Consider the following 288,358-nt stretch of genomic DNA (forward strand, 5'->3'; position numbering starts at 1 on the left):
CTCTTCTGAGTGTGAAAGAATAGTACTAACTTCCCTATGTCCCTGATCTGTCAGATGTCATTCTCTGAAAGCCATGAAACTTCTGAACTTCATAGTTCATTATTAAACTATATTTGCCAAATATTAAAATAGGATTTGCCATATACAGGAAACAAAATAAATGAACATAGTAGCTTAGCCAAAAATCACAAATAAGAAAAAGATGTATTTAAATTTGATCATGATGGTTGATAATGACTACTGAAATCCATAAAATTCTGGTAATAATAGTTATTGTTAAGTTGTATTTGATTGCTGGGAAGCTGGGTAAAATATACTGTTCACCTTCAGTGAGGAAGTTGCTAAAATATCGCTTTATAAACATAAAAATGTTTGCTCTTATTGAAAGAAGCACTGTCAGTTAGAACCATATCTTTTTTCTTAGTTCAGAAATATGTAAGAAAGTCTTACTGGTCAGTTTTACCAGGAACTGACCTCTAAGAAATATGAAACTGAAGCAGTGGCTTCTGCACTCTTTCTAACTTACATAAATCTGACTGTTAAACACATAAGAAGACGCATTGATGCGTTAGCCAAATGAGAAGTAGAGACAACTCTGTTTAAAAACAGATACCTAGTGGCATTGAGAAGCCTGCTGATAGTGGCAGGAGAAGAAGGAAACAGTAGTAAAATAGAGAAGGTTTAAAGCAATTACCTTTAAGATTTTCCCTAGGCCACATAGATCTTTTAACAGGAAGGTTATGTGTTTTTGAGGCACACCAAGAAATTTTGGAATTATTACAGCTGTAAGTCATGGGGGATTTCCCACACGTTAGGCGTCATCAGCTCATCAAGGAGAAGGTCCACCTGGAGGAACACAAGTCATCAATTTCTGCCACTGGGAAGAATGCTTCTAAGGACTGCACATCCCAGACCACACCCAACATACTCCCTCACTACCTCATCTTAGGTTTTTAATAACTAAAGAGTAACTCTTCCCCTGAACAAAATCTAGAGGCTTGTAAAACCTCCATTTATGAATAATCGGTAGTACACATAGCAGCCTAGGCTGCCGACTGCTGTTGCACATGGTGTTGATACTGTAATTTCTAAAAATGTTATCTGTTGATTATTATTTTTATTTCTTTTCACAGGGTAAGTATCTCTACGGTCAGTAATAATCAACAGCAGTGAAAGGCACCTAAAAGTTGTGAGGAAAGAGGGCCATGATTAGAAATTTTTGCTGCATTGTATTACAGGGCTTTGGAGCCAGGGAAGGAGAACTTGCCTGCCTTCTGCCAGCAGTGAGGATTTAACTACACAGTAATGGACTGAAATTAGAAAGTATCTTGTGACCTAGTTCTAAGAAATTCTGAAATCAGATTTATTTACCTAGTCTTATTTGCCTAGGGCATTTTAATTTATCAGTGATTTGGGTTATTTTACAAATTCTAAACTTGACAGCTCAGCTTAAACCTAAGGAATCCAGAAGAACATACATCAAACGTAAGACATCAGCCACATATTTCTCTGTGTCTTCAGACTTTGACACACACCCACACAAATGGAGTTTCATACATTTTGGGACATGTTCCTACATGGGTCTCAAACAGGCTTGGTATCATCTAGGAAAGTGGGTCCCTGGAATGCACCATTTAGAGCAGTAAACATTCCTATTGGGGGCTGGTGGATTCTAGAAATATTTTGGATACTACCATTAACAATATCTTCTTAAAATTCTCAAATAGTTTATTAAGAGAGGAAAAAGAAGGAAAAATATTTTTTGGCTAAAAAAAGTCTTATATAAGCAAGGCTATGCTGATGCTATGTAAAAAATAACTTGTTTTTATGGCTAAAGGGCAGGAGTCAGGGAGTGGCTCACCACCCTAAGCACTTGATCCTTCTGAAGAGTGAACTAGTACTGGAGAAGAAACATTGTTTTGTGGATGCCAGAGAAAACTAAGATGTAGTAAACATGGGGAAAAATTGCTAATGAATTTCAAAGGTTCACACTTCTCACTTAGCCAGAAGGGGTTTTTGTTGTTGTTGTTTGGTTGGCTGGGTTTTTTGTTTTTCCTTTTTTAAGCCATGCTTTGAAAAGATACCAAGACCTCACTAAAGCCACAGCTCCATCTGGAGTCAAAACCAGTAATAATGTGAGATGGTGAAAGGGGGAGACATTGACTTAAGGCCCAAATATGGCTCTTCAGTAATAAACTTGGAAGCACCCGCTACGCAGACAGGATCTGGTGAGCAGAGATGGCAGCAGGGACTACAGGTGGTATATTTCTGGGCCCCAGAATTGTAGGAACCCTGAAATACTCAGTGTGGCTACTGCAGCCAAACACAGGCAGCATGGGAGGGGAAAGCAAGCACGAGATGGGGGTCTGGGTGTGTGGGATTCAGGCACAGCCTGGCTCTACCACCAACTCAGGTGACCCGAATAGGTCACTTTCCCCAGCTGGATGCCAGTGTCCTCATTTAGGAAACAAAAGGTTGTATCATCTACAAGATTCCTTGAAATTTAGAATTTTATGACTCAAAATTGCTAAGCTGTGGGACAGCTGCCTTCTAGTTCAGGACAGAAGAAATAAAATACAAGCCACATATGAAATTTCATGTTAAAATATGTAAAAAGGAACAGGTGAAATAAGGTTTTATACATTTTTTTAACCCAGTATGACCAAAACTGTCACTTCAACATGCCTTTGAAATCTCAAATAGCCACCTAATTTCAAGTGGCCAACAGCCATATGTAGGTAGTGGCTACCATCTACCATTTTGGAAAGCACAGCCATAGACAGTCATGTAAAGTTCGCAAGATAGGAGTCGGAGCTACATTTATATTTGATGCTCTGAGTTATGGTTCCAAAGCCTGGCTATTCACCAAGATTACTGGAGGAACTTAATAACTATTTCTGAGCCCATACAATTCTTTGGGCATGGGTCACATCTTAGAAAATATCATTAGATAAATCTGATGTGCAGCCAGTTTGTTCTAGTCTGCAGGGCAGTGTTTGAAAATCTCTTCAGTGACCTAACTGAGCCTTTATGCTGTTCAGAGGTAGGTGGAATAAGGGAAGTTGTTGAGAAGTTCAACAAGAGATAGAAAACATAAAAAAGAACCAATAAGAATTTCTGGATCTGAAAATACAATGACTGAACTGAAAAAGTGAATACATAGCTTTGACAGCACACTTGATTGAAAAGAAAAGAGAATCAATGAGCTAGAAGATAGACCAATTGAAATTATCCAATCAGAGGAGAAAAAGAAAAAGGAATAAAAAAGAATGAAGAAAGTCTATAGGACTTATAGGACACCATTCGAAGAAACAATGTTCATATCATTGGAGTCCTGGAGAAAGGGGTAGAAAGCTTAAAGAAATAATGACTGAGAACTTCATAAACCTGGGGAGAGATATGAACATCTAAGTTCATGAAGCTAATAGGTCACCCCCAAATTTCAACCCAAAATGATCTTCTCCAAGACACATTATAATATAACCACCTAAAATCAAAGGCAAAGAGAGATTTTAAAAGCCAGCTAGGGAAAAATAATTTCTCTTATATAAGGGAACCCCCATAAGGCTACCAAACTAATTGCAAAGTTAGCATAAGAAAGGAAAGAACAATGATCAAAGCAGAAATAAATAGAGAACAGAAAAACGATAGAAAAAAATTAATGAAACCAGCTTTATTTTAAAAGATAAAATTGAAAAGCTAGAATAACTAAGAACTATACTAAGAAGCTAGTCTAACAAGCTAGAATAACTGAAAAGAGAGAGAGAAAACTTAAAGAAATAAAATCAGAAACGAAATGGAACAACTGATAGCACAGAAATACAAAGCATCACTGAGACTACTGTGAACATATGAGACTATGAACAATTACATGCCAAAAAATTGGATAACCTAGAAGAAATGGATAAATTCCTAGAAATGTACAACCCACCAAGACTGAATCATGAAGATATAGAAAATCTGAACAAACTAATAAATTAATCAAAGTAAGGAGTTTGAATTAGTAATCAAAAACCTCCTAACAAAGAAAAGCCCAAGACCAGCTGGTTTCACTGGTGAATGAAACCAAACATTCAAAGAACTAATACCAGAAAAGTATTATCCTTCCTGAGGCGGAAAGAATGAGTCTCTTGAGCTGCTTCCCAGGCTGACAGAGTTCTAACTGAAGTTTTCTTGTAAGGCCTGTTGCACAGCAATTCCATGAGCTTCCTAGTTCCCATATTGTACAAACCTTTCATCCACTCTCTTTCAGAATAACTCACCCCTTTCGAGATAGCAATGAGTAGTGGCAACTCTGTTTCTTGCAACCAAAAGAGGCTGACTTGAAAACAAAGGCTGATCTGCAGAGCAGTTGTGAGGTCAACATGAGGTTATGTTGCCTAAGATCGAAGTAACACATAGCACAGAAAAGGCTTTCAATCAATCAAAATAAAAATTTATTTACTTGTTGGAAATAAACATGTTTTTCAATTTCCTTAATTTAAAAAATTATGATAATTAAATCTATACAGTCTGGGTCAACATTTACTAAATGAATCCCCAATCTCTGCCTCACATTTCAAGGACAAATATGAGGAAGATTCTGTTCCTGTGTAGACTGCACTAAATATTATCTTCATTCTCTTTAAGAGGAGGACTACATATCAGAAAATAATACTTCTACATGTTGCTGCAAGTATAGGTGTCTATTTAAAAGCTATCTGAAGTCTAGATTATAGAAAATGATGCTAATATCACTCTTTAAAAGCAGATAACCATTATGATTCAGTATATGAAGGCTGCTTACATATACTCTAAAACCTTTTCTAAGAATCTAAGAAAACATGACTATGTTTAGATTGACTCTAGGGTTTTTTAAACTTAAAATAATAATTATCAAATTATTTTGCATTGGCCATTAAAGTTCACAAAAATCAAACATCTTGATAGACAGGCTCTCATCAAAGGAGAAGTATTATAAAATAAGCCCCACATCTGCCTGAGCGCCTTTATGTCACAGGGCTAGTGTCCTGTGAAGATAGACGGTCGTATCTATGTTCAAGTAAGAGCTGTGCAATTTATTTACCTTATAACCTCAGGCAAATTGCTTAGCATCCCCAAATCTCAGTTTTCTGGGGATGTTAACACCCATCTTGCAAGGTCATAAGGATGAATCATAAAGAATGTACAGTGTTGTACACAATGCCAGACAGAATAAATCCTCAAAGGTAGCTATTGTTATTAATGAAACAGTCTATTTAAAGACCTTACTGATAAACATTTATAAGATTTTCTGGAAATTAAGAAGGCCCTCATGAAGAAAGATATTTATTCCCAATAACTATCCATGACATAAACAGATTTATTTGGAATACTACAAAGGAAAATATCCCCAAGTTTTCCATTAAATATTACCTAACACACACACACACGATTCTGCTCCTCCACCACCCTTAGGAATCTTTCCCTTTCTCCAGAGGAAAAGTAGCACATAAAGTTCCTTCTGCTAAACCACAAATTAAAGGTCATCAATAGTTCATCTGGAAAAATATCCATCAGTGTTTACACAAATACAGACCCACACACATATACACTTCCATGTACACATATACACACAAAAACATTTACTAATATGTATATTTGAATCATAAATTAGTAAGGACCTTGATTTTAGTACTTAGCTAACATAAATGAGTATGGTGGTAGGGAAACCCAAGCACTTATGATGACTGCAAGACTCATGCCTCTGTCATACTCTTAACCATCCTTGATGAACTTGTCTGACAAACACATTCCACATTCCCACAAATTATTCTGGAGAAGGAGAGAGAGACAGAGACAGAGAGTGAGGAGAAGAAGGAGGAGGAGGAGGAGGGAGGAGGGGGGAGAAGGAAAAAGAGGAAAGAGGCAAGAAGAAAGAGAAGAGGAAAGGAAGGAGGAAAGAAGGGAAGATTCCATGTGTGGGGCATGTGTGTGAGTTGGCTTGGCAAGCCCGGTCAGTTTTGGGAAGCCAACTTACTTGCCCACCCAAAGCTTGCCCAGACTTGCCCTAAGGTTATGTTGCAAAATGGGTCTTGATTTCTCTGCCAGGCATATTATTGGAATGAGTGGAGTCCCAGACCTGACTAATATTTTCTTCTTGGCTCTCCTATTTCTTTAGCACAAACATCTGGGCTGTGGTTGTTTGAAGTGTGCTCTTCAAAGAATCCCGAAGTTTCTGCCTTTTATTTCTCAATTTCTTACTACCAGTTCAAGAGCTGCTGACCTCTATCCTATGTAGGAGTATCCACGTAGATTTTTTTAAGTCCTTGTGCCTTTCAGAACCACCATTCCCAGCACAGCTACCTCCATGCAAAGTCTAGAAAGTAAGATCAATGACACATGCCAATTCAGTACCTATTGAGGGATTCTTCTAGGCAGGTAGTTCATCATTTGAGGCAGCCCTGTGTTTGGAGAACCTTTGTGATTAAGAGAAGAAATGGTTCTAACTGGTTATTTCAGTTGAACCAATCCTTAGACATAGTAACAAGACAAGCCAAGTTCTGAAAAAACTGATTGTGCCAAGGAAGCTACATGTAGGTAAGTAACAGCAGGTTCACACAAAGTAACATTCAGCAAGGCACCGCTATGTATCGATACTGATTCCAAGAATGTGTAAACACTTGAAATCATGAAATGTTATAGCTAGACATCTAGTTTTATCCTTTTATTTTACACATTTACATACAGAACTGAAGTCTGGAGATTTTAACTAACTTTCCCTGGATAATGGGCAGAGACTGGAAGGAGCTTTGGTTACGGTCCAACAGAAACTAACTGTAACCAAGGAGGTTACACCCAATTAGTAAAAGTTTAATGATGGGACTTAAAGTCCTCATAAACTAAAAAGCAACACTCTAGGGCAGGAGAACTGCAGCCACTAGAAAGGTATATGAGAAAATCTAAGAGACAGCTCTCCACGATCCTCCAGAGTCGAGATGAGCCTTCAAGACCTTTGTCTCATTCAGAGCTTACCAGGGAGCTTTCTGATTCCTAAATGCCCTGAGATTAGAACTGGAGTGCGCTGGATGACAGGGAGGACTATTCTAATCAGCAACGACTGTTCATTTGAATTAAACTGATAAACCTGAGTTTCTAAAATTATATACTTGAGGACACTGGATTCATGAAAAAAATTATACCAGATGGTCAGTAACCCTTATTATTTTTCTCTGTGGAACATCATTAAAAATTTCAGTATATATGCATATACTTTATAGTGAGGTGAAAATAATGGAGTTATTAATAAAAAACAAACACTACTATAACAAAATGTAGAGGCATGTAGTTGTGATATATTTAGTCAATAAGAATATAATATTATAATAAGCTATAAAAATGGTTCCTAGAAATTTAAATTTTTAATAAGGTTACCAACTTATTAACACGTTTCCTAAATAAAAAATAAAAGTTTTAAGATATGCTATGAATTATCAGATTTATTTTTATCTCCTACCATACTCAAAAGGGACTGTTTTCTTTCACAGTACTAGCAAGGGTCACTCTGTTGCTGCCAGGAGATCTGGGTATGGAACAGCCAAACTGAGATCAAGTAACTGTTCTGTTAAAATAAAGGTTCTGAGACTGTGGATTCATGGGACTTGGGATTCAACAAGAAGAAAATGTTCACATCTCTGTTATAGGGAAGTTATTCATGGTGTTAATTTACTACTTGGAAGAAAAAAGAAGGGTAGACAAAAAACTAAATTCATGCTCAATCACAATCAATGTTCTACTGACCAGTATGTAAAAACAAACTATAATATCAAGAATATTAGCCAATTTGAGTCACTTTTAACAACTAAATAAACATTCTTTTCTAAGATTGCAAGTTCGATGTAAAATAATACAATGCAGAACAGAGACTAGAATGTTTTATGACACAGAGAGGCTCTTTTTCTTCTTTTTGTTAATGGAAGATATGCCAGGAAAATCACTATACAATGAAATAATCTATCTTCATCATGTCTGAAGTCATGAAAAACAGCCAAACATTGCTCTAGCTTTTTTCTTTACTTGGAGGCTGATTATATAGTAGTGTGCATATTTAGTGAAAATACACGTGTGGAACATAACTCCTCCTTGAGAATACTATGACAACAGTGAGGACTCGCCTGATATTTACAGAACCATATACTATGCTGTTCAAGGATAGTCTTAAATATTATAATCACTAGTTGAATACATGCAATGCCTGACTGAGTTCTTTGCTCTCTCTCAAAGAAAAGACAATTGTGTCAGTGGATTTTTGTATTATTAATGGACTAATGATGGTCCTGTTTAATACTTTTCCTGAGAAAATGTCAGATAGAGGTAGAAGTTCAAGACCCTGCAAATTCTAAAAGTGATTTTCAGATTGGCTTATCCAGGGTTCTCTGAAGGAAGCCTTTGTGATATGAAGAGAGATGCAAGTTCCTTTCTCTGAAGGAGCTCTAACATAATTATGCTTCCTTAAAAGAAGTTTATTGCCACAGACGTTAGAGAGTTCAAGTCACTCTGTGAAGAAGTAGACTGATACTACATTGACCTTCTTCTGTTGTTCCGTATTTCTGTAACAGCATTAGCAATGACTGTGGGCAACAGGCAACTGAGGTTTCAGTTTTAACTTTCCTTCTCCCCCAACTTACTCATTTTTTAAATCCTGCCAACTCAACTGACAATTGTTTCCTTCCTATTCATTTCCACTGCTACTTCCCTAGTTAAGGATTTCATTACTTTCTCACCCAGATTGATCCTACAGCAATAACTGGCTTCCATGACCCTGTTGTCTTCTCGTTAATCCATCCAAAATACAGCAGTCAGATTAATATTCCTAAACCATAGCTCTGATCCTTTCACTCCACGTTACAATAACAACAAAATGATAGTTTCCCATGGGTCAAAAAATAAGTTTGTTTGCAGAACATTCCTTTCTAAATTGTATCTACCACTTCCCTTCACCAACCCCAAATTCCAGTTGTGAAAAAAGAAATTGTGGAGACTTTTTTCAATTCAACTGAAATAAGCCATGAAGCTTAAAAAATAAAAAATAAAGTTTATTTTTGAAAAAAAAAAAAAAACAATGAAAAAAGAGTATTATTTGTGGGTGGGTACATGTTCCCTAACAACTTGTAAATGTTCTAAGATTTAGCATTATGTAAGTTCTTGGAAGCCTTGAGTGGCCACATCAGCTACGGGAGATGAGAGTTCAGGACACATGGCCATGGGATATGGTGAACAGCTGGACAGGGTTTGGGTGGAGGATCCTACCCTGGACTTTTTCAGCCAGTTATAGACAAGAAGACAAACTAATTTATCTACTGAACAGGAGCAAATTACTAGTAAATGGATACAGATGAACAGAAATTCTAACACAGGGTGCCTGAGACAAATAAAGATTAGAGCAAACACTTCTGGAATACTGTTTTGCTATTTGGAACTTTAGAGAAGCTTACAGTTCCAGATGGACCTGAGCAAGGATGTCTGGGCAAGCCTTCAGAGATTCAGACACCCTTGACAGGGGGGAGATGGAGAATCTTGATTAACTGGCATGAAGCTGCTTTGTTTTATAAACATGCTGCTGCCTGTTCAGTACTTTGCTAGAAAATGGAAAAAGGTTTCTATCATTCTACAGCTTTGTGAATGGAATAAGCTACATGGATTTTGCAAATTAGGTAACAAAAACTCTGCCGACGCTGGTTGGGTGTGGGTCAAATTGTTTAGCTAAGCTTTCCACTCTCTCTGTACTTATGCCAAAGGTAACTTTTGGTTCAGTTTATGAACTATAATGAATTCTGAATTTATAGGATCCAAATTTAAAACGTTTCACTATGAAAGGATGCATACTAATTAAAAATAAATCAAGCCCCAAAAGTGAGGTTAATCAGGACATGAGACAGAGATGTGAAGAAAAACAAAGCTCTTCTTACAGGAAACAACTGATGAAGTTTACTCTCTGTGGTTATTGTGGTTTCTCTTACCTGACAGAATCAGTGTAACTGCAAAATTTCTGCTGCAGTTGCTGAAGATAATCTTCATAGATATACCAAATTGCCAACAGTGATATCGAATGCAGGAGTAAAAAGTCTATTTAAGTGAGAGCAGACTTAACATAGTTGCTGTACTCAGAGCCACTTCTGAAAAACTAACTCACAAAGGATGATTTAGCTTACAAACAGTCATTAAGAAGTATGTAACACCATTTTACTATGCTATATCTGAAATCTCAGACTTCATCAGAACACAATTTTTCTAAATCTTTAGCCTTTACTTGGCCTCAAAACTCTCTGTAATCATCAATAGTACCAATGATTTTCATTTTTTCCAGATTAATTCTGCAATTAGAGCATTTCTAATTTCACATGATGAATGATGATACTATTGCAAGATTTTGCTAAAGTAAATCCTGCACAAAGCAACTTTTCTTATATGTGTTTTCCTCATATCTGTGAGGTACTGTAGTAGGGCAACAGGGAGCAGGGGTTCTGGAGTCAGGTTTTTTACAGCTTCACCACTTACCAGCTGTGTGGCATTGAGCAAATATTTATTGTCTGTGCCTCAGTTTCCTTATTTGTAAAACAGAGGTAATGACAGTATTTACAGCTCATAGGGTTATGCATTAAAAGGATAAAATCTAAACATAAACATTATCAGTATATCATTAGCTATTCTCATTACAGTCATAAATATTGATATGTATCACATAGCCATCACTATTTTTTGCAACAAAGACTTTGAACTTAGCCTAAAATACATAGCCAGATATTCTGAGCACAATTAATTATACTAATAGAATTTGATGTTATTTTCTTCTTTAAAACATGCAAGCATATACAGCAGACCACATGTCACTCAGGTAGGTGGCATTACAGTATTAGCTTATAAATAATGTTTCTTTACTTTTAACAAAACTTTCAGAAATTATAATTTTTACATTCAGATAAGGAAGACTTTGGCTAAAATTAATTCTACCACATCAATTAACATCTTGTAGGATGCATATCATTCTCTTATTCAACTGTTTAGATTTCCAAGTTATCATGAACCTTTTCAACAGGAATGTATTTTCTGTTAATATACTGCAAGATACATATTTTTAATTTTTCTTCTACAAAACAAATATTTATTTATTATTAAGTGTAGCCAAGATAAAACTCTTCCTGGATTCCAAGGGAGTTGACATCTGAATATAAATGTATAGCAGGGACATTCATACACTGAACATAATTCTGAGAGAGATGTTTATGATTGATTAAATGCACACAGAAAAGGAGAAGAAAACAAAACTTTCAGCAAACAGAACCATACTCTTTGGGTATAGTTTCTGAAACCTGGATAGTGTGTGAATGAACAGAGCAACAGGAAGTGGAACTGTTTGTGAATCACTTCAAATAGAAAAATGAAGGAGAATCCTTTATCTCTCAGAACATGATTTGGGTTTAATTCTATTGGAGGGTAGCAGAGTGATTTCACGCTTTCTTCAAAAGAGTAAAAATGGGAATTTTCCCATTCTGAGTTGAGGTGTCGAGGATAAACGCTCATCCATTCATTCAACAGACATCTGTGTGATATGATGAGAATATATAGACACAAAGATAAAGAGCTTTCCCCCCAAAATATTCGAATCTAAAAGTGAGAGAAAAATGTGTGAACAGATTAGCACAATGCTGTTCACTAAATAAAATACAATACGTTAAAATTAAGCAGTTAGGATAAAGAACAACATAGCACAGAACGAAACTTTCACAGATCACAATTATTTTCTAAACTGCATTATCTTACCTCTGGGTAAGGAGCAAAATGCATGAAATACTGTAATTAGAATGATATTTTTGAATTTCTAAAAAAGATAAATTTATGTATTTATTTTGAAAAAAGAGGGGCTAGTACCTTAAAAGAGTACCTTTATAGATATGGTGAAAAGAATATGGGGTTGAGAGTTGGAAAGACCTGGTTTAGATGCTGGCTCTTCCACTTAGATTTACTGGTTTATTAAAGATCTTTGACTTTCCTGAGCCTCACTTGTCTTGTTTTTAATCTAGATATGGTACCTATTCTGAAGGGCAGTTGAGACACAACATAGGTCAGTGCTTGTCACTTGAATGCATGAACTGATACAAACACATGTTAATTCTATTCTCTGTGCATGGACAATTTACCAATTTTTCATTTTAACAGTGAATGAGAATTCCTGTTGCTCCACATCTTTACCCATACTTGGGATTGTCAGTATTTTCAATTTTGGCCATTCTGGAGGAAATCTAGTAGTATTTATCTATAGTTTTAATTTGCATTTAATTTAATTTAATATGCATTTCCCTCATTACTAAAGAAATGAAAGAACTTTTCTTATATTTGTTGGCAATTGGGGTATCCTATTTTTTGTGAAATGTCTATTCTGGTCTTTTGCCTATTTTTCACTGGGTTGTTTAATATTTTAATCTGCTGATGTTCTTTATATGTATGCTGGATATAAGACTCCCATATGTAATATATTCTTCTACTCTGCAGCCTAACTACAGATAATTAAAGGTGTTTTTTGATAGATGAAGGTTCTTAATTTTAGCATAGTCCAGTTATCAGTCACTTCCTTTTATTGGTACTTTTTGTGTCCTATCTAATACAGAGACAATTGATTCATTTCAAAGGTGCATCTCTTTCTGCATTCTGATTTGTTCCACTGATCTTTTTGTCTGTTCTTACCCCAGTACCACGCTGTCAGTTATTACAGACATACAGTAAGTGTTAATATCTACTAGAACAAATCCTTCTACCTTTTTCCTCCTGTTCAATGGTATCTTACCTGTGCCTGGTCCTCTGAATTTTCATACATATATTTTAGAATATTTTCAAGTTCCTTTCTCTCTCTCTCATATATATACACACACACATGCAAATGCATACACACACTTAAGCACACATATAAACCTACTGAGATTTTTACTGGAATTTCATTGACCCTAAAGCTCAGTTTCAGGAGAATTAGTATTTTAAAATGCTGAGTCTTCCAATATGTGAATGTGGTATAGGCTTGCATTAACTTGTTTGTTAATGTCTCTCAGGAATGTTTTATGTTTTTTCACAACTTTTTAACGTTTATTCCTAGGTTTCAACTATTTCTATAGTATTATAAATTTTTTCAGTTTTATTTACTACTGTTACTTGTCATAGAACTGCAATTTTTAAAATCTACAAGTAGATATTAGACTTAAATGAGCTTAACTAGGCTGATATAACCTTATTAAACTAACAATTCTAATATTGATCTGTAGAATCTTTGGGATTTCCTATATACACAATCATATCAAATAATAGCAGTTTTATTTGTATCTTTTCATTCTTTTTCTTTTTCCCCACACTGGCTAGGACCTCCAGTATAAGGCCGACTAGAAGTGGTGATAATTCTCATACTTGTCTTATTCCTGATCTCAGAAGGAAAGTTTTCAATATTTTATGGTGTCTGCTTTTGGTGTTTTATAGATATCCTTTATTAGATTAAAGAAATTCTCCTCTTGTCTTAGTTTGCCAAAAGATGTATTTAATCATAAACAAATGCTGACTTTGATCAACTGCTTTTCTAGTAAGATGATCATATAATTTTTTCCTTTTATTCTGTTAATGTGGTAAACTCTACTGATTAGTTTTCTAATGTTAAATTAACATTGCATAATTACAACAAACTCAACTTATTTGTGACATATTATTGTTTGTACATGCTGATTAGTTAGCTGACATTAAGAATTTCGGTGTATGTGTTCATAATTGAGGTTTCCCAGGAATTTTTTCCTCATAATTTCCTGTTCATTTTTTTATATCAAGGTTATGCTGGCCTCATAAATTAAGTTGGAGAGTGCTCCCCATTTCTGTCTCTTTTCTGAAGAGGCATAAAGATGTTTATTCCTTAAACACTTGCTAGAGTTAAATAGTGAAACTATCTGGACATATATTAGAAGGTCTTAAATTAGAGATTCAACTTTTTTTAGTTGTTATGAGATAGTCTTCATTTCTGTTTCTTCAAGTCTAAATTTCAGCAGGCTGTATTTTTTGTATTTTTTCATCCTACTAAGCTTATACAAAATGGTTAAGACAGGAAGCATACATTTATTAGAAATACAATTATTGCCAAAATCTATAGTGCATAAGAACGTATTTAAGAGTAGTTCTATTTCTTGGATATTAAAAGTTTGCCTTATTAAAATGAACTGCTTTTTGGCATAATTTTCAAAAACATAGTTGTGGTACTAAAAAGACTGAGAATGTGTCTCATTTGTTTTGAGTTAAAATGAAAAGATGGAGCACATCTAGTGTACTTGACACCTGGAAGGGATCATTTTTAATACCTCTCTCCCACTGGACAGAAATATTTTCAGTAATAATTATGAAATAAAACAAGTAACAATTATTATGTCCAGAGAAGAAATGCAGTGACAAATTTCATTTATTAAATTTTGCATAAATAATAATGCTAGTAAAAAAAACCAATAAAATGCAAAAAAAGGTAAAGTTTTAATACTTTTTAAGTATATTAATATGTTTTTTGGAAAAAGGAGAAAAATATTTACACCTACATAATGGTCCCCATGGGCCATTATGCAAATTTGGTTTTGGCCAATTGATCTTCACATATTCACAGACAATAGAACTAGTATGGCATCAGTTACAGTTGATTGAAGGATGCTTTTTGTTTATTTTGATTTCAAATGTTTCTTTCACATGAATAAGCAGATACACAAATATTTAGGAAAGCTTTAAAATAAAGGTAAGTTTATCAGAGATTCATAAAAATCCCATTTCACAATATATTCCAGAAACGGCAATGCTGTCCATGCTTTTTTTCTTTGGGATCAGCTCTAGCAGCTTTCAAATGTTTCTGCAGTTGAAAAATTTCCACTAAAATTCCTTCACCAGAAAATTCATCATAAATTTCTATTATATTCAGTAAAACTCTCCAAAGCTTGCAATGGTAATGAATTAACTGAACTTGCTTCAGGCTCAGTTAGAGTATCTCTAAGCCCTGAGGTACGATGTAATCCTGTGTTTAAAAATAGATTCAAAATAAACAATTACAGCACACTGATTATGAAAATGAAAAAACAGAATTTGGCTGCTTATTCTTGAAATAAACATGTGTATCCAGGTGCAGGGAAGTTAGGTTTACTTCTATGTAGAACACAATGTTTATTAAAGAATAAGTAACAAAAAGCTATAGTAATTTTCAGCTTACATATATATTATTAAATTTCAGTAATGGTAGCAGTTGTTTAGAACTCAGACCAATACAATTTTTTTTTTCAGAAAGCAGTAGTGTCATTGGCATTGCTCAGAATTGTCAGGGCACAGTGATAATAAAAGGCAGACTGGCTTTTTATTATTATTGTATTTTATTTCTTTAAAATTTTCTTCATACAAAGCAGTCCCTTTTTGCCTATGCTAGGGGTGGACTACTCCCACCATCCCATCCTTGGTACACCATGGGCTGGATGAGAAAAATAATGAGGGTTACTGAAAAGGGACATTCATTTTAGCCAGCAGGTCAAATATCTTCTAGAATTAAGAGATTCCAAGTAATTGTAAGAATAATAAAGTGACTTGTTGACTTATTTCTGGAAATAGTCATAAAAATATAAATTATATTTCCTTTTGCACCTTCATTAGGCTTGTTTAAATCATTACATTGTGCCTCAATTTCTTACGTGCTGTCACTGGCAGTGGAGGAATAGAACTTACTCTGAGGTAATGGGGTGGATAATCAACTTGGTGATATATACCAAGATTAAAAATTTTACTAAGGCAAAAAAACCTCTAAAGTACCATTTGAGGTATTTCCTGGCCTTATCTGTCACTTTTACTACCCTATTACAAACTGAAGGGAGTTAAAATTATTCTGCTCTATATAGGCATATCCCCTAGGATCTGGAAAATTTAATTACAGACTAGAGATATCTTAATGTGAATCTCAGTAGGCTGCAGCAAATGTTAAGTTGCTGGTTCACAGTTTAAAAAAGAAAAAATAACTTAAGATAAGGTAAAATTCCAACATCCTAAGAGTATAGTATTGCATAAACTGTAGTAAGCAAAATGGAAAACAGCATTAAATCATTTTGCAATCAGTTTAACCAAAATGACTACACCTTTTATGTTTTCTATGCTTTACCGACAAATTCGGTTGAAAGAACTACACTACATCTTTCTTAATAGTCACAAAATAAACAGAAGAAATGCCCATTTGGTGCTTCCTGTTTGGTTCTGCTGATGGACTAATGTTCCCTCCTGCTGTAGCAATTGAGGATGTTTGTATTCATGACCCCTCCACAGGGAAGCAGGAAAGAATCTGAACTCTGATGACTAGCTGTACTCCTGGCTTTGATCTGCTGCTCTGGCCTCTGTGGTGGAGAACAGACCTGAACTTGTACTAAAAGCAGTGAAAATGCCAATCAAGAGTCTGACTTTAGCAGTTGTGTCTCTAAGCTTATTTGTGTAAGAATGTAATTTCTTAGTAACACATAATAGCTTCTTAAAATTAGGCAGATCAATTACACAATATGGCATTTTCTAAAAAAATATGTAAAAGTGTTGATGAGGTAGGAAACATAAACCAATAATGGGCCCATTGATAACAAATAGAACTATTTACTGGGAGTATTTTGGAGTCCAGTATTATGAGAATGCTTTAAAGAGTTGAACCCTGTACACTCTGTAATCCCAATAATTTCTATCTCTTGGACAGCAGGTATAGTTCTTCCAGCAAGTCATTTGCCTGAGATCCTGACAATAAAGATCCATCCTCCTCCAACTCTACCTCTTCTGGAATCCCAGCAACATAAGAGATAATTCAGGGTCAGTTATGATCTCCCCAGGTCACATATGGAGGCTTAAAAATTTATTCTAGCCCTGTCCCTTAATCTAACCCTCCTCTTTCTTGCTTATTGGTTTCACTTTGTGATGGAAGAAAGGGAGAAACCCATGAAACATTTATTTTAATTTTCTACTAGTAAATAATCTTGTTAAAGTCTTTGACTCACCTCTTTTAGTACCGAAGGGCCAACAGATTACTCTTTGTGCTGTGCTGAGTAACTAAGTAATTGAGAAAAACAGCATCTGTTCTACAGAAGGATGGTACTAATATACCAGCTGAAGGTACCTTTCCCTGACTTCTCCCTGCTCTTTCCTCTTCTTACTATCTGCGCTGTAAACGCCTTTGGAATCGCCAATCCATATTCCCTGAAGTAAAAAGGCCTAGGTAGCAGGCTTGCATATTTGACGAGCATACAAATGACCCCCAACATTAGCCTCAAGGCTTCAGTTTACTGTGAAATGTCATGAAAAACTAACTGCCTGACTGTAATCATTTTGGAGTCCACTTAGGGTTATATTTCGATTTGGACTTTCCCTCTTTATAGACTGCTCCACTGGAATGGGTTTAGGAAAATGTATCTATTTTCTTGCCACTCTAGTAATTTACCTGCTTCATTTTGCTCTTACACACTATTTCCTCCGTTTAGATTTAGATATATTTTCCTTTTCTTTCCATGAAGTCTTCATCCTAATTCATGCGCTGGAGCTCAGTAGTAAGTTTTAGGGAGCACCCAATATCTTTACATTCGACAAATGAAGAAAGAATGTAACAGTTTCCCTGGCCAAGTAAGAGACAGACACAGAGCATGGCTGTGTGAGTCAGGATTTGGCCACCTCAGCATCAGCCAAAAGACACCAGGCTGCCAGAGCACTGGATGAAAGTAAACGGCAGTGAGCAGGACAGTGTTATGCTGGCATCATTTAAATATTATCAATAAGATCTACAGAGGTAAACTGGCAGGAAGATCACAGCAACTTCCAAAGGATTTCATCACTCTTGGCACAAGTGGCTCCTAAGATATTTTAAGCATAAAGGCTTTTCTTTCAAGGAAAGAGCTGAAGGGAACCCTTACCTCAGATTTTCCTTTCCTCTCTGTAGGCCCTTGCTCCTCAGGCTTCCGCCTTTGTCTCCTCTGAGCTCCTCCAGGATGAGGACTCTCCCGGTTCCTGCAGTGATGAGCCAGGAAAATATCTGAATGCATGCCGTAAGTCAGACAACAGATAATAAACGGGTTATGCATTTGAGAAGGCAGAACTGTAAAACAGAGAGTAGGGGTCTTCCCATGCAAGGCAGAGGAAAATGACATAAAATGCACCAGAGCATCACACTGTGACAAAACAGAAGTTGTATAAACATCTTAATTTGTAGGAGACCATCTACCTCCCCGAGTTGTAACACAGGGCATTAGGTTTTATGAAAAATAATGAAAGGGGAAAGAAATTTGAGCGTGGAGGCAAGATGGAAGGTACAAATTATTTTATACAATTTCTCTAATGAAAACAAGGGAGAGCATCCATTTGTTTACAATTAAACCTGCCTCTACGACCAAAGAGCTGATGGGACTTTGGAGGTGGCTTATTACAGCATCCTTACCCAGGAGTGCACATCACAACTTGTGATGGACACTTTCAAACACAAGCCTGGACCCACCTCAAACTTGCTAAAACAACGTCTAAGAGTGAGGCCTTGGGACTTTGCAAAATTCAAGTAACTAGTAGTCTCATTCTTCCGGGTTTTCCTTTTGCAGAAAATCCACTTATGTCCGGTGACTTTTGGGTTTGGGAGCTTTGGTGTCTAAAGGACTCCTCTGATGCCACCAAACATGATCCCGGGCTAGTAAACACATGCTCCTAGACTTTTAGGTGACTGACCACCACTAGGAGGGTTGTTCCCCATCCTGGGCAGACCAGTTGAACTCTGCTGCTTCCAAAACCACATAACACTGGAATAAGTAGTGTGTGTTCCTAGTGAGTCTTCAATTGTCATACAAAGGAGTCATGGACACTCATTATTAGTGCTTCATGGTGCAAATATAAAATGGGATAAATAGAGAGAAACTTTAAAGCAGACAAGTAGGAGAGTGTCCACAGTCACCTGAGTCTTCTAATTATCCACAATGTAGGCCAGGCAGACCAGAACAGTGTGCACCCTCAGAAGGATGACACTCCACTCCTATAATACTCCACCTGTTGATAGGGACGGGGTCGGGGAAGACACCAAACATCTATGCAATGGAAGGACGTAGTCAAATCGTTGGCCTGTTCTTTCTTTGAGGTTAACTCAGGCTGATAAAGCTACAAATGGTGAGGCAAGAGACACCTGGATTTGTCTACCATTGGTGTCCAACAAAGCCAGGCTCTCTCTGTGCTTTATATCTATTGCTGCACACAGTCCTCAGTTCTCAGAATAATCTCGTGAAGTTTCCAAAGCTATCTAACCTGAAACTGCCCCGTTCTTCCAAATCTGTCATAATTTCCCTGCCCTTTTGGGTAAAAGACCTGAGACTCACAGAGTCAATTCAAACAGCTATCGGGGGATGGAGCTGGGATTACAACTTGAGTTTGATTCCCAAACCATCAACTCCCAACAGGTTACTTGCTCCCAGCTACTAAAGCAGACTATGGAAAACAGACAAAATATTTCCCTGATCATGCCTAATTTTGCATGTACCTTATAGGCAGACCAAAAACTAAGGAAAATCTGCCCACCTACCATTGGCAAGATGATTAAATAAGATATAAATGAAGTCACATCAAAGTGGTGATGGAATTAGCAGGAAAGGCCAATAGTAGACATGGCTCTGGGACCTATGTTCCCTGTGAATAATAATAAGGAAAACTCCTTTGAGGGTTGGAGGTGAGGCGTAAGAAGGGGATTGCTGAGTTTGTATATAGGGGAATGTTTACGGGGAGTCAGAGACAGTTACCCAGAAGTCACGATTAAACTGAGACGTGAAGATGGAGTAGGATTTAGCTACTATATAGAAAGGTGGGGACTGACCACCAACTGCAAAGGCCTGTGAACAGGAGAGAGAAGGACATTTTCATGAATCTAAGAGTTTAACAACATGTCTGGAGTGAAGACAGTGAAGGGGAAAGAATCTAAAGTTGAGGCTGAGAAGGTGAGTAAGTGAATCAGGCAGAGCCTAATAGGTCATGTCAAGGTACTGCATATATTCGAAGGATTTTAATGAGGCATCGTAGGATTTTAAGTAAGACCAATATGTGATCAGATTCACATTTCACATTCCCCACCTTCCCTCTCCATTTTCTGTCATAGGCATTTACCCTAACATATTTATTGCATTTAATCCTGAATTGGCATCTGCTTTTTGGATAATTTATACTAAGGTCTTTCAACTGACCTTCTGTTTTCCAGCTTCAATCTGAAATCCTCTCAGAATCAATTTCAATGATTTATAAAATTAAGAGATGTATTGAGATAAACTTTAAGCATTGATTCTCAATTTTAGATGAAATTAAGTTCACTTGGGAATTTTAGGACACAGTGTAGTGACTCCAGACCCACAAAGGAGAATCAAGAGTGTTTAATGGGGGTTCGTGGGGAACAGTAGGCAACCATATTTTTTTAAAGCACCAGATATAATTCTGATGTGAAACCATCATTATGAGGCTTGGCTTTGGAAGCTATCAATTACTTAATTTTATGCAGTGTAACACAGTGCTTTAGTGTATGGGTTCTGGAAACAAACAGCCTGGGATTAGTTCCTAACTTAGCCCTCTTACTAGCTTCGTGAGCATCAGGAAATTATTTAATGTCTCTGTACCTCATTTATTCAACATCCAATGTGTATTTGTTGAGTGCCAGGATCTGTTCTAGAGATACACCAGTGAAGAAAACAAAGTGGAAATTCTATCCCTGTGATATTTATATTCCAAAGCAAGGATACTTTGGAGGGGGAGGGGAATTGAGAGAGTACGTGAAGATTAAACAGATTTTATACATATGGTGCTTGGAATAGTACTTGGCACAGAATGTTCAATAAATGCTAACTGCCTTATTTTACCAGTGAGAAAACTGATATCCAGAGAGGTGGAGGAATCTGCCCAAGTAACTAAGACTGGAGGCAAACCAGGCTGCTGGCTACCCCCACCTCACCTCCCTTGATTCACTCCTAGAAGAATTTCAGCCTGGGGCTGGATGACAGATGCTAAAACAATGGGGCCAGAGCCTGCCTCTAGACACAGATTCTCATACCTGAATAGAACTCTTGCTGGTGCCAAACATCAGAAGCAAATATTGCTAAATGCAACTTTTATTTGGCATCCCTGAGGACATGGATATGCTAAAGGGCTAAAGGAACTCCCCTTGCTTATTTATAGCTCCAGTCAATTCTTTAAGCATCTTTATATTATAACAGTCATATGCCATGCTAGCTACTGTTCTCTATTTACATCCCGAATAGGTAAAGAATGGCTAAGGAAAACCAAAAGGAAACTATAAAATGTACTTTTGATGCAATTTAATTTAAAATAATAATAATAATTAAAATCTCTCTCAAAATAGCACTATCTTGTAAATAAAGCAAATCTGATAATTTCCCCAAAAATATTTAGGCCAGAGCATTACTTTGAAGCGTTTTAAGAGCCAGATGAAGCTTAGAAAACTTATAGGAGAACAGAAGTCAGGAAAGCAATAATTGAAGATATTTCCTTGAGAAAATGTATTACTGGAATGAATAATTTATCTGAGCCAAACCCCTATGAGAGGTCCAAATAGTCCTTCTAACCCTTTATTTAGAAAGCCTAATATTTGTTTGGGTTACAAGATAATTATAAAGGTTAAAATCCTATGATATGACTAAGCTCAAACTTGTTCCCATGACCCTCAAGTATTAAGAAAAAAAAACTAAATTCAAATTGTTAATTAAATTTGAGGTTGAATAAAGGAAGGAGGAGCAATCAATTTAAACATGTTGCAATCTATACAAGAATCTATTTGGAAAACCTAATTTGTTCTGAGTCCTGTTTTATGATAACACAGCAAAATTTTCTTTTAATCTTATTGTGAAAGCACATAAATCTAAAAAGAAAAAGACAAAATAATAAATCATGCTTTAGTATAAGAGATTAAATTGTCAGGGAAAAATGGAGAAAAGGAAATCATCAAGACAGTGGTGGAGAGCCTTGAAACAAAGATAAGTAAAGTGAAACGATGTAAACAGTGAGAAAACTGCTCTGTGCCTAAGAGGATTTAAGTTTATGCATAATTAACTTCTCTGTGAATTTTCTTTCTGATTCAGGATATGAGTAAGCAAAATTATTGGGATATTGAGTCCTAAATCTGTTATTACAGTCAAGAGAGTAGGCCTAGTGACTAGATGACAGGCATGTTAGAATTCATAATATATAAGAAATCAATGACTAAATCGTTGGTTCAACTATAATTAATGCTTCAGCTAAGAGAAAAGGAAAAGAAAGTCTATTGAAGGTTGAGCTTTTAAACTGGAAAATGAAAACAGAAGTTCTCTGTCTGAATCTGCAGGTGATTCACTAAGTTTGTGGCTGGAATTACTCCAACACTGCTTGCAATTAATTTATAAAGGATTTATGCGCAAAGCATTTAAAGATGCTCACACATTTATGCGTGTTATGTAAGCAATCAGTATGACTAACCAACAAGAAAATAAAGCAGGACAAGGGAACAGTCAACGGCAAGGCTGCGGGTTCTCTTTCAGATATGTTGGTCAGGACAGCCTTTGAGGAGGTAGTATTGAGTAAGAAATGAATGATGTGAAGGACAAGACATTCAAAAGTCTGGGGAAGAGCATTCCAGCAGAAGGAGCAGCACCTGCAAAGGTCTGAGGCCGGAAAGGGCTTGGCACACTGGAGGAACAGCCAGAAGTCAGAATGACTGGGACATATTCAGCCAGATGGAAGGAAACCGGAACTAAGGCTGGAGACGCAGGCAGGGCAGGGCATAGAAGCCCTGTGGCCATAGAGGACATCTGGATTTGGCCTAAGTGTAATGGGAAGCCATGAAAAGGACAATTGTAAAAAAGAATTATATGTTCTGACTCATGTTTTGGAAAGTTGACTCTGGCTGTGTGGAAAAGAGACCATGATGGGGATGGAACCAGGATACAAGTCTGTCTGAAGTCCAGGCAAGAGTTGATGGTGGTGTATCTCTGTCTGTCTGTCTATCTATCTATCTATCTATCTATCTATCTATCTACATCTATAAGAAGAGTGGGTTCGATAAATATTGTGAGAAGCATGCTGATTTGAGGCCAAAAAAAGGTTGTTGGTAGACTGAATGCCACTAAAAAAAAAAAAAAGGGAAATGAGGGATGACTGCTAGATTTTTGTTGTGAACAACTGGGTGAATGGTGGATCCATGGACTGAGATCAGGAAAACTGGGGTTAGGAGCACAGCTGGAGGGTATTGGTGGGAATACCAGGAAGAATATAGTTAAGAGTTAGAAACCTATTCGGCATCTAGATGGAGATTTTGGGAAATGGCTGGATATAGGAAGAGGACCTCAACAGTGACTGAAAAAAAAAAAAGGATTCTTCAGCCTATAGATGATTCATCAGTGTATTTAAAGTCATTTGAGAGGATAAAGCAACGTGGGGAGGAGCATATACAGAGAAGAGCAGAGGGCCAAGCACAGGTCTAGAACCCTTCCACATTTGGAAACTAGGAAGAAAAGAAGGACTAAACAAAAAAGAAGAGAAACAGCTGCCTATAACATAAGGGCAACAACTGGAGAATGTAGTATCCCAAAGCTACCTACAAGCTGTAGGACCCAGATTTTGAGCCTTGGCTTCCTCATCTGTAAAACAGTACTTACATGTAAGTGTGAAGGAAAAGCCGGGCTGGGCTAACTGCTAAATCTAAGTTAATAAGTGTCGGTTTGCTGATTCCCTGCTCATGTTTTTTTTTTGCTAGCCAGCTGGATTTTCAGAGACACATATCTGGCCTTGAAATTTTGGTTTGCTGCCTCCCTGCCTCTACTTTTGTGATAATGATGCTGCTAAAGCTGTTCCATGCCTATTGGCCGAATACTCCAAGCCTGTAATTAACCCTATAAAACCTCACGCACACGTCTTGGAAGTGCTCAGAGCCTCAGAGCAGAAGCCTCTCTGAGCCCGCCGACGTAATAAATCTGAGTACTCCAACCCTCCAAGTGGTGCTTGTTTCTTGGCTGGCCTGTCGTTTCCATAACATAAGAATTTGTGGGGATTGAACGCAATTATATATGTAAAGCGCCTACCAGAAAACCTAGCCATAATAAATACTCAATAGACTCAAATAGTTGGTGAAATTAAAATGTTTATATACATGACTATTGGGCTATTTTCATATTTGAGTTCAGATAAACAAAGGGGGATGTGTTCATATATGAATGTTATCTGAAGCCATAGGTGGCAATAGTAAGATTCACACAAAATAACAGATAATCAATAGGTAATTGACCTTCATTTTAAAGTGTTTTGTATATGTGTACTCAAATGACATACATAATAACTAAACATGTAAAAAGTTATTTTCTAGACCATCTTAGAAGAAAACTTCCCAAAAAGGGGGGGTATGTGTGTGAAGTTGGGGAGGAGAGAATAAAATGAATATTTATTAAGTGCTTACTATGTGTCATATACTACAATAAATGATTCAAATTTACTTAGACCTAAAACTTCAGAAAACATTATTATATAATATTAATATGTTCAATCTACTAATGGGTGTTTTAAACAAAATTTAAAATTTTACTAAAAGCTATAATCAATCAGAGACTTTAATTACCTATCAGTTTCTTATTTTGTCCTCTTTAACTAAAAATTATTAATCATAAAAGCTACTATTTATTGACTACTATGCTCAAAGGCACTGGAGCTCATAATCTACATATTTTTTTTCACTTTCAAAATAACCCCACAGAAAGATAGGTATTATTATCATCATTTTATAGAAGATATCCTTGAGGCCCAATGGGTTTATGTAAATTGTTTTTAAAATATAGCTAATAGGCGCATGCAGGCACCCCTCCCCTGTGTGGCCCGCTGTTGCCTGTAGCAGCATAACTTTTTCCTTGTTCTTCGCCTCAGGGCCCACGGAGGCACCTTTTATCTGTGTGGCCTACTGTTGTCTATGGCAACGGGCCTGAATAAACTCCTTTCTATCCCCATAAAAAAAGATAAATAAAATATAGCTAATAAGTCACAAAACAAGAATGGGGACTCTGGTCTTTCTCATTAAAAAGCCCTCCTTCCATCCACCATACCAGGCTATCATCATCATATTTTGGCATGTAATCTTCATGTTCAACATTCCTAATGTTTTCATTTATACTTATAAATAAATATTTTCTGTTTAAATAGTTCATTTCAAAATATATTAGGGGAAGGAATGACACATTCAGTTTTGTTACCTTCCACATTTACAAGATTTACAAATCCCTTATAAGATTTCAGCTAAGCTTCAAAACAAAACAAAACAAAAAACAAAAGACCCCCAGAATTTCTGAGTCCAATGCTTACCAGGGAACAACTTAATTCTAATGCTTGATCAATGTACAGTATGGGGACAGGCAGTGTCAGCCAAATAAATAGTGTGTGGAAGCAGCTAGGTTGTCTGAAAGCCAACAAAGGAAATGAACTCTGTTATGGACTGAATGTTTGTGTCCCCCACCCCCCAAAATCTACATGTTGAGGCCCTTACTCCCAATGTGATGGTATTAGGAGCTAGAGCCTTTTAGAGATAATCAGATTTAGATGAGGTTGTAAGGGTGGTGTACTCATGGTGGGTTAGTGCCTTTATAAAAAAAAGTGGAGAGAGGGGAAATCTTGCCCTCTCCATGCACACACATCAAGGAAACACCACGTGAGCACATGCAAGAGAGTGGTTGTTTATAAGCCAAGAAGAAGGTCTTCACCAAGAACTGAATCTTCTGGCACCTTGATCCTGGACTTCTCAGCGTGAATAACTGTGATAAATAAATATCTGTTATTAAAAACCACTCAATCTGTGGTATTTTGTTACAGCAGTCCAAGCTGACTAAGACTTCATAACACAGCTGACATAGAGCTATAGTAATACGTGATTGAGGACATTCAAAATTAGTCCATCTGGCCCTCCAAAGAACATAAGAATGTATCGATGGATTTTATGATTACTATAGATCTCATTGAATATTCATGGCCCTGTACAGAATGAAATAAAAACAAAGAAATTAAGCAAATGTGATCCTGAGTTGATAGGAATTACTACTGAATAACTTAGAATTAAGGAATATATTCATTTTTCAGGCATTTCTAATACTTCCTCCTAATTATGCTTGAACTTGACTAAACAGTTCATGAATATACAACCCTTTTCCAACTTTCAACTGGAAATATGTATTTCCCCTTTGGAATGGTCTTGTGCATACTTCTTCCACTGTGCAGCATGAATTGCAGAATTTTGTTTTGTTTTGAGTAAATATCTGCTGAAATGTCTGTGAGTGAGGGATTTGGGAGGGGACTATATAGGAAAATGATTCTTAATAAAAATGAGCTTTGTAAAGGCAAAAAATACAGACTAAGATTCTTACCCTTGTTTAACTCCGCATTACCCAAAGAAAGGAATTACTCATAATTTATTAATAACATTACTTCATTTTTTAAGAAAACATTCTTCATTAGTGTAAGCATGCTTTACTATCTAGCTCATGTCCATACGAAGTATATGAAGGAAAGTTTATTTCTTTTCAGAATAACATTTTTCAATTAAATATTCTTTACTAAGAATTCTCTTGAGACCACCGAAATCCATCACTGATGAAACAGGACCAGGCAGGCAGGGCTACACGCAATGCCTCTGCTTCATTAGAAACTGTGGCTCTCTCTGTCAAGTGCTAAAATCAACTTGTCACAAATTCAAGTAAAGTGGCACTCAAACAGTGGAGTGAATGAATAACGGAAGTGGTCAGATTCAGATTCTGCTTCATTCATTCAGCAAGCCTGGACTCCAGTGTGTCAGGCATGCTGTTGGGGACAGAAAGATAAAGTACACAGTTCCTGCCTCCAGGATTCGCAACCTGGCGGGAGAGAAAGATTCACCAGCAACTCGATATAACACCGAGTTCTAACTGCTGGAGCCTACCTCTATGCCAAGTGCTGTGTATGCACTGAGGAGGTCTGTTAGTCAGCTTGGGCCACCATAACAGACTGCATGGCTTCACAAACAGAAATGTATTTTCTCACAGTTCTGGAGCCTGGGAAGGCCAAGATTAAGGTGCCAAAAGACGGGACTGCAGAGGGCCACCTTCTCACTGGGTCCTCACAGGGTGGAGAGAGAGAGACAGGCTCTCTGGTGTCCCTTCTTACTAGGGCACTAATCCCACATGAGGGTCCATCCTCATGACCTCATCTTACCCTGTTTACCTCCCAAGTCCCCATACTCAAATACTATCACTTTGGGGATTAGAGCTTCAACATATGCATTTTAGGGGACACAAACATTCAGTCCATAACAGGAGGGCTGTGTTAGGTCTACCTATGGTTGTAGAGGAGGGTAGTGCAGAAGAACCGACTCTTGAGCTTGGTCTCAGAGCAGGCATAGGAGGTCACCAGTGAAGAAACAGTGAAGTTACACCTTGCAGAAAGAACAGCAGGAGAAAAACACAGGAGGAGGAGTGAAAGGTAATCATTTCAGCATGGACAGGACAAGGAGTACCTATAGGGAAAGGAAACAGTGAGGGAGAAAACTAATTGGGGACCAGATTATAGAAAGTCTTGAGCTTAAAATTTCTTTATTTGGGCAGCAGGGAGCTGATGAAATTGTGTGTGTGTTGTTAATAAAGTTTGTTATTTGGATTAAAGTAATACAGTTTAATATTTAAAATAGAATTTTTAGAAGTTTTTATGATGAAATATCAAACTTACAGAAAGCAAGAATGGTACAAAAACTCTTGTATAGTCTTTACCCAGATTTACCAATTATTACCATTTTGCTACATTTGCTTTATTATTCTCTGTCTCTGTATAACATATATTATTTATATAGACATATAGAAATGACATATAAATATGCATGTGTATTATACATGCATATACATTTATATATACACACATACACACACACTTTTTTTCTTAGCTAATTGAGAATAGTTAATCCTTTTATCCCTTAATAGTTCAGTGTGTATTTTCCAAGTATAAAGGTGTTCTCTTTTATAATCAAGTTACAATTTTCAAATTCAGGAAATTTTAATCCATATGATATAATTCCAATTTTGTCAATTATCCTAACAATGACCTTTATCCTCTGACAATTTTTATCCTGTATAGAATTAAATCCAGGGCCATGTATTACATTTCACTTTCTTGTCCCTTTCACGTCCTTTAATCTGCAAAGCTCCTCAACCTTTCCTTATTTTTCATAACATCGACATTTTTTTAAAATATTGAGGGTTTTTAAAGCAAGTGGCATGTTAAAAAAAAACTTTATTATTGAAAAATGATTAAGGTCAGCGAGAAAGAGATGAATGGACAAGAGAGAGCATAAAATAAGGGGCAGTGAGGAGACTTGGGAGGCAGAAACAGCTTGAGGTGATGAAAGCACAGTGGGAGGGGAGAGCAGAGCACTCATGTGGGAGATTCAACAGCATTTAGTGCCGATCATACGTGAAAGGCAAAGAAATGAAAGTTGATTCTAGCTTGGGCCATTCAATGGATGGTGACAAGGATCATAAGATAGGTACAGATTTTGTCTTTTGTTTGACTCTAGGTTGAAGAAGGATGACCAGTTTTGTTTTGGGTGCTAAGTGGATCTATGTATTGTGCAGTTGAAAATAAGATGCAGAGTTCAGGTGAGATGTCTGGGATAGAGAAGGATTACCTAAAGAACAAACCTGAATAGCCCATCTTCTGCTTAGCTCTCTATCTCCCAACTGAGCCCTGTACACAGCAACTACTTAATAAGAGTTGTAGACTGACAACTATTTCACAGGAGCCTGAGGAAAAGGCAAGGGGTGGCCAAGTTTTCTTCCAGGCGGGTGCAGGCAGGGAGGATTCTGGGGATTTCCCTGCAGAATTGAGGAACCCCTGAGCCATCCAGCGCAGCTTCCTGGCTACTGCTGAGAACCAATCAAACAGGAATTAACAGGGTGCCAGAAGAACAATGCTTTGTACCAGGTTCACAATCCCCTATCCAGAATTTCCAAATCCAAGACATTGAAAGTATTTTTGTATCTGATTTGGCAGCAAAACCTGACTTGAAGTGACCCTGAGGCTCTTGATAGTGTGTATTTATCCCCCTCACTGTGAATATTCATATACTTCACTGCATGACTATTAATGTATTTGGTAACTAGTTGCCTCAGAACTCACTGGGGAGAAGCTCTCAATATATGGTGTATCCACCCTATCTCCCTCCTAAAATCCAAGATTCTGAATATCAAAGTCATGGGACTATGAAGGTTTCAGATGAGGAAAAGTGGAAGTGTATTTAAAAAGTAAGGGTAAATACTTTGCAACCTAGACTGGCATCTTTAAATGAACACTTGACCCATGAAAATGTGAGTGGAGCTCACAGAAAGCTCACCAGGCTTTGGAACCTTATATCTGGTACTACTGAGAAGGCCTTGGTTTCACCTGTTTTGACTTACTTCTCATTTCAGCATCTTTGGCTCTTTGCTTGATACTGACCCTCAGCAACCCTTACAAACCAGGCTCACCATTTGATCCAGAGCCCTGACTCTTCTTCAGGATATGGTTTTTGCTATTTGATCTCTGGTCCTCCTGCACTGTAACTGCCTCTATAAGGGGGGGGGGTGCTTACCAGCCCTCTCCCCATCAGCCCTCCTCCATCCTCACTGCTCTATGCCTTATAGGACCTATCACTTACACCCACCTCCTGCTGTCCTGTCCCACACCCTGGGGGGTTGGGAGAGAGTGTACAAAAAGTAATTGGACCATCTGGACATTTGTTGGCTCATCATTTATTCATTCATTCAAGAAATACATATATTGAATGTCTACGAAGTGCCAGATGCTGTGCTAGGTTCTTATAGTACAGCAATTAACAGACATATTTGATGTCATCATTGCATTTATAATCTACCAAGGGAAACAGCTATTAAATAAATAACTTACTACAATTGTAGTAAGTGTTACAAATGGGGACACAGAGTGCAGTGAGAGTGTATAAGGAGGGGGAGGGAGCCCAATTTGGACCTCCTGAACTGTAACTGCCTCTCAAGGAAGAGGCTCAAGGAAGTCTTCCGAGAGGAAGTGACCTGTGAGTTGAGAGGAGAAGGATGAGTAGGAGGTAGCCAGGTGAAAAGGATGAGGATGGCAGGGAGGATGAGGCAGAGAGAATTCCAGGTAAAGCAAACTGTATAAAAAGAACCTAAGGCAGGGAGGAACTCTGCCTAAACGTGGAAATCAAAGCCTTAACTGTGGCTAAGAAGGGAGAAAGAGGACTAGTAGTGAGGTCTTCATCCTAAAAGATAATCAGTCTTTGGAGGGGTTTTAAGTAAGGATGTGACCAGATCAGCTACTACTTATCAGGTCTGTCTGGTTGTAGGGTGGAGAAGAGATTGGAAAGCAAGAGTGAATGTATGAAGAACCAAATAATACAATTCTTCCCTCTTGGGACATAAAGACTTTTAATAGAAGAGGTAACACAGAAACACATCAAATGAGCATGACTCTGAGCAGGACTGGACCTCCCTGCTCCTGAAACCGTGAGTGACAAAGCCTAGCTCCACATGGGTTAGGTCAGGGATTCCAGGAAGGCCTGGCCATCTCCAGGGAGGAAAGAGGCAAGATTTCTTCTCCAGGTGGGTCCTCAGGACTGCCTTTGACCTCCAAGGGAGAAGTCTGCCCCAGAACAGTTTGCCTGCTCTCTCTCTCTCTCTATGCTGGCACATAACACCCATTCCAAAGCCTTTCAGCCTGACCACTTCCGTAATCAAGCTACTGCTCTACAGCCAAAGATTGCTCAGTCTCTTAGGATCTTGCTCCATATTTTGTGTTTGCATAGTATCTGAATAAAGATACTACAGATGATTTCACCTTCGAGTTTGTCGTCCACAAATGCTCATCATTTAAACTCTTAAGGAAAGAGGGCCATCAAGTTTGCATTAAGAATCATAAAAACAGATAAACAACAAGGCCCTATTGTATAGCACAGGGAACTGTTTTCAATATCCTCTAATAACCTATAATAAAAAAGAACATGAAAAAGATTATATACATATGTATAACTGAATCACTATGCTGTACCCCAGAATCTAACACAACATTGTAAATCAACTACACTTCAATTAAAAAAATAATAAAGAATCATAATCATATGTTATCATATATAAACTACTTCACTCAAATAGAGCAGAATTTACTCTGGCTTACTTCCATATTCCAAGACTTTAATCCTGCCTGCTGGCAATAGGAACACTGCTGGAATTCATTCTTGAACAGAACTTTTTCTGAACTAGAACTTCACTAAAAAGCAGTGAAGAAAAGTTGTTACCATTCATTTATTTTGGACTTAAATTCAAAGAGTGGGAGGAATGGGGGAAGGATAATCGTTCTTTGACACTAGCAAGTTAGTAGACGGCCAAAACCCCTTTATTAGACTTGATAGCCTGAGGCAGAATAGTCAGGAAAACAATTACGCAAAGTAGATAATCAGCAGGAGAGGAAAGATAAGATAATTATATGTAAAAAAGCATATTAAGCAACTGCAAATGTTGTATCTGTTTCCTCTGAATTCTAAAAATTCCCAGCTCTTTACTAGTGTGGAATTTTATCAAAAAAGAGTGATAAAATTATATATTCAGAAGTTAAAGGAACTTGTACATTTGAAGTTGCACTTTTTTGCTTTCATTTTTGCATTTGTATGAAAATGATATTCAAATATGGCAGGAAATAAGTACTGTACTATTAAGGAAGACTTAATATTCCCAAAATAGGAATAGCCATTTAAAATATACTACTTGAAATTTACTATTCAAATACGACTCGATTATTTCCTCTAATTGTGACTTGAGTTCCCAAAGGACTACAACAACCTATGGAAGTATAAATTTAGTACCTTAGTGCTGAATAAAGTATCTTTCTGGAAGGTGTGAAGGTGTATCTTTATTACTGTACACATCTTCGTAAGAAAAACTTACACTTTTTTTCTGGACCAAGATTTATGAATAACTGCCACACTTTTAAAAAATGGTTTGAACAAAAGCAAATCATTAGCAGACCAGCAGTTTATTAAAATTCCACAACTATATTTCCATCTAATGTTCTACATTATCCTTGCCCACAGACAAACACTGCCAAAATACTGGAAATCTCAGATGACAGCAAAATGTGCTAAGTAACTTTCTTTTGGACTACAGTAATTTTACTCTCTCAACTTCAGTTACAATATACTGTGGAATTCTTTACTTCAACATTAATAACTGTTAAAGATATCCACTGAAAGATTATCCTGGACCTCGTAGGTGAGGAAAAAAAGGTTATAAATGGTTTTGTTCAAATTTTGGAGATCCTATTCAGTACAAGTTGAGTGAAAGGAACCTCCCTCATCTCTCTGTCTCTGTCCCATCTGTCTCTATCCCTATCTCTGTCCCTACCCCATCCCCATCCTGTACTTACACCTAATCTATATCTATCTAGATGTATATATTTTTGAATTATGTCCTCTCCGCTTAAAATATTTTCTGACTCATTTAGGAAAAAGGAAGCAACCCACCCACATTCTAAAGTGCCTTAAACATATGCTGCTGTAGCTGCTGCATTAGCTAAAAGACTTAATAACACCAAAGAGAAGCCCCAGATAAAAACGGTAACATTCCCTTAAGATTAAATCAGTTTCGGATTATGTTTTTTTCTTCTTCCTAAAAATCCTCCATGATCTAAAGAGTTACACATTGAAAATCCACCCAGAACTGGAGTTAATATATATTTGTAACTATATTTAGAACTGTGTTCACCTCTACCCACCACTCCATCACCCACAAATGTGGCACGCATTTCTTTTTCCTTTTGCTTCTTTTGCTTCTTCCTCACTCTGTTCACCATTAAAACCAGGAATTTGAAAAGGCAGAAATTCAAAAGGGCAGACTCTACAAAACTGACCTAACTTGGCTTATACTCTTGAAAATTTTGGCCCAGGATAGCCGAATATATTCTAATCATAACAGTTATGAGACTTACAAGCTCAAATTCTATAAAACTCAAAATCAAGGAATAATTTTTTTAATTCAAATAGACTTTCAGGATGAGAGAGTTTACCTACTTTTCTGGTTTACCATGACTTGAGGGCACTTTGTTCCTTAGTAACTTTCTAAACCCATAATTATAAATAACTTTTAATTGGTTCAAATTATTCTTAAAACCAGCAGAGGGAGAAACTAATTGTTCCTCAATATTCAGTCCTCCCCTCTTCCCCTAGAATTTTAGGTGAACACAAAACCACACTAGCTAGAGACTAATTTCTCTGTCTCCCTTGCAAACCAAGTTTTGCCGTCAGCCTGTAAGTGGGTACAACTGTGGAACTTTTAGGTCACATTAGAAAACTGCTTGCCTTCACTTCCTCTTTTTCCATATTTATTACTTAATAATACTTAATAATTTACAAATTGATAACCCAGGAAAATCTCCCATTTCAAGGTCATCTGATTAGCAACTTTAATTCCTTTTTGCCATGTAATACAATATATTCACAGATTCTAAGGATTAGGACCTGGACATCTTTGCAGGCCAATATTCTGCCTACCACATATGCATAACCTCATTTAATCTTCACGACAGATTTAAGAACTTGGTACGAGCATTAATTCTACTTCACAGATAAGAAATAAGGGAATAGAAAGGCTAAGCAATTTCACCATGATCACCATGCCAATAAATGGTAAATCAGAAATTAGAACCTGGTATTTGCAGGAATATCCATGACCCTCACAGATACCACAATCTGCTGTTGTTTAGATAAAATGGTGCAGTAATTGCATATAACCTATATCCTCCCATATACTTTAAATCATCTCTAGATTACTTTTAATACCTAATACAATATAACTGCTATGTAAATAGTTGTAAATACAATGTAAATACTTGCTGGCACACAACAAATTCAAGTTTTGCTCTTTGGAACTTTACAGAATTTTTTTCCCGGAATATTTTCAATCCAGGGTTGATGGAATCCACAGTTGCAGAACCTGTGGATACAGAGGGCTGACTGTATTTCTTACTCTGGTCCCTAAACTTTTTTAAAGTGACTGATAGTTCAGGCTTACATGGGACTGACTAGTTTTAACACTGAATTTCCCAGGCCAGGAAAAACCCTTGGTCCCAGGCAAATCAGGATGGTTAATCACCATGCCTGAAACCTTAACCCAAATCCCACTTACAATAGTTTTACAAGAATTTATCAAGAGCCTGATGATCACAGATCACAACTAAATTCCAGAGAACTCCACCATGCCTTATGAGACAAAGGGTTGCTAGAGAAACTCTACCTCTTCCTCCAAGTTAACTTTTCCCTGGTTTGATTAAAAAAAATGAATTTGCTGAAAATGGTGCAGATAATTTACCCTAAGAATATTCATAAGCAGGACCCTGAAAGTGGATGGGAGAATACACCTGAGGTGGAAATGCAGTCTTGTCATCTTGAAGTATGTGTAGCAAATCAAATAATCCTAAAAATACTACCTATTAAAGGTCCTCATTGTAGTCTCCATTAACTAATTATTTAGAATTTACTAAAATTAGTGTCTTAATCTGAGTTCCCCCAGAAGCTGACCCTGGAGTGCAAATAGTTCATTTAGGAGGTGATCCCAAGAGGCAGTAGCATGGTGCCAGAGAAGAAGGAAGGAAGGAAGCCAATATAGGGGTGATGATGAGCAGGTTACTGATGAAGGCAGCTGGGACTGGATCCCAATGGGACCTTTGAGAGATGGTGTAGAATATGCATGCGGGTTGTCCTCCACCAAAAAGCAAGGACACTGGGGTGTTTACTTTCGAATCTCTCTAGCATTGTGGCCTGGCAGTAGGAAGCCTTCAGCATGCATTGAAACAGTGAGTGCCCAGACAATATGAACAGAGCACCAACAGTTCTGCTATAATGGACCTCCGCAAATTATATCCTGAGTCTTCCCACTTCTCGTAATTCCTACAGTGACAACCCTAGTCTAAGCCAATGTCGACTCTCCCCTGAACCACTGCAGGAGCTTCCTCACTGGCTTCATTGTCTCCACTCTTCTTCTCCCTCAACCCCCAAAACACAGCCCAGATGATTTTTCTAAAGTATGAACCCAATTATGTCACCCTTACCCTACCAAAAACTCAGAGGTTCTCATTACCAGAATAGAAACTAGCTTCCTTACAGCCTTCAAAGCCGGTCTGACCACCCCCATCTCTCTGACCTCACCTCCTAGTAGTTTGTTCACTACTCAATAACCTACTCTTCTTTTTGCTGATTAGACGTGTCTCAATCTTTGCTCTTTTTCCCCTTCTGTTTATAATGCCCTTCCTAGTGGATGGCCTTTTCACTATTCAGGTCTAACTCAAGTATCACCTCCACACAGAGGCCTCCTCTTATACCTTAGCCCTAATCACACTTTTTATCGGTCCCCCCCAATTATCTTTTTACATGTTTTCATATTTATTGCCTGTCTCTGCATACCAGACAGTAAACTCTTAATAATCAGAGATCTGGCATGCCTTATTCAAAGCTATATTCCCACTACTGAGAATGGTTCCTAGCACATACCAGGGATTTCAGAAATATTTCTTTACTGAAAAAATTGATTGGTGAGGTTGAATGAAAGGCTTACTATTCTTATACATTGTAAACATAACTCCAATATACTTTGTTTATTGTTGGTTTATGATAATCATGAAGAGATGGTTTGCTAAGAAAAAGCAAAACTGGTGAGATTATGGAAAATTTTTCATTAGCAGTAACCTAATTAATGGAGTTCTACTTTCAAAGAGGTTTCTAATTATAATGTTCTAGCTATTTTTAGAATGAAAATAAAATGACAACTTCCAATTTTCTTTCTCCCCCTTAAGTAAACACATTTGTAGCTTTGAGTTAAAATTGTTCTGTTTCAAGGTTTAGTCATGCATTGAAAAATAACTGAAACTAACTATCAAAAAACATACCAATTTCCAGGAGGTAAATTATTGCTTTCTGAAAACCTAAACAGCTTTTCTTGTTTAAATATTTAAATTAAGGTGGTTATGTTTTATTTTCCATGTGGTGTTTCCTGCCTTCCCTTTCTACATGCTGGCTAATTTAGTCATTGAATCACATCTCATCTTATATAAAGACCCTGAAATTAAAAAATGTTTGGGATGAAGTCAGAAAATTTTAAATAGGAAAAAATAAACGCACACTATCAGAGTTCAGTGGGATGCTGATGGCAGAACATCCTCCTCCACAGTGAGCCTCAAAGACGCCCAAATATAGCTCAACCCACACTCCAGCCTTCTTCCCTCCCCTTCCCACCCCCAACCCCTCATGCCACCCGACTTTGCCCCACAAGCCAGCTTTCTCTCTCCTCTCTGCCTCTGCCTGGGCTATCACCAAGCCTATCTCCCATCCTCTCCTCTGACACTTTTCTTCCCTCAAGTCCCAGCTCTCTCCACAGCTCTCTCCAAACCCCTCAGACACTCACTAGGTCTTTTTCTCTGTGCTCAGCACTCAGACTGTACTTGGTAAAATATGCAGAACATTCCCCTTACGTACTGTACTGTGACATCCTTCATCCCACTGGATAATCTCTCAGGGCAGGAACAGTGTCTTTATCCTGGAATCCTCCACCCTTATGCTCACTTATTGGGAAGTGCTCAAAAAGCAGTTGGTATTCTATTCATTCAATATATCTCAGGGTTCTGAGAGGGTATGTTCTGCATATATTATTTTATTCTGTATTGGTAATTGGTAATAAGCATGGGGTGGGAGGAGATTGGGGGAGGGACTGGTTATAAAAGACTCCTGTCTCCTCTTTTTCCTTATACTCTCCCTTTGGTCTCAAATGGGGCCAGAGAGCAGTGGAGAGATCCTAGACTGTTCTGACTTGCTGCACTACCGTGAGTAAGGTATTAGCAAACCGGTCTTTTCATTGACATCTTCTTAACTCCATTTACAAATACGTCTCCTATCTATCCTCCATTCCTCAAGGATTCTTGTACCTTAAAGCTTTTCAAATCCCCTGTTTAGGGCTTTCCTATTTTTTGACACTTCTATTAATACATCTAGACCCCAAAGTTCAGTCTAAGAAGGTTGGTTTACGGATTTAAGTTATGTAAACTAATGTATGAATATAGGAGCCTTTCTATTTTTAAAACAGGAATCAGTTATCTCCAATGAAATTCTAACAAATAAACTATTTTTAACTTGCAAGCTAGCTGTATTTTTTGCTAACTCCAGCACCCTGCTACTAAGCCTTCCACAGAAAATAACTTTTTATAAAAGACAGACATATTTATTAACTATTCACTAATTACTAACTTGTGTATTGTGACAGTCCTTTTTTCCTGCCTCATGCTTGATCTAGGATATCTCATTTCATCTTCTCCTGCCCTTGGACAGGTTCTCAGGCCTTTGGACTCTGACTGAATTATGCCACTGGCTTTCCTGGGTCTCCAGCTTACAGATGGCAGATGGTGGGACTCAGTCTCCATAATCACATGAGCCAATTCCTCAAAATCAATATAGCTATATCTACCTCCTGATGTTTCTGTTTCTCTAGAGAACACTGACTAATACAGATACATTTTTAAAAGATATGCAGAACTTTAAATAAAAAATACTACCAAAAAAATCACCAAGGTCACTTCCAGCTCATTGGTTAAAGCAACCAATGCTCCATAACACAGAGGTTCACCTGTGTTCTGATTGAGTTCCAGCTGTTTTAAATTACTCTTTAACCTATTATTGGCCTCATCTTCCAAATTTAAGCAAAAAAAAAAATCCTTCATTCACCTTGAACTCAGTATCACATTTTGAGCAAGTGTTTTTGCTTTAGCCTTTATGCAGGGGGAGGGTAATTAGGTTTATTTATTTTATTTATTTTTAACAGAGGTACTAGGGATTGAACCCAGGACCTCATGCATGTTAAGCATGCACTCTACGTCTTGAGCTATACCCTCCCCCTGCTTCAGCCTTTAAATACCAGTCCAAAAACTTATTATAGCAAATATATTAGTTTATGTAGCTTTCTTCTTTTGAATTAATATTAAACTCTGTATTTGATCATATAAAGTTAAATTATTTCATCAATTTATGAGAAGGTTGTTTGAAAATATTTTAAATTAAAAGTGTAAGTGTCATTCTAATGTCACCACCTCTCTTTAAAATTGTAGGAAGCAAGAAGTTAAAGACCACTTTCCTTTTCTCATCCCCATTCCCCCAGAGATCACCACTGTTGGCAACTAGGTACACATCCTTTCCAAATATTTTTCATGTTTATATAGGTATATGGGTATCAATTTATGTTACTTATTAAAATTATGATATATTTACTGATCTACAATTTCTTTAATATCTTTCTAATTTAACACAGATACTTTTCTAGCTCACTACTTTGGATCTATTTTTTTTTAAAGGTTATGAAATAGTCAATTGTCTGAACACTCCATAATTTATCCAACCTTTCTTCTACTGACTGACATTTAGTTTCTTTTTTTTTTTTTTTTTGGTCTGGTACAAAGGAATGAATGTTTGTGTCCTTCCAAATTCATATGTTTAAATCCTAACTCCCAGTGTGATGGTATTAGGAGATGGGGCCTCTGGAATATAATTAGGTCATGAAGATAGAGCTTTCATGAATAGGATTAGTGCCCTTATACAAGGAACAGCAGAGCTCTTGCCTTCTTTCCATTCTATGAAGATACAATGAAAAGTTGGCAATTTGCAAATGGGAAGAGGGCTCTCACCAAACTTAACTGTGCCCTGACCTCAGACTCACAGCCTCTAGGACTGTAAGAAATAAATTTCTGTTGTTTACAAACCACCTTGTCTATAGTACTTTGCTATAACAGCCTAAATTGATGAAGACATCTCATCGAACCTTTTATTAGTAAGGATATATGATTAGGACTTCCCTTAATTACACTTCTTACAAACTTTCTTCCTTCAACCCAGCATCTCCCTGAATCTGTCATCTAGTCTTTCTCCTTTTCTGAACGTCCAGTCATGAAAAAACTGACCTCACATACTTGCTATACTTTCTTCATTTCTCATTTATTCCTCAACCCTGTAACCATCGTGCCCCTCTGCTCTTCTGAAACTGTTCTCGCTAAAGACAACCATGCCCACACAGCTGCCCAGGCCAGGAAATCTTCTTCCCAGGCTTCATCTCACTCAACACGGCCGCATCCTCTTAACCCTGGTTTCCTGAGGTCCAGTCTCTTGCCTTCTGGGGCAAGTCTCTTCTGGTTCTTCTCCTACCTCTAGCAGCTATTTCTCAATTTTCTCTGCTTGTCCCACCTCATCCGTGCCTTTCGTGCCAGTGTTCCAGAATTCTATTCGTGGCTCTTCTTTCCTCTCCTCCTACATGTCTTTCCGGTGTATTCATCCTCTCTGATAGTTTCAACTATCACCTCTATACTAAGGCTTTCCGAATCTATCTGTAGACCCTACTCTTCTGACCTACAATAGCCCAAATCTATCTTTCAGTATCTTCAATGGGCTGCCTCAGATTGACAACAAAACTATCCTTGTCTATAGCTGAGCTCGTGAGCTCTCTGCCTTGTCAAAACCTGATCCTCTGCCTTTATTCCATAACTTACTCATATGTCCACCCATCCCTGTGGTCCAAACTAAAACAAATCAGTCCTCCTCAGCTCCTTGCCCACCTTCATATCTAGTTTTTTATTCAGTTCCTTTATTATTTTTCTGAAGTAAGCTGTTCTGTTACTACCACATTTCTAAAGATATATTCATCAACCTTTGCCTGAATCATTGCAACACTTCACAACTGATCTCCTAGCCTTTAAGCACACCACCTTCAAGCCATTTTCTATATACCAATTAAGTAACTATCTGATATAACGTATGTCAGTCCCCTGTTTAAAAACCTCTGATACACACACAAGTATATATAAGGTCCTCAGTCATTAGACTCCATTTAACTAAACCATCACCCACCACTGACTGCTCTTTCAGCTCTTCCTCAAGCTGTCTGAGCCCCTACTTAAGTCTGGGCCTTTGCTCAGAGTATTCCATCAGCCTAAAATTTTCTCTCTCCCTCTTCCTATTACAATCCTATTTTTCTATTAGGACTCATCTCAAAACCATCTCCTCTGTGAATTCTTACCCAGCTCTCTTATCAATTACAGGAACACGAACCTCCTGTTCTGTGCAACCACAGCCCTTTGCTCACAACTCTCCTGCTGCATTTATCATCTGGTATTATAATGATCTGTTTCTCTATGTATCTTCTCCATAATGTCATAAATCCTTAATGAACAAAGTTCATGTCTTTCAGATCTTTGTATCCTATCACACAGTTCTGTGTTGCATGCAGTAAACACCAAAAAATATGCTTTGAGTTTACAGTTTGGAAAGACCGAACAGATCTCCAATCTGTGCCTCTAATCTACCGTGCTATAGATAACACTGCAGGGTGGAATGACAACTAAAAAATTTAGCAAATTTAGACTGGGTGTTTTGTTTACTTTTTTGTATTGGTAACACAGTTCTAGGATCAGCATTTCATCAGCAATTTCACTGGGGATAAACCAGGAGAACTTTCACTCTTTGGGATAGAAGAAAGCAGTTAAGATGATCCCGTTCGGTTTTTGGAATCAGGGAAATGTTTCCAATAATGAGAGATTACACATGGGCAGATGAAATGCTAAGTGGAAAGGATACAGATTACCTCTGTCTTCTCAGGGTGAGCTAGAATTATTTCCAAACTGGACTTCATGTATTTACTGATAACAAATCTTTATTTTCAAAATGTCCTTCTAAGTACAGAACAGTAAAAACTAATGAAATATTTATTGGCAAGAGCTCTTTTTTCCCTGAGTTCACTCATCACAAATGAACTCTTTGAACCCCAAGTCTGAGAATCTGGAAATACTATTAAGTTAGAAATATCACAGTAGTGGGAGGTATTGTTTCTTGAATCTGTCCCACATTTAATAAATGCTTTCACTGAGGGCACTTGTCTCCTAAGAGCCATATGTTCTGTTTAGATTAACACAGTTCCATTTCCATAGCTGTTTAAGCTAGACTTCCATGTGGAATCATCCAATCAATACAGTCAATGCTGCAGGAGGATCCTCTAGGTGCTGGGCACTGAAAATATAAACCCTGGAAAAAAGCAATTATCAGGAAAGAGGCAGCAGTCCTTGAGTTCCCTGGTCACTGTCAAAGATTTCAAAAGCACAGAAAAGCAACAAGGCACAGTAGAAACAGCGTTGAAGTCAGGCAAACTGGGTTTATATCCACATTCTACCACTTACTAGCTATATAACTTTAGGCAAGTCACTTGACCTGAAATTTCCTAATCTTTCCAATAAGGTGTATTGTACCTATGTCATACAGGAGTGAGATAATTTCTATTCATGATGAAATGAATGATGGTCTCTTTCCAAATCAATCTTTCACAATTTTAAAACATATGGGCATAGAGTAGCTTGCTTACAAACCAAAAGAAGTTGTAATACAGTCTTAGAGCCAAAGAATTCACGAGGAAGAGTTCTCAGCTAACAGATGAAGTGTTATGAAAACCAAAGTATCAAGTTAGATACTATAAATATGAACTTTTCATATCAAATTAATTTTTATGGGATAGTAGTCAAATGGCTTTGATGAAACTCTTTAAAACAATAGAGCTATTTTTTATCATGACAGTCTGGTTGTTCTAGTAAGTTTTGTTGACCTTGGGACTATACTAAAAAAAAAATTACTGATATTTCTGTAAGTTCTATATGAGCTCTGGACACAGCCACAACACAATTCATGGAAACAATGTTTTAAGAGTTTACTTAGAAAACGCAAAGAAATATTTTCCCTTGTATGAAGTTTCTTAACCTTAGGAGTTTGAGATGCTTTCAAACAGAAAAATTATTTTAAATGGCTTTATTGTCAATTTTTGGTACTGTACCAAATAAACCACTATGATTCATAGTAACTTTAAAAAACTATGTAATTATTTTCATTAATCATTTCACATACATTATTTTCTTTTCATTTTATTTAAAAAATTTTCAACTTACTGAAAATACAGTAGGGATTTATTCACCAAGCACACATTTTACTGGTTATTTAAATGACTAATGTGATTACACAAATTTTTCAACTAACTCTTCATGAATTTGATTCATTTAGCTTCATTCCTCTTTCTGAGGGGTAATGGCTCACTTTTGTGAATTATTTTAAATCTATGAGCTTTATAGTATAGGATTTGGATTGCATAATATTTGGATTATCTTTCAGATATTAAGTGAGTCAGCAGAAAAGTACTTCTAGTGAGAATACGCACTTCCAACATAAACACACACAATTTTTGCTCAAAAAAATGTTAAAGCATCAAGTTTAATAGATTTTTTTCTTAAGACTTTTATAATAAAGCATAGGCTAGCTGTCTCTGTGGTACTCCATTTCTAGCAAGCCTCCTTTTTTCTACCACCTGAAGATACTATATGTCTAGAAGAGCATTGTCCAATAGAACTTTCTGCCACAATGAAATATTACACTCTGTCCAGTACAGTACTCACTAGCCAGATGTTGCTACTGAGCACTTTAAAGGTGGTATGACTGATGAACTGAATTTTTTATTTTAATTAATTTAAATAGCTACATGTGGCTATTGTCGACTGTATTGGACAGTGCAGGTCTAGAACGCATGTTGAAATAGCTGGAGCAGTGGACAAGAATGATTACTACGTTCTCATGCCACACCTCCTCAAGCTATTCAACTCTTACCCATAGCAGGATACAAGTCAAGTCTCATTTCTTCCATGAAGCTTTCAGTGACCAACTCTAATCCACATGGATGTGTTTCTTCTTTGAACTCCTAAACACTTAACTGTTTCATAATGGAATTTAGTACTTGGACAACAGTGTAATTTTAATGTATGAAATTTTAGCATAAAATAATACAAATACTAGTACCAGCTTCTATTCATTGAAAGCTTACAATGTTAAATATTTTACACATACCTTATTTCATCTTTTTAATGGGCCTCTGAAGAATGTATTATAATCTCTATTTTACCCATGAGGAAGCTGTGACTCAGAATGATGAAGTAGAAAGTAGTGGGGGAGAGGGTATAGCTCAGTGGGAGAATGCATGCTTAGCATGCATGAGGTCCTAGGTTCAATCCCCAGTACCTCCATTAAAAATAAATAAACAAACCTAATTCCCTCTCCCCACCCCCCAGTAAAATAAAGAAAGATGAAGTGACTAGTCCAAGTCAAACAGCTAGTGAGTGGCAGAGCTGGAACTTGAAACCAAGTCCATGACTCCAGTCTACACAGGGTAGGGACCTTGTCAGAGTAAGCAGGGTCAAATGAGATACTTTGGCCTGATTTGATTATAGGAAGCATTATAACAAATTTAACCGTGTGAGAAAACGACTTTGTAACAATTACAATTTAGAGGGAGTAAGAGATTGTGATTCAATTTAAATTAAAAGAGTATTTTATTTATAGTTAAAGACTACTTCAAAGTTCTTCCATCATAGGCCAAATATACCACTTTATTAAAGACAAATTGCTCCCTCTAGTGAAAATCGATGGCAATACCATACCCCCAAGCATTCAAAAGGGAGAATCTCAGCAGAAGCTATACATTCTTCAGTAGTCTTTTGGAAATTTGTGGAGTTGTGTTTTGGTTATTACAAAGAATGGAGGTGGTTATTGGCTTTCATCATGTGGGGTTAGGGATGCTAGATATCATGCTGGAAGTCCTCATCAACAAAAAAATGGGCTGATTTCTGGGAGGGAAAACCCATTTAAATTTATTTACCTGAACCTGGAATTTAACATAATTTCACTTATAGAAACAAAACATGTTTGTACTGTTTCATTATGCAATGAATTTTCCAGGAAGGAAACTATGGCATTTCATCTAATTTAAAGCATTGTCTGTTATAAACATAGTATTATTTAAACATCACCAAGAAAGAATGAAAGGAAAGCATTGCCAATTAAGCTATATGATACAATGCATTCTTATCCATAATTTTATTTCTATTTAAAGGGCTCCTTTACCTATATTTAGACATAAATATCACACTTGGACACATCTAGAAGGAAAACAAAAGCAAAATAAATTAAGGTAGTTCTAAAACTTCTTGATATTCAGAAAATTTTCTGAAACCATTTTTGACTCAGAGTTGTCAATATCCATGTTTTTCTTTTTATTGATTGATAGATTTTTAATTTTCAAATATTTTTATGAGAATTTTTTTGGAGGAAGATTAGGTTTATTTGTTTGTTTTTGTTTGTTTGTTTTAATGGAGGTACTGGGGATTGAACCCAGGACCTTGTGCATGCCAAGTATGCACTCTACCACAGGGCTATACCCTCCCTTTCAATATCCATGTTTTTCAAAAGAAAACAGTCCTCTCTGCCATTGAGTATTTTGATGATGCTATATTTCTTAAAACAGTGCTCAACTCTTGTGTCTAGATTTTCTTCAAAGCCACTGACACCAATTATGTATGTTCTGATGTTGGCACTTTTTTGAGCCTTGCAAAAATATTGATGGGAAGTTTTCAGACAGCAATCCCATGGTTATACTCATTCTTCAGATGAATTTTAAATAGTTTGTGCAGAAGTGAAATTGGTAGCAATAACCAAGCTTGCACATGCTCAGGCAATAGCTTAACAATGATCATGCCTGACACTTGACTGACAGATAAGACATATCCTGATTTCAGAAATGAAATTTCTTACAAATTCTCTGTATTTCTTACAATGGAAGAAATATAGAACCATAGCAAGCAAGGGGAACTTTTTCTTTTCTTTTTTCCTTTTTCTTTTCCATAACTTAAGCAAGATTTGGTCACCAATTCAGAAAATCTCATCATCAGGATAATGCTACTCATGGTATTCGAGGCACAGATGAAACCTACCTGTATCAGGCTCCTTCCATGGTGACTGTAACAACAGGTGTAATTTTCTAACTGCTTTGTCATTTTTTATAATGTAGGCATGTTAATGCCTTTACACTGAAACATACTGTTATAAATTACCTTATTTTTCTTTTATATCACACTCAAGTCATTAAAATGATGTTTTTCTATTTAGGTGTGTGAGAGATTATATTACCTATGAATTTCATTTCAAGAAAGTAAAGCCTTTTAGAAAATACCTGTTATAAAAATATAACATTGGGTCTGGTAGGGTTTAGAAAATACTGAATGTAAGGATCTCTCTACACAGAAAGCAAATCCTCAGGCACTTTCCTAACAAATACTAATATGAGTGTGGATAGAAAAACAGGGGAGGAGGCAAAAAATTACTTACTAATTTAATACTAAGGTAGGATAGTTTTATGCTCTTATTTTAAGAAATGACTTCTCATTTTGTACAGAGAACATGATCTCTTGGGTCAAACTACCTGGATTCAAATAAAGATGCTCTATCATTTTGTATGTCATTTTGAGTGACAGTCTCTCTTAGCATCATCTCCCTGGTGAGTAAAATGAAGGTCATAATAGCATTACTTCACAGAGTTTTTATGAGAACTAAATGATACAATGCATCACATGGTGTTTACAACGACTGGTACATCAGAAGCAGTAAATGTGTGAAAGCTATGATTAAGTACAACCATAAAATATACCTTTCTGCAAAACAAAAACATAAAATTCTGCTAAAATCCTTACTATCTGAGAAATCTTTCCTGAAGAATCAAAGATTCCTTGATATGGTAAAGAGTAATTTCATAGTTCTGTGAATGTTTTCTCACAGAACCACATTAGAAAGATATTAGGCTATCCTTCGTGTAGTTTGCTTTATTGCCAATTGCCACAGAAACGTTGCTCTGTAATGTACAAATATATCTTTGATTCCAAAGTGCAAAAAGGTACTATATGAAACATACCAAAATATATTCCCCTACCAAGTAAAATGTAAAGCAGTATAGACACAGTATTAGTTTGTGTAAGATCATTTAAGATTTTATTTTATTCAAATATCATTAAGAATCTACCAAAATCTCAGCTCCATGCTATGCTGAGAAAACACAAAGGAAGAAGCAACTGCGCTCCTATCCCATGGGATGATGCTGGGATGCTGAGACTGACATGTATCAAACAACCGGAGTCACTATGAGGAACAGTATGATTAATTACACACTAAATTGCACAGCACAGTTTTAAGAGTTGTAGGAATTCAGAGGAGGATGATTAATGAGTCACAGGGTGGTTAAGGAAAAGTTTTGCACCTAGAAGAAGGGAGGGAAAATGTAGCAGTTACCATATACATGACTTTGGTTAAGGCAGTTAACCTCTCAGCACTACTGTTTCCTCTGCTGTAAAATTTGACAATTTAATGCATGTAAAATGCCTAGGGCAATCTAAAGCAAGAAAGATTTGTGGTAGGGTCTTAGAGAATGCACAGCATCTGCCTAAAAAGAGAATTTTCAGACAGCACGATATCCTCTGTCATGTAAAAGAGACACACACTGCTTTTAGGTTAAAAAAGGAAAAACTTTCACAATAGCCCTACTATAATAAGTACAGTTTTCTGTGGTAAATAGCAATCACTTCCCCCTCAACCCCCGCATGGCAAAATAACTCCTCCAGCACATGAAACTTTGGTGTGGGTTGAAATCCTAGAGAGTTCTTTCTTACAAGCAAAGGTTCTTTCTTTAAAAAAAGAAACGGCATAGAATATTCATATCTATTTGCTTTTCCTTCTAAATCCTTGCTTCTAACTGACCTTTCACTTATTCAAAAGTGATCAAAACAAGGGTTCTCCATCTTCTATAATAGTTATATTCACAATCACTTCTCTACTATGATTTTCAGTAATGAGAAGAAATTTAAGTTTTTTCCCATTTCCTATATTCAATCAAACATTCCATATCATGGCTTTTTCCAAATGTACTGACAATAAGAGGAGGAAGGGGCCTCCCAAAGTGTCTCAGTATTATCTGGGGAGATTACACTCACCAGAGTCCTGATTACATTGACATGCACCATTTATCACTGGAGTCTTTCCTAACGTTATCAGAGCACTAATTAATTACTCTTTCAGACATCATAATGGTGACTCTGACAAATAAAGCCACGTGTTTAGTACTTATCAAAGCCTGGTCCTGTTTTCTGCTCAAAAACAGAAGGCATATTAGTAATAAAAATTTCCATGTTAGGCCAAATCAGATTACTCCAGTTCCAAGATAGAGGATGATCTCCTAGTAATCAGAAAGAAGAGGGTCTTGTAGAAAATTCCATTATTCATTCTTATCTATACAAAAGTCCTTTCAGCCATGAATTACAGGATCTACATCCATTTCTTGCAGAAAGAAATGAAGTAAGATCTGGAATCACTATCTTCGCTTGCTCAGAAAGGAGAGAAGAATTGGAAATACAGTGCTGGTAGTTTAAGGCTTTGTTATGTAAACTCACCTAAATAGGTCAGTTCTTTCAGTGTTTGTCATACAGTGACCACAAAAATGTAAATTATTTGTAAAATAAATTGTTTTCCCTGTGGTTTTTCTATGCTTTCTGAGGTTTTGATGCATTGGCACAAATTCATTCTGACTAGGACTTGCGTTACTTCAGATAGTAAAGCAGTCCTCCGATTTGCTAGTGGCAGACTGGGAGGAGAGCTGGGTGACAATCCGTGTACCCTTTACTTCTGCAAACACCAAGCCACAGGCAGGAGAAACTGTATTCTGTTCCTTTATTTAACATTCTAATAATCTATGTAAGACTGTGCAAGGCGGTGTACCAGGCACTAGGTAAACAGTGATAAACAAAACCATGATCCTGTCCTCCTAGAGTTCACAGTCTTTTCAAACATATTTTATGGTAGGTTTTGGCTTTAATTTTGCCTTTCTGTTATTGCCTATGTATATTTCTCAACTTGATAGCCAAAAAGAGGTTCAAGATATGATAAGTCACAGCTGTTGGGCAGGACCTCAGAGCAAGCAATGGCAAGGTTGAAGGGGCCACTGCCAGGAAAGACTTAAGCCACACAGAGATGAAACCAAACCTCAACCCAAAAAGTATTCGTTTCATACCGCTGTAACACATCACCACAAACTTACTAGCTTAAACCTACACAAATAAGTATCTTACAGTTTTGGAGGTAGATAAAACTAAGGTGTTGGCACAGCTATATTCCTTTGGAAGCTCTATGGGAAAATCTACTTCCTTACCTTTCCAGCTTCTAGAGGTTGCCTTTACTCCTTGGATCCTCGTTTCTTCCTCCATCTTCAAATCTCTTTCTCACCTCTGCTCTGGTCATCACATCTCACACTGACACTCTTGCCTCCTTATAATGACCATGGTAATTACAAAGGGTCCCCCCGGATAATCCAGGATACTCTTCAAATCTCCTGTTCCTTCACCTATCCATATTTCCAAAGTCCCTTTTGTCATGTAAGATAACATGGGTCCTTTCACAAGTTTTGAAGGTTAGGACATGGGTATCTTGGGAGGGCCACTATACTATAAAGGCGAAGCAAATTAAAAAAAATGTTTGCCTCTTTCACACCCTGGGTCAACTAACTGAAAGGTGGTATTCTGCAGTTTGTTTTCTACTTAAGACCATCTTGGTTATCCATTTTAACTGGATTTTCTTCATAAAAATGGTGGTGGGTGGCACCTCCAACCAGAATTTCTCTGAAGCCTTGTAACTCTCTTAACACGTTTTCCTCACAAGTCAATTAAAACAACCAGAGACACTGACATCCCTCTTAAAGGAACTCTATGAGCTAATTGCCATTAATAGATACTTCACCAGAACCAATCTTTTCCACCTCCTTGCAGAACTAAATTCGTTAATGGATTAATAGTTTATGGGGCTGGAAATAGCTTTTCTGTTTCCTGCAGTAAAGGGCCATGGAGCAAGATTTAGCAAATTGATCCTGCCTTAATTCCTGCGGACATTACATAGGACAAGCTCTTCTTTGATGCAGATGATAAAGTTAGAACTGGCAAGTAATAATATGCATCACTCTCGTGGTAAAAAAAAAAAAGTCGCTCAGTAGCTTTTTCTCCCAGTAATGTCAGCGGTCAGAATTAATATTTTATGTCACTTCTACTTGAGAAAAGAGAAACAATTTACTATTCATCTTACTTTAAAAATAAAGGTAAGATTTCTGCTCCTGACCATTACGGAATAACAGGGAATATATTTAGCTTCCTGCCAAGAAAGCACTGAAAACCAGAAAACACGTTTTCAGACGACAGCAAGCAGAGTAGTACTAGGATTCCCTACAATTCCTGCAGCATACAAGCCGGACGTAGTTTCTAGATGCATCGCAAGGCAGGTCCTCACTGCTTCGCTCTCCGAGTCCGAGCTATATTTATTTACGTAAGTCAAATGATCGGTCCTTCCCAATAAATCCATACGAATCATACTAAAAGCACCCGCGGGGACAACAGGGAGCAGAGGAGGCAACCCCAGCAGCGGCGAGTTCCCGCGTCACGGTGGGATGCACAGCCCTGACGTCATCCTCACGGAGACGCTCGCGAGACTAGAGGGTGGGCGGTGCCAGCGGCTGTTTTCGCCTAGCGCGGCTTCTGTGAGGAAAACAGACGTTAACGTATCGTTAGTCCTGCTGCTGCCGGCGTTAGCGGGCTGGACGGAGTGGAGAGGGCCCCTCTCCCCGACGCCCGCAGTCTCCTCACCGCCGACCGAGCCTCAGGAGACCCCGACCCTCCCCACTGCCCGAAGCTCTGTGAGGAAACCGAGGCGTCACAGGTGATGGCGGAGACGGGTGCGGGGAGCTTGGAGATCGTCGCGCTCCCACCGCCTCAGCTTCCAGAGGAGCGGGGCGCGCCTCGCGATGCTCCCCCGGATCCGGGCTGTGATCGTCCTCCCCAGATCCGAGGCGGTGGGGATGGCGGCGACGTAGCAACCCCAGCCGGGCGAGAGAAGGCCCCGCCTCCCAGGGAGGTCCTGGAAGCCGTGTCTGTGTCCCTGGCAACGGACGGCAGCCTGAGAAACGGCGGTCAGCGGGTAGAGCGGCGCGGCCAGGGTGGGAAGGAGGCGCTGGAAACCTGTGGCGCAGAGAGGTTGGGGTGTGAGGTGATGGCGGAGGCGAAGGCTGAGGAAGAGAAGACTGAAGAGGGCCGGGTCTCTTCAGTCGCAGTGGATGAAGAGGCGGCGGGGAAGGAAAGGGCGAAGGAGGAGGAGGGAGTGGAGCAGGAGATGCAGGTGGAGGAGAACCCAGTGGGTGAAGAAATAGAAATGGTGGGGAACAGAGTGGTCGAGGAGGAGGAGGAGGCGGTGGCCAGGCACCGGCCCCTGCACATGAATCTCCGCATGAACCCGCTGGAGGCCATCCAGCTAGAACTGGACACTGTGAATGCTCAGGCTGACCGGGCCTTTCAGCAGCTGGAGCACAAGTTCGGGCGCATGCGTCGACACTACCTGGAGCGGAGGAACTACATCATTCAGAATATCCCGGGCTTCTGGGTCACCGCCTTTCGGAACCACCCCCAGTTGTCCCCCATGATTAGGGGCCAAGATGCAGAGATGTTGAGATACATAACCAATTTGGAGGTGAAGGAGCTCAGACACCCTCGAACAGGCTGCAAGTTCAAGTTCTTCTTTAGAAGAAACCCCTACTTCCGAAACAAGCTGATTATCAAGGAATATGAGGTCAGAGCCTCTGGCCGAGTGGTGTCTCTCTCCACTCCAATTATATGGCGCAGGGGCCATGGACCACAGTCCTTCATTCGCAGGAACCAAGAAGTCGTCTGCAATTTCTTCACCTGGTTTTCAGACCACAGCGTTCCAGAGTCTGACAGGATTGCTGAGATTATCAAAGAAGACCTGTGGCCAAATCCACTGCAGTACTATCTGCTACGTGAAGGAGCCCGTAGAGCCAGACGTCGCCCAATAAGGGAGCCAGTGGAGATCCCGAGGCCCTTTGGCTTCCAGTCTGGTTAAACTTTGCCCTTGGGAATGCCCTTGCACAAGGTCCCCTTCCGCCTCTTGCTGGACCTGTGCTTGAGCAACAGAAATGGGTATGCCTTACACTTTTTTCCCCCCTTTCTTTGACATTCTGCAGCCTTTTTCCTCTGGACGTCAGTTCTCTCAGCCTCAAGACTGAGATTACCATGGCCATGGTCCTCCACTTCCACATGGCCTTCATGCTGTTCTGCGTTAATATCACATGCTGCATGGCCATGATTCACGCCAGGACTAAGCCAAGCAAGTGATGCTGTAAATTGCACTGCCTTTATCAGCACTGCTTGGATCCTGTTTGTTCCCAGGGCTTCTGGACTGGCTCTTACCACCTAGAATTCTAGCTTTGTCTAGGAGCCCATTCTACCCACTTTGCTCTGCAGTATAAGCATACAGCCTGTGGACAATTGCAGAGCATTAATGATATCAAGGGGGAACAGCAGTGGGCTGCTTGGTCTGTGTGATTTATGTGACTTTGTTGCTCTTCTTGTGCCTCTAGTCACTTCCTATTGCTGCCTGCTAATGGCTTTGCCCTTGGCTGCTATGTACTGGATGAACATCTTGTAGACTCCTGTCAACCCCACAGTGATTTCTGGTCAACAGTCTCCAGAACTGATGGTGGACCCAGGTTTCCTGCCAGCACACAAAAGACCCTTCCATCCTTCTCCCCAGAAGACCTTTCCTCTACTCTTCATGCCCTCTTTTTCCTCCACCCCCATCATCCAGGAACTGCTAACTGTCAAGGAAGTGACTGAGGTGACAAGTTAGACCTGTCCTCATGGCAAGAGTAAGGATAGTGTCCATTTGAAGAAGGAGGCTTCCTCAGCCTCAGCTAGTGAATTCACACAAAACCTAGGTACCTCTTTGTGCCTCCTTTTTTCATCCTGAACATGATTAAGTGCCAGGGTGGCAGTATACTTTCTCCATTCTCCCTCTCTTGCAAAATCAGATCTTTTAGATTAATTTGATTCTCTTCATTATTTCCAGGGACAGGCTGTCTTGTGTAATAGACTGCCAGAGCTCTTTTTTCCCTCTGCTCTCTAACCCATCCTTCATCCCCTTTAGCAACATCTAGAGGGCTTAAAGGGAGGCAGATTTAGATGCAATGAAAAGCAATATCTAGTTCATAAATGGATAGAAGAACTAAAGAGATTGTGATGGGTGCCCTGAACAAAAGACTGCAGGCAAAAATGAGCCAGGTAAAAATTGGGTGTAAAATTGACTCACTGAGAGCCATCAAGGAAAGATTCTCTGTCAGTGGTGATAGGAAGAGAAATACTTTTTCTCGGGATTAACATGGAAGAATTGAAGGGGGTTGGAATGTTGAATACGTTGCCTAGAGGAGAGTTCTTTAAAGAAACAACATGACTTTGGTTGCTTTCTCTCTTATTTTCATTTGACTTAATTTGGGAGGAAGATTAATACTGTGTCTTTATTTCACGAGTATTTAGTAAAATCTTGTTTTCTCTGTTTCTGCTTCTGGGGAAGTTGAGCTGTACAGGCTTTCTTTTGTTTTCATTTGAGAACATTTGGAGAAATAACAGTCTTATTTTTCCTGTACAGTATAGAGACTTAAATGAATATACATAATGGTTCTTGTTTCTGTTAAAAATGTATCCATAGAAATATAATTTGAATAACTTGTTCTTGTCATATTCTTAAGACTTAGGAAATTGTTGTCTTCATAGAAAAATAACCTACTAAAAATGTATGGCTTAACTGTCTTACTTGATAATATCCCCTGTTAACAACTTAGTAATTGATGTGTCTCTTTTCCTAAGTAACAAATACTTGTGAGATTGCTCTGTCAAACTGAAAAGTATAGTTGGTACATTTGTCTTTCCTTATATGCATGATGGTAAAATAAAAGCATGTTACTCTGCTAGATTTCTTACTTCTCACCCTGCGGATAAACATGCATGAAGAAATTGTTCTAGAGACAGCAGATTATGGAATTCTTAAAGTTCTTAAATGGGATACAATAGGCATTATCCCAAAAGTAAGAAAATGGGGCACACTACTATACCTTCAAAGGTCAGGAGGGTTGTTTTTGCTGTTGTAAAATATTAACAATTCCAACTGCTTACTCATCATGTCACTTTTTTCCATATAGCTTCTGCCACACCATCCCTCTTCACTTCCTTAAAGCCTCCATTTCTGTCTTTGTAAATAATATTCTCAAGTCATTCAGGCTCTTTATTCACTTGTGCATTTAATAAGCAAACATTCATAGAGTTCTTATCATAACTGATACATATACTCTTCTATCTTCATACTTTGTCAACTGTAGAAACTTGTTCTTTTCTTCAAACTTTACTACCTTCTATGTCACATCCTTTAAGGTCTGTCATAGATAACTCTTCTGCCTTTTAGTTTTTCTGTTCTTTCTAGGGAAGTTATCTCTTTACGTTCTTAGAATACTTTGTAGGGACCTCTGTTCTAGAAAGTAACATGTAATTATTCATTATAGTGAATTCTGTAAGTATTTATTGAGGCATTCTGTCAGGCCCTGGGAAGATAAGAATATAAAGCCCATTCCCTTTATTGTTAAAGAATAGAGGAAAGGCTAATGTGCAAATAATTGACAAAGTGATACAGTTAAAATACAAAGATACACTTTCATATGTTTTTCACTCTCTTTACCTTCCTTTCTAGTTTGAAAGCTTTGTGAGAGCAGAGGTAGGGTGTCTCTTACTTTCATTATTGCATGTAGCATAATGTTTGCACATGGTTGTCACCAGGTAAATATTTACTGAATGATAGAATGAATAACTCAAATGGAGAAAAGGAACAAAATAACCTATTACCCAGAAAAGACTTGATGAGGTGATGGAAAGAAGAAAACAGTTTTCAAGACATTTGTAAAACTGATGTCAAAAAAACTTGCAAAGCCTTTCTTAAATAAAAAATAAAGGAAAGAAAATTTCTTGTTCAAATAGTTAGAAAAGGTCCAAACACTATAACATTTCACTTGCCATTTTAATAGGGCATTACTTAACTTTGGATCAGCTTTCATGTGCTTTGTTTTTGTACATTTTAAGGTAACTATTATACTGGGGATGGAAGGGGTTAGATCCTAGATATGTACTGTCCAATACAATACCCATTTGCCACCAGTGGCTCTTAAGCACTTGAAATGTGGTTAGTCCAAATAGAGATCTGCTTTAAGTATAAAATACATACTTGATTTCAAAGACTTAGTATGAAAAAAAGGATGTAAAATATCTTAGTTTTTTATATTGATTGCATATTAAAATATTTTTAACACATTGGGTTAAGTAAAATATTAATAAAGTTAATTTCCCCTATTTATCCATTTTTTAGTGTGGCTGCTGGTAAATTTTAAATTATTTAGGACAGCATGGATCTAGACTTCTTGATGAATATCTCAAAGCATGTAAAATATATGTAACAACTAAACATGTTATTATTTTGTCCCCATGAAATATTTTGTGACTTTAGGACAAGTATTACCTAGCTAAAATTCAAGATGAGTAAAGTATAGCTAGAAGCCAGTGGGTAAAAGGTAAAGTGAAATGTCTTTAATCAATTTAAATCTAAGATATACTTAGTAATATGTAAAACATACTGTGTAAAACTATGATTTTGGGTTTAAGTAGAATAGTTTTGTGGCAAATTTGCACTGATAGTTATATTGGTTAAAGTAGTCTCCAACAACATTTAGGACCTACAGCTTCCTATTTTTCTAGAATAAAATGTTCTATATTTTTTGATTTACAGATATATATGAAGCTCAGAAATTAAAATAATTTGTGGTTAAAGACACCACTTTGTGAATGTTAATGGGCTCCAAATTTTAACACTTGGCCAGCACCAGAAAAAAAATCTCAATCTAGCATTGGACCAAGTCAATTCAATGCTCACTACTTGAAGAAGCTTATTTTATTTTCTAATATTTATATTTTATTTTTATGTTGTTTGTGCTTTCATATAAAACATGCTTTATTTTTGAAAATTAGTGTAGTCTATATTGTAGTGAAAATTGTAATTTGTACTTACTTTATTTTGGGTACTATATTATGATTATATGGGATAGTATGTAAAGGTTGTCCTTGCCCTTGAGGAACTATTCCACTGAGTGGGTACTCTTCCTTTGATGTTTCCTCTTCTCCAGCAAATTCACATATGCAAGCCAGTCATGCCCATAAGAAAACCCAAGGGATTAATGTGGCCAAGAGGAGGTGTCAGAGACGATCAGGACCAGCTTCCTGTCCCTCAGTGTTAATATTTAATTGAAGTCTTAGACTGTATAGAAGTAACAGATAAAATCTTTACCCATTCATTAGTATGGGAGGTGTTTCACTTGTAAACAGTACTTTCTCCTTGTTTGCTTGAAGTGAATTACTTCATTTCTGAAGGGTCACCTTGCTATGTTTCCTCTGACCTCTCATATGTTCTTGAAACCTACAGAAGAATTTCCATGGGACCACATTAGGAAAACAATGTCTACTTCTTGGCTTCACTTTTTCAGGATTTGTATTTAATGTAATTTCCTTAAGAGCAGGCCAGGAAGAAATGGTTCTATTAAAAGTTGGAAAAGGTCACTTAGGTAAGTTGTTAATTTTTATGCATAACCAAATGTTTTATTAGTGGCTTGAAGAGACAGAGAAGATACACTGGCTTTACATGGGATTAACTCAGTTTTACAGTCTACCACCTAGTGCATTGGCCAAAATAAATACCTTCTCTGAGTCTCAGTTCCCTTGTCCATATGCAGGGATGGTAATATCTTTATTATAAGCTAATATTCTCCCAAGCTGTATTTGGAGAATGCATTATATGTTTGTACACAGGATAATAACAGCAAACACTTGAGAGCTTACTATATGCCAGGAACTGTGCTAAAATATTCCAAGTATTAATAAAGTTTAGAGTGTAGAAATGCTAAGCACAATGCCTAGCATATAATATGTAGCCAGTAAATATTAATTTCCTTTATCTGCCTCTGAACTTTAATTTTTCATTTAATTTACATCCAGGCAAGTAGTCATCTAGCTTAATATTTCTCAAAGCTCACTGCCCATTCATTATACATAGCTGGGAGCTTTGAAAAAAATCTTGATGCTTAGGCTGTACCTAAAACCAATTAGATTTTTAAGGCAGGGGGAAGGGTATAGCTCAAGTGGTAGAGTGCATGCTTAGCACCCAAGAGATCCTGGGTTTGATCCCCAGTACTTCCTCCAACTGGAAATCGAGGAATAAACCTAATTACCTCCCCCTCATAAAACAGTACAAGATTTTAAGGTATAGATGTGTTTGAGAATCACGGATAACCAGCCTTTCTTTAGACTTCTCAAGTGCGAGAATACCCACTCCTTTCCCAGTTTTGTTAAATTTGCTCAGAAATCTATTGCCTTACAACATCTATTGCAAAGATCTGGCATATATTTGCCTCTGAGCACATTTACTCTGTATTTTGACCCCTGAATTCTTGCAGAGTGGAATTAGCCTAATTCCATGAAAGAGCTCTAAGTACTTGAAGAGCATTACATCCTTTCAATACCGCCCTCACCAACCTGGCTATATATCAATTATTTCAATATTCCTCATCTGTTCTGTATGCTAATTAAATAGTATTTATTATGCCAATGTTCTTCCTAAAGTCTGGTGCTCAGAATTGAACAAACTAACATTCAAATAACAGAATAGAATGAGATTCTTACTGCCTTTGTTATAAATAGTGCATTTCTTTAAATGGATCCATGCAGAAATATGAATGAATCTCAAAAACATTAAGTGAAATATGCGAGATAAAAGAGTACATACTATATAATTCCATATGTGTGAAGTTCAATAGCATGAGGAAATTTATCTGTGGTGATAGAAATCCAAATCTGGTTGCCTCAGGGTTGGGGAGAGTGACTAAAAAGAAGTGTGAACAAACTTTCAGAGGTGATAGTAATGCTCCTTATCTTAATTTTGGTGATAACATAGATGTATCCATTTGTCAAAACTTGTCTAACTGTACACTTAAGTTTCATGCATTTTAGTGTATGTAAATTATAACCTCAATAAATAACAGATTTTAAAATATTATTGAGAATTCAAAAACTGGAACTCCATTTGCCCATCTCCAGTGTTTTGGCTTCTCTCCATCTGAGTTGTTCTTATATACTTTCATTTATAATTCCAATCTTGGAATTACTTTTTAAAAAACTTTTTCTCCCTTAATTCCAGGCCAAAGTTGATCTCTCTGAAGCTTCCCTTAACTTACAAACTGAGGGGTTCTATCATCCTCTGGTCACTGAACAAGTTAAGTCTGCTCAGGACATATTGTCCTGTAAGTAGTACTGATACACTCAATAACAATTTCCCTGGGACATCCTCAAGAATCTCTCTGAGCTTCCCGTTCCATTCCTGCACATTCAGATGCCCACAAGATGCTTCTCCGACCTTCCTTTAATCACAATTGAGTTCCTTGACCCATTGAGTCATAATTTGAGCCTTGGGGATAGCCAGTTCTACTTCAAGTACCCATCTCTGTCTCCATAATCTTCTCAGCAGATTGTTAGAAATAGCACGAATTTCCGTATATGCTCTCATTTTTACATGTGTAATCCTACAGTTTCCATATTACTATCCTCCATTAATAGTTAATGGTGAAATAGAGGCTCTGCTAATTGAAGTATATTAATCTAGATGTAAGTAACACACGCTGAATTCAATTAGATTTTATTTCAAGCTAGGGCACATTCCACCATATTGCAGCAGCCTATAATTTGGCATAAAAACATAAAATCCTAATTAAGTACAAATATCTTGGCCTTAATTGAAAGTTATTCCTAATCCATTCATGAATGGCTTTAAAAAGGGATGTGTTTATTTATCCTTATGTATCTATTTATGTTAAATAATAGACAATATCCAAGTCCTATCAGATTGTAACTATTTCCTATATTGAAAGTGTAATATTTGATTTTTACTGCTTGAATTAAATTGCTTGGTTTTACTTTTTCTCAGAAGAACAGAATGGGCCAAATAGTCAAACGTTTTAACATCCTACTGGAATTTGGCTGTTGAGATGCAAAGAACTATTTATATCACTAAGAAATGTAGAGAATGTATATTAAGGTTTGAGTCAATAGAATGATTGCTTTATACAGGCACATAATACTTAATTCTCAACCTTTTCACCAAGCTCTAACTTCTCTTAGCATGGTACAATTAAGAGCTGTGTTGAGATGGTCTAAGAAGTGATGGGTACATGGTAGTCCAGGTGCTGTTGTAGTCAACGATTTTAAGTAATAGCCAGACTTCTCGAGTTTACTCTTGGGTCAGTTTGATGAATCCTCTCCAATTAGCTTTTAAAAGCATAGATTTCACATAACTAATTTTCTTCCTTAAGGTATTTCATAAAGTCTTTAAAGTAATATTATGTGGAAGAATGTGGTAAAGCATTTTAGTTCTAGCAGTGAACTTTTTTCTTATGAATTTGAAATATACTATATACCTAGAACCATTTAAAAATAACTAGAACATAGTGGACAAGTACTACTATGTCCTAATATTTCCTGTTTTTCTCAGATTATTCAAATTATCTTTTACTTGGTCCAGTTCAACTCTCCTTTCTTTCACTTACTGCTTCATTCTTTATGGATTCCTGTCATAGTTGAACTTTCATACATTTATAGTTTCATTTTGACATTGACTTAATAGTGTCTGCACTACATTCAATGTAGGTAAGTCTTAGCATAAAAATACTAAAAGTTACCAAGTCAGCTTTTATTTATTGAAAGCCTAGTGGGATAAATATTTTACACATATTTCATCTTTACAACAGTCCTATAAATTAAGTTCTATTATATTCATCTTATATATAAGGAAACTGGCTCAGAGAAGTCAAATGATCTGCTCAAACTGAACAGCTAGTAAGTGGCACAAAAGAGATTTAAGCCAGATCTGTCTGATTCCGATGCATGTGTCTTTACAGAGTATATTAGAGTTTTCCAAAGAGTCAACAGGAAGAGATTTACTATGAGGAACTGGCTTGTGTAATTATGGAGGCTGAGAAATCCCATGATCTGCCATCTGCAAGGAGGAGACCCAGGAAAGCGGTGGTAGTATGATTCCTGTCTGAGTCCTAAAGCCTGAAAACCGGGGAAGCTGATGGTATAAATACTAGTCCAAGTTCAAGTACTCAGGCAGGAAGTAAAAAGGGCAAATTCTTCCTTCCTCTACCTTTTTGTTCTATTCAGGCCTCTGATGGATTGGATGGTGCCCACCCAGATTGGGGAGGGCAATCTACTTTCTTGAGTCCACCAATTCAAATGCTAATTCCAGAAACACCCTCCCAGACAAACCCAGAAATAAATATCAAATTGACACACAAAATTAACCATCAAACCCAGCATACAAAGATATGAGGTCATTCAGGTCAGAAACCATGTTTCTGATTTCTTTATGATTGGGAAAAGCAAGGAAAAGGGCTTTTTTTTTTTTTTTTTGGCTGAACATTTTCACAGGGAGCCATTATAACCAAACAAGCTTGTCGGAGAAAATTTTAATTCTGTAACAATGATAACCTAAGTATAAAAAAGATTGTTTCAATTTTAATAACAAATAGAGCATCAAACATATGTTGAAACTCATGCCATAGTTCTTTTAATGAATGTATGGTTTATAAAATTGCCATAAATATTCTTTTTGGAGTAGTTTGACTTCTAATACCAAAGGCAAACTAGTCAGATATTTTAAAGACTACTTCCTCCCTCTAGTGACCAGGAATGGGAATACCACATCCACAAGCTTTTAAAAAACTGATTCTCAGTGTTTGTGTACCTCCCCCTAGAGGTTGCTTGGGAAATTTGCCAGTTATTTTGGTTATTACAATGAATGGGGTTGCAACTGGCATTTATCAGGGGTATTAAGGATGCTAGACATCCTGTATGTGAGGGGCAGTGCTCTATGTAAAATATGCATTGTTGAATATTCATGTAGGTAAAAATTTATTTAAGCCTAGAACTGACCACTATTTTACATATGAAAACAAATTTTTGCACTGTTTATACACTGCAGTTTTGAAAGCAAATTATTTCATTTACTCTAAAACATTGATTGTAAGATAGATCATTATCTAACACTGAGAGTGAAAATAATTGCACTTGAACTCTAACACAAAGCTTTTTAATACTTAGAATGTTTAATTTTATCAACAGTTAACAGTGGAAAGGCAACCTATGGAATGGGGGAAGATATTTACAAACCATGAATCTAAAGAGGTTAAATTACAAAATACTTAAGGAACTATATTCTATAGATATAGCCATCTACTTCATCATGTAATTTAATATAGGCATATCCAAGCACTTATTTATTAAAATAGATATTTTAAGAATTATTCTTATTTCTCCTTTAAATCATAGGAAAAGAAGGCAAAGTAGTGTTAAAGAATAACTCAAAGTCACAAAGTCAATTATAACATGCTGTTTGTTTACAAGAATAAATCAATAGATTGATTTCATGCCACAAAGGCAAAAACAGGATTTATTAAAAGAAAGAGGAAAGAAGGGAGAGAAAAATTATAGTCTGGAAAGAGTGAATATTGTTTGCATATTTTTTAATGGGGTAACTGATTATCTGGCAGCATTCAATCTGGATGGTCTGTCCTTAAGTAGGCTGACTTAGGGGTACAAACATACCTCCTCTGTTTATGAACTCTCTGGGAAATGTTTGTGAGCTAAAGTATGAAGCTGCCTCACAAGCTGTTTCTCTGTAATGTTTGTCCTGTATTTCCCCGGGGCCCTCATTCTTAGTTGAACCAGGTCTGTAGTACTTCCCTCACCAGAAGTCTCAATATAACTGCTGCTTTTCTTGAAACCCTTTCCCCTTAAATTCTTATTTCTCACTGGAATCTCTTCTCTGAGTCCTTATTTGAAAGTGATCATAATCTGTTGTGCTCTGCAGCAGTGTTTCTATTACAGAGAGTTATAATCATTTTTCAGATAGGAATTTAAGACAGTAAACAAAAATATGCAAAATTTAAGTTTTCCATCCTTGCATTTTCCTAAGGACTAATACCAGTATTTTCACACTTCAACAAACGAAACAGATAGTAGTAACATCACTATCAAATGAATTGTATAAACTGACCTGAATAAACAATAATTTTTTCTTATTTAAATACATATTTTAACATTAACTTTTAAAATATTATTTAAAATATTAATACAATTAATAGCTTCGGTGCCTGCAAACAGTTGTTTATTGCTTCTGCTCTGCAGTGAATTATCACAGGAGCAAATTTTGGCAAATATTTGCTGGCTTTATGCCCACAGGCATTATGAAGCAGGAACTCTTTTCATACTAAGGTTATAACCTGAGAATAAACAATATATAACATGTGTACTTTTAGAAATTAAAATCCCCTGAGAATTACATTTCTTCCGGTAATGCTTAAAAGCTAAACTTGTGCCCTTGCCCATGTGTCACCTCTAAGTAAGAACATAGCCATTATTACTTATATTAGTTTAAAAGGAAGAGGAAATATTGTCCAGTTGCTTCGTAGGCGTTTGAGAAAGTACATGAACTTTAAAATCTCTAGGACAAATTGAAATGATCCTGTATTATGTCTTGTTAGGATGAAATTTCTCTTTTAGCTGCTCTTAATTTTTTAAATCATCACCCTAAACACAGCAACACTTTTCTCAAAATCTGCTCATCACAATTCTTTGGTAATAGCAATGAATACGTACGTTAAAGAATCCACTTTACTGCACGAGAACCCCTATAAGCTTACCTGACTAGACAATTAACTAACCTTTCTTAGCGCTTCAGTAAATATTTTAAAAGACAATATAGCTTAGGTGCCTTAGAAATTCATTCAGAACCTTAGAAATCCACATTTACACAGTTCTTATATGCTTGGGTTTTGGTCTGTATCCATTTATGTAAGCCAAATCTTTCTGAGGCTGACGGAATTCATAACATTTTGCAACAAAGACAAAGGAATACCACTGACAGCACAATCTTAAGGCGCAACGAGTTCTCGCGCGATGTTAAGACGCTACCGTCTTGACGTAATAGGTTGCCATGGTAGCCTCCCCCAACCAGGGTGTAAAGGAGCGGTGGGGCGAGAGGCGGAGCGCCGCTTCTGCAGAGGACAAGGGACTCTCTTCTCCTGCAGCTCTGACTCCTGCCAAAATGAGCGGCCTGGATGAGGGCAACAACCTCCCTGTTGCTGAAACCTGCTGCCTCGCTACTCCCGATCATGCCCCGGGACATCCGGACCTAAAGCAGTGTCAGGGCGAGGAAACCGAAGCGACCCCGGTGATGGCGGACACAGGTGAGGGCAGCTTGGAGACCGCCGCAGAGGGAGGCGCACCCCGGGACCCCGCGGGCTGTGGCCTTGCGCTCCGCATTCGAGTTGCTGGGAGTCGCGGGCGTGTAGCGACCAAAGCGAGCCAGAAGGAAGCTCCGGCTTCCGCAGAGGCCCTGGAAGCAGCCTCTGCCTCCTCAGTGGCAGACGACAATAGCCAGGAAAATGGCTGTCTGCGTAGAGAGCTGCGCAACCCTGCAGGGGAGAAAGCTCCAGAAGCCCGTGGCGCAGGGAGGTTAGGGTCTCAGATGATGCCTGGGGCGAAGGCCAAGGAAATGACGATCAAAAAGTGCACTGTTTCAGCGGCAGCGGAAAAGGAGGGAGTAGCAGAGGAGGTGGTGGAGGAAAAGAAGGTGATGCAAAAGGAGAAAAAGGTGGTAGGAGGAGTGAAAGAGGAGACCCGGGCCCGGGCCCCAAAGATCAATAACTGCATGGATTCTCTGGAGGCCATCGATCAGGAGCTGTCAAACGTAAATGCCCAGGCTGACAGGGCCTTCCTTCAGCTGGAGCGCAAATTTGGCCGTATGCGAAGGCTCCATATGCAGCGCAGAAGTTTCATTATCCAAAATATCCCTGGTTTCTGGGTCACTGCCTTTCGGAACCACCCCCAGCTGTCACCAATGATCAGTGGCCAAGATGAAGAGATGATGAGGTACATGATCAATTTGGAGGTGGAAGAGCTTAAACACCCCAGAGCAGGCTGCAAATTCAAGTTCATCTTTCAGAGCAACCCCTACTTCCGAAATGAGGGGCTTGTCAAGGAATATGAGCGCAGATCCTCTGGCCGGGTGGTGTCTCTTTCCACTCCAATCCGCTGGCACCGCGGCCAAGATCCTCAGTCCCATATCCACAGGAACCGGGAAGGCAACACTATCCCCAGTTTCTTCAACTGGTTCTCAGACCACAGCCTCCTAGAATTCGACAGGATTGCAGAGATTATCAAAGCAGAACTGTGGCCCAATCCTCTCCAATACTACCTGATGGGTGATGGGCCTCGCAGAGGATTTCGAGACCCAGCAAGGCAGCCAGTGGAGAGCCCCAGAACCTTCAGGTTCCAGTCTGGCTAACTTGTGCCCTTGTGAGAAGCTCCTGCATAGTTTTCCCTGCCACCTCCTCTTGGACCTGTGCTTAGCCAACAGCATGCAGTCTTCCTTTCTCTTCACACTGGATTATTTTGTCCTTTGATCCTTCTAAATCGTCAACAATCAACTGCAAGATGGTTGCTTTAATGCTTACGCTCTTCTTCCTCTGGGGCTGCCTGCTGTTCTGCATCATGTTACGTGTTCCAAGTGCATGGCCTTCCACTTCTTCTACGCCAGGCACGTGATACTGTGTAGATTTGTACTGCTTTCTTTTGCATGCCCTGGGCACTGTGACTATGGCCTTCTCCCAGTTTTTAAAGTGGTTATCTACCACAAAGAAGCTTGATACATCTTTGCAAATACTTAGCTAGGCTTCATACTTTATGCTGGCTGTCCTGTTACCCATTTACTGTATGACAAGATCTTTGAGTTTCACTGCTGCGAGATGAAGCTGATCTAGATGATGCCAGCCATCAACCCAAACTGGACATTGGAGGCTCCCAGCAACTGGTTATCAACTGCCTTCCTGGGCCCATGCCATCCACCCTGCTGGTTATCTGGCAGAATAAGCAGCTGGCTGGTGGTGGCTACTAGGCATGAATGAGGTAACAGATGAGAGGTGTTCTGTGTTGTCATGTTGGTCTTCTTATGCTTTTGGTCACTCTGCATTGTGACCAGGTACTGGTGAGTATGAAGGCATGTAATAGGGACCACCCAAACCTGATCCCAGCCTTCTGGATGAGCTTTGCACAGGAACCACTGCCTGCCTGTTCAGGAACTATCTGTGAACTTAAGCTCGTGGGCAGTGCACAGGAACTGCCCCTCTCACTGCCTTCCAAATGGTTACCTGTTAACTCGATTGTCAGGAGCCCAAAGCAAAGCTGGTGGGGTGTCCCTTCCAGCAGTTAGAATTTTTGAGCCCCAGCAACAAACCACCCTTAATGTAGGCAACTTTATTAGGCCCCCTCTTAACCCCTCCTGGACCCACTCCGAACATGACACAATTGCCAGGCTGAGGGTACCAAGGAAGAGGTATTTCTAGTCTGTGGGGCCTGTGTGCATTTGTCTCTGTCTCTGTCTCCCCCTCCCCATCCCTCCCTCCTTTCTTCTCCCTCCACCCCTCCTCCCTCTCCGAAGAAGTTATAGCTCAGAAATAGAAAACAAAACTGGCAAAGCAGACTTTAATTTGCTCTCCCCTTGCTTGTGTCCAGAAGGAGAAATGTACTGTATATGGGACTCCAGATCTCTTACTGTATTTTTCTACCCTCATGCGTCCATCCCACTGCCTTCAGCAAGGTTGAAACATTTCAAAGGGAGACCTATAGATTAATGCCTACTTACAGGCATTGTTCTTTTGGGCCAGCTTTGACAACCCCATCCTCTTCCTTATCCATTTTCCAAAACCTGTGTGTTTTCTGAGCTTTAGTTTGAGAAGCTGAGAGGAGAGACAGAAGAGCCTCACAGTGATGGCTTCAAGACACACCCAGAGCAGGTTGTGATCAAGGCAATCAAATCTTAGTTTCACTCCACTTTTCTAAGCATGAAAATTCTTTTATGGGCCTTGGTCCATTTAGAAATAACCCCCAAGGCAGCATTTTGAGGATCACCCCTGTCCTCTGTACTATTCTATTACTGCCCTGATGTCCCACAGGCCTCCATCCTACTGCCTGGCCTTCTTGGCTCTCAGTCCTCAGCTTCCTCATTTCTTTCCCTGCTTCTGACCTAACAAATGAGGGAGCAGGCTGCAGTCTGCATTGTGGGAGCTGCCAAGCCTCCCTCCCAGAGGATAAAGGAATGTGTGGAGTTGGCTCCCCTGGGCTTGAGATGTCTGGACACAGAATAGTGCGAAGGGTGATCTAGCTATGGGAACTGAAAGCCCAGAAAACAAACGAGCTTGCCGTGGAGTGGGCTTGGGAAGGCAGACAGGAAAGACGAACTCTGCAGGGTCAGGGGTGGGAGGGGAGGCCTCTGAGGTTTTTCCCAGGAGAGGTGGGAGAATGAAAGTGGTTAATGTTTATAGAGGATGCTTGGAGGAGTTTGGTTTTCCTCCAGTTTTTTCCTAACTCCTTGAATTCACCAGTAGATTTTTGTGCACACAAATGCAAGTCTGAATGTTTCCTATTCTAGAATGTGAACGACTAATGGTATATGCTCCTTATTTCACTGTGAGTAAAGTCCTATTAATTCCTTTCTCCATTTTCACTTGCTGGCAAAATTGACATTTACAGGCCAGCTTTTTGCTTGTAATTGAGAATGTGTGCAAAAATATCAAGCTTGTTTCCTGTGCATTATGAAGACTTCTGTGAATATTCACTAATATACCAGCTTGCTCTGGTCTCTCTTCCTATATAGCTCTATTCCTAGAAATATGATTTGAATGTGATCTTTGAAATTTTACAAATTGTTGCTGTCTTGTGAAAATATTCTCAAACAGAAAAACAACTCTGTTGTCTTGATATTTCTTGTCCTAGTAAATGTACTTGACATCTTATGTTCCTAACCAGTGTTAAGTAAGTACTTGTAGAATCGCTCTGTCAAACTAAACAACGATAGTATGGTAGTCTCCTCCCATGTGCTCGAAGGAAAAATAAATGTTACTCTGCTGTATTTCTTATTTTCACCAAAAAATAAAAATAAATAAAGTTCTGTCTGTTTTGTCTAGGCTAATGAATGGTTGGAAAATTATTAAAGTTATCAAGTCATCACAGTAAGCTTTGTCCTGAATCTTAAAAAAAAAAAAAAAGCAGTAGAAGCCACGCTACATACTTATAAACATATTTCCTATACAGTCAGTGTAGTTTTTGGTGGTAATTGAAGCACCATATATTGATTTGTGTCACTTACTTAAAATACTGTATTCAAGGGAAAACTTCTCCATGGCATTATTGTTTACTTACATTTATGTTAACTATGTCCACACACCACCACTGCAGCCCCCCCCCCCCCCGCCCCACCCCTTGGGCTCATTCTTTACTTAATGAGTTTAAGATAGATTTTTGGGAGAATTAACCAATGGGTGTTCTGTAAGTACTAAAATTCTTTTCCTGCAACAGTGTGGTGCTCTAAAAAAAAAAACAATCACAAAAAAATTTACAACTGAAATACAATGTCTAGAAACATGATATCAGCATCACAATGTCGATTACCAGTAATTTTTACTGTTCAGCAGCTATCACATGAAGGTTTGGGAGATAAACATTCTCTGTAGTAGAGAGAGTGATGGATGCCTCAAGATCTGTATAAATGACTGACTGAATATTTTTAGCCATCTAAACAAAAACTTGACATAAATGGCCCCAAATTACTGCTTTGAGTTAGAGATCGTTAAACAGTTAAAACAAATTTGACCTGATAAAGTCTTGAGTAATTTCGTTCTTCCACGGTGGGACTTTTGCTGGACAAAACCCACAACAAACAGAACCCACAACATACTTCATAATTTCCCTAGTTCCTACATTAACAGAATATCCTTGGGCATCCTTCTCTGTTTCTGGGTATTCAGCTCAGGCCAGACACCTATGCAGTCTTCTCTGACCTTCCATACTCAGGCCCCTGCTCCTCCTCTTTACTCCTGCTGCCGCTGCTTTTGTCTCTGCTTTGTCTCCAGTTGACTCAAGTTTCCTCAAATCAGTTTTCATCATTAAAAACAAACAATTACCAATATTCCTAATTACTGAGTTCTTGGTCTCAGAGAGTCACAATTTGAGCATTCAATATTTGATTTTGCATCAGAAATGCATTCCCTGGCCTGACAGTCTGATGAGATCTGAGAGAGAGTCAGGCACTTCTACATGTGTTCTTATGTTACCTTCAAAATCCCGACACAAGTTTTACTATCTCCATTTAAACAGTTGAGAAAATAGGCTCAGAAAGTTGAATTAAATTGCCTAAGATGCAAATCACACAGACTTAAAGTTTTTGATTTCAAACTAGGGTACCTTCCACTATACCACAGCCATCTGTACTAAATTTGGCATAAACCAAAACAAAAACCCTATTTACATGAGTATTCAGTTGAAAGTGTAACTTAGCAGGACTCTGTGGGGCCTTCCCAGGACAGACCCCTCCCCATACCCTCTGCTGTAGCTTCTCTCTGAAGTACCCAGATAACAGTAATTAATGCATATTTCCTGAGTTTTTCAGATGCTAAAAACCACCACCAAATGGAAGAAACCAACTACTTGATGCTCATGAGCTTGTAGCAGCCCAACCTTCTGACACCTAAGGGTTGATCACCATCAACCAATCAGTGAATTGTGCACAGCTAATCACACACCCTGGGACGCCCCTCTGTCAGCTGGCTTTTAAAAAGTCTCAGCTGAGCCCCTTTGAGGAGTTTGGGGTTTTGTGGGCAGGAGACATCTGTCTTTCCTTGGCCCAGCATAAACATTTCTCTGCGCCAGGCTCTGATGTTTAGGTATTGTGTGGTCTCATTGTGCATCAACCACATAAACTTGACTTAGATAACAGTTTTGCAGAAGCCAGGTTGGGAGTCTGTGCCCGTGGCAGGCCGACACTCGCTGGGGCAGCCCCTTCCCTGTGTCCCCAGCAGCTTCTGGAGCTCACTTCACTCTGTGAAATGGGGAACTCTCCCTGACAGGCACCAGCCGCCCACTGAATGAAGCTATTTGGAGCTGAGAAACATCCGGAGCTACTGTCCACATTCAGTATCGCTTGCGGGTGAGTGGCCCCAGGTTGCTCAGGTTGGGGAATCTTTCCACTCCACCTGGGCTCATTCTCTTGTGGGAAGTGAGCCGCTCTGTGCTCATTGTGAGCCACACTGGGTCCATTCTCTTTCAAGAGCTGGGCCGGTCTCTTTGGAGGCCTCCATCTGCGAGTGGAGGTGGAATTTTTAGACTGTACCTCTCCTGATTGTGCTACCATGGTTATTTGTTGCTTGTGTTTTCACGTGTATCATTTTAGGGTGACCGAGGCCAGAGCTGTCTCTACTGCCCAGCTTGGCTGATATCTGATATTAAAGCTAGCTTACGCTTGTACGTATAATCAATACAGACATGTCTTTTGTTGTACCTAGGTTTTCTTAAGGTCAGTAAGTTCATGTTTCTGTTGCAGTTTGTCAGCAGAAAGAAAAAAATTTAATTAGCTTTGTATAATATTCTTATGAGTGAATTGAGTGCAGATGAGATAAGTGCTTTTGGAGGAATATTTTGGAACTGATTTATATTTTGGGGCTCTCTACTTAAAGGTGATCTCTGGATATTTGGTGACTTGAAAATTTGGAGTTGTTCTGGATTGGGTTAAATGATGGAAGTTTATTGAATAGTTGAAAACTAGGTCATTCCTAAACAAAATAAGATACTGAAACATTCACTTAGAAGTTAAGATTTTTAAGAGTTGAGGATGCTAATTTAAATATATAATTAAGGCTACTAGAAATAATAAAGGAAACATATTGTTATACAGTAGAAAGTAGGATATGTCTTCAATTAAGGTATGAGGAATGGAATTGCCTTTTGTTAAAGAAAAAAAGTGATTTGGTCCTAGAGCTGGTTGTTTCTAGATGGGGGATAAAGGGGGGCAAACTAATATGGATACAGAAAACTGTGGAAGTTTTGTAGAAGGGGATTCCTAAAAAAGGAGTTCTGTGCATGGTTGGGCTGAGATTAGATTAAATTTAATCAGGTAAATGCATTTGTTATTAAAAGTGGCCTGGTGTAGGATGGATTTGGTTCCTCTCTGTTAAGAGAACAAGTTTACTTAGAACGCTTCTGATAACAGATTGTATGAAACTTGTTATTTTTGACAAACTTCCTATCAAGTTCTAATTAAAGTTCTTTTGACGTCAGCTGGCTTTGGGATGCTTCAGAAGGCTCAAGGCTCCTGAGACATCTCAGAGAAAAATATTTAACTAACTAGGATTGCCTGGTACATTGAATTATTCAGGAAGCATTGTCAAATGAGTGATAAGCCTCCTCAGCTTAGAAAGTATTGATAAATGTTACTATAGATATTCTAGAAATTATGTGGAGTTCTTGGAATTTGCATATGTCCTGGTATAATGCTGTCAGTCATATTCTATTTATCTTGGACTGTTGTATGTCACTGCAACTTGATTAAGGTTCTTAGTAACACTGTAATCAGATCTTTTGCCTATCATTCATAGACAGGTAAGCTGATGCTTTGCAAAACCCCTTCATCTGTAAGAAGATTCATAAAAAGGACTTTTTGACAAGTGAAGGTTTCTTTTAAATCATACTGCTGAGTTGGGTAAGATATTTTAAAAGTTTGAAAACTCTGATTTCATGGAACTGTTGGTGAGGAGGATTGATTACATGGGATTGAGTGAACTGATGAATGTGATTAAACTGGTTTTTGTCTGAAATGTTACTGGGTTTTTTTGTTGTTTTAATTTTTTATTGAAGTGTAGTTTCAGGTGTATAGCAAAGTGATTCAGTTATACATATATATGCACATATTTTTTTCTTTTCACATTCTTTTCCATTATGTTATTACAGGAAATTGAACATAGTTCCCTGTGCTATACAGTAGGTCCTTGTTTATCTATTTTATATACTGTAATGTGTGTCTGTTAATCCCCAACCACTAATTTATCCCTCCCTGCCCTTTCCCCTTTGATAACCATAGTTTGTTTTCTATGTCTGTGAATCTGTTTTTGGTTTGTATATAGAATTTGTATCTTTTTTTAGATTCTGCAAATAAGTGATATCATATGATCTTTCTCTGTCTGACTTACTTCACTCAATATTGATAATCTCTAGGTCCATCCATGTTGCTGCAAATGGCATAATTACATTATTTCTTATGGCTGAGTAATATTTATATATATATGTATACACACACACACACACACACACACACACACACACACACACACACATATATATGTATACACACCACATCTTCATTATCCAGTCATCTGTTGATGGACATTTAGGTTGTTTCCATGTCTTGGCCACTGTAAATAGTGCTGTATGAAGATTGCATGTATCTTTTCAAATTAGAGTTTTCTCTGGGTATATGCCCAGGAGTGGGATTGCTGAATCATATGGTAAATTTATTCTTAGTTTTTTAAGGAACCTTCATACTGTCCTCCATAGTGGCTGCACCAATTTACATTCCTACCAGCAGTGTAGGAGGGTTCCTTTTTCTCCACACCCTCTCCGGCATTTATTATCTGTAGACTTTTTAATGATGGCCATCTGGCTGGTGTAAGGTGATACCTCATTGCAGTTCTGATTTGCATTTCTCCAATAATTAGCAATTTTGAGCATCTTTTCATGTTCCTATTGGCCATCTGGATGTCTTCTTTAGAGAAATGTCTAAGTTTTCTCCCCATTTTTTGATTGGGTGCTTTTTTTTTTTTAATTAAGCTGTATGAGCTGTTTGTATATTTTGGAAATTAGTCCACTGTTGGTCATATCATTTGCAAATATTGTCTCCCATTCTGTAGGCTGTCTTTTTGTTTGTATCCTTTGCTGTACAAAAGCTTTTAAGTTTAATTAGGTCCCAAGAAATGTTAACTGGCTTTTAATCTGTGTTCTCTAATTGAACTATTTACCAAATGTTTGTCTCCCTATCAGTATTGCCCTCAATATTTAGGACAGAGTTCTCTAATGGAGTTGTCATGGAGTATAACAACTCATGATGTATAACGCTTGCTTTAAGTCTATTGCTAAAAGCACATGTACAATGCTTGTGTAACAGTTGGGTGTAAGTGACAAAATGTATGGCCTATATAGTGTTTCCTCATTAACCATACCATTGAGCCTGTTGACAATATCTGAGTAGTTTTCCCCCAAGTGGATAAGTAGGCAAATATAAAGGAGGCTTAGCACCAAGGGATATGATATGAACCTGGGGCAAGAGACACCACCCCAGGACAGACTGTTCCCCTGCATTCTCTACTGTAGCTCCTCTCTGAAGTACCCAGATAATAGTATCTCATGCATGTTTCCTTAATTTTTCAGATACTGAAAACCAGCACCAAATGGAAGAAACCAACTACTTGATGATCATGAACAGGTAGTAGCCCGACCTTCTGGCACCTAAGGATTGATCACCATTAACCGATCACCATTAACCAGTTAATTATGCACAGCTGATCCCATACCCTGGGCCGCCCCTCCCTCAGCTGGCCTTTAAAAAGGCTCAACTAAAACCCTTCAGAGTTTGAGGTTTTTTTGGGCACGAGCCATCCATTTTCCTTGCTCAACCCAGCAATAAGCCTTTCTCTGCTTCAAACTCTGACGTTGCAGTATTGTTTGACCTCACTGTGTGTACTTGCATTAGGTAACGGGTAAATGTTATTCATAACCCATTCATGGAGGTCTTTGAACGGGATTCTTTTTATCACTTATTTTAACTAATAACAGGACTCTATAGTTATAGATTAAAACACTCCTGAATTTACATATATAATTATGATGATTGCTGCATAAATGAATGAAATTGGCCCTTTGTTCCCATCATGGAAGAGAGTAATTGCACCAAAAGGACTTATTACACTTCTGAAATTTACTGCTAAGTCTATAAAAAAAAGTTAACATCTCTATTAAATTTAGAGAATGAATATTTACTTAAAAAAACAATCTTTTAATTGTTTCATTTATTTGGGGGGGGGTAATTTGTTTTATTTACTTATTTATAGAGGAGGTACTGGGGACTGAACCTAGGACCTCCCGTATGCTAAGCATGTGCGCTACCACTTGAGCTATACTCTCCTCCCCTGAATATTTACTTTTGATACAACTTGGTGATTGCTTTCAACAGGTGCTTAGTAATTTATTCCTTCTCTATTAAGTTTTGTTAAACTTCATTAAACTTTGGTATTTACCAAGGAAGTACCAAGGCCAAAGTACCAAGAAAACAAAATAAAGTTTTGTTTTGTTTTTTTTTACTAGTCTGAGAGCAGGTACATGGTACAAGAACCTGACCGTCAAGCAGTCTGTGTTGTAGTTGTCACCCTAAGTGATAACCGGCTTCTCTCTAGGCCCAGATATCCCATCTCCTGATAAGTTTACTTGGACCCTTTCTCATTATTCCTTCTCCATTTTGGTTTCCTCAGCACCAGAGAGGAAAATGCGCTAAATTTTCAAGGTGAATGTTTGAACCTGAATATGAAGAAAGAGTAGACCTGCTTACTGATGACTTTAGCATATTATGGATTCCAAGAAGAGCAGACTTCATTACATATTTTAGGATTCCTGAGATTCTTAGTCTTCTAGGTAAGTTAGATATTTGTTTTAATTTTTTTTATTAAATTATAAATTATTTTAGAACAGAGCCCGAGTCTATTTCTAATCCTTCACACGTCCTAGCGTGGTGTGATTGTTAAATTGAAGTATGGTCTTATGCCGATAATTTGCCCCAATCCAGATTCAATATTGGGATATTTTTATGTGTCAGTCAACTAAGAGCATGGTTTTGGGGGTCAAACTTGGGTTTATATATAAACTCTGTTCTTTAGTAAGAGTGCAACTTGGAGCATGCATATTGCTTAACCTCTGAATTAATTTGCTCATCTGTAAAATTTTAATAATTATACATACCTCATATAGTTGCTATAGAAGTAAATAAGATAAGGCACATGAATTAGCCTGGTGAGGAGTCAATGCTCGTTATCATTTAAAAAAACATTACTTCTGAGGATAATTAGACTAACAACAAAAACGGGCATCTTTTTGAATTCACCCTATGTGCCTGGACCATGCCCAAGGATTTTCAGGGGCAGCAACTGGACCACACTGGGTGAGTTAACTCTCAAATACATTCAGGTCCTGCTTTTATCTGGAAGCCAACTCTTAGGACAACCTTGTGCTCAAGAAGAGCCTGAGAAGAAGTAAGGGAATATTACTGTAATATCACACATTTAACAAACAAAAAAGGTATCCAGGTGATTCTAACATAAAGTCAGCATTGTTCTATAAAAGAAATCATTTGATATTCCCTTTTGTGCTGGTTTGTTATGTAAAATACAGATTTAATTTTCACTCAAACCAGTTCACTAAGATATATGTATACATGTATAGATATATGTGTCCATTTATAATATGTGTATATTGTTGACCCTTGAGCACCACAGGGGTGAGAGGTGCCAATGCAGTTGAAAATCTGAGTCTATCTTACAGTCGGCCTTCTGTATTCCTGGTCCACCATCTGTGGATTCAACTAACCATGGACAGTGTAGTCCTGTAGTATTTACTACTGAAAAAAATCTGAGTATAAGTGGACTGTGCACAGTTCAAACCCCAGTTGTTCAAGGCTCAACTGCATATGCTTTAAATATATATAAAGTTATTGCTGGATATGCATATTGGTGGGGAAATGACACGATTTCAATTTAGAGTTTAACAAATTCAGAAATAACTAACTTTAGATTGCCAATTCATGGCTGAGTTTCTGCTCCCGCAATATTCCAAATACTAAATTCTGACAAACCGTTTGACCACTGTGCCATTCAGATCTTTCCTCTGCTGAGATCAACAATAGCCACCAAAGAAAATCTCAGCTCCTTTGCATTTATTTGTAGGTATCTTTTAGACGATGAATGTCTGCCTGTATGCTAATATTAAACTTAAGTCCTCTGTCCGTTTATATCATTTTCCTCCTTTTTTTTACTGCATGTAACTTTATTAAAGAATGCACAGCTTTTCCTCTCTAATGACCCCTTAAAATTTTTATTATGCCATTTTTTATTTTCACTCTTCATATACAAACACTGGCACTTCATAGAAACAAAAATTTAAGAAGTTCATAGTCCAACAGACAAACAGCATTCCTTAGAAGCACTGATTCTGCTAGACAAGTGGAAGGAAACTTAGAAATAAACTCTTAGCCTTCTCTTTTTGATAAGATGGAAAAAACTGAGGTTTGATGTAGGTGGTAACTTGTTCAGATTTCTTAGGTAGGTACTGGTAAAGGTAGGACTAGAACTTCTGACTTGAGAGAATTTTTTTTCCACTCCTCAGTGGCCAAAAAAGTACAATTAACTCATTTTGGAGTTTTCATTTTTTATATTAACAATAGCAGTTTATAAGCATTTAAAGATGTATTATCCTTTGCCATTGACAAAATAAACATGCATAAGGAAAAAATACTTTATTTTTAAAAGAAATCAAATGTCTACTGAAAGTATACATGAAACGCATCTTACATTTAGCCCTAAGCTTGATTGTATATGCTCCTTGTCATATTCCAATGAGATTTTGGAATTCAATTTCAAATACATTAACGTTTACCAGTAGATATCAAGGAAAGCTACTGACTTTGAGGAAAAAACAATTCAGTAACTGTTTACCTACCCTGAGTTACTCATCCCCACAATGTATTTGGGATTATTTGAACATTTAAAAATATAACAAAACATTTATCTTTTCATTGCATCCATCAATATGCTAAATTCTCTGCTACAATCCAAGTAAAATGAAAGTGACCAGTGTGTTTTCTGATACTGTTAGTGATTAACAGAGTGCAATTACAGCATAAAGTATAGCCAGGAATTTATATTGTAAACATTATCTGGCTCCAAACATCTTGAAGCAAATAACTATTAGTATGACTGACTATACATAACACATAAGAACACAATAATTCTGGAGGGTAGTATAACTACAAAACCCCTGAAAGCAATTTTTTTCAATCTCGTTTTTTCATTATCACCCCCCTACCCTAAGAGAGAGATTTAACAAATTTAGCTTTAAATTACATTTCTCCCTAATGAGAGAAATTTAATACTGAAGAATAAGATTTTACTGAGTTGAGATGTGGAGGGCCACGATCTTAAGATTTTTTTTTCACTCCAAAAACCAATTTTTGTCCTACTGAGAATACATGCCTTAAAGTGAATAAAAATGAACAGCCTTTAATATTATTAGGGAGGGAAAAAACCCTAATGGGTAACACTGGAGGTTGAAATACGTGGCTTCTTCAAACATCCCTATCTCATTATGGCTGTGTGGTCTCAGAAGACATCATGTCTATTTCCTTGTTTTGCAAACCACAAAAGTAGCATAAAATCTGATAGTTTGGAAAAATAATTTGCTCTCACTAGACTTGGTGTTCTTAACCATAAACTGAAAGAACAGATGTAGGATCAGTTATTCCCAATTCTGGCTGCATTTTTTTCTGGGACATAACTAAAGATGTCAGTGCTCATCTGTACCCCCAGACCAATTAAACCAATGTCCAGAGGTTCTGGTCTAGCCAGTGGTTCTTAAACTTCAGTGTGAATGACACTATTATTAAACACAGATTGCTGGGTCCCATTCAGAGTTTCTGATTCTGCAGGTCTGGGATGGGGCCTGCAAATTTGCATTTCTAGCAAGTTCGCAGGTGCTGCTATGATAGTGGTTTGGGGACCACACTTTGAGAATCACTGGTCTAGGCAAATGTGTGAATATGTACGTGTACCTGTTACGATACGTGTACGTATATCCCCAGGTGATTCTAACCTCAGAACTACTGGTATAGAAAATATTAATAAGGTTCTTTTCAGTTCTAAGATTTAGAGGTTTTAATATAATGAGAGTTGTTGGGTATCAAGGTGATCCATCTAGAAAGGGGCCCTATAGAAAAACATCAATTTCTTGGTCACTTTTCATTATGAATTTGTTCCTATAAAGCATTTTACAGTATTTTTTTTTCAAAATTAACAGTTTTTCAGTACATTTGCTGCATATATGGTTCTTCACTTCATTTTTCAGTAAAGTTAGTTTATTTGGTTGTCAGCATCCCATCACTTGATAAGACCAATGGAGGGTTTGGGTAATAGCCAGCTGTTTTTGAATTGTTTGAAGAGAACCTTGTAAATTTGTAGTCCAGAGGTAATTCTGGAAAAAAAGAAAAATTATTCTGCATATCTCAAAAGGCTTTTCATAAATATAAACAAATAAAAATTTGATACTCATTGATAATAAAACATTTTTTAGAGTTTCATAATTTTAATACTCTTTTGTTCCCTGGATAGGTTGTACCTAGACTGAAGACTGTAGATGTCTTTCCCTATAAAATTTACAGTAATGTTTAAGTCAAATGACATTTAGAGATATTGCAAATCATCTTCAGAGCTCTAAATATTAAGTAAACTCTTAAACTCTCCACACAAAAGTTAACACGTAAAATAGGAACACTCATCTAATTTTTTTATATTTAAATATCTCTCAGGTTTTACTGAGAAGACTAACTGGTAAATGAGAAAACTAATAATCTTCATAGCCCTTAGTAATAAGTTACTAAGAATGATCTTTAAAAAAAAAAAGAATGATCTTTAATGCTTAGCTAAAGAAGGATTTTAATATGCACAACATTACACTGAGAGCCACAAGGGGAATCGGGAGAGAGAACATAAAATTCATACTTTCTTGATAGTGGGACATTGTGACATTTTCATAAAAATCTCTCAAAAGCTAGCCTTCAGATATTTTCTTCCCAAGTTTCTTCAAGGAACCATTACCAGAAATATTACAAGAGAAACATTATGATAGATGTCGTGTAATGACATTCATTCTTCATGCAGATACTGGGTAATAATCCTTATTTCACAATTTCACAAGTAAGACATCATTTGGTAGTACTGAGTATTTTGAAAATACTAGCATCAAAATTATACTTTATATTAAAGTGAGAATCATCAAGACCCAAACAGGTACTCCTTCTGAGGAGAAAACTAGTGCTAAAGATTGGGAAGCAGGAACACTGCCTTTCTGATGACAGAGAAAGCTAAGCTTAGTGTACATAGGAAACAATTCAGTATTACTAAATTTCGCTGGTCTTCACTGCTTCAAATTAGAGCCATGCACTAAAAAGGCATTGAAAGTAAATTAATAAAACTGAGTTTCTAAAGTAAGGACATCTAAGGTCCTGGATTTCTGATAAGCTGCCAAAATGATAGAGGCTAAGAGCTGACCCAGCCACCTCTTTCTCAGTCTTTCCTATATACTTATAACGTTAAAATGATAACATTATCAAAATGCTTATACACCAACCATCATGGTAATGTATGTGGCAAATTTAAAAAAAATGGCTTCTAAGCATTTAAATGTCAATGAGATAACCAAGTCTAACACTATCTACAAATAAACATTACGTTGAATACAAAAAGGTTTTAAGAGACTAAGGGGGAGTATCAAGTTTGTTTTTTCATTTCAGCTGATGTAACGCTGAGCTTTAGTCCCTGTGAATGCTTACTTCCAAATTATGCTTACTGCAAGGCAACCTCCTTCAGGGACTCAACACAGGCTGAGAGAGTCCGCCAGGCCCACCCCTACACTCCACTTTCTACCCCTGTAGGTTCATGAAACTACCGAAAAGGCCCACTTACGTCTTTGGGTGCCCTCTCTTGAGTTAGCAAACAGTCAGGGGAAAAAGCAGCCCCAAAGTCAGGTTCACCCTACTTGGCCTCCTTAGCATCCTGTCCTGGTAATTTTTCTGTACCTTTATCCTGTGACTTCAAGCAGACTTAAGGAAAAAAAAAAAATTGTCCAGCATTTGTAATTGGCTCCAGTGGACAGACAGGTCATAACTACTTACAATGCCGTATCTAGATGTTTCCCAAGAAAAATCTATCAAAGTCATGGGCAGATTTTCTTCTTTTAAAGAAAGGAACTCCAGTACTTCAGGTCATTACTGTCCAGTAACAGGAAAAGCTTTCAAAGTATTTTCTCCCTTACCTGCTATTGCTTCAATGCTTGGAATCACAATAGTGCTGTAAGTACTGATCCTCTTACAAGACCACGTATAAACCAAGGAGTCTTCCGTATTTTCCAGTCCAGAAACCGAATCAATAAAAAAAGAGCCCCATTTTTTAGATAATGTATTTAGAGCTTTTGCCTTCGGTCCCTGAAACAAGAAATGGAATAAAAACTGTGGTTGTTTAGCGTTCAACCTCATTGTAAATTTTTCCCTCCACTAAGTAAATCAAAAGAGAAAAACTCTGTAGGAATTTCCGTTGTTTAACCAGACTATATACTATATAAAAAGTAAAACAAAGCTCAGCAGTCCTTTGAAGTATTCTCCCCTGGCTTTGTCTGGGAACTCCTTCTCATCCTTTGGGATCTGGCTTGGATTCCCCCAAGAGGTTTTCCTTGACTACCCACACTTAGATTGGATTAGGTCTCCTCCATCTCCTCACACCCTGAGTTTATCCCTAATATTACTACTATTCATGCTATCTTGCAATTATCATACTATTTATTTTTTACCCTGCACAGATTATGCACTATATAAGGTTAGGAACTCTCCTATGTATTAGTGCATCCCTCAGGCTTAGTGCCTAGGACCAAGCAGGCACAGAAAAATTATAGACTAAATAAAAGACTCATTCAAACAAAACTTGTCAGTGTTTTTTGGATATGGGATAAAATTAAGAATTGAAAAGATCCTATCATATCCATATACCTTATATTATAAAATCTGTCATTCTTTTCTGATGACAAGTTCATTTTGGAATAGCACAGAGTCCCAAATATGCCTTTCGATTTATGATTCTTTGTGTTGGAGCTCATTTTGTGAAGCAAAATGTGAAGATGAAAATATGTTTTCAGAAGATTGTTTAGGTGGTATTTAGAAATCACTTAGCAAGAATCTATTTGGATTTCACCAAAGATACTTAAGAGCAGTATGAAATATGAACACCTGTGCTTCTGAGTGTACATTTAAGATGTATTTAAATAATTTCACAAGGTTTAAAGAGCAACATATAGGGGAACTTTATTTAGTTCATTGTGTTTTCTAAAATAATGAGTCTGAGAAGAAATGACTCACATCACACCTACTATGTGTAGATAACAGCTTTGCAAACACTGAGATATAGAGTCTAGACTGCACTTTATTCCTTTGAAAAGAGGAAAACAGACCTGTTCGCCTTTTCTGGTTCAAAGTAGTATGGATGCTGCTCTTGTCTAAATGTTTCTGCCCTTCCAAAACTCGTATGTTGACATCTTAACCTCCAGGATGATGTGATTATGTGGTGAGGCCTTTGAGAGGTGCTTAGGTCATGAGGGTGGAGCCTCATGAGTGGGATTCACGTCCACATAAGAGGTACCAGAGAGCTAGCTTTTCCCTCTGCCGTGTGAGGGCACAGTGAGAAGGTGGTGGTCTGTGAGGAAGCGGGCCTCACCAGACAGTGAATCAGCTGGCACCATGATCTTGGACTTCCCACCCTCTAGAACTGTGAGAAATACATGTTTGTGCTTTATGAGCCACCCAGTCTGTTTTTTTTTTTGTTATAGCAGCCAGACTGGATGGATGCTAATCTTTGTTCATTCTGATGTTGAAGTTTTTAATGACTCATTTTTTCAAATATAAAATGTATATATCTAATCAAAAGAATCATGCCATTTCTTGAACATATCAACAGGGAGCACTATTTTCATTAAGCCTTTATATCTTATAGATACATCCTTTAATGGTAAGTGTTCTTGCCACATTTCTATCTTCTCTTTCTCTCCAGTCTCTCTCCCTTAGACATCTATGTCCCAACTTTCCTCGCTTTTCCTATCTTCCAAATGCCAGTTTGAACTCATCCTCCAACTGTTTCAAAGAAATGGGATTCAACATTAAATCAGTCATATCCCTCTCCTTACAAAACCAGCTCTTTCCCTTGACTTCCATTATTTATATGAGTAAAACCCATCATTTCCAGTTGCCTGTGCCTTTTTGAAAACCATTTATGTTTTGAGTCTTAACTCCCATCACCAGCACCAGGCTTATCAGTTGTGCCTCCAGAACATCAGCCACACACTCCCTCCATTCCTTTCTCACCACTGTCACTTGTTCATGTCTATGTTACCTCCAGTATGAGCTGCTGAACAAGCCTCCCACAGCATCCCTTCCCCTCAGCTGAGCCCACCCTCACACAGCCACTAAATGCAAGCTTCCACCCTGTTACTCCCACGTTCAAAAACTGTTAGTGGTTCCTTTGGCCAACAGACCTACACACCTGCTATTTTATGGCCAAGACGGTGTATTGTAGCCTGTACGTTACTATCTCTGCACACCTACTATTTCATGTTATTTTCTGAAACAAGAATGTGTTATCATTTCCATCAGCTGAAAATCTACCTGCCTGTCAATGTTCACTTAGAATTTACATGATAGGTTTTCCCTGACTCTCCTCAGTGAAGCGCCCACCCTGTCTTGTCTGTAATTATTTTATAGTGTACACCCTCTCCAGGCAGTTATGCTTTATCCACAGACTGTGAAGTGTCTGTGAAAAGGACCTGTGCATGGCTCAGTTGTAAGTCCCTGATATTCACAGTAGGGGCACCTGCACAAATTAAAAACTTAGTATCTGCTGAGCAAGAGAATGTTGTCAGACTGGTTGTTTGTTTAATAACAAGTGGCCTTATTAAGAGATCTCTGCTAATCCAATAAGCTCCTATGTCTGATAGTTGTGATAAAATTTTTGAGTATTGTTCTGAAATATGTCCTGTGTAGAGAGTTACATCAAATCCTGTCTCAATCACAGTGAGTAGTTTTATTAAGGATGTATATAGGACAGAGAATTAAACACAAGTAAGCTAAGTTACATATGTAACTTTCTCTTTCCATAGTTTTATGAGTCAGAAATGACTCATTTAGTCTTAAAAATGGAAAAAAGGTATATGTGTGTATAAATGATGCCATGGTCACTGATCACAATGGAAAGGGAAAAAAGTTTTTAAGAAGAAGGAAAAAACCTGAATATAACCAATTTCTTCTACCTAACTTGTAATTTAGTTTTATCAACAAGATCTACAGTTAAAGAGCCCCGAGAAAAAACCTAACCAACTGAAAATATCTCATGGAAAGTAACTGGAAAGAAGAATGTAACTCCAAACTCATTATGCCCTTTATGAGAACAAAGGAGAAAATGTCCCTAATATTGAAATATTTACTGCTGCTATATAAAACTGAACTATGTCATGGCTGCGAAGAATCAGCAGGCACCAAAATACTTGAATCACCAAGATCAAGCAAGTAGCCTTTCCTTATTATGAAGTATTTTTCATCTTAAATGGGAAGTAGTTTTTTAATGGTCAACTGGGTAATCAGATGTATTAAGATTTTAGAAAAAGTTTCTAGGCAAAGACATTGAAGTGCCATTTGAGATGTTCTCTGTCCTTATCCTGAGCTTTTGTTACAAATGAAGGGAGGTGACAGTGATGCTCACATTCCAGATGGTTTTATTGAGGATGGAAACTACTGTACATGTATGAGAAACTGAATTCAAGCCTAAGCAAAACAAAATGCTAAATTCCACAGAACATAATAAATGTAAACGTTCTGGCTCACACCATCAATCTGGAAATGATCTGGTTAATTTGGTTTTTAATTATACTTTTGAAATTCCAGTTAGGCCGAATAAAGTAACCAGAAATATGGAATTAAATCCTTTTGCATTCAGACTTTGTACTCCCTCAAAGACTGCATATTATTTATGTTCTGTGTTTGACATTTGGTTAGAAAAACTAAACTACATTTTTCTTAATGATCACAAAATAGAAGACCCCTCAGATGCTGCTTTCTGTTCAGCTCTCTTTACGGACTTTCCCCTCCTGCTGCAGCAACTGAGGATGTCTGCATTCTCCTCCACAGGGAAGCAGGAAAGAATATGAGCTCAGACAGGATGGAAGAAGTGTGCTATGCAGAGGAATGGACCAGAACTTAAATATGACAGCAGTCTGACTTTTAGAAGTTGTGGCTCTGGGTTTGTATTAAAAGATAATTTTTGGGAAAAAAAAAAAACCCACATAATTATTTCATCTACCTTAAACTAAAACTATGTATGACAGCATTTTTCATAAATCTGATATATAAGTTGGCCTGAAAGATCCTTAGGATGGGCCCGTCAGTACAAATACTGCCTTAAAAACAAACTCCAGAAACACGACGGCATTCACTCAGACCAGGGTAACTTTGGAGTCAAGAAGTACAAAGATGCTTTGGCTTTTCAACATAATGCTCTGGGCCACCGCTGGGAGTTCCGAAGTAAAACACATGTCTCTGACCCCAGCAGACAAGGGAATCCGTCCTCTACAACTCCACTTCTCCTAGGACCTCAACAGTATGAGGGATGGAGCTCAGGGGTAAGCCCGGAAACTTCTGAGGCCTTTGTTCTAACCCTGTCACTTAGCCAAGTGCTCCCATTCCTTCCTTGTTTCTTGCTTATTTTTGCTTTTATACACTATTTTCCCTTTCTAGATTTATGGCATGTTTTACTTTTCTTTCCCTCAAGTCTTCACCTAAGTTCATTCTAGGTGGCTCAGGAGTAAGTCTAAAGGAGCTACCAACTTAGTTATGTTAGCCCCGTGAAGAGTTCATGGCCAAGCAGAAGAGACAGAGGGTAACTATAGTGAGTCAGGATCTGGCTGTCTCGTCATCAGCCCAAACACACCCATGGTCCCACAGCTCTGGGTGAAGGCAGAGCGCTGGGCAGACAGACACATGGTCAACAGCACTGTCTGGGCACTGTTGAAAAACTATCAGCAAGATCAACTGTAGCACTGAAGTGGCATGGAGATCACAATACATGCCAAGAGATTACATCACTCTAGGCACAAACAAGCACTTTTCAGGATATGTCAAACATAAGGCTTTTTCTTTCAAGGAAACAGCCTAAGAGAACCCTTACCTCATACTTTCCCTTTTTCTCCAGAGGCTCTGATTCCTCAGGCTTCCCTTCTCTGTCCCCACTGAGCTCTTCCAGGATGAGGACCGTCTCCCAGTTACTGTAATGACGGGCTGGGAAAATATCTGAATGCATGCTATCACCAAAGTAAACAACCTGTAAGTCAGACAGCAAATTCTGTTTGAGACATGGGAATTGTGAGAGAGAGGTGTTCATCTTACAGAAGGCAGAAGAAAATTCCTCAACAGCAATCAGAGTAAGACATGTAAAAGTTGCATACATATCTTAAACTTCCTTGAAGAACTTCACAGGTGACCATCCCCTTATCCTGTCTGATTCACAAGGAATCAGGTGTCGGGTGTAGAAAGTTACACAACTCATTTGCAGGTAGAAGAAAGGCAGGAGATTAGTGAATTAATTCAATTCAATGAAAAAATGAAAGAGACTGTATGTTAAAGGTAAACCTGCCCAGTGAAGAGTGGGGGAAATACTGGAGACAGCCAGGGGCAGCGGGTTAGGTTAGAAGGAATGCGCAACACAACCGATTTCCCCAAGTCTCTGGGCCCCACCCAGACCCGCTGAAACAGAATCTCTGAGAGTGGGTGGGGTTGGGCAAGTGGACTCTGGGAAACTTCCCAGATGTTCTGAGGCAAAGCCCTGTTGATCTTGTCCACACCTCTCAATTTACAGATGAGAAAACAAAGCTGAGGGAATTTGAACCAGAACCTCAAAGTCAGGAGTCCCCAGGGGGCTATGACAGTGTGGGAGCCCATGGAATAGGGACAGTGACCCCGTGACCTCTCCTGATCATGGGGCTCCTGGCAAATATTTTTTAGAGGAAAGGGTCCTGCTGTTAAACATATACCAAAGTCCAACATCAATAATGTGACCAGGATGTCAAAAGCCAGTGTGTCTTTAGACTAGTCTATAGTATAACTAGTTATTACTTGTTTCATATATAAAAATGTTTTTGATGGACAGTTATCAGGATGTCATTCTTCAAGTATTCCACACACTGATCCAGCATATCCCCTAGGTCTGTGGCCTGCTTGGAATCTCTGCTTTTCTGTTACAGATAAAGACCCAGTGCACATCAAGAAAGGAAAGGCTTATTTAAGCAGAATTGGTAGAAGAGGAGATTGGTAGATAGAGGCAGACAATTCCCTCATAGATAACTATGCTGAATGCATGTAGATTTATGGTTTTAGTTCACAATGGTTTCTATCTGCAAGTGGCCATAAAGGACTCTACCTCAGTCAGAACATACCTTAGGTTCAGGTTTGCCAGTCATTTTCTTCAGAAGTTCATATAGGTGGACAGCGTTCCCTTGGGAGTACCAGCCAGGTTTATCCAGAGATGGCAGTGCCTCCTGCTCCTCGTCATTCTCTGAAAGTACAGTTTGACAATCATACATTTTTTAATCAAGGGACAGCACCCAGTTGGACAGAGCACACTGTGGCATGGCTGTAGGACAGGTACAAGACGGAACCGTATGGAGATGGGGGCTGGCATCCAGTGATCACCTATATATCATAAGCACTTCATGGATATAACATATATTTTTTTAAAAAATCCTTAGAGCAGTTTTAAGTTCACAGTAAAATTGAGGGGAAGGTACAGAGATGTCCCATACACCCTCTGCCCTCACAAAGGCAGAGCCTCCCCCATGACTGGTGATGAGTCCACATCACAACAATATGAGGTGAGTTTCTGCATGACTTCAGGTATTTTGAACAAAGAATTCTAAAAACACATTTACAGATAATTAAAAGCCCCATCACAGCAACCGGTAGCTTATGGTCAAGAAATACTTACGCCTATTTGGTTGACATTCCAGCAGCCATTTTTGAATTCTTCCGCACAGTCAAATGAAAACCCTACTATCTCTAAAGAGTAGGTCATAAACCAATTATGTATTAGCCTAACATGAAGAGTCTAAGAAGACTCACCACATTCCTGGAGAAACACAGTGAAAACCAATTATTTCGCATGTCTGTCTGTCTGTATTAGCACAGAATGTCTTACCATGTAAATAATGTGGGCTTGGTAGCAACTGGAAAATAAGTAATTTACGCAAATATTTTTTAAAGCAAATTCACATTTGATATGTAGAGACCCACTCTGCAGGAACAGTGAGAAGGGAATCTTTCCACTGCTTATTAAAAACAAATCTACAGAATTGTAAGTTTTCAAATATTGGGACTCAGTCATTAACAAAGAGGAGAAAACCCTTCTTTACGCAAAGACCAAAACAAAAAACTCACTTTACAGAAAGATGCACCCCCTCCTCCCCACCCCGCCATTCCAGCCCCTACACTGGGAGCTGCTCTGCAGGGTGCTGAGCCGTGCAGGGCAGGCCTGGGACGCTGCAGGACTCAGGAAACTCCTCATCCCAGCGCTGGAGAGCCAGCGAGGCCTGGGAAAGCATTGCAGCTGAAGTGGAAGCTGTACAATCAAAGGTGCAAACTCACGGAAGTTTCAAGCACAATCTGCACAAACCCAAATGCTTTCACACTTTTCATGGTCTATGGGAAACAGTTATATGAACCTGCATTTCCACATATAATATAAATTAACGAGCCCTGCAAGAAGTACAATGATGACACTGACTTGAAAAATTTTAATTAAGAAATACTAGAAGATAAGCTCAAGACGAAATAAAACAGAGGACAAAGGGGCTAGAGAGTGTGATTTGTTTCCTCAGTTTTAAGTGGGAATAATCACAGTACTTCCCTCAGCGAGTGACTGTATACGTGGGTTATTACAGAGGAAGCACATGATATGGGACAGTGTGCCATGCAGTGTTCAGGAAGTCTTGGCTGCTACCCCTTATTTACAGGTGTAGAAATGGATACCTGGGTAAGTTAAGAAATCTGCCCAGAGCTACTTCATTGTTACAGTCACCCCTCAAAAGACTTCAAATTGGAGCTAGAAGATGGGTTAAGACAACAATCAGTTAAAGCAAAATAGTAAATCAAACTAAAACGCTTTTGAAAACTATAATCTGCTTCTGGATACACCTGTGTTTTATAAATAACAAAGTACATCTTATCATTTTCCTACTGTAAGAGCATATGGACAAATAAAAAAAAACCCAGTACATTTCTAGTCAACATAATAGTTGAAAAATTAATATGGGGAAATGATACAGTCATTGAATGTACACTAAAATCAGAGAAACACTGGTGTAGAGAGAACAGGAAAAAAAAAAACTCATAGAAAAATAAAAGGCATTCATTTCAGCAAGGACAGAGTAATGGGCACATGTAGGGAGCAGTTAGAATAGAGATGAAAAGGTAATTTAGCAACCAGATTTGAAATTAGCCCTAGAATGCTATAGGGAGTGGGGAGCCAATGAGACTGTGTGTATGTGACTAGGTATACTGTAAGCCTAACAGTAATAAGCGAGTAATATAAACTATATTGAAAAATTAAAAGCAAGCAACAAACAGAAATCGGTGCCAAAGAAAAGTATTTGAGGGCAGTGGGCAAGAGAAGGAAACAGAGGTATAAAGTGAGGGCAGAGGGAGAAGTTAGAGCCTCATGGGGAAAAGTGATGAAGGCTTAAAGGGAAGGGAGGGGACAGCAGAGATGAAATAATTCTGAGGTAGATTAAAGAGGATTTTACGAAAAAACAAACTAAAAACAAACCAGAAAACCCCAGGGCTTGATGCACAGTATCCTGGATGTGAAAGGGTGAAGATAATGGAAGTTTCTGTACTTCAGTGCATGGTGCAGTAATGAAGATGAGGAATACAACTCGGCCAGCATGTTTGGTTGCTGTTTGCTTCCTAGGTGGAAGGAGAAGCCAGTTTGATTTCAGAATACTGAGTGGAGCTGTCTTGTGTACAAGACAAAACACGGTGTGAGGCTCTGGAAAAGACATCTGAGCTGGGGAAAGATTTGGGAGTCAGCGTATTGGTGACAGCTGAGACCAAAGACAGCAAGTTGGGTCATGATTCCCAAATTGGGGGGGCGCGAGGGAGGGGTAATTTGCAACACAAGACAAACATGGTCCCTCTCCCAAATTAATTTCCAATCTTGCAAGGTGGACAGACCCACTTACCTCCCTGCCCAGCCTTAGCTCTGGTGAGGAGCTGGGTCATGTAGTGAGCGAGATGGGGATCAGGAAAATAACAAATTTTGCATAGAAGAGGCTCCTGGCCCCACTTCTTATTCTCACCTAGGGTTTAAGCTGGAAGGAGCTCATTCTCCCACCCGCGGGGCACCATCCTCCCCTTTCGCGTCTCCATGACAACCTCTGACATCAGTCCTGTGCAAATGTGCTCAGGATGCTGCAGAGCGGCGGGCTCTGGGATTGGCTCGCTGCGCCTTCCATCCCCGCAACCTCCTCAGTCTTAATTTTACTTTTGACTTTAACCATTTAGAGCAGTGATGCGATTTACATGACACCGGACTGTCACATAGGAGCCGACTGACAGTGACTTGCATTGTATAATAACATTAACTGCCGAATGTTGAATGGTTTGCGGCTTACAAGGCTGAGAGATCAGTTAAGTACCGTGACAACCCAGACCTGATGTAATAGTGCACCCATCACGTAAAGGATAAGAGAGGGGCAGGAATGTGACAGGTGAAAGGGAGAGAAAAGCACTAATCATCCTAAGGATGACTGATTTTCCTAGCTTGGGCAAGATCTGTACTTGGAAAAGTTATAATGGAGTTACGGAATATGGGAAATTAAGGAGTTGTTATAGGTATGTCAAGTTCCATGAGATGCGGGGTCTGTGGGGCATCGAGATTTTAGAAGACAAAAATAAGCCTCTCTAAGTTAGGGAAAAGGGAAGCCAAGAAATAAGGGATTAGGAGTCATTAGTGTGTAGATGACAGTTAAAACCAGAGAATGGTGGAGAGCTGAGGACAGCAGAAGAAAGGAGGGATGGCCAATGCAGAAGGCTGGAGAACAACATTTAAAGAGAAAGATGATGGGAAATCAGCAGTGGAAACTGAGATGGAGCAGCTGGAGGCAGAAGAATCAGAATCAGCAGCAAAATAAATACTGTGACAGAACAGAATGAATTAGAGATTCTTTAATATGAACAGTATCCTCTTATTAATCAAAGTGCTGGCAATCTTTCTGCCTTGTAAATGGGAGTATACTATTTTGTGTTAGCTCCAAAAACTGTAGGATTCACTGTGTCTTACAGCGAAATATTTTAAATCAGAGGTCTAGAAAAACTAAAGCTGGAAAGAACTTTAGAGATCTTTTTCTAGTCTAATTCCTGCTAGGTGTGAAAAAGCTGAGATAAGCTTTTCCAAACATCTATAGAAAAGCATGAAACCCCATATATTTTGGGGTCCACAGGCATTTTATTCTAATCATTATAGACAGTGGTGATAGGACTTTGGGTCCTACTTCAGCCATCCAGACTTTTCATCTCTTAAAGATTTATAACATTTTCATACTATAAATTCAGTCAAGATAACTTTCAAGTCTTTTAATGAATATAATGTCTGAAAATATAATTTAGAGAATCATCATTATGTCAGTCCTCAAATCCAACTTGATACTGCAAAACCAAAAGAAAAAAAAATATACTGCACAGAAGTTGTAAGACAGGTACCTCTACGTGGTAACAGTTTTTTTTTTTTTTAATTTACCCTTTTATCTCCAGATAACTCTTCAATTAAAGAGAAATACTGCATAAATGTGGTAATTTGCCAGCATAAGTGAATGCATTTGTGCTCTCCAATGTGTTTAAAAATTCAGTGTATTTTTAATGTGCATTGTTTTCCATTACTGGTGTTTGTATGTGTGTGTCTGTACGAAATTTTAATAAAAATCTTTGTGAAACAGCTTAAGTACTATTATAGGTATTAAACAGATACAGATTTTCTGGGATCAAAATATGAAAACCCTGCAGATAAAAGTAAAAACAAACATTTCTTGAATACTTAGTTAATGTATTTAAATATAAGTTTGTGAAAAGGGGGGAAAAACACTGAAATTTTTTTCTAGTTTAATGCAAAGTATTCTTATTTTAATTTTAATACCTGATTATTTCTTAACATCAAGGATTTATATAAGACATGAAACCAATAAATAAAAAACACCGTTATCTCTCCCTTTCTACTAGACCAGTGTGTCTTAACCTTCGCACTCCTGAGGTTTGGGGCCAGATAAGTCTTTGTTGGGGGTGGTGGGGGTGCTCTCCTGTGTGCTGTAGGCTGGTTAGCAGCATCTCTGGCTTCTACCCACTGGATGCCAGCAGCATCCCCCCTTCCAAGTTGTGACAACCAACTATGTCTCCAGACGCTGCCAGTTTTGTCCTGAGAAGCAAAACTGCCACAGCTGAAAACAACTCTACTAGACATTTCTCATCAACACATATGCATATTCTAGAATCTTCAGTTTAAAAAAAATATTACAGATCTTCCTCGTTTTACAATGGAATTACATCCTGCTAAACCCAGCTTAAGTTGAAAATGCATTTAATATGCTTAACCTACCGAACTTAGCCTAGCTTAGCTTACAAGTGCTCAGAATACTTACTTTGCACATAGCTGTCAGCCAGCAGACATTTACTGAGTAAGCAAATGAACAAATCTTAAATACGACAGGAAAGATACAAAACGTTTTAACTTACCGAGTGTCCGGAAAGGCCTCTGACTTGGTGAATGTGAGAAGAAACCAGGCTTCAATGCATTTGTAATCACAATGTCAAAAAGATCTTCAAAATCATTCCTAAAAAGCAATGATAGTTTATTTTAAGGAATTAGAAATGGTCCATATAAAACTGAACTTAATTTTTGCCGATTTGACCACACATCATTTCTTAACCTTTTGATTAACTTTTACATACTTTCTATACATTTTAAGGTGAGACTTACATTGGAAATAGAAGGTGGTCAAGCACTAATCATCCTGACAACACCCTAAAGTATAAACATAAGGGGGGAAAAGCACATTAACTCATTAACTCTAGGTGCTAAGCTGGCTTTCTCACTATGGCAATAGTTCAAGTAGGTAAATGCAATAGTTTCTAACATCTAAAATATTCACGCACTGTGTTCTCAAATTTGGGGCCTGAAATTTGTCTGGACTTATTAGCATCAAGAGTTATTAATAATTTTGTGTGTTACTTGGGTCCTACAGAAAGCTAACATTATATCAACACTCACCTTTCAGAGAGTGTTCAAAACGTGAAGATACCTTATTTTGAAAATCAGGGTAGTCTTATGGTAATTTTAGATAACAGTAATAATTGTTTTCTAGTCTGTAGTTAATACTATATTAAGGATCATGGAGAACAGCAGAGGAAAGACAGTCCTCGTTTGTGATGGACTCACTATTGCACTGGGGAGAAAGCATTTACCCAACATTCCAGAATACTGTAACACAGGAAAACTGCACTACACAGGAATTAAGATATAAAGAAAACTTGTGGTTATCTATGCTAATGAAAAAGAAATTAAGACTCCCAAGTGTTTATTCTGAAGCATGGTCCCACTACCAGGACAGCAAACATCTCTATAAAAGGCACCTTCCAAGGTATTCAGGACTTCAACCTTAATTCACTTCAAGGATCCCAAACCTATATATTAATTAGAAAGGAGAAAACCTCAGACAGGTTGTAAATATACCACAGACCAATTTGAACCCACGTGTTTTGAGGAACATGAAAATCAGGAAGCTAAACAAGTTGGCCAGAGCTCAGTTTTGAGGCTAAAATTTGCTTCATAGTCACAGCAATTCAGGACAGTATCTACTAAAATTTGAGGAAACATTAAGGGAGATTAACATCCCATTTTAGACTCTAGCCCTGATTATGGATATTCCCTGGTATTGCCCATAAGAATTCCATAAATAAGTATCAACACTTACAGAAACTTACCAACTCTGCCTAATACTTTATCTGTAATGTGCTATTTAAACTTCGCCTCACACCTATGAGGTATTATTGTCCCATTTTTAAAGATGATGAGATTGAGGCTTAGAGCGGTTACAGAACCTACCCCATGTCTCAGAGTAAGTTGCAAGGCAGGGCTTGAGCCCACACCAGTCTTATTTTAAGTCTATGCATTTATATTGCCTCCATGTCCATGGATGTCCACCCCATCCCTGGCTGTGCTAAATGGTGAAGTACCAGGCTCCACACTGGGATGGCCGCTGAGAGGTTGTACTCCAGGTGTGTGTTAGGGAGTAAAATCTACAACCCAGTGTCCCTCAGTCATCCAAAGCTGAGACACCACATTCACAGAGGACTGCCTGAAGGCCATGCAGTCTATTCACCTTCCAGAAAACCTAAAGCCCAGACCACCAGCGGGTATGAGCACACTGGCTCCAGTAATACTGCTTTGCTAAAATGTGCTTGGGGTGCGTTGCTGTCAGGAGAAACAATGTTGAGGGCTGTTAGGAGAAACAACCACTAGTCACTCAGAATTGTTTAATATAATGATATGGTCATGGTCCAGCACTTTTAAAAAAGCACTGGTCTGATTTGTTATGTTTTATAAGACCTTGAAAGTGAAGACTCAGCACTTACCCAAGGATATATTCACAGAGGAGTCTACAGTAATCACTGTGAGAACTGGTAATTAACATAAGAATTTTCCCAGCGTTCTTTAGCTGTTGAAGCCACTTTTTAACAGATTCTGGACAAGTGCGTAAATATCTGCCTGGATCTCTTTTTATTTCTGGAAAATATATTCCACAATTTTCTGAAAAATAAAAATATGAAGGAGATTAAAGAAATTTTTTTTGACTCAGTGTACTCTCACATTTTTCTCTCTCAAAGCTATAGGTAAAATTAAAAGAATAAAAGGTAGGTTTGAACAATCTAGCAATGATACCATTACTGTTTCTTAAGACTACTTCTTGTTCTTTACTTAAAAACATGATGATTAAAAATGTGGGTTGAAAATACTTTTTGGTTATTTGACAAGGACTGATAAAGTGTTAAAAAAAAAAAAACCAGATCATATGATAAACACAATACGATCAGCATTTTCAAACTAGAGAAAACCTTACTGCATTTGAAATGTCAATTAAAAATATTCTTTTAATCATTCAACAAATATTTGCTGGACACAGGTAACAAACAAATACACATTCAGATAATGCACCAGGAACACGTCTTTGGCATGAAGCAACCAAGAAGGGAGATGGGTTCCTCAGGGTCAGTGTTGTTTTAGACAGAACTGAGACTAGAAGCCCTGGTCTATTACAGCCCCTGGGAGGCGCTGTGATGTTAAGTGGTAAAACAAGCCAGAAAAGGCAGGACGGCAACGCAGCTGACCAGGAAAGCTGAAGAGCCTGAGTCACTGAGCTGAACCTGCATGCTCTCTCTGTCTCTTTGGGTCTTTAGAGTCCAGGGGGTCAGCCTGAGCTCCAGGGCAGCTGGTGCCAACATCTCCAGAAATCCTGGTCACATGCACACACAGTGTTTGACATGGTTCCTTAACAGTTTTATGTACTTAAGGCAGACAACTGCAGATTTGGTCGAAATGCTACTAGATTCATAAAGCACTTTAGAGATAACTGTTCTTTGGGCTTGACAGTGCTAGTAGGCAAACAAAGGGAACTCGAGTTCTTACTTTCCTTAACTGCTAGAGAAGGACACATGCATAAACAAAACAACAAGAGAAAGAGCTTGAACTGAGTGATAAACTCTGCAGTAGACACAGGCTAGACCTGTAATTCTGTACAGCGCCATGCACTTGAAATGAGTGAAATGAAAGTTGTACTTTAAGAATATCAGGACAGGAAAGAAGAGTCTCTGAGCAAAAAAAGAAAAAGAAAAAAAAAGAAAGAAAGAAAAACAGAAATACCTTAGCTGGCGAGTATTCTGATTTTGTTTGGTTTCATCCTCCTCTGTAGGGCTGGGTGCTCAGGGAGGGTGGCCTCTACCAGGCTAACCTAACACGGTAATTCCTTCCCAAGTCTTGGTCATGTAAAATAACCCAATTTAATAATAGTTTAAATAGTAAGGATATCTATTATTTGCAGCCTATAGTATCTGTATTCAGAAAACAATACTGTAATACTGTAAGAATTCATCATAACCAGACCAAAACAATTACTTAACAAAAGAAGGGATATTTTACAACATGAAGATAATATTCAGTCATCGGGAGACCATGAACAAAAACAAACTTCATGTTCTTCTCATATTCTGCCCCACAGAGAGCATGTGTGTAAACCTCTAGGACTTCTTAATATTCCAGAAGCTATGTAAATGTCATTAAAAAATTAAAATATATCTTCTGCTTTTCAGGGAAAAGAATGTACTAGTAGGCAAGGACTAATTGAATAAAGAGAAAATGATACAATTAAATGGTTAAAAATAGAATAGTTTGATGAATGAGTGACTATCAAAGTCCTGGCAGAAGCTGTGTCTCTTATGTAAGGTTATTTCAACCAGAAAAACAAAGCTTTTGCAGCAACAGTAGTATTACAGGATGGATAACAAAAGATTTATAGTATATAATGCTGAAAACATTTATCTAGTTAAGCATCTGTATTCAGAAACAAGGGCTAAGAAAAAGGCTATTTTTTCTGTAGCTTTAAGTGCTTGGTGCCATCTAGTGATCAAAATATAAATTACTGTTAAAAACATACTGTTCCATTTCCAAATGAACAAAAATAAAAAGCATATACATTTAAATACTGTATTTTAAAATTCTTGCTTAGATGAATACTAGTTGCCCTTAATAAGCGTAATCTAAGAGTGCAAACATCATAGTTTAGTTGGAGAAAATTACTCTTGAGGTAATAATGGGGGTGGTCTTTGTTTTATTCACAAGCCAGAGTGAAATGAACAGACTAAAAAAGACAAGTCCTGTACAAACAGATACCCAATGGCAGATATGCGTTACTCTTACTATAAAAGATCATTAATTGTTGCAGGGGAAATATTTCCATCCACATAACCTCAAATCATTAAAGGAACAGGAGAAATCATTACACACATATACACTCATCTTTTTAAAAATTTATTTTTACTGATATAACTGACATATAACATTGTGTAAGTCCACGGTATACAACACACTAATGTGGGACGTTTACATAAGGCAGCATGATTACTATTACAGGGTTAGCTAACACCTCTATCATGTCCATATCACTTCTTTTCTTTTTTTTTTTTGTGGTGGGAACAATTAAGATCTAGTCTCTTAGCGATTTTGAAGTTTATAATTTAGTATTGTTGTCTGTAATACTCATATTTTTATTGAAACAAATCAAGTTATTAAACCAAAGGAATTTATGTTAACTATACTACAATGGAATTAACAACTGCCGATTAAATTACTTGCCCAAAGTGACTGTAAACTCCTAAATGTAGGGAGTCTGCCTTTCTGCTGGGCGTGGAGCAGTCATTCAATGAATGGATACTTAAATTAGAGCGGGGGCAGACCCAGGAACATTTATGTTTATTTTAGGTCAAAGTAGTAATGTGATTTGTAACATATAACTTATCTGTGACAAAAACTATCATTCCTATCATATCAAAATCATGCTATCTAAAGTATCATCCTCTTTTCTTCACCCCTATTGAAAAAATAATCATGTTATATTTTTATATTGATAGATGAAAACTGACTAGACAGACAAGACAGGAAATTCAGACCTACAGTGGAAAGAATGGAATGGCCTTGTTTCTTCTCAACTTACAAAATAGCCTGTGTTTTCAATTAACCTCAAAGGAATTCTATTTCACTGCTATTTTATGTAACTCATTTTCCTGGCCTTTGCACCCCTCTTATATCCTCAAACGCTGGTATTTTCTGTGTCCAGATGGGATTGAAAGTAAAATTTTTAAAAAGCTAGTTCTAAAGAATAAAAGTTTAGCTCTACTATATTAAAATTCTGGTTAATATAGAGTCATGGAAGTAAGAGCCAAGTGTTACAACAGTCTGATACACACAGAAAACAGCCTGCGTTTATCAAACATAATTCAGGATTTAGGGACCTCTGGTGGCAAAAAAAGTAAGTACAACTTGATTATTAAAAATACCTTTTTAGTTTAATAGACAATTGTGCCACATCATGATTTCTATCATCACAGAATAAGTAAGCTTTTTGTTGTTGTTGTTGTTGTTGTTGTTGTTGTTAGCTGCACCACTACTGTTTTGTGATTTGTGGCTAGAGTCCTCAAAGCTGTCGTGCAAGAGGGTTAGAGATGCCGGGATGCCAAGATGCACCATCAGCCTCCAGTTAAGGTCTGTTATTTCCACTGTAGAACATAATGTAGGAGAGACTGAAACATTTATAACTTTCACAAGTTATGGAAGAGTATGCTAGGGAACAGCTAAAATGTTGAACTATGAACTGTTGGAATGTACTTGTGTAATAGATGATATAATTAATTTTTAAAAATACACACATACTATATAATTTTTTTTTGCCAAGAGATATTGAAGTAGTTTTTGAAGGATAAGAGATAGACAGCAGATCATATATGTTCTAAATTTCTTTTATTTATAGAAGGCAAAAGATGAAATTTAACATTAAAAGACTTCTTCTTTATGGTTCCTATATGGTTTATTTCTATCTAGTTGTGAGTGAAGAACTCTAGAATATCTAGATTGAGTAAAGTGAAAATCTATATGCTAAATATCACACTTGGAAAATGACAACTAATAAGAATTGAGAAATGAAGTGTGAAATTACTGCAAAATATAATCTATAAAATTTACATTTTAACAGTACTTGACTTCTATCTCTGTATCTATTATCCTACCGCAAAGACTCTGGTTTAATTGGTCTGGGATGGGGTGATAACACGGATAGTTTTTCAAAGCTCCCCAAGAATTTCAATGTATAGCTAGGATTAAAAATCACTGCTCTAAGATATAAGAACTATCTGTATATCCTTCTTGTCTCACTGTATACCCCTGTCTCACTTGGCTCCCAGTGGGTAGGGATTTCTTAATTTTACAGTATCTTTACTACCTAACATCTAGCCTTGTACATAAGAGGCAATCAACACGCAGTAAGTGCTGCCGATGTGTGACGTCACACATGGGCATGAATACTGAATGAAGGACCTTGTCTGATAGAGAGAAGGCTTGTGCTGGAGATGAGAATGGAGAAAAGGGAAAAGGTATGAAAGCTGAAGATTCAAATGTAAGAGCACTGACAGCTAAGGGAGACTGGCTTGGTCTATGTGACCTGATAGGCGACCTAGCTTTCTCCTACGTGTGGCGGTAGTAAGTTATGATGCCTGGATCTGTGATTCTGCAAATGAGGGCAATAAGAATATCATGGAGCATCTGTAACAAATATCAATTCCTGTGCCCCACCCTAGAGATCTCTGGTGGGAGTCTGGGGCTCCAGAGATTCACACAATGCAATACTGCTTCTCCAGTGATGTGGCATTGTATACTGTATAACTCCAAGGATACACAAATCCTTACTTTATTTTTTGCGTATGGTGCACTATTACATAGTATCATAGTTCAGGGCTTTGGGGGCTGATTAGAATTCAAGTAAGTCAGAGTTTGAAATTTGGACAAAATCAGATTTCTGCAGAGGAAAAAAATACCTATTGATATTCATTCTGTCTACTTACCTAGTCACAGCACCTAGAACTGGAAGGGGTTTTAGAAATCACTAACTTCAATGCTGTCCTATTAAAGATGTAGAGACTACAGATTTTGCTTGAAACTATAAAGTTAGTAATAAGCTTGAGAATGGAACAGGGTGCTCAAGAATCCTAGTCCCCTAAACCCTGGGTAAACTCGTATGTAATCTTAGCACTTACATGAGGATGTAACCTCATTGCTTAGATGCCTAAACCTTTGTGTTCTAAATCTAACTTATCTGGTGATCACTGTCTGTTAAAAGAAAAATAACATGTTCAGAAGAAGCAGAAGTCAAATGTTTTAAATGGTATACCTACTTTGCTCTGCAATTACTGAATAATGTACTTTTCCTCAGAATTTCTATAGAAGTTTTGTGTAATCACTGAGCTGTTACCTACACTAATTACCTGGGAACTGAGATCTTATATTGAGATAGGCAAAAAAAAAAAAAAAAAAAAAAAACCCCAAAACAAAACAAAACAAACAACCCAAACATCTTATATTAAGGAGCAAACATATGGTCTCCCTTCCTGGAATGCACTATCCTCCCTTTGCTGCTTGGAAATGTTTGCAGCTTGTTACAAGGTTATGCTCTCTGTGGAGCCCTCCCCAGTGCCCTCACCCAGTCACATTGCCTCTGGACATCACTCATCACACTATATGATAATAAACACTTGTTAATAAGTGTGTCCATGTATTTTTCTTTCTCCTGAGACTGTGAGATCTTTTAAGAAAGGAAGCATCTCTCCATTCATATTTACACTCCTGATGTCAGGCAAAGCAGTGAAGGATTAATAATTGTAGAGGTAAGTATGTATAAGCAGAGCTACCAAACAAGATTTACCAGGTGACCTTAAAGACCAGAGGTTGGCAGACCACAGCCTGCAAGCTAAGAAAGGATTGCACATCTTAAAATGGTTATATAATATCTTCATAAAGCCTATAATCTTTATGATCTAGTCCTTCAAAAAGTTTGATTTCTGATATAAATATATGATTTCATAATTATAGGATAGCAACAATAAATCACACAGTTGTAACTCAGTTTTAGAAAGTGGCAAGAATAATTAATGAAATCATTTTTGAGACTTTGTCTAAAGGTTATGGAGTCTCTCAGCAGAATGAATATTAGAAAATTATTTGTTTTCAGGCTCATTTGATCTTCCTGCTAACAGAATGATAGCAGAGGCCACAGCAAGACACTGCGAGTCCAGGGCTGACAGCTAACAGCTGACAGCTGGTAATATTTTCCCTTGTTAAGGTCAGAGGAAGTAGAAAGATCCAAAAAATGCACATGATGACATGATGACATCAGGAGAAGGACCTGAAGAGCTTGTAGCTTGGGATGAATAAAGCCACTATTGCCTAAACACAGTCCAACATGTTAGCTGCACAAGAAACAGGAATGAATGTTTTCCTTGGTTCAGCAAATTCAAGATGCCTCCAGGTAAAACCTGGGGCCAGTTTTAGGGTCTAGCTTCAAAGAGATACACTGTCAGGTTTCGTTTCAAATGGTTTTTAAATGTACTTGCCAGGCACAAAACCATCTTGGAAGGTTTTGTTTTCACCAGAGGAACTGAGCTCACATATTATCCTGACTTGAAACCTCCCATCTCTTATAGAAGAAAGAAGCTGGAAAAAATGAGGACTAAAACGGGAGAGCTTGAGGCAAAGCAGGCTCAGAGCTGCGCCAATGCTTCTTCCTCTAAAAGAAAATTACAGCTGACTTCTGTAGCTTGGAGGCACACAGAGATCAGAAACAGTAACAGGAACAAAGGAGTCATAAGCTAGACATTAGGGTTCATTTACCATAAATGTCTTAAGGAAACCTGCCTCCCACTGAGGACTCTAACACTCAGTTATTTAACAATTCTTTAAAAAACAAAAAACCTGGAGTAGAAGTTCCACTGTATTTCTTCCAACCTGGGTTTTCTTCTGGAATACGTAGTTTAACAGAATGTCAAGACGGCATTTTAGCACGTACACACTACACTCAATTTGGTTCCCAAACGAACATAAATAACTAAAAAGATCCATTATGGGAACCCAGTCCTCATTCTACAATAATCCAACATGAGGCACAGAGTGGAGAAAGCCTGCGCACACAGCTGTCCCAGCCTCTGTATGGAATGGGCAGGGTCTCAGGCAGAAAGCGGCAGGACTGGCGGGAGGGATTCCCAGGTGAATGGTGCTGGGTACAGCTGGCTTCCAGAGAAGATTCTATTCCAGACAGTGCTTTTAACCTTCTCGGTCTCTTTTTCCTTCTTTGGCCTCATTCCTTTCATCTCTTTCACTCTGCCTCCTTTCAATTTGACTAATACAATAAGTTTACACATTCTGGGTATTTTTCTGAACACACGTATAGTCATATTAAGATGACAATCATGTATTTTTAAAATACTTAAATATGAAAGACTTCTAAAACAAAAAATAAAAACTCTGCTGCGTTAACATGAAAAAAATTTTAAATGTTAAAAACTCAGATATATATGTGTGTGGTGTGTGTATAAAGATTTCAAAAGATTGATTTTTTTTTTTCCTATCCACTATCAATCTTAAGCCATTACCTCAAAATCAATTTCTTCTCTGCTTTTCTATATTCCACTCTGCTTTTAGGGGTCAGCTTAATTCCCACTTTTTCTAGTTTTCTCTCTCCTTTGAATATGCCAACTACTGCATTCTAGTTCACATACTCCAACTCTTGAGTTCATATATTGTTGTTCATATATTTTTCTATACAGTTTATTAATTGCAAGAGATTTTTATCTTCTACTTAAGCTCTAGAAATCAAATTTCTTTGTGCCATTATAATGATTAGCAATACAGTGATTAGATTCTGGGCATAGAACACATTCAATAAAAGTAATGTAATTAAACTTTCTCTTAAAGATATTAAACATACTTGCCTGAAATCCTGGTAAGTACATAGTATTATGCAGTTTAATGAAATAAACCATTTCAAAGGTGAATTTTACTTCGGTTCAATCTAAATGAGGCCTACTTATATATTTTAATTAAGTAGAATCTCGAGGCTAAAGTTCTTAGGAGCAGTAGTGCAAATCTGATGGTTGGTGTATATTGAGCATACATTTTCAGTCTTTTAGAATAAAGCACAGCAAACTTGCTATGAGCATAAAACAGTTCTGGTTATTAAGGACTAAGGCGGGGATGCTACAAGTTCCCAGGAGACCCGAACAATATTTCCATAAGCAAACTATTTATTATGAAAAATTATCTTCTGAGTTTCTTTTGACCTAAGAAAAATTTTGTTAAGAAAGCATATGACATAAGGGGTCAGACTACTTCTTTCCAAAAAGGAAAGGAGCTGTCAACATAAATCCAGAGAACCTGAAAGCCTGGAATTACTCAGTGACCAAGAAGGAAACATTCAAAATTCAATTTAAATGAGGCAAATATTTAACTCACAGTGTTTGGCAAATGTTAGCAATAAACACTAAATGAGCTATGTGTACTCAAGGAAGAAAACTGTGAATGAAGAGGAAATTGCACTGGACCTCATAGATGCCCAATAACATTTATCTGAAAACGATGACAAAGAAAATGTTTTCCCTTCCAGATAAGAACTCCATTTAAAACTTCAAAAGGAGTTTAATCTGAATGCCTCTTGCCAGCAAATTAAGTCATCACAGAGCAGAGTGGGAGGGAAGGGAGAAGAAAGGAATTCATGATTTGCAGGTGAAACTTCATTAAGCAACGGCTGTTGCCATTGATGTCAGGAGAGTGGCTATCCTATTCCTGCTGAAAAAAATCTTCAAAGACAGAGTAGTTCTATATGGAGCATACATACATATATAAGCACATTAAGTTTGCAGTCCTGGGTGATCCTAGGTGGCATGGATCCAAACTGGACAGTCCAGATTCAAGTCTCAGTTCTGTAATTCACTTGGGAAAAAGTCTTAGTCATTCAGACACTTTGTTGGCTTATTCGTGAAATGATGATGATAACAGAACCCACCCGATAAGATTACTGTGTGGACCGAACACAATAATATATGTGAAACACTTAGCACAGTGCTTAGCACATAGTAAACACTCTGTGTGAGCCACCCTGGCTTAAGCAGAGGCAGTTAATTAACCATGCAATTCAACAACAGTAGTAATACAAACAGCTGTCACTGTTTTAATAGTTTAATATTTTAATGTTTATCTGTGATACACTTTGAATTTATAAACCATAGTTCCCCCTTTCCCAGAATATAATCTCAGAATCCCATTCTTAGCTAAGTGGAAGCATCATGTCACTGGACTTTTGTCTAGCTGTGTAAATACCACTCAAACCTGATTTAAAGTGTCACTGAATTTTGTAGGAATCAAGTAACAGATTTGTGTCTGTAAAAGAAAATAGTCTTTTGTTTTCAGAATTAAAGAAATAAACCTCTTGCCAATAATAATTTTCTAAAGATTCAGACTCTGAAAGATAGAATCAAGGACATATGGGATCACTCTCTCCTCATTTCCCCCCAAAAGAGTGTGGTGAACTTAAAACTCAGTGACTGTTATTTTTTAGAGTTGATTTAAGATCTCACAACTTTAAACTTAAATGGGTCAAGATTTAGAAGGAACTCTGTCCTGCCAATATTTATATATCCCAGATACCTTAAGCACAGGAAAAAACGTTTCTCCAAAAATGATTTTTCTCTAAAAGAATGGCCAATATGCATAAGCAATGCTGAGAGCTAACCTAAGAGGAGTCTGCATCATAATGGAGGATTCCAACACTGTCTAGACCTGTGTTGCCTAATATAGCCATTAGTCACATGTGGCTATTTAAGGTGAAATTAACTAAAATTAAATAAAATGTAAACGTCAGTTCCTGCAGCACCCTAGTCACATTTCAAGTGCTTGACAGCAACATGTGGCTAGTGGCTGCCACACTGGACAGCACAGATATAGAACATTTCATTCCTGAGGACGTTCTATTGGTTAGTCCTCCTCTAGGTTAACTTCAGTCCATGAGTCCTAAAATTACCAGCCGTGGCTGCATAAAGCTACGGTGTGGCATTTGGATCAAAATAGCAGGCAAACATGATTCAGTCAGAAATAGAGCATTTTAAAAAGTAGAAGTAATAATTATAATCATGAAACCATGCCAAGGCTGCAGTGTGGGATCGCAGGGGAAACACTCTGCCTAGATTTAGTGGCTCGGGCTTTACACCTGCATTTCAGCTGTGTCCTTGTCCTCACCCGTCAGATGGCAGCCACAGGTTACCTTCCTGCTTCATGGGTGGGATGGACGACAAGACAAACCTAAATGACGGTGCTCTGCAGAGTGATAAGCACTTGTTTACTTTGTTATTTTTATGTTAAACAACACTTTTGATATCAGCAGTAAACCTGACTACAGCAAATATTGAGCTCACTGAGGTGCTAACCAAAAAGCATTATTGAGGTGATTTCATAAGCCACTGGTCTTATTAGGGAAACTTGACTGATCAATACTTCACTACTAAGAGATTACAGGACACTGCTATTTATACAATGAAGTGATTCTGAATTCAGTATTTATAGTGGACCATGTTCAAATACCCATCTTTACACAGTGCTACATGTGCAGAATGAATAAACAATATTGTTCACCAAAAAAAAAAAAAGTAGAATAACTTCCAATTGTACGGTGAAGCATCATGGCCAAAGCCAGAAAGGTGAGAGTATCGTAGAGGAACTAGGCACCTACATTAAACGTTTCAATCCTGTGATAGTGTTCCTCCACGGTGCTACCATGCTGAAGGATCTCCCCATCTTCTATTCCTACTCTGCACACAGCCAGCTGCACTGCTTGTTGGGCAGGTCTGTGCTTCAACCCACAGCTGTAAAGGGGTGTTGCCATTGTACCGCCCCACTTTTTCCATTCCCCTCTTGACAAAACAGAAACCAAATGGAGACCTTCCAGACCTCAGTTAGAAGAAAGAACCCATAAGCTGTAAAGGCGGCTGTATCCCTCACTAGGCTGGGGGAGAAGGGAGCACAACATGTGGATTTCCTCACGAGAGAAAGGAAACCTGGTCGGTCACAGGACTTTCGCCAAAAAGGTGAAGACTTATGTGATACGAAAGTGGACTGATAAAGACATTAAACATCGCCATGATGTTGGGGAGAGACTCCATGGACAGACCTTTTAAACTAAGGAAATCACGTGCTAGAGTTTGATTATAGCCTTTTGGAAAAAATAACTATTATTCATAATAATGCCTTAACTTTACTTAGCCATGTTTTTTAAAGTAAACTTTAAACTGTAGAATAATTTTAGATGTACAGAAAATTGTGAAGATAGTACACAGAATTCCCATAACTCACATTCAGTTTCCCCTATTATTAACACTTTATAGTATTATGGTACATTTCTCACAGTGAATGAACCAATATTGATATATTACTATTAACTAAAGTCCACACTTGAGTTCTATGTCCTTAGTTTTTATTTACTGTCCTTTTTATTTTCCAGGTCTCCATATTAGATTTAGTGGTCATGTCTCCTTAGGCTCCTCTTGGCTGTGACAGTTAATCAGATTTGCCTTGTTTTTGATGACCTTGACAGTTTTGAGGAGTACTGGTCAGATGTTCTGTAGAATGCCCCTCACATTGAGATTAGGGTTTTTTTTTTTCATGGTGAGACTGGGGTTCTCTGTTTTAGGAGGAAGAGCCCAGAGGACCAATGCCACTCTCCCCACATCACATCAAGGATTCACGCCATTAACATGACTCATCACTGACGATGCTCATCTGGACCACCTGGCCGAGGCCCTGCCTATCAGGTTTCTCCACTGTCAAGTTCCTCTTTCCACCCTTCCACTTTCCATACTGCACTCTTTGGAAGGAAGTCACTACGCACAGCCCTCAACGAAGGAGTGGGGAGTTATGTTCCACATCCTTGAGGGTGACGTGTCTGCAAAAATTATCTGGAATTCTTTAGCATAGGAAAAGTAGTCCCTTCTCCCCCTTTATTTATTTATTCAATCATTTATCTATTTATTCAATCATTTATTCATATCAACATGACTCCTTGATATTTATTTTATACTTTGGGTCTTTGGGTTATAATCCAATACTACTTTATTTATTTTGTTCTTAAAACTGTTACATCTTTGGCCACTGGGAGCTGTTTGATTCTTGTGTCCCTTTGACATATCCCGTCATTACTTTTTTCCCCTTTTGGACCACTTCCCTTCTTTCTGGCACCCCAAGTTGCTCAGGCTCATCTTGTATACTCCCTGCCCCAGTCCTAGAGTCAGACATTTCTCCAAAGAGCTCTGGTTCAGTTAATTGGTGAATAATCAGGGTGCCTTTTTAGTTTTTAAAGATGTTTTCAAACAGACACTTCTCTCACATCCACAGCCCCTTTGACAGATAGGTAAACTAAGGTTCAGAGTAGCTGAGAGATCTGCTCAACATCAACACTGCTAACGGCAGTGCTGGGATAAAGTTCAGTCTTCTGATGACAGTTTGGTGTCTTTTCCATTACCTGGTGTTTTCTGGATGAGGACAGAGCTTCAAAGACCAGAGGAACAACTTGTAGGAAAAGGGAAAAATGGAAAAAAGAAACAGACATTTCCAGAAGATGGTTCTTCCAGGAGAGATGTGACAGGCTCTTCTATTTAGAAGAAACAACCAGAGATGCTGTCTTCTATGGGAAGAGGTCTCTAATTATATTATAGCAGTGGTTCTCAACTGGTGGTGATTTTGCTCCCCTGAGACAGTTGGCAGTGTCTGGACACATTTTGTTGCGGGGAGTGATGTGCTGCAACTGGCATTTAGTGAACAGAGGCCAGGGACGTTGCCAAACATCCTATGATGCACAGAAGAGCTCCCACAAGAAAGAATTATTCAGTTCCAAATGACAATGGTGCTCACGCTGAGAGACCCACAGCCAGAGACCACTGAAGAGCTTCATCCAGTTTTACGCTGTTACTACTCTCACTGAATTATTTTCCCATTGGTGGCTATGGGGGACAATCACAAAAGATCCTGGGTGATTCTGTGACCTCATGAGTTAGCCTGTTAGAAGGAAAAAGGCCCCATTTTGGTTAAGGCATGTGGCTCACAATCAGAAGAGACTCCCCTGGTTCTTACGTGTGGGCCAAACAGAAGAAACGGCACTCTTTCAAATGAGCTGCTTGGGTCAAGCAGGGCATGAAAAGAGCAGTCACTTTCCCATGGATGAGCACAGCTATATGTAATCAGCCAGAAAAGGGGAGGCTTATCTTCACAGATGCCATCGTTTACTGGCCATGCTGTCTGCTGTCTGGTTCAGGAACAAGTTGTGCAGAACAGTAAGGTGGCTTGGAAAATCTGCCAATGAATTGGTCAACCTTACTAAGCAGATGGCTGTTATCCAGAAACTGTTGTTCACTGCTCAGGGACCTCAATCTGGAGAGGAAGTAAGTGGCTGAGTCCCTGTTTGTTGAAATAGTCAGTGACCACCCAGCAGTTTTACAGAAGAAAGAGCACTTCTGTGCGCCAGGACCTCTCTTGGAAGCTTTAGAAAGGCTTCTTCACCCTTGGTATCAACAAGTCGATGAAGGACATTTTTTGAGCAAAGCTAGGTGTGCCCTCAGACACAGGCTGCCACTGCCCTCTGTGAAAAACACGAAGAGCTTACAGGGGCAGTATAATTTGGGGAGATCCTATTTGGGGAGATCCTGATGATGCAGACATGCGTGTGTAAAAGTACTCAAAGCACCACAATGACTGGTACATAGTAATTGCTTGTCAACGGTAGCAACAGTAAAAAACCAAATGTTTACTTAGTGTTTCCTAAGTGTCAGGCCCTGTGCAAAGTATTTTACACATCATCTCACTGAATCCTCATAACTAGCTTATGAGATTAGCTATCTCGATTATCACGATTATTATCTAAGCCATCAAGGAAGTCAGATGCTTATGGAATATGCGATTGGTAAGGAAAGGAAAACTTTTGTGATATAATCTGGCTCCTGGAGACGACAGGAGGTCAGGAGATAACAGGGATAAACAAATGTCAAGTTTAGCCTCTTAACATCCCGGCACTACCACCCACAGGCTTACAGCAGGTGCTCAAATAAACGCTGGGTGTATGGATGGAAGGATAAATGAGTAAGTGACCAAAATGCTTGTTATCAAATACAGTTACAGAGTGACGACTCTCTTCCCATCTCACCTTCCCCCTTCTGAAATTATGGTTCAAAACAACTCTTTCCAGTCCCTCTGAAAGCTACTGCTAGAAAAAAACCTCTTTGGTCTTCCATCCATGATGTCAGAGTCTGCTCTGTGTACGTCAATTTTGCTTAATCACTGTTACTTGCTATTGTTGATCTAAACTTACCTAAACTTTCAATCTTAGTCTATAAATACATGTGGCTGATTAACAACAGAGTGTACTGTTTGCTAAAGATGTGTCTTCTTCAACCAGAAGTCTGGAAGACAGTTCTTGCAGCCATCTCTCTAATCTCTGATTATGTGTATATATTTGGGGCAGGTGGCAGGAAAAAATCCAAGTAATAATTTCAAATGTGGTCTTATCTAAAGGCAGAATATTTGAATTTTATTTGGCATCCCTGTAATGAACTATTCTTAAAAATAAATATTCCTGGCTAATTCAGTACACTACCACTACTTCTTTAATAGAAAAAAATGTGAATTTAATAAAAACTTAAGATAAACTTAATATACCAGAAATTTTTTTAAAGTGCTTCCATAAAATGTCTAATGTTTTAGACAATCAATATACCCACTTCTGCAAGATTTTTATAGTGAAATCTTGGTTTAAGGCAAGCCATTTTCTAAGCAGCCAAGATACTCTTTCACTTACTAATATATACTTGCATTGTGCATCAAGTCTGTTTTGTTTTATAGAAACTTACTGTCATGACATTTCAGTGAACGAGATAGCTAAGAATTTCCACTGCTGATTTAATACACAGTATGGCATGGGCTAACTCTAGGTTGGAAAGCAAAACCACTCCATGCTGCCCAGGTAGTAGAGAAGGATATAGAAAGTCTAGGAGTGGTGAGCAGGAATGACAGGGAAGTGACACGACTTGAGGCTTGCAGAATTATAGTATACCTTCTAGATTAGGAGGTGAAGGTGAGATATGTCACAGTATCTATCCATGGTTTTTTGTAGTCACTATATTTTTAAAACTTCTTGAATCAAAGTAATACATTACATGGTCAGAACACTAACTAGAAAAGATATATGCACCCCTGTGTTCATTACAGCATTATTTACAATAGCCAAGTTACAGAAGCAATCTACATGCACATCAATAGATGAACGGATAAAGAGATGTGGTATCTCTCTCTCTAATGGAGTATTACTCAGCCACAAAAAAGAATGAAATCTTGCCATTTGTGACAACATAGGTGGACCTGGAAGGTATTATGCTGAGTGAAGTAAATCAGCCAGCAAAAGACAAATAGTGTATGATTTCATTTGTATGTGTAATCTAAAAAACAAAACAAATGAACAAACAACAAAACAGAAACAGTTATAGATACAAAGAACAAACAGGCGGCTGCCAGAGGGAAGGGGGATGGGGAGAGGAAAGAAATAAGTGAGGGAGATTAAAGGGTACAAACTTCCAGTTGCAAAATAAATGAGTCACAGATTTGAAATGTACAGTGTAGGGAATAGTCAATAAATATGTAACATCCTTGTATGGTGACATATAACTAGACCTAACATGATGATAATTTTAAAATGTATAGAAATATGAAATCACTATGTTGTTAACTAGAAACTAACATAGTGTTGTAGGTCAATTATACTTCAAAAACAAACAAACAAACAAACAAAATCATGGGAAAAGGATCAGATTAGTACTTACCAGAGGCAGGGAGTAGGTGGGGATGGAGAATTGGATGAAGTCAAAAGGCACAAACTTCCAGTTATAAGATAAACAGTATGGATGTAATGTACACTATGATAAATCTAGTTAATACTGTTTTATGTTATATATGAAAGTTGTTAAGAGAGTAAATCCTAAGAGTTCTTATCACAAGAAATTTCTTTTCTATTTCTTTAATTTTGTATCTATATGAGATGATGGATATTCACTAAACTTACTGTGATAATCATTTCATGATGTAAGTTGAATCCTTATGCTGTACACCTTGAATTTATACAGTGCTGTATTTCAATTATATCTCAGTAAAACTGGAAAGAAAAAACCCCCGAAAACTTCTAGTTCCATACATGCCCCTCTTTGGTACTGCTCTCAAAGACCACCATCTTTAGCCAATTGTTCTTAACTCTTCTGATAATTTATATTCACAACTCTAAGTAGTAGACCTAGACCTAGGTTTTCAGTTCACAAGCTTTGGACAATATCCACTGACTTCCTATTAAGAAACGAGGATTTACTTAAATCACACTATCCTTTACTATCCTTTTCCTTCCTCTTTACAGTTTTAATAGGTATATTTAGTTTTACTGGTCACTTTTTAAATAATGTAATTCAAGCTCTATTTGTTGTTCCATCAAATTTTAACTCCTCACAACATAAAACAGGCTATTAGTGACTGTCCTTCCCACCAGCCTCCAACCTCCTTCTGCTTCCTAACTTCTGACCATCATCTTATTTTTTTTTCAAGTTATCAACAAGCCTTTCTATGCTTTGTTTATAAGTTGTTTCTAAAAATTAAGGGTAAATAATCTGTTTACTATACCGTGACATATAAATATTATTCATAGCAGAAACAAGCAATGTTTTAGAATTACATTTCTATTTCCAGAGGGTCATTTTTATGAACTGTCATTCAAAAGAGCATGTGACTAGAATAAAGGTCAAGTGGATTTCTTTTTCTTAGTTTTCATAACTGCTCAAAATTAGGCCATGTTTTTGTTGTACTGTGACTGGACAATGACATCATTGTACAACTTTTTATCTGGAGTTTCTAATTGCCTTTACTTTTCCATTGTTCATTATCAAATTTATACAGCAAAATTATATGCTTGGGTCTAGCACATAAAGATGAAAAATTCAAAGTTTATTATAGTAGACTTAGAGTGAAAACAAACTTTTGAAAGCACCATTTTGTAAAAAACAAAAAAAGCCACTATTTTGTTTTTAATACTTAAAGATAACCTTTGGCTTAGGTGCCCTTTAACACTGGGATGAGATGTATTTCATGTATATGAATTATTTGATACTTTCAGTTTATAAAACACCACTTGTGCATAATATTTTATGCTCTCAACCTGTGAAGGAGGCAATACCTTCTTTATTTCACAAATAAAGCAATTTAAGACCAGAGAGACTGAGAGATTTAGCTAAGATCAGACAGCAAGTGAGCTAAGATCAGACAGCAAGTGAGTTGCAAATTCCAAATTTGAAACTAAGTTTTCATTTTTTTTCAAAGGCCAATGTTCTTTGCTTCTAGCACAGCTGCCTAACACACAGGGTCTTTCTGCCTTTTGTTTAAAAATAAAACATCATGATGTTTTGGATTTAGAAGTTTTGTTATCAATTACAGCACTCCTACGGAAAGCAACACAGTGCTTTCACTCCTTACTTATTCCTAGATTTTTGGGCCAGGACTTTTGTAAATAAGCAGTGGAAAAGCTGGCAGAACTAGGAGAAAAACACAAATAAACCCAAAGGCCATTACATAAAGAGATGCTACAATAACACCCTGAATAGTTAAGGAAGGCCAAAGATTTGTAAGCACCAGCTTTCTCAAGTAATCAGTGAGCGTCTGTAAGGCACTGGAGTTACTACTCAGCAATGCAGCCCTGATACAAAAGGGGATAGTGATCCCAAAACGCACTCTGACAAACCATGCATATGTCACACACACAGCTTCGTAGGACAACTCTGGGTGTTGCCTCCGAAGGGTCAAGGGCAACCACAGAAGAGAACCAGGGTCTGGAGAAGATGCCTTGTGAGGTCCTAAGGGAAGTTGAGCAAAGAGAAGTAGGCTCACATTATAGTCCTATGAGCACAAAGAAGCAGGTTTCAGCTTAACACCAGGGGGAAGTCCTGCCCTCAAGGTGCCCTCAGAAACAGACAAAATATTAGTGTTTGGACCCGGTGGATTCTGGTTAGTTGAAACTTTAGACTCTCAACACAGGAATAAGGCAAAAGCTGACAATGCAATTTCAGAAATTTGCATTTCATGTTTACCTTTTATAATAACAAAATAAATACTCTTCAATGTTATTTAAGATTTGATTTTTGACTTTACATCAAAAGGAAATAGTTCAAGAAAAAAGTTTCTTAAAACAAGAATCTACTTAACAAATATTAACAGAAACATATATTTAATTTGAGCAAGAACAGCCACATTTTCATCTGTATATGTTTAAACTCTAGTGTCAATTTCCTCTTTTTAAAATGATGGGGAAAAGTAGTCCAGCTTGATTCTTTTGTATGTAACTGTCCAGTTTTCCCAACACAATTTATTGAAGAGACAGTATATTTTTCCCATTGTCTATTCTTGCCTTCTTTGTAGTAGATTAATTGACCATAAAAGTGTGAGCTCATTTCAGGACACTCCATTCTGTTCCACTGATCTATGTTTCTGCTTTTTTGTGCCAGCACCAGACTGTTTTGATCACTGTAGCTTTGCAGTATAGTTTGAAATCAGGGTGCATGATATCTCCAGCTTTGTTCTTCTTTCTCAAGGTTATTTTGGCTATTTGGGGTCTTTTGTGTTTCTATACAAATTTTAGAATTATTTGTTTTAATTCTGTTAAAAATGCTGTGGGTATTTTGATAGGATTGCACTGAATCTGCAGAACGCCTTGACTCCTATGGTCATTTTAACAATCTTAACTCTTGCAATTCACAAGCATGAACTATCCTTCCATTTGTTTGTGACATCTTCAATTTCTTCCATTGGTGTCTTACAGTTTTCTGAGTACAGGTCTTTCACTTCCTTAGTTAGATTTATTCCTAGGTGTTTTATTCTTTTTGATGTAATTATAAATGGGATTATTTTCTTAATTTTTCTTTCCAATAGTTCATTGTTAGTGTGTACAAATGCAACAGATTTCTATATATCAATAATGTTTCCTGGAATTTTACCAAATTCATTGGTGAGTTCCAGTAGTTTTCTGGTGGCATCTTTAGCCATCTTCTATATATAGTATCATGTCATGTGCAAATAGTGACAGTGTTACTTCTTTTCTAATTTGGTTTCCTTTTGTTTTTCTTGTCTGACTGCTAATGAGAGTGGGCATCCTTGACTTATTCCTGATTTCAGGGGAAATGCTTTCAGCTTTTACCACTGAGTATGATGCTGGTGGTGGGACTGTCATACGGCCTTTATTATGTTGAGTTATGTTTCCTCTATTACCAGTTTGTTGAGAATTTTTATCATAAATGTATGTTGAATTTTATCAAAAGCTTTTTCTACATCTATTGAGATGATCACATGACTTTTATTTTCAATTTGTTAATGTGGTTTATCACATTCATTAATTTGCGGATACTGAACCATCCTTGCATGCTTGGGATAAATCCTTATAAATTCAAAATGGATTAAAGACTTAAATGTAATGCTTGAAACAATAAAACTTCTGAAGAAAAAATAGGCAGTACACTCATTTGTATCAGTTTCAGCAATATTTCTTTGGCTATGTCTCCTCAGGCAAGGGAAACAAAGGCAAAAACAAAGAAATGGGACTACATCAAACTAAAAAGGCTTTGCACAGTACAACATGGTTCTTTGATAAGGAAGTTTATCCTTAGTTTGTTGATAAGGAAACTCAACAAAATAAAAAGACTGGTTACTGAATGGGAGAAGACATTTGAAAATGATATATCTCAGAAGGGGTTAATGTCCAAAATAGACAAAGAACTCATGAGACTCAACATCAAAAAACAAAACAAAACAAAACAAAAAACCTGATTAAAAAGTAGGCAGAGGACCTAATAGATATTTTTCCAAAGGAGATACACAGATGGCTAACAGGCACATGAAAAGATGCTCAGCATCACTAATCATCAGGGAAATGCAAATCAAAACCATGAGATATCATACCTCACACCTGTCAGAATGACTATTATCAAAAAGATGACAAATAAGTGTTGTTGAAGATGTAGAAAAAAGGGAACCCCTGTACACTGTTGGCACAAATGTGTGCAGCCACTATGGGAAACAACATGGAGATTCCTCAAAAAATTAAAAATAGAACTACCATATGATCCAGCAATTCTACTACTGGGTATTTATCCAAAGAAAATGAAAGCACTAATTCAAACAGATAAATGCACCCCTATGTTCATTACAGCATTATTTACAATAGCCAAGATATGGAAGCAACCTAAGTGCGCATCAATAGATGAATGGATAAAGATGTGGTACATATGTAATGTAATATTACTCAGCTATAAAAATAATGAATTCTTGCCATCTGTAATAACATGGATGGACCTAGGTTGCATTACGCTAAGGAAAATAAGTCAGTCAGAGAAAGACAAATACTGTATGATTTCACTTAAATATGGAATCTAAAAAACAAAACAACTGAACAAACACAACAAAAGAGACACAGAGTCATAGATACAGAGAACAAACAGGTGATTGCCAGGAGGAAGATGCATTTGGGAGGATGAGAAAGATAGGTGAGGGACAAACTTCCAGTTACAAAATAAATAAGTTATGAGTGTGAAATGTACAGAATAGAGAACTTAGTCAATAACTATGTTGTACAGTAACATACCGTTATTAGACTCTTCTTGGTGATCTTTTTGAAATACAGGAATATCAGATCACTATGTTGTGCACTAGGACCTTTCATAGTGTTGTAGGTCAATTATACTTCAAAAACAACAAGCAAATGAACTCATAGAAAAAGAGATCAGACTGGTGAATACCAGAGGTGGGAGGGTGGGGAAATTGGATGAAGGTAGTAAAAGGTACAAACTTCCAGTTATAAGATAAATTAGTAGGGATGTAATGTACAACATGTTAATTATAATTAACACTGCTGTATGTTACACATGAAAGCTGTTAAGAGAGTAAATCCTAAGAGTTCTTATCACAGGGAAAATTTTTTTCCCCTTTTTTCTTTTGCATCTATATGAGATGAAGGGTGTTCACTAAACTTGCTGTGATAATCATTTCATGATATATTTAAGTTGAATCATTAGGCTGTATACCTGAAACTTACACAGTGCTGTATGTCAATTATACCTCAATAAAACTGGAAGAAAAAAAATCAAATGGTGGAGAAAAACAAGTAAAACTCTCTAAAGCAGAAATACATTTTATAAGGTTATTTGATTATATACAAAAAAGGGAATCATCCCTTTCATCAATAATTTTATTAGCTGATATTTATTGAGCACTCACTACGTGTTAGGCACTGTGTTTAAAACATATGCATTATCTCACTAATAATATTATAATTCATCCCAATTTCAAATATGAGCAAATGAAGATTCATAGGGGTTAATTAACACGTCAAAGTCATAGAGTTAAATCTAAACTCACATTCATCTCTTAAACATCATGCAGACTACCACTAACTACCTAATTAAATGAACTGGAAGTCCATGTGACAAATTCTTACCGTGGTATTTATGATTATCAACTTTCATCTGAATAATGGGCAAAAGGGAGATTAATCCCATGCATTTCATAAGCCCAAGTCTTCACTCTCTTATTTGTTGCTAATATCTACCATGTTTATTCTGTCAAGAAAAAAGGGTAATCAACATAGCACAAAAGTAGCAGAACTAATTTGAATTCATCTCTGATAATGTTTCCTGCTCCCTTGCTGGCGAGGACATTAATAAACACTGAGAACCTGGCAGCGTGGAGGTCCAGGGAGGGTATATGAATACTGTATATTGATATATACACTTTAGGAGTTAGGTATTAGGACAAACATCTAAAATTTTAGATACTGATTGCAGAAACTTACATAACCTACATTATTGCACAAAATGTTTATAGACAATTGTGTAGATCATTTTCTGCAATAGGAAGATTTTCTTTACAGACAGTTTAGACAGACTTTTTTTTTTTTTACTGCACTTCCTTCCATATACTTCGTGGTACCATACATGTTGAATAATAAAGACATGGTTATTCTCATGTATAATTAATCAAATACATAAAACATAAAAATCCTCCTGAGTTAGACACTGATGGTTGAAGGCTATTTCATCTTATCAAAGAATCTTAATCCATCAGTAAATATTTATGAAGCACCCACGAAGTAGAAACCACTTGCACTAGGAAACCTTGTCTTTCCTCCTCCTTCCTTCCACAGAGAAACAGGAGCTATAACAGCAAGTACAGCAGGGTTTTTTGTTTACTTATGGTTAACATTTTTGAAGTCCTTAGATGCTCTACCTGGTTTTGCATCTTGAAGCAATTGGTCTTGTTTCAGGTCAGAGGTATAAAATCTTGCTCAATTATAGAAGGGAGAGCAGGACTTGTTCATTTTTCTTTCTTTTTTTTTCTTTAGGATATTGACTTTCAGGACTGAATAATATTAAATGGACAGAAGCACACGTTATATTTCTAAAGAATGGCTTCTCCTGCTATTAGCATCTAGCCCCAGAGTTCAGAGACTCGGGTCGTGGCCCTTGTTCTAACATTTAACTTGCTATGCAACTCTGGGGAAGTCACCTTAGGCCTCTCAACCTCAGTTTCCTCATTTAAAATAAGGAGCTAGAGTTGGCTAATTTCTCACCTTCATTGCAGCTCTGTAATTCTAGGATTTCCTTGTAATGGTCTTTATAAATAGGGATAACTACTAATGAGGACCATGCAGAAGCTCCACACAGAACCCAACCCAATGAAACTAAGAATGCGTCTCTGGCACCTTGTGGATTATGAAATCCAGCAGACCTGTCATCTTGCTCCTCAACAGAACAATTACTTCCAGCAGTTTTACACACCACATGATCCTGGCAGTTCAGCTGTCAAGAATCCAGAGACCACCACATTTTTTGGCAGCTATGCAGGTCTAAAATCTTTCCTGTTTGATTTTATTCAAGATCCAATAGAGCAAAGAGTTGTGCAAAAGTAGCTTTCTGCACGGGGTATTTACCTCACCTACTGTCATTTTTATTGCCCTTGACTTAAATGCAGCTGTGTGAAAAGAGCAATCAATGGGATGGGGGGTTGGTTTGTTTTGTTTTCTCAAGATGCAATGCTACTAACTCCTTCATCCCACCTACTGCCTCCCTCGTCTAATCCTTCATCCCACCTACTGCCTCCCTCGTCTCATCCTTCATCCAAATGCCCATCCATATTGCCCCCTTTCTATATCCCCCAACATAGGAGCCATCAGAAATTACTTCATCTTGTGGTAATAACCTCGCTTTTCAAGGGAAGAAAAAACAGTATTTCACATAATAATAAAAGAAAAAAAAAGGAATTTTGACCCAGGGAGTGCTAGCTTGCCCTCATCGAATACATGATAGGCAAAGAAAAGAAACATATACTGCTACCTGCAACATGCCGGGCACTTTATACACCTCATCTCATTGGATATCCACTACAGCCTCTGTGGCAGGTATTGTTATACTCATGTTACAGCTGAAGAAAGCCCTGAGGCTGATTCAGAGGGATGAAACAATCTGCACATATTTAAACAGAGGCCATCTAGTTTCTGTTACGTCATGCTGCTCCCATCACTCTTGACACTCTTGGAGAACTATTAAAAGAAAAACATTTATTTCATTTCCCCATTGGAATCAGTTTAAAAATCTTCTTGAAAAGCAAATGCATACATACAGGAGAGTGTACAATAAAATAATTACGTACTTCCTTTGAAGAGATGCTAATAAGCACTTAGCGTTTAACTCAGTATCTGCTCTGCCTACCATTACTTCATTTTCCCTACCTTTTGCATATGAATGGATTTTTGTATCCATCTCCTTAAGGAATACAGTTCTATTAAAATCATTTTATTCACCCTCAAAACATTTTACCATAGCCAACTCTAAATATTTACTCTCACTTGGCAAGCCAGAGAGCCTATTCAAAGGAGAGAAAAAACAGTCTGCATAGCTGGTTTAAACTGCTGAACTTTATTTCATCCGCGAGAACTATAAACAGCCACCTCACAAGCACAACTCAGTGCCATCCAACGTGAGTTCATTCATCTGTCCTCCTTAATGTAATAAAGGTATCTGAATTACTTGCACAGAATACTCAGGAATAAGATTGAGATATATAAAGAACAGATATCACAACCAGAGAAAATGAGAGCCAGATGTCAATATTAGAAAGACAAAGAATAAAACACGCACAAATAGCAATACTGGGGCTACATGTAAATCACAAACTGGACTCTGAGCCTACTGGAACTCAAAATGGGGAAAATTATATACACACAATTCTGTCTATGAGAGAGAAGACTTCTAGTCAATCAAAATAAATTTTTTACAGTAATTTACACCTAAAAGAAATTTCTCAAGAGTGAAACTGAAAAAGAGAGCAAAATTTAAGTAGAAAAGGTATTCCAAAACATCCTATTTCAACAATAGGCAATGAATCTTCGGAAAAATCAATTGTAATGATGAGTAAATTGGCAGGTGAAGACTTTGCTGTAAGCTGAGAATATGCAAGGCTAGAACTTCTAGGATTTATAAGGTCGGTTTTAAACACAGTAAAGTTCTACTGTGTGAGTCAGTGTGAATATTTTATTTATCCATCGCAGTTACAAACTTAGACTTCACACTTTAAAATGATATTTAACTTAAAAAAATAAAAGCAGAGCAAAAAACAAAATATTAGCTATGAAGTACGCATTTTACCCTTAAATCAGAAGGCAGACACAACTCTTTTAAGAAATTAAAAGACAGGCCTCCTTGTCTTATTCCTAGTCTCAAAGAAAACACTTTTGCCAAGAGCATGAAGTTTCGAAGATATTCTGTAATCAGATTAAGGAAGTTTCTTCTATTCCTAGTTTCCTAAGATTTTTAAAAATTAGGAATGGATGCTGGGTTTTTTTTTAATCAATTGGGTTTTTCTGAATGGACTGGAGTAATAATGACCCCTCTCCTTTAATTTGCTAATATCATGAATTAAATTGATATTCTAGTGTTAAATCAATCTTGCACTCTGCAGGGGATGGGGGAGTAACTTTTTATATATTCTGAGTTTGCTAATATTTTTATGATTTTTTAATATCTATAATACATTGTACTCATTTTAGTAGTAATTTAAGTATCTAATGTTTACCATATTTACCTGATATTTCTAAATTTATTACTTTTAAATTATTATGGAAAATTTCAGACATATATAGAAGTAAGGAGGACAGTATAATAAACTGCTAATACCGGTCACTCAGCTTTTACAATTATCAATCTTTTCATCTATGTATCCTCCCTAGACCCTAAGAGAAAACACTGAAGAGCTGGAAATGCACACTGAGTCAAAGAAGTGCTGGTCAGAGCACAATGATTTATAACGTGAACACTCAACATCACATTTGTTGGGAGTTGGATCTTTTTCTGGTCCTCACCTAAGCCAATTAACTCATGATTTTTTGTGTTTTTGTTTTGCTTTCTTTTGGCCATTCTGGCATGCTCACATTTTTTTCGGGGATCAATCAAGGAGTTTTATTATTAGAGGGAAATTGTTCCATGCTTTTAGAAGGGAGATAAAATTTCAGACTGCTCAATGAAATTGTCTTCACCAATACCATGGTTCTTTGTACTGTAAATTCAATCCCTAAGGGGAGAAAGTGGAGCACTAGGTAATTTGCTTTCAGTACCAGCTCACCCTAGTTACACCTGCTTTAACAGCAAGACGGGAAGTAGGTTAGTTTTCTGCTTGACTGCAGAAATCCCTTTTAATGAAACTGGCCAAAGTTTCTGTTTCTGTTTTTTTTAACTGAGGTATAATTGACATGTAATATTAATATTATATCAGTTCCAGGTGTATGACATATGATTCAGTATTTGTATATACTGCTACATGATCACCACAGTAAGCCTAGTTAACATCTGCCACCATTCATAGTTACAAAATATTTTTTCTTGTTATAAGAACTTTGAAGATCTACTCTCTTAGCAACTTTCAAATATACAACACAATATTATTAACTATATAGCTGTACATTACACCTCTGTGACTTATTTTATAACTGGAAGTTTGTACCTTTTGACCCCCTTCACCCATTTTTCGCTAACACCCCCACCCCGGTACCTGGCCTCTGACAATGACCAATCTGTGTTTTGACCATCGAATTTCTGGATTCGTATACCTGGACATAAAACATAGAGATCTATGGATTCCTTCCACCCCTTCCATGACTGAAGAATGGCAGACTTTAAGTTAAGCAGTTTTGGAAGGTTTCCTGGCTCTACCCTCAGCTTGTTATAAACTGAGTTTCAAGCAAACTAACTTCCACTTAGTTCACATAAACTTAGGCCCAGTCTCTCTCTCTCTCTCTCTCTCTCTCTCTCTCTCTCTCTCTGTCTCTCTCTCTCTCTCTCTCTCTCTCTCTCTCTCTCTCTCTCTCCTCGCCCCCCACCCCCGTCTCTCACTCACACACACACACACACACTTTCAGTATCTATAAAACAATTTATAGAAACTACATATTCAGGATAAAAAAAAATTCACTAAGTAAACTCATCAATACTGTAGTGAAAAGGTAGTAATATTTTTTTATCAACTATAAAACCATTCTCCAATCTCTAAGCAATTAAGTCAGTTCTAGCAAAAACACAACAGAAAGTCCATCTCTTTTCTCACATTCCACTGGGAAGGCTTCAGTGAAAAAATATAAAATATATCAGTAGAAAATATACAAGTGGAATATTGTAATGCCCTTTCACATGGTTGTTTTAGAACATTAAAAAACATTTGGAACATTATTATTTAATTACTAAGATTATTTAATAACAAACCTTAAAAGAGTTGACTCTGTTTTGATATATTACATCTCTATTTTCATAGTTTTGTTGTCTTTTTTTTTAATAAACTCCTTTAAATAAAAGATTCTAAGGGTACCAGAAAGCACAGGGCTTGAATTTAATTTACAGTATTTTGAAAAGTTGATAAACCTTTCTTATGCAAACAAGATCTCAGGGGAGTTTCAGAGACATGAGACTTCATGTTACTTATGAAAGTGTACCTGGATATGATACTGTGAGATGTAGCATGATGGTATATATAATATATATATTTATGTGTGTACTTAAATTAAAAAATGTTTTTGTTTGAAATATAGTTGAGATACAATATTATACAAGTTACAGGTACACAACAGAGTGATTCACAATTTTTAAAGGTTATACTCCATTTAGTTATAAAAAATTGACTTAATTCCCTGTCCTGTACAATATACCATTATAGCTTATTTTATACATAACAGTTTGTGTCTCTTACTCCCCTACCTCTATACTGTCCGTCCCCCTTTCCTCTCCCCACTAGTAACCGCTAGTTTGTTCTTTACATCTGTGAGTCTGCTTCTTTTTTGCTGTATTTATACTTATTTTCCTCCATTTTTTTTTTTAAGGGGAGGAGATAATCAGGTTTATTTACTTACTTATTTTTTTTTTTTAAGTGGAGGTACTTGGGATTGAACCCAGGATATTCTGCATGCTAGGCAGGCACTCTACCACTGAGCTACCCCCTCCCCCTTATACTTATTTTAATCCTAGAAGTATATCTAGCAAAAAATAACAAACATTCTTGATTATAACAATTTAAAGAAGACACAAAAAGGGTTTAAAAGGCTAATATTTTACTTCTAGATATATTTTATCATCTACTTCTATATACCTATCCAATATTTTAAACGTAGCAGTAAAATTCTTATTTAACTAGAAAATTTGTATCATTAAAAAGAAGAGAGATCACAAATATTTTTAACTCACTTTACAATAAAACAGATGGAAACCATTTATAATATTTAGAGAGGGCGAGTTTCAATCACAGAAATAATAAAGTCTTACAGTGGCGCCTATCTCTGGATGTATTCTCCAATTTCTCCCTTAAAGTCTATAACACCCAAGAATGAAAAATACAGTTAATTGAAAAGTATGACATGAATGTTATAAAAATTCAAGGGAAATAGCAAAGGAACATAATCTGAGGCTAAACTTAATTATTTGTATTCAGACTGTTAGAAATGGAAAGCTCATGTAATAAAAATTTAATTTTTATAGTCATGCATGAACTCATTTTATGAGACACTACTGAGAATTATATCAAAATTACATATTATATTATAATGAAACTGCACAAAAATGGGAACTTCAGATTTCAGTTGTGGTACTCTAGACATTTTCTAGGCACACATGTGTCTCAGTATTCAATTCAGTAAGATAAGAAATTGTATTAAAATTGCATCTAGAGTTCCCATTAACTTTCTAATATTATATGGGGGGAGAAAGATGTGTTTAAAAAGGGGAAATATGAAAAATATAGCATAGTACAAAAAGCAGTTAGTACTGCTATCAGTTTATTACCCGATTGCCACAGAAAAGTTAATGACTTTTACCAGCACTTAAGTCTTTAACAGAAATTTTTTGTTTATAAATTTTCTTTTCTTAATATATTAATATTTTGAAGCAAATAGAAAACAAATATGGAAAAAAAGGCTGATTATGGTTAAGGTAAAAACTAAAAGGTTTTGAAGGAAATCTATATATTATATATAACAGTTTCACTACTCTGGTTTTTTGGGGCTTTTTTCTTTTTTTTTTTTTTTTTTTGGTATGTTATTAAAGTGAAAAGCTCTAAAAAGCATTTGCAATTTTACACACTTCAGCGAATCTACCATTTATGAGTTGAAAGGGAGGGGAAAAAAAGTATTAGAACACTGAAGCAAACCAGAAAGGTAGCCAATGAAGGCTGACTGGGGTTTCCTATTTTTCTCAAGGGATGAGAATGGCTCATGAACATCCACCACACCCATCAGCTGTGATCCTTAATGAGGTGAGAATAGTTAATGGGAGGAGGGATTTGTTCCTAGAGTATGTATACTCTCTTATGCAAACAAATTTTTAAACATATATTTTGCTATGTTTGAAAAAACACTTTTTCATACAATGGACACACACAAGTTAGCCACTAAATTACCATTTTCAAGAAATGATGTTTTGGTGTTTCCACTCCGGGTTAAGTAGCAGGTGAAAGATGGAAGTTTACAGACAGAAAGGCAAGGGTGGGGCTCTCAGTTAAAATGGAGAGAATTAAAAGTGCATTCAGTAGAAGACAGGCATAGTTTCAGATAGTTCTTGTCAGAATATAAATTCCAAGGATAAACTAGTAATGAGAAGCATCTGATATTCGAACTCCAGACTTTCCAATCTAAGAAAAAAAAAGTGCTGTGCCTTATGCCTTATTTTACCAAAATCTAGATAATTCTTTTCACTATATCCAGCTAGACATACCATTTCCCCCTTTTTCTGGAAATTGTGTACTTGTTTTTTCTTTGGTTGTTTGAAAACCATGTACTTAGATGGCTGCCAATGATACCTTCTTTAAATTTTAAGCTCTTGTGGGCTGAAACGTTACCACATAGATTTTTCTTCTGCAGAACACCCAGCACACCCCATGTACCACACTGGTGATGATGATGATGATATTACATATGAGTGTCTCCAAAGATGACATCAGGATATGTAACAGGTGAATGATATAAAAAAAAAATCAAGATCTTGATCACTCTCCCCTTTTAAATCAACAGCGGCAATCTCATCCTCATTCTCTATTCCAATTTCTTTAAATTTCTTTCTGAAAAGTTTACTACACATGAAAGCTAATATACATTTGCTACTATAACTATTTCTGATACTACCATTCCCAAAGCAAATGTACTAAACTGCAACAAGATTTCTCAGTGACAATTTTAATCATAAGCCCTCAAAAGGATTTTCAGGTATCTATGCAGAGCAAAATACACCACTAAACTATAAAGACACCTTTTCTTAGGTAGATATCCTTATTTAAAAAGTCAAAACACAGATGGTTACTAGGCTTACTGTGGTGATTAATTCATAATGTATATAAATGTTGAATCATTATGCTATACACCTGAAGCTAATAAAATATAATATGTCAGCTATCATAAAAGAAATTAAAAGGAACAACAGAAAGTCAAAACAGCCCCAAAGGTATAACTCTATTTCAAATAACCACTTTAAATCTTTAATAATACCTGTTCTGTTCTGATTACATATTTATTTCCAGAAATCAAATTTGAAGTCAAGATAACTAGTTTAGAATGTGTTCTATTCAAAGTACACCATGTCTTAATTTAGTTATGTGAATTAAATTACAGTTGATTTTAAATTCTTCCTCCAAAAGAGATCTGACTTTTCTACAATTGTAATTACATAAATATTTCCAAAAAGAAATCCCAGGAATGATACTAAGATGTATAAAAAATATTATTAAACACTTGAGAAAGTCATTAACACTATGGAAACCTGTTAGCAAAAGATAAGCTTTATTTTTTTTAATAAGCTTTATCTTATATTGCATGGTGAGAGAATCTTATGGTGGAAGTTCCATCTTAAAGCTGCACTAGAATAATGTTTAGTATATATCTAAGGAGATTCTAATATATTCAATTTTCCTATAATAAGTAGTTCTTAAGAAAATAAACAAGGAAGAATCAGAATAAAGCAATGATTCCGCTAATGTCCAAAGATTAAGAATAAAATGAACAGAAAAAAAGATCTGCCTTAAAAAAATGCCTCTTACATATTACTTTAGTTATAAAAAGTAAGCAAAAACTAAAAATAATAGAATATTTCAGAATAAGTACAGTATAATAACTTAATTTTCCTCATGACATATCTGAGAGATATTGATGATCAGTAAAATATGGAGGCAGAAACTATAGGGAAGTCGCAAAACTTAGCACAGATGAGAGGGATTAAATCCTCTTCTTTTACTGAGCCTACTGTCCTTAAATCTGTAAAATTCTTGCTCTTTCTCAAAACACTGTAAATCCTGCATTAGAAATCTCCTATCTAATTATAATTGCACCATAAACACAGAATAGATATTTTCTAAGAATTCACATAATTTGCAAATGGGTATCTTTACTTAGTAGGAAAATGTTAGGCAAAATATGGAGTAACTGAACAGCCAGCATGCAAGTTCTGCTTCTGGCTTGGATGAAAGAGGACACGGCAAACCTTTACTCCTACTGAAAGCACAACAAACCCCCGAAAGAACTCAGCCCAACACACTTCTTTCCACAGAAGAGCTGTGAACACATAGAAATGTGAAAGAATTAAGCAGCAAGAGGCCACTTTCGTATCGTGGACCTGTTGCTGAGCTTGGAGACCAGAGCCCACCAGAGGAGGACAGTCTGTCAGGCAAGAAGAAACCAGACAGACTTGGGATATATCTATGGGCCCACTTGTCAGATTTAAATCTGGAGGGGCTCCAGATACAAAGGTAACCCTGTCTGCTAAGTCACTGTCCTGCACACAGGGACTTTAAGCATGCGGAGAGGTTGGGTACAGGACATGTGAAGTAGCTCACCTGAGGCACAGCAATGGAGGAAAGGGATCAGCCACAATCAGAGGTGGTAAGAAGACACTGGCTCCAATTTTAAAGAGCTGCCATAGCCAAGTGTGGGACAGGACGCCAGCCTGAAACACTGAGAACTGACGGAAGGAGTCTTTGCAGTCACTCACAAGGTTTTCCACAGGCCTCCACCAGGCACTCGTGACAAGAGGGGCTGTGGGGCGGGAGACCTGAGACAGCTTTTGTACAGCAAGAGCAAAATACAGAGCTAAAAATTCTGGGAGCTAGGAGCAGTCCAAATTTTATCTGTATAAAAATTCAAGGTGGCTGTCATTAAAAACAAAAAGAAAAACAACAACAAAAGAAGTTATTGAAAATCAGAAAGGGGAGAAGCCAGAATTCTCTTGACTGCCTATTCAAATTCTTTGAATTTTATAGTCAGTTTAGTCATGGGCATAATTTGAGTTGGAGGTTTCACTGAACAGCATACCATGTTTTGCATCAGTAGAAAGGAAAAAAATGAACATTGGGGAAAAGTCTTATTACTAGGGTCAAAACAGGCTGTTCTTACTGAAGAACTCCAAATAAGTTTATTTTCCCCTGTTCCAGGCAGGGGAATTTAACTCCTGTCTCCCAACCTTGAGTGTGGGCTGGACTTCGTGACTTGTTTGCACAACACAGAGTATAAAGAGGGGAGAATAGTAACTTTACAGTAGAGAAACCTGGCAAATGCTATGCTGGTAATCAAGGTTAACATCATCAGTGATATGACATTGACAATACATATCCCTGATACAAGGTGATACGAATGCCGTTTTACCTCTGTGGGAGTCCTTTTCCAAACCCACAAGCCCAGCCTAGTTATGGGAAAAAAAATTGGACAAACCCAAACGGAAGGACACTTTACAAAGTACTTGGCTAGTCCTCCTCAAGACTGTCAAGGTCATGAGAAGTAAGGAAAGACTGAGAAAATGTCACAACCAGAAAAGACTAATAATAAGACATGATGACTAGATGTACTGTGGTATCCTGGATGGAATCCTGGAACAGAAAAAGGATGTTAGTGGAAAGACTGGTGGAATCCAAATGAAGTCTGGAGTTTCACAGCAGTGGACCAATGCTGGCTTCCCAGTTTTGACATATGCTGCCTGGCAATGTGAGATGCTAACGTTAGAGGAACGTGGATGAGGTAGACAAGATCTCTTCATATTATCTTTGCCATTTCCTGTAAATCTAGGGATTATTATTTTTAAAAGTTCATAAAGCAAAAAAAGATTTTTTTAAACCCCACAAAAGTAATATATCCAGGAAAAGAGGAAACCCTGGGGGTTCTCTGACCTGTGCCTGGTTTTCAGGAGCACATACGTTGTTTCCGTCACGGTTTCTCAGATGCAACACTCCACACAAGTAAGGCTCGCTGCTCTTGGGTGGAGGGACAGGCTGCCTGTCCCCTGATACCACAGCCCCAGAACGCTCTTTCCTGTTGTCCAAAAGCGCACAGCTGGAAGACGCCTTCCATGTTTTCATGAGTACCCCACACCATCCCACGGCCCCTGCAGACGGCGGCAGCCATTTCAGTTTCAGGCTGTTAAAGGCACAGGTACCGATTTCTTCCTACCTTTTTAATCATGTTTTTTAAACTTTCAATTTTGTAGCCCTTTAAAATAAAAATTTGAGAGCTTCGATGTGTTTTGCAAGTGAGTGGTAACAAGCAGCCTGCAGCACAGCCACATCATCCGTTTTCATGCAGATGGACACTGGGCGCACTGTGCTTTGACACTTTTTTTTATCTAGTGTTTCTAGTTATTTTTAGTACAGTGTGTTTAATTTATTCACATAATAGACTACTGAAAAAAAGACAGGAAGCATAAGGACAACAAATTTTGAACTTTGACAAATTATGGAAGAATGTAAAAATGACTAATTCTACAGGTTCACCTCCCCCTACCCCAATAATTATATCTACGAACTGTGGTCATCTGGTCAGATTTCTTATGGAACAACTCGAAATACCTCTGGTATTTCAGAAAAAAATGATAAAAGAAATCATACAAAGATGATTTTATCCTAATTAGTTATCCACATCTGCAATGAGAAATTGTAGAAAAGTGCTTGCAAACAGAATCCTGAAGCATTCTTTCTTATCTCATCATCGAAAAACCAAACAGGAACAAAGAGATTTTCCTAAAGGTCAAAATTCAAGAATTCCAAACATCCAGACATGAAAACAGCTTCTGATTATTTCTGATGCCTTAACACATAAAGAAATATAATGGACACTTAAAAAATTCTCCACAAATAAGTTTCTCTTCCATTACCTGCTATATAAAGAAAATGGAAAACTTTTCTTTATCTAATATAAATATTACCGAGGATTACCCTGAAATGAACTTTACTATATAAGCTTTAATAGTACACTGATCTAATAATTTTTAACTTAAAATTGTATCCTATATCATATAAAAATGACAAAGTATTTTCAAAATTTCTATGAGGGAATCAGAGACTCATATTCCTTAGGAAAGGGTTCCAAATACATAAAGTGTTAGGAAATGTTCAACAAGTTCAATTATCTTGATTTAGAGATGACAAAAATTAAAATCCAACATTTGTTTAAATTCCTATAGAGTTTGGAAGAAAGTGATAGTGTTTGGGCAAGACTAACTTCTTTTTGCTCCTCACAATTTCACCACACATCACTTCTCCTTCGAGATACTACAGTTCTCACTTGGCTGCTGTTCATCAAGATCCTCACTGCTAAGCAAAGTGAGTCAGAAAGCTCTCTCATCCTTGGACTTCCCTGTATGCAGGAACTGGACTTAAAGGCAACTCTTTCAGCACATTGTCAACATCAAAACACAAGGCTTAGAATGTTCACAGTAGCACTATTCACAATAGTCAAGACATGGAAGCATTCTAAATGTCCATGGACAGATGACTGGATTAAGATGTGGTCTATATACAATGGGATACTATTCAACCATAAAAAAGAATGAGATAATGCCATTTGCAGCAACACGGATGGGCCTAGAGATGATCATATTAAGTGAAGTAAATCAGAGAGAGAAAGACAAACACCATATAATATCACTTGTACGTGGAATCTAAACAAATGATACCAATGAACTTACTTACAAAATATAAAGACTCTCAGACATAGAAAACAAGTGTATGGTTGCCAAAGAGGAAAGGGGGTGGGAGGGATAAACTGGGAATTTAGGATTTAGAGATAAAAACTACTATATACAGAACAGATGAACAAGTTCCTACTGTATAGCACAGGGAACTATTTTTAATAACTTGTCATAACCTATAATGAAAAAGAATATAAGAAAGAATACATATATATTTTAAAAAACCCACTAAGCTTAGAAATCTCACACTCACACAAATGCTTATTTCAGGGCTCCTCACTGAACCCAAGCTGCCTAACACAGCCCCACTATTCCTACCACGGGAGGAAAGCTAAACACTTAAGAGTTCTGGAATAAACTTTAAAATCAAAAGCAGAACAGAAAATAGCAGAGAAAAGCAGAGAGATACAAAGGATTCCTAAGGGAAAATTCAGCCTTGAAAAATCAAACATGAAGGAAGCTATCTTCCTGCTTTGCCTTCCTCCTGTGTCACTGCCCCACTCCAGGTCCCCCTCTAAAGCCAGTTCTCCAGTTGTATGACATCATGCTTTAAATAAGTATTTTGTGTTTACAGGTCTGAAATCTCATTATTATAATCATCATCTTCACCATCATTAACATTTGCACAACATGACTTGTTTTTGAAAGTGTATTACAAAATTCTTATAGCTAGAGCATAAATGGCCTTTTGGAACAGTGCCTACTTGTAATTTCCTTTCACAAAATAATGCTCTTCTAAGCCAGAGCAAAAAACCCCACATATTTATTTGATTTAATGACTTGTATTCTTTGTAAAATAATAATCTTGGCAAGTAATTAACAAATAAATCAACTGATCAAAACATTAAAATATGCAAAACCGTAACAGTGGTGACAGTCATATTTTAACAGTGCATTCACACATTTATTAATTTATTCAACACCATTACTAAACATTTCCTATGGGTCAAGTACTGTGATAGGGATAAAAGAAAAAGATACATGTTCCCTACTTTTAAGGATATTATAGGGCAGTAAAGAGAGACAGATCCGGGACCATATGCTCAAAGAATGGTAGGGTAATAAGTGGGCAGATGAGGCTATAGAGGAGAAAGGGAGTAGGTCAATCACAGATTTATGTGGGACAGGATGTGTCAGGAAAAGCCTCAGGGAGGGGGTGACCCTGGAGCTGAAGTTTGAAAGATAAGTTGGCCCTGGGAGATAAAGGAGATGGGGTACATGTGGGGGGTGGGGGTCAGGGTGGGAAGTTGATCTTCCAAGCAGATAACTGAAAAACAATATACAGTTCTACGAAGTACACTGGAAAACAACAAGCAAGCAGCTTGGCAAGGCTGGATTTCAGGGACTGAGGTCCAGTGACATCCAAGGCTTAGCTATTGCTAAGAAACATGTTCATTAATTAATTCATTAATTGTTCTTCATTGTTTCTGACACAGACCCTTTTCAGCATTTAAAGGTAACAACAACAAACAAAACTAATAACTACAGTGTATGTATTACTTACTATGGATCAGGTACTTTACATACATCTCTTATTTAATTTTATATTCACAATAACCACAGGAATAGGAATTATTTCTATCAGATAATGACGGCTAGGTAATTTGCCCCCATGCACACCAATTAAGCGACAGAATGGGCATCAGTTGCTAATTCAATGCCCAACCGACTGTGCTCAGGTGACCCAGCTGCTCAGCAGGGGATTATGTTTCTTCAGTTAGCCCTGGGACACCACCGTTCTCCCCTATTTTTGTTGTTTTCCTTTCCTCCTTATCTTATGTGCCCTTCTTCTCAGCTCCTCTTCTGTTCCCAGGAACTCTAAATGTTGGACTGTTCCTTGCTTAGCCCCAGATTTTTCTCCCTTTCATGAAGTTAAATACCAAATGTATGCTGACAATCAATATGTGTTTATCTTTAATCCTGAGCTCCAACTGTGTGTCCAATTGTTCACTCAAAACCACCTCTAGGACATTAAATGGGTATTTCAAACATAATAGAACTTAAAGGAACTCTTCACTCTTTGTGTTTTATCCATTTAAAGAAATTTCCCAATGGAAAAAAAATTAAGCTTAGCTTCCCTATGGCTAAAGAGCTTCTGCAATGCTGCACGTATTCAGTCAGTATGCAGTACGAATCACTAACCACCCCTCCCCTAGCCTTGTTTAGATATGTATGTTCCTGTATGTATGCTTTTATATGGGACCTAGGTTGCCTATCATAATGGGTAATCACTTTGCTAACCGTACTTACATAAGTGCAAACTTAATAAGCAATGGCTATATATAAATGTTAAAATAATCTTAAACTGGACATTGTAACATGTTTTATCTTTTTAAATGTTAAGAAAATTCATCTCCTGCTGCTGACAGTGGAAGACTATGCAGCTTGAATCAAGAGGATAACTAGAAAAATGGAACAAAGTTTAAAAAATATATGCTCAAAGGCACAGGAGAGACAAAAAGTCAATGAAGATTCAAGAAGGCAAGATGAGGAAGACCAGAGGTGAGCCTAAAATCTGGGGCCTCTTTCTGGAATGAGGGGCAACGCCAATTCCAAAAGAAGTAAAGGAAAGCCTAAGAAGCTTCAAGAAGCTTGAGGGACAAAAAAAATCGAGCCTAGTGCCCACCAAGGTAGAGCGGAGGCTAATAAACCCTGCACAATTTGCGTGGTGACCCAAAGGACTGCACAGTAGGAGCAAGTGTGAACCAGACTTAATACAGTTCTCAATGGCCTGAAGCACAACTTCAGATCATCTCAGTCTTTGAAAAGTGAACTAAAGGTGATGGAGGATTGCTGGGCCCCAGCTGCCTTCCAGAAGCAAAAGTAAGTTCTCTCTGTAGAAAGTTAACATCATCATCCTAGGCCTCAAAAAAATTTTTTTGTAACTGTTAAAAAAAATCCAATAGCTGATATCAATGAAAAATTAACAGATACACAAAAAGACAATATAACATGAAAACAAAATTAAAACAAAAAACCAAGAGGGAAAAACAGATTATAGAACCAGATCCACACAAGCTCCAGTGGTATGAAACAGACTTAAAAATAACTGTGCATACAAATTCAAGGAGCTACAAGATAAAAATCAAAGTTTTGTCAGAGAACTAGAAACCATAAAAGGAACTAAATGGAATTCCAGATATGACAAAATATAGTAACCAAAGCTAAGAGTTCACTGGATAGGTTCAAAAGCAGACTAGACACAGCTAAAGAGAGAATTAGAAGTCAGATCAGAAGAAAACTGATAACAGAAAATTCTTAAAAGAAGGTAAGAAACAAAGAATCAGTAAAAATATCTTCTAAAATATGTGTAACTGAAATTCCAGAAAGAGAGAAGGAAAGAAAAAGGACAGAAGCAATATTTTTAGAGATAGTGGCTCAGAATTTTCCAAAACCAACCAATGGTGTCAAGCATATATCTGAGAAGTCCTGTAAGTCCCACAGGGGATAAAGGAAAAGAAAACTATATAAGGGCACCTCATTATAAAAGGCTAAGGACCCAAGATAGAGACATTTTTCACAGTAGTCTGAGCAAAACAGATTACCCTTTAAAGAACTAGACTAGAACAATCTAATATAAACAACAGAAACTAGAAGATAGTTCAGAAAACAGCTATTTTGACTTCTATTCCTAGAGAAAATATCCTTCAAAAAGAAGGTAAAATGACATTTTCAGAGAACAAACAAATACACAGAGTAATTTTTTTTACATTTCAGCTGAGTTAAACAATCATATCTATTGATCTCAACTTAAGGGCTATGCAAGGTAATTATTCAGCAAAGCCAAAGGTATTGCCTTTTCTAAAAAAGTTCTACTTTCAAGATACTGAAGATAAATATTGTTTATAAACAATTCAAGTCAATTTAGAAACTGTAGGGAGGTACAAGAGCTAAGAGAAAGAGGAAAGAGCAATATTCATCAATTTATAAAATATGTGAATTTCATCAAATGAAATTAGTATAATTTATCAATGTCAAAGTTATTTTTATTGCCTTAGAAAGTTTTTATTTGAACTAACTTTGTAAGTGCTTTTAAAGTACAAAGTTTATCACTTTTACATCTGATGCATTTTATTACACATACACAAATTGTTAGTGGTAAGAGCCTATAAAAGATGATTCTAAAGCAGCTGAATGCTCTGAATAGTCTGAGTGTGATTTCATTTTCTTGAGGGCAAGAAATATTTCCTAACTATCTTTATAACCCTGATAGCACGCCCAGCATACAACTTTGCACATACAGGCTGCCCCAAATAACCTACTTAATAAACAAAATTCAGAAAGTCAAGATAGACAAGATATGGTACCAGATCAATTCCGAAGGAGAAAAAAATTATTCTCATTTCAGCGTGAGAACTGGCATACTTAACAATTGAAGTCCTTTCATCTTTAAACAGAAACTACTCTGATGAAACTGACTTTAGGGTATCATTTTCACCTTTCATATATATTTAGGTAAAACTAGACATAAGATGAAAGAAAGCTCCTTTGAAATTCAGCACAGGTTTCCCACAGATTTAGATTATAACATAGAACTACTCTCCAAATATATGACTGACCTGTTTTTAAGAATGTTCTCTATTTATCAGCATCCCAGTTTTGTGTGTGCTCTGGGAAGCACAGAGAAAATAGAGGCCATAGCTACAGCAAAGATTCAGTAAGGAGGTATATTATCTGCATGATGTCAAGAAAACCTGGAAGACAATCATGATGGTAAAGAGAGTCTTCAACTATTAGGACATTCTATAATTCATGGTATATTTTGAGTTGGGGAAATAAAGAACAAAGGAATGAGCAGAAAAATGAACAATCATAGATATATAAACTGTCAAATCTGGATAAATAGGAAAAAGCATGCAAGTTAAAAAAAAAAAACAGGACTGGTGATTTGGCAAGCTCTTTTTTCTCCATACAGAAAAAGGTTATGTTTCTCTGGCTTTTGATAAGAATAAACAACACAGCTGGGTCAATTTTAAAAAGGAGTAAGACAGGATTTTAAAAATCAAGAAAGCTGCAAGAAGTCGCATTCAATAGTTTATTTTGAAAAAATACTGCTGACCCCAAAAGAATGGCATGAGAAGACAGTCTTCTGTGGAAATCCCTAACATATTGCTGGTTGGTAAGTAACTATGAAATAATCTTCCTTCTAAAATGTACACATCATTTAGATATATTAATTACAGCTACTGAAGGATTTGTTTTTTTGAGCCATCCCAATGCAAGTGTTCATGCCAAGGTATCATTCCATTCTCGCATTAACACAAGGGATCAAATAAATGGAATTCCCCAGTCCCCATCCATGTCTCAAAAAGTCACTGACTGCTGGAAAACAGAAATTTATTCTCTCCTGGAAATGAATCAGAAGGCAGACCATCATTCGGTAGCCAGCGTATGATTCAGCAGAGCTTTGTACAAAAAGTATAAAGTTCAAAACGACCCAAAAAGGGTTTGGAAGTAGTGGACTGTTTTTACTCATTCTGGAATCACTGTCGACAGCATCTATGAACTTCTGACTGTGTGTAACTGAAGAACACACCAGGATGACAAAGTAGTGACTTTTAAAGAGCAGCCAACAACAAGCACTTAGCGACCCTTTCAGCAAATACAGGTAGGAGAAATGCAAACGTATGATAATGGGTTTATATGGCCAATGATGTGATTAAATGAAGAACAGGGCATGAAGATGGGCAGTGACTATTTAAACAGTTTCTCAGAAGAGATCATCGAATGTATTTACAGAAAATGTAACACTTCTTTTCTGTCTCATAAGATTGCTGCTGTTCATAATTTGTCTTCACTAAGCAATGGTTACATAAAAAGCAAATCATTTACAAACTCAGTATTTTTTTCTGCATTTGATGAGATGTTAGGTTAAGCAATTTAAATAGGAAGAAAGCATCCATGCAGATGCACAGAACTAACATGGAAGTTAGTGTTTGAAATTTCATGTGTCTTCAAATGAGCTATCATCTTTAAGGTACTTCAAGATCTGTAATCTTTTGCACTCACTTTTATACTACTAAACATCTCTCAACAATGAAAATCAGTATTGTTAATTAGTTTACTATGTAATAAAAACTGCAGTAGAGCAATTTGCACCTATCACAACTATCAAAACTAAAAATTTGTGGAAGTTCAGAGGGAACTGCCTTGTTTTGTTTGAGCTCAACTTGCCAACGTGATGCTTCTTCTCTCTGAAAAGGAAAAGTGTCAGAGAGAAGATGGGAAGACTGAACAAAAAAGATTTAATTGAAATATATGCTTTTCATTTTTCTCAACGTTCTTGTAATATTTATAAGGGCATTTCGCTTTTGTAAAACTTTAAGAATGTTTTTAGTGTCTACAAGATGTACAACTCAAGGACCCTGAGGCTTTCAGAAGGAGCCTTAACAGATGGGTCAAGTCAGGTACTGGTCTTTACTACCTATGATTCCCTTCTTAATGCCTCTGAACTGAAGTGTGCCTTTCCTCTCTCCACCCATTTTCACCATTTCAACAATCTAATTCAGTTTGACTTTTTTGTTTTGTTTTGTTTTGTTAAAAAATGGGGATAAGGGGAGGATAGCGAGATACCCTCTCTTGCGGTTCCATATGCTTTTTTTGTTGTGGTCTAGTGAAAAGAGTAACTTTAAAAAAACCCTGCAATTTCACATACACTTGATCTCACTTTAGAGTCAGATCTTTTCAATAATTCATGTTAATATTTTTTGAATTTGAAAAACTATTTAGTTTTAAGACTTCCACACTGGTTTCTGGCAGACAGCTTTTTCAACCTAGTTTCAACACTTTGAACCTGTCGCCACAGTCGATTTCCACTGTCTGGGCTTCCAAGGCAGCAGCGGCCAAAGGACTGACATGAGCGTGGATGCTCACAGACGCTGTCTGTCTAGAGTTCCCCTAAACAAGTCACACTAACAACTGACTGGTCCTACACAACCTGACCTTTTTACAGGAACTCAGAACACTGCAATTAATTCAAGAGATGGGATGAGGGGATCCTCATTCTTAGATCAAATTAATCAAGAAAACATGAGACAAAGGGAAAAGGGGCAAAGTATCTGGGATACAAATAAGTTTCATCTTTTTTTCCCCATCCACACCCTAAATAATCCAGGTAATTGCAACCCAAGGTTAATCTCCTCCCTTCCCTGTCTTATTTCGAGGGGGAAGTGGTGTTATGGAGTGAGTACACTTAGGCAAAGAGGGGAAAAAATGAGACAGAATGAACAAAGTATAAGGAAAAAAGATGTGGTGACCTTTCTTCCCAGGGAGTAAATGGCTCCTCTGTGGACCAGGGACTAGCTGCACAGACTGCAGTCCTGAGGTCACAAGGAATTGTGCTGTGATGGGAGAGCGGGGCAGGGCGGGGAGAGGAATGGAAGCACAAAGTTACTGTCATCGCATCTCTGTATCCACAGTTATCTTTGACAACATTTTCAAATGTAATTCTTATTCAAGATATACTGCATTTTAAAAGTAAATATTATGAAAGGGTCGTAAGACTATCTTCAGTGTCATCCCACCTGACTTCTCTCTCCTGCCTCTACTGGATCAAATTCCTCTCAAGCAACTGTAAAATACTGCCACCTCCAGGAAGGCTTCCTATGCCTGCTCATCCCAATTAGGAAATGATGATCTCCCCCTCCCTTACTGTACCCGTATCTTCTTTATGACAGGTTCCTTTCTGCTTTGTATTAAACATAGCATGATAATCCTTTAATAGACAGACTATAAGCCAATTTTAATACTTTGGGATTAAAAAGCAGACCACATAATACTTCTTTTCAAACCCCCAAGTCAAAGCTCATTAATTTTGTCAGAAACTTAGACAGACAGGGACCAAGGGGAACCCTACAGAAAGTAAATGTTAAACAGGAAAACAAGAGGCAAATAGGAAATATTCTTTACTTTACTTATTCCTCCCCAAAATGAAGGGTGATGTGGAACAAGAGGCCAGTAATATTTTTTTCAAAATAAACAAGTATTATTGATCTTAATGTAACTTCAAGATTTTTAGTCAATGGTATAATCAGAAGAGCATATTGGCCATTACCAAGAGATTTCATTATAGGAGACAGTTCATTAATAAACTTGACTTAAGTCGACATAATTTTTTCTAGCCTATTCTGAACCCCACATGCCTTTAGGTAACTGCTTATTTTGGTTTCTAGCATATTCATTCTTCCAGTGTTCTTTTAAACAAATACTTACTTGTCCACCTTCCACTCCTGTTTATACAAAAGATAGCATAAAATGTATACAACTCTGTATCTTGCTTTAAAAAAAAAACTTAATATATTCTGGAAGTCTTTCCATTTCAGTGTACACAGAGCATCTTCCCAATTTCCTTCCTTCCTTCCTTCTCTCTCATTTTTAAGGAGAAGCATATTATTTAACTGTGTGGCTGCACTGTAGCTTACTTAACTAGCCCCGTTTAGAGGGCACACACCTTGCTTCCAATCTTTTGGTTTTATGACCAATGTTGTAATGGATAAACTCATTTATACATCCTTTCCCACTGATATGCAGAATACTGATAGGTGAATACATTTGTAATTTTTGATCGATTCATTTTAAATTGTTTGCTTTAGCCTTGTAAAGGACATGTTCAAACTGCTTAAATTGTGTTTAATGTATTATATTATTTAGTCCCCAGATATGGTCCTGGGCAAAGGTTGGTTTACTGTGGTCCTTTGGATCACCTAGCAAGGTGTTTGTGCTGATAAGTGAGAAGAACTATAAAATGAAAACTAGTACATAAAGTGCTAAATGAAATGAGTATTCAAGTAAAAAAGACTGTTATCTTTCTGAGACTGTCCCAGACGCATGGAGCAGTCTGGAGAATTCAGGAAACTGCTTCAGACAGAACCATCATCACAACTGTATGTGTCCCATTGCACTGAAGCTTATATGTTAAATATCTGTACCCTTAACTAATCCAAATGGAGAAACATTTCAATGACATATTGCATTCAGTTGGCCACCTATAAAGTCTACATATCCCCCCCTGTTAAAATGCAGTTCTATGCTATTATAACAGCCTCCTTTCAAAGCTGCACAGGGAGTAAAAACAAAATGGATAAGGGACAATGTGACTGTAAGGTTTCTTTTTTAAAAAAAAAATCCTGAATGATATTTTCTATTTTTATATCATGAAGAAATATTGTATTATATTCTCAAAACAATTCACTATTTTTCCTCAGGTACAGGACATTATAGCCAAATCAAGAAATGTAATAAGATGCCTCTGCTAAGAACTATCTCCTAATTATTAATCCTGAGGCATAAGCAGTCAAACCCTGCTTTGTTTTCAGTTTGATGGGCTAAAAAAAAAAAAAAAAAAAAGAACAAATAAGGAATTATTTAATTCCATCATCTAAAGCATCCAAATACTTCTCAGGGAGGCTCTCTGACTTTCATAATTAAATTAACCTGTAAGTTTACCAAATAAACACCATGAACAGGGTACTTTCAGTTATAACACTACCTCACTGTCCTAATGTTTTTTAAAAAAGCAAATACAAAGTTTTGTATATTTTTTTTAATCAGCATTTTGCTGGAAGACTTAAAATAGGTTGACAGAAAAATTCCAAAACATCAGTCAGATGACCTGTAGCAAGGAGTATGACACATACGGGTGAACCTGCTGTCAGAGGTCAGGAAGAACACAGGTCATAAGCATGCCTCTTCTGCGTGAAACTGCATTACCGTGGACGGTGTCAGGATATAGGGATGGGAAGAGATTCAAGGACTCGGTGACAGCAACTTAATTTAGCAAAAAAACAGCACTTCAGATATTTTGATGTTTTGTTAAAACAGTAAATATATTTACCAACTATTCTAAATTTTTCACGTATTTTAAATGTTAACACTACCACTAGGTGACCAAAAATAAAATCACTAGAGTATTATATTAATGCAATTCCAAGGGTGAAGATACATTGCAAATCAATGTTGATCTGAGACCTACATTTTAACATCTTTTTGGTCAATCACTTCAACTAACACGTAACCAAAATAAACCTAGAAATATTCTCCTTAGATATGTATTGTACGTCCTAATTTCAAAGCTTCACCCTACCCTGTCTGTGTGCAGCATATACAACTTTACACTGAAATGGGACTTGGAAACTCTTTTTGGCATTTACTAAGACCTACTGTTACCCTGAAGGTTTACTCTGCCAAACTGGATCTCTGTTTGGCAAACAGAGTTCCACAGAGAATGTGAAGAAATAATCCTGTCAAGGTCGAACTTTCAGCTTACAGAGGCTTAACAGCCCAAGTGACAGGAACTATTCAGGCCACTCACTGTATGAAAGAGGTAAGAAACAAAAATTGCTAAAACAATAAGAAACTTATTAGGTTGAACTACATGAAATGCTGATATTTGACTATTTTTGATACACAAAAACGGTAATTTTATGTAGTTCAACTTAATATAGTCCTGAATCTTGACCCAAAATAGAGGCACTTATGATCACAACTTGGTTCAAGGAGACTTAAAAGTGGAACAAAACGTTTTACAACTTAAAATGTGAATGAAGAAATGCAGTATTATCTTTTTGTTTCATTTTGAATTCTAGTTGAACAGGTCTCTACAAAACACTGCGTGACAATAGATATTATTTTTCTAAGAGTTAAATTCACCCTCGTGTTTGTGAAACTTTTAGAGCTGAAGTTTGTGGATATATTGTGCAAGAATATGATTTTAAAATATACTGACCTTTTATATCTCTTATCAAAATGTAACTTATCTCATAAATTAAAGCTAAAATCATAATCATACCAGGCCATAATTTTTACAAGTTTTAAAGAGACAATTCTTAATTCCAATTACTTCAACTATTCAAACATTAAGTTAGTATACACTGTATGTATGTATGTGTGCAAATGTGAAAATGCATATATATATTCACATATCTGACACATTTTGTTAAATGTTACATATTAGGCTATTTTAAAAGGTTAAGATTTTACTCCTTTTCCAAAAGCAATGTAATTCAGCCATCTAGTGGTTAAGTATAAGGCTATCATTTCTCTGTATTTTGTGATGCTGTGAAAATAAGACCAGCAGTATGGAGGGGGACGACAGGTTACTTAGATTTCCTGTTTCTTTCCTCTGGCGAGATCACATAGCCTGATCACGAAGTCAGAAGCACTTTTTTTGTGGATCTTTAAAAAGTTATGTTTAAATATTAACATAGCAAAGCATTAATTTTTATTTTTTATTATACTGTAATGAGCCACATAATTAAAAAACATTCTACCAAAAATTCTATTCCCTTGACAAATAAGTAGATTTGGCCCTAAACTTGTCGATACAAATCTTAAGGCTATAGGAGACACAGTCTAGTGGGAAAGGCCCTACATGTGTAAGCCTGTAAGAAGCAACGTAGTAAGTGCTACCGTAAGGCTCTGGGGGAGCAGACGGAGAGAAACGCTTTTCAACTTAACCACAGTTTCTTCGAAGAGATGTTACCTAAGCTAAATTTTGGAGGATGAAAAAGGGAATTTACCATATGGGTTGGGGGATTCAGACAACGTGTATTAAGATGAAGGAAAAAGAACACGGCACATTACAGGAATGTCAAGTAGTCTCCTGTGGCTATAACACAGTTTATACGTGGAGACGTGGAGACACAGCCAGGGAAGGGGTGGGACGTAGGAGTGGTGGTTATGACAAGCTGTGACAGAAGTCCTTTTCTTCACCTTCTGTGCTCTGTGTCCTCTCTCATGTCTTCAACGTCCACCTACAGATGGGTTCCTTCCAAGTCCATTATCTCCATACCAGATCTATCTCTGGAACTCCATACACATACAAGTTAAACAAATAACTGAAGTCTGAAACTTCCAACTCTACATGTTCAAAGATATAACGATCATTTCTGAAAGTCCTGCTTATTTTCTCATACTCCAAATCTTAATGGAGGGAGCCACAGACCTTCAAGCAACCAAACCTAAAACCTCCAAGTCACTCCTTCAGCCTCACCATCCCAGTCAATGGGATGTAAGATCCCATAGATTCCAGCTCCTTACTGTAGTTTGTAATACCTCATTTCTGTATCTCCTCTAAGACTCCTGAGTTTTGTTTCATAACATCTTTTATCAAGATGAGTATAACAGTCTTCTGATTCCTAACTCCCTGTATCTAGTATGTTTCCAATAGGATGTTGGAAATATGAGTCTGAAGAAGAGGACAGATACCTTATGTAGATAACACAAAAGGGAGAAATATGCATGTAAGCAAGTGGTGAAATTATGACAATGTATGTGACCATCCAGGTAGCCCCTGCAGTATAAAGAAGGTTAAACACAGATTCTTTAGGAGTCCCAAGATTCATGTGATGAAGGAAAATGGGAAAAAGTCAAGGGAAAAAAAAGAAAAAAGAACAAAGTCAGAGTAGATGGGGGGAACCAGGGAGAGAGGTAATAAGAAAGCCAAGAGAAGAGAGGGTTTCAAAAAGAGTGATTTATAAAAAGTTAGATGTTTAGAGGAATGATAACAGGTCTGCTGAAAGTAGAGCACTGAACTTAGCAAGTGGGACCTTCTGGTTGACCTTATCAAGAATAAGGGAATGGTACCAAGAACTGTATGTGTTGTAAAAGGAAACAGGAACATATGCAACAATTATCCAAGAAGCATGGCTGTGAAAGGAGAAAAGAGAAGGAACTGTAGGTTGTAGGAAGGTTTATCTCTTTATTTCACAGCATTCAAAGTCTTCAGTATGTTAAGGAGCTTATTAAAACTACGGTGAAGACAGAACAAAGAATAAATGGCGGAATAAAAGTGCCATGTGAGATAGAGGTGAGTGAAGCCAGTATACAGGAGTCGCACTGCCCTGGAGAAAAAGCAAAGCATCTCATCCTGTGACACAGTAGTATGGACAATTACCATCATAGAAGAAATGAAAGGTAGAGGAGAGAGGAGCTGAAAAAGTTGTTATCTATTATTTTCTCTTATTTTTGAGACAAGAGGCAAAGGGATTTATCTCACAGTAAAGAAAGAAGGGCCAGAATGAAAGGGATGGAAGTTAAGCAGTAAAAGAAGTTGAATAGTCAACTGCTGTGTGCAACTTTAAAGTGACAAAACCCTAATCATTAAAAGACAGAAACTAATCCATATATTTGCCAACCATATATTCCCATTTCAAACTCTGAATCTTCAAAGTAGTTTAACATTTGCATTTCAGAAGTTAACTGAACTGAAAGTATAATGAAAATGAAGACAGTGCTTCCTTTTAAAGAAGACTATGAAATACAAACCCCCCAAACCCCATCTCCACCAAAATTTCCATTTCTCCTTCTCCTTTGTAAGGAATAGTGTCTCAGAATAAACCAGGTCACTGTAATCCTGCATCTTAGTCAGAGAAGTAGCTTAGTAAAATAAAATAGGTGTTTTCAATAAAGTTGGCATCAATTACTCCCCAAAGAACATGTCCTTATAAAGCTTCAGAAGCCAAAATAAACACCTTGGTGCTCCTGAAACAAAAGAATATTTGATGAGAAAAATTATCAGCTCATGAACATCTCAATAATCAAGAAAAGAGATATTATTATTTACAGGTTTTAGTGAAATATTTTGTTGCTTTTTTCATTATTTAACATTTTATTTGCTGTGCTAGACTAAGCCAGTATTTATTATAGAAGAGCTAAAATGGACAGACTTTATTCCCATTATAAATGGGAAGCTGGAATAAAAAAGGATGTTTTCTGACACACTATACATCTAAGCCTAAATTTAACAACTTAATATCACATTTTTCAATATTTACAAGTACTGTTTTCTTGATAACACTGTGAATTCTAAAAGCATATTGAGACCACATGTAAATTATTTAAATTCCATAGCCCTATAAGGGCAAACATAAGGAACAGCACATGATCATTCAATATATTTCAAGTGAATAAACAAATGAATGTACAGAATAAAAATTTGTTCTACAAATGCCTTTTTACTATATAATAATTTTGGTGGATATGAACCAAAAGCAGTATAAGTTGAAAACATTTAGGATTTTCTTTCTTGTGTTTTGAGGAAAAATCATCCAAGAGAAATATGCATAGTAAAATGTATTTGCATGTATGAGTGGGATCTAAGATGACTGATACACTCATTGAAAGGTAAACACATTCTGACATGAGAGTCCCTAACCGTGTAGGGGTACAGGGGAAGAGAAGAGTGACAGTGCAGGCACTGAGGGCACTGGGAAGATGGGCAGGATAGAATAACTGTACGGAAGCCAAAAAAGGGGATGAGCAAGTGACACAAACTGCAGTTGGGAGCTGCAACTTCTAATCCCTGATCAAATTCAGAAAGACAGGTGAATCCAGAGATGCCAAGATTTCAATCAACAAATACAACATTTTAAAATGCCATAAAAAGTTACCAAATGTCATCTTATTTACCAAAAATCCTAAAGTCATATATAATCTGAAATTGACTCTATTTATAAAATGTAAGTTCCAGTCAAAGTACCTAAATCAATTTATGTAACATTTAAATACGAACTCTGCATGTATTACATACAATCTTAAGTGTTATTTCCAAACTAACTGAATTCGATGTTTACTATATATAATATTCCAAGACTCTCCAGTTTTCCTGCATTCAGATAGTATATTAAAAGATAAGAATATATGACAGAAAGCTACAACAGCAAGCACCATGAAATAAAAATAAGCTTACTAAATACTGCGGAATGAATGCCCCAACCTCTAAAAATTAGTCACGTATGGAAGTATCACTCTTAGCCAGCTACTTCACTCCACCCACACCACACCATTCTAGTCCAAGACACCATTTTCTTAATGATCTCCCAGTGACCACAGACTGACTTTCCAAAGTTCTGGATATTGCAGCCAGAGTGTCTTTTAAAAAACATATATTTAATAGGTCACTCTTCCACAAAAATTCTTCAAGCCCAGGCCTCTCACTGCCTTTGTCAAAGACTACTCTCTGGCAGGGCTGCACAACGACATGCTTCCAGTCTCATCATTCATGGCCCACAAGATTCCTTTCAGGTCCTCAACAGTAACTGGGGGCAATTCTCAAGGGAAGCTATCCTGGGAAATAAAGGTAAAATACTGTACCAACACATTCACTCCCATCTACCTGTGAGGGGGGACACCAGACTTTAGATAAAAAGCCATGAGTCCTAATCCTGATTCTTTGTATAAATTAAATTCCTTCTCAATTTCCTCATCTCTAAAGAAAGGAGATTGCTCAGAAGGATCTCTGAGAATCAAGCTCTCCAATTCTGTAACTCTTTCACCACTTACTTCCCAGAGAGATCGCAGACTCAAAGGTTCCACCCCCATCTCTCTACTGATTTGGTGCATCGAGATTAAGTTCAACGATTTTATTTTTAAGACAGTGTCAGCACTAAGCCACGGGGCTCTTTGGAAAACAGCTCTGTCTCCAATTTCAAGTCTCACTACCCTTTTGGACAGCCGTCCTTTGGTTCACCTTTGTTAAAGCAACAGTGCTTGCCATATATTTCACTAATCAAATACCACTCTATTTGGAGAGCTCCGTCTTAGACGCAACTTATTTATCCTACTAGAGTAGCCTGTGAATAGGTCATGGTTCTGCTAATATTGGCAAGGAAATAATTTAGAAGATCATAATCCTAAAAATGTAAAGTCAGTCTAGTATAGAAACACCCTGTCTGTTTGCTTTCCTGTCATACACAGTGGGAAGCAGCATAAGCCAGTAGATAGAAATGGCTTATAATGCTCTGAAATTTTGCAGGGATGAAGATAGCTATTTATGCTATTAATTGTGAAAAAGTTCTTAATACTTTGGAAGTGACTGAGTAATTTAAATTGTGTTGAATTTGCTAATAATATCAGCTACACCTTCGAATTCTGAACCAAATGTGTAATTACCCTAAAATGTCCTGCCAGACAAAACATATTTTGAGAACTTTGTTGGTTTACTGTCCACCTGTGTTTATCCATGGATTATGTACCTGCCTTATAATAAAGAAAGAAAAATTTAAGAAACTCATGAAATAGGCTAAAAATCCAAATGTCTAGGAAAGTCTGAGAAGTGTGGTCAGTTTCCATCACTTAAATTTTTATTATTTTGCCAGTGATGAAAACAAAGGATTGGTTCCTTTGAATAAGATGTAACTTACAAATCAGTGTCACTAATATATATTGAAAATATTTCTTTGGCTAGATTATTTTCCCTGTTATACTGTCATTTTGATTTCTTATAGAAATGACTGCCTGTAAAGTCAACCACTCAAAATATGGTTTAAAAAGTCAGTATACTTAAGTATACCTGAATATTAAACATTATTCTGTTTATTTTATATACTAAAGTATATCTGATCTTTAAACATTATTCTAATTATTTTCCTCCATTTTCCCATAGAGAAAAACAAAAAAAAAATCAAACTTTAGTTAATAATGACTTTGTTATATGAACCATTTGACTTTTAGCCATTTCTTCTTTAACAACAAAAAAAATGATGTCGTGAAAAAAATATATATAATAATTTGTTATCATCAGTAATACTTCTATTAGCTAATGTCCATACTTTGAAAGTACAATGAAAACTGACATTCACAATGATGGTTCTATGGCAATGTAAGATTCAGCAGTATTAGCAAAAAGAAATTAAACTTTAGGATTATAGTTATCTACTACTGTACTCAAATGCTCAGAAAAGCAGGCAATCTTTCGATGGCATGTACAATAAATTAAACGAAAACAAATGCTACATTCTTTTCTCTTTTGCTTTTTGCCTTTTTATAAGACGTATTTTGGAATAGATTATACTGTACATGTTACAGCATTCAAAAGGTAAAGCTGGGCATACAATGAAAAGTCAGTCTCCCTCCCACACCATCTAGTTCCCTTTCAAAAAGGCAACCATTCTTACTAGTTTCTTGTCCATCCTACATAAAGGGCATGAAATAATCTGTGCTACATATATAATAATTGTGTGTATTTTACACAAGTGCTGTTTTACTATATATTCTATGCACTTTTTTTTGTCCTACTAAATATATTCTGGAGGTCCTTCCATATCAGCCCATAAAAAGGTGCCCCTGTTTTTTTAATGACTACTTAATGTTCTACTGCATACATACACAAAAATGTAGCTTGTCTTTGTTAATGAATATTTAAGGAGTTTCCTTCTTTGGCTATTACAAACAATGGCGTAACAAGTAACCCCGTATATACATCATCATGTAATTATATCTGTAGGATAAATTCTTAGAGATGGAACTCTTGAGTAAAGGTCATGTGCATTTAAAAATTTTGAAGTTTGTATTAATTAGTTTTTGCAGCAGTTTCTATCTGCAACTCCTTATTATGAATGAGAATGATATCTTTGCACAAGCCTAAAGCCATTTATATTTCCTTTTCTGTTGGCTGTTTATATCTTTCTGGTATCCACAGAGTCAGGAGAAGGAGGATGGCTTCTCTTCATTTCTGTGCTGCCCTCCAGAAATAAGTAAGAGGAAACTTTTGCTGGGTGCAGGGCTCCACAAAAAAAACCTAGATTGCATACTAACTTAAGATAATTATCAAACACTAAATTCTGGGCAAGTGTTCGTTGCTCTTAAATATTGTTGCATAAATGTTAAAAGAAGGTGAGAGGGTACCAAAAATTCTACATGGTTAGTTTACAAATAGAATTTTCAACTCAGCCACATAACAACTACTGGCAAAAATGAAGTTGTATTCTAAATAACATAATAAACTACTAAAACTTGGAAATAATATTTAAAGAGAGAAAAAAATAAAACAACCTATTTTCATATTTTATTGGATGGAAGACACAAGTTTGAGTTTTAGATCTCTAGCAATGCCTAGAAGAAAGCTCTGAAATATTAATAGAAAAATATGTAACGTGATGAATAAGTAAATATTGGGTTAAGAGATGAAGATAAAATAAGACAAGAACAGGATTTCAAATAAAATAACAAAGGATCCATTTTAATATCTTAAATGAATGTGAAGCTTGTGGATTTATCTTCAAGCAATGATGCAGTCAATCCCTTACTGAGGTAATAAAGAACAGAGAAAACTTTGCATTTTGAAAATAAGCATTCCTTTTTCACCATAAATTTAATATTATTGTTTAATTTTTTTAGAATTTCGTAACAGAGAGTTATTAACTCCAATCTTATAATGTAGATAATCCAAATATTTTGTTGCCAACTCTTTTCATCGTATCTCATCTTTCAAAACAAATTCATCTGGAGACATTTAATGGTTAGTGGTTATCAGTATCCTCTGTAACAGAACACAGTTTGCAGAGGGAGGGGAAGATCCTAAAGAAGCTTCCAGCTATTATAATGCTTCAAACCCACAGGAAGCTTTTATGTTCTATTACTTTGCTCACGTACTAAATTTAAAAGGGGCTCCATTTCTCATGTGTCAATCTGATGTAAGAATCAAACCTAAGATTGGTTTGTTCCTTCACTCTGAGAATATATCAGCATCATACCCTTTTCCCTCAGCTCACGTCCCCACTGCTGGCAACTAGCACATTTTAAAAATAAACCAGGAACTTTCAACAGAGTTGTGTAGACAACAGTCAATGCTGTCTGTCTAAAGTTCCTTAGTTTAAAAAGTCTCATTTTGAACCACACGCCAAACAGAGGTCTCATTCTCCTATCATGCATATTTGTGGCTGGGATACTGTGAACTAGCTCAAAGCTGTTGGAGACAAATACCACTGGCTCACTACTCCTGCTTTACTTCTTGCTGCCACACCAGTTCCTCTAGACATTGTATTACTGTTGTGAAGTCTAAGAAATAGTCTGGTGTGTCCCAACGTCTGGTGTGGATCACAAACTCACTCTAGGAGTCCATTTACTAGCTTACTGGAAATCAATGTTAATTTAAATACACCCAGACATTCCTAAATTTAAAGCCTTCCATTTAAAGTAATATAGAAAACTAGGAAAGACAAGTTCAATAAACATATGTAGCAGCTTGGTGTATGTGAATGGAAGCTACTGTTCTCCTTTAAGTTTACATGTTAATGTTTAACAAGAATAAATGTTCAGTCTGATCTGCAGGACTTTGGGGGTTCCTGTTACTCTTTCGAGGGGTCCATAAGATCAAAATTATTTTCATCATAATATTATTTGGCTTTTTCATACTATGGAAAGACTTCATAACTGTATGACTCAACTTATATGAAAATGTCCAAAACTGGCAAACCTATAGCAACAGAAAGCAGATGAGGAATTGCCAGGGATGAGGGGAGGCCAGAAGAGGGAGTGACCACTTAATGGGCTTGGGGTTTCCTTTGGGTGCTGAAAATGTTCTGGAACTAGGTAGTGGTGGTGGTCTACAACTGAAGAGGCTACTGAATTGTATTTTTAAAATGGTTCAAATGGTGAACTTTACGTTACACGAATTTTACCACAATAAAAAACTAAGATCAAAAAAAAAAGTTTGTTTTCATATTTTCTGTTATAAGAAGGACTCCAATTATATAAAACTCCAGAAATCCAAATATCCAAATGCAGAGTGGCCACTACCAGTAATAAAACAGCTCTGGATATCCTCATAATAAAAAAATCAACAACCATACTTTTTTGGCAATGAGTGTGAGAAATCATAACAAAAAAGCTCCAATCTCTCTAAATTTTTCCTTAAGTTGTAAAAAGGTTTAAGACATCTCATTCATATCTGCATTTTTATAGAGTTACAAACATCTTATTGTTATAGATCAAAACTAATAGAGAAAATACAACACAACCAAACACTGCTACAAATTCAGCCACGCTGCAATTAATGACACTTCATAATATTCCTTGATTTGATTACAATAAAACATATCACTATAGTTAATTTTTTGAGTAAATGATTTATTTCCTTTTAAGCTTATCCATAAAATGATCACTTGTATTAAAAAAGGGGCACTCTCTCATTCCTTAACTATAGCCAACAAGTCAAGTGTAACCTGCTGGCAGTTTTCATAGGGAGAAAAAAACATCTATTAGTAGTAGAATTAATTCATTCTGAACAAAAAAATTAAAATAAAAAAGTTGGGAAAATGTAGCACTACTCTTTCTAATGTTATTTATGTTGGTGGAAATTCCTTCAGTTATTATGTATCAGAGACAAACTTAGTATGAGTAAAGTGTCAGACATTTTGATATTACTCCTAAATATTATACAAAACAAAGGAATTTCAGAGTAACAGCAAAATGTGTATGACAGAACCACAGCCTTCTTCTAAATAACATATAAACTATAATAGCTATGTTTTTTTTAACTTTTTTTTATTGAGTTATAGTCATTTTACAATGTTGTATCAAATTCCAGTGTAGAGCACAATTTTAGCTATGTTTTTAACCACCAAATTTTCCCACCATAAAACGTAAATAGAGAATAGTTAATCTAGGTTTTCTGAGGCACGCGCTTGATCTCCGTGCATTCAGACTAACACGTGTGAAGAGCTGGGACATATAGGAACAAAGGCCTTTGAATAAGAAAGTACCTGTTAGAGCTGGGAAACACAGAACCTTATATCTTCAGCAGCCTGAAGAAGACAGTTCACAAGAAATGAAAAGAAACAAGAAAAGCAGTGCCAAATTATTTTTCAGGGTTTGAAGAACACTATACATTTATTTCACTGATTCCTTCCAGTTTACCTCTGAGCCACTGCCATGCACCTCCTTGAATTATCATTATCAAGTTGCCCAGATAGCTAAAGACATTTCTACTGTAAGTACAAAACTTAAGTTTTCACCACACACTATAAACAAAGGATCTTATTTACCTGCACGTTTATTTTTAGATTCCAACAGATTTCAACAAAATTTTCAGAAACAAGCTACAAGTTCATTTAACATGTTTTAAGAGTAGAAAATGAATTTAAGACTGGAACTGGCATTGATGATACATAAAATAATTAAATAGAAAATAGAAAACCTGAACCTAAGCAGGAGATACTTTTTAGTGGACAAATTAGGTTGTATGTGGTTTTGATTTCTAAGTTACTAAAACAATTTTTTTCAACTCATTGCAACCTCTACTTTTTCCTAAGAATATGTCAAGTAATGAATTTTTTAGGTTAAAAAAGCAAAAATGATGTTAGTTTGTGATAGTCTGTCTTTAAAAATTAAATTACTAAAATTGGTCCCCCTAAATTCTGAAAGATAAAATGGAACAGTTGTGAAGTATACTAGTATTAGTTTCATATTTTAGAAAGGGTATCCATTTAGACCTCTCAAAAAGTTTTGTAGATATCAAAATAATAAGGAGTAATATCCTAGCAACAATTCCACTTGTATCATGCATTACAAATCAGGTATGAAATGAAAATAAGGTAATAAGTCTTTTTTGGGTTTTTATCCAAGTAACTTCAAAATTTTCCTGTAAAAGGAATTCGTCTATATTTTTCTAGACTAGAGACATACCACATCTACAGTATTTTTCTCAGAAAATCACTTACTGAAACAATTAGGAACTTGTATGAGGATTTTCAGTATTAAATGCTGACCATAATCCTCAATCAGAAACATTCTCCTATTGGAAACTCCAATAAGGAAAATGTGGTGCTAGTTATTATTGTAGGAAAATAACTTTTCCTTGAATTCAAATGTCAAATATAAACTTCTGTTAATAATTTATAAAACCTTTTCAAGTAAACCTAGAATTACTGTAAAAAGAATGATCACTTATCTCTATTACAGAAAAGTCATCAAAAGGAAAATTTAGTGAAACATTATCTACCATCATTCAAAGAGGTGCCAAGTCTTTTCTTGAATATACAGTGGCTTAGAGTCCCACTGGGAAGTTGGGAAAAGAATAATAACAATAACTTATTGGGTCTCAATGAGTTATTTTTAAAACCAGTCTTTCTTGGCTAGATGACAGCTGCAGACGACACATAACACGCTGTACCTCTGGAAAACACATAACTATAAAACCAACCTTTAAAGTACATAAGAAATGCTGCAACTCAACAATGACAACAACAACAACAAAAGACAATGCAGTAAAATATGGGAAAAGATACAAACAGGCATTCGAGAGAAGAGTAAGCACAACTGGCCAAAAGACATATGAAAATATGTTCACCCTCATTAGAAATCAGGAATATGCAAATAAAAATCTAACAAGACGGCATTCTATAATCACTGATTGATAAACTTTAACATTTAAATGACTGTGATTCTTATGCTTTGCTGCTAAAACATAAAATGGCTTTAGCAAACAATCTGGCATTATCCAGTAAAACAGAAAATTTCACTCCTAGGTATACTCCCTAGAAAATTTCTTTTGTGGGTAGCCAGGAAACATGTAACAGACTATTTCAAGCACCTTTATTTTGAATAGCAAACAAATAAAAATGAGCTAAATATCCATCAGCAGATGAACAGAGGAATTCTGGATACACCAGGGGAAACATGAATGAACAATAGCCACACACATAGCATGGACAAGTCTCAGAAACATAATGGTGCATCAGAAAAGCAAGTTGCAAAAGCTCTTGCGGAAAATGCCAATACAGCACTGGAACCTGGCGTCCAAGCTCTCAGCTCTGCCACCTACTGGCTTATTGAGCCTGTGCAATTCTTTAACCTGCTGGGCTTCAGTGTCCTATCATACAAAGAGTGATACTGTCACAGGAGGTTCTGTGGATCAAATGAGAAAAGCAAAGTACCTGAGGCACAGAAGACACAAAACAAATCCAAGTCCGGTATGAAGACAAAGCTGAATCAGATCTAATTAGTGACAATCACAGAATGCTATTTAAAAATGACCAACAGCAACTCAAGGGCCTTATTAGGGTCTCAAAGACAGACAATTTTTATACAAATGGCTGTTACCTTGACAATGACTTAATATTTATAATGTCACTTAAGGAAAACAAAGATATACTCCTATTTCTCCCTTTCCTCCCATGACAATAAATATCTAAAGAACCACAGCTCTTAAAATGCCCCACATATGTACTTTTCAAATGGAAAATCAGATCTTAAAGTGCTTTTTAAATTTAAGCTAAGGGCTCTTTATTGTCATACAAAATGTTTTTTAAAAATTCTGATAAATTTAATCAATACTGCAAAGCCAAATGCCTTTTAAAAGCAGTTCAACACTGTTCTATTGTAGCATACAATATGCATTAAAATGTACAAGAATTTTGATGTATCAGAACTGAGGGTAAAATAAGATATAAGAACAGATGGTTCTCAAATACAGTTATTTCTCAACAGTACTGTGAAGTCAGCTTTTAAAAGGTGTTATCCAAAACATAATAATTGCATTACCCAAAATCTACACAAGTTTAATCAACATTTGTACTAAATAACAGAATTTTAAGTCTTCAGTCACTTACAAATTGTTATTAGTAGACTGAGAGCTTTCCTTCCCCAAAAAAACATATTTGGTAAGGTTGGTTGTTTCCCAAGGGCTACAAAACTCTTAATATTTCCCCCTTAAATTCTCCTACCAGAATTTTTGCCAAATAATTATTTCCTCATTATATGTGTATTTTTATATTTGCACTAATACTTACTATACGCGTACCTCTATTTTTTGTAACTGCACTATTTTATCTATTTTATCTGTCATATATGATCAATAATGTCTTTTACTAAATTAATCTTTAAAAGCTTTTCTTGGCTTCTGTTTATGGGTTGCAAAGTTAAAACGCAATTATAAACTAAATTTACCAATGGAGAAATAAAGGTTAATGGAAAAAATCAAACCAAAAGCAGGACTGGAGGCAAAATGGAAAATACCCCAATATCTAATCTTATTCTCTTAACATCATAGTTGTAATCAAGGGCACTCCTCTGTCACTTTTAACACATGCTAAAATATAAAATTCTACACAAATCTGAAGATCCAAAAAATGAAATTCCGAACACATCCTACTAGTATATGTAAATGAGTGTTATTTTTTGCAAAATCAAGCATAAATTCTAATGCCATTCCATCAGCTCCACTCAGAAATTACATCTAAATACTAAACACAAATAATAAAACTGCTATGTACTCAAAATTAAGAAGTGGCGTTATATCAATAAAACTGTATACTGGAACACAACTTTTTATAAAAACAATACTGAACTTAGATTTGGAGGAAAAAAAATTCTTTGATAAGCATGCTAGTCCTAGTTTAAAATAGGATAATACTAAATTTAAAGTGAATTTTAAGTTTTCACACGATATTTGAGTTCTTTATGATGTATTTGACAACGGAAAAATGATTTTTCCATTTGAAGGGCAGGGGTAAACTAAAGATAGGGGTTAGGTAAATTATTAGCTCAGAGTTGAGTTACTTTGAACATATTAAATCTAAGGAGATAGTAGGATTTGAAGAAGTTGGTCAAAGGTCACTTAGGATATAATAGCAAGAGATTCAAATGATGATTTCACAAAAAGCTCTCTGCCTTTTCTTTAAAAAAAGAAAAATCAAACTCTCTGGAGTTGAGAATCCCACATTAAAGTTTCTACATTTCTGAAAAAAAAAACTTTTTTCAGAACAAATAGCTCTCATAAATTTTACTACAGCTTATCCATTGTTAGGATTAAAATATTAGTAATAATTCAAACATCTCTCACAATATCGAGAATTTTTTAGTCATGCCACCCTGCCTTTCAATCATTATAAAAGAACATGATGGGCTAAAAATAAGCATGTTAGACACTTCTTCAGTATAAAAGCAAACATATCAACATTAGCACTGTTTGCTTTTTCAATTAGCTTCTTTTTTAATTAGCAATTTCTAAACCCACCCATGCTAGAACTGAAACAACATGGCTCTTTCAAGAGCAAAGAATGAAAACAGCTTCCTTCAGTTTCAAAAGATCTGGGAAGCAAGTGTAGGGAATTACACTTTCATACAAACTCTTAACAAAGAACAGCCAACACAGTAGTTCGGAATTAAATAGTGCTTTACTTAAATAATACTGGGTCCCTTGTAAATCCTCAAGAAATACATCCATAGAAAATAGCTTTACCATCACCTACTGTGTGATCTTGGCTAGGATGCTTAACCTCTCTGGGTCTCAATTCTTCATGTCTAAAGATGTGAATAATAACAGTACCTATCTCATGGGGCTGCTATAAGAAGTAAATGAGATAATGCAAATCTCTTTACCGAGCACACAGTAAAAGCTTAAAATATGTTAGCTATTCAGGTGGATATTTTCTAACAGATTTCAGAGCTCTGAAAGACACCTGGTTTTCCACACAAATATATAGGCACAGTAAATAAGAGTATTTGTGAAAACATGAACAGGGATGGGTATGCTGATCCACAGCCCAGAGTAGTGCCTGAAGCATAGCTAAAACATATCTCTTTTGAATTAAAGAATAATGAGGCTAGAGTATTTAGTACAACTTGTGGAACACAAAATCGTATTATATCATTCATTATGTAATAGAATGGTACATTACCTCTGGTTTTCATGGGAAAAAGTTAATTCTGCCCAAACATATCTTTGCTAAATACAGGTTGTGTGTGTGTGTGTGTGTGTGTGTGTGTGTGTGTGTGTGTGTGTGTGTGATTGTTATCCAGAGGACTAAGTTAGAGTCATTAAAAAAAATGGGTTTGTGTCTGCTTCAGACAAAATTTAAATATCAGTTTCTGGTACTTACTAAGATTAGTATTTCTTGCAGCTCTAATATTCATTTTTTTGTGATACTGAATGTAATTCTCTAATTTTTCATCTTAACAAACTTGAATGTTCTAAAATATCTATCTAGTACTCACTTTTCAAATGGTAACAACTTCTGTTCCCTTTAAAGGTCATATATTTCCATTCAGGAGAGAAGATGCTAACAAGTCTTTGGGGCAGGGTAAGAGTCAATAACTGCTGTCAGTAGTCTATCAGCCCATTTGTATTTCCTGGCATGTGTGTTGAATACATTCAGGATTTCAATGAATTGATATATCAACAAGTAAACAAGGTATGGACGGGTGAACAAATCTGGAAAATGAAGCACAGGCTTGTCTAAAAAGCTATTCATTGCTCTAGAACTGTACAGCTCAGGTTTCTGAGACATTTAAAGAAACCTCTTTAAATTCCCAAGAGTCTGGGTTCCTCTTCTTTTTTTGATTTTTCCCTCCACCCAGCCCCTATCCTGCACCCATTCCCCTTAACTCTACACCTCCGACAATGGCTACCTTGAGAAACACTGTCTTTGGAAAATCTAACCCTGAAACTGTAACTTGATTGCCAGTAGGACAGCTGGACACGCACAGACAGCAGAACAGGAGCCACACTTAGTCTCTTGTGAAAATGGCTTTGGGAAGCAGTTGTTGATGCTGTGACTTCTGCATGAATTCAGGGTTATTTTAAGGTAAGACAGACTGAAAAGACCCAGATTCAAACCAACACTGTGCAAAAGGACCCACCCCTAAATGCCCACAAGTCTGAGGCAAAATGCCCACACTCAATAAATACTGAAATCTGGTCTCCTAAAGCTCTTGATTTCTTCATTCAGCAAATATTTACAAGGTCCATGATTTGTACCAGGTACCACCTGTGCAGAGTGGAGTTTTGGTGATAAATAACCAATAGTCCTTGAGTTACATTCAGGAATGGGTATAAAGTGTGATGAGAGGACACCATCTGATGATTTGGAAAATGATTTCACGCCAGAATCCATGAATTCTGGATTCTAAAGGAGCCAGAACAAAGGTCCTAAGAGGCTGTTTGCCATTTCCCTCCTCCATAAGACTAAGATCATCAGTAGGTTGGCAGCATCTAACCCAGCAACGGGCACACAGTAGAGACTCAAGTTCCACAAACATCTGAGAAGACTGGAGCTATGAAGAGATTCAAGTATAACATCAGAGATGTTTACGTCAACATCAGTGTGGTCATCACCATTATTCTCATTTACTGAGCATTCCCAGGCACTGTTCTAACACTTTATATATATTTCACCCTCCAAGGCTCCTAACAAATAAAAATAAGAGAAAACATGGGAGCACCAGAGCACGTCTACATTTCAGCCTTATTAGCATCACAAGGGGCAAGATTTATTTTGACATAGGTGATAAAAGACAACTGAAAGAAGCTTAGCACTAAGGTTACGGGGAGAACACCACTATTAATAGTCATTATATCTTTGTGGTGCATACCTTTTATTTTACTTTTTATTTTGTACATTTCCTCTAAATAGTAATTCCCTTTAAAATCTGAAAGCAAGTAAACAGACTTTAGGGATTTCACCAATGAGGAAACCAGGGTGCAAGAGGGCCAGGTGACCTGTGATGGGCAAGAGGAAGGAGCTAGAGATGGCAGGAAGAGTGGTCTTTTAGCATCGGTCCACAGTTAGGGGTAATAGGTAATTAAGGTCTGTTTGCTGGGTCTGTCCCAGGTGACCAAGTTGTTTGATCAAAGGCTAAGTGGACTAGGGCCCAGCATTACTTAAACTGAAAACTCTGGGATGTAGTCTAATTGTTGAGATGAGTAAATTAAATAGCTGCATGAGTTATCAGTGTTGAAGGCAGGTTTCTTGGTGGTCTGTTGCCACTCACAGAAACTGTACTTTTTACCTTCTATGTACTTCGTATCCTTCAGGTAGGGAGCAAAGAGATTTAGCATATGTAGAGTTTTCTGCATAGGATAATAAATAGGGGGGCAAAGAGATTTAAGTAAAAGGCATCACCCTGTGACTTCCCTAATTAACACTTTAACTCTCTAATTACTCCTTCCAACTTAGCAGGGGCTGCACACAAAAGCTGAACTTATAAATAAAGTAGAAACGTGTTTGAACGGCCGAGAAACTGTTGGGTGGCCAAGATCCTTAAAGATCTTAGGTCCAGGAGCCAAGAAGCTCTATATTTTTATCCGGCAGGTTACTATGGAAAGACAGTGATGTCATCAAGCATCTGAGGCACAAAACAATGAGTTCTTTAAGTCATGTGGCAATTTATGGGTAAGAGAAAATAGAATTATAAATCCCTTGTTCAAACTTTCTAAATGACTCTCAGTTTTTCTTGACCTGGCCTGAAATTTTAAGTGTTTTCATCAACACCTGTTTTTATGCATGAATTTCTCCTTTCAGGACCTCAGCAGGTATCTAACCACTAAGCCACATTAGACTATTTACACAAATAGATTATTTTTAGCTCTTAGGCTCTGTAATAGCATCTACAAATGTTCTTTAGAAACTTTTTCAAGAGGAATGAGGTACAGCTAGGTGGTGGTGGAAGCTGTGGGTCTTCAGGTGCCCTACATAAACTTCTGGGCACTTTCCCCATTTCCACTGCTGAAGACTGAAGGATTAGAGGAAAAGGAAAGTCAGTATCCTGCCGGGTAAGAAGATGAACACATTAGCTCAGTCCGTGGCATTTTCCTTCAACGGGCTCCCTCACCAACAGCTCTTCAGAAATTTAGCTCGATTAAACCTTAGGGAATGAGACACATAACAGAGGAACTAGTGTCCTCATCTAAAGAATGATGTGACTGATCTAGATAACTTTTAATGTCCCTGAGAGCTTTGAGTCTATGAAAGAACAATACCCCGAATCAAAAATTAATAAATCTTAAAAGAAAATTTTAAACGTGAAAAAACTCCTTGTGAGCAAACTAAAAAGATAAATGACAAACTGGGAAAAACACGTGCAAACTAGACCACAGTAAAGAGGTTTATATGATGCCGAACACTTCTAGGAGAAGTGGGCTAGAAATGTGGTCTAACCTATAGGAAAAGATGCTCAACCACACACTTAGTAAGAATGAAAATGGCAACTAGACCAAGATTCCAATTTGCACCTTTAAGATGAGCAAAAATCTGAAAGTTCAATAAGATCTAAACAACACATCCTGTTGGGGAGGCCGTGGGGTAACAGGCACTCTAACACAGCGCTGGTGGAAATGTAAAACAACACAACATCTATGGAGGGGAATTTAATGATATGGAACAAAATTACACATGCATTTACCTTTTGACCCATGAATCCATGTTCCAAGAATCTCTCCCAAAGATTCAGGCAAAAGTAGATATACACACAAAGTTATCACTGTAGAAATATTTGTATTATCAAGAGAGGAAATAGCACAGATGCTCATCAATAGGGAAACTGTCGAAAGTACGACGGCACATTCACACAGCGGAGTGCTATGCAGCTGTAAAAAGGAACGTGGACCATCTTTCCATGATGTTAGGCAAAGAACGCCAGATAAAACTGTTCCATAAAAAGGGGTAGAATAAAATATGTATATTATGATGCCATTTATCAAAGAAATTGGAAGGAGGTATGAATGAGTACCTATTTTTAAAAATTATTGAAGGAAAAATCAAAAACATTTTTTTAAGTAATACAATATTGTAAATCAACTATACTTCAATAAAAAATGCTTTTTAGAAAAGGTTACTTAGAGAAGGAAGGTGAAACACAGGGTGAAAAAGTCATTAATGGAAGCCAGGTTTCTCTGAATATTCCTTGTTTTCTAAGTCTGACTTGGGAGATATGTAATGTATGCTGGAGCTGGCTTGTACCGGCCTTGGTAAAGGTTCAGGTGTTTTGTGAGCTGGTGGTCTTGACCCTTGCAGCTTGAAACTGATCACGGTGGGACTATTTACATCATGGATTTCAGCATACAGACCTCCCTAACCCTTAAATAGCATTTATCAGCACACTATGGGAACTTTAGGAAAGTATCAAACAAAATTACATTTAAAAAGAGCATTTCCAAAAATTGAAAGCAAAATGACACAGACCTAACAGTGAATTGAGTGGGTAGCATTACTACATAGAAATGAACCTGTTCAAGGGACTGTAAGGCACAGCAATTTGACTATAGAGATTCAGTGAAATACCAAAAGGATTGCAAAAATAATCTTGAACCTTTTCCAGTACTGTGGTGTGAATGTCGTAATCGTCATGCTTTTTGAGAAATTGAGGGTCATGGAATAAAGCAAATGAAGAACTATATTACTGTCATGAGAATGAGATTTTTAGTATAGGACTAAGAAGCTAGAGATACAAGTTGGAACGTCATTAAGAAAATACTCCGTGGTCCTCAGTGTGAACTGGATGTATTAGTATGTAGTTATGATGTTATATACTTAATTAACACTGCATGCTCTCTCCACTGAAAAAGCCTAGAAACAATGACCAGTTCAGGACAATGACCAGTTCAGGAGCCATGCACACTCCTGAGGACCCAGACACCCAGACTGTGGTCTCCAACTTCTATTTCCCACAAAAGGAACCAAGACTCCCCGATTACAGATCTGGGTCAGGGAAAACACAAACTACTGAAAGGAAGGATGCTATAAAAGACTCCTGGGATCATATCAAAAGGATTCAGAAGCCAACATGAAGAGGCTCCTGCTGACTAAAAATGGGGGAAAAATCTGAGCAATAATAAGAATAATAACTACCACGTTTGAAACACATAAAACACGTTTAAATCCATGAGTTCATAATGCTACTGAAATACTTCACTGTGCCATGTCTGGAGGGTGCAAGGAAGCAAGCTTATTATTTTAAATGCTGGCAAAGGCATCTAGCCTGCTTTTTCTATACAAACTGTACTTCAGGGTAACCAAATAGTTGATGGAGTACTTTTCTTTATAGAAATAATCTAGTTAATAAGCAAAGGAGGAATGCTAGAATTAAGATATCCAGGGAATGATCATTCCCAGTAAACCACGAAGAGAAACAACCAGCAACAAAAGGTCTCCTGATTGAAATATACCACACCACTGTCTATAAGGGATTCTTGACCAAAACGTATTTGTGTGTGTGTGTGTGTGTGTGTGTGTGTGTGTGTCTCAAACCTGAATCACACTGAACCTCTAGCTCTGACTACCAAGTAACAGGAAATATAGGGTACAGGGAAGCATGTTAAGTGGCAACAAAATCCAAATTGTAGGAAATGGTATAAGAGAGATGACCTAGTTTCTCAACACACAAGCTGCAAAGGGGAAAAAGAGACATGGATAAGAAATCTACATAACAGGGACAGATTAATTAGGGGAAATTCATGAATCTAAGTTGAACAAACAATAATAACAAAAAAAGTATGAATATGTATGCATGTGTGTGTATACTACATATGTGCCTGTATATCTCTATATGTTTGTGTGTACATATATGTTCATGTACATGTGTGTACATATATATTTATATGTGAGTGTGTGTGTACACAAATACATAAGATAATGGGAAATGTGAACATGAATTAAAGCATTTGACAATATTAAGAAATAGTTAATTTTTTATGTATGATGAAGACACTGTTTTAAAGGAAAAGAACTCCTTACCTCCTGGAGAAGTACACTGAAATGTGCACAGGTGAATTGGCACAATTTATGGGATTCGTTATAAACATTGGGAGCTGATGAATGGAAGGACTGAGTGACAGTGACTTGAGATGCTTAAGTTGGGCAGTGGGTACAAAGGCATTCACTGTAACCATTCTCTCTACTTCTATAGGTAAGACTAAATTTCTCTACAGTAAAGTTAAAAACCAAATGAACAAAACCAACAAAAATATGTATCTAATATTAACAAGCTGGCAATAGAACACTGATACCAGACTAAGACATTCCAACTTAGAAGTCCATCATGATCACCTGAGGAGCTTTTTCAAAACAGAGTCTCTGAGCCAACACTACCTTAATGAACCTCATAGACTGAAGAGCTGTGTCATATCCCTCAGGACTGGGAGTGAGGAAGGAAGGCTGAGGACCACTGTTTAAATACCATAAGGGTGGGGGCTGTACAGTATTCATCCAGTTGTTCGTCTCTATGCCTGACACACAGGAGGTACTCAAGAAATAGTTGGTGAATTAATGAATGACCCTGGGAAGTGAAAATGAATAGGTGAGCTTAACAGCAGCTCAAACGCTCGATGTGCAAAAAACAGCATTCATATTTGATACTCAAAAATCACTTAGGTTACTGAGTTTAAAGAGCATGACTTTCTGTTTTTTAAGTAGAATGGGTTTTCATCATAAAGCCACAGACTAGTCACTTCAAACAGCTACAAGTAAACTCCTAGAATAAAAATAGTTTTAAATAAACAATTGGGTGGGGTGAGGCTAGCAAATATTCTGATTCTATAATCTGTTTTGAAGACAGTGCTTCTTATGTGACTAACAAAGAAAACAGTAGTCAAATTCCTTGTGCTGAAATAAGTACACTATTTGCAAACAGGGTTGAACATCCAAGGCGTATTCAATAAAGACACCACATTTCCCAAAGTGAAATGGGAATATAGAATGACAAATACCCACATATATTTACACGTCCCCAAAAGAAGGCATATGACCACCTGGTATGGACTTTTGTCTCTAATAATTACCAAGTGGAGCCAAGCCCACTGTCTCACCACAGGAAACAGCAAAATACCTCAAGCACAAGAATAATCTAATTTTAAAGCTGGGAGGAGCTTGGAAACCTAGTCTAACCTTTCCATTGTGTTGATGAAAAAACAGATACCTAGAGATGTTAAAGTGAAAAATTCTGGAAATAGTTGGAATAGCCACAGACGAACACGTGGTCTACACAGGTGCCCAGAATGAAGAGCTGAGAATTACTCTCTGAACTTCTGAGTGAATGGTATCTCACAGGGTATCAGTCTCGATTACAAACAGATAAGGGTGTGTCTAGGTGTGTGTAACCATATATACACACAAGACTAGAATATGCACTTCCAATAACTCCTTTTAAAAAAAATTCTTCAGCCTAGCATTTAAGGGCATCCACAATGTTGCATCACTTACTCTTTTCCAAATCTTTTCCAAATGAACCATAAATAGATGGAAGGCAGCCATGTCTCTCCCTCATCTTTTGCGGTCTCTTACGGATGTAGTAGAGGACATAGTATAACCACAAATGCTGGTCCACAGATAATTTCCAAATGATGAAAGAAAGATTCGAAAATGTAACATAAACTTTCAAATTCTGTTCATCTGAGCTGATATAAGAGCCATATTTCATGTGTATCTATGAGTATTATATAGAAGTAGATTTTAAAATATGGCAACCGATAAAAGATTTAAAATTGAGTTAGGAGAAAGGGAGGCAGTGAGGTGAGTTATCCATTCACCTTTCTGCAAAGTGCCACACAAGGCTTAGTTCAAAATACATGCAGAAAATTACATGCAGGGGAGGAAGAAGGGAAAAGAAAAAGTACAAACCCTTATTTCACCCACTTCATTCAATTATTTCAATTACTGATCCATCCTGAATCCATATTACTTTAGTTCTGCAGAGATTTTTTAAAAAAGATGCACCTATGTCTATTATGGACTTTTCCTTCTCACCTACTTCACCTGTACAGTTGATAGGATTTAGCTCTAAAATAATAAAATTAAATAAGAATCAAAATTTGGCTTCTCAACTTCCTGTTTTTATTAGATTCCTTAGGATCTTGAAAAATTATTTTAAGAGTCTCCTAATATTGTTAAGGAGAATGCTAACCAGTGAAAATAACAAAGATAACATTTACTTCCATACTTGGGGTAGAAAAATATTTCTAACTGGGCTGATTTAAGATCCCTGAAGGAAACTGCAAGTTAAACCAGTAATATTTCTAAAAAGCAAAGTCTGAAGACTGTTTTTCTTCTGAAATGAATATAGCAACCTTATTTAAATGGACATGATATGATATTATCAAGTTAAGGGTTTTTGTACTCTCCACTGCAACTCTAAAGGAAAACTCAAAATTAAGCAATAAAATCTGAAGCCATTTACTGAATACAGTATAGTGCTGTAAACAATGAATTTAAATCCTTCAGGGTAATTATATTGCTAACTCTACTATTAAATTCATGGATGTCTTGCCTCTGTCTGGAAATTTTTAAATATTTAATATGCAAAAGCATGAAATATTTATATGCTAATATATTTTAAATTTCTTATTAAAGTCCGAGGACTGACTTACACTAAAATCCTAAAATACAAAATAGCATACCTACATTTTCATCATTATGTTTCTCTTGAGCCTAAAAATAAGAACTGAAATAAGCTATTTTCATACAAAATTTATAAATATTAATGGACACATTGATGGCTTTATGTAATAACTGAAGAATTTAGATGATGATTTAAAATCACACTCCCCTCCAAAGGCCTTTTCCTCTACTTTCATATACTACCAAATATTTTCAACCAAGTAACACAAGAATGTGCTTTATAAAAATATAAAGAGGGTAGGATCATCCCATTATGAACTAACCTAAACATGAGTAATAACTTCTAAAATAAAAGCACAGAAAAAGATGGTGCATGGTTAAAACTATTAATATACATTTAAGACAAAGAGTTTATTTTTCAATAAGAAAACAAGGAAAAGAGAGCCTGACCTGATCTTGTATGCCTGCCCAATAGAACTTTCCACCATAATTAGTGCTTTTCACCTCTGGGGCAAGGGGAGGAGCTTAAACTCAGGGTGACCTCATGTAGTAAGGGAGAAACAGTATAAATACTGCAGGACAGCTCTGGAGAGGGCACCTTCTGCACTGCTCACCTGGGCACAGAGGAAGGCAGAAAGCTGGTAAACTAACTCCAGGAAGTCCCAGCATCCAGGTAAGTCCATGACTTGATGCTCACTGGTGGACCTCCATGTTAGCTTATGGGGAAACAAGCTTCAATAAATTAACTATTTGTTTTCTTCAATTAAAAAAAAAAAAGCCTTTCCATTAAAATGCACTCAGAAAGTTTAATTTGTATCAGTCTACTAAAAACAGTCTTAATAAAACTGTATTTGTAAAAATATGTCCTAATCTGAATTTCAGTGTATTTGAGACTATTGGTAATTTCAGTCTATATCAAAGATCTTGAATTATTTAATACAGACATCCAACTACAGTTTCTGTGTTTCTTTTATTTCAACTACTTTGTTTTCACTGGATTACCTGGATGTGGTTTCCAGACACAACTAAGACATATATTCATATAATTATGAATTATAACTCTCATTAATTTATGGAATCTGTTCAGAATATATAGGATAAGGTTTATAAAAAGTAGATAACTATATAAAGAGTTCATCTGGGCAACATTAGAAAAACAAAACAGGCCAATAACAAAGCTCTATGAAATTATTCTTTTCTGTTTTTCAGACTCCACCTGAGAACATGCTGCCACAAATCACCCTTTTGCTGCTAACATCCTTGAACTTGGTTCATGGAGTGTTTTATACCGAGCAATACCAAACACCTACAGGCATAAAAGGCCCACCATCCAACACCAAGGCACAGTTCTTCATTCCCTACGCCATAAAGAGTAAAGGTAAACTGAACTATACATTTTGCTTTATTAACTAGTGAGTTGTTGCTTTCTACAATCTTAATGATCTCTTTAACAAAATGTTTTAATTTCTGTTTGGGGTTAAATTATCTTCAAACTCCTCAATTAGCCCATTTGAATGACTTACGGAAAAAGTAGGTCTGTTCAAGAACATTCAAATTCTTCACACACGTACAGCACAGAGATATACCTGAAGATTATTAGGAAACTTTAGGTGTAGAAATTTTTTTCCCTCAAATGATGCTTTTGCACAAATAACTACCCATAATCTAGAAATAGTAATCCAGTCAAATTAATTATGTTTATAATATTTTAACTAAAAAAATTGCCAATTGTCTATAAAAAGAATAGCAGGTTTGTATACCTAAATGCTGACATATATTTACTTTAAAAACTTACTCTGCTAGCTTACAAATACATACAAAATTGAGTACTAATTGTCAAATTAGATGCCCTCTGAAGAAATGTAACAGGCAAGCAAAGTAGCAGTTCTCACAATTTTCAATGCATTTTTGCTTGGTAGTTAAGTGCGCGGACTTAACTACCTCCCAGCAGCTCTGCAAGCCTTACTGCCTTCTCTGTGCTTTAGCGTCTTCATTTGTAAAACAAGGAGCACCTATTTCAAAGAGCTGTTCTGAAGCTTAAATGAGTTAATCTGTAAAGTGCTGAAGTGTTAGCTATTACTCCTACTGCTACTACGACGACTACTACACCGGCTCTCCTGCTACTACTACTTCTCACACTGTTTCCATCACTCCTCCTTCTATTATTACTACTACCACTTCTCTCCTCTTCCTCCTCTTCCTACTACTACTACAGTATTGGTGCTGTAGCCTCAGATAAGTTTTAACTTTTTTCTTGGATCTGTTCTTCATCTACTCAGCTTTCTTGGGTACTATGAAGAGTACTGATACAATGCATATAAAGTACTAACGGATTCTCGAAGAAGAGAGACTATTAGGTTTCATATTCATTAATCCCATTTAATAGCATCTGACACAAACTGCCGGTTACAGGACTGAATTACCCTGAATAATCTGAACTGACTGTAGGATTCAAATTTCTTTTCCATAGTATTATTTTCATTATGCATACATATTTTATCCTACAAATAGAGCTAAGAATATTTGCCATAAACTTTAAAAATTATGCTTGTGGAGACAACCATTTTTAGCAAATTAAATTTATAGGACTGCCTTCTTCAGAAGAAAGGTAAAATTTTTAATGTTTCATAAAAGGTAGCTTAATAGTCAAAAATAAATGCAAAGTACTCAACAGTCTTGAATGTCTCAAAATACAAATAAAATATGAGAAAGAAAAAGTTAGGAAGAAAAGAATAAAAAGAAGAAAACCTGCTACTTTACTAGAAGCAACAAGCACAATTTGACATGCTATGACAAGCAGCCCTGGGTCACACTTTCTATGATCACAAATTCAGACTCTCTGTAGCTTACCAAGACCATAACAAACCATCATGAATCAAAAATAAAATGCACCACTTTTAGAAGGTTAAAATGTTTTCTATCTTTTCACCATAATGTACTGCATCATTTTGGTTATTTCTGCAGAAAAAATGAAATATATATCTTTTTTAACAAATGAAAAATATAGTAGCTGTATTTTAACTATTAATCCACTTTACCTGATAATACAAGGTAGAAACTCAAATACATTATTATGCATTGGCAGTCAAGTGAAGAGAAAAGCCCACAATTTACACAAGCAAAACATTGAGCTGATAATAGATATACAAAGAATTCCCACGTAATCCCTAGGCACATCTGTTCAACACAGATTAAAAGAGAACTCAGCCAAAACACACTAAGTTATGCTGCAGAGGATTCCACAACTGGTGGGCACATGGGCGCCGCATTCTGACCCAGTCAACCACTTTGTCAGCATTTAAGAAACTTGTCTTCTGGGTAATCATTATTTTCTGAGGATGGTGCCACTCTATTAAGCTACAAACAGGGGCTGTCCCCCAAGGATACAACAGAAGTCACGTTCTCTCATACACTGAGAGGTAGAGCACTCAACAGGCTAACATTCCAAGTGATAGAGGTCTCCATCTTCAGAGTTCTAGTCTCAAATGTGCTCAACGCAGTCATTCTCAGCAAGACCTGCTTTTCCTCCCTACATTAACAGTTAAACAGATTTTCAACCAGACCAAGACAATTGTTTGGTATAGACATGATCTTTATAATAAGATCTTAAAGCAAACCCCAAAATGAAATGTAACTTCTAACTAGTATAAAATATAAAGATACCCAAGACTGAAATGATTTTCCTATTTCAGTATATCTGTTTTAATGATTCTGCTATGCATTTTATATTTCATTTGTCATCAAACGGTTTTCAAATATAAGTAACATCTCTATCTAAAAGTATGATATCAGCAACTATTGTTGGCTGACTATTTCTTAAATGCCAGTTAATTAATATGAAAGATTTTTAAAAATACATTAATATAACAACAACTAACAGTTAAAAGGAACTATACCCATAAAAATACATTTTCAAAGGCAATTTACAATTCATTTCAATTTCATTTAATAGTAATTTTATTTAAGTCTTCATTTTGATTTTTAAAGCCATTAAAGATTTAGTTAAGTGGAGTTTAAGTATATCAATATTTTTTGTACAGAAAAGATGTAGCTCGAGAAGTCATAGCTATAAGTCATTTTCAGGGTTTTGACCAAACTATTCAACTACCGTGACATCTACTAAATCTACCATTACTAAGAATCATTTTCTGACAGCATAAGAATCTAAATAGTATATTTAGGCATTCTAATTACATTTCTGAAAATTTATTAAACAGAAAATGATTTTTAATACAAATCCTGCAAGTAGATATTTAGAAACTTAAGTAATTTCATTACCATCTTTGCTAGTTACCTGAGAAAGACTATTTCATTTAGACATTTATAGAGATTATTGCCTAAAGATTCTCTGACATGGTAATAGTTCCCTAATGGTAATATCCTAACACCAGCAATACTCTCTCTGTTACCTCCCTCTTTGAATGACTAAAACTAAAACCCTGGACCCCTCTTAAAGCACTTATCACATGGACACTTGCTTTATTCCTTTTGTGACTGAAGCCCTTATAGGACGTGTCCTGCGCTTTCCCTATACTTGTGGCTCCACAGCACATTTCACATCACACGCACTGAACAAGTGATTTTTTGGTTTAAATTTATTACATCAGTAGAAGTATTTAGCTCTGATGAACCCATAGCTCTATGAAATCAACAATATCTACTTGCATTAATCAAAGAAAACTTTATAAAAGCACTTTACTATTTTATGTACCTTGCCCATTAGGTCTAATTCTCTAATTCCTTGTTTCAATTTCAAGTCAGTAACAGAGAATGTAAGAGCTAACACTATGTACTGAGGTCAAAAAATTTTAAAAATCAACCTAAATCTAACCTGTGTTCAGCAGGGCCAAGGCAGATGTAAATTAGAATAGACTGTATTTCTCCTTTATCTTATAGGGCAGTTTTTGTGAGGGAAAACTGTTACTTAAACTCATTCCCATTTACTCTCTACTTGATTCTTTCTTTTTCTATCAAATATCTTTTTCCCCTTTCCTTTCTAGGTAGATGATTTTCCTAAAATAAATGTGATAAATTTATATCCAATGCACTCTTATTCTAAATGAATTCTTCAACTCTGGCTTATTTTCACAAATCATTAGGATGTAATGAAAGTATTATGGTAACCATGGTCTTATGAAATCATCTACTCTAGCAGTTTTTCACTTTTTACTTAAAAATTTTGTTACTGAAGTATAGTCGATTTACAATGTTGTATTAATTTCTGGTGTACAGCATAGTGATTCAGTTATACATATATATTCTTTTTCATAGTCTTTTTCATTATAGGTTATTACAAGGTATTGAATACAGTTCCCTGTGCTATACAGTAGGACCTTGTTGTTTATCTATTTTATATATAGTAGTTAGTATCTCTGGCAATGTTTTCTAAAAATATAAAATGTATTGTCTGAAACCATTTAAGATGAGTCTGCCAAAATGGACTGACTGAAACTGCAATGTCTTGTCCTCATTTATGCTGTGAGAAGCAATGATTCTTTAACATTACTAACCAACCTCCCCTCTGGGTGTGTGTACTGTGCATGTCTTTAGGTATAGCAGTAAGAGGAGAACAAGGTATTCCTGGTCCACCAGGCCCTGTTGGACCTCGAGGGCACCCAGGTCCTTCTGGACCACCAGGAAAACCAGGCACTGGAAGTCCAGGACCCCAAGGAGAGCCAGGGTTGCCAGGACCGCCGGGACCGTCAGCCACTGGGAAGCCAGGTTTGACAGGACTCCCAGGAAAACAAGGAGAGAGAGGACCATCTGGACCAAAAGGAGATATCGGACCAGCTGGTTTACCAGGACCACGGGGCCCACCGGGGCCACCTGGAATCCCTGGCCCAGCTGGAATTTCTGTTACAGGAAAACCTGGACAACAGGGACCTACAGGAGCCCCAGGACCCAGGGGCTTTCCTGGAGAAAAGGGTGCACCAGGAGTTCCTGGTATGAATGGGCAGAAAGGGGAAACGGGATATGGTGCTCCTGGCCGCCCAGGTGACAGGGGTCTTCCAGGCCCTCAGGGTCCCATGGGACCACCTGGCCCTCCTGGAGTGGGAAAGAGAGGTGAAAATGGGCTTCCAGGACAGCCAGGCATCAAAGGTGATCGGGGCTTTCCAGGAGAAAGGGGGCCAACTGGCTCACCAGGCCCCCAAGGTCCTCCAGGGGAACAAGGACCAGAAGGCATTGGAAAGCCAGGAGCCACTGGAGCCCCAGGCCAGCCAGGGGTTCCAGGGACAAAAGGTCAGCCTGGGGCTCCGGGAATAGCAGGGCCCCCAGGTGCTCGTGGCTTTGGGAAACCAGGCTTGCCAGGCTTGAAGGGACAAAGAGGACCTATAGGCCTTCCAGGGGCTCCAGGTGCCAAAGGGGAACAAGGCCCAGCAGGCCATCCTGGGGAACCAGGTCTCACTGGACCCCCTGGAAATATGGGACCCCAAGGGCCAAAAGGCATCCCAGGCAACGATGGGATCCCAGGGCCTAAAGGTGAGACAGGGCCAGTGGGGCCTGCAGGATACCCTGGGGCTAAGGGAGAAAGGGGCACCTCCGGGTTAGATGGAAAACCAGGGTACCCAGGAGAGCCAGGTCTCAATGGTCCCAAAGGTAACCCAGGGTTACCAGGCCCAAAAGGTGACCGTGGAATTGGAGGACCTCCTGGTCTCCCAGGCCCTGTGGGCCCAGCAGGAGCTAAGGGATTGCCTGGACATAATGGTGAGACTGGTCCAAGAGGTGCCCCTGGAATACCAGGTACCAGAGGCCCCATTGGACCACCGGGCATTCCAGGATTCCCTGGATCTAAAGGGGATCCAGGAACTCCAGGTCCTCCTGGTCCTGCTGGCATAGCAACTAAGGGCCTCAATGGACCCACTGGGCCACCAGGGCCTCCAGGTCCAAAAGGCCATGCTGGAGAGCCTGGCCTCCCAGGGCCCCCAGGACCCCCAGGGCCCCCAGGCCAAGCCGTCCTGCCAGAGGGTTCTGTAAAGGCAGGCCAAAGGCCTTTTGTTAGTGCCAACCAGGGAGTAACAGGAATGCCTGTATCTGCTTTCACTGTTATTCTCTCTAAAGCTTATCCAGCTATAGGCAGTCCCATCCCATTTGACAAGATTTTATATAATAGCCAGAAGCATTATGACCCAAGAACTGGAATCTTCACCTGCAAGATACCAGGAATATATTACTTCTCCTACCACATACATGTGAAAGGGACCCATGCTTGGGTGGGCCTGTATAAGAATGGCACCCCTGTAATGTACACCTACGATGAATACGTCAAAGGCTACCTGGATCAGGCTTCAGGTAGCGCCATAATCGATCTCACAGAAGACGACCAGGTTTGGCTCCAGCTGCCCAATGCAGGGACAAACGGGCTGTACTCCTCTGAGTATGTCCACTCCTCTTTCTCAGGATTCTTAGTAGCTCCAATGTGAGCATGTTCCCAGCCAGCTAGTATCATTCTGCTTGAAAAGGCCTCCCCCAACTCCACCCTGCCCCACAAATGCACATGGAAGTAGGCTGAAAAAAAATGTGACTAATTTTAGTTTTCCAAAATACAGACCCGGGCTGTCAGACATGGGAAAGAATATGTGAAGACCCTAGAGAGTTTCTGGTCAGCAATCCTAAGTCTCTTTAAAGTTTTCTGTGAATTCCTTCAGTATTTGCAAATTTCACCATAAAAGTCCTGCTAACCTAAAAAAATGACCACCAAAAACCCTGAAATGTGACACCAAATTATGTTAAATTTGATGTCAGAAATTCAGCATTTCCTTTTAAAATAAGCCTGTTTCTAACAATTAGCAGGAGAATTTCTAGGAAACATCTAGGAGGTGATGTGTGTCTTTATGGGACTTAACTACTTGAATATTCAAATTTAAAAGACACTGTGTATCCTAAGATCTTTCTGATGGTGCATCACTCCAAGGCTGAAAGAGCCCCCTTCATCAGTATATATTCAAGTATACAGGTGCATATAGACTTTTTACAGCTTTCATAAAAAACCCAGAATATTGTGCTAAAATTAATCGGAAATGCAAGGTGCTTTAGTCATGAACCTTCTCAAACTTTTCTGACTGCAGAAAAGCTTTCTATACACCCTTTACAACCTGGAAATGGGTGTCTGACCTATTTTATTTATTTAACGCAAATGTGATTAATTTGCTTAAATTCCTTATTGACTCATGTAATACAATCTTATGGGTTTACAGAGTATTAGCATATATACCTTGGGCTTCCCATTTCAGTAAAATTATAACTAATGTCAAGGGTTTCAAAATCTGACTAGAAATGAAAAGATATTATTTATTAACGCTCTGTACTGTATTTTAATGTTGCTGTTTAAACCTTTTAAGCTGTGCCTCACAAAATGTTTTACCTACTCTTTATTTACAATGCAATAAAATAACATCAATAGATTATAATGCTGAATTTATTTGACACCAGCAATTTGCTATTCTCAACCAATCTTTTAAGGCTTTTCATTTTACAAAGTTAATAAAAAGTAAAATGATAAAGTGGCGGGGAGCTTTGACAGGTGTCATGGATACGCCCCTCTATTGGAGATGGGCATTCCCACCACCCAAGCACTCAGGGTGCACTGTGAGAGCTATCAATCAGAACCACATGCAGTCTACGAGCCAGGCTTGGGGGCTGGAAACTGGGAATAGAAAAGTAAGACCATCACCCGACAGCAGTGGTTTTCTTCCGGGAGGGAAAGAAGCAGGTGGCAGAAAAATATGTAGTTTGAACAAATATTCCACAGTTACTATTTGTTGCCTTGACTTGTTTTTAGTCATAATATTTAGGATTATTATGATGGCTTAAATTCCATTAAAAGGAAGGCAAGCAATTTTTATGTCAATCAAAAGGCAACATTTTTCCCAGCTGAAAAACACTACTCTTGAACATCCATCAGTCCACTGGCTGAATAAGGACAGTCTGGCTCAAGTCACCAGAGTAACATACTATAAAGGCACCTCTTTATTCCTCAGAAGCAATCTCTCTGTGTGACCCAAGCAGACATGTGGATGGAACCATAAAACCCTAGGCTTGGTTTGGTGATATCTCTGACCCTATTCTGGGTGAGCCAGTCTTGTTTTTAAGCAACAAGAGTGAGATTTTCACTTTCCCTACCTTTCTTTAATTACTACAGTAATGGTTACAGGTGTCACCAACCCTCTTTCCCAAGGCAGGAAACAGCAAATTCTGGGGAACCCACAAAATGATTCTACTGGTAGGCATGCACAAGACAGCACATCTTAGAATACTGGCAATTATGGCCATGAAATAGGCATGAATAAAAGAACTTCTTAAAATATAACCAGTATCAACATTATAGCAACATTTAAGACCAAATTAAGAAACACAGAAAAACAGATCACTTCTAAGTAATTCAGTAGACACACAGCACTTAACAAATATGTAAAGTCTCTCTTCATATTACTCACCCTTAAAAGCTGACATTTTATAATTATATTGTATACCAGCAACTATATCCTTCCAAAAATCAAATGGTTTTTGACCGTTGTGCTAAAAAAAAAAAAAATCCAAATGTAACACATGTAATAATTCTGCTTTTAAGCATAGTAGAAAACACGTGGCAAATAACTACAATATTACTATATTCTAAAATAGAGACTCATATTTTAAAAAATGTAACAGATTAATAAACTTCTCATTCTTCTAAATGTGATTTTAGAGAGAAATCCTCCATGAAAATCACTGCTAGAGATAGACTGTTATACACATAAGACTAAATATTAATATAACTCATATAGCCCAAATAAAATTAAAATTTCTACTCATTATAAAGGCTAAAAATTATAGAATATTTTAAACCCAAGAGTAAATCTATAATGTTATAGCTTCCAAGATACCAGATTGTGCCACTTCATGTACCATGGCACTGATGGGGCTAAGAGGCCTGAAGCCTCAACACCTCAAAAGCTGGTTACCTTAGAATTCTGTGCACAATTACCTGAATTTCAATATAAAAGAGCAGCAAGTCTCTATAGGAGAGATGCAAGAGATTCTAAATCCAAAATTCAAATCATTTTTATTAAGATTTTTTTTAACCAGAAAGCAAATAAACATGACAACACATAAGCCTACAACCCTGTGCTCCCTTGGAAACATTAATCAGTGTCCTTCTATCCAAATGAAGACCAACTACTAGATATTTGTATCTAATAATACAAACTCTGAAATATTTAAAGCCTGATGCGTTTGCTTATAGTCACTATAGAGTGAGAAACTGACTCCATCTTATAATAGCAACGTCTACAAACCAGAACTATTGCTCAACAGAAACTTCCACAAACACATGACTGCAATTCTGATTCAAAAATTATCCATTATCTATGTTTTACTAGAAACATGATCATTGAGATTTTGAAAGACAACACATGCAAAAAGGAAAGTGATTCTGACATAAAACCAGTTTATGTTCATAGGTCTTAAGTTCCAAGTACAAACTGATATAACTAGAGATATAGTTAATCCTGACACACAGGACAAAGAGAAAGTCTTCAAGTGTTAAACTATGCTCAAAACGATGAATTTAAAAATTTCACATCATTTTTCTGGTTTTATGTTATTTAGAATGCATAAAAAGACACATGGAATTTTTAAAATTTGTTTTATTTATTTTTTAATGCTGCTAATGAAACCAAGAAAATATTTTTTCCATATGCAAGTTTGGTATTTTCTTTTTCTAGACTTTTGCACCCCCTGCTGGAGAATAGGTTTATTATCCCTGGGGAAAATGGTTGCTATTTAATTTTCCAAAACTATTTTGACCAAATTCTCTGTGTTTTTCCTCCTCAATCACCCCTGAAACCACAAAGAGGAAACGGAGTAAAATATCATCTCAAACGACATATATAATTAAGTCCTCTGATTTATGGTTGAATACACATCATAGTTTCTAAAAAATGAGTCCCTGCTCACCTTTGTTAAGGAGTCCACCACTCTGGCACATAGAAGAGCTCCAGGCAGGTCAAAGTAGTTATCATAAAAATAATATTTTCCTAAAAAGAACAAAATTTTTAAGTGGGAACAAATTAATGCTTCGTTTATGTGATGTACACAGAAACTTGGCTGAAGAGACATTGGCTTTTGGTTTAGTTACTTAAAGGGGCCTCTATTTCAATTCAGAATGGCTCCACTCCAGCCTATCACTGTCTTTTAAAGAAGGTTTGAGCTCAAGGGCACAAGAAAGTTAAAATATGATATCCATTAAGTTAAGCATTTTATTAAAAAAACTTTTTTTTTAATGTGAAAACTAAACATAGACCATATCCCAAATACAAAATGGATTACAAAAAAGCCACAATTTATGTTATCAATGTCACTGAATTTCGAAACCATCACCCTAACACTGGAATACCATGGAGTGATCCACACGCCTTTCCATATCCCCCTAGAGTCCCTCATTCAATTTATGCAATTTCAGACAAACTTCAGTACAGTGAGAACAGCCAGGGTGATGAGAAAAAAAAAAATCACATCACGTGAGGACACAGTGTGCTTAACTTAGAAAAACTCACAAGCATGGGACAGGCACACTCAAGGATCTCAGGGAGGAGAAGGACTTGGTTTATCCTGTTTGGCCCTAGGGTGGAATTAAACTTGAGCCCTTTCTTGGCACCGATGTCAATTTTGAATCTGCTGTCCCCAGGCAGACACTTTTGAGGACCCATGTTACGTCACCTCGGTCCACGTCTGATCGCAGGCACAGCTAGCTGTGCTGAAGAGCATCATCCTGTCTCAAGCACACCTGTGTCACTCCCTTTCCCTGGAAGCCTCTGGAGCTCATGTGACAAGCCTCAACCAAGAGGATCAGAAGGCGGTGAACGAATGCCTACGGCTCCTGTCCCTGGATTGACAACTCCGGGAGGCATTCTCAGTGCTTCTTCTCAGAAGTCCAAGTGGAATCCAGCTCCCACCGTTCTTTCCTTCCGTGTCACACCATCGCCACTATCTCACTCCCACATACTGGAATCAGGAGCAACCACTCTGCTTTGGGAAGAACTCAAGCCCACACAGTCCTCTAGAAAACTCTTGGTACAAAGAGGAATCAACCAGAACCAATAGGTGGAGCCAGATTTCAGTTTAACTTAAGAAAGTATTTTTCAAATGATCGTAACTACTCTTGTGTAGAGTATTAATAACTGCCTGAGTCTGAGTGCCCCCTCCTCTTGCTTGTAAGCTGTATATGAGGTTATGGAACACTGCTGTCTTGTTCCTTATTGTCCACTAAGCACAATGTCCAGGACATTGTAGGCACTCAATAAATGTTTGTTGAATGACTGAACGATCTAATAATAGAACGGATTAGTCAACCCTTGAACAACATGGGTTGGAACTGCACAAGTCCACTTATATATACATGTATTTTCTTCAAGAGTAAATGCTACAGTAGTACACGATTTGTGATCTGCAGTTGGCTGAATTCACAGATGCAGAACTTCAGATAGGGAGGAACCCCAGGAAGGGAAGGCCAACCATAAAGTTATACTCAGATTTTCAACTTCATGAGGTTAAGTGCCCCTACACCCGAGCTGTTCAAGGATCAACTGTATTTTGGAATGAAAGGTAAATTAAGAGAAAGCTCTCTGCAGAGGACAAATGTCTATCCCTTTAAATGTTATTTAGTGCCCCTCACATCTTCATGTCAAATTATTAAGAATGCATAGGGAGTAAAGTTAAAGTTCTGTTAATTTACAAAATGATTGCATAGGGTTGTATGTCCTTTCCCTCAGTTAAAAACATTTTGGTTGGCATTGTCTTCCTGTTTTTAACTCTTTCACAGCTGAAACTTGCGGGGTAACATCTCGGACTATTTTTCATTCCTAAGAAAGGTTAGGATGCCTTTGTCAGTGTAAGGAAGCAGGTATTTGGAGAAGTGGACAACCCAGGTACACCGCCGCCCACACTGCTGTGCTGTAAGACCACACCACACTCCTGAGACCAGAGCTCCTGAGACCCGGGACAGTGGGCACAGCTTCCCAAGGCTCACTGACCTGCACTGCATCTCACCCCATGGCCTGTGACACTAGAGTGACCTGCCTGACCCAGACGGCCAGCTGCCCCGGGCACTGTGGGGGCAGGAGGTGTGTCATCATTGAACCCGTGCTTTTCCCCTCCCCTTCCTCTTCCCCTTCCTTTGTGGGCGGTAATAGATGAAGTTCAGTTTAGGAGCTGAAATAATAGATTATGAGCCTTGGTTGGGGTCTAATCAAATAACTCAGGGGTTTGATGAGAAGGACTCACTGACTCTCGCCTTCAAGGCAAGAGGCTGATGTCACTTGATTGTCAAACATGGGCTGAATGACCACTGCGTGGGTACAATGGGGCTTGTTCAGCCTTGACACGTTAACAGGGACAGGCTGTTCTCAATGGCTCTCCCAACACCAGAACTCCGAGACCATGCTCATGAAAGCTTCGACCCTCCACCACAGGGCGGACAGCTCATGGGGAAGGTGATTAGTGAGCTCAGTTCAGTAGAATAAGCCTCTGAATCAAGACCAAGTCCTGTAATCATTAAGGTTTAGAAAAACAGTTCCCCCAAAACCCACTGCCAACACCTCACCCTTGCAAACTATGTACATGTACTTTTATGGAACAAAGGCACAGGAGTGACTCAGGGGAAGAGAACAATTGATGTTAGTGAACATTCTCACTTATGCAGACGAGTGATATTATCTTCATTTAAAGATGAGGAAAGTGATGCTCAGAGAGGCTTAGTAATTGACTAGATCACTTTACCCAGCAAGTAACAGAGTTACTATGGTCCAGGACTGTCTGGCTCTAAGTCCCTGTGATTTCCATTAGACCAGGCTGTTTCTGCATAAGCTACCAGTTTGGGGAGAAAAAGATCAAAAGGCTTTGTTCTCTGGAAATCGGCTGGTAAGAATAAAACATACTCATGCCACAGCAACCACCAGAAAAGCGATTATCAAATAAATTGTTACTAAAATGCTTGTATCCATCAATGCTTCAAATTCCCTAAGTGTACTGGTAGGGAACCGCACTTTACAAGTCTCTACTTAACTCTGAGGATGAATACACTCATTGCAGAGGGAAGCAGCACATAAAGAATCGATCGGGGTTCCTGAAAATAAAGGCCTTATTTGGCAATACTGTAAACCCTGCATATCCTTAGAGCAATGGTACTTCAAGGAACTTATATTTACAAGTGTAAGACACACATGTATGAAAACGTCACTGCAGGCTTGTTTGTAACGGTCAAACAGCAGACACAACATAAATGTGCAATGTGAGGGCACTGACGAAATAAATCCGGATACAGGCACCAGAGGCCAGAGCATGCCTGCATTTCAAAGAATGATGTACATCTGTGTGTGTGCAAATGTGATGGTATCTCTAAGACGCAAATGAGAAAGAGCAAAGCACAGAAAAAGTATGATCCTTCCGCATACTTAAAAAAATTAGCTTTGGGGAAAGGGGATTCTGCAGAACAGGTTTGGAGATGATTGCTCATCACTTTATTCCTTTCCGTGTTTAAATATCCTAGCCATATGCTCACATTATTTTTTTAAGTGTGAACAAAGTTTAACTGGAATTATAGGCCATTTTCCCCTTCTTTTATATGTCTCTACATTTTAAAAATGTGTTATTTTTCTGAGGCATTAGCTTTCTTTTGCTATTTTTCAGAAACAGTAGGCTTCCATTATGTGTCACAGCCTGACCACTGGGCACCGGGATGGGAAACACTTCCCTAACCAACCCAGTTAGGAGTAAATTAACTGCAGACCATCCTCACAGCGCTCCTGGGTAATTCAAGCAACAGAAGAAAGCCACTGGTGCCAGGAGGCAGTGCGCTCCAGTGGGCAGAGCAGTGAGTAAACAGGTGGGTCACGCTGGGTACAAGCTCTTTGTAGCTAGGAAATACTTTACTTCTCTAAAATACTCCTGATTCATGAATGGATGTCAGAATAAAACACTTAGCTGTGTGCCTCGCTTTTATGGGAAAAGAGTTTACAGTTGAGCCATCAATAATTGCATGGAGAAGGGGTTAGGAGATCTGACCCTCCACGCAGTCCAAAATCTGAGTGTAATTAATAGTAGGCCTTCCTTATCCTCAATTCCTCATCCATGGATTCAACCAATCGCAGATCGTGTAGCACTGCAGTATTTACTATGGGGAAAAAAATCTGAGAATAAATGGACTTGCAGTTCGAACCCATGTTGTTCAAGAGTCACCTGTACTTATAACTGGACAGACAACAGGCATCTCCTATCACTTGAGTAAAAGGCAATGCACCCATTTAACTCCCACTAGCTGAGCTGAGATGTGTGAAAGCATTCTACACCTAACCCCAAGGCGAAAATCTCAGTTTTTTCCAATCAACTTATTTTATCAAGATAACTCATATTTCCCAACATTTTCGCCTCCCTACAACAAAACAAAACAAACTCCCAAAAGGTAGCAAATGTAGCAAACAAAAACACAACAGTAATAAGGAATAACTCCAACTATTTTCCAGTTACTGCACTTTTCTAAAGGAAAACAGGTGCACTTCAAAGCGGTAGGGTGAAATGGGGGATGGAGAAATAAAAGTGAAGACTGAGCATGTCACACATCGATAAAAACACAGAACGACGAATGGATCATTCCTAAGTGCTAGGCTCCTTTACTCCAGAACCAGCGCAAGTAAAAGGAGAATCAACAAAATGTGAAATAAAACAGAACCAACCGCGGAAGAGAAATTTAGACACACATGTGGAAAAAACGCATCCTATTCTTAGAAAACCCCAGCTGCTCCCTTGTGTATCCTGCCCAGCAGGCAGCAGGGAGGGTCCTCCTCGTTGGCCTCACGTCACAGGTCCAGGGTCCAAAACAGGAAGGGGGACTGGGGGCGCCGCCCCTCGCAGGAGCCCTACCTGACCGGCAGGCCACAGCCGCCTCCGCCGGGAAGTGCCTCCACTCCCTCCGGCCGTACTCCTCCGCCAGCGCCTCCGGGGCCATCATCCGCGTGCCGTGGCTGGCCCTGGTTTGGAGACAGGACGCTTGCTGCTCATCCGTGGCTCCAATGAACACCCCTCCTCCAGCCTTGCTACTGCTAATTCACCCTAAAACTAGTAACCGTTTTTAAAAAAAATGTTTTCACCTGGGTGACTTTCCCACTGAGGATTCTATAAGGCCTTTCCCTTGACAGCTCTCGTCCTTCCTCCATTTCATCCTCCAACCAGCAAGCGATCAGGCGCCACTCTAAGGTCAACGCCGTGGTAGTTGCTTGCTTTGACCTATAAACTCTAATTTCCCTGGGAGAAATATGACACACCGCCCTTGCATAAGAAGTTGCCAATTAACAATGAAGATGGGCAGCGGGGTCAGAGCACGCGGGTCGCAGGCCGGGCTGAGCACAGGCGAAGACAACAGGGCAGCAACCCACCGCCCAACGACACGCCGCAGCTAAAAACACAACGGGAAACAGCAAGGCGAACGTGGCAGAACGTAGAACAGCAAGGCAGAAGGGTAGCTATTCTTTGTGTTCAAAATGCTGCTTCTGCCTCAGTTGGGCCTGGTTAAGAGAATCTTACCTTGTAAATTTTACGCAGCTGCTATTTTATGCAGTTTACTATGAGAAATTAGAATGCTAGGGAGTGTCATTATTCTCCTCTTGGTGTTCTATTGTGGCAGCAGAGCAAAATGAAGGGAAAAGGAAACAAAATAAGAAGGGCAAATAGATTAAAAAAATCACAAAGGGGTCCTTTTTATAAAGTGGTTAACATTTTAGAAAGCTTTATGTAAAGGTGCACAAACCCTGAGTGGGAAATACGATTAGACCAGGAATCTACTGTATTGTTTGAAAGGAGGCATTGAGGAGACAAACTCCTAAGTTCAGGAGAAGCTGCAGGTTAGCCAGAAATTGACTAGAGAAGGTCGGACTTTAGGGAAAGGGTATTGGGAATAGGGACAAACAGACAGACATAACAATGAAAGAAAAGAAGCAAAACCATGGAATGCTTTCTATTCTTTTAACCATGACTGAAGACAGCCACGTACACTGTAAGAATCTGACAGCAGCATTAAAGGTCATGGTCAAAGCTGCACTGTGTGTGTATATATACGTACACACAGTCCATCTCTAGTTGCCTGAGGAAAAACATGTAAATGAATAGCAAAGTAATCAGGAGTGGAACCACACCTGTTCTAGCAGGCTGCGCCTTAGCAGACGGTCTGGGGGGAGAGTGTGAGTTTGTATTATGCAAAAAGAATGATGTACAAAAGGGAGAGCACATACAAGGGGTGACCTGTGACGAGCGTCCTCTCCTTGGACTCTGAACGTGTCAGTGTAAATAATAAACCGCACAGCTGCATGGTCATGTTGACCTGCCTGTACTGTCGGTACTTGGGGGAAAAGATGCTCACTCCATGGTGCCTCCCATAACACTGAGAGCAGCTACTTCTCAGTTGCTTGCCCTCTAACCAACACTCAAAGTATTGGATTCATCTTGAGAAGAGGGAGGGAAAGAGAGTCAGCACTGAGTACGGGAGCAGAGAGACACTGATGAAGGTTGGAACAGTCCAGAAACACTTCCAGAAGGAGCTGAGACACAACATGAGTCCTGTGTGATGGGGACAAATTTGGATAAACAGAGGAAGAGAGGTGTGCAGAGACCACCAACTGCTATTCAACATGTGTTCTCCCCTTCTTCCTTAATAAAAAAAAACTTCTATTTTATTCCTACATGCCCACCTAATACAAAGTAGTTCCCAGGCTCTTTTGCAGTAGGAGTGGTTAAGAGGATAAAGCAAGTTATTAACATTCTGCTATATTTCCTGCAGATATTACTGATGAGCTAAATTTAAAGAACTAGACCTTTCAATCCAATGCTCCCAGATTTATATTTAAATAGCTCAAATGATTCATACAAAGACATGAAGGCACACTGATAATCTGTCATCTGATCAACTAAAGTAATAATCTTGTTTACCTCAGACCTTAACAATCAAATGCTATACAGTAATAGAGTGTCTTGGAAAGAGTAAAGTTTTGACTTCACAACTAAATTTTATTACCTGAGCACGGAGCCATTATCTGCAAGTTTAATGAAGTTCCCGTCTTCCAGATCCAATGCCAAGCCCTTGCAACTAAAATAGAAAAGTTTGATTACCAATCAATTCATGTATTTACCTAACCCAACAAATTATAATCTGTATTTTCAAAAAGTCACAATGCTAAAAGAGATTCTCTCACTCAGATGAATGATATGTTAATCAAACAAGTAAAAATGTCCAGGCATTCCAAAATTAAATATCACTTTCAGACAAAGTATGTAAGGAAAACTTATATGGGTAAAGCAAGGACAGCATGTTTAGTGCATAAAATCTTTGAGCTTTTAAAAAGAGGAATAAAAAACTCAAAGAGAACAAAAAATGAACATCACTGCATGTCTCTGTTAAAATGTACAAATGTATTCCATTAATAAAGCACACAGACACACACAAGCACACATTCACATTCTACAAGTTAAGATCTTAGCCACAATCTTCTCTGTACTGTTTAGAATCTGCCTCAATTTAGGTCAGGTTGTCAGAACTAGCCCTCTGGGCAAGGTGCATTATTGAAAACCACTAAAAGAAAGTCAAATACTAAGTTTAGGTTTTTCATTGTAAAAGACTTATGGGACCTGGGGAGGAAAGTGGGTACAGATTCATTATTATGAATAATAAAAGCAAGAAGGAATAATAGCCACCAAATACCAAGAGAAACAAAAAAAAAGTGACAGGGTACTTTAGGCGCCTTATTTACTTTGGTCCACAGTAAAATTTTCAGAGTCAGCGGTTTCATATAGCAAAATGTTTGTTTCTTCCTTTCCCAAAAGGGCTAAATCAAAGAGAACTAACTAAATGTTGGAGGAATGTATAATAGATGAACGCTGTTGCTATAGGATTATTTCTGTATGTTTTTTTCATATGTTTTAGGACTACCATTAATTTTCAGCCAAACAATTTAAAGTGGCTTAACAGTAATTTTGTTTGTTTTCTGTTGTTTAAATGAGGAAGAAAGACAAAAGAGGCCTTGGGAATTTAAGACTCCTAACCCAGGAAGTGTGTACGCAGTCAGGGCCTCAGAAAAAGGAACAGCTACACAAACTATAGAAAAACAAATGTCCTAATTCATCACTCAAAACATGATGATTTCCTCTTTTCCTGTAGTTCTGTATTCGAAGGGTAATAAAAGATGATTTTTTATAAAAGATTTAAATTTCAGAGACAGTTCTTCATAACCACTGAAACTCTTAATCACAGACTTAAAGCAGGAAAAAATATCCAAATTAGTCACATATGCTCTTAGCTTATTTTCATATTGAATTAAGCAAGTCTAAACTTAAAGTAGAAAAGACTTTAATTCATCAAACATAAAACTTTTAGTGTAGAAGGCATCTTGTCCTTTGACTCAATTTCACATTTCACTTTCTGCCTCCATAGAAGAGGAAGTATTAAAATTTTTTCAGCGACATTTCAAAATCAGAAGGAATGTGCGGACCTTAAAAAAAAGCTGCTCACCAGAAATCCCAATCCTCTGGAGTCACAGTGAGCAATTCCTTGTCATACCCTTTCTCCTTGACCAGGAACTCAGCAAAGCTATTATAAATGAGCTGTAAATAAGGGGAAGGAAAAAAGAGAGATTAAATTTAAAATTCACTATTTATTCTGAACTTCACAGACCTGAAAACCTAATGGAGTCACTCATGGGACAGCTGGGAAGGAATCTGTAATATCTGTAATTGTCCAGCTCTGCAGCTTAACACCCTTCACAAGCAATGTATCCACCCCTGCGAGCCCCAGGTAGCTGTTGTGTCTTTTTTATACCATTAGTGTCCAGTCATACAACCAAGGACAATTATTAATCTTACTCTCGAAGTCTAATGGGTTGGAGATCATTAAGTCTGACAAAGCTTTGTAAACTTACTTAACACATTACCGGACAACAAACACAATGACCATGCTATCATTACATCCATCCTCTGTCTGCCCGTGCTAGAAAGATCCCATTTCGGCTGATAATATTAATTCATATATTGGTCCCCATGAAATGGAGGCTGCCCCACTGGCCCAGCCCATGTCACCAATCTAAACCTAAGTCTCAGCGTGCTCTTACGGAAACCCCTGTCAATGAAACCTAACTTACATCAATCACAGCCCCCCACATCAGCTTTAGCTCAGTTACTTTTACCCTGGAAAACAGGACCTGCTGTCCTGATCAGGAAATCCCAGACCTCCAACCAGTCATGACCTCTTTCTGCACTGTCTCTTTTAACCCTCTATAAAACACTGTCTTGCCCCAGATCTCTGGGCAAGAGTGCTCACTGCATGTGGGGCCCTGCACTCCCCCAATCCCTGGAATCCCTGGATTGTTTTTTCTAAATAAAGGACATCAAACTCATTACTAACTTGTTCTAGTTTTGTCATCTGACACAGGGGAGTCTCAGAGAGAAACATACATGGGGATCAGACAGGTGATCTAAAGGCGGAATCACAGAGCCTCCATCAGACATAGGAAATCTTTTTTTTTTCCCACCATAAGAAAAGCTGAGGAAACAGGAAAAAGGAAGCCTCTGGAAGCAAGCACAAAGATAAATGCCCCGTTTATGGTGGACAAACCCTCTGATCCTCAATAACAAAATCCTAGGTTTTTTGTTTTAAAGAGCTGGCTCAATTATTAAAGAACCATGCATGCCAAACAAAAAGTCAGCAAAAGGTGGCTGAGGGTCTACATGGGCCTATCCTGTTCTCCTTCAGAAGAGTGTGCTGAAGCCAGCATCAGATGCACTTGAACTTGAGGCAGAACAATGGTCCAGGGCCAGACCAAGCAGTGTCCAGGAGGACACACTGAGCAACCTGACCCTCTAAGATGTTAACCCATGACAGGTTCTCATAGCAGGGGACAGCACAAGGGGGGAGTGGGAACAGACACAGCAGAGGGAGTGGGAGAAGGGGATGTTTACACTGACGCCGGCAAGACAGAGCAGTGAGCTGGGGAGGGCAGAGGGCAACCCAAGTCCAGGGGACACATGGCTGAAATTGGGGGTTGGGGTTATGAGTGTCGGGAGATGCGTGTGGAGAAAGCAAAGGCTCCTTGTCTAATAGAGCTGTTCTCTGTGGCAGAGTGAATGAAAAGGACTACACATGTATCCCCACACAATGCAATGTGACCTTGATCCAGGTCAACTGTTCCCACACCTACATTAAGTCAACACTATGCATCACCAGTTCTCAACCCTGGTGGTGAGTCAGAACCCCAGGTGATGGTTCTTAAAACCACTGAGAAATTCCAAGCCTACAGATAGGGTGGGGCCTAAGTGGGGCCCCTACAGGATTCCTGAAACCCAGCGATGACTGAAAATCATTGACTTATATGAATTTTCATTCCATCATAAAAAAAAAAAACCCTCAGTCAAAGACATACTGAGACACTCTGAGTTACAAAGTACTACAGATGATAAAAAAATACACATCATGATCCTACCTGCAAGGAACCAGTGCCCTGGGATTAACAGATGTAAATTCCACATGTAATATAAATCCCCAGATGCTTAGAGTAGTGCCTGGCATACAAGTAAATTCAATATAAGTATTGTTATTATTATCAGTTGTGTGCTGGTTAAAAGAAAAGAAAAAAAAAGGCCCTGACTTGCAGCGTTTGCTCATTTCCATGGTATAAATAATCCCACCAGGGCCAGTTTCAAGCTACCAATGGTTACTGCACACCATTAGACTTGCTTCTGGCCAAGGTACTTTACTCGACTTTGGACAACTGGAGTTTCTCACCCCTTGACAATACTGATTAAGGTATGAGCATGTGATTCCAATGAGGTCAGATTCAGTCTGGAGAGAAAGGAGCCCTTTCCAGTAGCGCTGCCAGCAAGGGCGTCCACAGCTGTGTCCCCTTACCTCTGGAGGAGACGGCTCTGTAATAGGAGAGAATGGGGTCAATGGGGTCTAAGCAGAAGCAGAGAACGACAGTTGCTGAGAAAGGCAGGGAAGTCTGTGCCTTTGAAAGCCCTTTTCTAGTCCTGGGGCCTTGGCCATTGGAGCTTTTCCTTAAATTATGTTGAGTCATTCCAAAAGCCCTCGTGGCCCAGGGACTCCACCACCAGCCCCCTTGCTCTCCCAGCCTTAGCTACCTCTTACTCCCAACGGTCTCAGCTGACTAATTATCATGCACACGCCACAGCGGTTGCAAACTGGTGCCCTGTGGGTCCTGTACAGACCACAAATTATGTCTGGCTCCCACCTAAGGCTGCCAGATAAAATCGGTGAAATACCTAGCTCAATCTGATTTTCGGCTAAACAACAAATAATTTTTTTTAAATATAAGCATACCCCATGCAATATTTGGAACATACGTATACTAAAAATGTTTTTGTCATTTGAAATTCAAATTGAACTGAGTGTCCTGTATTCTTCTTTGCTAAATCTGGCAACCCTATAATCCTGCTGTTTGAAAATGAGCTGGCATTGGAAAATTGAGAGGCTTCTCATACAAGCTTAGAGTTCTAACTTGTCTTGAGAGAATTAGATCTGGCAAGACTGAGCCTCTACCCCTCATGGCAAATGTTGGCAGGAGTTGAGCACGGCTGCGCCAGAGGAAGGGATGTGTGCATACCCTCCCAGCCACACATTTAGGTTAACTACCTGGCCCCCTACACTTCTGAGTCTCCAACCCCAGGAAGGCACAGGTGTCCTCATTTCTACCCTACCTTTCCTGAGCCCCTAGACGAGGCGATACGCCCAGGTCTACGTTTGCCCAACACTCTGCACTTATTTAATGACTGAGACTGATGAGAGAGGCACTCACAGTGATCCGCGATGCAGCCGCCACTGCCATCTCCAGCATCAGCTCCTGCAACTCCCACCTTCTGCTTGACATCCAGCAGTTCCAGGCACTGTTTCTTACCTCCAGGTCCTTGCCCTGGCCATATTTCCCCTGCCCAGAATGCTCCTCTCTGCCTCCTCACCTGCCAACCGTAACTCCTGTGCTGGAACCCAGCTCAAGCATCACTCACTCCAAGGCCTCTCCTCTGGGCTTGGCAGTGCACACAAAGCATGGTGATGGGGGACAGAAACCTGCCAGCCAGACCACCTAGCTGGGTGACCCTGGCTAAGCTATTTATCCTTTTTCTGACGTATTGTCCTCATCTCTAGGTGATGATAACATCAACCTCACACAGCTGTTGTGAGGATCAAACCAGTTTATACAAGCAGAATACTTGTTAGAAATAATGGCTTAAGTGCCATATTCCGTTATCAAAATGTCTATCACTTATTCAATCACTCCACAATTATTTATTGAACCTCCTATTGCCAAGTAGTCAGCTCGGCACACAGAACACATGAAAACTGTCACAGACACTAGTGTCAAGGCGTCATGGCTCTAGGCAAAGACTGCAAGGAGTAAACAGGAAAATTTAATGTTGTGTGTCAGTGCTATGAGAAATCAAGGTTTTTATGGAAAACTGGAGGTGGGATGGGACAGAAGGGTAAACTTAAGGGAGCAGGGCTATGTAAGATGAGACCTGCCAGATGAGGTGTTAGTATGATGGAGGGAGGAGGGCCCCAGACACAGGTAACGAATAGCCCGCAGCAAGGTCCAGGCAATGCTGCCCTCACCACCAGGGACCAAAACTGACTTTCAGCATCTTTACCCTTTACAAGGCCACCTAAGGCCTGTGTTAGCTCTGCGTCCCCAGCTCTGTCGTAGTGCTCAGCACACTGCTGGTACTTAATAAAATGTTTCTGACCCTAACAGGATCCAAACGGCATTAGGTTAGTATTTTCAACCTTTACACATCACTTATGTTCAAGGCTTGAGGTAAAGAACTCTTATCTTTTGAGGATCTTGTATTCTGAAATTTTATGCTGAGACATACACAAAATTCTCTTAAGATGTCAGTTCAGTGGTTTTTAGCAGTATTTTTCTCCAATGAAGGTGACTAGAGAGATGCAAGAAAATACTAATCAGAAGATCTGAAAGGAAAAGGGAAGGAAAATAAGAATCAAAGACCTAGAGGAAGTAGTGGCCAAAGGCTCAAGAAAAAAAGTCTCCTTAACTCTCAACATGACTAAGGAAACACCTGTACAGCAGAAAAGTATAATAGCAGGAACAGTAGAATTTTTTTTTTTCTTTTTAGCCTCCGTGCATAGAAAACATGAGTAATTCAGACACTGTTCTGACCTTTGACAGGTACCTAAACTGCTGATTGGGGCACTAACCTCTCCATAATGAGGAGCAGCCCTGGGTGATGTCTTCATCAGTGGCCTAGAACTCTACCCTTAAATAGTGAGGCTTGTAAATGGTTTGGGTGGTGATTCGACAAGTAAACACTTGTATGTGTCACACACAGCTCTTAGATATCCTATACCCATTTAATCCTTGCAACAGCCTTTCCAGGTAAATCTAATTATTAGCTCCATTTTACACAAGAGGAAACTGAGAATACAGGTTAAGTAACTTGCCCAAGGTCATAGAGCTAGTAACAGAGAAGCCAGTTTCCAAGCTAAGCAGTCTGACTGTGGAGTCCTTGTTTTGACTACCATAAACAGCTTTTTCCACTTGGATACTTAGACCATTGACTTTTTAAAAAAAATCTGTTAACTTTTCACAATTAGTTTCCTTGTGAAACCAAAGAAATGGGGGAGGGAGAACAATTCGCTTAAGGGTACAGGTGTGGAACCATACAGGCTTGACTTCCCGCGCCCTCCCAAAGTGCAGCGAGGACGCAAACTTAGCAGGCTGGGGTTGGAACTAGAACTCACTCAAGGTGCATGGAGCACGCAGTTGGTAAGCAATGTTTATTTCTTACTCTTGGTAAAAGGCAAAATTAGGACTAAGATCTTAATGACTTTTCGGTTAGTCTTCCTTCTTACACACCACACAATCCCTCCGGACTGCAGTGCTTAAAAACTGACAGGTGGTCGTAGGGATGTACGAAAGAAAAAAAACGCAGCCAAGAAAAATACAAGTCTCTAACCAAGTGGCTGTGTCGGCGCTCCACTGGCGGCCAGAATGATTTGCTGAGAAGTTCCAAGGTCGGGGATCTGCAAAGGACACCCCCAGTTCCCCTAGCCCCGCCCTTCCTCTGCCCCAGGAACCGTTTCCCCAGCCTGATCTTGAACGATTTGACCTTCCTTCGCCCCTTGTCTTCCCTACCCATCTGTCAAACTTGGCTAAGGGCTGGGCTAAATAAGCCGGTACCCAAAGCACGGGCGGGGACCGGGGGATGCACACTCCGCCCCGCCTCGCGGGGGGAGGCCGCGTTCTGCGCAAAGGCGCTGCGGCTGCAGGGCCCCAGCGACGCTCGCCGCCGCCTAAGCTGGGAGGAAACTCGAGCCCCAGGCGCCATGGAGGCTGCACGCCGTACGCCCCGGCAGCCCGCGCCACTCACCCGGGCGCTCTCGGGCAGGTTGTACCGACACAGAGTGTGGTCCAGGTCGAAGCCGACCACGTCGCAGGCGGCCAGGGAGAAGTGCTGAGCCATAGCTGCGCGGGGAGCACCGGCGAGCGTCCGGACGCGGGGACGCAGCAAGACGCGGGCGAGCCGGCGGCTGCGGGACTAGCCCGGCAGGACGGGGAGGGGCGGGGCGGGGCTGCGGCCGCCCCCTGGACGCCGCGCGACCGCCTCTCGCGTTTCCCGCGCTCGCCAGCGCCGCCCCCGGCCACGCTTCTGCCTACCCTCCGCGGCCCGCCTTCCCCGCACCCAGCCGGGAGGCTTCGCCGCCTGACGTTCACGCTGGTACCCGCACGCCGGCTTCTGCCGCACTGTCACCTCCCTCATCCCCACCCCCGAGTCCCGCAGGCGGGATGTGACCAGGAGCCACTTCTGCCGGAACTGGGGGCTCAACTAAGCCCCTGTTGGCACATAGCCTTGCCACAAAATTAACAGGGGCTCCCCTTCGCTTCCGAGGCATCAGGGAAACCAAGAAACTGTCAAGTTACACCAGACCCTTTACTCTTGTGTGGGGAATAATACAAGATTTACGGAAAAAATTTCATCCACTAATATCCGTCTCACCCAATTAGTCTATTATTTGGGGAAAAAATTTGTTTTTCGCCCGCAAGGTTTCTAACTATGAGTTGAATAGACAGTTTTACATTCCGTAGTATATTCCTAAGTATATTTCTAAGCAGTAAATGGGAGATCTTTCAACACCCCCTGGAGCACATTAGAAAATAAATTTATTAGAAATCGTGAAGGACCGTTTTGCAAAATGACAATGATTAAGAAAACCAATATTGGTTATTTCTTTATTTGATTATCCTATTTTTTACTGTAATGAAGAATTTTCTTTGAAAGGACATTAGAAACTTCACAGAACATACTACAGAAGGTAGAACTTTATGCAGACAGAAGATTTTACAGTTTATAGAACACACAATGATTTGAGTTATAGTGTTCTCAATTCTCTTAAGGACTGTGTGGAGCTAGTATCATTTTAGATGCATAGGAGAGAAGTTAATTCATTAAGTACAGCAGATGCTCAGGGCATTTCATTCTAAGAACCCTTGGATATAAAGGTCGAGGACTTAGAGATCTTGAAAATCATTTAAAAGAGAAGATACAAATCTGGACATTAAAAAGAGGAAATATAAATTTATTAACTTTGTACTCCTGCTTTACATTTAAAAGAACACTTTGTCTAATAGGGAAAAAATCAATAGCTGTAACATGATGAAAATATAATTGATTGGAAATTATATTTAACCCTTACAAATATTAAGCCTTATGAGGCCAATAGACCAATCAAAAATTAATTTAGTGCAATAAATAGTTCAATCTGGTAGGACACTTATTATACCTAGTGGATCCATTTGAATAAATTGATAACTTGTTCCATTATGACACTTAAAAGCCCCAAACAAATCTCTCTGGAATAGAAACAAGAAAGAATCTTCAAGATTAAGCTGTTCACTGTGTCAACTGAAACAAATGCACAGCCTAAAAGTTGAGAGTTAGGGTTCATTTGGCAGGACTCGAGCTGGGATGACAGCCTCTCAGATCGCTCTGAGAAACTGCTCTGAAGAGATAGGGGAGGAGCTAAGATGTATAGGAGCTTTACAACAAAGACCAGGTAGTTGGAACATTAAAAGATTACTTGTTAACTGAAGAAATCCAGACATCTCAAGTTAAAGACTTTAGTGTTTTCCTATGTATGGGAGGGAGCAAACATTTGGGCTCATTGAATTCATTCCTTTGACAAGCATATAGCTATCTAGGGCCAGTATCCTGTCCTTTCTTATTCTGAGTCCCCTCAGGATGCACCATTGTGAGTGGCTGCAGAGGCTGGGCTGCAGGCTTGTCTTCACTGGGGGGTGGCAGCAGCTGCCGTGATTTGCTGGCTTCAGCATTCTTTGTTTACTGATATGGTTTGCAGTATTTTTCGTTCACAACCGATAAGAGCCCAGTGTCTTTAATGTTATGTTTTTCATGTCTGAATCAAAAAAGAAAAAGCTGGATTGTTTCACAGCTTGTACCTAGTTCCCTTTCATGAGTCTGTTGGCCATAGAACTGACCTTAGCATTCCTCTTTGGGCTCTGCAGTAGAGTGCCTGCCAAGGTCAAATTTCCAAGTACACTACGTATTGAAGGCCGTAGGTCTCCTTGGACTTGTGGGACTAGGCACACTAGGGGCTTCTCTTGGTAATATAAATGTGCAAGTGCCCTCATTGCTAAAAGGAAGAGAACAAAAGAATGGTTTTTTGGTGAGCTAAGTGGCCCTGGGACTAGAGTTGGCCCTAAAACCCACACAGGTTCATCAACAGTCTACTTGCTGAGCAGCGACTGGTAAATGTCTTATATTCCCCATGTTCACTCAGAGAGCCTTCATGCTAGAGAGTCTACAGCATTTACACTTTGTAAGACGATTTAACAAATGATCGAAACCAAACATCCTTAAAGATCTGACTCCCCTTGCAGCTGCACTTGCCTTTCTTGGCCAATACCTCAAACCTCAGTCTAACTTCTCTAAGAACATGTGGAATAGTTTCCCTCTTTCCTTCCACTCTTTACCTAACCCTAAAATTAAATACAAATATTCACTTTCTTTCATAGGCTTATTTTCAAATAAAGGTATTTCCCTTTATTCTGTGCATTAAATTTTTATCACATGTACTGATTAAATATCACAGCTCTTCTATTGTGAACCGAAAGTTCAGTGTTCTACACGGATACCAATTGATTTCTGCTTCTTTGAGTGACAAATATGTCAGTGTCGGGGACTGAATTTTGCCTCCCATGGTTCATATGTTGAAGCCCTACGCCCCAGTGTGACTATGTGTGGATATAGGGACGTTAACGAGGTAAGTATGGTTAAATCAGGTCATGAGAGTGGGGCCCTGATTCCATATGGCTGATGTCATTATCAGATGAGGAGGAGACACTAGGGATGCACATGCACAGAGGAAAGGCCATGTGAGGACACAGGAGAGAGATTCAGCCTGCAAGCCAAGAGGAGAGGTTTCACCCAGAACCAGTCATACCTGCACCTTGATCTTGGACTTTCAGCCTCCGAAACTGTGGGAAAATAACATCCCGTGGTTTAAGCCACGTGGTCTGTGGCATTCTGTTAAGGCATGCTCAGCAGACTAATGTAAGGGGATTTGACTCTGGTAGATGTTGTTGTGTCAAATGTAGCAAACAATATGTGTCATTTAAAAGATCCCTAAATGAGACCAACTTTGTTTAAGTTTTGTGCTTATTTGTTGGCTTTTAAAATTCTGGTACTTTTATTTGTGTGTCATGTTAATACTATGTTGTCAAGTTTTAGGGTTTCTTTCATATTCCATGTACTGAGTTTTTTCTTGTAATTAGGAAGTTATAAAATAATTTTGAAATGCTCAGAAATAAGAAGTTGTGATTTTTATTGCTGATTTTCTAGAATTGAATTTCATCATCATAACTGACCGACATTTTAATAAAGATAATAATATAATTTAGGAACTTTAACTTAGGTATGCCTTTTACTTAATTTGTTATTTGTTATTTACCTAAATAATCACTTTGTGATCAGCTAGCTTAAGTTTTTAGACACTGAAATAACTCACTAAATGATATTGTGTGGATTTATAATGCTGTATTTTAACATCTACATTGTAAATGTTATTTACCAAGCTGTTATTTTGGGGAGGAGGAAGTGGCCTGATTGTTTAATCTTTCATTAGCTTAAAATGTGCTTTTCTAAATACTCCAGAGTAAACATTCTAGTGTTCAACCTTTTATATAATCTAATCTACGTATCTTCTCTGGATCATATAATTTGTTTAAGGGGAAACAATAAAGCTTATCTAGTACTTTGAAAAAAATGGAAACATGCACAAATGCCTAAAAATTAATTTCTATAAGCCATTTAGCTAAACAGAACCAAAAACTGATTTACACTACAGGGCTGTGGCCTTAAGATGGCAGTAGTTCTGCATTAGGAATATTTTTCATTTGATTGCTTTAGTAACCCTAAAATCTTTGAATTTCTTAATAGAAAAATATGTCGTTTTTCTACTCTCCATTTCTGCTCTTGCTGCAAGAAGAGAAGCCTACTGAGAAGTTTTACTGTGTGTTTCTTTGTGTGGGTATATTTATTTCTGACAGTAGAGAGAGAGGGGGTGATGGGATGAAGTCCTTTGGTAGGAGACTTCTTATTAAGGTTGTATCTGAATCAAAAACCAAATGTTTAAAATGTGAAATGAGTTCTTCTTGGAAGAAGAGCTAAAATGCTAAATGGCAGAATTGTGATTCAAAAAGATCTCAAACAATGTAACAATGGATTGACATTTAATTAGGACAAATGTTAAGTTTTGGGTTAGGTTCAAATAATCAACTTTCACAGTATGTTGAGGAGCATCTTGATTTACCAGAAGTTAAGTTGGAAATAAAAGAATAGATAAACTTAAGGGAAACTCAGCTTGTTCCAATTTGAACTCATGTTTCTCTTTGATGATCATTTCACCATACTTCCCTTTGCCTTGGCTGTTCTTCTAGGGTCTGAAAGTTCTAAACTGCAGAAGAGCTAACATGTTATGAACGAGTCTGGAAAGAGACTTCAGGTCCTTGGTTAGTGGCATCCATATAACTGCTTTTCCTCAGCTAGACCATCCCTGCCAGTCTTTGGCTGCTTTTGGCCACACTGGCCACACCACCAGCAACCATCCCTGCTGCATAAACTCTGAAACACCCCTAGTTATAGTACCATCAGAAAAATGTTTAGTTTGACCCAAACCATGAAACCATTCCACACTCAGCCAACCTTTACTCCTTTTTTGAGCAGCTTCAGGAAACCTTCAGAGGAGACTTTTGGCTTTGAAGCCACAGAAAAAGAGGGTATGTATTATGGTGGGGGACGGTGGGGTGGCTACCCAGGTCCTCTTTCTATCTGGTTGTGACCCACCGTTCCTATTTTAGTGATTGCACCATATTGTCATAGGACATTCTGCAAAGCTTTCTTCTCTCAGAATTTCTAATGAGAATTAAGACTCAATTTTCTCTGCTTTGGGATCCCCAAGCTCATGTGGAGGGTTCTGTTATTTCCCGTACTGGGGAATTAACCATGCAAGAGACAGAATGTAGGGTCCTTTTCTCAGGGACCCATACAAATGACTCAGATCTCGTGTTCTCCATCCTGTTTCCCTGGGACTAACATTGTCCTCTTGTATTATTCAGGGCTCTCTAGAGAAAAAAAAAAACAATAGGATAGATAGATAGATTGATTGATTGATTGATTGATTGATTGATTGATTGATTTAGGAAGAGATTTATCATAAGAATTGGCTTATGCAATTATGGAGGCCAAGAAGTACCATAATCTGCCATCTGCAGGCTGGAAAAGCTAGGAAAGCCAGTGGGAAAATTGTTTGGGCCAAAGGCCCTGTGAACAAAGAGCACCGTCTGAGAGCAGGAAAAGATGGATGTCCCAGCTCAAGCAGAAAGAGCAAATTTTCCCTTCCTCCATCTTTTTGTTCTATTCAGGCCATCAGTGGTCTGGAAGATGCCCACTCATATTGGTGAGGGGGAGCTTCTTTATTCAGCCTACTGATGACTGGGACATTGTGCTCTAGACCAGAAATGGACACATGGTAACCGACTGTACTTCAATAAAAGAAAACAAAGAAATGCAAATGTTAACTTTTCCAGAAATACCCTCACGACACACTCAGAAATAATGTTTTACCAGATATCTGGTCATCCCTTAGCCCAGTCAAACTGGACACATAAAATTAATATCATACTCCCTTTTATTTCCTGATTTCCATCTCCATGCAAGCTACTTCCCTCCCATATAGCCTTGGACATAGCATTAAGTATTTTTTTTTCTTCTGGGTTGTCTTATTATTATCTATTTTTGTGGCAGGCTTCTGTACTAGCTGTAGTTATTTCAGACTCGGAGCTATGTCTTGTTCATTTTGTGTCTCAGTCTGTAGCACACAACCTGGCAAATAATGTCCACTGAATGAATGCATGAATGAATTTCCACTTCCTAATTTCCATCTTCATCCATTGTGCATTTTTGATTGGGTGCAAGGAAGCTTTTACTCAGAGGCAGGAGGCCCTGTATTTCACTGACACTCTAAATCCATGTCCTCGGTAATCAATAAATCAGGATTCACATTTCACAGATTTATAATAAAGACTTTAATCTTAGGGAGTCACAATTTCAGGCAGTGTTCTGACAACCATTAATTTCTAGTTCTGTCGAATACTAGTGTAAGTGTATCAGGCACTAATTTTTCATTTGACCTTCAGTAGACTCCTCACTGTCCACACCAAGAGCTACAGGCAAGCTGTATAAATTATCACAGGGTATAAATCGCCTACACCAACATTTTGGGAACCTAAGAATTATTTTACCCAGTCACACTTACTTTTTAATAGTACATCATGTAGAAAAATACTCACTTTAGAAACTTTGCTTTATCTATTTTATTTTGAGGTTCACAGAATTATTCTAGTTTCTATTAATAGATTCTGTCTATATTGAGATAATACTGCCTATTAAACTGTTCATTAGGGCTGTTGACCCTTGGAAAGTAGTGTTTTTATACACCGTAACTTATTCTTGTTTTTAAAGCCATATTTTTAAAATGTCACTTGGACATGCAAACAATTCTTAATGAGAATGGTTGAATAAATTGTGCTTTTGGCTTACAGTGAAAGTGTCAATACATGCATAATTTATTATTATTAGTCTCTTCTGGAAATTAGCCAGGTAAGCAATATAAACAACACATCCATTTTCTCCTTTTTTTTTCTTTCTTCCTTTTCACCCTGAAATATAAGAGTCTTCCAAGGAGAATACACAAGTGCTACAAAGTCTCTGGGTGTACACTTGTCCTTCTGTCTTATCTCTCTCTCTCTGAGGCGTGTGTGTGTGTGCACACACTTACACAACGAACTTGCACGTGGGTGAGGGGGTTGTCAGTGAGTGGAGAAATAGCAAACATTATTGATCTTCTTCCATGCGGCAGGAATTGTGTAATGACCTCACTTAATCATCACAACATAGAAGTAGGTAAGAGCATACTCATTTTGCAGATACCAAGAGATCCTCAGTTCCTGGTAAATCGGGATGGTTGATCACCAGCAGCTGCATACAAACCACAAGCTCCCTAAAATTAAAAGAGTTCAGATGAATCAGTCCCAGTGTGACTGGTTTTAGTTTTGCAGAATGTAATGATATTCCTTCTTAAGCTCTAAGTAGACTTTTCTCATTTGGACTCATTGAAGACTTCTTGAGTCTTCAGCAGGTCTCTGAATGGTGGATTTGAAAATTTTCTTAATATTTTCTAGGGAAATGTGAGATACCTAACTTGGTGAAGCACAAAGAACTAGGCTAGAAGAAGCATCTGTGATAGCTTGGCTGACCATGCAGGGTTAATGCAGGAGCAGGGGCTTTTGACTCCTTTGTCATGGTGGAGAATAGGAGTCAGGACAGGACAAGAATGCTCTCTGACAGCTTCCTTCACTCTAGCAGCAGCCAGGAGCCAGGATTTTGGACTTTGTTGTCAGCTCTCTTATTAATTCCCTCAGCGGTCCTTGGCATCATAGCCAAACATCATTTTAAGCTCTCAGTCTGTCAACTCTAGATAATTCTTAGCTATCTCACTGCGTTGTTGTGGGAATTGATTAATATTTATGAACATATATAAATGGAAAAGTGCAGTATAAATATTATTGCATGAATTGAAAAATTGTTTCCTACATAACATTATGCACAAAGGAAAATAAGCCATGGACTGTAGTGTCTTCTTGGAACAGTTTTAAAATAATGATCAGTTATCTGCCGCTTCCCCTTTCATCTTTAATAAGTTTAGTGATTTTATTATTTAATGTTTTCAACTGTGACTTCTGCTAAAATGATTTTTTATTGTTATTGTATCGATCCATTTTGTTTCCTGTTAAGTTCAATACATCTCCTTGTTTCCAGATAAGACTTTCTAAATCATTGACTATGATTTTCCTCTATTGAAATTTGTCCAATATACTAGGGACATTGTCATTACTTAAGAGTAACTATTGAAACCCACTGCTTAAGAGAATAGATATTTCTGTAGTCAAGATTGTTGCATCAAATTTCTGTTACATGAATTCTTGCCCCATTCTTACATTATCCTGTATAAAGTTAAAAGTATATTTTACTGGAAGAAAATGGAATTTTCAGCATAAAAAAAATTACACTTATTTGGTTAAGCTTATGAGTTATGTAAAATAGAGCAATAATACCTTTCTCATAAAACAATATTAGTAACAATTCTCAAAATATTCATAATGGTAGTATTTCACAAATGGCAAAAATAAATACATTAAATATTAAAAGACAGTCCAGTTCAGAAAGTTTATTTTAAAAAATTCTGCCTCAAATTTAGTGACAGCACAGAAATAACAGTCATTTTAACAATTTAACATTTAAGGGGGGAAGGTATAGCTCAGTTGGTAGAGCACATGCTTAGCATACGGGAGGTCCTGGGCTCAATCCCCAGTACCTCCTCTAAAAATACATAAATATACCTAATTACCACCCCCAAAATTAAAAAAAATTTAATATTTAATAGTTTAACTTCTATACCATGTCTAACTTTAAGACCAATGTTATTATTGTAAATTTCTCTCATTTCTCGTAACTTCAACTTACATAACTCTTTCCAGCCACAGCTGCTATTTTAGTTAACAAGCTGACAATGTTGTCTCCCATCACCAAATGTCGTCTCACCTGAGGCTGGCAGCCATTTCAGACTGAGTGTCTTGGGGCATTAGTACCTTAGAAGGTACAGATCATCTTTCATCTGGAACACCATCGTCATGATAGGGGAAAGAATTGTATTGAATTGCACACTTCCTCTTCAAGCCTTCTGCTTGGAAGTGATACATACCAGTTCTAATATCGTTTCATTGATCAAAGCAAGTCATATGGTCATGCATATCTTCAAAGGAATAGGAAGTATAATTCTACCATGTGCTTAGAAGAGGAGAACCAGAACTATCCTTGAACAGCAATAATAAATGCAACATCTAGTTATTTTGATTAATGTTTTCATTTTTAAGGAGTGATGTTTTCTGACCCAGTTCTCAAATTAAGGGCTCAATCACTCAACAAATATTCATTTACATGTCAACTTTTCCAAGCTCTGTGGATAATACAAAGATGAAACAAGTACAGATCTAAAGACTTGTGCATGATAGAATTCAACGATCTTCTTACAGCACTTGGTACTTCTGCTTCCTAGCCCTTAGCAAATAACTATTCGTGTAATTCTGTCTTCTCCACTAGTTTATATATTCTATATAGAATACAGGCTGTATCTTTTTTCATGTCTATATTCTCAAGAGCAAGCACCATGCCTGATACACAGTAGGTGATATTGAATGATTATGTGTTGAATAAATTCTACAAGAAGAAAACTCTTGTGGGAGTCAAAGGGGGAGACATTACTTCCAAACAAATTTATACCTTATTTAGGTCTATATCCTTTGTACTGACAGTACTGATCTGGTCACATTTTTGATTTGCAATAACACGGGAGAGACTATGCTTGTTTATTTAATTTTATATCCCCAAGCACCAGTCCAGTGCCTGACACGTGGTAGGAGCTCAGTAAATATTTGCTGACTCAGTGAAGCAAGGTGGGAAGTCCCAAGGGCTAGTGAAATAAACAATTTTCAACAGACAGGCCACTGTTTTACAGCAGTCACTAGAGTGTGATTCCTTCAGTTGGTCCATTAGTAACATATGGTTTAATCTTCTAAAGCATGAATGTTACACACAGTTGCTTCTGATAGACCAGCAGAGGAGTGTTTTTGTAACTGAACAAAATTCTGATTGCACTGGACACTAGCTGGGCAGTGGAGCTTTAGCAGATGACTTCCAGTGGCTGGAGACAGACACTCTGCTGGAGGCCAAAGTGGCAAAAGATAAGAGGCAGTGGAGGGGGCGGGGTGGTTCGTCACATTCTATACATTTGGGGCTAGGTTTGTAGAATAGACTTGTAACTCTATTCGTATGTACTCTTTTAAGGTTTGATATTGTGTAATTTCTCTTAACTGAGAGATGTAAAAATGTGTATAGTCAATGAATGAATACTCCTTTCTGAAGATGAGCATAGCACACAGATTATAGGTTTTTTGTGCTAATGTGAAACAAATGTATGTATATTATTTTGTACATGGGGGTTAAGATGTGACTCATACTTTAACTTCAACTTAAATGCAGACCACCTTCTAATAGGCTTTTATTATATATGGAACATATTTACTTTGATGATTCTTTAAGGAACATTAATCCTCCGAGACTTGGTTACATTTCCAAAATGATCAACCATCTTTTAAGGCTCAGGACAGCAATTACACCAAGTTCAAGTCTGTAAATTGTTGTTCTGTACACACCTCTACACATTATATGGTTTAACAAGAGGTCTTCAATATAAATATTGCTAAAACATCATTATTATGAGCTTGGGTATTAAATGTCAGGAGCTTGGAAAAAATCTAACCATCCTAAAGAGTCTTTTATTATTTTAAAAAAATTTATTAGGGGTATTTATTTGAAGTTAACCAAAACATTTCTTTAACCTTGACTCTAAATAGTAGGAATTTATGAAGATAATAGGATTTTTTTTCTTCTAAATCAGGGAAAAATGAAAAGAAATGCTTAAAAACAGAACAATTAGACAATAACCATTAATGTGAACAGTGGAAACCTGCATGTGGTTACTTAGAGATAGTTCAATATCAAAGTAAAGAATGCCAAATATAATACTTATTTATCAAGAGACAAATAAAAGGCCTAGCTGAACAGGAAATTCTTGAAGCTCTGCCCAATTACTTAGCATGGATATTGGAAAATTCTAAATCTGGGAAGTTTAGTAGAATAATTTTTTACTTTGTTTTTATACAAAATCATGTATGTGTAAGTAAAAACCAGTGCATTTTTTTTTTATCATTGGTAATGACTAACAGAAATAAACCTATTATAAAATCTCTTTTAATTGGAGAATGCCAGCTGGACAGATGGCAATATTCTTTTCCCCGCTATGGGTTAGTATTTTGTTAATATTATTGGAATTTTGCAAATACTAAAAAAAGAAAACTAAGAATGCTAAAAAAAATTACTATTGGGATTTACCGTATCATAAACATTGTAAAACATGCAACGGTGTAAAAAAGGGAAGCTATGGTTCAGGTTATATGCTTTGTGGACATCAGAGTTACCTTTTTTTTAACTGAAGTATAGTTGATTTACAATGTTGTGTTAGTTTCTGGTGGACATCATAGTTAGAAGGGTACAAAACAAGTCGCCTAAACTGAAAATCAGGAAATTGGAGTCCTACCCTGATTCCAATGAAACCCTTTTCTGGGATCTTAGATGGGGTCACATCAAAATGATCCTTGGTCCTTTTCATCTTCTATTCCCTAGTCCTCTTCCTCAACTGTGATGACCAAAGATTGTATGGAATCCTCTTTTGATGGGTCTCTTTGAAGAGGACGGCTGTGTGGTGGAGAGGAAGGATTCTCCAGGGCAGGAGTGCTGGGTATCCATGACTTTATCATCAATAACAGCTCTGTGACCTGAAGCAAGTCGCTTCTCATCTCTGAGCTGTTTCCTTCATTCTAAGATGAGGTAATTGGACTAATGGTCTTTAAAATCTCTTTCAGGACAAAAAAAAAAAAAATCTAAGAGACTAAACAATAACATTACTTCCAAAGGTAAGTGATTGTCAGCTGAGCATTTGCTGATGTCCCACTGAGAGAATCAATTTGCCGCTAAATTCTGCTACGCAAGCTGCGGTCTGCAAATCAGCAGTATAGGCATTCTCTAGGACCTCGTTAGAAATGCAGGCCACTAGGCCTCACCGTCGATCTACGGAATCAGAATTTATGTTTTTACATGATTCCTCAGATGGTTCACAAGCACATGAAAGTCTGAGAAGCAACTGGGTGAGATCAAGTTTGTGAATGTGGGTGCCCACTCAGCTACACTTTGGGTCAAGTGTGAGAGGGACAGAGGTAGCCCAGAGCCCCAGCCAGTTTCCCTTCACCATTTGCAGGTCTCCCAGTCTGAATCCTTTCTTGTTTTATGTGAGAAATTAAGCAGAGTTGCCTTTGTACCTGGATCTGCTTTGTATCTGGATAAGAGCTCCTGGAAACATCAAGTGAAGTTGGCCTTTAGTTCTCAGGACACACCCGCTCTTCTGTAGCCTCTGTATCTTTATGCTGGCTTTCCCTCCACCTGGAACATTTCTTATCCTTCACTTCCTTTTTCACTTGCGTAACTTATATTCTTTCCTTAAGTCTCAGTTTAGATGTCACGTCTTTTTTTCTAACTGCCCCCTTTCCCCACATGCCTATCTGGGATAGATTTCTCTTCTGTATGTTCCAACTTGTCTCATTAACAGAGAAATTGTGGCACGCACGCACACACACATACACACACAATCTATTTACTAACGATGCTGTTAACCCATATGACTCATATAAACCCATTCTCAGACTTTTTGGAGATCCTTCTATATTGAAAGCAACAGCAAGAAAAGAGACTCCTCCACCCTAGTCATGGGGTTAGGGCATAATAGATTTGAACAAAAGCATTCTGGTGTTCTATAATATTATTTCACCATTTAAAAATTTTATAATGCATTTTGGTATTTTGAAATCTTTTGACACCAAATCTGAACACAAAATATAAAATTGAAACATACTTTAATTGATCTACTGGGGGTGGTGCAGGTGTAATTTTTAATTTAATTCATACAAAAGACTTTAAATGGATATTTTCCTGAAAGGAATACGCAAATGAAGGAATGAGGAGTGATGGGAAGAAGGGTACAGCTGGGGACGGTGAGGACTAAAAAATGATGGATATCAACATATGATTGGATAAAGAATTTGTATATTTATACAATGGAATACTACTCAGCCATAAAAAGAATAAAATAATGCCATTTGCAGCAACATGGACAGAACTGGAGATTGTCATTCTAAGAGAAGTAAGCCAGAAAGAGAAAGAAAAATATCATATGATATCACTCATATGTGGAATCTAAAAAAATTGACAAAGAACAAAAAAAGAGGACTCTAATAGACTCATGTACAAAACAAAACAAAACAAAAACTCGTAGACTTAGTAAACAATTTTATGGTTACCGAGGGAAAAGGGGGTGGGAAGGGATAAATTTGGGAGTTTGAGATTTGCAAAGGTTAACCACTATATATAAAAATAAATAAATAACAAATTTTTTTGTGTAGCACAGGGAACTATATTCAATATCTTATAGTAAACTTTAATAAAAAAGAATATGAAAAAGAATATATGTATATATATACATGACTGGGACATGCTGTACACCAGAAATTGACATGTTGTAACTGACTATACTTCAATTAAAAAAAATCTATAAATAAGAAAAAATAAAAAAGAAATGATGGATGCAATAGTAGTCTTATGGAGAGAATTTCTGGGGAAAAACAGAGATTTTAAAAGGCTTTTTTAAAGGATGTTTTTCTGTGTAGAATACAATATTACTATCTCTTTCACATGCTCACAGAACCATAGTTTTAGCTACATACGTGGCAATGCTTTTGGGAACAGATACATAACCTGCATTTTGCTTTTGTTTGAAGTGGGGAGTGAGCTGGGAATGTGATAATTTCCTACAACTGTTCTCAGTAATACAAGGAGAGGGATGGGAACTCCAGGAGTGGCTCAGTGACATATTTTCACAATAGCTGATTTTTATTGGGCACCCACCATGTCCTAGACAGTGGGCTAAATACTGTAATGCATTTTCTCATTTAATTCTTACAGTTTTACGAGGTAAATGTTACTACTGAGGAATTGTCAGTATTTTACCAAGAAAAACGAAACCAAGAAACCAAGAAAAAGCAGTCAATAATTTATCCAGAACCACAGAGCCAAAGAGTGCCAAGGGAACAGGACTTCTCACCCACAAGCCATGCTGCTTCCCTGTGACAGAGCACCAGAGACACTCATCCAAAGGACACCAATTAACGAGCAATGCTATTTGGGTTCATTTCTTCAGCCAGCTGTGATTCTAACTTTACTGTTATCTAATGTACATTAACAAAAAAAACTTTTCCACAGCAATATTGAGTAAGAATTAATCTTTTGACAGGAGTTAAACCCCAACAGAGGCATGGCTCTGCTACTCTTATTTTGCACACAGATTTTGGAATCAGCGAAGAAACTTACAAGATTTACAGTAGGAAGCACACTTTAATAAAATATATGCTCATGCTCAGTCTACCCAACCACAAATTTTCTGTCTCAAGCTTGTCAAAATATCCAAAAAGAAGGGCTTAAGGAAAAAAAACAAAAACAAAAACCAAACAGAGACTTCTAGGTTTTTCAGTTTTCTATCGTTTGGGGGAATTGTGATGGCCTCTTACAGACTAGAGAGGGTTTTGAGGATTACTAAAATAATTTTGCTGCTAGAAAAATGAGAATCTTGATTAATGAAGTATTTGTTTAACAGGCAAAGACAAACCATGTGGGTGAACCATGGCTACGTTATCTCCAATTTAGAAAAGCTCATCACCTGCTTCTTGAAGATTGTATATATGAGAATATTCAGTCTTCTTGGAAGCCACTTATTTATCCCTTTACAGATATCTCTAGAATATTTTTAAGTTCACCTAATAGTCCAAGATGCCTGCTGGAGGTCCAGCTATCTCAACTGAGTTTCAGACAGAGGCAAAAGAAAAGACAGAAGGGAACAAGAATAAACCTCTCAGCTGAATCCATCTCTTAAAAGGCATTTTCTTGAAATCCCACCCAACGACTTTTGCTTACATTTTTATTGGCCACTTCCCATCAGAAGAAGGGATGAGAAATGTAGTCTCCAGCCTTTTGCTTCTATGAAAGCAGGGATGTTAGTAGGAAGGGAAAACTGAACACTGGGTAGGCAAGTGGATATTTTTGTCTCAGGAATGAAGAAAGCGCAAGGATTTGCAGATGTAGATTTTCTTTTAATGTAAGAAAAAGAAATTGAATTGATTAATGTTGACTAGATTTGGAATTTCTATGAACTTCTGTGATAAGCTCATCATTAGAGAAGAAGGGTATCTGCAGAGAGCCTGAGAAGACTGGTGCATGATTTGGAGCAGGGCTATGAGAAAATGAAGAGAACACCAGCTAAATGGACTGGCCTGTAAAAGAATGTTGAGCAGAGCTAAGGGCCTCGCAGGAGTTGGAGATCATTAATTTGTCCTAGTATAAAACTGAGTAGCTATGGGATTTTATGTTGCAGTGCTCAGCAAATCAGATATAGGAGCGTGGCTAAATTCATTTAACATTGTGTATATGTTGGATAGGGGGTTGCAGGAGCTAGAAAAATGCAAGGAAAAGAAAAATTATTTTGGCAGAAACAGACAAAGAAGGTCTAAAGGAGATGTGGGAATTTTATTTAGGCCTCCAAATGCAGGCAAGTCTGCTGAGAGGGGAAGGAATACCAGGAGAAAGAATGGCAAAGGAGACAGGATCAGAGGTGGGAATGGACAAGACCCATTGGAGACACAATAAACTAATTTGGCTGAGTGGGAGGGTTAACTAAAGTGGTAATGGAAGGAGAATGTTGAAAGGGTACATCGGATAGAGATCGGACAAAGTCCAAATTCTTTAGTCTTGAATTCCAAGCTGTTTCGTCCAGGCAATGAGGAGTTGTTGAAGGTTATTGTTCAGAAGAGTGATGTACGAAAGTTAATGTGGCAGCAGTGTGCTGTGAGGATGGGAAGGAGAGTAGCTGTAGGCAGGAAAACTGGTTTAGGAGGTGCAGAGGACCCACAATGTGAGGAAGGATGGGGACTGAGAGGCAATAGAAAGTCACTATCCTTTGTGCTCCCAAGTCTTTTCACATTATACAACTTCTGCTTTCATTTGTGAATACTTGCATAAGTGTTTTTTTTTTTAACCCCAGTGGGTTTCCTTCCTTCCTTCCCTCCTTCTCTTCCCCTGTCCTTTACTCCTCTTCCCTTTCCTCTCTCCTTCCATCCCTCCATCCTTACCGTACTCTTTCTCTCTTCTTTTTCTCTCTCTTTCCTTCAACAAGTACTTGTTGAGTGTTTACTACTTACATCCTGGATCTTGTACAAGGCACTGAGGATTCAAAGAAGGCAATTTTATACTCCTGGGGAAAGAAAGCAAGTAAGGGAAACAAGTGGAATTTAATAGGGGGTCAAGGAGAAGTGTGTGTGCCAGGTTTTAGGAGGACACAGAGGAGGGACCTCTAATCTATTATGGCAGAGAATGTGCTACTTGAACCCCACCTGGAAAAATCACGCAGAAGTCACCAGGGAAACAAGTAGAGGAGGAAGCAGAGGTGCAGCAGTAAAGAGGGCCTTGGGCTTCAGGAGTGGCTGACTGCTCGGTGAACCTGCATCACAGGGTAGGTATGCAGAAGTGAAGGGCCATGAAGCTTGGAAATTTACCAGAGCCTCGTGTGTCCTGCTTAAGAAATTAGATTTTATTCCCAATATGTTGGGAGTCCCTGAAGGATTTTTAACGGAATAATGTTAGCTTTTTTTTTTAAAAAGAGTCATTGAAATAGAGGAGTGACAAGCTCAGGTTTCTGGAGTCAGATTTAGACCAGAGTGTTAACTCATGGTTCAGCCACTTGGGGGCTGTGTGACCCTGGGAGAATTACTTAACCTCTCTGTCTCAGTTTCTTCTCTAAAATTAAAACAAAACAAAACACTATCTTCCTCGTAGGTATTATTGTTTTTTATTTTCTGAGAATTAAATGCCTGGCACATAGAAAGCCCTCAAAACTGATAGCTACTCTTACTAGTACTCATATCACCTCTGGCTTCTTACTATGATAAAAACTGCTCTGGAAGAAAGGATTGAACAAAAAATTCCACGGATGAAGTCACATAGTGTCAAGCTTACTCCTGAAATGAGACCTGACATATCACTATCAGCTAGAAAAGGTAAAGATCATTTCAGTGTCTCTAAACATATAGAGGCACTGCTTGAACAAAACCAGTGAGATCTACTTCAATAATGTAGCCGCAGCACTTTCTATGCGTTCTGAGATTTGAAAAAAAAAAAAAAATTGATCTAAACAAGGCCTGCCAACTATTCAGTCTCCATCGCATGAATATTGCTTTGAAGAGTGAAACACATGCTCGGAAGTGTTGGTCTCAGAAGACAGTTTATATGGGGATTATAATTTAAACTTTTTTTTCTTTGCTCTCAAGAACAACAGTGATGTATAGAAGGTGGTTGAAGAGAAAATAGAGAATGAGAATGAAACTTTAGTATCATTCAGAGGATAGATAATAGAGAAAATTTAGTGAGTTCCACCTTTGATTTTTACCTCTAACTTTTCTTCTTTGTTTCATTAATAGCTTCTAAATAGATTATGACAAACCAAAAACCAAACCAAAATCAAAACAAAAAACTGCTCTGGGAGTAGTGTTCGAAATGAGAGATAAGAGATTAGAGATAAGAGATAAGCTGAAGGAAAGGAGGCTCGTTAGGAGGCCCCTGGAATAATCTAGGGAAGAATATTCTATTTTTTTGTCCAATACCCAGCTGTTATTCAGAGGGAATAAAAAAATTGTAGAATAAATGAAAAGACAGACAGAGCAGAATTTAGTGATTGATTAGCTCAGAGAAACCAGGGAAAGCGTAAAAGATAACTGTAAGGCTTCAGGCTTGGGTGATTGTAGGATTCTGGTTTGATCAACACAAGGAAACTCTTTTTCTCCCCACTCCTGGGCTCAATTTCTCAGGCCACTGCTCGCCTGATGTCTTTGGATGACTGGTTGCTTTTCAGTTTCATTCACTAGCTCAGTGACTGTGCTGTGCAGGTCAGCCACTTTGTCTTTTTCCAGAACGCCTTGTCATAACCATAACGGAGGCATATTTGAATTTAGAACCTTCAAATTTCTGAAGTCAAACTCTAGCCATAAATCGGTTTTGTATATACAAGATCTTGTGGTAGCTCACAGCGAAAAAAATGTGACAATGAATATGTGTATGTTCATGTATAACTGAAAAATTGTGCTCTACACTGGAATTTGACACAACATTGTAAAATGACTATAACTCAATAAAAAAATTAAAGAAATAACTTCCACATTGTAAAATGACAATATTTCAATAAAAAAGAAAAGAAAAGCCAATAAAGCTCAATATTGTAAAGTAAAAGAAAAAAAACCTAACAAATCGGTTTTGAATACATCTCTCTGGTTGCTTCCAAATCTTATTTCATATTCTAGATCATGTAGATGTCAATGGGAAGACATTAGCATCTATGCCTCTCTTTGAGGGCATTAATAGACTCCTATACTCTTTACATTTAATAATGTGTTTGGAACAAAATATTCTTATGGCTTCTCAATATTATATAATTGCTATTTTCTCTTCTGTCCTATATTGGAATTCTATTTTGGGTCCCCTATTACGAATAAACAAACCTGCCTCAGCTTTTGGCTTTTCTCTTTCTGCCAAGTTAGTACTTCTACTCTGACTCTGAAGACAGTTGGAGAAACCTGAAGTGCGACATGCGCTCTGGTGTTACCAAATGCTCGGTCCTCCATGAATGTCTGATTTCAATACAAGGTAGTAGCAGAAGGGGCTGAGGCCATGCTTCTCTGGTTTTCTTTTTTTCCTTCTTTTCTTTTTTTTGGGTTCAGTTATTCTGATTACTAAAAATACCTTGCTGTTTGACAAACAACAGGAGTTTTGAGTTTGTAGTTGGGTTGGGTTAGCCAGGTTCAAGTCTCCAGCAACATTTAGAGAGATTGTTTTTAACAGAGAAACCTTTTACTAAAAACCTTATACAAAAAGTGACACTTCATAAACAAGTTTGCAATGTTCTCTACTAGTGAAGATGGCCCTGTGTTGATCTAAACTCGCTGCTGAGGTGTTTTTGGGAGCCGGGGCACCCACTTGTGAGACAGTAGCCCTGAACTAGGGGAAGTAGAGCAAAACCCACTGCCTGTCAGGATCACTGTCCTCATCTGGGTTTCCTTAGGTCCTGAGCTCCTGCTGAGGAAGTTAGTAAGAACCAGAGCAGGGAGACCTGGAGGTCAAAGTTGCAGAAAGAACCTCCACAGAGGCTCACACACAGCTGTCCTACTCTCTCCCTGCTGGTCACCTAGCGTGTGTGTGTGTGTGTGTGTGTGTGTGTGTGTGTGTGTGTTGCAGAAATAGTACATGAAGGATGGGAAATTAAATGCTTCTGTGGGAAAATGCAGTGTTTCGGGTTCTCAGCATTTTATTCAGCTGCTCTTATATTTTTCCAGATTGTGAATGTACTTCGAGGCTATTGAAATCTATTCGTGGTAATGAAGAAAGGCAGGGACTCAATGGTTCTTTCCCAATTGCCCTTTGTCCAGTAACAAATACCTAAACACTCTAATTTTCCTTTTTTATTTCCCTTAATGGTGGCAAAACAATCCTACTCATCCTTATGGAAGAAGAAAACTCAGCCTTTAGTTTCCATCCTGGTAGCACAGCAGGACAAAAGGCTCCCTGGGCTAGCCCGTCCGTCTAGGAAAATATATTGGCTTTTGGCAGCCGCTTTTCGAGTCAGGCCCCCTGGCGAGGGCGCTGTTCTCTCTTGGGTGTGGGAGGAGGGAGAGGACGGGAATCCCACTGACATCACTGACACAAAAGAAACCAGGAAGTTAAGAAGAAATTATTACAGTCTGTTCATAACTCAGGATGTTAAAGGCAATAGCCCGGGCTGGTTGGTTATTCATTAGCAAAAAGGAAAGAGCAGTGGAGGTCAGGACAGCCCAGACCACAGAGACGCACCTGGCGCGGGGAGAGAGCGGCGGGCAAAGGCAAGACGGGGCGCTCGCACCTGGAGTTAATCTCTTTTTCTCGGAAACTTTTTCATGGGACAAGAGGCAAGATGACTCTTTTCTGTTCTCAGACGTTTGTCTAAATAAAGCCCTCTTAAATTTATTTTTGTAGTGGGACTCCTAAGCAGACAAGAAGAAAAGGCACCTTCCCGCCGAGCAGCTGCCCACCTCGCAGCCGAGTTTGCTGTGGGGCAGCCGCATCGGCCGCACAGAGCGGCCGGTGAGTCTCCCCGAGCCGGTCGGCCGGACTGCTGTGAAGCAGGGCTTTGCACACTCTCCAAAGCCCCGGTGGATTAGTGCCGATTTCAAAGTTTCCTGGTGCAGGAAGAGAGAAAGTGGATCTGCAGAGAGTAAGGGGAGGGGGAAGAGCCCATCTCCCCTCCTCCCCACGGGGACACCATGGGTAACGTCTGCCTGAGGCTCCGGGCGTACCTGGAGCCCTGGCTCCCCTGCTGGTCCCAGGAGGCGGACAAGCCCACGGTGATTGATAACCCATGGACTGGCAGCCCCCACGATGGTCCCCGGCCACCGAGTCTGGAGCCCAAGGGAATCCAGGGCCGCTACTTTGTGGCTCTGTTTGATTACCAGGCCCGGACCGCAGAGGACCTGAGCTTCCGCGAGGGCGACAAGCTCCAAGTCCTGGACTCTTCCCACGAGGGCTGGTGGTTCGCCAAGCACTTGGAGAAAAGAGGAGAGGGCACCGGCCAGCAGCTGCAGGGCTATATTCCTTCTAACTATGTGGCTGAGGTCACGAGCCTCCAGGCAGAGCCGTGAGTAATACACCTTGTTACTCAACTCTCTGAGGGTGGGTAATGAGTTTTCCTTCTTATCTATCTGCAAATCCACTAATTTTCAAAGAGCTGCCTAGAAAGTATGAGGAAGTCCTGGCAAGAACCTTCTAACTAAAACACATTTCCCCTGCTAGGTGAGAGTGGAACTGGAAGATAATTGTTGTTGAAATGACGTCTTTCCCAGTATGTGTAGCCACAGCGCCTGAGTGTATTTAATGCTCCACCTTTTCTTTTGCTGTAAAATAAGTCATGCCTCACTTTAACACAGAACTGCATTTCATTTGCAGGTGTATCATCGATCTTCCTTAAACCACACTTCCGAATCTAAAGTCCAGATATTTTTTTAATTTAAATTTTTGAAGGATCAACTCCAGTCCTGATAGGCATACACAGGGCTAACTAACATAGACTGTCACATTTAGAAGATGCTACATTTTCCCAGTGAAATCATGACTAGATATTTTTCTTTGAGTCCCAGGTATGGAGTTATGCTACCCAAATTATGATAGCTTTTGGTTTTTATTATGATTAGAAACTGGCCAGCTATAGATCCTTAGGAAGTTTTAACCAGAAACATAATGACAATATTTCCCCAGAGGAGGAGATAACGATTTTACCCTGATATTTGAATAAATCCTATGAATTATCATGGAACCAAGGATGAAATTTTTATGTACTTATGCACTTATCCATCCATCTATCCATCCATCCATCTTCTCTTCCATTTATCTATCCATCCATCCATCTTTCCAGGCAAGTGTCAGGCAGAGTAGTGGCATGGTGAGTAGATGAAAGGCAAGGTTATCCTAGTTGTGGTTGAATACAAAGCAGATATAAAACAAGGTCTTAACAACGGATACTTGAGGTCTGGTGGGTTGAGAAGCAAGTGTGGACTATTACTCACCCTAACCTTGTCCCTGTCTGGTTCCAATGAAACCCATGTCTCTTAGGATTCATCTTACAGTATAGATCCTTGGTAGAGGAACCACTCATTTTCTCATGTGTTTCTTTTTTTGATGTGAGCTGCAGCATCCCTTACTGCCCAGGGAGTAAAATGGTAGAAAGAGCCACGGTGCATTGTTGCTGCTTTACAAACTCAAATTAAAATACAAAAAGGCATGGGGGGACTTTTGAGATTTTTACCAACACCAAGAGCCTGTAAATGCTAAGAAGGTTCTTATTTTAGGCCTAGATAGAAATGAATTGAAATCTAGATTTGACAGATGGAATTGATCAGTTCTCAAATGAGAAAATCATCTATATGAACATTTATTTCCGTGACAGTCCACAGGAATTATATTTACTTATTCATTGAATGCTTAGTTATGTGCATTTATGATACGATTTTCACTACTATATGAGTCATGGTTTCCATGGAAGATATGGTATTATGTATGCTTTATATTCAGTGTAACATATGTATACTGTTGAATAAATACCGTAATATTGGTATTAGTGCTTTAGATTCATAATCTACTAGTTTTGAATATATTCAATTCATTTAACCGCTTAGGGGCTCCATTTCCTCATCCGTAAGGTCTCTGGGGTCTCCTGGACCCCTGGATTCCTTGATATCTGGGAGCATGAGGTCTTATGTTTCAAATGTAGTTCAGCCACATTCATGCTTGACAGGACAATAAATGCTGAAAAGAAAAGAACAAGTGAATTGCAACAATACAATCAGTTCAAAAGTGATAATATGTTGGGTAACAGGATCAACAGCGTCTTTACTTATTTAGATTCTTTTTGCCTAACAAACACAAAATAAGGCAACTAAAAGTATTGTGGCTATTTTTTTTTTTTTTTTTTTTTTGATTCTCCAGAGCTGTCTGTGGCAGAGAATACTTTTTCCCCCTGTATGTAATTCCTGACTTTTCTGCTTGGAATTGGTTCTCGGCAGTGTTCCCATGGGTCACTACCATCCTGTACCTCTGTAGTGGGCTTTTCTTGGGATCTTCACATTTTGATGCCCAGATACTGCTGCTTTTTGGCCTCCTGATCAGTAGCAGGCACTTGTTTCCTTTTACGTGTGCACCAGGGCCTTCACCTGTGAACTCAGGTTATGCATGAGGGTTCTTGCCACCAAATGGCTGAATTGCTTCAATACTTTTAGTACAGGTGGCTGTAGCCTCTAGAATTTCATCCTATTTCAAGTAGAAGTGATTTTAACTTAATCTTCTGAGTGAAGGTGTTTAAGTGGCCAACATAGTGCCTTAATACCTAGGGAATTTTACCCTCAAAATCTTCTTTTAATATCTTTCCTATGTGAGTTTTCAAACATATACTTCATTTTTTTCCTTGTGAATACTGTGAAAGTTAATGTTTATTTTACAATGAGCTTGTTGTATAGTGTTAAGTAAAGATTATTGCTTACATTCACATGTGTGAGGTGAGAAGCAATGGGAAACCAATGAAAGCTGAGTCATCTAATTTCTTATTAGACTAATGGAATGCATTTTAGTATTCATCTGTTAATGTTTTTATTCTTGTCTTGCATTAATAAGAAAACCTTTGGAGTTATTAGTGGCAGGGCAAATCAGTTTAGTTTTAGTGTTTGTTTTGTTTGTTTCTTTTATATTAGGAAGTGAAGATATTAAAAAGAATTAGACTATTGTTAAAAGATAAACTCCTTTAATAATTGATTTTTAAATTCCATCTAGAAATGCTTTTCCTTTTCTGAATATTTTACATTGTGATATAACAAACCCATTCTTAATGATTTATTTTGTCTCTTCGAAGAATCTTTGTTTTATGTTCAATTTGAATTCCTATACCCTTTCATAGATGAGTGTTTTTCTTCCACATCTTCAACATGGAATCCCTCAAAAATCTTACTTCTGGGGTGTGGTTACTCAGAACTCTCTGTACATTTTTTATTTACAGTGTTTTTAGAGATATAGTTAAAGTTCAGATAAAGTTAAAATCCAGAAAGTAATGGTATGAAAATTACATATAAATCTTGGAGTCAAGAACAATGGCTTTAAATTTCATTGCTTTTGTTATAAAAAAAATTCAAGTAATGCAATATATTGATGAAAAGCAAAATGATCAGCAGTTGTTTAATTTACAGGTAGCATCATTTATCTGCAAATTGTTTCAAAGCTGTTTGCCTAATTGTTTAAGTGTGCTTTAGGTGACTCCACGTCTTTTATGCTAGACTGGTCTAGGCTCAGAAGTACTTTGTGGAAAGCTTTTCCTGCTCCTCTTATTGCCGTGTAAAGGTAGATCATTCCAGTTCCTCTCCCTGGCATTTTATGGGCTGCAGTGAGAAAGAGTGCAAGAAGAAGTCTTTGTAACTCGGAATTTTGTTGACAGGTTATGCTTATGGCATAAAGGTGTTAGAATTTTATTAAGTTTAAAGGTACTGGGATTTCTTTCCATTTGTTTAGGGGATATATTCCTAATCATGCTCCTCTTTAATATGTCAGACTAGAGTTCTGTCAAGAGTTTAACTAATTTAAGGTCATTGCCATTGTCTGGTTTGAAGAAAGTAGCATGGAGAATTAAAGTGGTATATGCTTAGAAGGAGATTTTTCTTACACCAATATCTACAAATAGAATTGCAACTTTACTATTTGGTAATTTGAATACTGCTGAATTTAATAATCATCCAATATAAGCCGTACGTAGTGCTCCTGGTGATTTTCAGCCTGGATGTCAGTAGATTTCTTTCTCAGCTAGGATATGAAGCCAGCTTTTGAATCTTAAATGATTTAAAGATAAAGGAACAATGTGGTTTAAAAGTTAAAATGACTATTAATAAATGAAGAAAAAGGCATCAGAATATTCACAAACCAATCTGAAGTAACTCCTTTGAGTACTTTAAATCACTAGAAAATCACCTGTGGGCAAGCAGTCCCTTAAATATTCTCAATCCAGATCATTTTTGTCTTTTTCTTTGTGCTAGTTATCAAGGAAGACTAAATGAATATATGTAGAAATTGAAAATAATACGTTTTCAATTTCTTCCCCGTAAGACAAAGTTTACTTAAATCCATAGTTTTAAAAACTAAGTAAAAAAAAGTTTATATATATAAGTAAAATGCATTATAAGAATACATATGGCTGTTTATCAAATTAAGTGTTTTGGATAAACCCAGGATAAGAATTTTAAGACAAATAATTTACATCAAAAAGCCATATTTATATACCATAAGATTAATTAGAAAACTCTGTTATTAAATTACTTATAGAATTATGACATAGTCTTCTCTTTATCCTTTAATATAAAATAACAATATAACAAATATGTTGCTAAAATAATTTATAAAAAGTTACATCTCAGGTATAATGTTATATGATTTTTATATTAATATAACTACTATACTTATGTTTATATAACTGTCTCAGTTATAAAATGCATTTTAATATAAATTGTCACTATTTTTAAGAAAAATGATAATTAATTGCAAAATTAAATTGACTTTATGAGAATAATGGCAAAGTCCAAAGTCCATAGAAGTGAGGAAAAAGAGGAACCAACTGAACTTCATTAAAATCACAGTTAAAGTATAAGTGTAATAGCAGTTCAAAATAGTTGATAAATGGCAGTAAAATCTGATTACTTTATCTCAAAATATCTTTGAGAAGCAATGAAGTGCCATAGAATGGAGTGATTACAATGAGTCAGAAGTCATTCTTAATCTTTTCTAGGAAAATTGATAAAATGGATAAAGCTTTGGAAGTTTCAATTGCAATATGTCATTCAGAACCACTCTCTGTCTAGTAAAAGTATTGATTATTTTTTTCTTTTCTGGTTTTTAACAAATTACTCATGATGGAAAAGATTTTATGTGAGTGAAATAACTCATAAACTACTATACTTTAGTCCTAAAGATTAGAACCTAAATTCTAACTTGTTTGAATTCATTCTTTAAAAATAAAAGAGATTTTTATTGGCTTGTTTTTTCAAATCAGTTTGTTATTTTCAAATGAATTTATTTAAATGTTTGGTTTGTCTCTGTAGACATCCTGGTGTTACTTTTTCAAGTATTTCAGCAAAGTGACATCAAAGTAGACACAATCTTCTACATAGTAAAGTTGGACTAACTTTTGTTAAGGAACTACAATATCCTGTGTACTAAGTCTTAAGGTTCCCAAAAGGAAAACAAACAAGACTTTGCCTCAATTAACTGGTTATCAGCTCAGAAAACTCCCTTTGTATTTTCCAACTGCCAGTACCACGGTGAGAATCTATATGGTAAATAAAAATCAGAGCAGTTTTGAGGTTCTTCTGGTGGCTATTTTAGCTAGATGAAAACATTAGTGGTATAGAGTTTTAATTGATATATAATGCTGGTTGTCCTTTTTGATCTGACCTGTCATGTGCTTAAGGACACAGGCTATGGGACCAAATGGTCTGAATTTGAATCTGCCTCTGTCATGACACAGCCTTGAGCAATTCATATTGATAGAAATGAAACGACCCCTATCTCATAAGATCGATATGGGACATAAATGAGGTTCTTTGTGCAGAAAGCATGCCCTATGGAGAACCTGATACATAGTAAGGGCTTAAGAAATGTCATCTGTTGTTTAGCTGGGCAACTGTGCCCTGACTTCTGCCTAGATGGGTCATGGTTTGCACACCCCCGACTCCAGCCTCAGCTCACACTGGTCTTTTCCTCTAACAGGTCTCTCACACGCTGAGCATCTTGGGAGCATCTTTCATTCTTTCTTCCACACCCTCCCCCACCTGCGGTCTTGGACTTTACAGGAGCCGGCTATTGTTCTCTGGCTTGCAAACCTCTCCCTCCTCTTTTCTTCCTGACCAACTCTCATTCATCCTTCGTTCTTACCTTGTTTATTCCTCTCTCCCTGAAGCCTTTCCTAACATTCTAGACTATATTAGGTCTTTCTGCCTAGAGTTTCGTGTCATTTGGCATCATTGCTTATATCTTTTCTGCAAGACTGTAAGCTCTGGAGGTGGGAGGTGGGAAGATGAGCTGTGGCCTCGGGCCCTGGAGCCCAGTGTGGTGCCTATGCATAGTAAGCACTCGTTAATGTTGGTTGGGTAAGTGGATGATTAAATGATGATTGCCCATCTACAAATCTCAGGTCTTTTAAAGAGCAGCTGTCAGATCCACTTCTTTTCTTCACCTTTTCCTCTCTGAGTTGCTCTTTTACCTACCAGGAAAATCTGCCGAGTTTCCTCACCAATCGCCTAGGCCATTTTGCGTTCTTTTCTCAATGAATTGTACAAGCCTCAATTTTTCGTTAGACTGGTAGTCATAATAGCATAATTTCCAGGCTCTCAGAAATTTGTGACTCTAATCCACTGTGAGGAAAAAATACTTAGGGATCACAGACTGATTTGAATTTTTTTTTTTTTGTTGTAGAATAAGTATCAAGCCAGAAACTGATCGTGAATCTCATGGAAGTGGTATCTAAAAATCACATGCATACATATTAAACTATACTGTGGTTATATTTAAAGTAAAGGAATCACTGGCCTGAACTTCTAAACAGACAGAAAACCAAAACTTAATTAACAGAATTAATGTTGTGGGGCCAGAGTTGTAATTTCAGTTTTGATGCTGAACATACATAATTTCAAATTATTATGTATGTATGTATGTATTACGTGTGTATAGGAAATATTTTTCACTTTATGTGTGTTGAAAGTTTGAATCTTTTACTGCATATTAGTATATTTTTATTGTTACATTCTAAAACACTACCAAACAAAATAATTACATGTTCTTTTTACTAGTTTTCTTAATAATTAGCTGCTAATTTTTCTGCAACATTCTCTGACTCACATTTTTAATGGGCGTTCTTAGCACTGGAAGGATTGAGCCAATTTTTCTGGGGAAGGTAGTTATGCAGATCAATAGCAACTTGAATAATACTTCAAACCTTCTTATGGCTGTTTTCCTGAAACCTGCAACTTTAGCAGTTAGTTTATGTGGATGTTTCTTTAAAGATTAACATAACGGAGGATTCTGCTAAAATTCATAGCTGCAAATATAGATCATGTGATTTGTATTACCTACCTTGCTTATTTGGCTAATTTCAGACGCTATAATAGACTATCCCTTGTGTAATATCTTGTTATGTCGTTTTTTCCTACAGTTTTTCAGTTAGATTTTTTTCCTATTTAAAAGTTGAATTAATTTTAGTGTTAGGTTCTTTAATGCTTTTCTTCATGTTTCCTTTTTTATTCATATTGTACTTTATAGTGCCTTTAAATTCAGACTAAATTTCTCAATTAGAGGTTTTTTTTCCCCATTAATCTTGTGCCTTCTTAAGGGTAAAATGAGAATGCAATTCAAGAAATGTTATTACTAAGAATTTTTGAACTTTATATTAGGTATCTAATTTGAAAGGCATTTAGAATCTTAGATCAAAATAAATATTTCCATTAACACAAATGTTGCATACCACGTTGGCAGCGTGATTTGGATGATTCAGAAGAATCCTAACAATTCTAATGAAAGGGCAATATTTTGATAAATTTAAAGTCACTCTAATGCTCTTCCAATATTACATATATCCTTAAGCCATTTCTGAATATTAATCAGTAAGGACATACCAAGATTCCCATTACAGGAGGGGCCTCATCCTTACAAACACCAGAATTGTGATCCCTGCAAAGTCACTGCCAGGCAGTCCTCTCTGGAGGGTGCCTGTGTCTTTTCTGTGAAGTAGGACTCAGAACAGTTTCTTCAAAATCTCTTCAGCATTTCTAGTCATTGAAGAAGTTAGAGTCTATGGAATTCATGTAGCTATTCAATAAACTTTCTGTGTACATTTACTGTATAAAAGGCACTGTTTTTTTAACAATGGGAGATAGCAGAATGAGTAAGACAGTGCTTCTTTCCCAGATAACTTTACAATTTCTGGAGGTAAGACTAATAAGCCAAGAATGTATGTCAGTGCCCTTTAGGCAAAGACTACCAGGAACACACCTGTCCTGGCTTGTTATTTGTTGCAGGAAAGGAGAACACACACCATGGACAGCAGTGGAGCATCTCAGTAAGAGTGTGTTAGATAAGACACATTATAGGATTTGGGGCTGTGATTTTGGCAAGAGGTTAAGGGAGCTCTGGATTGACTGCTATCAGGAAGTGAGGGTGACTGTATGATTGTGTACCTTAATCAATCTTGTTGAGAAGGAGGGAAGACTAGTTCAAGATTACAGCTATAACTGGTAAAGAAACAGCAGCCACTTGTGTTAACCAGGATAGGTAGCCGTTTGGTCATTTTTGTGGTGGGACAAATGTCCATGTTTTTGTGAGTGTTCGGAGATGATTAAGGTGACTGATCTTGTTTTTGTCTTGAGCTGTGATGGTCACAGAGTGGATTTGTCTGATGTTGGTGCTCTGGGAGGTTGTTGATGTTCAGTAGAAGAACACCAAGGCCTGGTCATACGGGCCAGGCCAGCTCCTCGATGCCAGGGGCAGCTTTTCTCTCACTTAACCAGCATAAGACAGATGCTGATAAATGCCATAAATGCACTGTCTGTCATTCAGCATGCACTCGAGGTTTGCAGATACTAACTACTATGTATAAAATAGATTAACAACAAGTTCATACTGTATAGTACACAGAACTGTATTAAATATCTTGTAGTAACCTATAATGAAAAAGAATATGAAAATGAATATATGTATATATATGTATGACTGAAACATTATGCTGTACACCAGAAATGGACAAATTGTAAACTGACTATACATCAATAAAAAAAATAATATTTTAATGAGTGAATGAATGAATGAAGAAGCAAATGTGTAAGTGAATATGTATAGAGGTAGGGCAGACCAGTTCTGGTTTGGGGAAAATCAAAACTTTCTTTCAGAGTTCAGTTCACATGACCCTCTTCCAAGAAGCTTTTCCTAACCTTCAGAGAAAGAATTTGTAATTTGTTTTCCCCATGATTTTGTAGTTCTTGTTGGTAGAGCATCATTTGATAGTAACCGATGTTTTTTGAGAGCTTACCGTTATATTCCTCACCACACAAATAACTTCACTTGCTTTACCTTGTATACTGCAGCCTCATGAGATGGATACTTTCAGTATCTCCATTTACAGATGAGGAGACCGAAGCTGCAAGTGTTTAGGTGAACTGCTCAAAGCGACACAGTTAATAAATGATGGAGCTGAGATTTGCCTGCTACTAGCCTGTCTCTGGGGACTGTGCTTGTATCATACAATGGCTAGTTGTAAAAGTTCTATCTTTCCTGTGAGACTGTGAGATTGTGAGACTGTGAGACTGTGAGACTGTGAAGTCTTTGAGAGCAGGATACTTGTGTTTCCTGTATCATCCCTAGAAAACTGTCTGAGACAGTGTTTCTGCTCCAGAGGATTTATCATCTCAGGAGGTAAGACAACTATTTCCTCCTGAAATTGTAAATTCCCTGCAGTAGAAGCACCGTCTTACTCAGTTTTACTCAATGCTTATTGATGAGACAATTCAGTACACATTGTTGAACACAGAGGGAGGGAAGTACAGGTATACTCAGGGCATGGGAAGTTGTGTAGTTTAGTTGAAGCATTCATGGAGAGAGCCATGAGAAATAAATCTGGAAAAAGAAGTTGGGATGAGGCTTTGGGAAAGACCACGTGTGCCAGGTTAGAGAGTTTGGATTTTTTTTCATAAGAAATAAATGGAAAGCAGAGCTTTGAAAAGACAGTGATGATGTGGGAATGGAATGGAGAAGAGAGAGGCTAGGCAGTAGTAGGGGAATTGTACCAAACATCCCTGGCATGAGGTTATAAGGGTTTATAATTTCTATTTGCGGTACTGTTAAAAACATCAAGAGGACTTAGGGGAAGGAAAAGAATTAACATTTTTAAGTACCTTTGATGTGCTGAGCACATGAAACTATATACACGACCTAATTTAATCTTTATAATAACCCTGCAAGGCAAATTTTCTTATTTAGGATGAGAAAATTGAAACTCAAATTTAAATAAATCCAAGAGCATTCTTATCTGGTAAATAGTAGAGGCGAAACAACAAACAAGATGTAGGAGAAGAGAAAGAGAGAGGATTAAAAAATACGTTATTTGGGACCAGGTGAACTATTAAGACAAGTACACATTTCATGAAGTACTTTTTACTGGTATGGTTGAAACAGAAAAGATGATACATTCACTTTTAGATATGTTGAGTGTGACGTACTAACAAGTCATCTCAATGAAAATGCCCAGGAGAAATGTAGAAATACAAAAATCTGGGCAAGTAGACAAGTCTGTTTTGTAAAGATGGGTTTTTGAAGGAATTCACACTGAGGTGTTAAAATGTTACAGGAACATAAGAACTGCAGGGCACTGCAGACTTCACAAGAATTATAAGAACCATAGCATGGGAGTCTAAGAAACAGAAGAGACCAAAGATCAACTCTAGAAATGCCCAGAGTTTACGTGAGTAGGTGTGGTGAGTAGATTGCAGTAATGGCCTTGTTGTTCACACCTTTTTGCATACACACTATTTTTTTTTCTTTTTCAACCTTATTAGGTAGAATTATTATAGTTCAACAGCACATACACATTACATTGCATGTAAATACATATATATAGTATACTGCACATTTTTTTAGTTGACGTATATTTACTGATTATTATTTCTAAGGACAGATTAGAGCTTTAGCTTTTTAAACTTACATAGTTATCAAAGGAATAAAGCCAACTACAAAATAAGAATCAACAGAATACACTCTTAAGTAGTCCTCTCCCACACAAACTCTGAGTTTGGCTAAGTAACTTGCTTTGGCCAATGTAAACGTGACAAAAGTAAAGACTGAAAAGCGGTTACATGTTGGGGGCTTTCTTATTGCTCTTGGAGTTCTGCAACTACCATGAAAAAACCCAAGCAGCCGTCCTGGGGAGTGGAAGACCACGTGAAGCGAGGCCCTGTTTCTCCCAGACGACTCACCAGCCAACAGGAGACTCGTGACCAAACCTAGATAAGATCAGCTGAGCCCATCCCAGATTTCTCACCTTTAGATTCCTGAGTTAACCAAACACAGCCAATCTCCATATAAGTGGACTCTACAATCCACAGATTGAACCAACTATGATTGAAAATGTTTGGGGAAAAAATCCAGAAAGTCCCCCAAAACAAAACTTGAATTTCCCACATGTTGGCAACAATTTACACAGCATTTACACTGTGTTAGGTATTATAAGTAATCTAGAGGTGATTTAAAGTATTCCTAAAGGATGTGTGTATGTTGTATGCAAATACTATGCCACTTTATATAAAGGACTTTAGCATCCATGGATTTTGGTATCTGCAGGGGTCCGGGAACCAATCCCCCTCAGATACTGAGGGAAGACTGCAGTTCTTATTAAGTGAAACCAACTAATACAGGGAAGAAGAGCCACCAAAGGAAACCATGAAGAAATCATACATAAAGTAGGAGAAAAAGAGCATCTTTTCCAAAACAAGAAGATAGAGGGAGTTTTGGGTCAAATGCTTATCAGTGCATTTATTTTTTATTTTTTTAAATCAACTGTACTTCAATTAAAAAGAAAACAAACAAACAAACAACCCATTTAAAATGTGGGCAGAAGAACTTAACACTTTTCCAAAAGAGGAAATGCAGATGGCCAACAGGAACGTGAAAAGCTGCTGAACGTCACTAATATCAGAGAAATGCAAATGAAAATCACAGCGAGAAACCATCTCACATCTGTCAGAATGGCCATCATCAAAAAGAACACAAATAACAAATGTTGGCAAGGACATGGAAAAAAAGGAACCCTTGTACACTGCTGGTGCGAATGTACATTGGTGCAGCCACTGTGGAAGACAATATGGAGGTTTCTCCAAAAACCAAAACCAGAACCACCACATGGCCCAGCAGTTCCACTCCTGGCCATATACCTGAGAAAAACAGAAACATAAATTCAAAAAGACACATACACCCCGCTGTTAACAGCAGCACCATTTACAATTGCCAAGATACGGAAGCATCCCAAGTGCACATCAACAGATGAAAGGACAAAGAAGATGTAGCATATACATGCAATGGAATACATCTCACCCATAAAAAAGAAGGATATTTTGCCAACTTTTTAAAACAACTTTTTTTTTTAAACACACATTTGACAAATACAAAAGAATATGTGCAACTTTGAGGTAACCTTTAAAGCATGATGATTTATGAACATCCATTTAACCAGCTAGCTAGCCTGTGACCTAGACTATTACTAATAATGAACCTATTAGTGCTTCCCCTCCCTGGTCTCCACAGTAAAACCCTTCTCCTAGAAAATGTTAATAGCAACTCAGTTCCTAATAGCAAAAGACTGGAATCAATCCAAATGTCCATTAATAGGAGAGGAATAAATTGTGGTTTATTTATTCAATGAAATATTATGCAATAGCTAAAATGATGAATTGAGTGACATGCAACAGCATGAGTGAATTACAGTGTTGAATGAAAAGAAAATTTAAAAAGATTGCATATAATATTCTATTTTATAAAGTCTACAAATAAAACCAAATGACATATTGTTTGGGCATGTATGTTAGTAAACTATAAAGTAAAGTAAGGGAATGATAAACAGCCATTTGATTTACTCGTCTGAGCTTTGTATATTCTGCTTCTGTTGAACATTTAAAGAAATGATTACAAGAATGATTTTCATGATTGACCATGAAAAAGAAATGTAACAGATATGCTGGCCAGGAGATCAAATGTAGATATTGTGATTGATCATATATAGTTCATGACTACCTTCCTCACAAAACTATTTTCACTGAATTATCCTTTAATATTATCCTTCTAAAATAAATAAGAAAGACATTAAAAACATAAAAAGCATAGTTCTTGCTACTATTGTCATTACCCACTATGACTTTTTTAAGATACCCCTTCCCCAAATTCCAGTGACAAGAATCCTTACCTTGTGGACCATGGACTCCTAAAGGTTCCAGAGGTGGGCTTGAGGCAGTCCATGATCTCTGTGAAATTGCATATAAAATTTGGGTGATGTGTATTTGTGCATTTTTTAACATAAAAGGTTGGAGATTTTATGCTATTCTAAAAGGAAACATGTTAAAAAAAAAAAAGGTGAAAGAAACTGTTGTAAAATTAGCACAGGCAAAGTTTGTTTCTCTTGAAAAATTGATTTACTTCCTTATAGCAGATAATGAATTCTTCATTTATTACGCATCACATTTTTACACTTAGCTACCAGGAAGTTCAGAGTTCATTTAAATGCTTGTTCCCGATAATTGTATTTGATCTTAAGTCTGAATTATTTTCTTCCTTCTCTCTCTCTTTTTTTGAACTACTTAACATTTTTATTCTATAGAACATATACTGAGTTTTGTAGGAGTTTGCTTTTGTAATCTACTTTTAATACATAATTAATAATGGTCAGTCTAGACATGTTTTATATTTTAGGATCTTAAATTAAAGAAAAATAATTTTATATCTTAATCTATATACTAATTAAGGAATACTTTAGACCTTCTGAGCTTAGTTGAGAGTAATTCTAAGCCAAACTGACAGGTTGTTTGATAGAATATAATTAATGGCTATTGGCCATAAACCTATCTAGTCATTCCTTACCTTAATCCCACTTTGCTTTCCTGGCTCTAACACTGGTTTTTGCTCTCTTGCCTGCCTCTTCCTTGTTTGTTTCATTTCTTTCCAATTTGAACTGGGGCACAGATCTTTGTCTGCTGGAGAATTTGGCACAATCTCCCTGCCCTTTCTCCTTGTTTCCAGGATTGCAGTCAGTGTGTGTTTGTGCACATGTATAGGATTCATTCTGGTTATCTTTTGATCTGCAGGGTGAGGCAGAAAAGTGCCCTTAATAGGGACTTCAACCCTTTGTGAGACAGTGTGCATTAGAGGAGAAACATGAGAAGTCAAGAAAAAAAATAGAGAGAAAGGGAAGGAAGGGACACAGTGGTTTTAAATGTGGTTTAAAAAGGCAGATGAATTTTTAATAAAAAGGAGATGTAAGGAACAAACAAAAAATGCCATAAACAAAATTAAAATAAAATAAAAAGCTGATGTTTAAAGAAAACAAAGTGAGAGTGTGTGAGAAATTAGAATAGGAAAGGGGACTGATGAGCAGACAATAGCATGGCTTGGTTTGTAGTCAAGGGAAGACTAGATAGGGATACTGTGCCAAGAATGGAATAAATCAGACAAATGTGGGCATGCAGGGAAGTTCTTAATACTAGGCTTATATTATTTCAACTGTATTTTAAAAAATATCCCTGAAGCTTTTGCATTTGTGTTCCATAAACATTTATACTAAGAAGATTATAACCAGATGCAGCTTTAGAAACTCAGATTCTATATTGGGTCCATAAGTGAAGAAAATAAAATGCTAATCACTGTCACTGAAAGTGAGTTAAATCCTTTCTTCCCTCATTCTACCTTGTTTCTACCATCCAAGTGATACGTTACATTTTAGTGTTGATCATCTTTCACAACGTAAAAAGAAAACAAGCCACAAAAATACACATACTCAGCATACAGAGTGAATCCAAGTAAGTGACTTCTGGGACTTAAGAATAAACTGACCTCCTGCCTGTACTATGGGCAACTTGGGTTAAAGCAACATGATAGTTGCATAAGAAGTCTTTTGCATTCAGTAATGGAAAATTGGCTGTATAGGCAAGGTGGTAAAACAAAAGACTTCTGTAGAGAATGAGAGGAAGTTAATAGCCTTGCTTGCTCCCACTGATTCAAAAGGTCTCACAAAGAAAGTACTGACACATTCGGGTGTGTCCAACATTCTCCATTAGTGCAAACATCAAGGATTTCTTATTTGCAGATTTCATAATCAAAGAAATACTGTGTTCATAACAATAAAGCCAACTTTTGTTCTGATGTTATGTTCACCCCTAGACTATGAAATTGCTTTTTGAGGAGTTAAAAGAATAAATAGCTCAATGAGGGTGTATATGTCCATGAATAACTGAAAAATTGTGCTGAACACTGGAATTTGACACAACATTGTAAAATGATTATAAATCAATAAAAAATGTTAAAAAAAAAAGAATAAATAGCTAACCATATATCAGGGAAAGTTTACATAAGCTTCTGCACAGTTCCAGTGATGACTTTTTCTAGGACAGAGCTCACTTACTTTGCTCACCTTATCTGTACATTTACACTTGCAGTTAAGGAGACTGATATTTATCTCGTGAAGCTATTTCATTTACTTAATGGACAAAATACTATTTTTTTTCCTTTTCAAAGGAATATTTTCAGGTTATTTGACTTTGAAAGTGACTTAATAGAAACTAATCTTCAAATGCAAAGGAAGAGCATCTCTCAGGAATCTACTCAATAGTTCTGGCAAGATAAAATACTTCAAAAAGCATTTTGTTTTAACATTCTAACTGCAGTGTTGCAACTGACAGATCCTTGAGCAAACTGAGTGATTTAGTTTTGTGCAGGGGTGTTATGAGAAAAATGATCCTAACTTATTTTTCAAGCTTATGTTTTTATCCATTTGACATATTTTAGCAACTTTTGGTTGTAAATAAATTGTAAGTAAATGAGTATAAATAGTAAATGGTTTAGTTTGATTCAGCAGAAAGTAAGTATATTTGCTAAGGGCAACACAAGTAATTAGCAAGGTTCACTGCACTCCTGGAGCTTGCCTTATCTGATGGATCTCAGTCCCGGATGAAAGAGGAATGCAAACTATCCTTATCACGCAAGGATTTGTCACGGAAAGAGGCTTTGTCCAAGAGAAGAGGGAAAGTTTGTTATTTCTTAAATTACTGATTTTTTTTTTTAAGAAACCGAGTATGTGGCCAGACAAACTTAATAAAAAAGAACAGACAGAACTCTTATTGCATGTCCCTTTTCTGTCCAGACACTTTCCCTAGAATGGAAAACTGAAATAAACTCATGTTTAATGAAACCTAGAGATAATGGTCATTGAGAAAGAGCCAGATGAAGAGAAAGAAAATAGATGCAATGAAGACATGATGGAGGAGGAGGCGAAGGAGAGGAATAAGGAAGGAGAAGGCAACACTTCAATTTCTATTACAAAGGAAAGCAACAAGTGTCAGACAATCACCGTGAATGTTCTTCTCTACTGTAAATAGAAACCATAGAAACAGACATTCACCTGCTCACTATTTATTCTTGAGAATTTGTTGCAACACAAAAACTCAGTACCTTTTAGTTTAGCCACTAATATTGAAAAAAAAAATTAGTACAGTGGATTATTAAGGAAAACCTTTAATCATAACTCTATTACTACATCAATGAGTTGGAAAGTTTGATTTTAAGGAGTAGCTGTATAATTTATATGACAGTCTTCCTTGCTTCTACCATTTTTGATTCAGTCATTGTTACATTTAATTCAAATGTATTAACTTATCATGCACAATACTTTGCTAATCAAATATGTTAGCAGATTACAACTTAGAAACAGAATCTTCGATCAATGTTATTAGGTGGAAGGTTTCTGGAAGTACGTTTCTGATGGATGGAAAAGAGTGAACAATGGCTATGGGCATATTGGAAAAGAAGGAGCAAGTTTAAGATGTGCACGAATCTTAAGCATTCTGTAGGTTCAGCTGAAATTGAATCTATGGATACTGATTTCATATAAAATGTCTTGACCTTTCTTAAATTCATCACTCTAAATTCCAGTTAGTAAAGAGTTACATTATTTTTTGAAACTAATTTCCTCTTGTAAAACCATGCTGCAGCAAACAAATAAAATCAACAGTCTTAACTCTTAAAAACAGGTCTTAACTCCCCTTCCCCTCTGGCTATTGCACATTAGTCTCCTAGCAAACCTTTGAAAAAGTTGCCTTTACTTGGGGTCTATTTCTTTTCTCTCTCTCTCTCTTCCCCATATCTGCTTTAAAAATTTTTTACTATGGAAATGTTCAAACATTTACAAAACTATAGAAAACAGTAGCCCAGGTCTCATTACTCAGCTTTAGCAAATATCCTGAAACTCCTTCCCACCCATACTGTACTCCCACCCCAACACTGGGTAATTTTGAAGCAAATCCTAGATATAATTCTATCCATAATCTCTTTTGTAGATATCTCTAAAATACATGAAATACTCTCAACAAACAAATATAATTACAACATAATGATCACTCCTTAAAAAGTAAAATAACCCTAATATCATCAAATATCCAGTAAATGTGAAACCTCCCATAATTTTATAAACCTATTTTAATACTTTGTTTGAATCTTAATTTTTGTAGATTTATTTTGTGGTTTGTTTGTGAATCCAAATAAAGTCCATATATTATAATTGGTTGATTTGTCTCTTTGAACCTTTTTTAAAGTGGATCCCTCCTCTACGTTTATTCCTTGAAATGTATTTCCTTTGTCTGTAGAGTTTCCCACAACTGGATTTTGCTGACTGTCTCTTGAACTGACTGCAGTTAGACTTTTGCCATTCCAGAAATCTGCTCTTACTAAAGGTCAACAAGGAAACTCCGCATTGCAAAATCCATTGGTCAGTTCTTAGTCCTCATCTTACTTATCTTATCAATACTATTTAACACTCTTGATAACTCTACCATCCTTAATACACTTCTTTTTTTTTTTTAAATGGAGGTACTGGGTATTGAACCCAGGGCCTGTGCATGCTAACCACGCACTCTACCATTGAGCTATACCCTCTCCTTCAATACACTTCTTTTGATCCATCTTCAGGACACGCACTCACTGGTTTCCTCCTATATCGCTGACTGAGGCATTGTGCTGATTCCTTCTCGTCTCCCTGACCAGTAAATATCAGATACCCAGTCCTCTAACCTTGATCTTCTTCTCTACCTGGCCTCGTTTTCTTGGTCATTTTATTCAACTTGAGACATGTGTATTCAGTGATATACTTGACATCACTGTTTCCTAATGGAAGTTCCCAAATTCCATGCTTTTCCAACAGTTCCAAAACTGAGCTCCTACATTTCTCCTACAAACCTGTCCCGCAAAGTCTTCCCCAGCTCTGTCAATAACAACTATGCCTCCCATTTGCTCAGGCCAAATATCTTGGAATCACCTGGACTGCCATTTTCCTTTCAGTCCTCACTTCTAGTCAATCGGCACGTCATTTTGCCTCCACCTTCAACAAATATCCACAAATCAGTATCTCACCAGTCCCTGTCACCATCTGGTCCAGCCCCTCTTTTTCTTCCAATCTGGCTTAGTGTGGCAGTCTCCTAACTGGCCTCTCTTGATTTGACTCTTGCCCTCAATATAATCTATGCTCAACCCAGCTGGCAGAGTGATTCTGTTGAAATGCCAACAAATTAAAATTACTTCTTTGCTCGAAATTCTTCGAGCAGCTTCCTATCTCACTCAGAGTTAACCCAAGTCTCCTTGCAGTGACCGCCCTCCCCATTTCCACCATTGCCTCCCTGACTTCATTTCATTTCTCTCCGTTTGGCTTCTACTTCTGCAACATGATTTTTTTGGGGGGGGGGTGTTGGGGAAGTGTGGGTCTAACTGAAAATGATTTTGTAAAATTTTGTTTAGTCTGGAATTTGAATTATTATTGTTCAGTAAATTTATAAGAAGTGGGGAGGACCGAAAAACTTTGCAGGTGGTCTCACAGATGCAATATCTTGCTTTACCCTGAACCATTGATCTACGACGTGTGACCAAATTACTCCTAAATCATTTATTTTGACATTAAGGGAGAAAACGTTTCTCTTGGTGCATGAATATGTATATTCATTCTAAGAATATTGGAGAATGTAGCCAATTTCAGGTCTGTTGATAGTGTGGGAAAGACTTATTTGGATTCAAGAGTGGACTTTTAATTAGCTTGTGCTGATGTCTGTGTTTGGCATTTCAGACTAATTCTCATTAACAAGGGGCAGCCTATGTTCCACTGTACAGTTTTGAGAACAGTCTTTCTTGCTCAAGGATTTTGAGGACAAGAAGGGAAAATCTGAGAGTTGAACAAAATGGTCTGTTTTGCTTCCAATAACATCAACAAAAGGCTGTGTTATTAATAAGGAGATATCTAGATTTCAGTTCCAGGCATTTCAAAATCCCTGACATTGCGTTTGCTTTTCTCTGATTTATGTCTTTATAGTAGAATTCTTCTTAATGAATTCAAAGCAATGTGTGTGCATCTAAAAATAGCTGTAAACACATAAAAATAGTATGCGTCAATTCTGTGTTGCCATCATGTAAAATTACCTTCTGCATCACAAATATGTTTCTCCTTCCCCTAAGAAATTAAACACAGACATGAAATATAAATGAATATGTGTTTGCTGTAATGCTACTTGACATTTTGGTTGTAATTAACAGGACTTCAAATATTAACCAACAGTAATTAACAATGTAAAGCGCCTTAAACATGAGGTGTAATAACAATGCTGAGTAGATTAGGCACAGTCATCAATACACCTCATGCTTATTAAAGATTTGTTTTTGAATGCTACATTAAACAAGTTTATTGTGCCTGCCATGTGAATCCTGAGTTTCTGCTGTATTCGTTCTGTAGCCATTACTCCTGCCTGAGGCTGTGGTGGTGCTGGGGACAGGCTCCAGGGTCTGAGTAGCAGGGCTGAGAGAGGTACCACCTCAGGGTGAGAGGCTGATTGGAGGTGTGGTTCTGGGAGAAGCAAAGTTGCCTCTGTTTTGGTTCTGTTAGTATTTTATTTTTTTCAAAATGGACATAGGTTTACTTTCTTCTGATTTACCAGAACCAATAAATGCTCACTACAAAATGTTTGAAACAACACTGTAAAATGTAAAGAAAAATTTTTCTCATCTGAACATCCAGAGATAGTGACTATCTACCTTTTTTGGTGTATATCTTCTTTTAGAAGTTATTTTATTCCGTATCAGTCTTTTAGGAATTTTCCCTCTTCCTTTCTCTCTCTCTGTACATATAGAGAATGCATATTAATTTCATGTATGTTATACAGGAATTATATATATGTATATCATGTAGAATTATATGTATCAAATATTTATATATTTATATGTGTGGGTTTGATAGTTTTTTTTTTTTAAATAAACATGAGATCTATTGTATGTGCTATGTGAACCCTCACCCCTTCAACACATACTGCACCAGGACGTAGTATTATTTTTCCTTTCTACCTTTGCATTCCTATTAGGTGAAAATAGTATTTTCATACTAATCTGCATTTAAAAAATCAGTAAAATTGAACACATTTACCGTTAGTTGATCATTTCAAATTTTCCTTTTGTGAATTGATGTCGTGTTTTACTACCTTTTTACTTGGATAGCAGTCTTTTTTTTTCATATGTAAGAGATACAAGGAAGACAACTCTTTTCCTCTCATCTATGTTGCAGATAGTATTTTTCAGTTTGTGGCTTGCCTTTTGACTTTTATTATTTTATTTTTTGCAATACAAAGTTTAAAATTTTTACATAATATTACCTGTGAGTATTTTACTTTATGATTTTTGCTTGTGTTGATGTTCTCAGAAAGAAATTTATTATTGTCTGTCATGTGCTCAACATTGTGGGTGGGTCTGAGGAGTGAGACATGGCCTCTGACCTTAGAACATAGAGTTCAGTAAGGGATCCTTTTTTATCCTCCCTCTTGCAAGATTTTTTTTATTCTTCCTCCCTAAGGAATAAACCTTATTTGGAGAATTTCTTGATCACCTTCTCTTGTATATATATCTTTTTGTATCTAAATTTAGATGTAATTTTAGAATTATAGTGACACTCTATTAGAATCGAGAGATGGTAAATTATTATCTGCAAATCTGGGAAAAATGGAAGGATTGGTAAATTTTAGAGTGTTCAGTTTACTACTTTGTTAGACTGACATCTTTTACTAAATAGTCTATCATAAGCCACAGTGATTATCTTTCGGGAATTTATGTCTGAGATTTTATGACTTTTTTCCTGTGAATGATCATGGCATTTCATAAAGTAAATTTTACTTTATTCCCAGTCCATTGTATCAGAATTTATACATAAATTGGTTAAATAATAGATGATCTCATGTGATGAATTTGTGACAGTTTCATCTTCCGAGGATCAAAAGGAAAGAACCCTAAACTAAATCTACAACTAGATGATCTTAATGTTATTTTGATGATGGAAATGGAGGTCACATGACTATGGGAATCTGTGAGACCTACTTTTGATTGGCTTGAATGTATGTAGATCCAATGTGTGGATTCCCTACTTCTCCAAGTTGGACTGATGTGGAGCTTGGAACAGAAATTAAGATTGTTCTAAATGTGCTTTTCTTATTTCTCTGACCTCAAATTAAGGGTCTGGTTTAAATCCAGTTGCTACATTACATCTCCTCTCAGCCACTATATAGATGTGATTTCCCTCTTCTCTAAAATTCTCTTAAGTATTTTTGGCACTTAATTATATGTTGGTATTCTTGAATATTATTAAAAACATTTCCCAAGTGATATATACAACAAATATTAAAATATCTTCATAGTTCTCATATGCCTGGAATTCTTGCTGTTTTTTGAGTTAGAGCTCTCTCTCCAGAAGATCTTTTTTAAGAAGGTAAATATCTTACCAGGGAAGCCGAAATTAATATCCTCAAGGGTCTCAGGTTTTCATACCCACTCCTTACCTGAGAATGGGACCCTAAGGAAGCAGAAGCCAGGACAGGGATCTAATAGGGGAGGGCAGGCAATTGTAGGTGCTCGGGACAGCACAGATATGCTTTATTAAAGGGAAATTTCTGAGATCAGCCTTTCCAAGTGAGTCTTTTTCGCAAGTCCCAACCTAGGTATTTTTAAGTGTAACTAAGGAAATGTTGGGATTGTAGACTACGTAGTATAGTTTAAAAAAAGTAAATTTTGTGAAGTACAAATTACACACAACAAATTTTGCCCAGATCCTCAACTTACATTTCAATGAAATTTGATAGGTGTATATATACACTCATAAAAACAACACAGCAATTAAGATGGTAATCATTCCCATTACCTCAAAGATTTACCTTGTAGTCCCTGTCCAGACACTCCCTCTTCCCTGACCCCGGACACACACTGTTGTGATTTCTTAATTCTGCCTGTTCTGGCACTTCACATAAATGTAGTCCTACACCATATACTTTTTTGTGTCTTGCTTCTTTTGCTCAACTTGATGGTTTTGGGACTCAACCACGTTGTTGCATGTACCATTAGTTTGATTTTTAGTGCTGAGTACCAGCTCATTGTATGACTAAACCATAGTTTGTTTTTTCATTCCCTTGTTAATAGATATCTGGGGTGTTTCCCGTTTTTGTTCCTTACAAATAAAGCTACTATTAACATTTTTGTGCTAGTCTTTTTGTGGACATGCCTTCATTTTTCTTAAGTAAATACCCTGGAGTGGAATGGCTGTGTCATAAGGTAAATGTATGCTTAACTTTATAAAATATCACCGTACAGTTTTCCAAAGGGTTGCACTATTTTACACTCTTATAACAACATATGAGAGATGCTGCCTGTCTTGCCAGTTTTTGATATTCTCAGTCTTTTTTGTTTTAGCCCTTCTACTGGGTATAAATAGCTCACTCTGGATTTAATTTGCACTTCCTTAATGACTAATAATGTTGAGCACTTTTTCCTATGGATGCTGACCAGTCTTCTATCTCCTTTTGAGAAGTGTCCAAGTCTTTTGCCCATTTTTAAACCCAGTATCTGGGCCTACTTGGAGTTAGTTTCTTTTGGCTGCATATTTTCTTGAGTGCGGATGCCATTTTGCTGTATCTTTGCAATACTGTCAATTTTTTTATGGAGTACAGGACATTCTACAATCTACTCTAGATTCTGTCACAATCTTCTAAGAATTACTGACTTTCTATTATAGTAGATAGTTAAATTGCCTGGACTCTAGCTGTGTACTTTGCCTCCTACAAGGAATAAAACTGCTTGTACCTCTGTCCATATTTCACCATTGAGTATAATGTTAGATTTGGTTATGTAGTTTTTATGTTTAGTCCATTAACATGATCAATTACATTGATTTTTAAATATAAATTAACTTTCTTCTTGGGATAAACCCCACGTAGTTCTGATATATGTACACTTTTGAATACATATTCTTGTATTTAATTTACTTATATATTTTAAAGGCTTTGCATCTGGGCTCATGAGAGGTATTTGTCTGTAGTTATCTTTTCTTGAAATATCTTTGGTTTTGATATCAGAGTAATTCTGGCCTCATAAAATAAATTGGAAAATATTCTTCCTTCTTGTATTTCCTGAAAGAGTTTGTGCGTAAGATTGATATTATTTTTTCCTTAAATTTTGGTAGAATTCACCTGTAAAGCCTTGGGGACATGGAGTTTGCTCTGTGGGAAGGTTTTAAATTATGAATATAATTTCTTTAATGAATGTAAGGTTATTAAGATTTTATATTTTCCTTGTGTTAGTTTGGGTAAGATGTATTTATCAAGGGACGTATCTATTTCATCCAAGTTGTCGAATTTATTGGCATACAGTTGTTAACAATATGCCTGTATTGTTATTCTAATATTTATGTGATTCTGAGATGGTCTCTTCTTTAATTGCAGATATTGATAATTTGTTTTTGATTTATTTTTCTTAAGCAATATTGCTAGAGGCTTATATTTTTTATTAATCTTTGCAAAAAATCAATTTTTGTCTTGTGGATTTTTTTTTCTATTTTTTCCCACTGTTTTTATTATTTCTTTCTTTCTATGTCTTTTAGGTTTAATTTGTTCTCTTTTTGTCCCTTTTAAAGGGAATATCTGGTATAGTTTTGAAAAGCACTAGAAAGATATGTATGCTTGGAATATTTATGTTAAACAGATTTTTTCACAATCTTATTTTTGTTATCAGGGATTTTTTTTCAAGTGATATGATAATTGCAGCAAATTTAATTTCAATTAATTACATCCCATTAGCATGAAGATTGTAGGCAGCATAGAGAAATCATAAGGCAGAAAAATATTTGTTCTTTACTTGTCATACCAAACTCCTAAAAATAGCACTTTAATTTGAAGGTGGAAGTATAGTTATATATTTCAGGCAGCTATACTGCATAGATCTTTTTTCTCATAGTCTCTGCCTTATCAGCCGTTACGTGTGAAATTTTGTCTGCACCATTGACATATTGATCATACATGTCAATTATGAAACATTTCCTCAAGATACATTTCTTTAATATATTTCTCCAATTATCTGACATCAAAATGATGCATGGTATGGTTAGGTAGTGTATTTTTTTTTAATCTTTTTTTTCTTTTTCTACTTGTCTACACGTGTTTTTCCAGTTATACTGTAAACTTACAAACAAGCATAGTCTCAGAGTAGGCCTCAATAAATGTTTAATTATTTTAATGTTTTCCCTTATAGATGCTTCTCAGCATTTAAACATTTTAAAATCCATCCTTCTTGTTTCTAAAGAATAAGAATTGATCATAAAATATCATTTTTAGCAAGTAACATGAAACCACTGAAATTTTTATAGTTCTTTTTTTTTTACTCCAATTTTCTAACCAAATTTTGGAAACCATTTGTATGCAGACCACTTGGATATTTACAGACAGAGCTCGTTTTATTTTGCTCTGCCTTATTGCAATTCTCAGGTGTTGCATTTCGCAGTTGGAGGTGTTTGGAAACCTTGTGTCTATTGGTGCCCTTTTTTCCAACAGCATTTGCTCACTTCATGTCTCTGTGTCACATTTTGGTAATTCATGCAATATTTCAAACTTTTTACTATTATCGTATTTTTTATGGTAATCTGTGATTAGTGATTTTTGATGTTACTATTGTGATTGTTTTGGGGCTCCATGAACCACACCCATATAAAACAGAACTTAAATGATCAGTGTTGTGTGTGTTCTGACTGCTCTGCCAACTGGCCGTTCCCTCATCTCTCTCCCTCTCCTCAGGCAGGCATCCCTATTCCTTGAGACACAACAATATTGAAATTAGCCCAGTTAATAATCCTACAGTGGCCTCTAAGTGTTCAATGAAAATGAGAGTTGCATGACTCTCATTTTAAATAAAAAGCTAAAAATGATTAAGCTTTGTGAGGAAGGCATGTCGAAATCTGAGGTACTGTCAAAGCTAGGCCTCTTATGCCAAACAGCCAAGTTGTGAATGCAAAGGAAAAGTTCTTGGAGGAAATTAAAAGTGCTGCTCCAGTGAATGCACAAATAATAGGAAAGTGAAGCAGCTTTATTGCTAATATGGAGAAAGTTTTAACGGTCTGGATAGAAGACCAAGCCAGCCACAACATTCCCTTAAGCCAAAGCCTAATCCAGCACAAGGCCCTAACGCTCTTCAATTCTATGAAGGCTGAGAGAGGTCAGCTGCAGAAGAGAAGTGTGAAGCTAGCAGAGGTTAGTTCATGAGGCTTCAGGAAAGAAGCCGTCTCCGTAACATAAAAGTGCAAGGTGAAGCAGCAAGTTGTCCAGATCTAGCTATCTGGATGTAGTTGGCTACACTAAACAATAGATTTTCCATGTAGATGAAACAGCCTTATATTAGAAGAGATGCCATCTAGGACTTTCATAGCCAGAGAAGAGAATTAAATGCCTTGCTTCAAAGGACAGGCTGACTCTCCTGTTAGAGGCTAAGGCAGCTGGTGACTTTCAGTTGAAGCCAGTGTTCATTTACCATTCTGAAAATCCTAGGGTCCTTAAGAACGATGCTAAATCTACTCTGCCTGTGTTCTATACATGGAAGAACAAAGCCTGGGTGACAGCACATCTGTTAATAACATGGTTTGCTGAATATTTTAAGTCTACTGTTGTGTTGTACTGCTCAGAAAAAAAGATTTATCATCTATTGAGAGCCTATTTTATACCAGGTGCTGTGCTAGACTTTGAGCATTGCAGCGATGAGTGAAAAGATAGAGTTTTGCTCTCTTGGCACTTACAAATATAGTAAAGAAGCAGGAATTAATCACATATCAAAAAAAAAAAAAAAAAAAAAGTAAAGGAATGTGGTACTCTGACTCACCTGGCCTGGGGACAAGGATTTTCTAGCCCAAGACATTTGCGTTGCAATCCAAGGATGAGTAGGAGTTAAGTGGGAAGGAAGATGTCTTATATCGTGAATCTGTGATTATTCAGCCTTGCAAAACCCTGCTCCTCAGGCATGCCGATGGTCCTAGTTCCAAAGCTCTAGAGTGTTTATGTCCTGTGCTCTCATTCCAACAACAGGTCTTTTCAAATCTATAAAGTTTAAAAATCTCTTCTCTGGGTCACTACTGACAGGTCAGTTACCGTACTCTGTATTTCACTGAGTTCTTCAATTAATCCCAGGCCAAGAAGTTAGCATGGTGTTTTAGTAGTTGGAAAAGTCTTTGTACCACCAATATTATGAAATGAAACCTTATTTAATTGCAGTTGGCTAATTCGTGAGGTGGGCATCCAGGCAGGACACATTTCAGTTTCTTAGAACACCTTCTTGCATACAAATAGCTTACATGCTATTCATAAGTAATATTCACATCGTGTATCATGAAAGCCTCTCATGAAAACACCTTGAGAGAGCAATTATTTTAACCTAGTTCAAGGAATTTATTATTTTAATAAAATTGCATTATTTAAAACATGCATGTAACTGGAAGAAATTCTGCACCTTCACCCTTGTGCTTGGGCGTGTGCTTGTCCTTGGCAGCAAGAGTGTGCGGAATTATGTTGCCAACTCTGCTGTGGACACAGGTGTGAGAGGCGAGCTGCCCAAGGATGTGCTGTGCTAAAGACAATTTTATTTTCAACATTCTAGCTTGAGAATCAAGTGCGCCTGAGAATCAAGACCTGGAGTAGATAGGCCTTTATTGGACAGAATAATTTAAGGTCTGTTGGAGAATTACAGAGGGAGGCCCAGTACCAAACTGCTTTGCACACCAAAGTGGGTATTTGGTAGTAAAAGTCTGTAAAAGCCGGGGGCCCTGGACCTGAGGGAAGAGATGGTCTGGGGAAATTTCCTCTGCAGGAGAAAGGATATGTGTTTGAACTTGTTTTCTACTCTAGGTTGTACTTAAATCTGTACTCTTCACAAATTTTGCACAAAATTTGGACTGAATTTATAACGTGTTGGTAAAGAGTGAGGTCCAACATGGGGTCGAGTGGGCCAGAGAGAACCAAGGTTTGGGGCCAGTGAGAGCAGATATGAGAGGAAGTCCCTCCCTTCTGAAAACAGGGCTGTGCTTTTCAGAACTTGGACCTTGTTCCCCGCCTCACAGTTGTGCCCTGTGCTTGGGAGCCTGCAGCCTCCTGAGCGCCACCTCAGGTCCTGGGACATTTGCCTTGTACACACTCTTCCAGAGCATTCTTAGCCAAAGTGGGCTTGGAAACTGAGGCCTTAGAGGGAGCTGAGTGGCGCTGGTGTGTGTGTGACGGGTTGGCGGGCGGTGGGGGTGTGTGTGAGAGGGGATGGGGGCACTTCCCTCCTCTCAGGCAGCCTTTCCTCATAACAGTTCCCAGGGGTGAGGCTTTAATATACTTGTGCGACTGCTTTTTCCCTCTAACTCTAAACAAAAACAAGCAGGAAACCAATTTTCAGGTTCAGAAGAATCCACTGGGGCTGGCAGAGCCTTCCTTTTGTTTCCTGACAAATAGCTTGTTGACAATAAAAACAAAAGGTGTATTTTCTGGCACTGCTTCTGCCTTTTGTTTTGACAAGCACCAGCTGCTTTGTGGACGGGTTCAGCTTTCTACCATTTCAAAGTCCAGTGCGTGACATTTACTTGGGTTATAAACTCCAGTTATTCATGCTGGTTATTTTATTAGTAATAATTAATGATAGCCATCTTTAGTGGATAGCTGGGTGCACAGGGTCAGATTATTAAAAGAAAAGAAAAAGAGAAGATGTGTCCCCATTCTGACCTTTAGTGAACTCTGTCTCACTCCTTATCTGCCTGGGGACGCTTGCTTCATTTAAACGCCTAAATAGGCAGTGAAATTAGTGCACACCTGTGATGGGAGCTGAGCCACACACACACTCTCATACTTTCATAGTCACATATATGTGTGTCTCTGTGCCATGTGTGGATGAAAATGAGACAGTAGAGATTTTGCTCTTCATTGTATGTTTGCCAAACTTGAAAGACAAGTTCATTTAAACATTTTGATTTTTATATAGATTTAAGAGATCTCTATGAAGAAATCCTGCTTTATTTATTCCATTATATTTGGAAATATTATTTCCATTCTATGTATAGTTACTTTTTATAAAACTGTACTCTTCCCATCAAACAGACTGCTCACTTTTCTTTGGCTAAAGAGTTATAGCCCCTAAGGAGACCCTTGGAGGATACTGGTAACTTATGGTGTTTTGCAGTTTCATAAACAACAGTGATAGAAATGAGTGAAGCTAATGGACATTGTTCCTTAATTAGAAAAAAAAAAAAACTGCTGATAGACCTTGGCCAAGCTGCAGTTGAAAAATCTGGATATTGGCTTCGGTCCTAGAGTGGATTATGATCCTCACTCTATTACTTCTGTCAAAGATTCTATCCAATTTTTCTCCACAGCTCTATTTATTCTGATTACTCTGACTTCAGAAAAACCCAGTGGAATTCCACCTGCCACATACTGCTGCCTACTAAGAGTGATTTTAAAAATGCACTTTGGGGGAGGGTAATAGCTCAGTGGTAGAGTGGTAGCATGCACAAGGTCCTGTGTTCAATCCCCAGTACCTCCATTAAAAAATAAAAATAAAATAAAATGATGGTTGCTGGTATGCAACTACTTAAAAAAATGAAATAAAAATGCACTCTCCCTCTTCCTTACTTTGCTTCTTTTTTCTTTCTCCTTTGCACTTACCACCTTTGAACACACTGTATGAGTACTCATTTATTTTACTGTCTGTCTTTCCCCATTAGTATGTGAGCGCCACAAGGCAGGACTTTTTGTTTCTTCCATTCACTTCTGAAATTCTACCAACTAGAACTGTGCCTGGCACGTAGTAGGTGCTTGAATGAATTGTACTTGTTGAATAAAAAATGAATGAGTGTATGAATCATGGTGGTAGGCTGTGGCTTTGTCATCAGTTCTTGTGGGAACCTGGAAAAAACACTTAGCTTTACTGAAGAAGATGGGTATTTTTTGTCACAGGTGTCACTGAGAATTTAATGAAACAATGGATTCTTTTTCCAGAAAAATACATGTACTCATTAAAGCACATTTACAGTAAGTTTCAGAGATTTACTCATGGACCCACATACAAATTTCTTACTAGCTTTAAAATCGTGATCAACTCTCCTGTGTTTCTCCTGGAGAAGAATTTTTCCTTGCTTCCCCTCTCCATACTGTCATCTCTTACATTTGTTCATTAAACTTTTTTTAAAGAAAAAGTCAAACTTTTCTGTCATTTTTGCTGGTGTACTCAGATCTTAATAATCTCTTCTGTGTTAAGTCTTAAATAGAATATCTTAATATCCTCTTAATGCACTTTTTGAATCTTGCTGAAGCTTACTTCTTCCACGGAGTTAGTAGCTTCTACATAGAATTAACCTGTAAACATTGAAGAACTGGTTTTCTTGCATCTTCATTCATGGGCCCTCCTCCCTGACTTTTGCCCACCAAACCAGTGTTGGTTCTTCACCTGTGCACATGCATTGTCCTTCATTTTGGGGGAGTTTTCATCTTTTTCCAAACCCTTATTCAAAGTGTACTTTCTTTAAGAAGGCTTCCATCTTTGACACACTGTTGGTTGTTTATATCTCTGACGGTACACCCTTGGCAATTAAATGCTTTTTGTTTCATCACTTCCTTTTTGATTTATAACTCAGTTAAAATGGTCTCTTATTCCTCCTTTGATATTCCAAGATTCTCAGAGGAAAATAAATACACCCTTCTTTAGCTCTTTTGCTTTTCGTCTGTTCTCCATGTAGTTATTATGAAATAAACATTACTGATACATTTCGGCATATAAAGTACACAGAAAACTACATCAGTATTACCCTGTAGTGTAAGAAGAAGGTTAAGATACTTTTAGGATATTTTCTATCTTTTATTTGGGATAAACATTTAATGAAAGTAAGTGATGACATAGCGCATCATTTAGTGTTAAAATGATAAAGTACCCCTGCTGAAACTTGGACGGGATTTTGTTGGTGTCTATTTTGATGGCGGGTATAAGTGCTGTATCAGTCATAAAATGTTTTGACTATCACCTCTGGTATGGGCAAAAAGAAGACAGATTCTCTCCCCCACCCCCACCTTTTTTCTTTTTGAAAGAGAAGCTTGTATCCGGTAAATGCAGACTGGGCTGCCAAGCCCAGAGCATGGCATTATTAACCCATCCGGAGCAGGTGCACACGGGGACTACCAGCTGATTAGACTCAGTGTTTGGTCTATTCCATGAAGGTGGTTTCCAAAGACCAGGTTATTTTGTAGATGTTAAAAGGATACTTAATACTTCTGATAAAGTGGGATGGGATAATATTTATGACATCTGAGAATTAAAATTCTTTAAAAGTTAGTGAATTAAAAAAATTCCTTTTGCTTTTCCTTCTTGGAGTAAGAAAGGAAATTATTCATGAAGGAGAGAAGTAACTATTTCTTTTCTTCTTCTTCTTCTTTTTTTTTTTTTTTGGTAGGAAACTAAGTGGGGCTGTCACTCTGAAATTAGTGCCCCATATAACTATTAAAAAGAAATACTACTACCCCAAAGCTTATTCATTTAAGGATTCCGAACAGACATTTGTGGTGTTTTGTGCAGCAAGGCATTTCCTCAGGAATTATAAAATCAATTGCATTTACTTTCTCCAGATGTGACAAAGATAGAAACCATTTAATGATGAATGCTTCCAACTCTAACCCCTATTCCTCTAGTTTCTAGGACAAACATTATCACCTATGTTGTACAAAAACAAAGCAAATGGGTTAAAATTTACACTTTTATTTCCAGCTCAATGATTGGAAATACCATTATATATGTACACACTTTGTTTTTTATTTTAAAAGAGAAATCAGTATTAGCTTCTGTTTCCTTTTACACAAATAGACGGTGGTTGTAAAACAGAAACACTACCTTGAGATTGAATGCCTATCTGGACTTTTTGTATTCTTCCTAAACTTTTTGCTTATGCATACTTTTGATGACTAGACTCAGGGGAGTTGATCTGAGTTATAACCAGATTCTTTCACAAACACGCAGCCCGGCACCTTCCTCAGTGGGGAAAGTACCAATTAGTTCACCTTACTTACTTCCTCTCTTAAAAAATTCCTTCAGTATCCCCTTTTACAATGACTACGAAGGTCAACAACAGCAACAAAAAAGCTGTATCAAATGACCCAAGAAAAGAGCTTCCGGGTTTCTCTGTGACTGCACTTCCTACCCCAGGTACTGGATGTGACATTGTCAGTTTGTCACACTCTTTCCGTGTGTGCAGCCCTGATATGCTTGTGTTTTGGAGGACAGAAAAGTCAGCCTCATTTCTGATCTGTCATTCATGCGAAGTGTTCTCCCTGGGAGAAGGGAGTGGTCAGATTGGAATCTGTGGTCTGAGGCCAATTCACATTCAAATCTGTGGCGCAGCTGGCCCGGAGCAGATAAGGCTTCTCCTTGAAACGCTTTATACTCTAAGCTATGTGGCACAAATAAAAGAGTACATGAAAACACAGGCGTTATCTAAAGTCCAACATTCAATATCAACCAAAGGACTATATAAAATGCCCACATTGAGGTACAATGTGTTACCTGTTTCATCAGCAGGTATTTTTTTAACTGCTTCAAAGGGCATTTGTGGTGTTATCAGACTCAGCCTTTGTGCCAGGGAGGGCTGCAGCCTCAAGCGAACGCAGGGAATAATCTAAAAATAAAAAGTAAAACAACGTAGCACTAGCTTTTGTATACATCAAACCAGAAGAGCGGTGGCTGAGTACTGCGGGAATTCTGGGTTGGCAGGTTTAAAGTAACGCTTCTACCAATAGCGGTAAGAGCGTGTGTTTAGCTGGAACAGAGCTGATGTAGGGAAGATAAGGTGAAGAAATGGCTGGTGTCCAGGTGGGGGTGGGTCTGGAGTTCGAGGTTAATAAGGGTTTTATTCTATAAGCAAAGGGAACCCTTAGAACTTTTTTATGTGTATGTACTGATGAGATGTACGGGTCATATTTTCAGATGATTTATCTGGTGGTGGTGTTGTGAGCAAGGGGGAGAGAGACGGAGACATTGCATGTATAACTTGTAGCAATGGTGCCTTGGCTCCTTGTGTGTGATCTGTAAAGAGAAGCTATTCATACTAAAGAGAACAGATAGGAAAATATTGCTATAGTCCAAGTGATAATGATGAATTTGACAAAGGTTGTGGTGGGGAGAATGGAAAGGAAGGAAAGAATAAGGAAATACATATGAGCATTGTTAATTTTTTTCTTTGTCCTTAGTATGCTATGGGACAGGGAAAAAAAAGTGGCAGGGTTAATTTACTGTAAGCCAAGGGGTGTGCTGAGCCCAAGGAGATTTTATAGAAGGGCAGGGACGTGATTACCTGGACCATAAGGAAGGCTTTCATCAGAGGCTTTCCTGGCAATGTTGCTGAAACACAGATCAGTGCAGGTGAGTCATACAGAACCTCCATAGCTCAAGGGGTTGATTCCAAGCCTTACATTTAGACATGATAAATGGCTAAATGTGATTATGAGCGTACTCTGCAAACTGTAAGTGTTTGTGAAAATGTTAGTGTTATCGATCCTCCCAAACCACACTGGAGAGGACAATAGGTGGTTTAATCCTTTATAACCTGTGTAACCGTGATGATAACAATAAAGACGCCCCTCTCCCTGCGTTCCACCAGGGGAGTCATCCCAGGGAACTTTCCTCCTCCCTGGCTCTGCCAGGTCGATCCACTCACTTCCCTTTTTACAGTTTCTGGGACTGGTTTTAGGAGCTTATTTTTTTTAGGGTCTGTCTACTGTGGCTTAAGGCCAGTTGTCTTTGTTTTTAGGGAGATACTGGGAAAAGAAATTATTTGTTACATTTTGTTACTGAGGATGTGTTTTCTCTTTTTAAAAATGTAGGAGGAAGTTACCTCCATCTGATTGGTGCTGCGACTGTCCCACTTTGTGCCAGGCACTAAGGCAGTAGAATGGCTAGAATGAGATGCTAGTAAATGAAATGAGGAAACATTAATGGAGATACCACATCTATTAACATGTTGATTTTCCTAAATTTTGATTGCTATCTATATTACTTAAATGTTGATATTCAGTAACACTGCATAAATTTTGTTTTCTTAAAGGTGCATTTTGTCTTCTTTGTAACATAAAGAACGTCCAGTTAGTCCACACTGCGGCTTTAGTTGGCCTTTTTTGAATGAGTAAAATGGCCTGCTGCCACCTGGTGGCAGCATGACTTAGTCAAGACTGGGCAGGCAGGACAGAAAAGTCACTTCAGTACAAACACAGTTAGAGCAGTGAGATCATGTTCACATAATCACTTGTGTTGTATCATGACCTCATATCTAAAACCAAATATATAACTACTCCCTTAAATCAGTTCTCTTAAAATAGTTGCTATTCATTAAGCGTGAATGGGGCCAGGCATCAAGCACTTTTACATCCATTATTTTTCTTAATCTCAAAACAGGCCTACAGGGTAATAATTTATTGTCCCACTTACAAATAAAAAAACCCAGGCATAGCTTCCCCAATAGGTTGCTGTAGCTCTCCTTTGATATTATATTCTGTCTCCTGATGTGCTGCTGAGTGCTCTGTCCTTCCAAGCAGATTTGAAACCCTGGTGTCATGTTTGATCTTCCATCTGGTTCACTGCTTACCCATCATCACCCGTCCTATATTCCTTTGAGATTTTTCTTGTACCTATCAGTTCTGCCAATGTTTCTAGTCCCTATCTTTAAAACATGTGGATTTTTGAAGCATATTCCTGATGGACTTTTTTCAGCTTTTCATGTTTAAATAAATTATAAAATGATATCTTCTTGTAAATATCCAAACTATGGAGTAGAATGCAGAGTAAAAAGCAGAAGTCCTTTGTCATCATTTTTGTCATCACTCCCTAATCTCCAGAGAAGTAAGCACGTATAATTTTTGGCTTGTTAGTTTTCAGCATATACATAAAACTACAATAGTCCTAGCGCTCTGCGATTTGACCTTTTCATCCCGCTGTAGGGCTTGCAGAGCCTTCTGTCAGTGCCACTGAACTTGCAGTCAGTCGTCACCTAAATGTCTGCAAAATAAATCTTAGACTTCAGTTACATACTTCTTTCACCCAAAACAGACATTATACTTTTTGCTCCATTTTCATCTAATTGAAGCATTTCTTCTTCCAAGGCTATAGGTTACTGAGGGTCTCCTCTCCTTTTTGGTTATTCTTAATCAAGATCTCTTTTGTGGCAGGTATGGCTTAGCAATAAAAGTTATTGTCATTAAATATCAATAAAATGTGTGTGGGTGTATGTGGTGTCATTTTATTGGATAATTTTTCACATGTCAGTGTCAAACTCTAACCTATCCTCAGATGTCTTATATAAGTTTCTAATTTTCTTTACCATTTCTGCACCTCAGTATTTCTCAAACTTTTTTTGTGCATCAGATTCACCAGGGAATTTAATAAAACCCAGATTGCTGGGCCCCACCTTCAGAGTTTTCTGAGGTCTGGCCTGAAGCCTGCACATTAGCAAGTTTCTATGTGATGCTGTTGCCCCGGGTCTAGGGGCCACACTTCAAGGATCCCTGATCCACAAGGCTCTCCCCTGATGCCTTTTACTTCCTAGAATGTCCTGATCCCTTCTCAGCACTCGCTCTTTACTGCACGTGAGCTTAAAAAGAGCGTTGACAACCAGACCTGGGGTGTGTGTGCCCTTGCAGAATGGGGCCAGTAGGGGCTCTAGAAGGCAGAACTGAGGAGAGTGACAGTTCTGCCCATGGCTCAAACCACAAAGTAAGGAACAATTTTCATACATGCAAAGGGTGGAAAGAATTATCGGTTGCTCATTAGTCTCTGCAGCAGCACATGCTCTAGCAATCACAGTCTATAGCCAATGCGTCATCTCTGGGTGTGAAAGATCACAGTATAACACCACTATAGCCAGAAAACCATTTTTAATTTATTTTCTTCACTTCCTGTTGGTAGTAAAATTCCAGGTATTAAGTGAGCTGATGTATCCAGTCAAATAGTTACATGTATTTCATTGTTACTATCAATTCAATACTGGTGTGATTTACCTTGTAAAGTGATTGTACCAATCTATTATACAAGAATCCAGAATTGGCGAGACAGAAAAGAATTTTCAAAAATTCACCACAGAGTTCTCTACAAAGGCAGTAAAATTACTATATATCTCTAACCACTTGATTTGCAAAAACTGCTCGCTCATACATGTACCGGGCAGAGAAAATACATCATTTACAGGCTTGATTATTCAAAATACAAATGTATTGTATGTGTTTGAAACTTATAATAATGGATATTTGCTCTTTAGAATGATGAGACATAGGCGATATAATTGCACTTCTGAGAATTTAATCGGCCAGATAAACTGTAATTCTTGTCAAAGTTTACATATCTACATTTGGACCAAACATTTTAATGTTAATGCATAATAAATACACTAGAAATCAGGGAAGTGCATGGAGTTGACCCATGTTGCTTTTTTGCTTTAAATATTTGTATGAAGAAATTTTGCCATTTCTGGAAATGGGTAAAAAAATTGCCTGAGTAACGATTAGCTGTCACTAAGCATGCATGTATCCATAAAAATGTATAGTGTTTTAATATGTTTGCTGAAAAATTTCATAAATGGCATTGTAATGGTATGTATCATTCTTCAACTTCCTTTTATGCCTGAACAATTTGTTTCAACTGCCATATACTATTCCATTTTATATCCATAACTAAGCTTATGTATTCCCCTACAATGGACATTTAGGTTATTTCCAATTTTTCAGTGCTAGAATTCTTCAGTGACTGTTCTTGTAGTATATATAGGATACAATCTAGACATGAAACTGAGGTAGTATACAAATACTCAGTTTTACCAAACATTGCCAAATGTTCTTTTGAACTAGTTGTATCAAATGACATTGCCACTAGTATTGAATAAAGGCTCCTTTTTCACATTTTTCCCAACGCCTGTCTGTGAGGGTTTTAAATTTTGTCCAGCATAAAAAGTGTGAAATCTCACTTCATTGTTTTTATATTTAATATTATTAATATTCCTAATTACTGACAATAGATACTATCCTTCTTTCCTTATTTTTATTAGTTATCGGGTTTTTCTTTTCTGTGAATGGTCCAATTATATACTGTGTCAATTTTTCTATTGTGTGGTCTTTAAAAAAATTGGTTATAGGTCTGTACACAGTCTGATTATGAACCTTCTTTTTGGTTATATGCTTTGCAAGGACTTTTGCCAGTTCTGTGGCTTATAGTTTAACTTTATTTTATAGTAATCTTGTTGTTGCAAGTTTTTAATTGTGTAAAGTGTAATAAATATTGTCCATCTTTCCCCTTAAGGCCTGTATATCTTTTTCTTTTTGTCTCGTCTAAGAAACCTTCCCAAGTCCAATATACTCAGAATTTTAAAGTTTGTTTTTTACTTTAGGTCTCTATGTAAAATTATTGTGTATACAGTAATTTTTAATTTTTAATTAAAAAAAACTTTAATATGGATTATGAGTAGTACCAGGATTTATTCACTAATCCATCCTTTCATCACTAATTTGAATATCTGGATCTGTTTGGATTTTTCATTATGTTCTATTCACTTATTTCTGAAGTTGTAGGAAACACACATTTCTGTTTTCCTATAAATTCATTACATGGCCACCTTGGAATGTTTCCAAGCCTTTCATAATTTCAGTTGGACAAACAATAGTCTGTGGACCTTAATTTGGCTCCTAATGTTGAATCAGTGTGGTAATCATTAGTGTCGTCTACCAAATGTTTCTAGTTCTCTGCCTTTGGGGAAGCAGTGGGATTGCATTTTCTACTCTCTTTGCATTAAGGCACCAGCATACAACTTATTTGCCAATGGGTTTGTTTTTGAGTAGAAGCTTTAAATAGAAGCTCCAGGAACCAGCTTGTGATTTGCCATACTTTCCAGTCCTGTATCAGCAATCATGGAAGCATGGAGATGAAAACTCCCTGGCAGATGTAGAGATGGACATAGCGTAGGTGACCTTCAGTTGACATGAAGATGAATGAAAAGTGAATCTTTGTTGTCTTAAACCACCGAGCTTTTTCGGAGTTGTTCATTACTCCAACATAATCTGGCATTTACTGACTAATATTGTGTAATTTGCAATTTGATGACTGGGAAAATGGTAAACAAACATTTTTCTTTTGTTGAAAAGTACTATTTATATTTGAATGCCTCTCTTTTCAGTTTCTCCCCCCTCTTCAATTGTGTCCCCTGGTGCAGGCATATTCCCTAATGCCCGTGACCTGTCAAACCAACTGGAGCCAGTTTTTGATGGCCTCTCACAGCCTGCAGTTCCCCACCCAGCCTGTATTTCTTCCTTCAAACCTAATTTCTTCTCTTTGAGTGTTTACATTTTAAAGATGATACCAGAAAAGATAAGTATTTTACCTAAAATCTTTAAATGATAAAGATCAACATTATGACCTGATAGTGAAAAGCTGGCTTTCTCAGTTTCCTCTCATTATCACATTGGTGTCTACTGACTTGATAAACCTTTTAGACTGGCTCTGATATTAAAATCCATAATTCTTCGTTCAGGTTGATCACATTCACATTCATTGGCTCATATTTCTGGAATGTTAAGGATAAGACGGTAAAGAAAAGACATGGAGGATACTAAGAAGATACATCTCAGGCAGAAGTATCTTTTTCACATAATTTCTTCACCAGTGAAAATTTCCTTCTAAACACACAAAATCAGCTTTTATTGTGGCAGAACTGGGCAATGACAGAGGTAGGGAAAGAGAACTACATTTTTAATTGTTCGCACTCTGATGTGAAATATATGACTCCCTGGGTTGGAAAGCTTGCCTCCTGACACCTCGGAGGTGTTAGGTGAGGCAGTGGACCGTCTGATGGTGATGATGAGTAGTTTCAGAGCGCGGAACACGGCCGACTTATGCGGTGGGCCTGCCCTGGAAGCTTTGGATTCGACAGAAGAACACAGGGCCTCTCAGAATGCAGGTGTGAGAAGGGATGGGGTAGCAGGCATCAGCCAAATTCTCATTTTATAATATTTTAAAGACTCCTGGTGAGGGTTGCAGACATCCAGAAAAATCACGTCAAGTGTCAAAGTATCACATTTATTTATTTGCCTTTGCCAATGTTTATACATGTTATAGTCTCACTAAAGAATATCAAACCTTTCCGATATTGGAATGCTTTCATGCCAAGCTTCCTGCTCCTTAAAAAAAGTGTTGATTGGTTAGTTAACGTTTATATCTTTCTCTTTTTAGGTGGTTCTTTGGAGGAATCAAGAGAGTAGATGCAGAAAATCAACTATTATATTCAGGAAATCAGACGGGTGCCTTTTTAATCAGAGAAAGTGAAAGTCAGAAAGGCAACTTCTCCCTTTCAGGTATGGGCACTGTTTTGTGTGATTTAAGTATGGATTTTAGTGTCTGTCATCACAAGCCTGCTGTTTGAACATGGATATGTTAATTTTAAATTTGCCTTATTTGTTATCTTCACAATGGTGCCAAAGTTAAACCTACTCAACTACTAAAGAGTAATATAAAAATTAGCAAGAAGTTTCTATCTATGGGTAGCAGTCTATAAATAGTGTCAAATACACGCACTCTAGGTACGCAATGAAAAATACATCGATCTGCCTGTGTTTTCTCACTTTTGCATTATCTAGGAGTCTATCCTTCTAGGGAAATGGGAAGCAAGAAGCAAAATCTAAACTGTTGTCAAAACTGATCTTTTCATAATACCTTTTGCTTTTTCATTTCATTTGTCTCTCCCTGGTAAACAGAAAATGAAATGAAATGCTGAATGCAAATGTGCTATGTGCTGGAAACTTTGACCTGAACTGAACTCGGACTCTGTGAGTTTGGTACCCATTTTCCTTCCTCACATCTAGTGGTCCCAAAGATTAGGGCAGATGGATTGGAACTGGAGAGAATTAAGGGCAGGGGTGTTAAGGCAGGCTTTTTGGAAAGCTGGTCCTTCAGCTCACACGTATTCTGGCTCTGAGTCAATATAGTATTCTAGAATCATTTGGCTTCAACTCCCTGCAGACCTAGTTGGAAAGAGCTGTTCTGATGACCATTCTTGAAATGTGCTCAAGATGATGTGCCTCTGGCCTTTCTTGTCTATACCAGGGTGATAATAAAAATATTTAATGACTGATATAGGATGGGCATTGGCTGTTCAGAATTGATGCCCCACCAGGCTGTGACTTCACATTAGTGCACACTTAGGTGACATATGTGAATATTGTATTATATATAATAACTTTTTTTCTGATTATAAAAGTAATAAAATATTTTCACATAAACAGAAAAGCTCAAAGAAGAATAACCTAGACTATCGCTTTCTGAAGGTACATTTTTAATACTGAAGTACTTTTTCTGGCAAGCTTTTTTCTGTGCTTAATTGAGAAGTATATATAATTAAATAAACAAACACATACACCCATACACAGGGAAAAAAATTGAGATCATTTTGTAAATAAGAAATACATATCTATAAATGTGTGTGCATTTTTTGTATACATATATACACACATATGTACTTCTATGTATAAATACACACATATTTATGTGTGTGTGTATAATATGGATCTAGGTTCCATTTTTCTTATTTCTGTCTTTCAGTATCCTGTGAACATTTTTGCATTTTTGTCCTTTAGTATTCTCCTACATCATTATTTTTAGAAGTCACATAACTCTCCATTGTATGGCCATGTCATCATTTACTTAGGCTATTTCATACTTTGTATGTTTTCATTATTTTTAGTAATTTTGCTGTTATAAAATGTGGTGCAGTGGATATCCTTATAGATAAATATTTGAAGATTTCCGTGAGAATATTATATTCAGTGGAAGAAAAATTAATTTTTTGGCTATTCTATGCTTAGTGATAAGACAATGTGTAAGAGAACTAGTTGTTTAAATACATCCACATTCATTTATTTGCCTTTGCCACTATTTATATAAAAAATTAAGTAGTCATTAGTTAGCCCAAAGCTAGATTAAATATCTTAGATTCTAGCATTAAAAATATAGAAGAAAAATATTTCCATGAGGAAAACAAACTAAAATTAGAATTACCTGAATCATACCTTCGAGTAATTCCCAGGCTACAGTGACTATTCTGAACACTCTCCACGCAGACTACTATGGACCAAAACGGCTTTTCAGGCTTAGAACAAAATCACGAGGATATTGGCTGTCATGTGCTGGGAATACTCCAGCGCTTGCTAGTGGCCTTGGGAAGCTTTGTAAGCCTTACTTGGAGATCAGCGTATCATTAGAGATTCTTCTTCAGTGAAGTCAAACCATTTAGAGTTTTGAGACAAATTATCTGATTGCTGTGTATTCAGTAGGGGACAAAGTAAATGCAGACCATTAAGTTCTACTGAAAGGAAAATGTTCTTGTTAGCCAGAGGAGGGCTATTCGGGAGAGAAAAGGAGAGGAAAGGGTCTTTGATATATCTGCATTCAAACGAACAAAGAGACGGACAACCCAGTTGCTGACAGTTGCTCACCACGAAGGATCTTCAGGTATACCAGGCATGGATCTATTTCTTAGTCCAGTCGTCTCCTAATCTGTCTGAACTGATGGTCTTCAGTTTTGCTGACACTTGTGCTGCTAAAGGCAGGCAAATAATATCCCTTTTCTATCTCTGTCCTTCCCACGTGAGTTTTCCTTAGAAGTATTGTCTTTATTCCTCGGGCAACAATGGCTCGCAGCTGTCAGAGGGGCGCTCGTGAGGGAGCATGATGTATCGATGCTGGGGTGGCTCCAAGGCAGCAGCCCCAGGTTGGGGGGTGCTAATTGGCTTGTTGTGATCCTCCCATGGCTGTCAGCTCTTGTGAGGTCTGAGTAGATCTGGAAAGAGAGTTAGGGCCGTGACACCTCTCATAACGGCAAGACACTAATTAGCTGTGAATTACAGCAGTGCTTTTGGATATTACATATTATACGTGGTAGCCAGAGAATCTGTCTTCGTTAGATGCATGACAGGTAGTTTTTGTGGCCTTACTGTTATTTGTCATTGGTAGAGAATAGTTTTTCTGATGAAAAATACAAAATGCTGACTGCATGTCAATGGGTTTAGCTATTTCTTGACTTCAATTAGTTACTTTAAAGGAAATTGTTATTGTTTCGCCATTAATATTAATTTAATGTTTGGCATCCCATAAGCATTTATATTATTACTTAAAGTACACTTTAAGAAAAAAATACTTTGAAGGCTAAAATCAAATTTCAGGGGAGTTTTTCAGGAGAGATTCTGCATTGCACATTGTAATTTTACTTTAGGCAGGTCTGCATAAGAAAACATCCAGAGTAGTAGAGGGAATTCTAGATTCATCCTCAGCGAAACCCTTTCAAGAGCAAATGATAATAGATTGGAGATGGCTGAAAAGTGACTACATTGAGAACATGAGGCAAAAAAGCTTATCAGCAGTATTCAGGGTGATGCATGTAGTAGCTGACATAATTTATTTATACATCTGTGTATTTCTTGAACAAACATTTGAGTGTCTACTCTGTGCCAGTCCTTTGCTAGGTCAAGGGCAGCAGGAGAGCAAGGCATAGTTCCTGGACCCAGTCTTCAGGAGGATTATAACACAGCTGTCTTTCTGGGAGACAAGATGGGGCAGGGGCCAAGTCTCGGAGGGGGAGTCAGGAAAGTTCCACAGAGGAGGCAGGATTTGTGTTCGGTTCACGTTACAAGGTAGCAGCGTGGGAATGGTTACTCCTGGCAAGGCAAATGCACAGAGTTGTGAGTCTGTTTGCTTTTTTGTGGAGTAGAGGGTGGGAAAGGGGGAGGACAGCGCAGGTATGTGTGTGTGTGGCGGAGGGGGAGCAAGAATAGAGAAAAGGAGGAATGGTTGAAAATGAGCTTGGAAGGGAAAATTGCAGCTGGGCTCTTCAGGGCCTTGTATCCCATGCTTAGGAATTTGGACCTTATTCTATGGGTCCAAATGTAGAGGGAAGTTTTAGGCAGAAAGTGACCTGGTCTGACTTTTGATGACAGTGTGGAGAACGGATAAGAGGTTTATAGTCAATAGTTGGAGGAGGAGTGACCGGGGCAAATGCGGTGGCATCACTTGGCTGCTGTGTGAAGTCACAGGTGCGAGACAGCAGAGTCTGTCAGCAGTCTGCAGAGTGGGGCCATGGGACCCACACTCAGCGGGCTGCACTAAGGCTCTGCTCGTCCCCAGAAGCCACATGGCCCCTCTGTTGCTCTCCTCTTTTTTATGGGGCAAGTGTGGGAATGACCGTAGGACTTGGGCTAGCAGTCTCTGTTTTGGTGCTAAGCAGTCTGAGTTTGGATATCAACTATTTGCAGGGTTGTTTGGAAGTCCAGCACTTCTGGGCTTTGGAAACCGTTGGAAATTGCAGCTCCTCTTTTGTGGAAGAGGAAACCATAGGATCTGTGGCAAGTTGAGTTCTGGTGCAGCCCTTCTTGCCAGGCGTAGGCGGCGATGATGGGACAGGTCCAGTGGGGCCGTTGCCATGCAGTCTAGAAAGAGTTCCGGGGTTCTGTACTAGAGACTCCTGCTTATCTGCACAGGTGATGGCCTGAACCAGGCCAGAGGTTTGGCAAATAGAGAGTAGGGCAGGGAGGTAATAAATATTCAGAAGACAAAACCAACAGGGATTGGTGGCTGATCAGAAGTGGGGTAGAAATAAGGGAGCATGCAGAATCTAGGATGACTCTCAGATCTCTGACATGAGTGACTGCGGATTAGTGATGACTCTAGCCAAGATGAGGTATGTAGGAGATATTTACCAGGAGAGAGGAGAGGGGACCAAAGGAAATAAGCTCAGAGGTATTTGAAGCAATTGCAGGAGGACATACAAGTGGCCATTCTCTCTTTTTCAACTTGTGTCTGCCGATTTTGAGCTGAGTACTCGCTATGATAAGTTTCCATTACAGTGAACATGCAGGCCCCGTGGAATATGCAGGACTTTCATAGTAGTACTTTGTGATGCTATGAAGTCCCTTCTTGAGAATATAAGATAGGCGTCTGCAGCAACATAATTTAATTTTAAAATAAATATACTGGAATTTTTAGAACCAAATAAACGTTTTATCCTTCAAAGGGATAGAATGCCATTGTTCCAACTATTGCTCAAACGGTAGAACCGTCTCTACAGAAACGATATCACTTTATGTTAAAAGCCTTAGCTGGGGCAATTCTATGTTCACTGTGGGCAGCTTTGATACTTGGAAGTGGCCAGAATTATCTGAAGCAACTTTCTGAATAATTTGGATGATTAACCTGAGTGATACCATGGACTTATAACTTTGTAAATATTTCTGCATCCCTTTTAAATTAATTCTGAAGGCAATTCAAAAAGTAATGAGCACACGAGCAGCTCCGTTAGGGAAGATGTGTACCCTTTCATGTTGACCTTGTGTGTATCCTTCTTGTTGAACTTACATATTCAAAGATTCATTATATTTATGAGTAACTCTTTCACCGGAGGTAAAAATGTACTTCTCAAACTGGGTTATACACTGCTTGAGCAGATGGAACATACTTTCTTTGCTTCTGTGTCGCACTTCTTGTCTGTCTCCATGGTTTCTAGTGCAGTTTGTAAAGACAGCAGATGCTCAGACACTCACTTCTTTACCTGCCGTCTTCCAGGAGCAAAGGCCAGCAAGGCCACCATCACTTTCCTAAACCTCTGAAGTCTGTCGACCATGGGAGGTGACAAATAATTCTCCTGTTTGTATTTCAGATTTATTTTAGAAAGACAGTTTCTCACCTTGACAGATTAGTTGTTTCCAGGTAATAAGACTTCTGTAGAGGAGACAAAATTGGAGAAATAGTACTTAAGTGAGGCCCTATCTCTCTGCCTGGCACAGGGTTCAGACCCAAACTCACTTCCACTGACTGCTGAGATAACATTACTGCTCCCAGACTTTTCAAGACCTGCTGACTCATTCTAATCTGATGCTGACCAATAGTAAAAGGCTGTGTGTTTCATTATCAGTCCACTGAGCCCCCATTTATTCTTCATTTAAAATTCATATGGACATAGTGGCCACAGAGCAGTAGGAATTCTATAACTATTAACTGGGAATAGAAATAGATTGTATATCCTGAGGAGGGGCACGTATTATATGGTTGGAAAAAACTGTTCCTTGAATTTATTATGCAATAAAACTTCTATGGATTCTGGGACCATTTTGATATTGGTTAAAGTTGTTTTGCTTTTTAAAAAGTGCACATGCTGCAGAAAGAAATTTTTATGTTGATAACTGTATCTCATATAAAATGTATTAAATTTTAAACATGTTGGTGCCATCTTAGAAAATGCCTTTTAATTAAAGTCATAATTTAGTTGTGTTCAACTTAATTGCAAATATCATTTCCTATAATAGCAAGTGGCTTTTTGGTGAGTTATAGTATATGCTGCCTTTTCTTAACATTCCTACTGATAAATTATATTTCAGATGTTATAAATACTCTATAAAGTTAAATTAACATTTTATTACATAGTACATATATCTCTGTTTGTGTCTATACACACACATACACATATGCACAGACAAGAGCTTTTTTCTCGAGGGTACTGTCTCACGGAGAAATCTTCTTACTGAAAATCCATGAACTAGCCTTTCTAGAAGTTACAGTGTTCTTAAAAGGGCTTGTATTATGTTTTTTTTTTTTTTCTCTTTTGCTTGTCTGTGAGCCCATACTGACTCATCTAAATTTTCTCTTCTGGTTTTGCTTACCTTATTTCGTTTATCAAAAAAAAAACCTTTTCTGTATGAGTAGTTTGAGCTATCTGGAGGAAAACACAACAAAGAAATGATGCAAATTATTGTCTTTTGGATGTGACTTTATAATAATCAATTCCAGAAATTAAATATGTAATTGGGAATTAATAGGTCATGTGGAGTTGGTGAAATTGCAACCTTCTTGTAATTCATGACATATTCCATTCATATTAATTTTTTTCCCTTTATTGGCTGCCAAATTAATTTAATCCTTTATTTATATTTTCTCCACTGTTGTGCTTCAAATGAAGTTGGCAGCTAGCTCAATCATTTGAGTTGCATCCGCCTACTTTCTTTCTTTTTTCTTAAATTTTATTTTATTGAGTTATAGTCAGTTTACAGTATTATGTCAATTTCCAGTGTAGAGCACAATTTTTCAGTCATACATGAACATACATATATTCATTGTCACATTCTTTTTCACCATGAGCTACCACAAGATCTTGTATATATTTCCCTGTGCTACACAGTATAAACTTGTTTATTCTGTATATACCTGTCAGTATCTACAAATTTCGAACTCCCAGTCTGTCCCTTCCCACCCCCCCCCCCGCCCCCCGGCAACCACAAGTTTGCATTCAATGTCTATGAGTCTGTTTCTGTTACAGAAGAGATACAGCATCATAGTAGCCCTGTCAACGGAGTCTATCCATCAGTGATTTGTTAGATTCTAGCTAAATATTCTCCCAACTTCAGTGTGAATATAGATGAACTGACATATAAGTGACTGGAGCAGACTTTGTTGCTTACGATCAGGGCTAGTCATGAAAAAGGTGCTAGTCATGAAAAAGTCATGAAAAAATGCTCTGACCGTTGCTCAGAGTGTGCCCCTGTCTTAGAGAGGGAGGACATGCAAATACCAGGAAACCAGGCAGCCTCTGCTCTCCTGTGTGGAGCCAGTCTCATGATTTGGACCTGCCCTTGGCATCGTGCATACCACCCCTCTCCTTTTCTACATCAAGTGGAAGAGCAGCTTCCAGTACAGTTAATGTTATAGAGGTAGAAGATGACAGGTGATGATATGTGTTGCAAATTAGGTGAGGTTAACCTTCTAGAAAGAAGGAAATAAGAACTCTGCTCTCTCATGATTGTGTTTTTCATGCGTTCTTCTGGTTCAGCAAACAACTCAGCATTACTGTCTTTGTCACTTTGGGCTGCTATAACAAAGTCCACAGCCTGGGTGGATTAAACAACAAACATTTATTTTCCACAGTTCTGGAGTCTGGGATGTCCAAGATCAAGGTGCCAGCAGATTTGATGTCTGATGAGGGCCTGTAGACAGGCTGTCTTTTTGCTGTATCCTCTCATGGGAGGGGGTGGGTGGGAGAGAGAGAGAGAGAGAACGCTCTGGTCTCTTCCTCTTCTTATAAGGGCACTAATCCGATCATGAGGATTTCACCCTTGTGACCTCATCTAAATCTGCTTACTGCCCAAAGTCCCACCTCTTAATCACACTGGGAACCTCGGCTTCAACACATGAATTTGAGGAGTAAACAAATTCCGTTAGTAATTACAAAGGACTGAATTCTACATCTTACTGTCAGCAGGCATGCCAGCTGAGTAGGAGAAGATCCGCTCTTTATCCAGCAAAGCCACAGGGGCCGAACACTTGCTAGACATTGGCGATACGTTTAGAGGGTGGCGTGTTAGCAGCTCTGCTGTGTGTATACCAAGAAAAGGAAATGTACACTCATCTAAGTGGACAGGAGGGAGGACAGGTGCATATGTTCTTTTTCCTGAACATCAAATTTCTTTTCATTCAAGGATGAGTATAATAAAAAAAAGTCATGAGATTCTAGATGCTCAGTAACAAAATTTTCCAACTTATGTTCTATAACATGAATTCTTTGATAAGCCAAAATCTTCCACAGAAGAGAGTGTTCAGGAGTTAAATGCATTTGAAAAACACCTTATATTATATTCTCTCTGCCGTGACTCAACAAAAACACATTAAAGTCTCAGAAGTCTTAACAGCCAAGAAATTTAACTTTTCAACCCAGAGTTTTCCAGATTACTTGATCATAGAACTGTTTCTTTTTCTATAAAATATGGTTTAGGAAAAATAATAGTGTAAGGGATGATAAACAGTAATCTGAAGATGTAGAGAAAACTGATGTTTTTGAAACATTCACTAGAAGGAGCAGATGAAAAAATTTGAAAGCATTTAATTTGAAATTATAAAATACAAGAAAACACACATTCTATGAAAAGCATAAAAAGCAGCATGAAAAGGCAATAGGTGGGAGACAGAAAACAGAAAAAGTGTGACTTCAGGGATGTAAAGAACAGACTCGAGATGCTTGCTGGAGAGAAGAAAAAATAGATGAAAATTTGTGAGGGCAGACAAACAGGAGACATTTCTTTGACATTTATTAGAATAATTAAATGCAAGCAACAGTTAAGTATGTAGCAGAAGAAAACTTTTCTGAGTTAAAAAAGTTTGTGCTTATAGATGAAAAGAACTCTTAGTTGTTCCAAGTAGCATAAATGAAAAGATACACACTTAGGATATCTTTTCAAAATACTTTAATATCAAGGATAAAGGAAAAATTCTGTGAGCATCCAGGGAGGAAAAAAAAAAAAACTGCAAAAGGATGAAAATTGAGGTGGTCTCTGAATGTTTCACACTATTAAGTACCAAAACTCAAAACAAACTTAGTCTTTCTTTGTTTCACCCAACTTTATTGATAAAGTTGAAACCTTCACCTAATCCATCAATTGTTAACGCTCTGCGACATTTCCTTTCTCTCTCTCCATCACTCACATATCTGTATGTCTCATATGTGTAACACATGTAAGTTGCAGATATTATGTCACTTCACCTTTAAAACCTTTAGTATTATCATGTGTGTCCCAGGAATAAGGACCTTCTCCTACATTATTATAATACCATTATTACCCCCCCCAAATTTCACACTAGTGCAATAATATTATCTGCCATATCTCTCCAATCTCTCCAAATGTCCTTGCTAGCTCTTTGTTTATTTATTTACTTTTTGATACAATAAAGGATTATGCACTGTATTTGGTTTCTATGTATAAAAAAGCAATTTTCAAAAATATCAGGAGGAATATTTTAAACTATTTTTTAACCATTCGTTTATTAATTATTCATTCATTCACCCATTCATTATAGAACTTTCATTTGGGTTTGCTATATGTCATAATTGTGTAAACAAATAAATAGCTCACACTATAACACATATTTGATTATTATGTATATAAAGCACTTATATGCAAAGTGCTTTAAGAATCCAGAAAAGAGAACAATTATTTTCTGAAAGGGATTGATAAGGGAGGGCATCACAGGGAAAGAGATGACAGTAAACTGTATACCAAATAGTGAGTAAAAGTAATGGGAAATAGTGTGCATAAAACTTATCTTTCTATTCAGATAATGTTCATTCTTAAGGATCTTTCTTACTTTGAAAAATCAGATGATGCTCCTTAGATTAGAAATAAATCATTTTTTGTGATACAGTTTTGAACTTTTTAAAAAATAAAATGGAGATCTGTAAATTGTTCATCCATTTCCACCAATATGCTTGAATAACTAGCAGTGTGTTAGGTTGTATATATTATAAATGTGATCATGATAAATTCAATATGGGTTATATTTTTGTTTTTTGTTTTGTTTTATTTTTGTTTTTTGGGGGGAGGTAATTAGATTTATTTATTATTATTATTTTTTTATTTAACAGAGGTCCTGGGGATTGAACCCATGACCTCATGTATGCTAAGCATGTGCTCTACCACTGAGCTATACTCTCCCTCCTTGGGTTATATTTTTGGATAGCAAGGCATTGCCAGACCTGAGATGTGAATACAGTTCTCTCTGGATCTTCAGCTCCGATAATATATAAACTTAATGATCTCCAACTGGAAACAGGGGGAAGGATTAAAAGAAGAGTTGAGCAGTGGAAGACAGAAGGAGGCAGAGATAAGAAAGAACATTTGAAGCATGGTGCTGAGTTTCGGGTTGAACAGGAAACTAAGACATGTTGGCTCTGGAAATAAATGTCAATGACTCACAGGCCTTCCAATTCCTCCTCCTTTCCTCTAGCCTTGAGCAATTTAGTCTAGTTTATACCTCAGGGAAATAATTACTAAATAAATGTTTACATTTCAAGGTTACCTGATTCTTAAAGTATCTAAGTAATTTCTTTTTGTTACTCTAAGTGGCAAAAATATGTTATTGAAAAAAATACTGTAAAATTAAGCCTAACCAGAGTATTTCACATGGTATTTATAACAAGGCTGAATGCTATACGTGTACCTTTATTTTAAAACCAAAATACCATACTGGCTTCTACTTTCTGCTCCCCACTCCTGACAACTGCGGCCATTGAGGGCTTTCAATCAAACTTGTGCTCCCTCTTGTGGCACGTCAAGAAATAGCGTGACGTTGTGAAAGCAATACAGGTTTTATGTTTTGTTTTTTGTTTTTGAGACCCATTAATTTATAGGAATATCTCCAGCAACTTGTGCTATAAATAAAAATATGCCCGACCGGCAGTAATTTTACTTTATTAATGTCAAAAAGTTGACCAAGTTTTACATTTTCTTAATAATTTGGGTATTTAGTTTCTTTGTGGTGATAGCTACATAAGATGTGTTCATGACATAAAAAGTAAATGAAATAAATAAAACCCAATCAATAAATTAGTAGCTCTAATTTTAAGCTGTATTTAAAATGATACACGCATATTGGCTACTTTATAACTATTTGTCAGCATTGCATCAATCATGAAGTCATTTCTAATGCATTTTAGAAACGTGCTTTGCATTAAGTTATTAGACATTTTGGCACTGGAACTACAATCTAAGAAAGTACTCTGTTGTCTTAAAAGCCTGTGTGTGGCAGGGACTAAATTTATTTTTCTATTTGTTTCAGTGGGGCAGGGACTTAGCTTAAGTCCTCTCTCTGCATAGCTGTCTCCTTATCACCTGCAGACACTTTTAAAAATGTTTTGCTAGAAGTAAAATACGGAGGAAGCAAAAACATAAAAGGAAAAAAGCAGAAATTATATTCCTGTTTTCATATAATTTAAGTAAGAATCATTTTCTGTATATCTCTTAAGTGTATAATCCTGAACAAAATGATGACCCAGGCCTTAAAGAACTTGTGATTCATTCATTCGTTCAACAGATACTTATTTAACGCCTACTGTGAGCAGTTAGTGTTCAAAGGCTGGGCTACAATGGTAAACAAGACAGTGCCTGTCCTCATGGAGTCTTCTAGCTGGCAGCGGAGGGGAGAGGCCAACTAAGTAGAAAAGACACACTCATTTAGGAAAGATATCCACTTATTTGTTGTGTTACTCTGTCTTTTACAAGAGTAAGCAAATACTTGGAGTCAAGGAAAACACTTTGATTTTTCTATACAGAATAATGATGGGTTGGAGTAGAAATGAGGGTTGCTTTCTTACATTGGAGATTTGAAAGAAATCTGGAAGCAGAACTTTATGTTAAGATTATCTAGGTTGGGAAGATGAGGTGATCAGAGCTTCAGCTGGATTCTCCCGTTAAGTGTACTGCAGTTTACGGAATGAACTCTGCAGCCTGGCTGCTTGGGTTTGGCTTCTTCCTCTTACTAGCAGCGTGGCCTTCGGCACATCACTTAGCCACTTTGTGCCTCAGATTCTTCTTTAGTAAAATGGACAGTAAAAATAGTATCTACCTCTCCATGGTGGTGTCTGGATTAGATAAGTTGGTACATGAAAAGCACTTAGAATACTGCCTGGCACAAAGTAAGCAATGTAAGTATTTGCTACTGTCATTAGCATTCGAACCTGAGCAGTAATGAGCCTTTGGAGAGCTTGTCCTATGATCCTGGCTTGGTCCATGGCTTAAAGATGGGCCTCTGGGACTATGATAACTGCTGTCTGAGGTATGAGAGAGAAGACACTGGTGTTGTTCTTTCCTCTTTGAAATTTGTGGTATAGCTACAGCATTTCATTTTGTTTGTTTTGGTAATTTGGGTTGCAAAAAATGAGGATTAGGTACATTAATAGAGCTGCTGGTGGTGGGGGGGGGGATGCCCAGTGTACAGGGCAGAATCCTAAGGGCCAAGCACATTACTCCGTGTATAACCCACTGCATCTCCCAGGAGGTACCTTTTCACAATGGTGAGTCTCCAGACTTTGCAGGTTTCATCTAAATGTTTTAAGTTTGTGTCTTGGTTTTCTCCTTTGGAAAGTGGAAGTCATGATTTTTCTCTACCTCATCTGAATGCTATGGTGCCTATATTTATTTCCTTGCTAGAATAGTAGAATTAAAAGATTTGAACTATGAAGGACTTTCAAAACACTTATGTAACTGAAGGAATTGGAAGCCAGACAGGGTAAGTTGCTCATCCAAGGTAACGCAGCTAGATGTGAGCATAGCTAGTTCCAAAATTGGATCTTTTGACAACTTTTAAATCTCATTCAGGTCACATTGCTTTCTTTAGAATGTCCTATCTTAATCAGTGTTTGCCCTTAAATCTCAGTGGTTTACTCACGTGACAGTTGCTGGATCATGCTCAGCTAGGTCTGAGGTAGCAGGCCTCAGTTCATCTCCATGCATCTTTCATTCTGGGACTCAGACAAAAGGGGTGGCCACTGTCTGGGCTGTGGTACTCTCCTGGTGGAGAGCAGAATATTGGAGAGGTGTGGGGAGGGGAAGGGGAGGACAAACTATTCAGACTATTTAATGCTTCTGCTAGGATGTACCGCATGTTGTGTTTGCCCCCACTCCAAAGCACGTCACACAATCACATCCAAAGTCAATGGGATGGGGAAGGGTGTTCCACCTATTGGAAGCCGTGGCAAAGGCCAGGAGAGAATGATTCATTGACATCATGTCTCATATAAGTAAATGCTATCAAAGAGCTCAAAATCTAGTCGGAGAGGTACAGTATAAATACACAGGAACAACACTGTGGAATGAATTCAATAGCAGAAGTCGATGTACAGTGGGATACGAAGGACCAAGTGCGCTGCTCTGCTTTCTTAGGTCTGGAGGCGTAATGGAGGAGGAGAGCCTGAGCGGGGCCTTGAAAAATGAATTTGACTATGATATGTAAACAGAATAACATTCTAGTTGGAGCAAATAGTTTGTGCAAATGCACAGAAACAGGAAGCACCATGGTGCATTCAGGAAACTACAGATAAGTGTTTAAGCTTTGAGGATAGGGTGCAGCAGATAATCTCGTTAAGGCATGTGAACTTTAGGCAGTGGGGCACACTTGAAGATCTTTAAAAAGGAAAATAGCAGGTTTAGATTTGTGTTTTAGAAGACGACTCTGGTGGCTGTGGAAGATGGACGGTGATGGTGGAGACAGGGAAAACAGTGTGTGAGCTTACTGCAGTGGTCCAGGAGAAACTGAGGGGGCAGTGGGGAGAAGAGATTGGTAGGACTTAATGCTCAGTCAGAGATAAGAAGTCAGGAAGAGAGAGGACTCCAGGGTGACCCTCAAATCTCTAGCTTTACTGTCTGAGTATCAGGATGGCAGGATGGCCATTCACTGAGATAAAATATTCAAGCTGGGGAGGAAACATGGGGAATAAGATAATATGAATTAAGCTTTTGACTTGGTACATTTGAGGCACCAGCAGGGCTCTGGAAGGTGAGAGTGAGAGCAGCAATGCAGAGAGAGTACAGTCACCAGAAGCCAAATGTCTGCAGTGTTACCAACTGTGGGTTGTGAGAGCTGATATGGTGGTCCAGGTCAGAACCAATAGAGAAAGAGCATGTGCCGGCAGAGAAGCTTGAGAACTAGTAAGAATAAGAAAAATAGAATCATGGCATTAGATGGAGGAGTGTTCAACCTATGTTTTCCTTTAAAGCTGCCAGTTGCAGAAATAGACCTTCTCTGCAGCATTATCTCATCTCATGATTAAATAGTACCAATCAGCTTACTTGCTCCCAGAGCTGTGAGCAGTGTCTTGTGAGAACTGTCTAAAAATACTTGCTGTTGGCAATAGAAGGAGACAGTTGGTGGAGGGATTAAGAGTATGGTGAGGGATTCAGAATCTTGTTGCCTGGTTTTGAATCATAGAATGAGTATTCACCTGCTCTCTATCCAGGGGAAAATCACTTAATCTCTCTCTATACTTTAGTTTCTCCTCTGTAAAAGGATCAAAATAATAGCCATATCCCATGGGGTTGTTATGAGAATTAAATAAAATATTACATAAAAAGTACTAGTACAATGCTTGCTTAAGACAGGTGCTCAGTAAAAATCCAGTTGCTTTTATGTTTATGCATGAAGAGTGCACCTTTTGCATGGAAAGATGGAGGTGCTGGTCCACCTTGCATTGGAACATGTGCTTTGAACTGTTTTTTGGGAGGCAGTGATGAATCACTCTGAGTATCCACAGTTGTTCACCTGGTTCACTCCTGAACTAGTAAGAGTCATTAGGAAGATGGTTGGCCAGCCTTTAAAGTGCAACCTGTGACTAGGAGATTGTTCGTCGTTATGTGAAGTGTTTATTTGAACACGACCTGAACTATACTTGCTGTGAGCTGTGACAGATGAAACCATGTCTAAACAGACTTTTGTAAACTTCGTCTAATACTTGTCTGAAATAAACAGAACCATGTCTTCTATCAAGGGTCCTCATCCAATATGAAGACATTTCCAAGAATGAGAGCTATCTATTTTTGGAAATGCAAAGGAATAATGAGTACATTACCAATAGTTGTCTTGAATGTGTAAAAACAATGAAAAAATGGAAGGAGACAATGTTCTGCTATGAAAATCAATTAGCTAATACATGAGAAGGTCCTTTGTATTCTCACAAGAATATAAAAATTGATTTCAAGGTATTTCAATTATCATTCATTACATTTCTCAAGGACTTTCATGTTCACTCTGTTTAACATGTCTGCTAATTAGTGAATCGAGGTGCAGAGAGAAGGAGAGGAATTCAGGGCCTGAGGTCTTCTTCATCATCGAGGAGGCTTCCCGAGTTTAGGGAGAGTTTCATAGTGAAGGGGAAGACGGCATTTGAAAAGGCCTAAAACATTCTACTGAGAAATTAGTAAATTATTACCTGAAAACAAAACAAAACAAAACAGGAAACAGGAAATAAGTATTTAAAGGTTTCTATTATTTCTACCATCATTTGCAGGACACCCTAGAAGACTAGACTTGGATTCCAGCCCTGCAACAAGTAGCAGTTTATTTTGAAACTCTAGGTTCATCAGTAAAAGAGGGACTTAGACTGTCACCTTTAAAATTTCTTGTCTTACCCATATCATATTCTCCTTCCACTGATAGAATAGTAGAATTTGCAAAAACTGTTTAGTCTAATATTGCTGTTTCTGAGGAATCTCTTATAATTTGAAACTTCTAAGAGGAGCATCAAACCTCCCATGAACAGAAACCCCAGAGAACCAGCCTATTCCGCTGGGCAGTTCATTTCATTAGAAATTCTTTCTTATGTTTAGTAATGTGCCGTTTTATTTGATTATTTATCATTTCACTTGTGAGTATGTTTACTTACTTCTCTGAAAGGTTTTAAGTTGGCTTACGTTGCTGATACACAGCACACAATACAGCTAAACATAAAACAGACAGATCAATGAAAAGGAACAGAGAAGTAGTTCTTGCTAAGCCTCTAATGGGAGATAATTATCATAGTTTAGAAATCAGTTTAGCCAGGGGCTCCCTGGCAGATAAAGCAGAAAGGGAGCTATATTGTGCTTCTCACTGGGCTATGTAAGAAGAGGTCCATTATGATTTTAAGCGTTACGTTCAAAGACAAATGAGTTCATGGGGGTCTTTATATAAAGAATATCAAGTATCATAATAGACAGTGTCATGAGCAATATGTATAGACATTCTTTTTGGTGGTTAGTTCTTATATTGCCTCTCTAAAAACAGGAAGCATTATGTATGTGTTTTTATTTTAAATTCACTATACTTTTATTACAGTTGGTTTGGAAAAACAGAGTGAGTAAAATACTCACAATTCTGCCAGTCTAACACAACTAGCATCATGTTGGAAAATTCAATCATCTCAGCCCTTATGCCATTATAGTTTTCACAAGGAACCTCAGTTGGGTTCCTTCTGCAGGAAGGGTCGCCAGGACGTGTGAGTGGCCAGATGTATCCATTATTATTCTCTTAATTTTGTATCCCATTTATTTCACTTAACATGTTATATATTTTTCTTGTTATTGCCTAATTTTTATGATTATATTTTTAAATTCTCAATTTTCAGATTTGTCATTTAATGCTGTAAAAATGCTGCACTGAACATCCCTATTGCTTTTCCTATTTTGGAAATCATCATCATCAGTGTTTAGTTTCCTGTACAAGTGCTTTTATTGAATTTCATGTTGTAAATGGGCCAACAGTAGTGGACATTATAAGAACCAGCCCTTTGCAATGTGTTGGTGTATTTCCTATTAAGAATGTTGACGAGGACGTTGCTCAGTACATTTTCTGTGTTTTCCTTTATGAGGACCTATGTGAGAAATTTCTCTCTCATTTCATCTCTCAGGAATAGTTGTATTGTGTTTCTTTTTTGGTTTTTTGTAACAGTTTGCTAATGTTTTCTTCAGGGAATCAGGTAACTCAATGAATGAGTTTCCCTCATGGTTGGGAGCTGCCAAGAATGCAGAGAGCCTAGTCTTTGGCACACATCTAGCAAACCTGGAATGGAATCTAAAGAATACCTTACATAAAGACTACCAGCCTTGCTCCTGGAGTCATCGCCCTTCCTTTCCTTTTTGTCCTGTTACCTTCATGCACTTATCTTAAATTTTATTTTATTTTGATAATTTATGCAAGCCTTTGGATCATTCCAGAACAAAGCAGAGATAAAACTAAATCAATGCATGTAAATACTTGGATTATTTTCTTAGGGTAAGTTTTGAAAAGTAGAAGCATTGGCTCTCATATCACATTAGATCTTAACCCAGTGAAAGATTTTCTGTAGGAAACTGAGATAATATAATCCAAGGATGTAAATTCTTGGTGATTAATGCAGATATAATAGTGAGAAGTTATAGTCCCAAGAAGAAAAAAGAGTCAAGTTGCTTCCCAGACACTTTTCTCTGCAATATCAGATGCTGCAAATGCTATTTTCATGTAGAACTGTGGTAGATGCTTTTCAATTAAATTATCTGACAAAATATTGAGTGTTACAATTATGTATTAATTAAAGTGATGCTCGGCTTCATATCATATGTACAAACAACATAACTGACATTTTGTTCTGAAAATTTAAGAGCCAGTTTTGATAGGGGATTGGCCTGGTTTCATAAGGAGTTAGACCACAGGGGTCTTGAGGATAAGAACTAACAGTTTTCTCAAAAATAACATAAGTATCTGGATAAATATATGGTTCAGACTCATGATTTCTATGCTATAATATGGAAGAGATAGCTGATTTTTGTGTAGACGGTAATCGATTATGTTGTCTTTGACTATGAAAGTACCTCAGCTGGTCTCCTGGACCAGTAATAATCCTGGAAGACCTCAGGACATGAGAGCTTTCAGATGTATCCTCAAATAGATTTTTTAGTAAGTTTTTTGAGTCACCTTGGTAGACATCCTCTTAATGAGTCTTCACTTAACTCAACCTACCAGTTTAATAGTCAAACTTACTGATCAATGTCCACAGAACACTGAATATGCCTCGCTGGGAGGCAAGTGCCCTTGGAGACTTACTAGTTGGGTTTTATCCATGAAAAGAGTTAATTTTGTCTGTTCCTTTAGCTTTAGTGGATTTTTTTCCCCAGAAGAGGGGAGAACAATTCTTCTACATGATACCACTGTACTATTTTGAGACAGATGTACTTTTTCCTTTCAAAACTACTCATACTGGAATCCTACTCTATTTGCTGTCAAACAAAATACAGTGTAAAATGAGTGTTTTAATGAGGGCTATAATATCTCAGTTAAATGTTATTTACTTGTTGGTGTTAAACTGTCTTAGCATGATTTCTGAAGCAATGGCATAGGAGAAATTATCATGATTTTCACAGTTTTGAAAGTACAATCCAACCTTCCAAAGAGAAACCAAATAAATAGGAGTTTATAGGTGCAGGAGTTCTTTCACACAGAATAAATAGAAATTTCTTCACTTAGTGTGTTTGGTGGCCACTACAAAATGTAGCCATTATTGTGCAAAGAGTGGAAAATTTTACTTTGAAAGTGGCTCTCCTTTGTTGACAATGCTATTTGATAATACTGATATCCTACTATAGTACTCACACACCACACATTTAGAAATATCTATCATCCTTTGTGAATAATGACACTCAAACTATCCCTGTGGGAGTACATAGATAAGATCATTATTCTCATTTTCTAGATAAGGAAACTGAAATGAAATTCCTTGCCGAAGGTCAAAGAACAAATCACTGGCAGAATAAGATTAGGGCAATGAGTTCTTGATTTTCTATCCTTTGCTCAATCATCTAAGTCATATTGTTTTACTCAGTATGGGAACAGATTATTATCAGTCACTAGGAATAAGGCTGTGCCCAGATGATGCCAGAAGACCAGCTGAAAAATGAAAATCTGCTCAATCAACTATTTGTTTATCTATAAAATGCCAAACTACTCATTATACTGATATTTTTTCACTGAGCCTAATAGGTTGTTTTCATGTCTTGCAGACACAGCCTCTAACTTAATGTTTATATTGTATTCTAAAGTTAACTCATGGAGGTTCTGTCTTTTTCAAACCTAATTTTGGAGTAATTTGGATTTCATACTTACTTAATATGTTCTGAATAATATGTTAGCCATGTGGTAAACTGGGGACAGAATTCTTTGAACGCACTTTTTGATGAAATCTCACTCCTTTGAGCAGTGGCAAACCATTTTCTATCATCAGAGACAATGTAAAATAAGGTCTCACCATTTGGGAAAAGCTGGGCTTCTGTGTCTGCCACCAATTACTTCTAAATGCATTTGGGCCTGGCATATAGGACTGAAATCCTAAGATTCCATCTGTATCACATGGCTTCCCACAGAATCAGTTACCTTGGAGGTAAAGGTGACCAAATGATCAGGTAACCAGTGCCATGGTCCTTATAGAAGGTCATGGGCAGAAACAGTTGAATTCTTTCAATGTTCAACAAACCTTTATCATACTCCTCACACACGCTTACCTACATCTCTGCAATATATCCTAATTTTTGGGCATGTTCTGGTAGATTCATCAATTGACAGGTGAGACATTTTGCCCTAGGTCAAAAAGCATAAATGAGAGTCAAGATGTAAACTCAGGTTGCCTGGACTTTTAGTAGCTCAGTTCATTCAGTAGTGATGCTTCTAAATTTATTGATGGATGAGTCCATTATATTTTATAGTTAGCCTTCTATGTTTTGCAATTGAACTATTAAAATGCTTAGCTAATCTGAACTCATAGTAATTCACAATAGGAATGGCACAAGCATTATCATTCACTTATAGTCTGTGGAATTTAGAATAGGTTTGGTTCATTAGTAAAGATCACAGGGACCAGACAAGAGACAGGAAAGAATTCACAGAGAGAAAGCAATAGTCATTAGAAATGTCTGAACATTATGGTGGAACCATTTGGAAATTTGAAGATTTCTTAAAGCCTGCACTTCTATTTTAATGATGAAGAAATGGAGTCCCAGTGACATTGCCATGTTTTGATCATATACCAGTTAAATTGTAACCTGGGTCTCCCATCTCCCTGTCTATAGCTTTTTGTAGTTAACAAAATTACTTTTATTGTGCTTGACAGCTCTAGATGTATTGAAAGTATTGGTTTTTACAGTTGAGAGTTTAAACCTTTATCTACAAATAGTTGGCAAACATTTATTTAGGCTTTCTTTATAATCAATAGCAATTGCCAAAGCCATATCAATCATAGGGATTTGCATCCCTTATTAAGAAAATCACAAGGAGTATTTTAACCTTTCAGTCATCTATTGTCTTTAGTCTCTAGCTTGGAAATCATTAGGTCTTTTGTGGTGCGTTAAAAAGGAATTCCCAAATTTATGTTTAATTTCCATGTATCACTCAGTTTGGAGCCAGATATAGTCCTTCTTGATTAAAAAAGGAGAATTTTTTTTATTGCTTCCCATCATTTCCAACTATAGATCTATTGGCTTGCTAGACATCTCAGCTATAATTTATGTACTTTTCTTTTTGATAAATAGCAAAGCTTGAATTTTCAGGCCAATAATTTATATAAATTACAGGTATAATTTATTGTTAGCTACCTTTCTACTTCTAATATTTTTATTACTTTGTGGAGAAATGAATTGGGGCTAATATTGTTTATAGCTCTCCTTGTTTTTTTTTTTTTTTTTTGTAGTTAGCCTTTTAACCCATGTACAGGAATATGTTATGAGCCTAGCTCTATATCCTAATAAAACCCCTCTATTTGGCGATGATTATGCAAGGCAATTAACATTGCCCAAAAATTACAGTCAGTAGGAATGGTAATTTGACAGATCAGAAAGTACAAGGATGTGTTCCAGACACTAAAAAAATTGTAATTTAAGAACCTTATATTACTTTCGGAGAAGCTAAATGTATACCTGCTCTCTGTATTTTAATATATAGAACTGAAAGTAAAATATCTTCCTGTATGCAGGTGATATGATTTTTTTCAGTTTTATTGAGATATAATTGACAAATAAAATGAAAAGACATTTAAAATGTACAGCATGATGATTTGAAATACATATACATTGTGTAAGGATCCCCTCCTCACATAGAGTTAATTAACATATCCATCATCTCACATATTTATCTCTTTTTTTGGTGAGAACATGTAAGTTTTATTCTCTTAGCAAATTTCAGTTGTACAATACAGTGTTAGCAACTATAGTCACCATGTTACACACTAGCTGCTCAGACCTTATTCATCGTGTAGCTGAAAGTCTCTACCCTTTTACCAGTTTCTCCCTATTCTCACTCCCTTCCCCACCACCAGCCCATTTTTTTAATACTCTCTGTTTCTGAGTTCAATTTTTTTTTAAAAGAAGATTCCAGATATAAGTGACACTATACAGTATTCATCTTCCTCTGTCTTATTTCACTTAGCACAGTGCCCTCCAGGTTTATCCACATTGCTGCAAATGACAAATTTCCTTTTTTTTTAAGGCTGAATAATAGTTCTTGCTCCCATTCTTTTTCTCTCTGTATATATCTATATATCTATAACATATAGATATACAGATTTTGTTTCTTTGGATATATATCCAGAAGTGGGACTGTTATAGTAGCTAGCTCTATTTTATTTATTTATTTATTTATTTATTTTTAGCTAGCTCCATTTTTAACTTCTTAAGAAACCACCATACTGTTTTCCACAGTGGCTGTACCAGTTACATTCCTGCCAATAACATACAAGGGTTTCCTTTTCTCCACTTCCTTGCCAGCCTTTGTTATCTTGTGTCTTTTTGATAATAGCCATGCTATCAAGTGTGAAGTGATAGCTCTTTGAGGTTTTGATTTGCATTTCCCTGATGGTTAGTGAGGCTGAGCACCTTTTCATGTACTTATTGGCCATTTATAGGTCTCTTTTTTGAAAAAAGTATCTATTCAGGTCCTTTGCCAGGTTTTTAATTGGGTTATTTGCTGCTTTTTTTTTTTTCAACTATTGAGTTCTATGAGTTCTTTGTGTATTTTGGATATTAATCCCTTACCAGTTACGTGGTTTCAAATTATTTTCTCCCATTCTATAAGCTGCCTTTTACTTTTGTTGCTAATTTCCTCTGCTGCAGAAGCATTTTAGTTTGATGTAGTCTCACTTGTTTATTTTTGCTTTTGTTGCCTTTGCTTTTGGTGTCAAATACAAAAAATCACTGCCAAGAGTGATGTCAAGGAGGTTACCTCCCTATTTTTAATTCTAGTTTTATGGTTTCAGGTTTTACATTCAAGTTTTTAACTCATTTCAAGCTAATTTTTGTGAGTGGTGTAAGATAGCTGTCTGGTTTCATTCTTTTGTATGTGGCTGTCCAGATTTCTCAACACCATTTATTGAAGATACTATCCTTTCCCCATTACTATATTTTGGCTCCTTTGTCATAATTTTGATATCCAAGGTGCGAACTGGGTAATATTTACCTTAATAGCTTTCCTGACTGAAATAATTCAGCATGTGCTATGATATAGCACTTTGGAGGCTTAATCTTCCATTTGTCCATGAACCGGAGCAAATAATCATTTTTTTCATATCCTTTTAAATCGATGTATGGCACACACAATAAAAGTGCAAAATTCATAAGAATTTAGTTTGGTGATTATTCACAAAGTGAATACATCCAAGCAACCAGCACCCAGTCAAGAAACAGAATATTATCAACATACCAGTCTGACTCCTAACATAGTTCTTGTTTTTAAATAATGGAATCATATTTTTGTGTTTATAAGATTCATTCATCTTGATATGTATATTTATAGTTTACTTATAACTCTGTATAGTATATAATAATTTATTAGTCCATTTTACAGTTGATGGACATTTGAGTCATTTCCAGGTTTAGGCTCTTACAAATAATGCCACTAAAAGCATTCTTATAGATGTGTTTTGGTGAATATATTGTGCATTTTGTTGGTTATGTGCTCTGGAGTGAAATTACTGTATTGTAGGCATGACTTGTTCAACTTTAGTAGATCATAACAGACAGTTTTCAAAGTGATTGTAAAAACTGCATTTCCATCAACTGTGTATGAGAGTTCCAGTTACTCTGCTTCCTTGCCAGTATTTGATATTGTCTCTTTTTTGTTTGTTTTGTTTCATTTTAGCTAGCGATTGGCATGCCTTCAGTCAGGGTCCATGCTAGAATTGAGATGTCTTCTACTCAGTCTTTTTTCCTTTCATAAGAGCATTGTTCCAGCTTGGCTGATTAGTAAGCTTAAGTTTCTCTATTTAGCAAGGAATTCAGAATATCTATATTCCGGTACATGCTGCTCAATGCTTTTCGATAACTTTACTAAGTGAAAGAATAGGTGATGAAATGCATTAGTCAATATTTTAAATATAAGTGCAAAAAAACCTGATTCAAACTAGTTTAAGCAAAAAAGGTAATTAATTCACTCTTATAGGTGAAAAGCCAAGCCTGGCTGGCTCCAGGGGCGAAGCTTCACTTTCCACATTGAGACGCTGCTTTCCCACTGAGCTGCCTCTCTTCCCAGCAAGCTCTTGCTTGTCAGGGCAAGCATTTTGCAGTAGCTCCAGACTCCCAGCAGTTAAACAGAAATGAATCCAAAATAACAACAGACTCTCCCTGTCTTCTTTGAGCTCTCTAACACAAGTCTTGGAATTGGCTCTGATTGTGCCTTCCTTAGCTCAGGGTTGGCACCAGGTCCCTCTGGACTGCAAGCTCTTAGAGGAGCAACAATTCTCTGAGGAAAATTGGGGTGCCATTACCAGAAGAAGGGACAATGGTTGGTGACAGGTAAAAGCAACAAAACATCCACTACATTGTCAGATAACTTAAAAAAGGGTATACAGTCTCTTTATTCCTCTAGATGCTACAGGATTTACTTTTGGACTAAGCAGTACTGCTGGAGAGTGGTATACATGGGCCGCATCATTTTCGGCTCTGTGAAATTGCTTTTATTGTGCTGTGCTTGGACATCCGTTGTTGGCCTGCATCAAGAAACAATATAATGAACGACCCTGTGGAATTCCTTGTATTATTGTAGGATAGTACTGAGAACACTGTTTGTTTTATTTCAGTGTCTATGTTATAGGATTTCATGGGAGAAAATTCTCCCTTGTCTCTCTCTGTGCCATAAAGAACTGTTTCTAAACACCTTTTATGATTTTCTTATGAATGCTGTGATTTGTGAAACTGTTATTTCCTTCTTTGCATGGCTAGAATGATAGAGTCAATTTTATAGCTTGTTTTAAACAAGTATATTAGGCCTCAAAGCATAGTTTTTTTAAGTGCTAACCTTACTTTTATTTTTATCTTATATTTCCTTTAAAATACGATTTCCCCATTCTTTTACTTTTTTATTCTGCTATATGTCCTCTGTAAGCTTACCGAAGTCTTTTCTGAAACAAAGTTGAGAATTAAATAGAACCTGTTAAAACTTTATTCCATGCATTGAAACTGTCATCACAAAATAAGTAAATCTGCTTCACTTTGGCAAGAAGTTTATTAACAGGACTTATTTTGGGTTCCAGTTTTACATGATGGGGTTGTGAAACACTACAGAATCAGAACACTGGATGAAGGGGGCTTTTTCCTCACCCAGAGAAGAACCTTTTCAACACTGAATGAATTTGTGAGTCACTACACCAAGACAAGTGATGGCCTGTGTGTCAAGCTGGAAAAACCATGCTTAAAGGTGACATGCTTTCAAGGTGTTTTCCCTTATTTTTGAAGTTAACTTTTTTCCTTCAGATATTGAATTGTCATGTGATATGTCAGTTCAGGAAAAAAAGGTCATCTGAATACCAAAAGAATGGATAAGCAAACTATATGGCCCATGAGCCAAGACTGCCCCACACTTATTTTTGTAAATAAATTTTATTGAAACATAGAAATGCCCGTTCATTTACAAACTGTCTTCTTTTTCCGCTATAACCGTAGAGTTTAGTAGTTTCAACAAAGACTGTATGGCCATAACTGTGGATGAGACAGAACTTCAATTTGACCTTGAAACTTGATTTAGCTAGGCAAGAAGGCAGAGAGCACTCCATAGCCATTTGAGGGAGGTATTGATTGGATGTGGGGTAGGAAAGATGGACAGCAAGGTGCCTGACTTAGAAGGATTTAGAAGAGCAGCTTGAAGAGGTAACGATACAGATTCTACCACAGTTGTTTTCCATTTTAATTAGAATAAAACATACAGTATTTTGTTTTTAAAAATGATGCCTCTTTTTAAAAGGACCTAGACTATTGTTTTCAGCCAAAAAAAAAAATCTAACTTTTTTCTTACTGGTATTCTAATTATTCTGTGAAACAGATACAAGTCCCAGCTCCAATTGGCTTGTCATATAAAACTGTGGACCAGTGGGAGATCGACCGCAGCTCCATACAACTTCTGAAGCGATTAGGATCTGGTCAGTTTGGCGAAGTGTGGGAAGGCCTATGGAACAATACCACTCCTGTAGCAGTAAAAACATTAAAACCAGGTACGAGAATGAGAAGGGCAAACGTTAAATGCATATGTTGATCTTCCAAGCTCAACTTGCCACTGTAAATGTCCAAAAAGGCATGGGACAGCCAATGTGGGCAAATGTTGTCATCACTCTCTCTAGCCCAGGTGACCACAACCTGTGGCCGTGGCTTTAGAATGTAAAGGCAAGAGCATGTTACCGGGATCAGCCAAGTCTTCAGATGTCCCCAGCGCAAGATTTCAACAAAGCATCTCTTCTCTAGAGTTAGGAGTCATCCCTCCAGTGTTCCTCTCCCTCCTTTTCCCTAGCCTGATGCTAGGGCAAATGATGGCTTTACTCGAAATTTAAAAAAAAAAAAAATCTGTGGAACCTCAGAGCTATTCAGGGAATGATTGTTTTATTAAACAATAACTGTGTATGGTTAAAAGGTAAAATGGTCTATTGAAAAGACTTCACACTTGAAAATTTAGGGGCTATTTTTTCTTCCATCTACCTTTTCCCTGTAGTGGAAATTAAAAGTATACTAAAATCAATATTTATTCAGCCAGACATTATTTCTCCCACTTTAAAGATGAGGTAAGAGAATTTGGAAAGTTAAGTAACTTTCCTAAGACTTACTGGTCATATGATCTTGAACAAATTTTTAAACTACTCAATGCTTCAGTTTTACCATTTGCAAAATAAAGATAATCAGTCCAACCTAGCAGGTTATTATGAAGATTAAATTATGTAATTATATGAAAATGCTTTGTATAATGGCTGGTTCATAGTAGTGACCAATAAAAAGTATAATGATAATAATAGTTATTATTATTATTATAAAGTCAGTAATCAGTAAGGCTAGAATTTGAATCCACATCTATTACTATTGCATTACACCTCAGGGAGGTGACATTCTATAAAAGCGCAATGTCACTGTAGTAGCCCTATATCTACTTCTAATACCATAGTAGCCAGAGGCTAGGATCTAGTTCTCTGGAGGACCTCCACTGTTTACCTAGTCCAGAATTCTTAGAGGTTTAGAAAGCCTCCAGGTAGCAAAACTTGAGTACCTGGTGCTACTATCTAGCAGTCTAGTGTAGCACCATAGTTCCCAAACTGTGTGCCAAGGCACATTGGGGCACCACAGTAAATTCACAGGGGTGCCGCAGGATATTTAAAAGTTTTGAGGTAAATATCTTGAATACTGCACAAACTGCTACACAGTAAGGTGGTTTGTAGTTTCAGCATTCAATCATATTATATTCCTTTTGCTGACATCATCGCTTTGTCATCATTTTTTTAAAAACTGGGTTTTTGGTGGTTGCTTTGATCAAATGCAAGGTCTACACAAAAATCAATATGGAACAGGAAATGTAGGTGGCATGTCTTGCTTCCAAGACTTGAGATACTGTGCAGTGCCCAGTAGGTGTATTTATCTCTGTAGTAATTGTGGTTAAAGACGAAATAAATTTTTTTCTTTCAATTTATCCATATTACTTTTCAAAATAGATATTACCTTGTTAGGACACAAATACTTAAGTTGTCTGGATTTAACCAATAGAACTGTTAGGTATTCATTTTGGTTTAGGGATGTCGTGAAAAAAGTTTCTGAGACAGTAAGGGTGCCATGAACTGAGAACTCTGGGACCTTTAGGTATAACAGTTATGCATAAAGTTTGGTATAAGGTAAACCTGAGTCCAAACTTGGCTCTGCCCTCTGTGACTTTGGACAATTTATGAACTTTTTTAATCTCCTCATCTGGAAGTGGGAATAACAGTTCCTACTTTATAGTGTTTTATGAGGACAAATTGAGTCAATGTACAAAAAATACATGCACTGAGTCCTTAATAAATATTAGCTTCAATGGGGCTGCTGACAGATGACCACTGAAGTGCAGATTTGACAGTGCAGGAGTCCAGTCTCACGTGAAACAACGGACAAGCACTTTTAAGTGGCCAGATGCCATGTGAGCACTCCAGGTGAGGATGATCTATTCCAGCACCTGAGATTTTCACAATTACTGAATACATATATATATATATGATTCTGAATCCTAATCTTGTTGACAACTGAGACTAACCTTTACTGTCTAATCTAATCATTTTTCCAGAAAAGCAGCAGCTAGCTATCCATCCTAACATTGCTCTCTAAGGAAGGTCTTCTGGAGGTCAGAAGAGAACAAAAAATCAGATTTCTTATATTAAAAAAAAGGTGCCATGATAGTTTTCTCTCCAACAGGAATAATTATTATTGATTTACAGTGTAATAGCAGCAAACAGCTTTGGTGATTGCTTAAATGTCTTCACTTCATTGGAGCCATTAATCAATCTTCTTAGCTATTTATTGCTTAGCAGACTACCATGCAATAAAGACGAGCCTGAAATCAACTCTCACGGTAGCTCAGACAGGCAAAAGTTAATATTTAATGCTGCATTACTAGCTCAGATCTCCTTTGCTGTGCAGCTGGTCAGCTGTAACCAGTGTGGCCATGGAGTATTCTGAGCAGGCTTCACCTGCAGAGGCTCCTGATGTGCAGCTCCAGGGAATGGTCTGATTTGGCAGTGCACTCCATGAGTCTGATAGCCACTCACAGCATCAACGTAGAAACATACTGGATATATAAACTGTCCGAATGGAGATCATAAATGCTGCTGTTACTGGTAACTTCATGAATCAGATTATGCAGGGGTCAGGGGAGAAACCCACTATATCCTTTATTTACCATAGGCCAAACTAGTTGTAACAACTAAAAGCGGTCCTTTATTATGGTCTAAGTGCCTCTTTCATTTTTAGCTTCATTTTACCACAATGATTCAAGATTTTAATCCATCTGATTATGTGGAGCAAAAAACCAGTGGTAGAGATGGAATTGAAGGAGCTCAGCAAAAAGTGATGGAGAAAGGAATAGGCCATTTCCCCCTATTCTTCCTTTTTAAGTCCTTGTCCCTTTCCCTTAGCCTGTGAAGAAATACTTACAGTTGATCAGGTTGGTTTTCTTAAGAGTATACATATAATAATAATAATAATAATAATAATAATAATAATAATAATAATAATAATAATAATAATAATAATAATAATAATACAGATATGCTCACAGTCAGTGAATACACATGTGCCAGGCACTGTTATCATGATAATGATTTTATGATATGAGTAGAGTTATCAGCCATGTTTTAGAGATGAAGAAACTGAAATTCAGAGACATTTGGTAACTTTTTCAAGATCACACAGTGATTCAGGATTTATCCAGAGTCCAGCATTTAATGGAGCCTGGGCTATGACCTTCTAGACTCTCAAAGGGCATAGCCATCACAGGATAGATTGCCTAAATGCTTTATGTGAAATGATCTGCAGGTTGCATGAAACACTACCCAACTGCCTATTAATAAACAAGTCAGAGTGTTAGCTTAGAATGTCAAAGCTTATCCATCCATGCCTGGGGTTCAAATATTAGCTGTGAAGTCTTCAAAATGAGAAGATGAGGAATGAATCAGACTCTTCGTGCATCAGTGGAAATGATATTTGCACTATCCGTAGTGAATACTGAGATGTGAAAAGACAGTATTCCTACAATTAAAGCAATGGCTCAGAAACATCATATCCTAAAAGAAATAAAAGATTTAAAAATGTCCAATGAAATGTAAACTCCAGGTCTCCTTTCTCTTAGATTTTATTTGATGTTAACTACTTGGCACTTTGCATGGTAAGTCAGAGTTGAGCCATTTAAATGCAATTTAATTGCAGATGAGTCTTCAAAATAGGCTTCAATACTGTCTCCTTTATCATTTGGTCAAGCTGTTGAGACTCTGACTGTGGAGATATTCATACAGGAGAAAATGTTGGCTATGTTTCAAGTGGTGGAACAAAAACTAAGCTTTGGGGGTGGCCTTGAATGTTTTCTACTGGATCTATATGTCCCTACAGAATTAAGGACATAAATGTGGCAGAATGTCACTGCCTTTTAGGATAGTCCAGCTCTTCCCACAGTGGGTACCAAGGACAGGGCAACTATTAGTCTTCCCTGGGTCCTGGACAAAAAAGCTTTGGCTGCAGTAATTAAACACTCAGTGTCTTCTAGTGTTCATGTTAACAGGATTATTAGGCAGTTAGAGAGAAGTGAGGACAGGGCAAAGAGAGGAAGGGGAGAGAGCAACCCAGAAAATAACAGTACACCTTTGCTTAGGATAAGGGGCTCTAAAAACTCTTACTCTCTCTAAATGAAGGCCAGCAAAGAAGCCGGCTACAATCAAACGCTGTGGCTGCACAGTAGAGAGAAGGACCTGGCTTAACTTGACCCAATGCTCATTATAATGTAATTAACATTGCAGTTTGGGCCCCCTCCCATAGGTTTCCCTGTGCATCATGGGTAAAAACATGCGTGAAAGAGATGGGCATGTCTGAGCACAAGACACGTACGCTGTCAATCAGCCTGAGAACTCAAAGAAAGTGAGCTGTCAACCAATCAATCACAAAAACGCCCCCTAAGCCAGGATATAAAAACAGGAAAAACAAAGGGGCAGTGCCATTCTTCCTCTCTTGGATTGGCCCACCCTCAATTCTTGGGGGTATACTTTATTTATTATCTTTTTACTTCACTAATAAAATCTTCTGTTTATATCATGCTGTCTCTCATTAAAAGAAAATTCATTTTTTTTGGGGTGACTAAGAATCAAGGTAACTTTTTTTCCCCTCCTCCCAGTAGCAGGCTGTCTTCTCTTTGTGTTCCCAGGCTGCCTGCCTTGTTTTATCAATTAGACTGCCAGTCTCTTCTTTTTCCTTAATTTTTCATACAGACCGGAATCAACTTCTCTTCATATATAGGTTATAATACATAAATTTCACCACTCTGATGCACCAACACTTCAGTTATGAGGTTGCCCTGGCTGAACTGATTCTCTTCCTTGATAAATCTGAAGATTTGTGACACTGATGCTCTCACTTTACTGAGAGGCAGGACGCAGTCTTGGTGATTCCCACCAGGCTGCTGTGAGGATAGAAATGCCTCAATAACATAAAGTGATTTCTCCCTCTTGTTTCAGGTTCAATGGATCAAAATGACTTCCTGAGGGAGGCACAGATAATGAAGAACCTAAGACATCCAAAGCTTATCCAGCTTTATGCTGTTTGCACTTTAGAAGATCCAATTTATATTATTACAGAGTTGATGAGACATGGAAGTCTGCAAGAATATCTCCAAAGTAAGCTAAAGACTTAATAAAAGGAAAAAAAGAGGAATTTAGTTTTGCTAGTCCTATAAATGTCAATTTAGCAAGCCTTCTATAACCCAAAGGATATTTACTATGTGTATATCTGTGACAATGAATATCTCAACATTGAACTGCTCAACTACTCTTTAATAGGATATATACTGTGTACTCAAAAGGAGGGAAAATATTTATGTAGTGGAAGAACAAATTGTTCACAATAGACAAATTGGAGTACTTAAATGTAATGTGGAAAATTGAAGCATAGATGTTTTGCATGATGCTTTCTTTCCTACACTAACTAACTGTACATTATCAGTCATGGACCAATGTTTTCTATGGCCCAGAATTAGGGGACATGAAATACTTTTGGGGAAGAGAGAAGAAAGTACCCTCCTTTTTTCTCTTTGTTAGTATTTGACAACATTGTACTTGTTGATATTTAAAATGCTTCCAATTGCTAGGCAACATAAGAATATTCAGAATAAAGCAGAAATATACTGTTACTTTATTTTTATATCTGCTTCCTATAGTCAGAGAAGACTTAAGGGCACTGTGGAATTTTGATATTTATTACAAATGAATAATTTAATAAGCAACAATATAATAAGCATTAAAATTAGATGTTCAAAGAAGTGGTGTTCAAGTACTGAGAGAATAATTCATACTTAAAAAAGAGGCTTTTCCTATACTTTCTTGAAATGTCAGAGTAGGGCTGATAGAAAGTATAAAGGTAAAGAGAGATGAAAATAATGGAACAAAGATCTCAGACAGACAGGAGTATTCTCTCATTCCAGGGTGACTTGTGAAGCTGGTGATACTAAATTGCAAAACCAGATAAGAACAAAGAACATAAGACCTGCTAAGTGCTCAAAAATATACCTAGTTCCCTTGCATAAAGATGTCAAATTTAATGGTATCAGATTGTGTTACCCACCATAGAAAGAGTAACTGCAGTCATTGATCCCTTTTGCCTTATTCTCTGGGACAAAAGTACAGGAGCCATCTCAGGTCATCTCTAACAAAAATTATTTGTCAGATTATAAACATTCACACTGTTAAATCTAATAGGCAATTCTCAATCCTCAGACCTATCAGCAGTATTTAATTCAGTGGACACTCTCTCCTTCTGGAAATACTTTATTTGGCTTCTGGGATTCTTCATTCAATGGCCTTTTCTCCTTTCTTTCTTGCTGGTTCTTCTCAATCTGTGATTTTGCTCATCTACCAGACCTCTCAATATCTTGGAATTTTCCAAGACTGTTCTGCAACATCACTAGTTTCCTTGCTGATCTCAACCAGTCTTTTTTTTTCAAAGATTTGTTTTTATTGAAGTATATTTGATTTCTAATGTTGTGTTACTTTCAGGTGTACAGCACAGTGATTCAGTTATACACATATATATATTCTTTTCCAGATTCTTTTCCATTATAGGTTATGACAAGACATTGAATATAGTTCCCTGAGCTATACAGTAGGTCCTTGTTCTGTATCTATTTTATATATAGTTCTGTGTATCTGCTAATCTCAAACTCCTAATTTATCCCTTCCCACCCCCTTTTCCCTTTGGCCCTTTGATAATAATACTTTGTTTTCTATGTCTATGAGTCTATTTCTGGTTTTTAAGTAAGTTCACTAGTATCTTTTTTTTTTAGGTTCCACATACAAGTTATATCATGTATTTGTCTTTCTCTGTCTGACTTACTTCACTTAGTATGATAATCTCTAGGTCCATTCATGTTGCTGCAAATGGCATTATTTCATTCTTTTTTATGACTGAGTAGTATTCCATTGTATAAATATACCACACTTTCTTTATCAAGTCATCTGTCGATGGACCTTTAGGTTGCTTCCATGTCTTGGCTATTGTAAATAGTGCTGCTATGAACACTGGGGTGCGTGCATCTTTTTGAATAAGAGTTTTCTACAGATATGTGCCCAATAGTGGGTTTGCTGGATCATATGGTAAGTCTATTTTTAGTTTTTTTAGGAACCTCCATACTGCCCTCTATAGTGGCTGGACTAATTTATATTCCCAACAACAATATAGGAGGGCTCCTTTTCTCCACACCCTCTCCAGCATTTATTATTTGTAGACTGTTTAATAATGGCTATTCTGACTGGTGTGAGGTGATACCTCATAGTTTTGATTTGCATTTCTATAATAATTAGCAATACTGAGCATCTTTTCATGTACCTGCCGGCCATCTGTATGTCTTTTTTTAGGGAAATGCCTATTTAGGTCTTCTGTCCATTTTTTGATTGAGTTGTTTGTTTTTTTGAGATTAAGCTGTATGAGCTGTATGTATATTTTGGAAATTAATCCCTTATTGGTCTCATCATTTGCAAATATGTTCTCCCATTCTGTAGATTGTCTTTTTGTTTTGTTTACGGTTTCCTTTGCCATGCAAAAGCTTTTAAGTTTAATTAGGTCCCATTTGCTTATTTTTGCTTTTATTTCCATTACTCTAGGAGATGGATTGAAAAAAATATTGCTGCAATTTATGTCAAAGAGTGTTCTGCCTATGTTTTCCTCTAGGAGTTTTAGGGTATCTGGTCTTACATCTGGTCTTACATTTAGGTTCAACCAGACTTATTGTTTAGTAACATTTATGTATTAACAGTTGCCCAAATTACATCCCCCCATTAACTCAGAATCATATATCCAACTGCCTTCTAAAACTTCTCCACATGAACACTGTATATCAGTCTGGATAATGTGGGTATGATGCAGTAACAAACCCCTCTAAATCTCAGAAGCTTAACACAGGTATTCATTCATTCTTGCTCATGCCACATGTGAAATAGACTGGCTGGTAGCTCAAGCCTTTTGATCACTTTGGCAGGAGCAGGGGATATTACTAACCACATTGTGGCTCTTAAAGCTTCTGACCAGGAGTGACAGAGGCAACTTCTGTGCCCTTTTCTTTTGGTTAAGTCAAGTCAAAGGGAGTAGGGGAGTACATTCTCCAAAGTGCTTAAAAGGAGGAAAAAAATGAATGTTCGTGAACAGCCATAATTTTTACTACATGTATCTATCAGACATTTCACAATAATATGTCCAAAAACTGAACTCTTTTATTATCCTCAGTAATCTGCTACTCTTGTGGTCTTTCCTTCTCTGACAGTGTTAACACTCAGGTCTAATATCCTGGAGTCATCTCTACTCACATCCTGTATCTGACCAACCAGCAAATCCCACTGGCTTGCTTTCCAAACATATCCAAGATTTTACCACTTCTCAACACTCCCACTCCTGTCCAAGCCATCATAAGCTCTCTCCTGGGTTCTGCTATAGCCTTCTAATTAGTCTCCTTCTTTTGGTTCTTGACCCCTTCAACTCTTCTCAACACAGCAGCTGGAGAGATCATATTAAAATGTAAATCAGATCATGTCCCTCCTCAGCCCAACACCTTCACTGACCCCCTTGGTTCTCTCTATACAATCCATAAAGTCCTGCCTGGCCCGGCTCTCCATTACCTTTCTGACCCCATATCCCGTGAATTTCTCCTGGGTCACTCTGCCAGCTACACTGCCCTTCTTTGCTGCTCTTCGTATCTTCCACATGTGCTCTGCTGCAGGCCCTGCACACCTGCTGTTTCCTCTACCTGAAATACTTCCCTTTACTTATCCACTTAGCTCACTTTCTCACTTCCTAAAGTCTTTACTCAGACATTCCCATTATGGTGAACCCTTCACTGGTCACCCTCAAAATTCTAAAATTTAATCTCCCTTTACTGACTCTTTGTATTCCTCTTTCCTGCTTTTTGTTTTCTCTTCTTAGCTATTAATCATCTTATAATGCATAACTTATTTATGTAGCTTATTTTTAGTGTCTTCTAAAATACAACTTGGGGAGGACAGAATGTTTCTTTGTTTTAGTGCTAGAACAGTGTCAGGCACATTAGAATGTGTGCATGAATTATGTGTTGACTGTTGAACGAATAAATTAATGGTGAGATTAAGTTGGGGCTATCCCAAACCTAATATGATTGGGACTTGGGGTTGAGTTTGTTTTGAGACTCTTGGTATCAGCTTAAAAAATCCACTTATTAAGCTGCAAACTCCTTTAGCATTGAGGATTTCTGTGGCTTGTTGATGTGTTTTACTAAGGGCTGAACATGAACTCTGTGGTCTTCTGGGTTGAGCCAGCAGGATCAAGTTTACGAAGGTCTTCACTTGCCAGGATACTTACTAGCCAAGGGGAGTAATGAAGGTATGCTCATTACAGACCATCCCTTCCCAATCAAGATAGTTTAAATTCAGCAAAGTTATCTTAAAATGAATCTGCTACTCTTACACAACCCATTATGATAAATATTATTAAACTGAAATGCTCCTGGGTAATGGAACATAATTGAAAATATTTCTTTGCTGTAGATGTAAATTGTCACAGGTCTGTGAACCTTTACATCAGTTTTGATATCTGGCCATTGTATTAGAAGTGTGCTCTGTGGTTTACATATGCAGTTCCTAGGCCACTGCACTCTTTCAGGGCAGGAAATAAGTTATTATGCAATTTCCTTCACTACTGTGTCTGTCAGTGAAAACCTTTTTATATCCACTGTAATAGGATTAGATGTTGTATTTGATAGTTGAAATAATGCACATACTTTTCTATAGAGCCATCTTTGTAGATCCTAAGCTTGGCTGAATTTTTTTTTTTTTTTTTTTTGTAATAAATGTCTCCAAAATGCGAGAGGTTTGTCAAAAAACTCTAGCACTGAAGGTAACTGATGCCTGGTATTTCTTACTAAAATTTAAAGAGGGTAAATATCTGCATTTTTGTTTTTAGTTTAGTGGGCTTGTTTTCTTTCCAGTAAATACTTAGACAATCACAATAAATGCCAACATTTAGGGTGGGCACAGGAAATTAAACCTGCAAGAAAACTGAGAAGAATCAGCCTGAAGAATGAAAGGAAAACCAGAAGAAGACATCATAACAGTCAAAGGTTTCCGAAGAGAAATTCACCACTATTGTCAGATTCCACAGATAAGTCCTTCAAGATAAGGACTTAAAAGCATTTGTTAAATATAACAATTAGGGAGTGACTGGTGACCTTGGTGGCAGGAAGAGCAGTCTCACTGGATATGCTCCTCTCCTACCACTATCCCATATGAATGATTTCCAGTAAATCATCTCATTTTAATACTCAGAACATCTACAGGAAGTATGTATTATTTGCCTTTTTCATCAGGGTCCCTGGTACTTAGAGGAACAGGCAATAATTTGTAGAGTGGAGATTCAACTCCAGGATCTGTTTGAGGCTGAAATTTCATTCCTCATGAATATATTCTATACTGCCTCCCTAAAACTTACCTTACACTCTTGAGCATCCAAAAGTAAGGGTCTATAAAGAGACTTCCATTCATACAAACAGCAAATAGTTATGTAGTTGTGTTCAGTTAAAGGGTATCTCAGTGAAAACATTCCTGTCTACTTTAATCCACTTAAGTGAACTGTCCAGGAGAATGATAAACAACTTGCTAGGGCTTGATTTATTTTAAAAAAGGGAAAAAATACTGACATATATTTGATGCTCTGTAAGTATTTAACCATACTGGTTTAATTACTATCGCTTTGTGGTATAGTTTGAAATCAGGGAACATGATTCTCCCAGCTTTGTTCTTCTTTCTCAAGATTATTTTGGCTGTCAGGGTCTTTTGTCTTCTGTGGTTCCATACCAATTTTAGGATTATTTGTTTTAATTCTGTGAAAAATGCTATAGCTATTTTGATAGGGATTGAATTGAATCTGTAAATTGTTTTGGGTAGTATGGACTTTTTTGGGAGGGAAGTAATTAGGTTTATTTAGTTATTTTAATGGAAATACTGGGGAGTGAACCCAAGACCTCATGTATGCTAAGCTTGTACTCTGTCACTGAGCTATATACCTTTCCCCCTAGTATGGACATTTTAACAATATTAATTTTTCCAATCCTTGAAAAAAGAATATCTTTTCATTATTTGTATCATCTTCCATGTCTTTCATCAATTTCATAGTTTTTAGAGTACAGGTCTTTCATCTCCTTGGTTAAATTTATTCCTAGGTATTTTATTCTTTTTTTTTGCTTGTAAATGGGTCTGTCTTCTTGATTTCCCTTTCTGATAGTTCATTATTAGTGTATGGAAATGCAACAGATTTCTGTATATTAATTTTGTGTCCTGTAAATTTATTGAATTCATATATCAGTTCTAAATTTCTTCTGGTGGAGTCTTTATGATTTTCTGTATACAGTATTATGCCATCTGCAAATAGTGTAAGTTTTACTTCTCTTCCAATTTGGATGTCTTTTATCTTGTTTTCTTGTCTGATTACTGTAGCTAGGACTTCTGATACTATGTTGAATAGAAGTGGGGAGAGTGGGCATCCTTGTCTTGTTCCAGATCTTAGAGGAAGATCTTAGATCTTTCAGCTTTTCACTACTGAGAATGATGTTACCTGTGAGTCTGTCATAAATGGCCTTTATTAGTCACATCCTATTTGAAAATGCTGCTTGCATTAAAAAAAATACACGCACGCGCGCGCACACACACACACACACACACACACTGTGCTTAGGTCTTTCCCTTTAAAGACTTCCCTTGACTCTAATTTATTTCATTTTTTTTAATTTAAAAAGATGGCATACGTGTAGAAAGGACATATGTCGTATATGTCTTTTCTACATATATTTATAATTATAAAATAAGCAAATAAACTACTGTGCAGTCACTGTACAAATCAAGAATGAGAACGAGTAGCCAGCACTCCAGACACAGCTGGAGTACATTATCAATGACGATCCCTCACTGTCCTGAATTTCACGATAATTGTTTTCCCTTGACTCAAATTCTCCTCTTATATCTTCTTGTTGTCCTCCCTTCTTGATTAGGTTTTTGGAAATTGACATTGCCTCTGGCTGTCATCATGTCCTCACCTTCCTTTTAGCCCTCAACCCCTTATACTTATGTAGTGAGACTGCTCTTCCTGACACCACGGTCACCAGTCACTCCCTAATTATTATATTCAACAAATACTTTTTAGTCCTTATCTTGAAGGACTCCTTTGTGGAATCTGAAAATGGAGGTGAATTTCTGTTCTCAAACCTTTGACTGTTATGATGTTCTCTTCTGATTCTCCTCTCATTCTTCAGATGTTTCTTCTCAGCCACCCTAAATGTTGGCATTTCTCATGATTGATCACTTTCTAGCAATCTCATCCGCTTTGAATGTTTAACTCCCACTCATAAACAGTGACTAATAAATTTATATCTCTGGCTACATGCTCTCCCTAGAGCTTCAGAATCATATGCTTGCCTTCTTTTAGACATTTCCACTTGGGCAATCCATACACATCTCTAGTTTAACAAATCCTAAATTGTTTAATTCTGATCAGGCAGCAGCAATGATAGATAATAATAACAGGCAGGGTTTACTGACTTCTTCCTAGGAGTCAGGTACTGTTTTAAGTGCTTTACATGTATTAACTCATTTTAATTATCATTTTAGCAACTAGTATCATAAGGTAATTATAGTTATCATTATATATATAAAGAAACTGAGGTACAAGAGTGAAGCAGCCTCCCAAAAGTTAAGAAGAAATGCAAGTCAGAGCCCTGATTCAAATTCTGGCACTCCGGCTTCAAATCAATCTTCCTAACCCGTGTACTATAGTTCCCTGTCAAGTTAGGAGTTGTGTCTAAAATTCAGTGCACTGACCACAAGTTCAGTGCATTTTGGGGGGTAACATTTGGCATATCCAGACAGGGATAACAATTATCTGGATTTATATGAGAACTTCTCAATTCTCCAGAAATTTAAAGACATCTACAAACAGTGGCAGCTAAAAACCACTCAGGGATGGCTGACCCCATTTTATAAAGTCACCACAAAATAACACTAACCTCTCTAGTAATGATCAAACTGACTATAGTGTATAAATTTCCTATACATAGTTATCTAGGATCAGCAGTAGGAGAAAATATGTCTATTAAAGGTAAATCCATACCTAGAAAGATAAGCAACCTATTCTAAGAATAACAGGCTCAGAAAGGAAAATTAAAAACATGTATCAAGCTTAATGGAGTACAAATGTAATACACACATTTTATAACTACTGATATAGATCCTTTATTTTTGTTAGTGAGCTAACTTTTAAGAACAATATAATGGAAGGATGAGAACTTTTCATTGGCTCAGCCATGCAAATTAGCATTATTTTTAGTTTCAAAGAGTAGAACAAACAATGCAACCTTTGAAAGAAATCCAGAGGCAACCAAGTAACAATTTCCATGAAGCAATGAGTCAGTAGTGTGTGGTACTGAAAATGGCAATAGCTGGAAATATCTTTCAGATATTTATAGCTGTGTTTGGATCACGTGATACTATTACTTCTTTCTCCCAGTAATACTCATTTAGGGAAGGGAGGGCCTCAGCTTTGAAATGTGTTTGGGCTCTGAAAATTGTTGCCTTGTTAACCCTTCACAGGAAATGAAATGGTCTGTACTGATTATGTGTCTTTGCCTGTCAGATAAGCGCTGGGGCTCTTACTCCCACTGACAGCTCATTCGTCAAAATTCTTAGAATTTGCTTCAATAGTTCGAATGTTCTCCAAAGTGAATCTCTTATTTTCTCTTTTTTTGCCTAGATGATGCTGGGTCAAAAATCCACCTGGAGCAGCAGGTAGACATGGCGGCACAGGTTGCCTCTGGAATGGCCTATCTGGAGTCCCAGAACTACATCCATAGAGATCTGGCTGCTAGAAATGTCCTTGTTGGTGAACATAATAACTACAAAGTGGCAGATTTTGGACTTGCAAGAGTTTTTAAGGTGGATTTGTCTTTGTTTTAATTAGTCTGTGGTGGGTCAAAAAGCTAACAGACCAGTAAAATAACAGACTTACTGTTATTTTTCAAAACAATGTTTCTCCAAGTTCTGTGGTCCCTAGACTACTACCTCAGAATCCCAAGGCCCTACAAACTACCTCCTGTTTCTATTTCTTCACCCAAGAGAAAGAAACAGAGAAAACAATGACCAACCCAATGAGAAAGTATGTAATTAAATTTGTGGTTCAATTAATGAGCTGTTTTTCAGTAGCAGGAGCCTCTGTTTGTCTGCCTCTATTTATTTCCCTTACAAAAAGCAGCACGCTTTGTACAGAGTTACCTTACCCACCATTGTTGCTCACTTTATGCCAGACTAATACGCACACTGCCAGAATTCTTCAGCAATCATTGGCTTTTTAATTCCTGCCCCCTACCCATTTTATGACCTCAGGCCAAGAGATATTGATATAGGAGATATATTAGGTGCTTTCCTCTGAATTTAATTTTTTATTTCTACATCATATCCTAGAAATATGAGTGTGGGGCATGAAATACAAGTAAATGATTTTCTTTTGATTTTCGTGAATTCATCATCTTTTCTTTTTATAAGTTAATTAGATCCCCAGTGAGTTGACATATTAATTTAAAACATTTGGATCCTACTTTTCAGTATTAGAAAATGGTTACATGGTAATTATCAAAGTCAGTGGCTCTTCAATACCAGCAGTAAATCAGAAAACAGGCTTTGTTTTCACTTGTCTCATTTGCTAAAGACCAGGTGTAAGGCCAGTATCATCACACATGAATTTTCCCATATGCAGTACAATGCTGCTTCTAGTGCTTTTTTAGCACATAGTAGGCTCTCAAATAATATTTCATTAATGACTTCCAATGTATTTTTCAGTCTTGTATGCCAGACTTGAAATTTGTTACTGTAATTATCATTTGAACTAAACTCATTTTGAATCTTTTCCCTCTAAATTTTAATGTGAAGCAGGTTACAGATGAATGAGGGTGGCCAAAAAAAAAAAAATCACTTTAACTTGGCTTGATTCCTTAATGCATTAACAGGTAGATAATGAAGACATCTATGAATCTAAACACGAAATAAAGCTGCCGGTGAAGTGGACTGCGCCTGAAGCAATTCGTGCTAATAAATTCAGCATTAAGTCCGATGTGTGGTCATTTGGAATCCTTCTTTATGAAATCATTACTTATGGCAAAATACCTTATAGTGGTGAGTAATTAATTCTGAAGTGGGCCTTTCTGCTGCAGGTCACTTACTTAGGTGTGACTTTAACTGCTTTGCCCAGGCTTAGAGGGCAGAGTTATGAGGCTGACCACACCAAGTGCCTGTGGGAGCATAATAGATAAAATTTGATGATGATGATTTGCATTAATGAGGTGGTTTATTGCCTCTTTATCCTTTGCTCTTGAATTGCAGTCTTATAGACATTACTTGCTTTAGGATTTAGTTTAGTCTTTGTAGCCTGGGAAGGGGATGGTAGTCTTCAAGCTTCGCTAGGGAAATCAGTTTGCTTTGTCCTTTAGAATATCTATGAATTTAAGACTCTGATCTTCAATTTGTTTTTTGTTGGTTCCATTCTATATTTTTTAGGTATGACAGGTACTCAGGTAATTCAGATGTTGGGTCAAAACTATAGACTTCCTCAACCACCTAACTGTCCACTGCAATTCTACAAGATCATGTTGGAGTGCTGGAATGCAGAGCCTAGGGAACGGCCAACATTTGAGACACTGTGTTGGAAACTTGAGGATTATTTTGAAACAGGCTCTTCATATTCATTTTCAGATAACTTTGATGAGCACTGAAGAATAACATCAAATAATAAAGTGGCAATAAATTTCAATGATTAGTTCAGAAATACAATCTTATTAACCAACTGCAAAAATGAGTTTATCTTGACATATTCAAGTGATAGGGTAAATCTGGACATGTATTGTGAAAAAGATTATTTGTGTATTTTATCAACTGGGCAATATTGCAGGATAGTCTAAGATGATATGTTATTTCCTCACTGCCTGGCAAAGTCAAATGCACTAAACACAGTTATTTTTCTTTTTAAAAGCTACTTACATTTCTATTTATTGTCTGAAATGCCGATCAAGTGTATCAACAGATGATAGTCAATTTTTACTCAGTGACTGTTGTAGCATTTTCCTGTTTACTGATTAAAGTGGTTGTTCATTATTCCTCAGATTGCTGAATCCCATCAGGCTGTTATTATGAAGGAATTTGATTGCTTTGCTGCACAGCAGGACCTGTGCTTTGAGATTTTTTTTTTTCTCTTTTAAAATATCCTGTAACTACAATGATGGCAAAGCCATGTTAAATGACTTGATTGTACTTGGAGTAATTGCACATATTTTTTCTCTATGCATAAAAAAATGAGGCAGCTGTTGAGAAAAAGAATTAAAATCTCTCTTATTCTGTAGAAGGAAATGATGGAATTTTTCTGTACCTCAGTATGTGTCATCTGAGATTCATCTACATTAGTTTTAATCTCTTAATGCTAAGAATCAGATTGCAAGGCTGATGAGTTATTATCTATGGAAATATGCAAGAAACATCTAATAGCCCACAAGATCTGAGAAATAAGTATCAAAATAGTTTAGGAAAATACAAGGAGAGCAGTAGGATTGCTATGACCTAGGATTCCTGAATAATTTAAAAAAATGTAATAGGCCAGACTTCAAATTGACTACAAAACAGGTCAAGCTTGGTTTTAGGTCTAGAGAGTAGGCATAATGTCTGATCTTGGTGATGAAACTGTATTTTCTGTGTAGCAGGACAAGAGGGTTTTTACTCATCTTAAATTTTCATTAACCTTTGAAAGAATGTTACTGTTTTCTTAAGCAATGGGTATATCAAATTCTGTGCCTCATTAGATGACTAGGGAGAGTTCTCCAAGGTGATTTCAAAATTAAATATGTATTCAAAGACCTTGTGATGTAAAGCAATATGAATGAAGCAATTAATAGGAAAACAGAATATTTTGAGTATATTCTCTCATCTTTCTTTAAAGTGGAAGAAGAGCATTTCTAAACAGTTACAGAAACCCCAATTCAAAATCAAGATTTGCAGATACTAACTAATATATATAAAATAGATAAACAACAAGTTTATACTGTATAGCACAGGGAACTATATTCAATATCTTATAGTAACTTATGGTGAAAAAGAATATGAAAATGAATCTATGTATGTTCATGTATGACTGAAGCATTACGCTGTACACCAGAAATTGACACATTTTAAACTGACTATACTTCAATTAAAAAAAAATTTATATATACAAAAAAACCAAAACAAAACAAAATAGATTAAGCACTAAGTAAATCTGTAAACTCTCTAACTGGAAGACAGAAGTTGTTAAAAAGGAGACAACAGGCCCAAAATGGAGTCACTTGTGCTAAGCCCCATGTCAGCAAACTGGGACTTAATACTTAACTTAATACTTGTTTCAGCCTTTCTCAGGAATGTAGCCTTTAACCAGTCAACCTGGAATTATCTGGCCAGTACTAGGAAGGTAATCCACCCAACAGACATCTCCCATCCCACTTAGGAGGGTGACCTTGTCTAAAAAACAATGTATTCTTTGCTATTAACTTCCTGTTTCCACTCCCTTTCTGCTTTAAAAAAACTTTTCCTTTTTACAGCTTGGTCAAGCTGTGTTTTTTTTGTTAAGTGGGATGTAGCCCAACTCATGAATCGTTGACTAAGGCCAATTTGATCTTTACTCCATTGAATTTTTGTTATTTAACAAGGCAGAGAGGGCTCCAGGTGCAATACCATTAGCAATTCAATGACATTAGCAAAGACTCAAGTCCTTTCTCACCCTTCCCACGGCCATCAGCATTTTCCTCATTCCTGTGGTCCCAGATTGCCAGCAGTAGCAACTGGGGTTCCATCTTCTCTTCTCTTTCTCCAGCAGGACAAAATGGGAAACCTCTCTATTTGCATTTTCGGCTTGCATAAAAATCATTCTTTTTCTGTTCAGACAAACTGGGGTCATATGCCTAGCCCTGGACCAATAACAGACTTAATGTGAATGCTATGTGCTGACTGACTTATAAATTCTGCCAGTACTGCTGGGAATATGGTTACCTTTTCAAGTTCAGAGATTGGCTTATCTGAATAAAATTAGAGAAGACTGGGTCCTGGGTAGGTTTCATTAAGGAGAAAATCCCCTGAGATGAAGTAGCTATTCTGTACAGATATAGTAGGTAGATGTGTGTACATATACTCAATCTTTTCTGAAACTAAAATGGGTCATGTGGAGCTAACAATTATAGAGTCCCTTGGTTCCTTTATGAACAGCAAATATTTGTCAGAAAAGGTCAACACTAATCTTTTTAATTAGTTGACTATGTATCAGACAACTTCAATTATTTATTTAAAGTCATAGAGTCTAATGCAATTAAAGAGCAAATTGTAAATGACCAGTTATTAAAAATTAAAAGAAAATAATTCATCTTTGAATTTATTTCTTGGAGTTCAGTCCTGCTTGATCATATGTAGAAATGAATT

At 37.5% G+C, this 288,358-nt stretch overlaps 5 protein-coding genes and 1 long non-coding RNA gene across 7 annotated transcripts in view; 4 read left to right on the forward strand and 2 right to left on the reverse strand.

Moving 5' to 3' along the window:
* The first annotated feature begins 49,289 nt into the window (after window positions 1-49,289).
* Window positions 49,290-81,585, forward strand: LOC123619762 (testis-specific Y-encoded-like protein 1). Of its 2 annotated transcripts, XR_006728413.2 has the most exons (4): window positions 49,290-50,976; window positions 71,284-71,338; window positions 72,381-72,540; window positions 81,032-81,585. XR_006728413.2 is itself a non-coding variant. In XM_010965808.3 (1 exon), exon 1 carries the CDS (start codon window positions 49,709-49,711, stop codon window positions 50,897-50,899), a length of 1,191 nt encoding a protein of 396 aa, XP_010964110.3. In that variant the 5' UTR covers window positions 49,297-49,708; the 3' UTR covers window positions 50,900-52,804. The 2 variants fall into 2 exon arrangements, 1 of the variants encoding a protein (XP_010964110.3); XM_010965808.3 differs by lacking the exons at window positions 71,284-71,338; window positions 72,381-72,540; window positions 81,032-81,585 and having other exon boundaries at window positions 49,297-52,804.
* Window positions 58,897-65,980, forward strand: TSPYL4 (TSPY like 4). Its single transcript, XM_010965453.3, has one exon. It carries the CDS (start codon window positions 61,967-61,969, stop codon window positions 63,317-63,319), a length of 1,353 nt encoding a protein of 450 aa, XP_010963755.1. The 5' UTR covers window positions 58,897-61,966; the 3' UTR covers window positions 63,320-65,980.
* NT5DC1 (5'-nucleotidase domain containing 1) lies at window positions 74,399-185,464 on the reverse strand. Its single transcript, XM_074368465.1, has 12 exons — window positions 185,257-185,464; window positions 179,375-179,466; window positions 177,884-177,955; window positions 175,741-175,847; window positions 170,782-170,861; window positions 169,281-169,362; window positions 91,430-91,604; window positions 89,531-89,628; window positions 84,190-84,308; window positions 82,926-83,078; window positions 77,983-78,151; window positions 74,399-76,143 (listed from the first exon to the last, which is right to left on the reverse strand). Exons 1-12 carry the CDS (start codon window positions 185,347-185,349, stop codon window positions 76,028-76,030), a joined length of 1,356 nt encoding a protein of 451 aa, XP_074224566.1. The 5' UTR covers window positions 185,350-185,464; the 3' UTR covers window positions 74,399-76,027.
* COL10A1 (collagen type X alpha 1 chain) lies at window positions 160,322-167,882 on the forward strand. The gene is made up of 3 exons (XM_010965452.3): window positions 160,322-160,519; window positions 161,056-161,224; window positions 165,397-167,882. The coding sequence occupies exons 2-3, from the start codon at window positions 161,071-161,073 to the stop codon at window positions 167,265-167,267; spliced, it is 2,025 nt and encodes a 674-aa protein (XP_010963754.3). The 5' UTR covers window positions 160,322-160,519; window positions 161,056-161,070; the 3' UTR covers window positions 167,268-167,882.
* Window positions 185,465-204,984: 19,520 nt separating the features above from the next.
* Window positions 204,985-288,358, forward strand: part of FRK (fyn related Src family tyrosine kinase) — an 85,651-nt gene continuing 2,277 nt past the window's right edge. Inside the window, exons 1-8 of the mRNA XM_010965451.3 lie at window positions 204,985-205,951; window positions 244,228-244,349; window positions 268,871-269,034; window positions 269,656-269,824; window positions 274,835-274,993; window positions 283,629-283,810; window positions 284,878-285,043; window positions 285,425-288,358. The exon at window positions 285,425-288,358 is cut by the window's right edge and continues 2,277 nt beyond it. Of these exons, the coding sequence (XP_010963753.1) occupies window positions 205,581-205,951; window positions 244,228-244,349; window positions 268,871-269,034; window positions 269,656-269,824; window positions 274,835-274,993; window positions 283,629-283,810; window positions 284,878-285,043; window positions 285,425-285,639 (1,548 nt within the window). The 5' untranslated portion in view covers window positions 204,985-205,580 and the 3' untranslated portion in view covers window positions 285,640-288,358. The remainder of the gene's footprint in view (window positions 205,952-244,227; window positions 244,350-268,870; window positions 269,035-269,655; window positions 269,825-274,834; window positions 274,994-283,628; window positions 283,811-284,877; window positions 285,044-285,424) is intronic.
* LOC105077148 (uncharacterized) overlaps window positions 269,042-288,358 on the reverse strand; it is a 35,825-nt gene continuing 16,508 nt past the window's right edge. The window contains exon 3 of the long non-coding RNA XR_006728415.2: window positions 269,042-269,797. This is a non-coding gene — a long non-coding RNA (uncharacterized LOC105077148). The remainder of the gene's footprint in view (window positions 269,798-288,358) is intronic.

The sequence above is a fragment of the Camelus bactrianus genome, chromosome 8 (genome assembly GCF_048773025.1).
Source record: "Camelus bactrianus isolate YW-2024 breed Bactrian camel chromosome 8, ASM4877302v1, whole genome shotgun sequence".
Taxonomy (NCBI): Eukaryota; Metazoa; Chordata; class Mammalia; order Artiodactyla; family Camelidae; genus Camelus; species Camelus bactrianus.

Coding starts and splice junctions, on each gene's coding strand:
- LOC123619762 (XM_010965808.3), top strand. CDS start 49,709: ATGGCGGAGACGGGTGCGGGGAGCTTGGAGATCGTCGCGCTCCCACCG.
- TSPYL4 (XM_010965453.3), top strand. CDS start 61,967: ATGGTAGCCTCCCCCAACCAGGGTGTAAAGGAGCGGTGGGGCGAGAGG.
- COL10A1 (XM_010965452.3), top strand. CDS start 161,071: ATGCTGCCACAAATCACCCTTTTGCTGCTAACATCCTTGAACTTGGTT. Junction 161,225..165,396: donor CTACGCCATAAAGAGTAAAG/GTAAACTGAACT, acceptor GCATGTCTTTAG/GTATAGCAGTAAGAGGAGAA.
- NT5DC1 (XM_074368465.1), bottom strand. CDS start 185,349: ATGGCTCAGCACTTCTCCCTGGCCGCCTGCGACGTGGTCGGCTTCGAC. Junction 169,363..170,781: donor TGGTGGACTCCTTAACAAAG/GTGAGCAGGGAC, acceptor TTTTTTTTTTAG/CACAACGGTCAAAAACCATT. Junction 84,309..89,530: donor GAGGCCTTTCCGGACACTCG/GTAAGTTAAAAC, acceptor CTGTACTTTCAG/AGAATGACGAGGAGCAGGAG.